This window comes from Empidonax traillii, unplaced genomic scaffold (genome assembly GCF_003031625.1).
Source record: "Empidonax traillii isolate 1590-97213 ecotype Southwest subspecies unplaced genomic scaffold, ASM303162v1 scaffold141:size962631, whole genome shotgun sequence".
NCBI lineage: Eukaryota > Metazoa > Chordata > Aves > Passeriformes > Tyrannidae > Empidonax > Empidonax traillii.
In genome coordinates, this window is record NW_020955334.1 from 501475 (window position 1) to 789832 (window position 288358).

The 288358-nt window shown below is 39.8% G+C and overlaps 2 protein-coding genes and 1 long non-coding RNA gene across 7 annotated transcripts in view; 1 reads left to right on the forward strand and 2 right to left on the reverse strand.

Annotated features, from left to right (window-relative positions):
• Positions 1–72538: 72538 nt before the first annotated feature.
• On the reverse strand, positions 72539–86598 carry LOC114057667. Its single transcript, XR_003571277.1, has 3 exons — positions 86586–86598; positions 80582–80593; positions 72539–72684 (listed from the first exon to the last, which is right to left on the reverse strand). It is a non-coding gene; the product is annotated as an uncharacterized LOC114057667 (long non-coding RNA).
• Positions 86599–89159: 2561 nt separating this feature from the next.
• On the reverse strand, positions 89160–236979 carry ABCC4 (ATP binding cassette subfamily C member 4). 5 transcript variants are annotated; one of them, XM_027884254.1, is made up of 32 exons: positions 236800–236950; positions 223303–223413; positions 221001–221121; positions 220300–220377; positions 220153–220203; positions 215836–215925; positions 214492–214655; positions 210235–210360; positions 207160–207409; positions 205512–205616; positions 201178–201267; positions 200627–200818; positions 199027–199121; positions 198841–198927; positions 187473–187569; positions 186109–186324; positions 184227–184367; positions 182792–182829; positions 182362–182462; positions 179298–179444; positions 151947–152026; positions 133334–133484; positions 132572–132691; positions 128714–128824; positions 127134–127234; positions 125016–125207; positions 120779–120934; positions 116508–116597; positions 115860–116032; positions 109673–109778; positions 95680–95814; positions 89160–90901 (listed from the first exon to the last, which is right to left on the reverse strand). In XM_027884254.1, the coding sequence occupies exons 1-32, from the start codon at positions 236871–236873 to the stop codon at positions 90794–90796; spliced, it is 3897 nt and encodes a 1298-aa protein (XP_027740055.1). In that variant the 5' UTR covers positions 236874–236950; the 3' UTR covers positions 89160–90793. The 5 variants fall into 5 exon arrangements, with proteins under 5 accessions (XP_027740055.1, XP_027740058.1, XP_027740057.1 ...); XM_027884257.1 differs by adding an exon at positions 235572–235701 and having other exon boundaries at positions 220153–220377; positions 236800–236849; XM_027884256.1 differs by lacking the exon at positions 236800–236950 and adding exons at positions 235572–235701; positions 235823–235851 and having other exon boundaries at positions 220153–220377.
• Positions 236980–265908: 28929 nt separating this feature from the next.
• The window catches only part of CLDN10 (claudin 10), a 56391-nt gene continuing 33941 nt past the window's right edge, over positions 265909–288358 (forward strand). Inside the window, exon 1 of the mRNA XM_027884266.1 lies at positions 265909–266183. Within this exon, the coding sequence (XP_027740067.1) occupies positions 265970–266183 (214 nt within the window). The 5' untranslated portion in view covers positions 265909–265969. The remainder of the gene's footprint in view (positions 266184–288358) is intronic.

Sequence of the window (288358 nt, forward strand, 5' to 3'; positions counted from 1 at the left end):
ACTGGAATGAAAAATCATTCACACTGATGTTTTAAGGCATCATGTATATTTTAAAAAATATATGTATTTATATGGCATACATGTATTTTTAAAGAGATTTACAGACGTCATGTAGTTACCTCTCCTGAAGATTAGTACATGATAGCTTTTCTCTTTGGAGAAAGAAATGAGGAAATAGAAACATTTATGAAGGTGTGACTTTCCTTGCTCCCTACCTGTAAATGAAGTCAGCATCTGGCTTGAATAATCTTACATTCTTGTTGTATTTCCAAGACCAGAAAAGAGATGATAAAACAGTTATGTGACTGATATGCATATCTTCTATGCAGCACTGTCTAGTTCCTGGGAGGTAACTGAGCTAAATGTTGGAAAGCCCAGGTTCTATGCCCAGCAAGTCAAGGTGTTGTGCCCAAGTTTGTCTCTCTTGCCTCTTTGCACAGCAGATCTGCTTGGGAAGGGACCTTCTCTTAATACATGCACACTGCTTGGCGTAAACAGTGTAATGAGTTTATGCAGCATCAGTTGCCATTACACTGCACTGTATGCTGTTAATGCACAATGTTAATTCACCCTGCACACTCTGTGTATTCTGCTAAAAGACTAATGTACTATATACTGTGTTGTACACAAGACCTAATTTCTGGTTTTACTTAGATAAATGTCATTTAATAAGATTAGTATCTTGACATGCTCCTCAGGACAGATCTCAGGCATGACATTGCTCAAACGCTTAACCTTCTTCTTCCTAGAACCATAAGAGATTGATTTATTTTGCTTTGTTGCCCAAACATTGTTCCTTAAATCAAACACTATCACCTTCCTTTATCTACATATGCATATCAGCCTTTGCACCTCCTGTAGGTTCCCCTCCTTCTTCAGTCCAAGCCATCTTTGAAATCTTAGGACTGGCTTTAAAAAAAAGCGTCAGCTTCTAATAGGAGCAAATCACTGGTCAACTGACCTTGTCCCCTAGATGGTGCTTCCAAAAGCAAAACAGGTTTATTCCTTAAAATCACTTTTCCTCTCTTGCTGCCAGAAAACTAGCCCCCAGTTAGGGCTCTCGACTGCCCTTCTTTGTAGGACAGCTGCTTAAAGGCTCCTTGAGAACATAAAATAGTCAAAAAAAAGTTACCACACTTTAAAGTGTTTATCTCTATTGGTATAAAACCCATCACTTAATACAGAGGATCTGAACCTCTCCATTAATATACTCTGCGGGTATGAGTGCCCTTAGTCCTGCCACAGCCCCTCTTTCCACTCTACAGCTCCTTCTCACATCAAGGTGCAGCTTTTTGCTATTTAAATAGGTTCCACGAGGAACAAGGTACCTTTCAAGTTTTAAACAGAAAAGCAATCTTCAAAGCAGCCCAGAACCTGCTTCAGGTAGGAATGTGAAGGGATGGAATAAAGAGCGTGGGAGGCATGGTATTATTTTGGAAACAGGGAAATCCCAATTTTATTAACATCTCTGAAGAATCCAAATGTTTCTGCACCTGGGGTTTTCCCAGGTGGGATGGGGAAGTGCATTTTTCCATTTGATAAAAACCTGTATATAGGACCAAACTGAAAAAATCAGGTAGAACAGAATATTTCCAGTCCAGAAACTAACTGCTTATCAAATAGGTATACTTCATTTGGGAAATGTGGGCTTCATCACTGCACAGTTTCAGATCTGCTTTTTCTTTCCTGCAAAAGTATCACACACTTTTCTGTTACGTGACTTGATAACACAAAATATTGTAAAAATAGTTTATCACTCGATACTGACTTACACAGAACCCCGTGTAAGTTCTGGTTTCTGATGAGGGATAAAGTAATACCTACGAGTCTCTGACAGTCGTGCTGGGGAGCTCCAAGTCTGACCTAGGAATTTCCATCCCTCATTGCCCCCTTTTCATATGGGGCAAGTGCACCCACACCACCTGGCACGGGAACTTGCACACAGCCTCAGGTGAGGCTACTGAAGACAGTGGTTCCCCATTTCGCTGCTGCTCCCCAGTGTGCAAAGGGAGCCCAAGCAAAAGTGATTCTCTGCATGAAAAGGAAAATTAGGCCAAATTGCCTGACTTGTTTCATAGCCTGGGATAGGTCCTCCAGGTCCCTCGTGAAGGAGTAGATGAAGTAAAAAATTCAAGGGCAAAGAGTAAGGACTTTCAGGAACAAAGCTTTTTAGTTGTAGGAGACACTTTATCTGTCACCCTTGTATTTACATGCCATGCCTATAGGCCAGGCGCCATACACTCATAGGGCTGAGCAAAAGAAATAAAGAAATAATAGCAAATACATGCATTTCAATTACTAAAATGTTCCCATGCACCAGGCCACAAGCTGAAAAACTCCATCTGTTTATTTAATTGCAGTTTACCAGGATCATGGTAATTAGAGATAAAACAGATCTGTTAGATTATCCAGTTAATTTTACTGCAAGAGCGGTAACTTAATAAAACATATTAACATACTAAATTCATCCTACCCTAGATTGCAGCCAAAATGCTTGAGAGATAAGATACATTAATGCAGTTTGCCTTCATAATAAAATGGTTGATACCTGCTTTATTTTGGCTTGCAGTGCTACTGTGAGTCATGCTAAGAAAAGGGGTTTTTTGTCCTGATTTTACCTGTAATCTGAACTTCACTGCATTGTTCAGAGCACCTCCTGACCATATTGCTCTGGTTGTAATTAACCACAGCACAGGGCTTTGGATTCCTGATGCAAATAATCTCCCGGAAAGTTACTCTGGATCGAATTGATGTTTCCCAGAGCACTTGCAATAGTATTTCATTCTGAGCTACAGGTTGCAGCTGGTCTGCCTCTCACTGTGTGCTGCTAAGTGCTTAGACTGGCACTTTATTATCAGAATAGAACAAATCTAGGCTAATGTGTGTAGTATAAAGAGTCCCAGGGAGCCAGGGCTCCTCATTCTCCAACCATTCTTTCCAGTTTTTCTGCTGTTGCACTCCGGATAATTGCAGTTTAATTGGGTGACATGAAATGAAAACTGTGTCCACATTATCCAGGATTATCTCTTTTTCCTGAAGCCTGCCACCAATTGAAAGGAGCCCATTTATCAGTCCAAAGAGCTGTGCTCAGTTGCTTTTACGAGCTGGGAAGAGTGTGAGAACAGGCTGGAAATGGGAGAAAAGGACTTGACAGCTAAGAAAAATTATTTCAGTTGTTTATCACGAGGAAAGTTTATCTGATTCTTTACAAAATGATATGGAGGCTCAGAGTGTCAAGCCATGAGTAATGAACATTGACCAAGTTTGCTTCCTCAACTTGATGTGCTCAAACACTGCCTCCCTTTTGTGTGGGCACAGATCAACTTTAAAAGCTTCTTTCAGGCAGCATGAATGCACTTCATTTTACCAAAAAGAACTTTGTATTGATAGCTAGGAAAAAGGAAGGTTGTTTAAAAAGGAAGGGTAGACAATCAGGACAAAATGAAGAGCTTTCAGTTTCCATTATGAGCATGTCGCTCTATTCTTCTCAGCTGTTTATACATTCCCAGCACAATAATGCCTCTTTGCAGTAATATGTTTCCCCTTTTACACTATTCATATTGAAAAAAGCCCTCACATCATGACCACAGTAATAAATACTATAGAAATGTGGGTATAATGTCAATTTGCATTCTGTGAGAAGATCAAGGTAAACCTAAAGGCCGAAAGAATATTCCACTAATGCTCATTCATCATTCTACAGTCCAGGTAACAGAAGGACCTTGTCACTACAGCGCACACCCTTTCAATTGCCAGTGCATCTGTGTGAATATTTTAGCCTAATGCACTGATTGTTAAATAGAAAGAGCAGTCTTTGAAATTGTCTACCGCACTCAAATCCCTCGCTGCACAAGGTCTGGGCAGGAGTGGTTTCTATTCAGAAGGGAACAGAAAGCATTAGTTCAGAAAGCACATTATGTATGAAAGCAACTGAAGATATTAGGAGTTATTAAATTAAAGTTTGCAAAGAAAAAAAAGCCGAACTATAAATGACTACTGTAAATATACCGTAACTACCTCATATAGATGAATGAAAACACAGTAGTTGTCCAGGCACTTCTGACTATAAATCCAACAGAGAAAAGGGATTTGAATATGTAAATTCTAATAAATTTCTCTTTTCCATCACTTGTGACTCCTTAAATCATTGGTCTGCTGCATTAATTAACACTTACAACACATCTCTAAGTAGAGGGATTTTCATGAGCACACAAAGAAGCAGAGCATAGCTGGCACTAGACCCCTCTTGCTTGCACACTGGTCTGAGTCCTGCTCTACAGATATCAGGCAGCATTCTCCTTTTGTGAACAGCAGATTATAAAAGTTACTCTCTCCTCTTGGTCTGTGACCGACCACTTTTTCTTTTAAAGATCTGCAGTAATTCTTTGTCACTCAAAACTATATTGTGATTTATCTTCTGCTTCCTGATCTATATATTCATGGGAAACATGGAGGCCAGGGCAATAGTTCCCAAGCTCAGGACTCACAGCAATTTTTTTCTGAGTCACAATGAATTAAAAGGAGACAACCGAAGCCATCAGAAGAAACAAAGGACAATATTGTCATTAGAAGGTCATTCCTTGTGGGCTGGGGGGACTGCTTAAACTCATAACTGCTTTTCCCCCTCATCTTGGCACCTACCAGCGCATGCCTGGCTGTGGAAATGCCGTCCAAAGTGGGGGCCATTAACTTCTAGAGCTGTCAAGTGTGTAGGGAGGCTCAGCTGACTCCCTTTTATGAAGCCTTTGGGGACACAAAGGTAATTGATACACGTAGACATCATCAAGAGGAGATGCAGGAACATAACTGAGGAGCCTATATGCTGCTTTAATACAGATTGTGCATGAAGCCTAAAGACTCCTGTGTGTGATGATGCAGACAGGATGTTTGCATTGCTGAGCTGGGTTTTTGTTAGTATTTTTTTCTGATTAAGGCGTGCAAGCTGTTATAGGATTAGTGATGGGAATTTTAGTTTGTGTTTTGTATATGTTTCACTAAGAGCCAGGCCAGCTCTATGTCATTGAATTTCTCTCATGTATTTTCAGCACGAATAAGTTATGCCAGGAAAATTTTACAGTTATAAAAAGGAGGGTGAGAAAGTCCATATGTGCCCAAATTAAAGATGACCTGCAGCTATTTGTAAGTATACTCTAACCCATTCCCTTATGCTCATTATTCAGTGAGGAAATTCCATTTCATTTGATACACACCATCTTAATGAAAAAAATGTGGTTGGTCCACTCACTCCACTTTTCTTTGACAAGATACCATCTGAGATGAAGGCAAAACACGACTAGTACTATGGAGGACAGGCAGTGATGATAGTTATAACTTGACACCCATTTTAGCTTTGTGAACGGCAGTGTTACAGGCTTTGCTAGCCCAAACTATGTGTTTTAGTCAGAATTTCCTTAAGTTTTTATTTTATTGAGGGCAGTGATTAAAACCTTTCTTGCTTGTTTCTGCATCTTCACAAAATCTAGCTAATCTCCCAAACATATTTCTGTAAAGTCCTTTAGCACCCTAATTTCACTTATGGAGTTTAAAGAATGCAGTATTATTTAACACAGCTCCATCAACAAGAGGGAGTGGTAAGTGGTTTGTTATATTGCTGGTCCATATATTTGTAAACTAAGAAATGTGTGTCTGTTGATATAGAAAAAAAAAAATTCCTTGTTATCATACTTATTCTGGTCTTTAATTTTGAATGACCAGTGTCTGTAAGATGTGTTTTATTATGAAAGGTAGTTGCAGTACCCCCTGTTTTTCTCAGCTATCGATATGTTAAGATGGGCTATCTTTCCCTTTTAGTTCAAGATGTTGCTACTGAGAAAAAGACATGACTTGCCTCTTTGCATAATGGATTTCTAGAAATTTGCTTTGCCTGTTCCTTAAGTCAATGATCTGTTTCTATATAAATACACTCAGGATTTTCATTAGAGTCGTAAGAGTCCTTCACTGAGGAGGTGTGAAATGACAGGACAGCACTTAAGAAAAGAGACGCTATTCTAATTTCTACTTAAATGAAGGAATGCCTGCATTTTTAAACTAATGAATAAACTGAGTCAAGTATGGAGTAAGACCAGAATATTTATCTATAGCATATACAGACATCAGCTTGTAAGGTATCCTGACTTTCACATGGTGTAAAGGAGATGACTCTTGAGTTTCAGAAATATTTGCTGATGATACAGCAGGTGTGACATGTTCCATAATGTATCTCACTTGCCTTCATAATGACCACATAATTGAGGCACATGCAGGAGGAAGACAGTCAAAGTAAAGCAAAAAAAGAGAGCTTATACAGGACCCACATTTGCAAATCCCTCTTTTGCAGGAGAACCCCACGCAAGAAAGACTTGCAGATGATTTATGCTACAGGTTTTCTAGATCTTTAGGTTGGCTACAGATTTGAAACCAACTCTCCCACTAAGAATGTGGAGTAAGCCAAGGTATTTCCAGCAGTGGAATAAAAAAAAAAGGTATCTGTACCACTGTACAGGACTCTGGTAATACCTCATTTTGAATGTACATTTTTATGCATAGCAATCATGAAATTCAATCCCACACAGTCAAAGAATCATTAGTAGAAAAAGTGAGTCTTGTCCTCACATAAGGATCTAGAAAATACTGCCTTCATTGGCTGCTTATAATTAGATGTGATTGATCTCTGTTGTTGATGTTTACCCCTCTGACATATTTACAGAGCAGAGTTGGTTCACCTAAGGAGCGTGTTGGCAAAAGAACAAATAGATATAAATTAACCATGGGTAAACTTTGCCTAGGAAAGGGGGTTCTCTGCTGTCAGAAGGTTTGGATGAATCTTTTATTTGGAAAAGAATGGGCAAAATGCTAACAGCACTTGAGAGGGAGCTCTGTGAGACTATTAAATAGATTGTGTGGCCTGTGTGCTTGTAATAACAGATGACTGAACTGAATGACAGGTCCCTGTCTGTCCTATATTCCTAGTTTTTTGTCATTTTCCTTATTCCTGTTTTCCATTATTTATTTATTTATTGGTTTTTCGTTTTTGTTTTGTTTTGTGTTTTGGTTTTTTTTTCCTTTTTTCACTCTTGCTTTTAAGAAGGTAGGGACTTCAGAGGAGAAACTAAGAAATGCTCATAAATGATATATGGTTTGTCAGAGCCCAGGGAACTGAGCGAGCAGACAGAAGTGTTCTGCAGTAAGCCATGGCACTGCAAATAGATAGACACTGTATTTGATCAGTGGAAGGTACTTCAGGTGCACACTTTTTCTGTCACTTGCAATGGCACAGTGCACGTAAGATATGTCCCTGTCTGGATTCAGTCAGCTGTATTCATCATGGGCAGTGAAGGCTCAAGACAAACACGGCATCACCTGAACCAGTTCACCAGGAGAGATAAAACAATCAAGTTGCCACTTAACATTTGTACTCTAGGCACCTATCAAACGGGAATTTCACTGAAAGCAACGATCCTCTAACAAATAGCCACACAAACTGCAAATACTACAGTATCTCATTTATGTGTACATGCCAGAGTTGTCATACTTGTTTCAAACCGTGAAATTCATAAATCAGGATTTGAAAAGGCATACATTATAGTTGGTTTCAGATAACAATATTATGAGCTAGAGATGAAAGGGAACAGGTTGGCCAAACATCAATCCAATCCCAAACTGGTCTCTGTTTTTCTAAAAAAATAAATTAAAAAATTGAACACATTTATCCTTTTTCATCCAATTTCACATTTTTAAAGAAGATTTGAAGGCAATCATCTTCACAATTCTACATGTAGTAGATAGCCCTGTTCACTCCCTTCATCCTAATTAACTACAACTATCTAAAGTAAAATTCAACTCCAAATCATGGGCATTCAAATGTAAAAGTCTACAGCGCTGATGTTTAATGTAAGTTGAGTGTTTCAGGTCTCAATTGCAGTTAAAGGGGATAATGTCACTGCAGATACATAAATGTTTAGGTCCTTTGAACCTGCACTAGAGTGTCCAAGATATCTTCATGGTGCTGGCAGATATGGTTAGGATTACTGGATATTGGAAGAGGCAGCTGGATGAAGGCTGCTCTGGTTGCCTAATTTTAGGCTGCTGAATCCTACCACTAAGTCAGTACATTCAGTGGTGTCTACAAGATTCCTTGTTGCATGCCAAAGATATCATGCTGAGCAATGCCTTCCACTTCCATGAACTCAGACAACACTAAGAACACAAGGACCTTGTCTCTTTTCAGTCCGTTGCACTTCCCTGCTCCACTGAAACACTATCCTATATTGTGCAGCAGTTCACAGCTAATGTGACCAATCCCTATTTGTAATCTTTTTTTCCTGCTACACCCCTTGCTCCCTTTTTATTGAAAATACCCCTCTTCTGCTTCTTTATGCAGACACAGAGCCATGGAGACTTTCTTAATTTTCCCTCTCTGCCTCCTGCTACACCTGCACTGTCTCCATGTTCAATTGGTTTTCATTTCAATAATGTACTTAAGATTGCTTCCAGTAGCCAAGGTATCTATCCACAGTTTTAAAATCCCTCATAATATTTGCATTATTCTTTGACAGCTACATTACACCTTCCAGTTCTATCTGAGCCCTACTGCTGTTAAAAAAACTCCTTTACTTGGACAGATCATTTCGCGCCTTCCACCAAACCTTTTCCTTTGACCCCAGTTCCTAACAAAACTGAGTGGAAAATTTTCATGTTGACCTTACTGTATCTCAGGCTTTTTTTTTCCCTACATATTCCTTTTCATGTCCTTCATCCCAGCAGTACCAGCCTTGCTAATCCCTTTATTGTTTTCTCCTCCACACATCACTATCTCTTACCAGTTGGTGTTTGTAGTGCCTTTCTACTCCTCTCCTCTGTCAAGTGTGTCCTGAAAATCCATTCTTATGAGACACCCACAAACATTATGTCACGCTGAAAATGTTCACTGTTGTGCCACATCCTGGATGTTGATAGACAAGATGAGCTACTTGCCATGCACAAGACTGGGGTGGCCATTAGGAATGAGAGCTCTGATAGGAAGCAGACTCAATTTGAGAAAGTAAAGCAAAAGCATGGACAACTCTAACAATTTTTGGTGAAACCTGTGGAATGCTCACATTCTGAAATCTACTGTAAGATAGTCTTTTACTGGCACTGGCATCATACAAGCCACTTCAGTTCTCAGGGGTCATCACTTTCTTGGAATGGGTAAGACACTCCATGACTTTTCCACCTTGGAGCCATTTCAGTGTTCTGATGGGGAAAACATATGATGATGGCTATTGAAACCATATTGAGAGCACATTAGAAGCCATTTAAAACTGGACTTGGGATAAAGTCTTTACAGAGTTGCAGTGACAATAGTCTCTGAGGGCAATAGGTTAGAGATCAAAAAACATACATTAATGCTACTGAGAAATTATCTGGTTACATTCATAATAATTATCTGGTTTTAACAGCAGTTTCTTATCCTGTAACCTCATCAGAACAGGGATTGCATTACTCTCTGTAAACTTACTCGGATGAGGCTAAAAATATGCTTTTTTTTTTTTTTTTTAAAGTGTCAGAGTGCAATGATTTATCTTAGCATTTGGAAGCTCAAATAGGCTGGGCAAGTAATAATTTAGCATTGTAGCTACTATGAATGAATCTTCTGCTCCACCTTTTCTCATTTTTATTACCCGTCTTTCACTCTGGGCTTGTCAACCCTGTGTCATCTTGGGAAGTGCCTCCAGATTGCTGACTACCACTCGGGAACATTGGCAAAATGGGTTCTTCCCAGTCTGTGCTTCCCCAGTTACTTGCCATGTGTGCTGGAACAGGACTCTGTCAGCACAGGAGAATTGTTAGATAGTGGAAGCATCCATAAGCCTGCAGTTTGTGTCTGCTTCAGTTACAGGGGCTTTCTAGTACTCCGAAGCGTAACTAATATTGGTTGCTTCTCTTGAGCTTGCAGCATAGGAATCCATGTTACTGTACATGGCTTACTTAAGCCTCCACGTTGCAGTTAGTGCCCATAGACCACCTTGCTGAACAACACATGAATGAAGCCAGCCAGGCAGCGAAATGCCATTCTCCTTTCCAGACTTTGCTTCTGTCTGGAGGATACTGTGCCTCACCTGTCTCCTGCTGGGCACCTGCTGTTGCACTGCTTGGGCAAGGCTCCTCAGGTGGTTGCCAGCCCACACGTTTCAAGGAGAGAAAATTTTTTTTTTTTTTTCTGGGGGGGTGGTTTGATTGGTTGGGTTTGGGTTTTGGGGGTTGGGGTTTGTTTGTTTGTTATTTTTTCTCTGCCTTTTTCTTGGCTGCTTCACAACTGACAGTCCAGTTGTGGAGTTCTGATCAACAGACATACCCAAGTCTTTCCACCCCTCACTTTCCTCCATATGGGAATCTCCATGTTGTATTTTCTACTGCGTTCTTCATCAGAATTCTGCACCAAGGTACCCATTTTGTTTTGCAGGATATTCCAGTCATCCCTGAGTATTAATGATGTTGCCTAATAAGGCCAACAATTAGATTGTGATGGTGCTGAGCTAATGTCATCTCTTCAATAATTTGTTTCCTTCAAGATTAATATTTTATGCATTTTGCATTGCTGGCTGCATGTAACAGTCTGGGTCCACCCTAGGAAGAAGGGAGAAATCCGAGGAAGAAACACATCAGCTTTCTTTGAAGGTCTATCTGCACCCCAGGGCAGGTGTATCCTTTTCCTCTAGGTCCTTGAGTTCACAGAGCTGGAAAGCTCAGTCCTGGATTTAAAGGAAAGCAAAAACAAGCAACTCGCCAGGACCACTGCTGCATTCCCTCTTTTATCATAGGAGGGTAGGAGAGGCTTTAGTGTATAAAACATGATTTATATAGATTAGCAGATGCAGAGGGATAGATTCTCTTGGTTAGCAGTGCATTACAAGGTGGTTTTTCATTCTATCAATACTCCTGTTAGATTTTGCAGTGAGACCTAACCTCTGCAGATCCCTCTGCAATTAAACTATAGCAGAGTGCAACTCCAAATACTTTGTTAGCAATTGAAAACCATCTCTCAAACAGCCCTTGGACTCAACCTGGCTAGAAGTAATGAAGTGGGCTGATACAAAACTGCTCATTTATTTGGGTTGAGCAACACAGAGGGATTGTAGCATCTGAGTTCTCAGCAGCTCTGACATTGCCATCACACTGGACTGAAGTGTTTTAATTTTTGTCATGGGATCAGGTGACTATTCCCCAGCCATGGACATTGTTGGCATAAGTAACCAAAATGTTGATGATGCAGGGGAAGGACAAGTGTTAAAATAGAGCCAATGACCCTCTCAGTCAAATAACACTGACCTTCATGCATGTAAGACACAGCATATACTTCCAATGTAACTGATATTAAATTTAATAATATTTCTAAAACTCTGGCCATCACATCCAAATCTTGGCTTAAAAAAGAATCAAAAATTAAATTGTAATTCTTCTGCTTTCAGATCATGAGAACTGCTCTGCATTTTGTATGTGTCAAAGTGCACAGCACAGTTTGGGAATCAGTCAGGATCATCTCAGGAAAGCACAGTCAGTTTGAAACAGTTTTTGTAGGCGACTCTGCACGGGTGAGCCCATATGGTTTTGTCCTTTCCTGGGCTTCCTAACTATCCACAAGCAGTAGGTACAGACACCAAAATCTAACAGAAGAGGATGTGAAATCCTCTTCTGGTGGAATTTCGCTGCCAGCAGAAGTGCTGTGTGAGGTGTTGGTGTTGTAAGAGCTCTGAGAGCACCAATGGTATGGAGGTCCCCTGGATCACCCACCCACTCACCCATGGGCACCTGAAATCACTGCCAGGGCACAGGAAGAGCAGAACTGCCTCATGAAGCAGAGATGAGGTGGGGGGTGCTGCAGGGACCCCGTATCATGCCAACGGACAGGGGACTGGGGGTCCCATTAGGGACCGTAAAGCATAGTGGTGCTCATGGTAACCTAAGTAATCCAGACTTTTAACTTCTTGAAGTCAGATTTGAATTGATCTGCCAAAACTAGTTTCAAGGTGCCTGATGTGAACAGTTTCATGCAGGACCAATTTTTGAAAGATAGAACACTAGCATATCCCCAGACCAATCCTGTATCTCTTCAGCCTCCAGCCACACCTGAAAACACTTACCTGGACATTTGTCTTCATTTATCAGAAGTATTTCAATACCTCCTCAGTGACAATATGTTACACTGTAAAGAAAACCTCCAAATAGTTTGGGAAAACAGAGGCAATGGAGAGAACCACCGCAGATGTTAACAACAGCTGGTGTAAAAATAACCATCCCGTTAAACATACCACTTGGTATATTCCCCTTGCTTCCTAAAGAAACAACAGATCATTGCCTTATATGAAATCCTTGCAGTGGTTGTTACGCTGTCACTTCCCTTTCCACTCTTGCTGGCTGCTGGAGTGAGTGAGAGGGTAATGGAAGAGGCAGTCCCCTGGGAAAAGTGGTTCCCTCCCCCAGCATAACCTCCAGTGGCTTTCCTGAACCCCCTCAAAAGGGTAAGTACAAGCTTTTCCTCAGCTGTAGAGCACCCTGGGAATTGTTGTTAGCGCTGCAGAGTCTCTTTTGCCAGCCTAAATAAATAAAGACAAAACACAGAAAATTACTGCAAGACTGAGATGTTGGGAGACAGCTGGTATGGCATGGGAAAAACACAACAGGAAGATTTAACATGGCAGTCTAAATTGCTGTGCTACTTAAGCACAAGACCTTCTCCACAATAAATGTACAATTTAAAGAAAACAAGCCTTCCCAAAGCTAACTTACCTTCCCCTTTTCTCACTTAAAAAAATTAACTTGTCAGAATCTTGGACAATTTCTGAGATTTTTTTTTTTTCAGGTCTGTTCTCACTAAAACAGAAGCCCCATTTTCTATGAGTGAAGGCTGCTAGGTCCAAGTTCTTGGACTCTTACCTTCCGTATTCACACAGACATATAAATTCTTATTGACGTCAAACAGCATCCAACATGATCATTTTAGAATCTGGTCCAAAATTACCATCATTATTAACTCAAAATGGCACATCCATTACAGTAAAAAAAAAAAAAAAAAAAAAAAAAAAAAAAAAAAAAAAAAAAAAAAAAAAAAAAAAAAAAAAAAAATTCTTTACTAACTGAAATAAAAGGCAGAGAAAGAATCAAACTAAAGAAACACCAAAACCAAAAAATGTATCTCTTATGCTTAGGAAGTGATTCAACCTGTAAATGGTCTACAGGAGTCTCTTGAAATATATTTTTTTAATCTATTTGAGCAACAAGAACTTGTATGTTACACAGCTCTGCACTGTTGCTACAGTCACTTACACACCAAGTCATCTTCTGCTTCCCCTGATAGTGGACATTGTGCTGCTCTGCATAAGAACCCTGTCACCTCAGCCCTGCTTTCCATATGGCTGAGCTTTTCATTGCCTGCCCATTCAGTAAGACTTAAGGAACTGGGGTGTCACTGGGTCTCTGTTTTTCTCCCTCTAAGAGTGCAAGAGCAACTATTCATTATTTCTTTTTGACATCGCAGAGCCAGGAGGAAAGGAGCTTCGTTTGTGAAACACTAAGCAATGTAATTTCAAGTTGGGACTGCCAAAATTCTTCTCCTCAGCTTTACAATTAGGAGCTATCCTTTTGAACCAAGTGGTTGGCATGGCATCCCCATAGGCCTATACGGCACACTCCCATCCTTGTGCATCTGTGGTACTCTCCAGAGCAAAGTGAATTGCTTCCTTAACATTAAAGGAAAGTTGTATTACAAGTTTTTGTGTTGTGACCAGTTGTTCTTGTGACACTCAGCTCTTTTATTCTGCTGTAGGTGATTCCTGTGATCTTCAGAAAATAAGCTGAAAACAAGCTTCCTTTTGCAGGGTAACAGGCTGATCTGATGCCCTCTCTGATGCCCTTCTTTCCAGCAGGATTCAGATAAATTTGGCTTGGACATTGAGATCCATCAAGACACAATTTTCTGTCTTTCCAATCAGGGAGTAAAATTAAAGGCATATAAATAAACCCATAACTCAGTCCACTGTCTTGCAGATGTTAATCTCCTCAACGCTTGTTGTACAGGAAGCTTAAAAATGCTGAAGTTAAATGGGTATTTTTGGCATGACTTAAGTCTAATCTTTTGGGTGTCATAAAAAACAGCCAGAAGGTATACATGTCAGAGCTGCCCTTCTGAGTTGTGCTGGTACAACTGTGGTGCTGCCTCAGCACAGCCCTTGCACAGGAGCTGAGTGGGAGTGAATTGCTGGCTGTCACCAGGCAAGCATATCTATTCAACAGAAAAAGATTGTATGACGTATTTGGGGATTTCTGGATGGTGCCTCCATGGCCGCACCCAATACGTATTGCAAACCACTTCAGGAATCCCCTTCTGAAGGCTGCTGACCGGGACCAGAGCCATATTCTCCAAGTTCACAGCCCAGGAGGCTATGTGTGGACATGGTGATCTGTGAAACCTTCAGGACTGTGGTCTCTAAAGGGTTAGAAATAAAATGTCTGTAGAAAATCAGCTTTAAAATGTTATACAACAAAACATGTTATTGCTGGTATTTGAGTCAGGCTTGATAATGCATTTCAGGCTAAAATATTTCTTTGATTGTCACAGAAATATACGGAGAGCCAAGTGTTTGCTTTCAGTGTGCAGAATACATTTGGTTGCATTTCATTACCGGAGGCTAACTGTCTGAGAAACAGTTTTCACATCCAGCATTCTTGATGTGGTGGAAAAAAAAAAAAAAAAAGAGGACTACTGAGAACCAAGAAGCCTTATGTTGCTGATTATTTAAGAGTGAAAGGATTAGTGGTGGCAGTGAGCATTTAGGCACTTTTTGAAAGAAATGTAGGTTAGTTCTTAGATTGATGTGAGTGCCCAGCAATCCTGCCCCGTACTGAAGTTAAAGCACCACGTGTGTACTGGCTGTTTATAAATACCTCAAGAGCCATTTTCAGTAAAATATGGAAATTCCTTCATTCTGTAGCTGTTCTCTGTTAGATCATTAAGCATGTCAATACTGGTGAACAATCAAACAGGGAAAAAAATGGTTTAATCTGCTTATGCTGGAGTGCTTATTTATTACAATCATTCATCAAGAAGACCTGGAATAAAAGGAGGTTGATTATATCCATTGGTTAAATACCGTGTGGTACACAAACGTGGCAAACACAAGAAAAAGATGGGCATCCTGCCTGATAAAGAATTACACTGAAAGTGAAAGGCTGACCTACAGTCAGCAAATGTTAATCATTTTTACACCAAAGTGAGTGTAACGTTTCTATAGGGAAATTACTTCAATCTGGTCAGTGCAAGGAGCAGTTTGTATAATCGGATTGCAAATAAGGTTTGATCACATTCCAGCTTAATCTACTCTCTGAGCACCATTTACAGCACTAAATCAAACACTGGGAAGCTGCAGGTGCTGCTTTACAGTCATTACACCCAAGGGGCAGGGACTTGGTAATAAACAGCAAATAAATTGAAGCACTGACTTGCCTGCTACGGGGCATTTCTAATTATCCTCTAGTTTAGCTGGAAATTGTCATGCTCTCATCACAGACTATTTTAACTGCTGCTGAATAAGTGTGACACTTTTAGGCTGAATTAACTGAGAATATGAAGAAATGCCTTCCTTTTTTTTTTTTAATGTTGGATCAGATGTAACTTGCTAAAGTCCAAGGACAACAATCTGTTTTCACATCCCCATGCTGGAAGAAGAAACATAACAACTGGAAGCCTCACATATTTTAATTTTGGGCTGAAGACCTAGCGAAATGAACAGCACTTATCATGATAGCTCACACGTATACCAAATAGGCAGATAAGCAGGGCTGCAGCCTCCTGTGCTGTAGTTGATCCAGGATTGCTAGTGGTGGTGTTTCCCAGAAAAGTTGATCATGAGAGTGTATGGTGATTAACAAACCGGACACTGATGTTGGGGTATATTTAGTAAGTTTAAGGAGGAGGGAGAAATATAAGACCCCTAGCTTCTAAAAAATAAAAAAACCCTTTTTTGGAAATGCACAGGAAATTGGAACGATTAAAAGCCTCAAGTATCTTAGCCATTTGTGATACCTCCAGATCCTCCCACCCGTGCTTCAACCTGGTAACTTGTCAACACAAGTAATATTCAGAGGAATGTTAATATAAAAAGACACCTCTGCTGGGAAGTACAATACTGTAGCAGCAAAGGTATGTAATACACCTTGATGAGAGGTGATGAGGTGATCATTTTCAGTACTTTTTAATAGGATGAGTGATGTGTAGGAAGCTTGACAGCTGCAGTTATGCTCAAACTCAAAACTAAACGGCTTTTCCTTCTGGAAAGAAGCTAGTTGTAGCTAGCTAAGACATATATCTTTCTCTTTTGAAAAGAAAGACGTTGATTGTGTAGATTTCTAAACTGGATTGAAATCCCAATTTATGATCATATTTTTACTGAGATGTGATTCTTTTTCTTAATATACTGTGAAATAAGATTCATAACCTTTATGTAAATTGTTCCCCCTATTATATCTGAAGTACTATTTAGCAGGTAGCAATAATGAATGCAATTGGATCATAGATCTGCAAATATTCTTTTTCTACTTGCTAATGAGCAAGAGACAATAGAATAATCCTTGGGTTTGCATCTTTTAGGACTTCCAACAATTAATAGCTTAAAGGATTTATTACAGGAAAAATGCATTAACTGCCAGTTTTACAGATCTCAGTTTGCCTTCAGAGGGGGACTGTGGAGGAGATAGCACTGCAGAGTGCAGTGTAGCTCCTGTCATCAGAGCTGCAAATAATCTCAGCTCGCCGACCTCAACTTCTGAGGAGCGAATAAGGACTGTGTGATAGTAGTATTTATTTCAGCAGGGAGTAAATGGATCTTTTCTGCTGGATAAACTCAATTGCAGACAGAGCAGAGACTGCCCTAGTGCCCACTGAAATACTGCTGGAGTTTCTAATTCAAACAGAGGAGCGAGGCTGCTCTTCTCCGGAAGTGTCTGCTTTGAGCTATTTTATGGGAAGAATAGAATAGAATTAAGCCCAGAAGATTAGGGGGGGGAAAAAAAGTTAAAGGCCTAGAAAGATTGAGATCTCTGTTGCGTCCAGTGCTTTTCCACCCACCAATTAGGTTTCAAAACATAACGTTATTTGTAGATGTTATCACAGGGGCACAGAGTATTATCTTACCCTTAACACTTGGAGGGTTTCTCCCCCACACAAATAGCTACCCTTATTTCCAGTGGCCACGACTAGGACCACTCAACATTAGCTGGCAACTTTTTTTTCTTATGGAAATGCAATGAATGTTCCTTTGTTACATGTTGATTTGGTATGGTATCTGCATTTAAAGTGCCTCCATGTTGTAGATGAGCTATGCTTTTCACATTATGTTCTTTCTTTTGGTTTTCAGGCAAATTAATTAACATGATACAGAAAAAGGAGAATACAAATGCTGAAGCCCTCACTTTAAGCCCTCATACTCTTTTGTTCTCCATTATTGCACCAAATTATTTAATTGGGTCTCTCTGATTGTGCACAGACACAGAAAAGAACACAGTCTATTGTGAGAAGCCCTACAACCATAATGCAGTATCAAATTCAATTCCCATCAAAAGTGCTTGCTGCTAAAAGCCTGTACTGTGGCTGCAGATTAATGAAGATCTGCATTGAGCAAAGTGGTGGTCGTAGAGACATTATTTTTCTCCAATAGAAGGCCTATTCTTGAAGAACAATAAAAGCATAGAAAAGCGTTAGTCTGCTTATGGATGGAAATAAATCAAAATGAATAAGAGGGTTGATGGAAATAGTCTGAAAGCAGTAGAGTGGAATTCTGAAAATACTGTTTTTGTTTTGTACGGATTTTTTTTTCCCATAGTCTCTCAAAAATGCTGCTTGATGGAGACTCAAAAGCCTTGGAGTGAAGGACAAATTTGAAAAATCAGAAACTAATTGCAGAAAATCAGCATTCCACAAATGTATTTTTTTCTGCAGAGATGTTGCACAGAATTCAGACTCAAAATAAGAAGAAAATGTAAAGAAAAAGGAAAATGAGTCATTAACTAATACAAAAGTTTGATCCAAAGAGTAACCAAGAGCTATTATATAGCATTCAGTCACCTTCAGATGAACTTTTCCTTTCTTTTCCTTCTCCTTGCCATAACTTTGTCCATAGTTTTCCCTTTCTCTTCTTCTTTCAGTGTCAAAATCAACTTTGTGCTTATTTGTGTCATTGATTAGGTCCAAATCCCAAAGCACTTATCAGCAATAAGAACATGGCAATTGGCTGCAGCTGAACAAGCATATGACCATAATACTGAGACATTTCTTTTTATAGCCATGTGTTGCTCCTTCTATTGTTACAGGTGGTACCATCTTGGCATTGCTCAGTGCTGGATGAGTTTGAACACACAGCTGAGTACCAGGGTAAAGCCAACAGGCCCCGCTGCAGTCAGTGACAGTCAGCCATTGCCAGTCTGTGCAGAGAGGAGGGAATCCACCCTCATGTCACCTAAGGTCACCCACCAAATCGAGACAGCCAGGCTAGAATGCTGAACAGGCTGAGTTTCTTTTCTGGAAGTCTCTCCTCCTCCCCTTTGACTGTGTTTAAAAGTTACCACATTTGTATTCCTGAATTGTGTGAACTGTTGGGTGTCTAAAATGAGGCCAGATGAATCTGAAACAGATATATCCATTTTAAATGCTGAATCTCAGTCCTTCCCTGCATTTCAAGCATCTCAGCTGTATATACACTCACAGGTGATGCAGGGACCAAGTGCCCAGTTTACATCAGTGTACTCAGGAAGTTGTTCCACCTCTGCACTGAGGATACACAATTAAAAATAAGTAATCCATAAGTAAGTTCAGGAAAATAGATGCTTCATTATCAGTGTGCTAGGCTACTTTTTACCTGGTCTTTCAGGCTTAACTGTCCCAGACCCGAGACCTGAAGCTCTTTGCTGAGAAGAACGTCCATTCTACAAAGAGTCATTGGTGTGAAAGCCAGAGCAGTAACAAAATTTCTTTCCAAAGTTGGAGCAGCTGATGGATGATTGTGCTTTTCATGATTCAGAGGCCTACAGTGGCTCATTGTATTGAATTATATTGGCCTGCTATTCAACTTATTAATATATACAGGATAAAACAGAACTCATCATAATCAGTGAGTAAGAAGGGATGCAAGTTTTTCTTAATTGTTGTTCAGAAGTATGTCCTGAACACACCTTATAGATTTCTGGTTTCAACATTCATCCAGGATTTACACTGATGCTTGCTATGTGTATATTGACAGTGGAAACAAAGTGGAGGTGCAGCTCTTGGTCTCTTTTACACTGAATTAAGTCTCACAGAACAGCTTCAAATTATACTTTACAATAATTTAACACTAGACTAAGCTCTGTTCTTTCTTATTATTATCTCTCAGTCTGAGATCTAAGTTAACAAGATCTTCCAGAACATCTCCAAGGACCTGTGTTCCTCTGGTGACACATGTAGTGCAACTAAACTTTAAAAAAGTCTCCATTTTTGAAAGGTCTCAGCCTAAGCACCCTATGCCCTATTAAAAAAGCTGCCCCTGCTCATCCAGACTTGGCTGTTCTGACTTCTGGGGCTCTGTGAAGAGGAATCTGGCTTGGAGGCATTGTAGATGTTGAGTGTGTCCAAAGACAGGAATACAGACATGAATGGCAGAAGCTGGGAATGTACCTGGGAAAAGTCTAGATATAGGCAACTGTAGCACTAGCAGAGATTTGTGCAGGATGTGGGCTGTAACAGCTTAAAATGCTACATCTCATTTACATCATCCTGGTTCTGTTTTGTGCACTCTTATGCTCTTTGCACAGATTTAAGAGCTCCTTAATACTTGTGATGAATAAAGAGACCTGAAAACATAAGAGGGCTAACCATCGTATAAACATTTTCTTCACTGAAGAATTTGGTGCCAGTGAGACATAGTGGGTATCCGATGGTTCTGCATGGGCTGGATGAGGCAGCACAGAACTAGAGTTCTGTGAGGCAAACCCTGCTGGTGGGAGGGAGATGTGCTGTGCAGGTAGTGCTGCTCTGGGGCATTCACCAGCGTGTGCCATGTGGACTCAGTAACCCAAATCTGTTGAGGGTTGAGACGATCTCAGGTGCTCAGAGAATGATTTATTACCTCAACACCAGAAGAGGGAATGGTGTTTTCCTGCACCCAAGAGTTCCTTGGAAATTATCTTGAACACCCTGAAATGGGAAAAGAAAGAGAGGAGCCACTCATTGTGTTCCTTTCTAAGGTCACAGGGGTGCAAATTGCAAAATCCTAGCTTTTGGGTTTTTTTAGATTCTCATTTTTCAGATTAGCTTCCCAGCACTGTCAAGTAAAAAACAACTTGAACAGTTGTAGGTCTCAGCCTATGAAACTTGCTGGCTGGTTTTTGTGGTTTTTTTGATTTTACAGATGGTAAAGCACTAGAAAGGAGATTATAACCTGCCACCCAGCCTGTGCCAGCAGAAAGGGGAAGGAGCTGTGGGAGAGGGCTGGGTGATTCAAGGACAGGATTCTATGGCGCTGCCATGGTGTGAGTCCCTCTAGTTACCTCTAGTAATTACCAAGAACCTGCATGTCAGTCTTGTAGGGATGTGAATAGCTACAAGGGCTGACTATCACTCCTCATGGCTGTGCTTTTGTTCACATTAAGTCACATGGTGTTTATAATCCCCACAAGCCATGTCAAAGAAATTAACTACTTTGGACAGCACCATACATGTGGTAACTGATTCTGTGTCTGGCATTTATATACTTCTGCTGAACCCTAACCCAAGACTGGTAAAAGACCAAATGCAAGTTCTTCACTCGGCTTGTTTGATCAGACAAGAAAGCAAACTAAACAAAGTCAGACAATATACCTAGGACAGACATTTGCTAGGAACAGTGGTGTAACACAACACTTATGGATTTATACACCTGCTTTTGTTCTACCAAAATCAAGATATGAGTGAAATTCACCCCTTACTGGGAGACAATCACCAGCCTTTGCTGCAGCCTACCTAATCTCTCCACACCAAGTACTTGAACACTGCCTTTCTGCTCTCAAATTATCTTGCCATGAATTCTTCAGCAGGCCTTCTAAGCTGTGGGATTTGAGGGTTAATGACTAAACTTTCTCATCATGCAATTCCTTACCCAAGCAAAACTTCCCTCAATAAATGCTATGAGCTTCTCCTGCCTGCACTGTCTTTGAAACATCCATCTCTGTTTGGCAACAAAGGCACTTAAGACATAGTGAGCTTTGCACTGTGTTATAACTTTCATATTACCCTTTGCACAGCCATTTTACTTCAGCTGCATGGTGTGTATCATTCATTGCAAGTTTACTTCATTCTCTGAATTCATAGCTGATGCTCTCTGGACCATAAAATTTCAGCTGCAAAACCAGAACATCTCATTATTTCTGAAATATCGAGCTTGTATCTTCTTGATAAATAATTCCTACTAGTATAATGTATCAGACTAAAACATATTTTCTGAGGCCAGTGAGGTTAAAGCGGCAATCTCACCTTTTTTAATTTTTTTGCCCTGAAGACAGTGATTTCCATATATAGAGTGACCCCGGTTTGTGTTGAACATGGGGAATGAGGATGAAGCATGAAACGACACATATTGCTGTCAGAGATTTGAAATGAGGCCTGCTAACCTGTAGGCAGCCTTACAGGACTAATCAGTCCCTCACATTACCAATGTATTCAGATTGCTGCATGCGGCAGCCAGCAATGGCCAGGGAAGTTTTCTTTTTTTATCACTGCCATTGACAAACATTACATTTTAATGCAATTTTCCCCTTCTATCTACTGTCTAAAAAATGAAAAAATACACCAAATCCTTTGACACCATATCTCTGAGACACTGGTCTCATCTGGTTTCCTTGATGCTTGAAGAGTGGGTGCGACTGTGTTGATTTGCTTTTGAATATACATTAGTCAGCAGCAGCTTAAACAGCTGATAACATTTTTTTTAGTCTTCTAGCTGACAACACAAACTCTTTTGAATTCATCTTGTTTCTTAAACTTCGCCTCTGAAGTTTACAGTAGCCTGAGATACCTGAGCTGAGTTTGTTTGGAGACCTTGGAAGATGAAATGGGTGGGAATGAAAGCCAAAGCCTGTCTTCTGCTTGCAAGAGTTTTCTTTTTCTTAATAGTATTCTTAGCATTGGTCAGAGCATTAGCAAAAAAGCATCTTGAATCCATAAACTCCTGACTTTTCCATTTGGAGCACACACCTGGCAAAGATTGTTTTTCCCCTTTTTTAAGATAGAAGTACCAAAGCTGATAAAATGTAATTTTAAGATACTCTTTCAGATCACTGTTGTACTAAGTGCTATTTCCACTACAGGCAATGGTATTTCTTGTGTTCTTGATACATGTGATGACTCTTCATTTCAAGGTTTCATACAGGCAGATAAAAGCAGAAAATTATAGGAAAAAAAAAATCCACTACAAGTCCTAGCAAGTAGTAGCTACCCTGTATGTAAATCCCTTCAAGTGAGGATTACATTACCAGGCTTTTCGTGTGGAAAAAGACATAGTAGGAGGAGCTGGGTCAAGGGCACATGCTATACATCCCTTTAGTGCCAGTCCAAGTAGAAATCCACCTAGAAATGTACTTTATCATATGGCATGCAAATCCCTCTCCTTGGACACTTCTACCCCTTCTTCAGGATTTCTGATGTGCCTGGGATCCTTGAGCACTGCTCACTGATACAGGTTTGGAGCTAATGGCAACCCATTGAGACATGCAGCAAGGAGGAAGAGCAGGCATCAGTGTTGAGACCCAGAACATCACCTGCACGCTTAGCATCTCCAGCATCAGTCGTCCCATCTCCCATTGCATCCTGAGTACATGGGTTTTGCTCCTGCTGAGCCAATAACTCTCCCCACAAAGGAATAAAGAGGTGGTGTTCTCTGCCTCTATGTCTCAGCAGGTTTTCTTGTCATTTTTCCTTGCTTGGGATCCTTTACAGTAGAGAAACAATGGAGCTTGTATTACAGCTTGTTGCCATGTTTGTTTAGAGGATCAGTGTCATAAACAAAATAAAATTCATGCCTTTAGTCTTGAGTATTGATAACATTAAATATTTTCTGGAGGATCTTTTGCATCTCTTATCCTTGGAGGGTGCAGGATGGCTTAGCCCACCCTCTGTCCCCACCCTGGTCTGTGCATTCCTTTCCTCTCCCTTCGTCTTGTACCAATGCTCATGCAAACCTGTAGCAAGCTAGCTTCAGGTATGAAACTAGCCAAAAACTAACTGGGGATTAAAAAAATAACGAATGGAAGCTTAACACTGTTGCAGAACCTGATCCTAAATGCACTGAACAGCTCATGGAGGTAATGAGCATCCCACAAATTCAGACCCAACCTTATCTCATTCTGGAAGGTAGGGAGATGAGAAGGAGATATGCTAGCCTGGACCAGTGATTCCCCAGTTCAGTGAGTCCATAGTGCATCCTTCAGCATTGTGCAAGTGTACTCAAGCCAGCTCCAGGAAGAGCAGCTCTGGAAATTACAATGATATGGTCACATCAGCACATTGCCTCAGCCTGGTGAGCCCTGCTGAGGGGAGATCACATCTGTAACTCTAAGCTGGCCCCAGCTGGCCAGCCAGGGCTCCCTGAAGTGCCCCGTACCTGTCAGTGCTGTGGGGACATGGTGGGTGCGCTGGACACTTTGAACGGCACCGCTCATCCGCATGTGTGCAGCCACGCTGAGCTGTGGACCCACCGGGATTAGCTGCCACCGAGACCCAGTCACCATGTGGATGTTCCACATGCTCACTGCATCAACATGGAGAACAACCCTCCAGCTTGTCATTATGTGCCATTTCTTGGCACTTCATCCTGACTTGGAAGGATTTACCTAGAGGTTCAATTTAGTGCAAAGCTCAAAAGCAGCTCTGGGGAAATGTCTACTCCTCACAAAACAGAAGAGAAAGTTCCCACTGAGGTTTTACACGGGTGTTATTTTCCCTCTTGTGTAATGTATGCAGTTGAACTCGGGGTTTTTTTTCCCCTTGAAATAAAAGAGCTTCAAAGGCAGTTTGAATAAATAAGTAAGTCTGATGAAGTGATAGAATTTTTCTGGAGGAGAGATCATTGGCAAATTCATTTTAGATTTTTTTTTTTTTTTACAAACCATGGCATCTTGTTTTTATAAACATGTTTGAAGTCTTTGAATTTGCCCCTTGGACCCACTTAAATCTAGTTTCTAATCCCTTAGTCTCTGTAATCATATGAAACCTCTATTTTGGTATTATCATTTGAGTCCTAAGTATCTGCCAAATGCATACTATATCATCAAATATTTGTCATACAGTTGTGATTAAGATGTAGAGCCCTCAAAAAAGGTTGATAACAGTTTAAGCAACTTTGGAGTAAATTAAGGGATTTAAAGGATTAGAAATGAGATAACAGATGTTGAATGTGTACAGATTTTTCTGAAAGTTTTGTTAATTTTTAAATACATGCCATGAATAATGAAATACAGAAGGTGTTCCTGCATGTTATATTCACAATTTCCATTCTCCTACATGTAAAAACAATTAAAAATCAGGTATCCCTGTCACAATTCAGCAGGGTATTTTACCCCCAAACTCCATCATTCAAACTCTTGATGAAGGTGACTACTCTTCAGCGAGGCAGAAATGAAACCTGAATGCCCCCAGACGCCACAATCCAGGCTAGCAAGACAAAAACATCCTCCACAGGAGAGGTGTTCATGTTCATCCTCCTTTAAAAAAAGGCTCCAGGCATTGACTCACCCCAACTGTGTTGGCTCTTTGCTGCAGTGAGTGCCACGGAGGCCCTTCCCTGGAGCCAGAGAGGGGGAAAGGAGGAAGGTAGGTAGGGAGAAATGGCCAGGTCTCACTTGGGATGAGACAAGGCCAAGACCTGGACACATTGCTGTACCTGCGGACTGAACAGTTCTTCTGGAGACTGAAGAAGTAATTAAAAACTACATGGAATTTCATTCAGTGTCCTTGGTATGGGCTATTCTTGTCTCAAATTTTGGGAGGAGGGGGGCGTTATCTCAAAAAGAGAGTTCAAGGCTGTGCTCTTGATTTGTCTAAGAGGTCTAAAATTTTAAAAGTTCATACATAAGCTTCTTCCTACAAGTTTCATTTTATCCATATGAAGAAGTGGATTTTCAAACACTGAGAGAGCTTCTCTCAACCATGCAAGTAAGTCAGCTCTTCTAGTTCAGGCACTCAGCAAAGTAAGAGTTATTATATCTTATGACAGCAGACATAATGTGATGGATCCTATTGCAGAAAGACTGGGAGAATAGTTCTTATCCTAACATGCTAAGACTTTATATAGGGAAATAGAAATAACTGTGTGCAAAGGGTTCCAGTTCGCAGCAAATGGTGACTGACCGTGTTTGCACAGACAATAGGATTTTTCATGGGTGACCAGAATGAGGATCTCAGTGGAGCTCCTGTATTGTTAAACATGATCCAAGGTGAGAACTGAGCAGTTTCAAACTTGGAAATAAAGTTCTTTCCTGGCAGCAGATGGAAAAGTGTAAGACCACACACGAAATGGTGTGTTTATATCAGGTGCTGTTTTACAAGATGGGCATTGGAGCAGTAGAAAAGAGCAACAGGTATAAGAGGGGGCCACAGGTACTTCATCAGGAGAGGGAGGTTAAGGAAGCAGACTCTTCATTTATTGTAAAAGAAGAGGCAGAGAAAAAGGAACATGCAATGCCTGAGATGCTGAGGAGTGGTGAAAAGCTGAATGCCAAGGATGTGAGAAGGGAACAAAGAGTTGGAGGAAGAGATGACAAGGTTTCCACAATGTTTCTGCACACTATCTCCCTATAGAGAGTAATTAGTATGAGGAGCACAATAACCCACCTTCATCAGGCAGCCCTGGAAGTGTTTACAACACAAAGGTTTGCTGCATTGGCAGGAGAATCTGCAAAGCCTCTCGGAAACCCCCTTGTTGAAATTCTCCTGCCAAACTGAGGGTGATATGACAGAGATAAAATCAAAAAAGCTAAGACATAAAATGCATTTCTAACAGGAAGGAACATTACAGGCAACCAAAAGAAGTTCTTCAACACAACAGAAATAAAAGAACAAATGAAGTATAACACTCATTAGTAAAAGGTAAAAGAGAGTAAATAAACGATGAGGGAGATCGGACTCAGGTGTCCAAAATCTCATTTCCTATGGCCTTCTCTCCTTCACCTCTCTAAAAAGAAAAAGGTAAATTGTGTCTAGTTGTTTATCAAAATCAATACTTATGAAGAAACAGAAACTCCACCCAGGATAACAAACCCAGTCACATTGCAGAACAATTTTTTGGGTAAATTATTCAAGCTAAAAGGGGCACAGTTCATGCTACAACACAGAAAGAATGATTTGCAGTCGCCCAGAGGCAATACTAAGCTACCAAGAGGACAAACTGGTACCTGCTGTTGCATGTGATGGTGACACTGAGGTAAGATTTTGGACTCCTAGGTCTCTGGAGTGTGATCTCAGCACTGGGCAGGCAGTTAGGTATGGAAGCTCTGAAGTCCTTTATTAGACCTAGATCACTATGTCTATTTTTGCTGCAAAATTTATTTTCTAGGTTTATGGGATAGTCACGGAAACAAGTTACTGAAGAAAGAGAAGGTGTGAACTTAGTGTGGCTGCCCTGAGATAATAACCAGTGCAAGTTATTACCATGGGACAATGTGCAGGAGAGTTTCCTCCTCAATAAGTAAATGAGGGGTATACAGCCAGCTTAGAGAGAGAGAATTTATTGTGGGGAGAGAAGCAATTAAAGCCAGCAGTAATTAGTTCTCATAACCATATCCTGAGTGCTAGGACACATAGAAATATTTCTGAAGGACATGTTTTTCCCATTTATGTTCAACAGGCTGTACTTTAGGACATGGTCTGTCAAAAGAACCACAAGGCTTAATTGGTCTCCCAAGGCCATTTGTCTTCATTCAATGATCATGGTTACAAGTGAGCATTTAACTGGTAACTCATGAATTACTTGACTAAGGGGATCGCAGAAAATGTGTTTCTGGCAGAAGGGAGCAGAAGGTGTGAGAATACAGATGAAATCTTTTGGAGAGCCTTGAGTAAAATACCAGAACCATATTTTAAACATGAAAAAGAGGAAAAATAAGAACTGAGACCAATTACCAAGTCAAGTGACTTGGAAGACCAATAGATTTTGGACTGCATCTTAAGGAAGATGATGTTTACAGCAGGGGGTTGGAGGACATCTATTCTATATGCCTTAGACAACTTTGCCCTATTAAACTAATTTTTAAACAGCCCTTCTAGAGTTTTGGAATTCCCCTCCCCCCCCCCCCGGTTGCTGCAATATTATTTCTGAAAACTAAGTAGAAGTCTCCACTTTTGTTGTGATGATCCTTGACAACCTGCTGACAAAACCAACCAGCAAGAGCTTTTCCCAGCGTCAGATAATGGAGCCATGAAGGTCTTTTGGAGCTTGTCTGTGGGAGCAGGGCTTTTCTTCCTGCATCATTTCTAGTCAGAAGCAGGTGTCTAGTGATTGCAGCATCTTCTACAAGAGGAGGCAAATAGCTCACACAAGGGGCTTGCAAAGCAGAACACTGGATGCTCCCATACAGAATGTCAGGGCTCAGTCAAATTAGGCTGCAGGAGCCTGGGATGAGCTGAGTGCTGAGGTCCCATGGCAGCTGCTGGAGATCTGCTCAGAGGGATTGAGGGAGCTCAGGGAGAGGCAGGTGCCTCTGTCTGGGCAGAGCGGTAGCTCCCCAGGCTCTGCCAGTGTAGGCACCCAGCTCTGGGGCAGACACCCCAGTTTAAACACCTTGCTGGGGAGATAAGTCTCGTTCCTCCAGCTGTGGTGATCTGTACCTTGTCCCAGGTTGTGCTCACGGCCTCTTCCAGCCTCTCTCACAGTGCATATTTCTCCCTTGTCACCCTCCTACTGTCAGTGGGAGCATTTCTCTTGCTTTCAGTGGATGAGGAGACAGGACTTCAAAGAGCAAATCTACCATCAAAGCCCCTACACCGGCTAGTGTGGAACAATTTGGAGGGGTGCCATTTGCTAGAGCAATGCCCCCCAGATGAGCTATGCTCCATGAGCTCTCTACAGCTCCAACCAAATATTGTCATACTTGCCAAATATTATACCCTGCCCTGATTAGATTTGTTGATTGCTGCTCTTTTATTTAGTTTTCCCTTTGTAAAACAGTGATGCCTGTATATTTAGCTGGAGGTGGCAACAACAACCTTTTGCATAATATAGGGAAAAAAACTTCCACCAGCCCTTGGTGATCTGCCTGAGTAGCTTGTTTTATTGGATTTTGTGATATTGAGATGGTTTGGCAACTGTTGGCCTGTCAGATTGCGAGGTCACTCACCAGCCTCCATCAGAGATTTAAAGGCACTGCAAGGAAACTCCTTGTGTCAATTTGACTCAATTTGCAAACTAATGAGTTAAGCCCTCCCAATGTGTTTAGGGTCAGCTCAGATCTATTTGGGAAATGTTTGACTATTAGCGTTTAAAGCTTCAGATGTGCCATTTCCCCCTTCTGCTCCCCAGCCCTCCCCAGGTTGCTCCCTCCTTTAATTTCCCTGCAGGTTTTAGAAAGGATGCATTAAATTAAAATCACTAGCTGTTTTGTGAGCAGTCTTTTGTGACCAGTAATGAATGTAATGAGTGAAAAAGGAGAGGGAAAACAGGATGATTAAATGATGCTGGGCTGTTTTTCACCCAGCAGTTTGCAATGTGACACAAATGGACAATTGGGGCTTTTCTTTTCCCATTAATTTGTATCTGTGTTTGCACTTGTCACATAAAAAACAGACTATTTACTAAAACATGAGGTAGGTAACAGATGCCACCTCCTTTGGAGCTGAACCTGATTGACCTTATGCCTGATAGTACAGTTGTGCAATGTTATTTTGGATTTTCTCAGTGTTGGACACAGCCCCAAGCACTGTGACAGCTAGACGTTACTCTCATGTGCTTTTAGAAGGATTGGTGTCTTGCCTTGTGTGGTTAATTTGTGTTTTATAAAAATACAGCAGTTATTTTGAAACATTTTTCCAATCAGAATTGAGATGTAGCCAGGATTCAGATTTTTTTTCAAACTAAAGGCAGAAATAAGAGCATTCCTTCCTAAGACAAATGTTGGGATTTTGCCATGATAGATATCTATCAAAAGCTTTAGTAACTAATCGTTGTTATGAGCTGGGGTGTGTGCTGTGTGCTGTGTGCTGTGTGCTCTGTGTGTGTGTGTGTGTGTGTGTGTGTGTGTGTGTGTGTGTGTGTGTGTTGATTAAACCAAGCATTTGGATCTGAAATCCTTAGATATTTATGTTCATTAGACTGTTTGGAGACCATCCTGAGACTATCCAAATATACCAGATTCCTTCTAACTGTTTTCTCATTCTTATGAATCCCACAAAACAGCCCACAGCATGGGAAGAGCCCAGATTAAGCACCCTAACCAAAGCGAAGTCCCTACAACTCTACATACACAATTTAAGAGTGTTGGAACTTGGCAGGAAGCACAACAAGGTTTTAGGCAGGAGTGGATCTAGAGTTCTCGGAAAGCACCCTGTGATACAGTCCAGCCCAAGCTCTGGGAAATGAGCATCATAACAGCTAAATGAAATTATATAAAACTGAGTATTGGAGCAAGGACATGCTCAGTCTGATGTTTTGCTAAATGCATGTTTATAATGGGAGCACTTGTCACTCACAGGGACCTAACAGGAAGCTGAATCAAGGTCTGGCTGAAGCAATCTATGGTTAAGGTCAAAATCCATACAGAGCACCTTCGCAATAATTCTCCCAGGGACAGAGAACAGTAGTATTTAATTCAGAATTAGTGGAAATAAGCTGAAGCTGTCCAGAGTGCAGTGGATTTTAAAAATTAACTTGGATCCACAAAGAAATCAGATCTTTTCAACATTATTTTCTCACAGCTGATGCACTGTGTGAAATGATAGGTCCTGTAGCTCTGATAGGGCTCTAAGAAAAAGCATCACTGACAGAGACAAGTGACACATGCAGTCAGCTGCAATACTTTAGCAACAGGCAGCCTTATCCTACTATTAAGTAAACACTTCATCCAATTTCCATTTCAATTTTATCGTTTCTGCCGACACAAGTCATTAAAATGCACAAGCTAGCTTCGCAATTATCCATTCAAATAGCACTCTAAATTGTAAGGGGTATTCTTGCTCTTGAACTTGCAATGCTGCCATCCACACCTCGCTGAAATGCTCCTTGAAAAACACACCGATGAGAAAGTGGCCTTTCCATCCTGATTCGCCTCCGTTTAAAAATGTATTTCTGTTCACAGGAGGAAAATGAACTCTCATGCAAATAAGGCAACAACAGTAAATACTTTTTGTTTTGTTTTTATTTAATGGGAAAACAAACTTTAATTTGAATACTAAACCATCCAGAATATCTAGCTGAAAACATGTTTTTATTATTTACATTCCTAGGTTTGGCTTGTTATGCTTCTGGCATATCTATTCATATCTCTTGCAATATTTTTTCATTTCATATATTAATATTTAATATTCTTTATACATTGTTCAACCTTAATGGTTGTCTAATTTCTGTTTTTCATCCACAGAGAAGCTATTAATTTATGAGCATATAGGGCAGTAAGTAATAATTTGCATGAATGCCTTGAGCAGATATGCTTCCATAGGCCTCCCATAGCATAGACTTTGGAAAGGGTGATACCATCTATTGGCCAAGCTTCAATGAACACTCTTTACAAGAAGAAGAAGAAAAAAAAGTTTTTTAATCCATAAAGAAGTCTACTAAGTGAAAAATCAAGAGAGATGACAGGAACTGGATTGTTCCTACAGTTTGTTTGGCTTTTTTTCCTTTTATTAATGTGTTAAATATATTCCTGTGGTTTAGAAAGCATCACAGAAACTGAAGTTTTCTGTACATCTTTAGGATTTACAATGAACATTTAAAAAGATTCTCAAAGACTGGCTGGCCTGCAGGGACATCCCCACTCCTGGTGTTCCCAGCCACAGTCTGGGATTCTCTTTTCAGAGGGTCAATGATAATTTACACTCTGTGGTAAGACTAACTTCTGAGTTCTTCCACAGACAGATGTCAATGTAAAGCGCTAATAATGTTTACAATGTATTACTGTCCTCAAAAAACACAAATGAAGCAAATAATGGAATTTATTTTGCATTCTGTTGAGTATGGGGTGGAGAAAAACACTGTTGGTTAAACACATGTCTACTGTCTTCACATACAGCTCATTAGAGCATGTGAAGCTGCTTATTCAGAGTAACTTCATGAATACAAAGTATTTCTGATGGAAGACCTTTTTACTGGACAGTAGACTTAAGGGAATTTCAATCTTTTTGCAGGCACATAACATTGACGGTTTCCTATGTGAAAGTGTTGAAACTTCAGCTTCTTATTTAAGCCACCAAGTCCTGATTTCATCTTTTTCAGAGATTTCCTGTGTTAAAATTTGACATTAAAAATTTGAATGGAACATTAGAAAATATATTGAATAAATAGTTGTAATATTTTTTAAAAGTTGTCGATTTTCTTTTTTTTTTTTTTAATTTGGCACAGGTGTAATAAGACCCAATGACCTAATCACGTGCATGGGAGTAACAGAGTCAGAGCCTGTCTTTGGGAGCACTCACTACCCAGCACATGGTCCCAGCTTTCCTACCCAAACAGTGGTCCGTGCCTGAGGTTAAACCTGCAGAGAATAGTCACAGGGTGATAAAGGTACTTTTATGGTGCTATTTACCCGTCCCAGACCATTGTATTAGCACACATTATATACTAGGTGTTCTTTCTTGTCTCCACTTGAGGCAAAAGTGTGAAGAGAACAAGACTCATGCTCGCTTTCATTCTTGCTTTCTCTCTCCAATAAGACAATGTTCATTTACTTCCTTCTGTTAAACTTTCAATCTCGTTTTCCTGGCATTTGTACCTTGAGAAAGTGTAGAAGTCCAGAAGTAAAGATCTGGCTTAGCTGTTTAACCACTTCTGCCTCATCTCTCAACTGGATTGAGAAAGGATTCACTGTTTTCAAAAGTATGGCACTGCTGATTTTGACATTTTGTCTAACTGGACATCCATTATCTAAATGAGACCTAGCTTTGGATTAAAAAAGAAAAAGTAATCCTCCATGTTAAAGATATATTTAATTTTTTTTTTCTTACTGTGTGAATTGTAAAAAAGAAGGAGTCCATGGTAGAAAGTGTGGCTGAAGAAAAAATATCAAATGAAAATTTATCTTCATAGTAATTTTCTACTAAATTTCCATGGTCGAAGAACTAAAACTCCAATATTAAAGTTCTAAATTAAGCTGTGTATATGAGTGTACTAATAGTACTTTGTAGCATGTATAATAATCTGTCACATTGCTTTTCCAACTAATCATTAATGAATTAATGAAAGGGTTTCATTGGCTTTGTACTGTGTAACATAATGAGATATATAGTATTTAAGGCTTTCTATTAATGAAAAATAATTATTATCCTACGACAGTAATTAAGTATAATTTGCACGGAACTAACATTTTCTAATCTGTAAACATTAGCAATGACAACAGTTCCTCACGGAGCTGTTAACTGCTCTGCAACACGTTTTAAAGGAAGACAAATGGGCAAATGTGCTGGCAAAGAGGGATGCTGGTAACAGCACTGATGCAGAACACTTCCAGGCAGATCAGGGGAGGCACATCAGTCCCTGCAGATGCCTATCTACAGCTTTATACTCCGGGTTCTTGGATTTAGGAAAAATGCAAAAAGAGGACCCCAGGACTGATTCGCAAGGTAATAAGCAAAGCTACCTTTTGCACTCACTGCATGGATCCCGGGGACTTGGTGGAACCTTTTCTTTTGCTTTAAAGGGCTGTCTGAGAGCAGGTGCTAGAATGGGATTGATTCACCAGGTTTAATGATGTGCTTGTTAAGCAGTTTCCTTTTGCGTACGTTTTCCCAGCCCTAGGAAACAACAGGGACAACTCTACCTTGTCCCTGTTGCAGGCTGAGGGTATGTCCCATGTCATTTACGGTGGTTTGCTTGAGAAGTAGAAAGTGATTAAACTATATTAAGCTGGTGGTGGTGTTCATGTACTAGTTGACATCAGGTTACAAGGAATTTAAACTACATTTTTGTCTCTGTTTTGACTCATCCAAGAACCACCCTCTCCGTATCGCTACTTTTCAGCACAGGCATGGCAAAGACTATCAGTTTTGCCTCTTGTCCTCTGGACTGAACTCACCTGCAGAGTCACAAATAGCATCCCCAGATGGTGTCTGCAGGGCTCCTCCATGGCCTAGCAGATGGATGGCATAAGCTACTAGCAGCTGGAGGTTTTTTACTCTTTCTGCATGCATGGGTGATAAAGAAGAGCAATCTTACTTCTGCTAGTTACTCTCTGGCTAATATATTAACGGTCTGTTTTGTGGATAGGAAGTCTAGAAACCATAAGCTACACAGTTCTTAAAAATCATAGAGCAGTTTGGGCTGGAAGGGACTTTTAAAGGTCACCTGGTTCAATACTCCTGGAATGAGAAAGGACATCTTCAACCAGATTAGATTACTCAGAGCTCCACCCTACCTGACCTTGAATGTTGCCAGGGATAGTGCATCTACTACCTCTTTGGGCAACCCTTTCCAGTGTTTCACCACCCTTATTGTAAAAATCTTCTTCTTCATATTTAATCTAAATTGACCCTGCTTTAGTTTAAAACCATCACCTCTTGTCCTATCACAACAGACCCAGATAAAAAGTTTATTCCTATCTTTCGTGTAGGCCCCCTTTAGGTACTGGAAGGCTGCTCTAAGGTTTCCCTGGAACCTTCTCTTCTCCAGACTGAACAACCCCATCTCCTTCAGCCTGTTTTCATAGCAGAGGTGGTCCAGCTCTCTGACCATCTTTTGACCTTCCTCTAGTCCCTCTCCAGCAGATCCTTACTTTTCCCATGCTGAGGAATATATCACTTATCCCTTTTTTTGACTTGCCTAAAATTTACAAATGTTACCACAGAAAAACTTGAGGTTATAAATAAAGAATGAAGGAAAATGTGGCAATGAGTAGCAAGAAGATAGAAGGCATCTCTAGAGCTGGGGAACCTACAGGTCGTGTAAGTTGTGTCCTGCTCCAGCTGCACTCCATGCTTGGCAAAATTCTACTGTCTAAGCCTACAGATACCAATAGGTTTTAAACTGCATTACCAGAATTTGTATGTTTGACTTTATGCTATAAGGCTATTTTATTATTTTTCTAGATCTGAGTGCAGTTTTGAAGGCTTTTCTGCTTTATAACCACGGGACGTACTGCAAAGAATATTTGCAAAGGTCAAATTAATAACTGACAGGAAGGCAACTGGAACAGAAGACTGAATAGAATTTGTGAATTTTTTAATCTTGTGATATGTTAATTTTATGTCTTTTATCTATGTGCATTTTATTAACAGACAACACTGTGTTTGCCTTGCCACTTCCCCCGTGAGAAGTGCATAGTGAGGGAAGTCTGTCGGAGGTTTGGAGGCTAATTTAATTTCTTAGCTATAATTCAAGGTGGATTAGAAAATAGCATGTGAATAGATTTTCCCTGAATGTTTAAAGAAAGTTTTGCAGCTTCATAATGAAGATTTGTAATCATGTAATATGGAGAAAGAACAGTAATTAAGAATTTAACTAGGTTTTAGATGGACTTGAACAATACTAGTCTTAAATGATACTGGGGGCTCATGGGGTCAACCTGTCAGAGAAGGGGAAGATCCACTTCAGTCATAGGCCTGCCAAACTGGTGAAGACAACTTTAAACTAAAGTTGCTGGGGGAGGGGAACCTCAATACATTCCACTCTTACCAGTTTGATGCCAGAGCCAGTAGTAGGTGCCCGGAGTCCAGAGAGTGATGGCAGGTCAGCAGGAGAGCAGCTGAAGAGCAGGACAAAGGAATTCCAGCCACTCCAACAGTAGGTCATCTATATCAGGACCCAGCTTAAATGTCTCTGTGCAAATGCACATAACATGGAGAATAAACAAGAGGAGTTAGAGATATGCAGATATATACAGGACTAGGATCTTATTGGCAGGGACATGGTGGGATGGCTCCTATGACTGGAGCATTGGAATAGGTGGATGCAGGCTCTTCAGGAAGGACAGGCAGGGGAGCTGAGGAGGTGGTGTTGCCCTCTATGTCAGTGACCAGCTAGAGTGCACACAGATCTGCCTGGGGATGGGTGAGGAACCAATGGAGAGCTTATGGGTCAGGATTAAATGAAGGACAGAGAGAGGTGACATTATAGTGGGGGGTCTGCTACAGGCTGCCTGATCAGGAAGACTAAATCAATGAGACAAATAGAAGTGGCATCACCTTCACAATCCCTGGTCCTCATGGGGGACTTCAGCTACCCTGACATCTTTTGGAGGGACAAGTCAGCACAGCACAAGCAATCCAGGAAGTTACTGGAATGTATTTATGTTAATTTCTGTCTTCCAGCGACAGGGAAACCAATGAGGAGAGGTACTATGCTAGATCTTATTCTCACTAACAAGGAGGGGCTGGTGGGGAATATGATGGGAAGCCTGGACTGCAGGAACCATAAAATGATCACTGCTTAGGGCAGCAAGGAGGTCACACAGCAAGCTCACTACCCTGGACTTTCAGGAGAGCAGACTTTGTCCTCTTCAAGGTTCTGCATAGAGTATCAGTATTCTCAGGCATGTGGTGTGACTCTTGGGAATGGCCCTGTGCAGAGCCAGGAGTTGGACTCGATGGTCCTTGTGGGTCCCTTCCAAATTGGCGTATTTTGTGATTCTGTGATATTCTGTGATCATGGGATAAAGCCCTGGCAGGAAGAGTGGCCCAAGAAAGATGGTTAATATTCAAGGATCACCTCCTTGAAGTTCAGGAGCATCCTAACAAAGATGAAGTTGGTTAAAAAACATCAGAAGGCCTGCATGGATTAACAAGGAGCTCCTGGACAAACTCAAACACAAAAAAGAAGCCCACAGAGGATGGAAGCAAAGACAAGTAACCTGCGAGGAATAAAGAGAAATTGTCCCAACATAAGGAGGACATAGATCTGTTGGAGTGAGTCCAGAGGAGGGCCATCCAGAGTACTGGATGGGACTTGGATCATCCTGGTCTAGTGGAACGTGTTCCTGCCCATGGCAAGGAAGCTGTACTAGATGACCTTTAAAGGTCCCTTCCAACACCAGCTGTTCTATGGTTCCATAATACGTTCTCTCTTCCTCAGTCTCCTGGGCTTTTTGATGACCCACCTCCCCTTTGCACAGCTTGTCAGTATGATGTTTCCTTAGCTTCATTCCTCACATCCATCAGCCCTCACACAAGCTGCACACACGAAAGGATATCTGCATGCTGTCCTCCACTACCTTCCTACGTTGTGCTGATAATATAGGACCCTTCCAGCACCTTTTGTCATCACTCCTATGCTGCTGTTCCTTCCTCCCTGCTTATCTACCTACTGCCCTCCTTATCAGTCACAAAGTCAATTTGTGTGAATAAACTGATATAGTAAAAGGTTGCTTTCAGTTTTCTGAAACTTTTTTTCATACATTTTAATCAACGTCTACTTTGATTAATCCTCTAAAAAAAATTCTGCTACTCCATATAAGGAAAACTAAACAAAACAGGAAAAAGTAATCTTTAGCAGCTAAACCTTTTCAGTATCTGTATATGTGATTGGTCAGAATAAAGACCTTTTATAAAACCTTCTAAAATTTCAAAACATCGAGAATAAAAATGTGATCCCCCTGAAATGTTCCATATTTCATCCTCTGTCTCCAAATGGTCTTGAACAGAACTCTCCAGAATAAAAAGTAAAATTCTTTTGCAAGTAGATGCAACATATAGCAATCAAAGGCCATTATTCTGTAGTGTCCAAGTGGGGAAGTCAAGATGCAACTAGGGAATATTTGACTGTAGCTTTTATTATACTATAGCTGTGGCCCCTCTTAAACATTCAGTTGTCATGTGATAGACAGGAACTATTCACGTATTATAGACGCTCTTCTTAGAAACTTGGTGTTGTACAAATGTATGGTGAAACACAAATGTGCTGATATGTCTTCTGTAACACAAACGCACATTAATGTTACCTGACACTGTTGTTTTCATTTTCCAGTTTTTACTTGCATTTAAAAGGAGACACTGAAGCAAATAAGGGGAAATTGCCTCTGCATCTTATCCATTACCCAACCTCTGCTTCCTCTTATTCACATCACTATGAACCCAGAGGAACTGTGAGACCAGCAGCAGGGCTGGCACAATTCTGCACAGCTGGAAAGATCAGCACTCTCTGCCCATTCAGAGACACAGTTTGGCTCCCTAAGATGGAGAAGGCAGATGCAGATGGGAACACATACAACTGTAATGATGAGTAGGATCAATGAGAGCATTAATTCCCTCAGCTGTTTAATGCAGTGGTTGTGTTTCTCTAGAGAGCTGAGTTCAAATTCAATTTAGATGACAAGTCAAAATTATGTTGGCCATTTTTTTTTCTCCCAAGGAGATATCTATCTACTTCAGATACCATGACATAATTGGCAATATCTACTCTGGACAAATCAAGTCTGGTATTGATAAGGACTGCTGGGCACTGAACCTTGAACCAGGGCTGCCAGCACCACTCCTTACTCTGACTGTCGTAGCAACTAAACTGTTGCTAATTTCACATGAGCATGAAATGCTTATACAATACCTCAAAATAATTAATTAAAAACAGACATAATGTCTGCTAGAGGAGTTTAAACCTGCATCCTCATCGACAACAGGAATACTTCTGTTGGTTTTAAAAGACCCAATAATTGTTATATTTATGCGGCCCATTTTCAGCTTATTAACTTTTGGGGTCTTCATATTTTTCCTGCTGAAACATGTTGGAGCATGCTCCTGACTTGGTTTACATGTCGTCTGCACTGGGGATTTGAAGACATATTTGAACTTAGACTTGTATATAGTTTGAGTATATGACTTTCCTCTTCATGGGCCCCAGGGAAAAGGAAAGAGGAAAAGTCCAGGTGTATGTGGCTCTTTCTGTGGACAGAACTCTGATAGGATGTACTCTCAGATCCAAACCCAGAAGCACCTCCTGTCTTTGAGGCTGCCTTGCTGTTTCAATTTGGAAATGACCGTGGTACTAACACTCTTAAAAATTTTAACTACGGTATTAAAGACGTTTGTATCATGGACTGTTATCAAGATGATAAACATTTCTTAAACCAAGAAAGCTGTTGAAGTTGAATACTTGTCCTCCTTACGCTCATCCCATATCCCAGCTCCAGTTGTGGCTTTGCTCATCGTTACTGTGCCATCATTTAAATCAACCTCCACATGGACGGAGCTGAGCAGGGAGGGGAGAAAATTTACCTCCTTGAGTTTCACATTTGCAACAGTACCTGTTAAAAAACATGTTTTATTCACTCTTAGCATGTGGTGAGACTTTCAAAGGAGTCTTAGCATATACTGGCAACAAAATCTAGTCTTCAGCATTCAGCTTCCCCTCCAAATGAAGAACTATGTCATCTCTGGGATCAAGAATATTAAAAAATTTGAATTCTTAGCTCTAGCTAAAAAGGACATTTCCCAGTTAGTCTCTGTTTCAATGTACAAGGGTTGTGCTTAGCGATTCAGTAAGACCACCTTGACATTTACACATATGTCACTCACTTCAAAAATGTTTCTAGCCCTCCACCCTCCTCAACCCCCTGGCCCCTGTGAAAAGTAAACTGAGTCTTTTAAGGGCATCTGTCAAATGTCAGGCAAGCATGCATAATCTGCAGTGTGATCCCAGGGTAACTGCTGAATAGTTACTGCTAAACCCTTCTAAAATTAGGGAAAGAGCTAGACCTGTTGAAATGACATACAAAGCAGGAGGAACTTCTAAAACCGATTTGTTGGTACAAATGCAGACACCTTCACCTTGAAGCGCATGAGTCTGATACTAGTGGCAGCAGACTACCTCGGCATGCATTCATGACACTGGTTGTCATAATTAATTTCTTGGCAATTGCTGCTGGGCAAAGAAAGTTACAGAGAATGGAGCTAGCACAAAATTTCTACCACCAGAAGAGGGGAAAAAAATTGTTTAGTGAAGCCTTTGGGAAGACACAAATTAAGCTTGACTTTTTACGTCCTGTAGCTTGTTAACCTTAAACTGTGAAATTCTTGAGAGAATGAGGATCCAGCATGAACAGAACAAATGCAAGTGTTTCCTCTGTATTGAAATGAAGTGATTATGTGTATTGCTGTCACACATAAACAGTAGAGAGGTTGAGAAACTCAGCATTTCCAAGATAATAAAATAAACGGGCAGCAGAAGTTTTCCTTAGCTCATAGTGATTTATAAGGCAAACTAGAAGCCTTCTAATCTATTATTCTTGGTAACAGTTCCCTTCACACCCAAAGATGTTTTTATATATGCAACATATCCAGTGATATCCAGTCAGAAGCTGAATGATTTATCTTGTGGTCTGCAAATTACATTAACAACATAATTAATAACTTAGATATAAAAACTGTGTATGTCAGAGCAGTATGTCATGTAATCAATGGCAACAAATCATTTTCTCTGGTGTTTAATGATTCTTTCAAGAGAGCGAATCCATAAAAACAGAAGAGTCAATCAATGAGGAGGTTGCATACATTGTCTGTCCTATTTGCAGATTTGAAAACTGAAGTTGCTGTTATTGTTTAAATTTTAACTATTGGAAATCAATCTGGGAACATAAACAGAAAGTGAAAAAAAAAAGTATTAATGGCAAAAAAAGGTTGGTATCTGTAAGATCTAGTCAGAATTGCCAAGTTCCCAGGTATTGCTAAATGCTGGTCACATAAAACATTTATGAAACCATTATTGCTTGCACAAAAGCACAAACACGGGCAGTACATTGAAAAATTGTCGTTTGAAAAGAGAGTACTCTTCCTCCAAACTCTAATGTACAACTTGTATGGGTCCTGCAAAATCAATGAGCTTTCCTGACAACCCTAGTTCATTTCCAATGCCCACTCAAAGCATTAGTCAAAGCCCACCTCATTCATTTTCAGGAGCAAAATAAGACAACACGTCTTTGCAGGTCATAGACTCCTTCATTTACTGGCTCTGGGTGAACATTTGTTCAACTTATTTCCATAGAAGGTGATTTGAATACAGGGGGAAAGCTCTTATCTAGCAACGGCTCTGGACTGCCAGGTTTCTCCTTGTTTCTTGGCAATGTGCTTTCCACTTGCACTGACTCATTTCAGGCGAACACACTCATTCAGAAGTCAGGGCTGTAATTCAGGAAATGCTTTCATGTTGTTATGACAGACAGATTTTTGTATTCATTTTTCACTCTAAAATGGAAAGAATGACTGCCTTCTGTGTAGCTTGGAGGCACTCAGAAGCTTTAACAAAAAAAAAAAAGAACAAGAAAAAGAAAGAGAATTAATAAGGACTTCATGCCTTTTCTATGCTGGGAAAAGCAACTTTTAGTCTGAGGACAGGAGAACCTAGGGCTCCAGATCCACAAAAACACTGAATTAAATGTGGGTAGGTTACACCTTTCCAAACTTTAGATACACAACTACAGTGTCCATTTTTGTGCTGACTATTCTACTCTGTACCAGCAGTAGCAAGAAAAAAAGTGCTTGTAGGGTGTACTTCAATGGACAAATGTCAGAGGGCAATACAAGGATGAAGTAAGTAGTCTCTCATTTGACTTGGAAGAGTCACCACTTCAGGCAGAGAAGTCTACCTTCAGGCTGTTCATGGGTGTTCACCACAGCGCCCCTTGTGCGCCAGGAGCTTTACAGTCCTAAATGCCTTTGTGGATCTGGCCCATAATACCTCGCAGAAGTATGATGGTATGATGGACCTCCCTTGTTATGCTGATCAGGAGCACAATCTGCAGTGCTCTCCTATGATGCACAGAGAACAAAGCTCAGCCTCCACCTACTCCCAGCCCCACCCCGTCCCTTGCATCCCTGCTTGCTTCTGGCCATGGACAGTATTATAGCTTGAACAGCTATAGGGTAATAATTACTATTTGTGTGCATTCTTCTCATTGCCATATTTTTTAGATGCTACTCTTGATCTTGTTCAAAGCATGACGCACAGAGGATAACAACTCCCAGGACAAACCAATGGCACTATTTAGCAGTGTAAGCCTCACTTTCCAGTTGCATTTGTATGTATTCATACACTTCCCAAGGCAAAGCTGGAAACCGACTTTAGCTGTGCAGTGACAGGGTTGGACGGAGGGAGGGGAACAATACAGTTTTTGATACCTAGAACAGGGACAATATGGGTAGACAAGAATAACCCATTTGCTCCAAAGGGCACAGACAGCTAAGGATCACTTGCACATTGAGCTTCTAATGATCTGCTTACATCAAAAGCCTTTTCAAGGCACAGCAACATACCTGCCCTGCAAAGGCTCCTGAGCTACAGGATAATGTAATCATCTGTACAATATCCTTTCCCTTTTGTGAGTAGTTTAAGCAAAGAAAAGCAGGTGCCACCTTATTTGCTAAAGTATGCCATGTGTGTTTGCAGAATGACTCTACCTTGGGCATTCCCAGCGCAGCTTCAATTTTTTTTTTTTCAATTTTTGATTTCTGGAGCTGATTTTGTAGTTGTGTGAGAGCTGGGAAGTAACTCTTGAATTGGTTGAATTCATCTTACTCGTTTCACGAGCAGATATTTAGATGAGCTTTGTCTCCCTAAACCTCTTAATATAAAGAGTAAACTAGATTGCCTGTGAGTGTATTGACTGTGTTAAGAATGCTGGATTGTATTGCAAAGGAGTTCAGGCCTGTAATGTTATCACTCAGCAGGAATGGATCCCATCAGAAGGCACATGGCGTGCCATGACGTAGCCAGCCTTAGACCACAAAAGCAGACTTTTCTCTGTGAATTAGACAAACCACACAAAAGGCAACAATAGCTAGCATAAACACTATTTAATACTATTCACAGGCTATTGAAGAGATGGGCGTTGACTAAGAATTGCAGCAAAGCCAGTACATTGTTGTCAGATGAAAGGACGCCTAATGAACAGGAAGCATCATTTGAGCAGGCTGACAGTAACCATATAACTGCAGGATTGTGGGACTGGCATTTACCCCATGGGTCTTTACAGTCAAAAAAATAAAGAGAAATTAAAGCATAAGGAATCCTTTTTTGTAGGCACTTAAAGCCCATAAAGCAACACAAGAAAGTGTACAATTGTCTTTTCATGATTTGTCTGTGCTTCAGCTAATCATAAAAAAGAACTTTTGGGGTGCAGTAACTATAGGTTCTGTGTTGTAAAATAAACCCTTCAAACAATGGAAGATTTGGGTATTTGCAAATTGTCCCAATTGAAATAAGAGCTACATTTTTTTATTTCAGCTATTTCAGGCTAGTTTCTAGCAACTGCTTTAGTAATGTCATGATGATAAATACTTCTGTACTTGCCCCAACAGCCAGGCTAAATCATTGCTTTTGCAGTGGTCCTACTTTATTTGCTAATGTGTAAGAGTAGAAGGAACCTAATTAAAAAGATTCCCTTCTGATACAATTATTCCAACTATGTTCTCTGATCTCTATGATTACACACAGAAAAAAAGCTTCAAATTGTCCCTGCTTTGTGTTTTTAACCTTTTAAATCATACACTTAAAAAGCAAGCAAGATATTAAAACTCTTTCTGTTGAGACTTCAGCTGAGACAGAAGCAACTCTGGCTCTTTCAGAACAAAGGTCCGAGAGTCGAATTTTGTTAGTGAGAGTTTTTCTGAGTAAGACTGAAAATATTTTAGGACTGTCATGTTTCAAACTATTCTTTGGGAGACTGAATCTGAAATAGTGTCCACAGAAAGACCTCCAGGCCACTTAGGCCTGTTATTTGGCAGAAGGCTGTGATGAATAGCATTGTGGTCAGGAAGAAGATATTATGCTCTGAAACTGAAGAACTGGCTCTGTGCTGTTTGCTACTGCCTGGGCAAGGACAGTGGAATTATACATATATATATATATATATATATATATATATATATGTACACCTCTGTATATGTGGACTGGAAGATTAGCTTCTGAACTCTTGGTTTCTCAGCACCCTGCCCCAGAAATAGAACAGCAAGCAGTTAGTTACACACAAAAGGAGCCAGGGAGGATGGGTATAGTTCCCTTTACTTCCTTCAACTCCTAAAAGCCCCAAACCAGCATGTTTGGCACTGACACTTCGAGCAGGAGTAACAAAGAAGTATATCCCATATCATGATTTAACCCCCTTCTCCTCTAACCCCTATCAGCTCATTCAATAGGTGAACTATAATAACTTACAGAAAAGAAAGAGAAAGCAGGTGTCAAGGGAATGAAAACCTAAGATTCTTTCCCACACAAAACAGCTGTGAAAAGGCAATACAGGCTGAACTGTGTTTCAGAGGATTCCAGCTAAATTGCCCCCTTAAGGATTTCATTTTCTTTGCAAAAATTCAACTACTTGAAAATTAGTTCTACATTAAAAATTCTCTGAATGAACAAATGAGGGATCCAGCCAGCTCCTGACTCACTATCAGCCCAATTTACCTCGCCCACGCAAACCTTTTGATATGTTCTGAATTAGAGCATTGGTTATGCAGTTGACTTTACATGCTGTTTATTAGCTGGCAGAAGGAGACCAAAAGAAACACTCGGAGTATAGTACGCTGTGCCATTACACTGTTTTTAAATATCTCCTTTATGTTTGTATAAATATATTTAAACATACATTAAAATAGAGAAGACGGTTTTCACCAATAGAGTTTGAATAACTGCTCCATCTAGTTCTAGAATTACATAAAATACAATTATAAAAATTCATTGAGCTTTTGCTGATGAGTTGGCTAGTTAGTGTTTAAGGGGACACAACTAAGATTTTCTGGGCAGAACAAACAGAGTAGGATCTGCATGAGGGCAATCGAATGAATAGATGATTTCAGCTTTAACCACTGAGTGACTTGGTGTGGTTTATCACACATTTAAGGCTGAAAAAGAAAACAAAAAGAAAGAAGAGAAATAGAAGTTTAATTAAATGCCATAGATGCAGTATAATGCAAATCTCACAAATAGAGCATAATTGGTTTAGCAGAGAGATCCAATGCCATAAATAACCATTCATAATCATATACAATTAACATATCAATAGTTCTTTTTTGGAGTTATAGTCCATAAGCTAAGTTAGTTCTTCACTAGAAAAGTCTGGCAAAACCAAGCTGTTAATTAAACACTTTTCAGAATTCAGTGCCACATTTTGACTCCTCCACAAAAAAGTCTGAACCTATTATAATGTCCTTCATATTCACAAGCAGAAGGATGCATTTTTTTCCCTATTTAATACCACATAAATCTTCAGAGACGAGAAAACCAGCAATCTCAAGCCTTTCCACTACAGCTGGCTGTGCTGTAGTACAGTACCAGGACAAGGCAGTGGAGCAGAGACTGGCTTTTTTCACAGCATTGAATGGGGCTTGTGCCTGATTGAAAAAGACTTCATGATGATATGAAACAGTCCTAAAAGAATGCAGTCCCCGCTGCAGGTTTATGTATTTTAGATTGTAATTATAAGAATAGGTTAAAAATAATCTTTTCCGTGGAATTAATGAATGTCCCCCTTCCATATATATTACAATAATTCAACCCTGATCTCTCACCAAAAGAAAAGACAGTGTTAAAGAATGGCAAAGAGCTTGCCAGCTACCTGCAAAAGTGCTGAGAGCTTTCTGAGCACTCCCAAATTAAAGGGGAATTAGAAAAGCTTTAATTGTCTGTATAAAGGGCTGAAATTTTCACCTCAAAATGGCTTCAAAGAAAGGTGGCTCTCCAAGCAGCTGGAGTCCCTGCTCTGCTTTGAACAGAAGAGGTGCGGACAGGCTTGCTTTCCAACTTCGCACCTTTCCTGGGGTTTACCTTTATTATTAACTTCACAAAACAAAACTCCACAAAACAAACACCGGCCCCTTCTTGACCAACTGCTCCCTGGGTCATTGCGGGCCTGCCTTCATCTCAGCTCCTCTTACTTTCCCTTTCCAAAGGCCTCTCCTAATTGCCCTGTCACGTCCCACATCAGCAGATTTCTGTGTCCGTCTGGAGGCTTCAGCCACTGGAGAAGAAGGTGACTAAATGGTCCAAGTCCCTGCCGTGCTGCTCACTTCCCTCTTGTTCAGACTCCTGTTGTGACAGCATGCAAAGATGCCCGATTTGTTTTTAATTTACTGGTATGCTATGTTTTAATGAGGACTCCACTGAGAGGCCTGAGAGCAGCTCCGTGGCCCTGAATGTGACAATGTTTTATCTTCAAATAGACACATTTTCACCTTCACCTACAAATCAGTCAGGCAAAACCACAAGGAACAACATCCTTATTTATCACCGTTAAAACTATGACTTCTTGAGCTGACACTCATCTCACCATAGGGAATATAAGGATACAAAGACCTACCAAGATCCTCTCTCAAAGAAACCATGTCAAGCTCCAGCATCAGGTATATTTTTAAAAGACAAGATGACTTTTTTCTCACTGGAATGTTGCTATATTATCAGCAAATCAGCTTAAACAAAAGTAATAAGACAGATGGTTTAGGAGTTATAAAACATTTTCTGAGCAAATGTCCCTTCTAGACTCTTTGTTGAAATGAAATGGGACTCCAAGACAATAAAAAAATTGAATAATGAAATGTCACCTTTCACCCGCTCAATTTTAATGCCATACTCGGGTCTGTTGGTTTTCTTACCAACATTTCATTAATAATGTTGTGTGAGGAACAGGGATTTTGATTGATGGGACCAATGTTACACTAAGCTAGTTGATTATTTCATATTGGATGTCATACAAAGATATCTAATGGCACTTAAATCATTAGCTAATGTAAAACAGAGAACATTTAAATCATGAGATAATGGCTACAGATGCTGTTCTAGTGCTTCCTAATCTCTGAATCAGCTAAACTTTCAAAACCAAACTCTAAATCCAGGGTTTCCAAATTCTGTAATAGCAGTCCAAAACTGGCAGGCATGGAAAAAACAACAGCCTGCTAGTCAACACCACGGCCTTATAGCCACTGATCTGTGAGCTTAATCATTTGCTAGGACTTGATGACATTCCTCATTAACTTAATGTGGTTTTTATCTTCAGAAGTAGAATGGTACACGTGGTGGAATTCATTCCACACACCTGTATGCCTGCTCTGCATTGCATGTACTCTGTGTATGAAGGAAGCCTCATGGGTAGACATCAGTGGCACTGAAAACAGCGGGTGCCAACATTAATAACATCTCTACTTCATTTTGAGCACAGGCATAAATCCTCCACCCACTGGACTATGTGGGCACAAGCCTTTCTTCAGGTGAGGACATGAGGAGACATCTGGGGAGTACTATAAGGGAATTTTGGATCCAAAAGGGGAATGAGTGTGCCAAGCACAGATCTACCAGGAAATAAAACATTGCAGGGCATCACTTGAGGGGCTGATGGGAGGCAGTTGTGTCAGTCATGCTCAGTTTGGTCCTCTGGGAAATCTTGCCATTTCTGTTTCCTATTCACACATTTTTATAATGATCACCTGATCAAGGAGATATTTCTCAAAGAGTCCTGATATTCCCTGATGAAGTGAGCTACTCAGGCAATTTAAGGACAGTGTGAAGACCATCATGAGCACCACAAAAAGCTGCAGGTGACTGATATATCAAAGGATGTGTGTGGTAGGATTTGAGAAGAATAGTAATGTTTTTGGAAAAGTGGATGAAAATATGGCTTTGCCCATGGTAGCCCACCTGCCCAGGTTTGCAGAAGACGAGGGAAGGTGAAGGGGGAGGGAAAGGGCAAGAGGAAGGAAAAAGAAAAGAGAAAAGAAAAGAAAAGAAAAGAAAAGAAAAGAAAAGAAAAGAAAAGAAAAGAAAAGAAAAGAAAAGAAAAGAAAAGAAAAGAAAAGAAAAGAAAAGAAAAGAAAAGAAAAGAAAAGAAAAGAAAAGAAAAGAAAAGAAAAGAAAAGAAAAGGAAAAGAAAAGGAAAAGAGAAAGAAAAGAGAAAGAAAAGAGAAGAAGAGGCATACTGAAACAGTGTTTCTCTGCTATGTTTTACAGCTAGCTGCAGCTACTCATGCTCTGATTTTATACTTAGATAAGAGTTTCCCCCACTCCTGGACTGGGGTTACACTCAGAGACCTTATTTCATTGCAGCTGCTATGAGAGCAACACAAGAGAGTCCTGCTTCTGCTGCCCCTAACAAGCAGGGCTATTCAATGGGAGCCCTTCGACATCCTAACCCTCGCTCTGGGATGGGCCATTTTGAGCACTTCTGTTCAGACCTTCCTTTTGTCCTAACTTCCTTTCCTTCTTAGGACTTTTTTTTTTTTACTTTTTTTTTTTTTAAAAAAACTTTTTTTTTTTCTTTTTTCCCCAAAAGACACTGCACAGTCCAGAAATTCTCTGCTCCTTGTGTTGCATGTCTGGAATCCTAACAAGTCAAACCACAGGATTTAAGCCAAAAATGTGAATGGAGACAATTAAATTCTTCAACACTTGCAAAAATTAAGGAGTCATAATTTATACTGACTTTAAAATCCACCCCATCTGTTAGTACATTTCCAACAATGTGATTTGTCACAGTAAAAAGTAATTAAATGAAATGTATAAAAACGAGTCTCATACTGTTTTATGCATAAAATATATTTTATTATAATTAGTCACCTGAACAAAGGATGGTGAAGCAATTATAAATGGCAACACTTTCAGACTTTAAACACACAGCAGATGTAGCGCAGGCAAAATATTTTCTCCATAAAGAATTGATTCACACAGAATATTTAACTGGGAAAACTGAGTTTTATTTAGGTAATCCAATTGTATTCAGCAAACAGAAAGTTTTGCAGAAGGACAGCAGCTATGTACAGTGTTGGGACCTGATTCAGAGTCAATTAAAAAGCTCCTGCTGATTTCAGTGGCTTTCAACCAGCTTCCTCAGAGTGCCACTGTGCTGAAGAGCTCCCTCACTGAGCCAATGGAAGGAATCAATGGTCTTTTACACTAAGAGAAGAATAACCCACCCGGATTAAATTGATCTCACTGGCTCGACTATGTAAAAAGTTCACATTAAAGCTGCCCATTATCATATGAATAATCAAACCTTTCTAATGCTGCTATTGTTTTTGTCATTTCCATGTGATTTTGTTGTGTTGTTTTTGTGGGTTTTTTTTTTTCACTTGACACTTGCAGACACACCTGTAGAATTTTATTTCTGATCTAGAAAACAGAAAGCTCTTTGGTCCACTGTAACATTTTCAGCTATGAGGTGTTATTGTTTGTGTGCACAGACTAAACAAGGAACTGTGAGGAGAAAAAAAGGGAACTTCAAAAATACAGTACTAAACCCAGATGTAATGAAAATATATTGCAGGGGAGGGAGATGGGATTCATGCCATAAGCTGAAACAGCAGTAAAAGCAGAGAAACAAAAAGAACATCCAGAGTGGGAATGATGAGGATTTCTGACCTTACTCAACCAGGAGACTGTCCTTGTCAGTAATTTAGCACTGGAGCCACTGGTAGTTGCTGAACAGCCTCCTCCAAGGGAGCAGATCTCTGCAGCATCATAAAAGAAACAAATGCTCAGACAGAGGCATTTAGGGTCAGAATAGATAATAATGTATGTCCTTCTGATCTTAGAATGCATTTCTAATATGTCTCAGAAACTTAAACCTCCTTCTTCCCTTTCCTGCAACTATATTCTTTTTTTTTTCCTCCTTTTGAGCAATGATGATTTTGTTTATAATGTTGAAAATACAAAATCAAAATAAGTTTTGTTTGAATTCCTGGAGGGAATTTTTTTCCCTATTTATGTCTCTTAAACTAAGAACTTCAGTTATGTAAATCTAAGTTGCCAGCTTTATATTATGCTTGTGCATGCTCTTTGTTTCTTTAATCAACTCTTACTCCTCTCATGTTGGAAAAGGGCAAACTACAAGAAACAAGAATTAAATTTTCCAGAAAGCAGCACACAAACTAGCATTAGAGTTCCTTGCCATCCTTCTTTTCTACATGTTTATGCCCCAAATCTAGCTAACCAATATCGCCTACAGCTAAGTGCACTGTAGCCCAGAACATTGCTGTAATATTGACTCTCAAGCAGAAAAAGAATAAGTGACATTGTTCATAACTCAAACATGACTACCATATTTCACTTCCAACATTTAAAAATAAAAACCAGAACCCCAAAGCCTTCATTATTTAAGTTAAACAATGAAACTGTTACTGTGTCGCTTGAAGCCCTGCTTTGCTCTCAGTGTCTTAGGACAACTTTTTTTTCCCAAAGAGTGATGAAGAATACATTTTATAAGATACAGATATGTGCAAAACAAGGCCTCTTTAGATCAGTTCCAGGATTACAGGTTGCCATGAAATGAAGGGGGAAAGGAGAGTAAGTGTGACACCAGAAAAACATGAGAAAAAACAGTTTCATCTCTCTGTCAAGGTTAGTCATAGGGAGACAGTTTTAAAAGGTTGTCATTTTCTTCCCCTTTCCTGTTACCTGGAAAATGCTCAGAATAAAGAAGAATAAAATCCGAAAATGCCTCAGCCTGTACCAGCAAGCCAGAGCAGTGTTGACAGGATTACAGAAGTTGCCTAATTAGTTCCTTCTTAGCTAATATCCACCCCAAGAACTCCACTTTAACTGGTAAACATTCAGCAGTTCAGGGTGAGAAACTCAGGAGCTAAATGCCAAATCTGAATGCTCTTCTTTCCTACTAGAGGCTTACCCAGCGCTGCTCCCTTGGGCAGCAGGGAGGGGTTTGGGAGAGGGGCAGCTCCCCTCTCACCCCTCTCAGCCACACAATAGCGCCACAGAGGTGGCAGTCCAGGAGCAACACCAATCAGCCCTGCAGCCTCCCCAGGGTGAGCCTCCTCCTCCCACTCTTCCACCAGGGTTTGGAAAACGGAAAGGCATAACTTAACCTTGATTTTTAAATTTCTTTTTCTGTGAGTGAACAGGAATTGCCCATCGGGTGTGTATGTACACCTGCGGTAGGTTTGCTTTCCATACAGCCCCACGAGGAGAGGGGTAAATGTCCCTCCCAGGGGATGCAGCCGATCCACTATTCATGTGAGACCCAAACTAAAACCAGGTGTGATAGTGATCAGCAGTTGGATCTCTTATGTGTTATCTATTTGCACATGATTGGCTCATTCCTTAGCATATGATAGATGACAAAATCCTGGTCCAATCACACATCCAAAGAAACAGAAATTACTATGACTTACATTTTCCCCCTTCTTCTACTAAAAAAATACAGAAAATTTTAATAACCCCACTTTTCTGAAACAGAAATGAACTCAATACCCCTAGAATGTCCAAGTGACTTGATAGCAACCATTGTGCATCTTCATCTCTTCCTTATATGACAATAATAAAAAAAATCTTACAACTCACAAAGCTGCCCCAATTCATTGCTATACTCATTTGCATGTACATTTTATTCCCATTCTTCTACCTTTTATTTGTGTCCTCTAGATGGTTAGCTCCACAGGGAAGGGATTATGTCTTTTCTTTTTTATACAATTCTATGCATAATGCTCCCCTCCTGCTTCCTTTGGACGCCACCATAATATAAATATAAATATTTACTACCACTGCTAGTGCCTGGGAAGAATTGTCCCTTATAGTTGTACAGTCACAGTCAGTAAAATTTTAAAGATCCTGGTCCATCAAATGCATGTGAATTGCTGCTACATATTGATCCAAATGTGAGTGATACCTGTAAGACCTGAAGCCATCTGGGTTAGTTGCTCTAACTCCTCATTTGCTGTGCTCTGTGTATCACTGCTAATGTGCACACACAGTAGGTTACATGCCTCACACCGGGTGAATTATTTTCTTCTACTCAGGACTCACTATTAACAGGGAGAGAAATTATAACTCGTGTCCAGAAAGCCTGCTGCCTGGGCAATCCTCCTCTCTTTTATTTGCAGAGTGGCACACTAAAAGCTGCCAAGACAGACTTTATGCAAAGCCCTTCTGTAATAAAGGTAAGACACAAGAGACTACTTGTAAATGACTGATTTTCTCCTTTCTGCTCAGTTCTCAGCTATATATTATATATTATGGTCTGGTGTTACAGGGAGATTATATACTTGTCACATGGTAAAAGTTTTCATGACTGCTGACTCCACTTTCCACAGTTAAATCTACCGTTTTTCTGACGCACACAGGCACACATGTCCTTTTAAAGTCAAGCTCAAATGAAATACAGTATCAAATGAAAATAATATTGTAGCAGGTGTCTCAGTTCCAGATTGTTTTTGTTAGATTGATAGCAAGCTTTTAATCCAGAAAAAAAAAAAAAAAAGTCTCTCTTGCCAGCAATTCTGTATTATACCAGGTTTAGGTATATACAAGCTTTGGGTAGAACAGATGTATGAACAGTGAGGAAATTTGCTTTCTTCTTTCATCTCTAAAATGGGACCATCTCTGAAGTATAGCTACTCTCCAGTGCTGGAAATTAGGTAGCAATCCTTAGAGACAGACTTTCTTGCCTACCCAAAGACAGGGGCAGATGGGTTGCACTTGGAGTGTCTTGAGATGATGTGGCTGATTTGGTCTCCTCTGGAGACTGCCCTGTAAAGCCCCAGGCTGATGTTATCACACCACTAACCACGAAGTGATGACTGGACATCCTTTTGTCTGTATGCTATCTCAGTGGTTCCCTGACCACATGACCACGTCCCTGTTCCTCAAAACAAACACAAGGTCTGGACCTGCTGCTGAGATTAGGGTCTTAGCTGCAGTGTCATTCTTTGAGTGCCCTCAGAAAGGAGAGATCTTGGAGCAGTACATGGCTTTTGTACAGTGCATAGACCTGACTATGAGGAGAAGCTGTAGAGGCTATGGGCAGCTTTTGCTGGGCAGAAAATATCTGCACCAGCTTTCTCTTTCCTGACCTGTAGAAGGCTGCACATGAGACAATTGCTCTGAAGTTTCTTCTTAGTCAAGGGAGAAAAATGCACACTTTTTAGATAAAGGTTTACTTAGATATGTGTTTTGTGATCAGATAAATCTCTTAAACAGCTCTTGTCTCTCACTGTGTCTTGGTAAATGCCACCTCTAGCTGGCACATACATTTCAGAGTGAAAAGTGACTCTGACCTTATGAACCTGCACTGTTTTTATCATCCACTTCTAAATTAGGAACTATACACCAACCTTGCGAAAGTATGAGTTAATTTACTCAAGCAACACAAGTTTCTTGCTTCTTACCACTTGCCCTGTCCTTCTCCTTAGACTGCCATTGAATCCTGCTATCAGTTCTTGTATTTCCTGTTGCTTCCCAGGCAAGACTTTCTTTCTCCTCTTCACATTTTTCTTGTATTAGTCCATGTAGAGAGTGAATCATACAGTGAAGCTATCTAGATTGCACCTCAGATTTTGAGGCCATCCCAAGCGATATACTTAAATGTATTGTGACCCAAAAACAAGAGAGAAAATACCATTACCAAGCTAGATCTGCCGCTTGAGTCAACAAGTGAAAATTACTGAATTTTAAGTAATGAACCAACCTCTTCTTTCTGCCTGCTAATGAGATGCCCTTGTATTTGATTTCTTGATCCATATCTTTGGTTCAGCACACAGAGCTACAACTTTTGGCTTTTCCTTCTGTTAATGCAGATAATTGGTGCCTGTTCAGAATCACTAAATATCGTTTAACTTTACCACAGGCTGAGATCAGTTGCCTGCATAATTTCTCAAAACTAGTAGGACTTGGCTACATTATTTAATTACCAGCATTTGAGGGGGACCTAAAACCATTTGGAAAATAAAGTCATCTGCTGTTTTGCTGACAGAGGCCATGTCCTCACCAACCTTTGGCTGTATGTTGTGAGGCTCCCAGGGCGGTGGTCATGGACACCCAAATGCAGCGCTGATGGGAGTGTGCCGGGGCTCCTGGCAGGGCTGGGCGCTGTGGGTGGCAAACACGGGCATCACGCCCCGAGCTGGAGCCAGGATGCAGCCAGGGTGGGTACACGCCACGCACAGGCTTTTGGCAGCACTCCCAGGTCCTGTAGTCTAGACACAGCCAGTGGCTTAATTAGTAGCTAAATAAAAGTTAGGCAGAAACTTTAATGTTCCTCGAGTACTTTTGTTGTTTATTGGCAGGCTTTCTGGCCTGTGTAGAGGAGTACCCATGCCACAGCCTGACATGGCTGTCTAGCACAGGTCACAAATAGTTGCTCTGGCAGCACTCACAAGCATCAAGAGATGTACAGGGTCACATTAGATACTTTGGGCTATCTTACCTGGGCTCCATGGCCTCTCCACAGTGGGTTCTGTAGGTCCTGTGTCATACCTCCTTGCCCACATGAATGTCTTTGATGCTTTAAGACATGTAACATCACTCTTTAAGACATGTAACATCACTCTAGACAAACGTTCAAGCACATGAGTGAGTCACTGTGTGACTTTTACCCATCTTCCTGCACATGGGGCCAGTGAAATACAGTTCCTGCTCTTCAAAGTCTCAGTACTTCATGTATGTGCCAGAAGAAGACTGGTACATGCATGAACTTTGGAACAGGATTGAAGTGAGGTACAAATATTTAGCCTTTTATGCTTTGGGTATTACTGAACTGGTACTATGGGACCAACCAGGGGCCTCATCCTTGGGTTAGGATTTGATTATGATGAATACTGTGCAGACTACAGAAACTAGCAATGTCTTTGCTTCAAGGAAAAATCAGAACTTTGAGAAATAAATAGAATCAGTTTTGACTGCTAATCTCGAGATCATTGCATGCAACTCTTAGAGGCACTGCAAAAAGTCCAAGAGTACCTGTGTACAAATTTAGCATGGAAAAGACAAACATTTTGCCCAGTCAAAACCAATGGGGACCTACTCAAAATAAAGATGCAAGATTGGATGACAACAGGTTGTGTAAGCCCTAATCAGTGAAATGAGGAAACTTTTTTTTGTGAGTAAGAAAGAAAGAGTGAGTGAGAGAACAGAAATGCCTGCCAACCTGGCTAGGTGGAATCGGGGCAGAAACGCATTTCTCAAGTTCACAGAAAAGGATTTTGCAGGATCTGCCCTTGCATGGAAAAGCTGTGCCTCCTAGGGCACAACATTTTGATGTCACTGACATCCTTAAAATTCTTAAAACTTTTCTATTCTCAAGGTATTTTATTAATGTCTTCTAAAAATAGAAATATCTACTGTTGTAGCCCTCTGCCACCTTTATCAACACATAGACAGACAGGCAAGGAGAGAGCATGGTGTCAGTCATCCACTCCATGAGCCTCTATCACACAAGCAACTGAATGCATTCCTGTTTGGACTGAAGCAGATTTTAAAAACAAACAAACAATGAACTTCACACACATGAATTTTAATTCAGGGTTGTGGAAACCACCATATGTGGAGGATATTGCTGTCTGCATGAAAAGCAATGGTTCCTCTGCTTTCACCTGTGAAAAATCAGAGTTTTGTCAGAAAAGAGACCAAAAAATAGGTCTATTTTTATAGAAAATACATCAATGAGCTGTACTTCACTCAGAAAAAAAAAAAAAAAAAAAAGAGCAGCCGTTTGCTTTTCATGAATACTGCTCATTCAAAGCCTGTAGTGAAGACTTCCTAGTTTGCCAGACAGTTGGTGGAGTCAGTCATGCCAAACTTGGCACATATTTAAGAGATATACAAACACAATGGATTAGCGGTATTTATATTTCACCCTTCACCTCTCACGGGGGTCACGTTCTCAGAAGAAGGTGACATCATTGTGAAACTTTACCCTGCTTAAGCCCCAAGCAACATGTCTCCTTATTTAAAGATCAGATTATCCCTCCTTCATTGTTTTGCATTTGATTTTGTTTCTTTTCTCCGTTATGGGGAAGGGCAGCTCACTATTTTGAAGAGGTGATGGAGCATGTCAGGATTTAAGGAGTGAAAGAGAAGAGATTGGTTTGGATTTTCTGCCTCTCCTTTGTGTGCTCTGAAGCTCAATATACTTAAAGTGGTGACTGCAGGTACATGGGTAGAAGAAAGCTTTTGTACTCTTATAAACCCCAGCGTTCACTTGGACTATACCTCTATAGTCAGAAGACAGGAAAGAAGTTCAAACACTTTTTTAGCCACTTTCCATTTCAATGGGTGTTTATTAGCAATATCGCTGAGTCTCAGAGATCAGCATTTTAAAGTGCTGATAAGAAGTTTGATGCATGCACAGATAACGCAACGCAAAGAGCAATAACGACTCTCTAGCAAAAAGCTAGAGGACTGTCTTGCTCACGTTTGAGTTTGTAGTTTTCCATAAATGGTAGCTGCGTGGTAATACATGGGAAACAACTGCAACCACATTGCTCCTACCACTGACATCTCTTCTAAATGGTTTCTTACTTCAGTAGCCACAAGCAAACTCCTCAACTTCAGCAGGTTTGTAAACTCCAAGTAACTATGGAAAACACCTATCTTCCTGTCATCTTTATCTAAAGTAGTTCGTGGAATGAGGAGAGCAAATCTGAAACTCACATCATGAGTCAAAGGAGTTTCTCATGACAAGATTTTTTAGCAATTTAAAAAAATATTGCTAATACAAATTCGTTTTATTTTATATTAATGTATGTGACAAACACAGCAGATACAGTAATTTCAGGAGAAAACAGTTTCAAAGAAATATGGTAAAGCAAGTGACTCAGTGAGATATTGGCAATTCTGAGGGGAACTCATGTCATTGACCATATGGAAGTGACAAAGTATCACCTCAATGCAGTGTTCAAAGATTAATATGAGAATAATGTCAACTTGAATGTCTGCTGCAGGCATGGGTTGTAACTATGTGAATATTTTGGATACTATTTTCTTACTAAAGGTGGGTTAATACTGTCATGAATGTTTGATCAGATATTTAACTGGGTTTGCTTCTGCCTCACACCTCTTTTACACTGATTTTCCAAGCACTGGAGTGTATTTCAATTTTACTGACACAAATATTCGCAAAGAAAAAAAAGCTCATTTCAAGGTCATATATTTAAGTAATTTTAAAAGGCATTACAATTTAGCATTCATGACTATTTGTGCTCGAAATACTTGTATAATTACTTCATTTGAGCCAACAGCAAGGTTTGAAATCAGAAAAAAGAAACCAACAGAAACGCAAAGCAACAAAATTAACCAGCGCCCTAAAAAAGCAACTGATTTCCTGGTTCTGTCCCAGTCTCATCCATCCTCTCATTGGGTTAATCACAAATAGGGAATTAAGACTGCAGAAATCTCCACGAGGATTTTGATTCTGGTCTTGCTCCCCCAGAAGCCAGTGATAAAACTTTCACTGATTTCAGTAGTGCTGCATCAGAACCTTCATCCGCGTAAGCATTAAGTGAGGAGGGAGGAAAAGCCCCATGCAAGATACATGGCCAATCACGAGTTGCTTTGCAGAAAAACATTAAGAGGGATTAACAAATACCTGCAGATATCTCTGCTCATGTGCATTGAGCTCCATTCTGCTATGTTATATTTCTTTGTATCGAGCTCCAAATTCTTATAATGTGTAGAAACTAAACTGAAATATTCCAGATCTGCACCTCTGGGCATTTCATAGGGTGTAATTTAGTCCCCAAAAGTGAGACATAGACATGAGTTGAAGTCTTTTTCTGACTTACCTCCCTTTTTTCATTTCCATCTGCAGTCCCTTTTACTTTCCGTTTCTCTGGAGTAGGAAGTAGTTTACCAAACAGTAAAATGCTTCTTCAAGGCAGTAGAGGAAATTTCAAGTAATTAATTTCAGTTTGATATCTTATATGTATTTTATATCTACAAGTATTCCTTTTGTTTGCCATGTTTCAGTTTTTGATAGTGGGGTGCTATGTTTGTGGCAATTTCCACTTTCTATATTAATTCTTGGAGTAGCAGTTGTTTTCATATTTTTGCTCCCTATAAGTAACACAGGGTGTTCTCTGGGCCTTCAGGGATTTGATCTTACAGAGCTTCCAAGATTTGGTTTCTCTAGGTAAAGAAGCTCTTTTGCCTTGTTTCCACCTGAGCATTCAAACTGTGTTCAAAGAGAGGGGAAGGTAAAATTAAGAATGAATCAGCTCATTATGACATCTCTTTGAATTAGTTGTAGGGGGAAGGGCAAAGACAACCCTGTTTGGTGAGGAACACCTGATCAGGAAACAGCTGTACATTAACTCATGCACCATATCCCTGTTCCAGCCTGTAGAAATTACTTTAAAGGGGCAAAGTTTGAGGATGCTTGTGGACCACAGCTTTCATCCACAGAAATCAATCTGGTTTTCATCTAGAGTATATGTGTTTACATCTATACATGCAAAGAAAGAAGAACCTGAATTTTGGGCATTTCTGAACTATCTGCTGTGAGGTCTACCCTCTCTGTCCTCTGTAAAAGCAGAGCTCAAGAAACGTGACCCCCATGAAGATGCAGACACTCATAGAAAGTGAGGGTCTTGTGTCCACAGCTCAGAGCTGTGTTGAGGAGTCCTTAAGCTCTTTTTACTACACCTCATTCCCAGGAGGAGTAAAATCTTGCAGACATTAATGACTGCAACAGTAGCTGTGAGAATCTAGCACTTGTGAAAATAAATCCTTGTCTTCTATGTTGTATTGTAACAAAGATTAAAAAAAAAAGGGCAAACAAACAGACCCAAAAAAAACCAAAACCTAAAAATACCTGAAAATAGCTAAATAACTAATAGCCGGTTTAAAATTGTAACCTCTCATAGGCCAAAATAATCCTTGTTACAAAGGTTTGGGAAGATGTACAAGGAGAGTCTCCCCGTGGCAATGTTAGAAAACTAAGAAGTCCAATTACAAGACTGTAATCAAATGTGGAAACTGTATTCTAGAGAGATGATAATTCTCCAGAGAATTTTATAGCTGTCGCCGACAAATACACTGCCAAGGCCTGACGTACTCCAGTTCAAGTAATCCACCCATCCATCACACAGGCACATACGCACGCACCTAAAGACTTCCTAAATTCTGTTTTCAGGGCCTGATTCCTGAAAATCTGAGGGACACAAACAACCTCCCTACGTGCCAGTAATCCCATTATCAGACAGGATCAGGCCCTCATGCTGAACATACTCTCTCACTGGTTCTTATGAAAACGCAAGTGGATCACCCTGCATTTGGGTTAAACAACAAATACGGGGGAATATTTTGAGGTTTCATACCTCATAGAATTAAGAACTCTTCGAGGTTGTTTGTCAAGAAGAGGTTGCTTCATTATATTTTTCTGCATTCCAGTCGTGTTAGCTATGTTAATGTATTACAGTTTTTAAATCATGTTTTGTCCCCAATTCCTTCTCTGTTTTTTACAAAAACATCTCTATCATTAAATTTGCATTTTAAAAGACTGAGGATGTTATACTTACAATGGGAATTATTTACATTTCAGATTTTCATATATCTGCACCAACTGGCTTTGCTGGATCTCTGGTACAATCACACTTTCCATTATCCGTCTTCTTCTGCTACAAAGATAATTCACTTTACCTCCAAACTTTGCTAGTCAGGCTTTGTATAATAACTCACGTCTTACTATCCCTCACAAGTTTGGCGGCTCGTTAATATAGCACTTACAGAGAGAGTGCACTACATATTGATCTAATTAAACGTTTCTGAATCAGGACAACAATAGTAATGGGATTAATTATTGTAATTTGTGCAGCAGAAGTATATACATAAAGAGGCAATTTCCCCCCCCTCCCCATATAGCCAGCAGAAAATGAATTTCAGACATTAGGACCTGAGAGACCAGAGAGCTACAGCTGCTGAGCTAGTGTCCCTCCCATAGTCCTGGCCAGCAGCTCTGACATCCTTGCACAAAGTAATCACAGATCACAGCATTTAATCACTGAAAACAAGCACTCCAGAGGACAGCAGTGTCAATATCCCACTCTCTCATTATCTGTTTGGATTGCACATCCACACTGTCAGATAAACAGAGTGGAAAATTAAGATTAAAAATATGGTAATTTCATTTCAGGCAGCAGGCACCACTCACTGCCCCTATTATGCTATTGATTACCTCTGAATTCAATTTTTCTTTCAATGCAAACTTTAATCTGTTTGCTACCCAGCAATTCAACTCCCCAAGGGCTATTTGAGAGTAAGTAACCATTTAATCTGATGCTAACTGAAAAATCACCGTCCTTAATGAATTGTGTAAATCATTCAGCTCTAAAGCACCTTTGACTTCTATTTCATTTTTTATTTTCTACTCAATATAGGAAGGGATCGGCGTGTGAATAATTACAAAGTAGCAAGTATTTTTAAATAGAGCAAATATGATAAAAACCCTATTATAGTGGGGCATGTGTAATGAACAGTACTTTTTAATTTCAAAATAGCTATTCATTAAAAAAGAATGGGAGATTAAAAAGAGAGGCTCAAAGCTCAAGGTAAAAGTTGATAGACATTGTAATTACATGGTTAATTTCAAAGATTTATATGCTGTTATGATTTAAAAGGAATTTTTATGACCTGACATTTTCATTTGAGAAGATTTTTTATTTAAAATTAATCTTCTAGCTCCTATTCTTAATTATTTTTTGGCAAGCGATAAATGGGAATACAAAAAATGCCCTATATCAAATTTTCAGCAGAATAAATGCATGTGAATTTGTGAACAGCAATAAAGTGGTCCTACTTACCGTAGTCGAATCACTTTACATTGAAATCCCAGGCTAAAATAAATTCTTTGTATATGGAAATTATTGACACTTTTAGGAAGACTCTTAGGCTGCAGATTCACACCGTGCTTTTTTATTTTCCCAGCTAAGAGATTCAAGACACCTTGGCTGAGTCAAAATTGCCTTTCTGCTTCTCAATGCAGTTTTCGGCACACCTTTCCTCCTTCTCAGCTTTGACGGGTTTTCTTCCCAGCTCCCAACAAAGGGACTGGTAGCCCTGGGAGGGACTTTGCCTCCCAAATTTCCTCCAGCCTTGGCGGCAGTGAGGGAAGTGAGGGGCTGACTCAGGCCAGACACACTCTCAGGTGCTTGTTTACAGCCCGGCTTGCAAAGGAGGCACATCCCAGGAGTCCTGGGCTCGCTGGGCCAGGCAGGATGCACCCCTGGGGACACTGCTCTGCCTGCACACTCAGGGTTGTTTTCCTCCGAGCTGGCATGGAACTGGGTGCTTGGCTATGGCCAGCACTGCCCTAGCAATCTTCCTCTGACACTGGTGACCATGCCATTTGTTCTGACTGTGCGGATCACGCAGGACAGCCTGCTATTAAAGCAGTTTGGGACCCCTCTAGTTTTCCCAGCGCTAAGGAAGTGCACCCCATGCACATGGGTGAGGTCCTGGTCCTCTCTCCATTGGGTTCCACGTGGGATACGGAATGCACGGTGCAGGTGTGGGATGAAAGACATACAATGTAGGATGAGGGATGCAGCATGTGGGATATGGGGTGTGGAGTGCAGGACACGGGATGCAGGATGTTGTCTCCCTCACAGTGCAGCAAGAGGAGCGACAAAGCAGCACACCCCAAAATGTGTCTCCCGCTAACACAGCTTTGTTCACAGCCCCAACAACAAGCCTGAAGGCAACCCTCATTCCCAGTCCTGGTCTTGGTCTTCGCTCTGCAAAATAGATTAGTCAAAAACATGTGGGGACTAGGAGCTTTTTGCATGCCACCCGCCAGAAGGTGCCAGTTGCCCTGCCATCCCTCCACAGACACCCCCAAATCTGCATAGCCCCCCTGCTTTCAGATGGAGCTGCACAGATGCCAAGGGAGCCCTGCCAGGTCGAAAGAATTGGCAGCATTTGTTTTCTTTACAGCAGCAGCAGCATGTTGAGTAAGGGGAAGGACAGGCTCTGCCTCCCCAGTGCTGCACAGAGGGAGCCAGGCACATAGGAAAGTACGCGGCTCCTGTTGCTGTGCTGGTGCAAAATCTCTCAGAAGCCTCTGGCTGCCTCCAGCCCCAAAGAGGGGGTGGTGATGGTGGTGGTACTCAGGGTACCACAGCAGGTTCCCCGTGGCTCCGCCGTGTGCACATGGACCGGCGTGTATCCACATGCCCTCAGCATCCTCCTGCCTGTTTGCACACACTCATCCACAACACATTCAGGGTGATCGGTATGTGATAAATTGCAAAGCTGCACACTAAATTATCTTTTTATGCCTTCCAGTCATAGTCACCTGCATTTTCCATCCCATCTCATACCCTTCTGTTAGCTTTGCTCTCTCTATTCCCAAGCACAAGACAACTAAAAATGGCTCCTTTTTATTTATTTTTCTTTTCTAATTTGACCTGCCAGGTAAAAATTCCCTCCTTTCCCATAAAATCCCTGATTCTGCAGGTGGTTAAAGGTCTACCAGTACTTTACGTCCTTAGCTAGCCCAAGAGACAACCCCTACCACCACCACCACCACCATGTCTCCTGCCACAAGCCAAAATCCAGCTCCTGGCTACAGCAGGCATTAGATTAGGAATCCTATACAGAAAGCTACTGAAACTTCACTGAAATTTGCCCAAGGCTGTTGGACTAAATCCTCGCTTTAGGCCTGCTGACTTCTCTAGGACTGCAATAGCCAAGGCTCAACTCAAGATTTTCTTGGGACCAGCTTGAAGATTTTCTGTGAGGTACATCGAGAGTGGAGAGGTTTCCACAGAGTGAGGGGAGAATTCCTTTCCTGAAGGATGCCTGCTTTTCATCCTGGAAATTCCTGAGCTTTCTTACAACCTAAAATTATGACAGGATGATGTACGGTGAAAAGTTTTAAAGGGGAAAAATGTCCTTATTCATGTGGTTGAGGTGCACTCTCGGTTTTGCTACAGGTTCTCTACAGAGTTGAAGTCAATAAGGCTACTGACATGAAGAAAGTTTTGCCAGTGTTTACACAGCCCCAAGTCATCTGGCTTTAGAGGCAGAAGACTGGAGTGCCAATAACATTATTAAAAACTCTCTGCGATTGTTCCAAAATATTTCTTTAATAAAAGGTAGCATTTACAGAATAGTCCATGTTAGGGCAGAGTATAAAGGTTTTGCTGGCACTTGTTTGGGAAAGGATGCACTAACCCATGTCCTATGACCCAAAGCATCACTGAAAAAAATGAAAGAAAGTATTTCGTGGAAACACAGCAATGCTGGAAACCTGCATGCACTGCAAGTCTGTCTGACAACACAGAGACCTTAAACAGCTTTATTCTCCCATCACAAACATTTTTACAAAATCATAGGCAGACAGCACTTGGGATTTAAGCTGAATCTTGAGCGGTTTTGTATCATGGCTGCCAAGTGTGTCTTTTTGTTTCATTTTTCTAGCAGTGGGACTGATGCCTAGGGTCCCACTAGAGCTGTTATCTGTGTGTCTCAAAAATTCAAATTATTACATTCAGACAGAGAGAGATCATAAATAAGCATTTTGCAGTACGTAAATACTTACATATATAAAATAGAGTTCAGTTCAGAAAAGACAGCACAGAATTCATTCGCATGATGGGGACTCTGCTCCTAAATTACTTCTGAATATGGGACTTGGACTCCTCAGGTTCTAGGCAATTTACATTTTTCTAATTTAATCCCCAAAACCGTAAAATTATCGAAACAATTATCTGACCTGTAGATATTATATAATATACCCACAATAGAGAATTTTAAATATTGGGGGGGTTTCTACAGAAAAATATAAGTATTAAGCATGCATACAGATGATAAATGTACAGATAGTATACCATATGTGTCTGTAAAATTGAGCTGTGCAACATAAACTACAAATACACTGTATGTGTCTATTTTCTGTCATGGGTGTCAGAGTAACTTATGATTGTGCATTAAACATGTACTACATACATTTAACATACTTTGTACACATATCCTGGGTATTTATTCAAAGCTGAAATAACTGGTGTTGAGGGAAAATTGGGTTCTCCTTCCCCCTCACTTCACATTATACAGAAAGGATCCCCATGCAGACAAGGAGGGGGCTGTGAGCAGCTTTCTCCAGCTGAGGAGAGGACCTGATTTTTAGCAGAAGGGAGCATGTTGCTAAATTGTCTCCTCAAGCTAGCACCTATCTTCACTTTTTGTGCCTGTGCACAGCAGAATACAACTCCTCTTCAGAGCGGGGCTTGGCTTATTTGTCACTTGTATTTTGTGCCTTCTCAGGACCCCTTTCCTCACTTCTCCTGCTGCCACACTTCAGAGTCTGAAAAAAAAGCTAAACCCAAAGCTGTAAGATTTGTGGTTTTCAGGTGTATTTTTCCTCATCTGACTTAGCAAAGCTTCTCTAGTCAAGAGGCAACCAAGATCCTCTGAGCAAAGCCCTTTTTAAACAGGGAGCGCTTACCAGCAGCAGCAGTTTGCAGCTTTGCATATGCTTTTTTGGTCTCCAACCCCCTTGCCCTCCAACACATATACAGTCACCTCACTGATCCTACAGACACACTTGCCATAAGAAAACACATAGGGAAGGAGGCTGCCTGACACCTCTCACAAGCTTTGTCCGGACCTGGTCCTGTAATTTTCATGATATCCAGCACCCGTGACTTTCAGCAGCTCGGCTACAAGTGTGGACCCAGCCAGCAGGTTGTGATGGTTTTTTTGTTTCTAACTGGTGCTTTTCTGCTCTGCATGCACAGATGGGATCATTCCAGGGAGCTTAGCGCTGTGGTGCAGTTGGGATGAGCCCTTGCACATTCCGTGTAAGGGCCCACTGTACTGGCACATCTCTGCTGTGGCCAAAGGCCAGTGTCCCCCCGTGGCAGATTAACCCCTTATAGCGACAGAGTGAAAAAGCTACAACTCCTTCCTCAGACTTCTCCGATTCTTATGTATTGCTGGCACTATGTGTAAAGATCATCTGTTAGCCAGAGACCCCTGATGGAAGTTTCTACTATCTGCAATACCTAGGAGCAGATGTAATGAGTCAGAGCAGGCTTACAAAAACCTTCGGCACCTCTGTCTCTTATAGCCTGAAACAGGGCAGATGGAGAGGACAGACAGCACCAGTTTGGGTTTAAGCTCCCACACTGTGACCTCTTAGCCTGGAAGAGGTACCAGGTTACCCTATTCCCACTTGTTTCAACTCAAAACTATCAGCACAGCAGGAAAAATTTGTGTGTGTGCACACAGTTCCCTTTATTTGTCCTATGTGATTTCTCCTCTGGGAACACAAGAGAGTCTGTAATAGATTCTCTTCATTACAGTGGTCAGTACTGATGGTCTGTCACGGGTGGAGAAAAATGCATGCATGCAGAGTAATTTTAAATTAATATCTTTTACCATGTTGGTGCTGAAAACTGCCTCAAAAGCTGTTATGATCCATCATGGCAATGAGCACTTATGGACTTCTAAATCCACAAATTAGATGTTGTGCACAGGAACTAGAGGCAATTATGTTCAGCTCAGTGCATAGATCCTCAGCCACACAAATCCAGTTTCAGTACACACCTCCCAGCATACTAAACCCCAGCATTTACTTGTTTATGTATTTATTTATTTACAGGTGGGGGTGAAGCTATTAAAACTGTACATATAAATAAAATTGATAAAGAGAGAAAGACAAAAAAATTCTTGTGAACTTTGGTCTATAAGGAGGCTAGGCTTCCTCAAGGCTATAGCTTCTGAAATAGCAGAGACCAGAGATGAACATGTACACACTCACACGCACAGAGTCACATACTCAAACTTTGCAATACTAAGAAAACCCAGGACAAAAAGTTCCTGCAATGACAATTGCACAAAAATTCACGTTACAAAATTCCATTTGGTTGGGAACATCACATCTTAAATATCTGCAGTTAGCACATTTTTATGGCTATCCTCACTCTGCAAAATTTATTTAATTGGAAACACCTACAGAGGCAAAAGAATGAAAATGATACCACAGAAGAAAACACCATCAGACCGTATTTTTGCAAGGGTTTATATAGTTAGCTAAACTCCCTGGTCTGCCTCATTGTCTTTCTGTTAGCCAAGCCCCTGCAGCACAGAGGAGAATGTTACCATGAGTACAGAACAGAAACTCTTCTGGACCTAAAAAAATTCATCAGTACCGCTTATTGCTTACAACGTAATTGATAATAATGTAAAGTTTTTCATCTCTGAACATGAGTGTAAAGTGGTAAATGGGGCAAATTTCTTGCATCTCCCCTAGAAAAAAAAGTGACAAGTATGTGTCTCCTACTGTCTTTTTGAAAAGCTTCATTTAATTGTGCAGTGAAGCAGAAGTTGTGAAACTCTCCAAAACTACCTTAAACCCCAAGGAAAGAGGATAGAAACCACTCCTCAATAAACTCCTTCAAATCTTTGAGAAGAGTGTACTTGCTTCATTCCTCTTCCTGAGAGATCTCAGATTTTACTGACAGTTTCTCCAAAAATGGGGAAACATTTGGTCTCAGGAGCATTGTCACTTGTGAGGCAATTGGAGCAGCCTCAGAAGACAAAAAACACAAGACTTTCTGCACACTATTGGGGAACTCCAAAGAAGTCATGGTTAACTTGTTTCAAAACTTAGTTCAGTATAGGAAATAATGTTGAAACTATGACTTAGAAATGGAAGTTGTGCTCAGGGATGATTCTTGACTTCAATAGGGAAAAGAAAGGAGAGAACGAATGCTTGACTGGAAAATTGGGATGCCTGTTTTGCGAGGAAATTAATAATAGGAAACACAGGAGAGGTAGATGAAATGCTACCTAATAGACATTTTCTACTGTTTAAATTAAGGAGCTGCTAAGGAAATATTTCATTACACAATGTGTAATTAACGTGCGGAACCTTAAGCCACAGATACTACTGAGGCTAGAAAAAGAGGATTTAAAATATAGGCTGGTATTTATATGGACGTTGAGAATCATGATACATTAGCTGGAATAAAAACCAGGATATGTTCTAACACAAGGAAGCTAGCTGTACAAGAAAACTACCTAAAAAAAATTAATTCAAATTATGTCCATGTCTTGTGGTTGCAGACTCTGAGGAGGAGCCAGGGCTACTGCCTCAAACAGCACCTCCACAGATGGCTAGGCAGGCTGGTACAGAGACTCTCTACAGGGACAGGGGCTGAGCACACCCACATGGGTTTGTGCCTCTGGACGGCTCACTGGCAGCTACCTGCTCTCCTGTAAGGCATCGACTTTGCTGGAACCTGCCTTCCCACCTCCTCTCTAGGCGCCCAAAAGGCTCCAGATGAGCACTTTTGGCTGAGGGCATCGAAGGGGGCTAAGGGACCACAGGACGCTGCAGAAGAAGGCAGAAGACAAGAAGGTCGTAGCCACACTGTCAGTCACTTACAGCCCACACTATTTTTCTTACTCAGTAATGAGAATTAAGAGGCAAACTTCCCTTAACAATTAACAATGTCATTCTCCACAACGCAATTTCTTGCCTGCTTCTCCGTCATATACAGTGCTGGCCAGGATTTCAGATAGTGGGCAAGACTGCCTGCAGTCACTGTTTCTGGGGGTTTTTTTCACTACAAAAGCATGTGAGAAATGTCACAATTTGATGACATTTCTTGACGCCTTTCCTCCTCCTCTTCTTGTACGTAGTCTATGCTGTCTAGCTGGACTTTGTTTTCCTGAACTACTGCAAGCCTTAAACATGTTTATTGCTATATATGAGCAATAAATAAGCATTAAATGCCATACAAATAACAATAAATATGAAATCTACTAGACCACATTTGTGGATACCTCAGCAAAATGGCTCAGAGGTGGAATGCCTCTGCCATGGCTTGCTCTTGAAATTAAGTGCATGCATGAAAGGCAATGGAATTTATATGGCCAAGAAATGCACTCTGGAGGACTGTCACTGGAAGAGACCTTCAAAAACTGACTAAAACATTAGTTTGGATGATAAGAGTTTATATCAGTATGCACCCTGGTACAAAAATATATTCCCTGCGGACACCTCTGGGAATGCCTAAGCTTTGAACTGAAGTACAGTGGAGAGATTCCTACGTGAGCAGCAAATAAAGTAGCGGCGCAGTTGTGAGTGGCATAGCTGTCAGTGAGGCTCGGCTTAGAGGGGCAGCTGAGTCATTCAAACACAGCATTGTACTGACCTAACTGTGCTGCCCCTGGTTTCAGCCCTGAATCTCCAGCACACCAGCAGCTGCAACAGGTGGCCAGCCAAGTCGAGCCCTGGGACAAGCAGAGGAAAGCCACCACAACTGCAGATCCAACACATAACAAAAGTAGGACTCCAACACCTGACAAAACCCATGACTTGCCCAGTGGCACTGTATATACTACCTTTTGCATTTGCCCACCGCCTCCCTGGTCTTGTGTAATTTGTTGGCTTCTCTTCACAGTAACTTGCCCTGACTGAGAAGGTAGGAAGACACTCCACTCCAAGCTGCACCCAGCACTTTACAGTTAAGGTACTCTCTAGGCAGGAGAAATAACTGACTAGGAATTCCCAGGTCCCTTATGCCTCTGCTGCATTTCCGAACTCAGGTTGATGTGATTGCACAACGCAATGCCAAGATGCCTTGGTAAGATCTTCAGAGAGGGTTTATAACATCAGAGTTAATTGTCCAGGCAGAGCAACATCTCAACACACCTCTTAGCACTCATTCAGTAGTGTCCCTGTGCTGGTTTACATTACAAAATGCCTTTCCCTGACTTCTTGCTCTCAGTTGCTCTCCCAACGCCCCAAAAAGATGCTGGCTAAGAAGTCCAGCACTTGGAGTTGCCTGACCATATAGGAGAGCTGGTACCCGTGCTCCACCTCATTGCTCTGTATTTCTGTGGGCTTGCTTACACAGCTCTCAGTACATCACACAGCTTTCTATGAATTATACCCCCTCCCCCAGCACTGAGACAGGGAATCTGGGGCCTTGGACTACATGGAACAAATGCATGTCTCCAGCCCCAGACCTAACCCTACAGCAAAACTATACACAGGTCACTGTCACAGGTATATTAAAGCCCCCAAAGATGGAGTTGCTGAAGAGTTTTAAATAGCGCTTTGAGACTAATGGATAGCTTCACAGGGTGAAATGTGCCAGCCTGGAGTAGGTCCTCAGCATATAAAGAATCAATGACTGTAAACGAGGAGTTGAAATTGGAAGAGGCAAAGCACAGTGCAGAACTAAAAAGAAATCACTGCACAACTAATGTGATAGGAGAGGAATTGAAATGGAGAAAGGCATCCTATTTCTGTGCCCAAAACAGGTGGAAATGTGAGGAGGAGATTTTCTTTTAAAAAATATTTAAAAGTAGTAAAAGACTTCCCATTTAAAAAATGTTGAGGAAAACCTTTGTACAGCTATGGGGGAAAAGAAAAAGGGGACCTATGATCGTACTGCAAAGGAACTTTACCTCCAAATTCGAAACATGTCACAATGATAAATGGAAAGAAGGTAAACCTCCAAATGCTATGACTACCCTCAGTTCAGTTCTGGACAGATGTTTGATGTATTGTATCTCTCTGTGACAGAGACCTGAGGGTTCAGAGGGGGTTTTTTATTATTATTTAATATTTTAGCAAAACTTGTATAGCTTGTCATGCCAGCAAGGTATTTTTTAATTAAAATGAAATGTATGTATGTGGGGTGAGCCAGAGTTTATGAGGAGCTTCTTCAGGGGGAAAATGAATCAGTCCAAGATTTTCAAGAAGGATTCGAGGCTAAGCTCGAGCTTACTAACTCGGGAGGAATGTAAATTAGAGTGTACTTACCAGGCAGGGAAACCTGGGCTGGGAGTCAGGTTCTCCAGCCAGGGAGGGCATCCGCCCTTGCAGCTCTGCACAGCAGGCAAAGCAGCATTTTCCAGCAACGGGGGCAATAGGAATGGGATTGTGTCTTGACGCAACCCTGTGAAGTGTGTTCTAGGAATACCTTGCTTGAGCAGGGAGGTTGGTCCAGATGACCCCACTGTGGTGCCTGCCAACCTTACCCATTTGGTGATTCTGTTGATTCTGTGTTTCGGTGATTCTGTGGGAGGTGCAGTGAGTTACGTTTAGCACAGTGAAGCCAGAGGCTGGTGGTGGTTGAAAGGCAGCCTCGTGGGTAGCTGGAGGAAGGATCTGGGTAAGAGCCATGAGGTTAGTGGCTGCTAAGCACGTTTACCTGGGAAGGAGAAGGGTCAGGCTACACACCTGGCTGTTGCAGGCTGGAAAAGGGCTGCTCAGCTCCTTTCAGAGGGGTTGTAATGATGGCCAGTGACTGCCAACCCACAAAACTTCAGGCAGGCACTCTTCCTTTTACTCCATCTAAAAGACCATCTTGTGCCCAGATGGAAGCCCTTTTGGAAATCAGTAACAAACTGTCCCCTTGTGAAAATTTTCTGAAGCTGTGAAAAAGCTGCATTTACTAGGTGTCATAAGCTGTATTTTCACGACTTTCCTCTGCATTAGGTAGGCTAAATAATATTTATTACTACATACTTTTATATGTTGTACATTTAGTATTATACTGTACTAAATATCTTTATTTACACTAAATAATAGTAGCTCTTTTCAATGATCACAAACAAGAGCCCTTATTGTCATGAAAATACATCAGAAGGTGTAAGAAGAGCTCCACATTCAGCTTTCCACCATCAACAGTGCTATACTTTATTGGGATCAAAGTGGAAGTGTTCCAATTACCCTAATTCCTTAGTTTGTCAGTGAACTCATCTCTGAGGAGGGATTCTAATCACTGAGAAATCCAGCTGAGAAATGGCATTACATCTGGACATAGGACTAGCATTAGAGACTAAAGAACAAGTGAGATGACCCTTTTTTATAGGCGATTGTGTATAGTTGTGCACCAGGAAAAAAAAAACAAATGTAATTGATGGTAAGAGCAGAAGATGAGAGGCATAAGTTTACTCGTTCTTAAAACGCTTATCGAATGCTATGTCTGTATTTGATTTTCATATCATTCATATTAATTTTTGAACATATAATGCGATCTGTTTTGTCCTATCCTGGTAGATGAATAGCGTTCCTAGTTTTTTTTATTATTTTCTGTGGGTTTTTTATTTTTTCTTCTCCTGTTGATTTCATAATGTGGTATACTTGTAATAAGTACTTGTCCTGTCTGAAATCATTCTTGATAAACAATACATATGAATCATCATTTTTCAACCTTGTTCTGAACCATTTCAAAATTAATAGACTAATTAGTAACCTGGTAAACTATTATCATAACCATTTTTAAAAAACCAACCACTTTGGTGTGGCCAGAAATTGCTATTGAGATAATATCCATGACAGTCTTTTGCAACCCTCTGCCACATCCCAAGACATGAAAGTTTCTCTGCTATGTGCTGAAGCACGCTCTTGTGGTGCGACCCAGAGTGCCAAATATGAAACAGTGACTCACGTTCCTCAGGATTCAGCAATCCTCTCTTTGAATATTTCACATAGCTGCATCCCTAGTCAACCCGCCTAACTTGAGGCGCCTAGCTCTCTCCCCACCAAACGCACCTGGAGTGGAAAAACTCCTTTAAGAGCTATCCCAGTATAGGGATGCACCTGACCCGAACTGGGCCATATATTCAGGTGATGGGCAGAGGCAGGGCAGTGCTCGTCCATCTTTAGTCTAGCTAAATTTCACTGGCTTTTTCTGCCCTTGCAGTGCTTGATATCTTCCTCCTGGTACCATACAGATACCCAGCCCCTGTCCTGGTTTTTCTGATCTGTCTGGAGTTTTAAATCTTCAGCAACACTGGTGTTTGCATTAGTGCAATGCCACAGAAGGATTTTTTAATACTGCCAAAGCAGGATGACAGCCACTGTGTTATGATCCTATATCCAGCTTCATCTTCAGTCTCTCCCCACTACCCAGGGTGTTAACCAGATTATATTTCTATCCATCTTGCGCAAGATGAATATTTCTAAACTGGCTATCCCAGTCTTACAGTCTGCAGCACTTATCTGTGTCCGCAGCATGCATATTTTTATTTAGTCTCCCATCCTTCAGGAATGACTTTTCTTTACCCTTCCTAAAGCAGCAGCCTCTCCAGAGGTGCCCTTCCTTACTACACCTTCTCAAACCCTCATCTTTAAATCTATGTGCAGGCAGATGAGGGGGAGATCCCCTCAGATGGGGACACGCTTCTGCCTGCTTACAACTCTTCCATGCACCTCTTGGTGCTGCAATTATTTTATGCCACACACTTTCTGTTTTAGCATAGGACCGAAACCCTCCCACCAGCCCCATTGCCTTTCCACAGGAACAGCAGCATCAGGGGCATGACAAACCACGAATTCTGCCTCCATCCTGGTCCTCACATGTGTAACTCCAGGAGTGACCCCCTGTCCTGCTCAAGCCATCACAAAAATGGCAGTTTCTGATAATGTCCTTCATGTTGCTATTATGATGCAGGAGAGAAACGAGTTTCACACACCTGTTGCTGAAAGCCCAGCACACCTCAGTGGCATCCCCTGTGCTACGAGAAGTCTTCACACAGAGTTTTATAGTTTTTTACCATTATTTTGCCAGCTGGTTTCTTGGTAGCGAATTGAGCAGGAATTGCATTTTTTCCCCTCAAATATATTTAACCCATCAAGCTACAACTCTTTTTTCTTGTAATTTTCTGTGGGGTTTAAAAAAAAAATTCTCTTTTCTCTACAAAATTTAAAAAAAAAAATCATCCTTTCTCAATATACCAGATAGTTCTTCCCATATAACCTGTCTTACTTTTGGTGTAACCAATTTCTAATATTTATACTGAAAAGTCATGCAGCTAAACCTTCTTCCTTCCTTCCTGCCTGTCTGCCTTCATGCCTGCCTTCCTGCCTTCCTGCTTTCCTTTCTGCCTCCCTCCCTCCCACCTTTGGCTACCCAGACATAAGGCTGTCTTATCATGATTTCTATCTTGAGTACTTCCTTCCATAGTGCTTGAGGAAGAAATCCATTTCCAAGTGAGTTTTTCACAGTATAAGTTTAGCGACATTACCTCCTCTTCTGTTTTTTTCAGAGGCTTATGAAAGACGATGTATCTGTGGAAATGGATTACCAGGTCTATATGGGCATAGTTGCATGTCTGTATGCCTCCATCGGCAGCACCTATGGAATCATAGACAAGCTGGAGTCACTCCTTCACTGAAGTCTCTGATCTCAGCTTCCCCTATCTTGGGAGCAGGCTGGTACAGCATTACCTGGAAATCTTCACATTGGAGTCCATGAGAAAAATCAAAAGAGGAAGAAAGAAAAGTTTATGTGGTGTAAAGCATCCTCCACATTCCCCAGAAAGCATGGGTTGCTCACAGCAGGAGTGCCATAGAGCAGAGGACAGAATCACAGAATCACAGAATATGCTGAGTTGGAAGAGACTCACAAGGATCATCTAGTCAAGTTCTTAGACCTTTACAGGACCATTCTCAAGAGTCACACCATGTGCCTGAGAGTATTATCCAAATGCTTCTTGAACTCTGTCAGGCTTGGCGCTGTGACCACTTCCCTGGGGAGCCAACCACCCTCTTCATGAAGAACCTTTCTCTAATATCCAGCCTAAACCTCCCCTGACACAACTTCAGACCATTCCCTCAGGTCCTGTCACTGGTCACCACAGAGAAGAGATCAGTGCCTGCCCCTCCTCTTCCTCTCAGGAGAAAGCTGCAGACTGCAATGAGGTCTCCCCTCAGTCTCCTCTTCTCCAGGCTGAACAGACTAAGTGACCTCAGCTATTCCTCATTCAGCTTCCCCTCAAGGCCCTTCACCATCTTCATTGCCTTCCTTTGGACATTCTCTAAGAGCTTCATACCTTTCTTATATTGTGGTGCCCAAAACTGTACACCATATTTAAGGTGAGGCCACACCAGTGCACAGCAGAGCAGAACAATCCCCTCTCTTGACTGGTTGAAGATGCTTTGGCTGATGCAACCCAGACATAAAATGCAAATGCAAAAAATGCAAAAGACATTTGCAAACTTCCCCTGTGGACCTGTGGTGGGTCTCTGAAGAGTCTGGAAGGAAGAAAATAGGAAATTTATAATTTTTTTCCGCACTTTTTCTGAATTAAACAGTGGACATTTCCATATAAAGGAATTTACATGTAAGTTTAATTCCTTCTCTTGACAGAATGTAAACCGTGGCCTGGGTAAAGGATTTTTGCATGACGTCTGCTTCTCCTTCTTCCCTTTCTTTTGACAGATAAATATTTCTCTCCCCACAGTCCTGACGTTGAACACCAAGATATATCTGCGTGTGGCCACCAGCATTTGAGTGCTTGCGTTACCATAAGGAGAGATTATGGTGAGCACTAAGGCCTTCTAGTATTGAATAGGGAGAAAATAAAGATGAACAGGATAGCACAATGCATACTTGGTGCAGGCTGGCCAAAAGGAGCTCAGTATCAAGGGCTGTGGAGGTGTTGAGGTGCCACCTGGGCTACCAACTCAATTACTCAGCACAGCTGGAGAGAAAAGGCATGACAGAGAAAATGGTATCAGTGTTTTTGAGTTGTCAAAGGCTATCCGAGGAGAAGGTAAACTCTTTTGGGACCTATTTGAAATTCAGCACATTGTGTACCCATTGTTGACCAGAGGAAATATAAATAGCATTGGTACACTGTGGAACACTTCCAAGCGAGTTTAATTAATGTATAAATACATCTAGGTTACACATGGCATAGCATTTTCCTTTTTTAGACTTTGTAGGTTTAAGTTGTGTTTGCAAATCAGTCTATTTGCACGTCAAAGTGCAATTGTGACACCAATATCACCAGGCCTCATGATCATCACACATATACAGAGGTAAACATGTGTTTTCTCCCCAATTACTGAGACCTTAAGTATTATAGCTCAGCATCTGAGCAGTAGGACATTTGGCATGTTTAACACCAAAGAAACATCCCTCATGGAGTTACAACATTGGTTTCAAAGCTCTTAATTACACCCATCAGGCCCAGGAACAAGGGTTTCATATCTTTCAATCAACTGAAGGAGCCTTCCTGACTGCAGCAGTGTCTTCAAGAAAGATATCTGAACTGAGTGTGGTCTGGATGTGGTCGCTGCGAGAGCAGCACTGTATTATTCATAGGAATATGGCGGGTATGCAAACTCCTATTGAGTTTCCAAATTGCATTCAGCTTTTCCAAGAAGTATTCCTGGCATTCTTTTTATTCAGAGGGGAAAGTTACTCCCATAAAGCAGATCAAAGGGAAAAGGCAGCTTACCACTCATAGAAAAGATCCTTTCCTCCTTTGTGCCCTTTCAGAGTAAGGAAAAGTGACAAACAAGTTCCCTCATTTCCCACGGCAAGGTAGGCAAAGCACAGTGCCTGACAGACACCATATCAAAGGGGCGAGCCATGAGGTTAGGATGATGCACCACTCCATGTCACAAGCACTGCTTAGCCTCCCTTCACTCCAGCAGCACTGGCTCACCAGGTACTATCTTGCAACAGTTTACTTCCATGGTTTTAAATGGGAAGCGCTAAGACGTTCCCTTTCAGGAAGGAGTGAAAGGGCTCAAATTACCTGAACGCACCAAGAAGAAATACAAAAGCATGAATTTAAAAGAGTCTGCGTGGAGTTCTGATTTCTGTCATCAGACAACACCGCTGCTGGCAGTAGAAGGTCAAAGCAGCACCTTTAGGCTCAGGAAATGGAGAAGAAAAGGTGAATCAAAAGAAAGAATATTTAATAACAGAATCAGACAGGGTAATATATTTTCCTCCGCATTTTGTCCCGCAAGCATAGGCAGCCCCAAAGGTGATGGTCATCTCAGCTGTTCCCTGCAGGTTCTCCAGCCAGGACAGATCACCAAGAAACATTGTGAGATGAAGGTGGGAAAAGAGACCCAGATTCATCAGAAAGTCTCTATCGAACTGAGTCTTTATGCCTGATGGTGGGTCAGGTGTGGTGGCCATGGCCAAGCCTGCAGCTTCCCAGGAGAACATGTCACACTGTGAAACCAATCTTTGTAAAGAGTTCCCATATAAACAGCTGCCTCCCCAGTAGGTAGGCACTGGGCACCAGGGAGCTAGAAAGGCAAGGTAAAACATGAATAGAAACATATCCCAGACCATTAAATGTAAGTAGGGTTTTCTTCCGAGTTTTCTCTTCCTCACCCTGCAAAGCAAGAAATTCTGAGAGATCATGGTTGGAGCATAAGAAATAAGGATAAAGGAAAGTGCTTAATTTGTTGGGGGACTTTTTAATTTTTAATTCTGTGCCCCAAAGAAGCCACTGCCTAGGCAGCCAAATCCTATCTGGAATAACTAATAAAGGCAGGAGTTATGGCACAGACCCCCATAGCAGCCCCATCTATCTAAGCTAGTGAAAAAGCAGATGTTTTAGCCTTCTCCGCCCAGGAGGTTGCAATTCCCCTCATGAAGAGCTCTCCAACATTAATTGCAGAGACACAACCTGCCTTTTTATAAGACAAATTAATAATTTTCTTAATCCATCATCAGGATATGGAAGGCTTTGATGCTTTAATTCCTTTCCTGTGACCATGGCAACAACAAAAAGGAAGGGGGTGTTAATTTTCTCATCCATGAGAATTTCAGCAAATAGCATGTTAGCATTCTTTGCCTGTGAGTCTTTGCTGGAGAGGAGTCCAGAGAATTACACAAAAGGCAGGTAACAAAATCAGGTGTTTCAGACATAATGGTATGATGATGGGAGTGAAGCCGGAGCTAGACTTCAGCAACCCCACTCTGGACAGAAAATGCAGAGAGGCCGTAGCACTAAGATTATTCAACCCAGTCCCATCATCCTTCAGGGAGAAAAAACCAGCTCACCACAGTGTTGTGCTGAGGGCATTGAAGCCCACTGATGCTCAGAATGGGAAACCTGTTAAAATAAGTGTGGGTTGACCTACCTTTTCCAAAAAAGAAACAGAATAAGAGGACATGGCTCTTAGTCTGCAGTATAGGTCATTATAGCACTAAAATTGGTTATTGCATAAAAGTGCAGTGTATGCACACATGTCTGTGCATGTATATAAAGATATATGTACATAAACATATATATATATGTGCATGTATGTCTCACATGTCCATACCGCACAGTCTACCATATGTTTGCACATGCACTACTAGCTGTGAAAGAAGTTTCTAGCACTCAGACGGCAAGTCCTTTTTATGTCGTGCATGATTTGCGCATGCACAAGTAAAGACTCTTTCCCCTCCAAAACACTTGGCCTTATCCATACAGCCCCTGAAGAGCAGAGCCCAATCCGTGCCACACACCCTGTGCTGCCTAGGAGGATGTTAGCTCTCATTGACCACAGCTGCGCCGGGGACACGCTCACCAAAACATGTAACTGACCGCAGCACAGAGCTCACACCATCTGACTTACTGGTATAGTCAAAAACCTTCACTTTCTCTCCTAATGAGTGCAATCCCACCCCTTGCACCCACAGCTTCACTTCTGCAAATCCCATCGGAGCAATCCAGGGCACACTCCTGACAGCTGGAGTTCACCCCTGAGGATTGCATACAAAAATGCTCACAGAGCTGATACTAAATGCAGCTCCAATGCTGGATCTTCCGTTGGTTAGGAGAGGCTGGATTCCTAGCATGTGAATCACGCTACATGGTCTGAGGGAGGCTGATTCACCCAAGTTCTACTTTGCTGGAACTAACAGAGCCAAAGCTTTGCCGAGTGAAGGTATCAAGAGTCTAACATGCAGAGTCCTCAAACTGAGCGCACTGTTTGGCTGAGAGGAGTCTGCATTCAGCTACTGTGAGAAGCCCCTGTCTCTTGAGGTCCTGGACTGACATACAGACAGTGGGCTGCCTATTCTGCTTGGAGGTGATGTTTCCCCTGCATTTGCACTCTTCTGTACCTTGAATGTATGGTCTCTGCTTTTTGATACACAGTGCTGGCACACACTGGTCTTTCCAGCCCCTAAGGCACTGAAAGCACAATAAATGCTGAATAACATCTGCTTTCACCAATATTAAATAAAAAAAAAAGTTTTCACTTTATGATTGCTGAGGCAATACAATGTGATTACAGGCAGGCACATTAATATAATGCCAAGCTTCGAATGGGCCAAAAAGTGTCTAAAGAGCACATCTGTATTCACGATTGAGCACACTCTGATCAGCTCTGTGAACTAATCAGGCTTAGCTAGTGACACAAGTTGGGACACTTCCCTTTTCTGGAGAGCAAACCTTCTTTGCTCATTTGTGATTGTCCATGGTGAGACAGCTGGTAAGCACTGTGGAGCTAAATTTTACTAACTTCATGAAGCACCCCACTTGAAATAAGAGTCTGTGCTACCAAAGCAGAAGAGTATCTATCTTTGAAGGGCACTAAGCTTGTTCAGCTGCTCCTCAGGGTTTCCTCACCAGTGGGATGCCTCCCCAAGGATCATGTCCTGTACAACTCTATGGTTTCTCCAGACAACTGCTGTCTGTTGCATTTTTCTGGATCATTAAAACCCACGGCAGCGCTTTGCAGATAGCACTGGGAAATGGCAAACAGTTGCTGCAATGCTGTGTTTCATAAGGAGGGGGAGAAATTTCCACAGAGAATTTTTCACCAGTCCTGAACTAATGTGAGTATTTTACATTCAAAGAATAAGAAAAGTTGATTTAAAAAGTTTTGCAGCTCTCAGGAAATCAGAGATGCAGAGACCTTAAATCATAAAGTTCAGGGGTAGTACTCTCAAATAGCATGCAACCTTAAGATACATGAAAGTGGTTTAGTGATTCTGACATCGTGAGCTGAACTTCCCACAACAGAATTACAATTAAATTTAACTTTCCCTGTGTGCTTAATCTGCATTTCTTGAAGTACATGTGGACCCATTTAATGTCCAGGGAATATTTATTCACTGAAGGTGGCTAGTCACTAACTGATCCCACTTCAGCTTAATACCTTGCCTTTTGCACTACATTCCAACTCCAAAACACAGATGTAAAAGAGTATGCCAGTACCCTTCTACCAGTGCAAATCCCAAATGGAGAAGAATGTGAGCATCTCTCCTGGTTATCACTTAGCTGAGATGCCTATTTCAAAATTCAGGGTGCCTACAGAAGATGGTCAAGCAGACCTTGGACACCCAAAATGCACTGGGAGAGTCAACTGGAGTTAAGCATTATAAATGCCCTCTGAACACCTATAATGCAGAGCGTGGGTCTGTTTAACATTGGTTGTTTACAGTAAGGTCACGGCATTGCCATGTTTTTTTGTGAGCTGCAGAGCATGAGGGTATCTACAGGAGCCAGAGCACTTCTGAGCCGGTGGTAATCTATTTGCTTGGCTGTGTGGGTAAAGCTAATGCACCTTGTAGTTTTGGGAAAATGAATGTTCTCAGGAGGATGGAGAGAGGCACAGATGTATATTTTGTTTACTGTTGGGGATATTAGCTTTAGCACATGCGTGTGTGTGGGCTTAGAGGATTAAGCATGATTGTGCATTGACGGTCAATACTATTTGCATTTTATCATGTGTAAATGATATTAACACAGAAGTTATGATGCAATGTGTAGCAAGTTTCATTATGCCTCATTAAAGCAGCTTTCCCTTGCAAGTGCAAATGTACTGGAAGGCTGACCTAAATGTAGAAGAAGCTGAACGCTGATCCTTATCTTAATGAACAAATACAATTAGCCAAGTGTAAGAGTGTCAGGTATTGAAATGATCCTCTATAATACCTTCTTTCTTTATTTCTCTGCGATGAGCATCTCCTGATGGTATCAGAGCAGCATCTCATCACAACACCTGGCAAAAACTACCTGAGGGTCCGTGAAGCATCATATCTGGGCAGTCAGTCCAGGCCCAGGGTAACCAGTCAGTTCTCCTGCGGTTGGACTTCCTCGAATGTACACTTAGCCTCTCAGGACATCCTGGGGAAGGTTTCTATTTCATGCCTTTCAGCTTCCTTGACTTCTCAAAGAGTGAAGAAAGCCTCAATCTCCTCCACCAGAGCTGGTGTCCCTCACAATGATTGCTCCACTGGCAAATTATGATAATGAAGATGGGAATGAAGGGGTTGCAGGGGATCTTTGTCATCCTTTGGCGAATTCTCTTGACAAATGTGTGGCAAGGACAGTGACATCCTTTCTTCATTTTAATTGCCTTTTGATTTGCAAGTCAAAGACTTTCATCTTGCATGGAGACTCTACTGATGAGCTGGCCTCCTGTCCTCTGGAATTTTCTGCCTAGAAAAGGAGGGGAGAATAATAGATTTCCAGGGTAACCTGTTCCAGTGTTTCACCACCCTCATTGTAAAAGATATCTTCCTTCCATCGAGTCTGAATCCACCCTTTTCCAGTTTAAAGCCATTAGCCCTTGTCCTATCACAACAGACCCTACTAAAATATTTGTCCCCATCTTTCTTAAAACCCTGTTGAAGTATCAAAAGACCACAGAAAAGTTTCCCTGAGGCTTTCTTTTCTCCAGGCAGGATAAAGTCAACTCTCTCAGTCTGTCTTCATAGGTGAGGTGCTCTGTTTTCATCTTTGCAGACTTTCTCTGGACCCACTTCAGGAGGCCCATGTCCTTCTTATGTTGGAGGCCCCAGGGCAGGACACAGTGCTCCAGCTGAGGTCTCACCAGAATGGAGCAGGAGGGGGAAATCACCTTCCTCAACCTGCTGGCCACTCTTCTTTTAATGCAGCCCAGGATACGGTTGGCCTTCAGGGCTATGAGCACACACTACCGGGTCATGTCCAACCTTTTATCCACCAGCACACTCAACTCCTTCTTGGCATGGCTGCTCTCAATCCCTTTATCCCCTAGACTGTATTGACACTGGGGGTTGCCCTGACCCACGTGCAGGACCTTGCACTTGGCCTTGTTGAACCTCATCAGGTTCCCCGGGGCCCACATCTCAAGTTTATCTGGGTCCCTCTGGATGGCATCCCTCCTTCAGGTGTGTCAACTGCACCACACAGCTTGCTGTTGTCTGCAAAGTTGCTCAGGGTGCATTTAATATTACTGTTAAATATCTCATTGATGAAGATATTTAACTGTACCAAATAGTGACCCAAGATGGACCCCTGAGGGACACCACTTGTCACTGACCTTCATCAGGACATTGAGCTATTGACCTGTACCCTCTGAATGCGACTGTATGCTAACCAAGTCCTCATCCACCAAACAGTCCACCCATCAAATCCAATTCAGAGAGAAGGATGTTGTGGGGGACAGTGTCAAAGTCTTTACATCTTTAGAAACGACATCTGTAGCCCTTCTCTTGTCCACTGATGTGATCACTCCATTGTAGAAGGCCACAAGGTTGGTTAGGCAGGACCTGCCCTTGGAGCAAAGCCATGCTGTCTGTCTCGAATCACCTCCCTGTCCTCCATGAGCCTTAGCAAAGGCTCTAGGAGGATCTATTCCATGATCTCCCCAGGCAGAGAGGTGAGGATGACAAGTCAATCCCAGGGTGCTCCTTTCTACACTTTTTAAAAATCATTGCAATATTTCCCTCTTTCCAGTCACTGGGCACCTCACTGGACTGCCATGACTTTTCATATATCATGGAGAGATATAGGGCTATATGGAGAGATATATGGATTTGTATAATTGCACCACTGAGTACAAGTTGTAAGAGCTGATGCCGCTCCGGACTTGACTCCATTGATTAACAGGCACCATGTGCAACACATTTATATTTTGGGACACAGGGACTTCTTCCCTCTCAGTTAGGAAAGGGGATATTTTGCTTCATCAGAGCAATGGAAATTTGAATCTTTGTGCGATTCTGCATCAAAGAGACATCTGGGACTGTCTGGGCTTTTCCAGGCAAAGAGCTGCATCAGAATTGATTGCCCAGACGATTTCAAATGAGTATTCACTGAGTGCAATGATTAAGGCTACTTGTGGACGTTTATTTCTAGTCTAAAGTCTTATAAAGTTTTCAAAGCAACAAAAATTGTCTTACCTGCTTATGCAATTATATAAGCACATCCTGCTTCATCCAGCCTCTATCCTCAGTATTTTTTCAAAGAGGCAAGTAATTTCATCTGGATTTGAAAAGCTGATTTAACTAGAGAATTTAAGGTTAGATTTGGGAGAGGCTTGGGCACTGACATTCCTGACTTTTAAGTGATCTGGCCTCCAGGAGCTCATGAACCACACTGAGACTCCCTGCGTGATTGATGGCGGTAGTTGGGTGCTTCAAGACTTGAACGCAACCGGGCCGGCAGGACACAGGGGGATCTTCTGGAAGAGAGCATGCAGCTGCTTACATTCAAGCAACAGGAAAAGTGGAGGACAAGGGTGTATCTGCAATTCTCTCTTGCACTAAAAGCCCCTTGAGGCTGGAGTGAGGCAATCCTGTCTGCCTGGGATCCATTGTCTGGAATCTTCTCCTGGAGATTGGTACCTACGCCCTTTCTTTCAAAAGACTCCACACAGATCAGTCTTTTAAAAACAAAGCAGGAAGAAGAAAAGGTGGTGATAGCTTTTATTATATAATGCCTTGGTATTCAAAGCATATGCTGAGGAAGTGGGAGGCCCAGGTTCCTCTCCCGCCTCAGCCCGAGGGGCCCAAACCCACATCTCCCACATCCCATGAGAGCGCCCCAACAGCCAGGCTGGAGGCTACCTTGGGCGGAGGAGCCTCCTCCACCCCTGCTTTGAAACTGCCACACTCCAGCCAGGAATGTCAGACTCAGGAGGGTGGAGGGGGGGTGTGGGGGATAGCAAGCAAAAAGCACGTGCCTAATGCCGAAACCTCGCTCTGAGGCCCGTCACCAGGGAGTGGGGAGCCCCAGGCTGCCTCCTCAGTCTCCTGACAGCCCTTATTCCAGGAGATTTACACGCTGACTGTGGGTTTTGGCATCCAAATTCCTCCTGTCTCACTGGAATCGTGACTCCAGGAAAGGCTTTCAGCAAGGTGGCACTGCGATGGGGGGAGGAGAGGGTCTCTCCCCCAGGCATCCTTGCCCCTGAGGGCACTTTCTTGGGAGGCAGCAGACAGGGGGGTCCCCTCCCTCCCTTGCTCTGTGGGTGCTCATACGTGTGCAGTCTTTTGGAGCTGCCATGGCGCTGCATGGGGAGGTTCCAGGTGCAGCTACCAGGGCCCACCAAGCCCCTGAACAAGTAAAATGCTCGTTTACTTCACACCAGGGAGGCTTTGGCAGGCAAGAGGCACTAGACTGCCAGTTCTGGCAGCTCTGGGGACCCCAAGGAGCGTGGCTCAGGATACCTGGGTGAGCTCCAAGGCAAAGAGTCAGGTGTTTCAAGGACTTGCAGGCAATTCCAGGGTTAAGTGGCAGTGTAGTTGAGTTTTCCAGACAAGCTGCTTGAACACATGGATTTCAGCTTGGTTTATACCCTTTGGTTTTGATCTTACCTACAGCAGAGGAGGTTTCTTTTTTTCCAAGCAGGCATGCTGGGTGGCAGACAGGGAATTAATGTCCCATCCCTGATGTTAGTCAATAAATCAGCTCCTCACTAAAATTCGGGATTAAGGGTCGTCCAGAGAAATCAAAGGGGGAAATCAAGCGCTTTCCTCAACTTCAAGGCAATGGATTAGAGAAGAGGGACACACTCATCTCAAATCACTCAGATATGAATTGGTGTTAAAACTCTAGCACGGCTGATACTTCTCCCAGCCTAAGATCAACTTATCCAGTCAAAAAAAAAAAAAAAAAAAAGGAATTATGCAAACAATTTAACAGCAGGGGCTAGTCTTTATTACAGTCCCCTCAGGACGGGCAAATGAAAAGTCCTGAACAGCTACCAACAACAATAGCCAAAGTTACAGTAACAGGGCTGAAATACTTTGTGAGCTTGGCAGCTGTCACGCTCCAAGAAGTCATGAAAAGGCACATAACACTTAGCAATATCTGATAGAAGTTTGCCTCAGTATCAGTTCCTGGGAAAGGTTAAGCTGATAATCGCTTCTTCAGAAAAAGAAAAAAAAAAAAGGCGAAGAAAAAAAAAAGCTGGAAGGAAAAGCAGACTTTCTGGTAAATCTGTGACAACAGCATCAGCAGCTCCAACTGGTTTGTTGCCCATTCCTTTTGGCAGCCCAGTGAAGTCATCTCCCAAAGATCTACACCTCTCTGTTAAGTAATCGTGGCACTCACGTTCATTTGGCTGCAGGAAAGCCGTCCCCATTAGCCAATTAACTAGCCCACTAGGAGGTCCTCCTAAGCACTGTAGCTGTTACACCTTCCTTGCAGAGCACCCATGAGCCTTGCAGCAGGATCCAGCACGTCTTGAAAAGAGCAGAAAACTGCCCTTTTTTTTTTTTTTTTCCTGTGAGACGGAGACCTTTGAGGGAAACCTTGCTATTGCTTCCTTCATGCTCTAGGAAGCTCTCCCTAGGAATTTCTCCTTTTTGGAAGGCTCCTCCTCCAAAATAAGCCAAATTACTCAAACGGGGCAGAGGTGCAATCAGCCAGCACACTCCTAAGGACAACTCCTGTGGGGAACAGGTTTCAGCCTTCCTGGCACAGGATAAACATCTGTTCTTGCTTACCAGCAGCACTTGGCCTTTCACTTTCTGCTTTCAGCAATGTGAACTGGTTCTGCACGGCGTCTGTAGTAAGTTCTTACAAGCACAGAAACACTCAAAGAACCTATGCAGGTAACACCAATGCAGGGAGACTCCTGTCAGCCCTGCTCCATCCCAGCAGACTGCAACTTGCTGCTCTCTACATTCTTTCAGCATGTGAAGAGGCACCTTCCTGTTCTCCCAAGGCTGTGACAGTCTCTGTCGCTGCTAGAAATGGCAGCAGAGACTTTTCCATAAAACTATTTGAAAAATGCAGATTCCTTTCCCTTCTGTGTTGATGTGTATGCATGATGTGACATGCCATTCAAGTAAATCCAGTTTTATTGACAGGAATACTCACAGAAATGAACATATGCATGCACACCCAAAACCAGATGAAAACAAAATTTTAAATTTGCAGGTACGGACATTTATACCAACAGATACAGAGAAAACACTATGTAGTTTCTCTGATCTATTATGAATGTGACTCAAAAATTCAACAAACATTGACTACATACATAAACGTGTGACCTACGCAGAATGCTTAAAAGTAATTGCAAAAGGATTTGTTAAGTAAATCAAAAAAAAAAAAAAAAAAAAAAAAAAAAAAAAAAAAAAAAAAAAAAAAAAAAAGATTGTCAGGAGACGACTTGGATGTGGGAAGAGGCACTTAATTCACTGCATGAATGACTCACAGTGAATTACTAGCATAACTCCACTCAAGGAAATCACTACTCTGCAAAAGTGCATACATGTTAAATCAACCAAAACACAGAGTGGTCCATATTCTTGATACAATGCTGCATTCCTTCTGGTACAGAATGAGGAAAAATCCCCTCAACTGAGCAGGGAGCAGGGAGAAATCCTCTTTTTTGGTATCCTGGCAATGTTTTCAAAAGACAGTTCAACAGCACTCACTTGCCCTATTCATGCTTGGCATTTATGTTAAAAAGAAAATCTGGGCCTCTAATATTCAAGAAGCAGCTCTTGTTGACAATGAAACTTCAACTAATAAATCTGAGGCTGCATTTCCCACCCAACTCAATTTAATGTCATAAGGTAATTACACTCAGGATAAAGTAACTCCTTCCTTCATTTGCTATCTGTGCTTGAACTGTGAGGTACAAAGCCTACTGGAATTAAACAAAGGGAACTATTTTTCACTGTTCCACCTACTTTAATTTCCCATAGCAGGTCTCCAAAACTACAAAAGGGGCAAAAATGTATATATAAAAAAAAAAAGAAAAATGCACCACAGCTCCTTTTAAAGTCTCATGTGCATGACACAACCCACCAGCCATACTTCAAGCATCAAATTCAGCATTATTCTCTAGGAATAGTGAATGCGGAAACTTCAGCTAGTATTCCAGAGCCCTCGTGTTAGGAGCAACTGCAGTAGGATCAGCTGGGCACAGAGAGCATCCCATCCAGAGCAGAGGTCCACATGGTAGTGATGGTGCTCAGGGCAACAGCGTCCTTGGGGAGGTAGGAGAAGCAGGTTTGCTTTGGTGGAGCTGCCCAACACCTAAAGCACTGGCTGCAAACAGCAGACCAGTGCCATGGGAGCTGCAGCCCAGGCCACTCCCACCCCACTGGGGTGAGAGAGCAGGAGCAAATACAAGCACATGGATCCTGCTGCCCAAGGAGACCCCAGCTATGCTGTTGCGAGAGCCCTGGAGCAGAAGACCCAGCTCCTCCTGCTGTTTCTCCCAACAATTCTTGAATAAAATGCATAAATATTCCCTGGAACTGGGACTCAAAATCTGGGATTTTCCTTTGTCCCAGTGCAGACAATCCCCCATGTCATTCACTCATGGCAAATGTTCCCATCAAAAAGATTCTCAATATTATGTTTCAGCAGTACAGTAGATGGAAAGACCCAAGTGGCTCAGGCTAAGGAAAGCCTACAACACCCATCTCCCACTTCTCAAAAGCATGCTCTAAAAACACAGAGTATCCCATGCAGGAGAGAGGAGTTATGGTGCAGCTTTTAACTCAGATGTGTTTGAATAAAATGGGTATGATCCCACTACCCTGCCTTAAGCCCCTCCAGCAACCTAAAAGTAGGATATGCCCTGGCTCCTAAATGGCAGTGGGACTACCTCAAGTTTCTTCTCAAGGTTATTTCAGCATGTGCTGGATCTGTGGCTAAGATCCACTCGGCATTTCGTATCTCAGAACAGGTGAAGCTATTGATTTCAGGCAAATTTGGCAGTTAAGTGGTGCCAAGGTGCAGACAATGGAAACACGATTTCATATATCAGAGTATGGTCCCGATTTTGTGCACATTAATATTGCTCCAAATCCACAAACCAGCTTTGAACATGAAGTTTATGAAATTTATGCTTGTTTTGTGGGCAAATGCCTAAAACACATCTTTTGCTCTGCTTATTATCAGCAGCTCTCTTTCAGGCAAGGAAACAAATCTTCCTCATCCATTTTTAAGAGATTTGCTGTATTACGTTGGAGCACGTGAATTTGGCAAGTGCTTGCTCTGGGAGGATACTGCACATACCACACGTAACTTGTGCTGTGACAACCTAACCCAAATCCACTTAGAGGCAACTAAGACAGCTGCATGGTGGTTGTGAGATAGGCTTCTGGCAGAAATCTGAGAAATTCTCAACACATATTCCATGTTATAAAAGGACAGATAATAACTCCTATTGCACCCAGTCCTAGAACTTGCTGCACAGGAGGATTACTGACAAACACACAACTCATCCATTCCACAACAGAAACGTGCACCAAAACAGCAGACTGAAGGACCTGAGAGAGCTGGTAGACTCAGGGAGAAATTCTGCAGCATTTTCAGAAACAGACAGTTTTTAGAGTGTCTCGATGAACTAAGCAACAAACTCATCAGACAGAAGTACAGGACTGAGAGACGACACCAGATTTTGCAGCTGTGCTGCTAACCCACCTCGCTTCTGTTTTCTTTACCCTTCCACCTTTTGGCTGTCCAGTCCACTGAGCGTGCTTGAGGCAGAGACCATACCCTGTTTGCAGTGTTTCTTCCATCAAAATGTTTGAAAAACTATTTGCAGTACTTTTTAGCAATCGAAGCAGAAAGGTTGATAACGTGATCTGACAGTTTTCAGACTGGAGATGACTGGTAAAACCAAGCTGGATCCATTTTATACCTCCAAGTGGTCGACTTTTAGCTCTCAGGGATAGTGATGCCACTGAGAGGTGTTTGGAGATTTCAGACATGACCTGACTTAGTTCTGCCCAGCATTTCTGCCCTCAAGCACACATTTGCAATGACAACAGAACTCTGCACGCTTCTGAGAAATGCCTTTTATTGTATGACAGCAGTTGTCATGTGAATGTCCACAAAAGAAATCATTCCATAGCGATAACAAAATCAAATTATTACACAAATGCAAGAACTGAACCAAACCAAACCAAACCAAAACCAGAGTTAAAACGAGGAAAATGCAGTGTGCTGTTACACAATGTAAAACATATACAGAAAGCCACACTCTTCTGCTGAAGGGTCAGATGCTCATCACTATCACAGGAAAGATGTCACTTCAACTCTTTCTTCCCCCCTCCAAAAAAAAGAGGCAGACTTTAAAGTGAGATATTTTGAAGATAGTTGCTTTTGTCTTCTGACTCTTCTTGCAACCTCATTTCAAACATTTTGGCAAGAAAAGAACCTGCAACCAGCATTACTGAGGTTGGTCAGAAGGTCCTCCCTCTTCCAAAGGGCAGTATGAATGGTATCACAGAAGGTTATGCCCATCTGGCAAATAGTTCAGTTCACCAAAGAGAATTTTGTCCTTAAAATAAGCAAATAAGCAAAACATGAAATAACCTATCCTGGCTAACTGTGTTAGCTTTGAAAATGCCACCATGTTTTGCTGGCTGCCTGTGGTCCTTTGAGAAGGGTGGAGCCAAGAGATACCAAAACAAAAGCCCAAAAACCAATTCTTGAGATAGAAGTAGAGGCTGTTCCTAGACTTTTACACCAAAGAAACAAAAGTTCTGTAACTGATGATTTTCAGGGTCACTGTATAAAATTATATTTATTAGAAATAAGACTCTGGAATACTGTAAGGCACCTCACGGTGAAAAAATATTTTAAAGGCTTGAATAACTCAGAAGACTGAGTTCTTTTTCCAAGATCCCCAGGAAGAAATGTGACTTACAGTAACCTTCTTTGCTATTTCCAAATAAAGCACAACATTTTTCAAAGTGGAAGTTTAGAACTATTTACATTTTTCTTTATAAGGAAACATAAAACACCTTGCCAGAAAGGTAGTTTATTCATTTAACAGACCAAGACTTTCACTACAGGAAGGCCTTTTTCATCCCTATCTGAGTTTCGCCATTCAGGTACATTGCACCTTTTTACTCAACTGAAATTAAATGGGTTAGTCAATCTCAATCAACATCTGAACAAAATATCTCTTGACAGTTGTACCAACAACAATACCAACAAAAGGATCTAATCAACAATTTCCTGAGTAAAATATTTTGTTACTTTAAACCAGAAAAACGATATCATGCCAGTGACAGACACCAATGACTCACTATCAGTTGTTCTACTCAGCGATTTATGGGTTTTAAGTGTGAGTCTGTAAAAAATTTGTTTTGTCTTATATTGGTATTTGATACCTGCAGCTAGCAGTGCCCTGCCAAAACATGTGAAGAAGCAGAATCAGCGTTTTTAGAGATACCTAACATTTTTGTGCGCATTCAAAAAGCCACAGTATCAAATTAATTCTAGCTTATAGACTGATAGCTAGATCTGTCAGGGTCTCATACCAGTGAGTCTGCAGCAGCCAGCGTTTTGGAGCTTTGCTCTGAAATATAACTTACCATAGATTCATTTCAGAGCTGAAATGAACTAAAACTGTAATTATACCCTTGGTTTACACATGCATATCTCCTTGGTTCTGATAAAAAAATATAAACTCCAAGTACGTATGGCCAGAACGTACTGTTCTCTTATTTAAAAGTCTCTATATTATGCATCACACTTACTCTCTTGTAAGAACTATTTAGAAATAAAAAGAATTCACTTTCGTAAAACACAGTTAGACTCTGAATATATCCACACTGCTCAAAAAAAGAAGATAAACAAATGAGCTCGAGCTCCCAACTCCATGAACCGGCTTACGGGTCAGCTCACCCTTGCTCTGTTTCGCACCACTCCAACCAGGTCTCTCCAAGGCAAAGCTTGAGAAGAGTCTGGACATGGATCCATGGATCCTTGCCAAAAAGGCAATTAGAGACAAGACCATGTGAGGTTGAACTTTCTTCATGCTACACAGTTCCCCAGCACTATCCCGCGTGACTTCACACACTGAGGCACTTTACATCTTCACATGCCTGTGTAACGCAAACACCACTCTACTGAGCTGCAGAATAGTTCTATCTTTATTTCAGACAACTTTAAGGCAAAATCACAACAAAACACAGGAGATGATAACTGTGTGTTAGGATCAAAAGTGGACTGGATGAGCCCAGAGAAGACCAAGGACCAGCAGTACAGAAAAGTGGATGTGGCTGGTGTGTTCTAAGAAGGGTTAGCCATAAGCACTCCTTACATGAGGCCATCTGAGCCATGTGGCTCTGGGGACTGGTAGCTGCCCTTGACTGTCTGACATTTATCACCAGATGTAACACGAGCCTCATGCCGCACATGGCTGTGTGAAGTTCAGTTCCACTGATCTCAGTGGAACTTGTTACAGTGTAAGCTGCTACGCACCACAAAAGAAGTGTTAGGACTTGACAAAAAAAGGCTAGGGACAACAGCATCTCATTTTGTAACTTCCTCCTAACAACATCTAATGATGGGAGAGGATGTTAACAGCAAAATTAGACACCTGATGCTGCAACAGAGGAAGGAGGATTCTGCCTCTCACCATGGGACTGGTTCCTGAGCAGGAAAAAGTCCTCGCAGATGAGCGATTTGCCGAGGCACAGGCTTTGGCCTCAGTTTACTTCTCAGTAAGGAGAGAGTAACTTTGCATTTGATTAAATTATTTTTCTGGTACAACTGCTTGAAATGAGAAACCTTTGTGCTCACCTTACTTTTAGACCGCTGGGCGAACATCGGGTAAATAACAATTGTTTGGCATGACAAAGGTAATAGCAAGCATCTTCAGTATTTTTTAAAAAGCACAATATTTACCATGTCCTGAAGAGATCTGTTGCCTTTTAGTCTCTCCTGTGCCCTTTAAACAGCAAGATGAATAGATGCATTTTCTACTGGACCTCAAAGAGTAGCTCACTAAACTTGAAAAAGTCTGAAGCAGCATAGCACTTGCTTGATTTATATTTCAAACACAGGAATAGTGCCTTTGTGTTAAAGTGCTTTGCTGAATCAGAACATAACTTATGAATATTGAACCCCTCTCTCTCACTGCATTCCTCTCACCATCAGCAACAGCCACTTGAAACTACAGGTTGTACTTCCCTACCTATTCTGGCAGGATGGTAACTTCAAACAGCTTAAGTTCAACAGAACCCCTAATGCAAAACTTTAAACATACTAAGGTTACACATTTTTAACATATATTTAATGAATTTGTTGTGTACCCTGCAGTTACAGCTTTGGCTTGAAGGCACAAATATTAAGGCACAATAAATGCAAATAATGTATACATTTCAATGTGCTGTGTTGAAGATAACTTTGTACTACACGGTATTTAGGTATAATGACATGTCATTCAAATGTTTCCTCAAGTTATTTTAATACCTTTTTTTCTCTGATAACCTGGATAAAAAGAGGAATGTATGTTAAATTATTTAAATATTTCTTCAGTGCAAATGTGGTAGTTTTCTTCTAAAGTACAGAAGATTGAGATTGATTTTTCAGCATTTGGATTTTAGCAAAATAAAACTGATATTTACACTCATCTTGAACAGCATTATTTGAACTATTTATCAAAAAATAAGTATACTTTTTTCTTTCTGCTATCAAAAACAAAAAGTATTTTTGGCTTCTTCAAGTCTTTTTTCTATCAACCTGCATAGCTACTTATAGCAGTTGCTCTGGACAACTAAGTTGCACACTACCGAATCTGCTGTTTAGACACAGTTGTCACGACAAAAGTGACACTGAAAAAATTTTGGTTTTGCTTGTTCTCAAAATATTTTTAAAAGGAAAAAAAAGACACATTCCAATTATTTTAATAAGCTCCAAATATGCACCCTAGACCTGTTAGGTGTCCTGCACCTGTTTAAATAAAAGAGATCTCTACCACGTAACTTTCAAACAAAAACTGAATCTGCCTAATTTCCTTAGCAACACAAACATTATTAGTTGGATAGGAAAACATATTGCACTGAAATTAAAGAAACAGGGACAGTAAAAATTTTCTTCTCAGTATTAAATAGGAAGGATGTCCAGTGCAAAGAATCGCCCCCTCCCTTTCCTCTCCCGCTGACACTTGCAAACATTGCCACTGAGTTTAGATGATCTCAGGGTTACATTCTATGGAAAACAGTTAAGGCTCTTAGGAATCACAGTGCAGTTTCGGTTACGCATAATCCTGAGGAAGGATCCAAGGAGGAGTCTGTGGTGAGCTGACCATTCTGAACAACTTCTGGGTAATTCTTGCTGAAGTATACCTAGAAAAAAATATTAGATTCTGTGAGCAATTATGCCTCAAACACCTTATGGCTTCAAACAAAACTTGTGAAGATAAACAGAGTAGAGATAAATACATATCCTTAAGGAATTCCAAAAGAACTTCAGGTTAGTGGCCTTCAGTAACTGTATGTCACTGAAAAATTAGCAAAATTACTATATGATCTTCCATTATAACAAAACATGAGAAAAATCCCACACAACCTGTAGATCCCCTCAAATTTTGTTAATTCAGATAAATAGATATGTTTTATTGCTTTACATTAAACTGATAAGTAAAAATCATTTTACTAGCTCAAAACATGGAGATAAATTAAAAACAGGATGACAAAGAGGCTGTGAAATCTTGCGACTGCACAAGGGTTTCTCATTTTCACACATAAAATGAGCACAATGGATTTGGATGTTAAAATCAGGTTGTAATCCCTATATTTTACAAACTATGATTGACAACCATTGAAACTTCGAAGTATATGTATGAAATATCCCAGCGTTTAATTTGTGCTGCAGAGCAGTTATAGGGCCTATAGAAATGTGATCTCTGGATAGCGAACCACAATAATGAAAGAAGAAGCAAAAGCTTTAACAATGACTCAACCAAGCAACTTCTCTAAAACGTAAGATGATACCGAATAATAAGACAGTTCTTTGCCAAGCCTTTGAGTTCCTGAATTCTACCAATTTCTAGCTCAACTAGAAGAGATACAGGTTTCCTGATAAATGTATAATCAGAACATAAAGGAAATGAAATGCTGTCAAGTTTCACTGTTCCACAATCATCAGTTTTTAGCAGCTGTATCATATCTCTGTTCCTTGACAGATGCGCATAACAAAATGAAATAATGTCAAGACTTGTGTGCTCTTATCTAAAAATGTGTTTGGGTGAAAAAGGACTTCAAATGTAATTTTTTTTTTCAAAAAAGAATGTGAAAAGTTTTGTTTGAGTCTTTAAAAACAGAAAATACACTATCTTTCTGAAGCTGACACGTGTCATGAGTTAGGTCTCATAGTCAGACTGCTTTGACTACAGCTTATGAAACATTTCTGCAATTTATATTTGAGAGTGTTGTCAACAAAGTTCAGTTTGTTTCATAATAATATCCTTTTCATATACATGAATACAAGTATAAGACACCCAGGATAAAAAAGAAATAGTCATTCTGCAAAATCATTCCTGTAAGTACCGCTGTCATCTTTCGTGCACACATGCTAACACAAGATATACGCATCTTTACAAGTTTCAAAGAATATTAAAGTCTGATTTGAATCCAGGGAAGAACTGGAAGTCCTGTTAAGAGGCATTCCTCAGTAACCTGTCACAATCAGATGCAACAGAGAGAAGTTAATGAGGCTGCTGCCTGCACACACGCTGCAGACTGCAGACAGCAGCCCCAGTTGTATATTCCCATCCCGTTCCTGGTTTAAAACATAAAACTTTGGCATACTTTTAGTGCAGCTTTTGAATGTGATTTTTTTTTTTTTTTTTTTATGGAAAGCTAATAGAAAACCTTGGCACATTACTAGAGGTTTAATGAAATGGCAGCTGCTTTTCAACTGTCTCATTGCAATTCTTCCCCTGAGCCCAATCCCCTCAAGATATTAAATGCCCAAGTCTTTATACAAGTTTCTTCCACTGCCAACAGAGCTGCAACCTTTTTAAAAGTAATCACTGAGGTGAGATAACACCTAGTATTTTAATATTTACACATCTGTCATAGCTTTAAAATAAAATAAAATGACCCTTATTTTTTCCTCAAAGTGCTCAAAACCTGACTGGCAGAAACCCAGCCCTATCCTGATGCCACTAAAGCCTGCAGAAAAGCCTCTTGCGACGCTGCCTAGAGTGGGGAGAACACACCAACTTCTGTTTATCTGAATAATTGAGCACCTTTTTTTTTTTTTCCTCTTTTAACGGTTTGAAGACTGTTTCTCACTTTCCCGTAGGACTTTCTCCTAGTAGCTTCTTGTGAACTGAGCAAAGATAAAAAACATAGTCTCACAGTGTCAAGCACAACTCAACTGCCATCAGGCTTACAGGATAGTTAATATACACTCAGTGGTCTCCAATTTGAGCTGTGGCTGTGTTATTTTCTTTGACATTTGCACAAAAAACAGGGATATTGAGCGACCAAGAGAGATGTACAAATAGTACAGTGATTTTGGATCAATTGGGAAGCCTCAGGCTGCAGCACCAGCTCAATCTTGCAATGCTTAGCCAAGATGCCCATAAGAATTTCTGTTTAAATTATGTTAGTCTTCCAATTTCAGACGTGTAGTCCCTCCTCATTTGCATTTGAAGGATACATGCAGAATCCATACCATTCCAGAAAACGCACTGAAAATCTCACCTTAATGAAAGAAGTTCTTGGTGCAAGTTTGTTTTGCACAGGTCCAAATTGCAATAAATCAAAATAATTGTTGCCAAAGCACAGCCACATTCCAAACCATTTTACTAAGCAATCCGCTGTAACGCCTTTTGAAAAGTATTTATATATGTCATATTACCATTCCTTTTTATGTGCAGCATACCGTTTTCCAAGAACAGAAAAAAAGCTTTACGTAGAAACAGTTCTTAGTAACCACAGCAGGAATGTAGGAGACCAACAGCAACGCATGCAACAGACTTACTAGTCAAAAAAGAAAAGCCATTGGAATCAGCTCTTCTGACTAAGCAATTTCTCTGAAAGTATGCACGAAGCACAAGGGACAGCAAAAAACAAAAAGCCTGAATTATCCAAGTCCTTCAAACAGAAAGAACTGTAACTCTGCTTCTGAGTAGCTGCTGACTGGAGATACAGTCTCTCGATTCCCATATTTTTGGGCCGAGTGCGGATAAGCACCATGCTTTGCATTCTTGGCAGATGCTAAAGCTTGTATCTGCCTTCTAGCCTGGGAGTTAGCAAACTTTTTCATCAAACCACATTTCAGCAGAGACTGGTTCCTGGATCTCTTCCCTTCCTGTACAAAATCACATAACATTGATGTGGTAACTGCAGATGACTGTATGGGCAAGTAACATCAGGCAATTATTTTTATACATTTTGAATTATCTTTGAATGCAATTGTGCAATTGAGGAGGGCTGCAGGGAAGGAAGGAGACAGCATGACACGGCTAAATTTCTGCAGATGACAGCTGGACAGCCTTACCTCTTGCCTTTCCAAGGATCAAGCCTTAGGAAGCTGGCCTTTATTTTACAAACAATGGTCATATGAATTTGAAGCTACCCTTTTAAACATCACTTATATAACCTCCAGATTGTCATACACACGCTACAAAAAACACAGCTAATCCATTCCTTTCTAATAATAAAATATATGAAGCTACACTGCAGCAGTGGAGAGGGACAGCAGGACTCGTAACACAGCTTTGTTCAGGACAAAGCTGTTTCCTCAGTTCTGCAATTTGTGCCACACAAGAATTTATAGTGTACGCTCTTAGCTACAATGCTTCACTTGAAAAACTCTTGAAAAAAAAAATGTTTAGCGTATGAATAGACACAGAAATCTCTTCTATAATCTTCAAAAGGTCCTGTAAAATAGCATCCAGACACGACCATGAAGCCTCCATGACAGCACAATCTTTCATTTTCTACCAACTTGCCGGAAAATAGTCAGGTACCTGCCATTTTATGTGTTGTTACCTGTCTACTGCTGTTTTGTTTCCTCAGGTAACAGTCTGGACTTTGTGATCCCCTAGCTCTGCTCCACACATCCAGTGTCTTGAGGAAAGGAAAGCATAAAACCTAAAGACCTTTGATTCTTGTCTCTAAAAGGCTTTCTTAAGTCACTACATGCTTCATATCAGTGCCTTACTTGAATGCTGAAAGTACAGTTACATGAGCATTAAGCAAGCTGCTGCCAAACTGAGCACTGCCAGTCTCAACTGAAGCAATCCTGAAACTTCATTGGCACCGAATTAAAATCTTGCTCTGGACATCCTGTGTGGTAAATTATCAGGAAAGAAGAAAGCAAGCCAATGCTAGTCAAAGAGCTCTTCAATCACAGGTCATTTCTTTTATTATCTTCTTATCTCTGCTTCAGCTTTCCATCTGAAAAGTGGAGATGATATAGCCTCACCTCAGAGGCATATTATGAAAATTAATCCATTGATGTCTCTTAAACACTTTGATTGCCAGAGGAATGTTCACAATTATATTAATAATTCTGTACTCAGAGCAGGATTTGAATAGTAAGCAGTAAATCAGGCACAGAGCCTTGTAGGGAACAAGGAGGCAACAAAACATTCAACAGCTGTTTGTTAATTGAGCCCTGCTCAGCCTATGTGCAGAACGGAGCAAGGGTACAAGAACGAAGTAAGAGAATACACAACAGTAGAAATGTGATCACACCCCCAGAGACCGTAATAAAATGCACAGGTAATGAAACCAAACTAAAATACAATGGGAACTTAAAAAAATACACAAATAACAGATAAATGCTTGACTCTGCAGCCCTAACATGTTTTTTTACAGGAAGTTGTTTTAGGATCAATGCCCAGCACAGGTATGTCATATATTATTTACACTTACTGTTTTGTGTACATACAAAAGGAGGCAAGAAATCCAGACAATCTTTCAACTTGGGAGTATATAAATAAACTTATAATTTGGAAGTCCATGTACATCCCACTGAAAATTATGGCTTTGCCTTGCAAAATTGACATACTCTTTAGTGGAAGGTTTACTACAACACTGAATATGCTAACTTGAGATAAACAAACTACACAGACAAACTTAATTATCTCTTCTTCTAAAATTACCCGTTTTGCTGTTTCAAACAGAGAAGCCGCTTCAGTCTTGCCCACTTGTTGCACCATTTTATAAAACAAGCTGTCTTGCTCTTGAAGCAAAATGTAAGGTTCACCATATTCTTTCAGTCTTCCTGCATCTAAAACCTGTTAAATCAGCAAAAACCAACGTATTAACATAAGAAAATTAAAAACTAAGTGTTAGAGACTAAAAACCAAATGTAGGCGACTACAAGCAAGGGGGAAATGCATGCAATTTAGTACTAAAATGAATTTTGTACCCTGAAAATGAAGTACGTCCTCTTCAAACTAGTACAGCACTTTCTCAGTTTACAGACCTGTTGTACAGTTTTTAGAGTGCCCTACAGCCATTCCACCTATAGGAATCCAATGTAAAGTTATGCAGAATATGGAAATACAATGTTTGTGCAGCCAACAAAACAGCTTTCAAGATTCATTGTGTAAGAAGGAAACAAAGAGCCCAAAATGGGCTCTGAAGTAAACAGCTGTGGGTAAAAACCACGCAATAACCACCAAGACGGTTAAGGGAGAATAAGTAGGTCTTTTGAATTAGAGGAGGTGAAGATGTAATTAAAGAAAATGAGGGTGTTGTTGAAAAGATAAACAATTTCTTGCATCAGTTTTGCCAACTACGTGTTAGAAAGATACTTAACCCTGAACCTATTCTTTCTACATAAAAAAAGATGTGATGCCACCACAGGCATAGGTACCCATAAAGAGGGGAGGGGAGAAAGAAAAAAACAGAAATTAAAAATTAAAAAGTTAGCAAGCTACAGAAAATATACACAATCAAAAATATCAGAAAAAAAAGACAGGAATAAGCTGATTGAACCTCCAAGAAAATATTCTCACACTAGTGACTCAATTTAAGACTGTACTATAGCAAATATTGTGCTTACATTTTGAAAAGCCTTATGGGGTTAATTCAGGGAACTTTTAGACTAGCATGTATGTTCTGAGATAGGACAGTGATTTAGTTAAGACAGTCATTAAAACAGTCAGAAAAAGACACGCAGGTCACAGGTAGAATTTGTTCTCTACAGCATTAGCAATCACAAATCTGATATAATTCTTAATGCACCATAAGAAAACTAAAGCAGATATGGTTTATATGGATTTCCAAAAGATATCTGGTGTAACTAAATAGCTGTGCTACAAGGGACAAATCTTTTCAAGAACCTAAACAGAAACTGAGATTAGAAATACACAGTACAGTTTTCTTTGTAGAAAGCTGAACAAGTAGGAACCACATGATTCTGGCATATATGGTAGCTATGATTGTGTTAGTCATCAGAAAAGGAGGTATCAGAGAAGTGACAAACCTGCAAATGACACAAAAATGTGCAGGTAAGTCTAGGCCAGAGATTCAGATACACCTAACTAACCTAAAAGAATGAGAAACACAATAGCAGGGAAATGTCAATATTGACAAATGCAATGCACTCAAATACCTAACTGGCTTATGAATTAATGGTATTGACTCAAGAAAGAGATTTGGGTATTAGTCCACAAGTTCAGTACTTTAGGCCATGAGTAGGAGTAATGAAGTTTAAAAAGAAAGAAAAAAAAAAAAAAAAGAAGAGAGAACGAATTTATGTGAGAAAACAAAGTAATTCAGAAAATATTTTTATTCTTATATAAATAAAAAACTGAATACACATGGCATGCTATTGACAAAGATATTGCCACAAAAAAGGACTTCAAGGACTCAAAACTCAAGCCATAATTGTGGTGTACATACTTGTGAGGGGGGGGGAAAAAAAAAAAAAGGACCTCATAATTTCAGGAAAGAAATTAATAAAATGTATTGTGAGGACAACTTCCAAAATAACAAAAATAGTTTGCAAACTTGTGTTTGAAAGAAGAATCTCCAATAAGCTTGGAGGTAAATCCTTTGTCCTGTGAGGAAACTCTCCAACATGCCCTTTGCCTGCGCGGCTCCTTGAAACAAAGCACCCTGATGGCCAAGGGCACAGCAGATCTCCAAGTGGCCTGGACTCTGGTCAGTGACAAAACCCACAGCGAAGGGGCACAGTTTTGTCTGCACCACAGTGAAAATAAGGTGGAGAGATCGCTGCTGACTTGTTTGACACCAGGGACCCAACACCTGGGGAGAGGCACCCACCCCTTCCCTTCCGGTTCACTTAAGTACAGGGCATTTGAATGGAAAATAACTCAGCCAACAACAGCAGCATAATTGCATCTAATTTTATAAATCGTATGCACAGAAACCTACAAGAAGATATTTGCTAATTTCAAAAGCTCGTAACTTAGAGCATCCAGCCTATGATTTTTCTTTGCAAGTGATTTCCAGTACTGTTTGGCATTATAGCTGAAGAAAGTGCTCATGCAAAAATGTTGTAATATTAGTAATATTGCATAGCACAATATATAGTAATTTAATATACAATAGCTGCAGTATTTTACCTGCAAAGGTATAGTTGCACAGATATTTATTTTTCAATGTAATTAGTCCTATCCCATTTAATCTGATATTTAATGATTCATTACAAACATAATTTTAATCACAATCTTTTCTATACCACAGTATGTCACAATTAGGGACAGCTTCCTTAAAAATGCAATAAATTATCCTATACAATTCAACATTTAAATCTATGCCACAGCACAGAACATCTCTGGTGCCTTGTATAGCTTTCAGCATAGCACTGTATTATACAACCACTCCTTAAGAGAGGAAACAAAAAGCACCTTCATTAAATATGTCTCTTACAAAAAAAGGACTGCAACAGAAAAATAGAGGGTTTTAGAAAAATCATATTACTGCAGTATTGGAATTGTAACATTCATTTTGCAAATATCTGAAACAACCACAAACACCATCTTTCACCTCCGGAGAACCTGGGAAAAATGAAAAAGTTATTCTTCCTTGAAAAGTTTTAAACAGCCAAATCCAGAAGATGAATGGATAGAGTGAGCAGTTTCTATCTAGAAAAACCACATTCACATTTTAAACAAATCATTAACCTATTCATAGCCTTTCTTCGGGAATAAAAACAATCTTATGTTATGAAAATAGAACAACTGTAGGAAAACAAGTTGTGCTTTTTAAAAAAATCTGAAATGAAAAATAAAGGAAAATAACGAATGAAACCAAACAGACAATATCACTCCTACAAGTCAGGAATACTCTATAAACCCTGTTCACCAAGAAAAAACACTGTCTACTAACTGCTGTCATCTATGAGACAAAAGAGAAAATTTAAGCTGATTTACTTGGATACGTTTATATATTTATACATTTATTAAAAAGCGCTTAGACAAAGAGATAGGTACTCTTCTTTGAAGAAATATGTGCTGATAAAATTTAAATAAATAAATAGGTACTTTGGCTAAGGCTTTGCATACTCTTACTCACTGACTCCAAGCCAAATTAAAATCATTAGAACTTCAAAAAGCCAGCTAATCATTCAGGAAAGGTGGAATCTGGTGTTTACCAGTCACATATTTTCTGATCAACTTGCAGCGCTTATCACAGCACAATCCAACAGAATCGAACCCAGATGTGTTCCAAGGCAGTTGTACCAGTGGAACTTGATACAGAAAAGCCAGAGAAGCTTGTAGCTGGCGAAATCAGATCAGTAGGGAGATTAGAGAGGACACACACAGGAGCACTTGACTCTGAATCAGGCTGCGATTTCATCACAGACTTTAACGCAGATATTGAGAGGGAGGGATTTTGCACAAATCAGTCAACTTTTCAGCTCCTTGGTTTGACTCTTTATAAAATACACCAAATAAAGACTCATAATCATTCTGTGGGAGCTAACTGCCTCTGAAATGCTTAAGACAGCCCATAGTAAAATAAAAGCAAACAACATAAAGCTACATAAACCCAAAGTGGTCATACATAAAACCAGGGCCAGATTCTCCAGCCTCTTGCACTGGCAGCTTCTTTTAACTTGCCTGCACTGTTCTTGCCTTTGAAGTACCACCTTTACAACTTCAACAGGATTTTCTCTAGTGAAAGAGTAATTCCAAGAGCACAAAATTTACAAAACTGGTTGCTGGCGATCACGCAAAAGAAAGCATACAGGAAAATTTTTATTCAATGGAATTTGCTCACCTCCCTGGGTAAGGTGAAACCACTCTTTACCTATAGCTACCCAAGTTAGCCTTACTCAAGCAGCAATACAGACATCTTAAGTTCAAAGAGGGCTCAAATGATATATTCTTCCTGAGTAAAATCCTTGCATGCCACCTAATTCTACTCCATCTAATGTTTCATTCTTGTTGAATAGGCTGGAGCAGTGACTTTTCATCCCTGTTGTGATCTTTTCAGAAGGGTAAGTAACATGTTGGGTAAAAAACAAAACAGTTTTGAACAGCAATTGTTTGATATTTGAGGCACAGAATAACACAGAAAGAGTGAGATAAAAAATGTCAGGGAAGGACAGACAGACAATAAGTATTTGATCCTGACTGACCTGAAATGGCAAACATGAAAAGATTATTAGCCATTTAAATGTGTTGTTTATGTTAACTCTAGTTCACACAGAAGTAGTATTTGCCTATGCCACAAAAATGTTGCTGAACTAAATTTGGGTAAGATTTGACAACTACATTTTGCCTGAGCTATAACCTAAAAGGGTATTTACCCCCACCTTGCCTAGGCCTCTCCCCAAATCCCCAAACTTTGCAGTATTTCCATTCCATAGCCTCATGGTTTAATGTATTAACCAAGACAAAAAAGCAGGGGAAGGAAGACAAAAAGGAAAACATAAAATGGTGAAAAAGAAACCTGAGATCCATTTCACAAAGAAAAGAGAGAAATGAAGCAATGAACAATGAGGATACTACATCAAGATAGTCCAGTCAAGCAGAGATCGAGGCAGCAGAGCCAGGAGAACACCTTTCTCCCTGATGACTCCTGCAATTAATTTTATTGTTCTGTTGGCACAGGATTTTGGAAAAGCAAGGACTCATTTTGTAAGTGAATTTTAAAATTTTCTTTGTGGATTAATATATGTAAAAGAAGTGCCATTCGCCACAAAAAGAGAAAGAACAAGGGCCTTTAGAAACGCTGTAACAAACACCATGTACTTGCTGCTACCCATAGACACAAAAAAAGAAAGTTCTAAATCCTGCGTTTTCAAACTTTCAGCAACAAAAGCAGACAAACCAAGAGAACAATAGTTATAAAACATTCTGAGAAAAAAAACAGTCCAAGGTTGGAAGTGTTCAGCAACAGAGGAGGGAGGCATGGGAATTTATTTCAATTATTATTGAGGAATGACTAGTATTCTTATTCACGTTCATATTCACCATAAAGCCAGAGGGGAAATGGGACATTTAAGAGTTGATCATAAATGTTTTTATTTCCTATTCAAAAGGAAAATAATTCAAGCAAATTATCTCCTTGGGAATACATCTGATTTAATTTAGACTTGGAGAAGACATCACCAAACAACAAAATTATTATTAAAGTTCAAAACTCTGCTAGGAGTACAACTTTGAACAATGTTTTCCTCAGAGAGCATACATCAAGATGATCTTCAATAAGTCCTGGGAAGAGGGGAATATTCAGGAGATGCTTCTGGTTACATCATATTATAAGAAATATATTTACCCAAGACAATACATAGCTTTGTGGGAAAGAGTCAACAGCCTGTGTTCCAGTTGGCATTAAGTTCAGATGCAAGCATGTTCTGTCTATTCCGTCTCATCATGGTTTGTCAAAACAGACCAGAAGCAAGCACATACTTCTCTGAAGAATCATTTATAAATATCAACTCATCTAAACATATTGCGAACATCGAAGAACAGTGAGAAGGCTGCAGATATAACTAAGAACTATTTAGAGATTGGTTTTTTCTTTTCTTTTTAAAGTGCCCCTCCCCTCTTTTTTTTTTATTGTTGTTGGTGGAGTTTTTTTTGGCTCTCATTTGGGTTTTTAAATTTTTTTAAGTCTTCACTTTTAATCAAAGTAGACCCCAAGCTACTTCAAGGTTACAAATTACTCCATCAGTAACTGAAAACAAATTTTAGTGTCAAATAACCTGCCACTGGCCACTGGGATTTGACATATAGCCCCTACCCACCTTCCCCTGCTTCACAGAAAAGGCAACTTTGGACATTTTGTTCTGTAATCACAACAGTGCATTTCTTTAAACTGAAACTACTCTCGGGCTGTAACTTACGGGAGATTGAGCACTGCCTGGGAAACTGTTGTACATAGGTTTTCTTTAAGTTTCTTGCAGAGACCTAAAAATCCATCTTCTTTTTCTCCAATGGATGGCATACCACTGTAAGCTGCTTGGAACGTTGTGGGGAAAAATATCAATTATGTGTGTAGCAATGAGACTCATTCTACTGCTAATCATTTGATATTAACTCCTTCTGTATCTTGTTGGAGAAAAGCAGCCTGTAAAAACCACACACTGCAAATGACTCCTGTACTGTACAGTTTCCTCACCTCAAAACATCGACACCAGCATAAGTTCAACCCTTGCCTTAGAGGCTATGAAGGGACCTCATGCCAGTGCTTTACCAACAGCTGTACATGTTCTGACAAAACTCTCCCTTGGTCAATCAGTAATGGCTGCTTCCATCACTGTAAAGCCGCATTTCTCAACTGGGACTGAAAAATGGCTCAAATGTGTCCCTGAAGCGATAGAAGATATACTTCAGTTTAAGATATCCTAGTCTTTATTAAGGCTTTTGAGTGCCTTAGAAAGTTAGATAAGCTACACAGATACTATACTTTTCAAGAGGTTAAGGAATATTGTTGCAGATGACTGAGCATGTCTCCTGGTTTTATCAGTTTCTGATGACAATGAACTTGTGGCTCAGCTGCCATGCACACAGTTTCACCTTATCAGAAACTCTGCTCAGAGCATCAGCCACCAGCATGACCTGGACTAATTTGCTCCTAAACAGTAATACAATATTTCTGAGAGAGCAAAAATAATTCTCTAAAGATGTGCTAGTATTTCTACTATAGTCTAGATGCCATACCATTGTCTTTGAAGAAACATCAGCCAACCATCCTGTTCTTATACTGATGGTAACACATTCACACACAAATGCCTGACAGAATAAGAAATCAAGGTTCATCAAACACTGGCTTCACTTCCTGTAGAATTCAAATCCAGCTGAAGTACTCCCTTAGTAATTGGTTGTTTTATTTAGGCAAAAGAAGAATCTTGTTGGGCAGCCCTCTTGAAATGAGAACAGCTTTTAAGAACTCAAAGATGCAAGGCATGGCTTAAAACTCGCAAAGAGAATCAACAATTCTAGTATATTTTCGAGCTCATTGGGATTTTGATTCCTTTTAGAGACAGCTGGGCCAGGTGTGATACTTACTACTGTCATAGACATTTCTCAGCTGACAAGACTTGCTCTGATACACAACCATCACACAGTTCAGTATTTTATGCAAAACATGGCCTATAAATCATTACAATATCTTTTCTTAATGGTAATTGCTCTGAAAGCAATAATTTCACTGTTGATGTTTGTGGAACTGAACTATTAAATTCCAAGAAACAACATGGAAGGATTTGGTTTTCCCTTGTGGTTTGATAAATATCAACCTAGTTTCAAAAGATCTGGGAACAGTGAAAACTGCCTTTGTTCAGAAGCAAAACAAAACTGACCATTTCTGAAAAATCACTTGCTAGACACTCAGCTCTTCCAGAGACTCTGAAAGACTTGATTTAACAAAAGAAAGGAGAAATCTAATGGTTCCCAGGCCCTCTGCTCTCCATGCAGGTCCCCTTCCATGAGTATCCTCCTTCATATTCTTATCTTCACATTTCTTTACTCACTTTGGTCCCACAAGAAAACTGGGATTTTTCTTAGGCTGAATTAAAAAATAGTAAATTTAGTTCCAATATTCCCTAGTCCATATTTTCAAGACAGAGGCTAAGTCAGGAAAGGAGTTTTATTAGTGTTTGTTCCTTTTGAAAAATGACAGGAGGTGCACTAATACGAATGTAGAAATTTTACTGTGAATTACTGGATTCAGACCCACAAGATGCTTCAAGGTTTTTATGAAAAATCAGATGCCTAGTTGCAAAAATTTGGCATTCATTCTAGCTACTATAATGCATTAAGCTCCCTTTATATTCTTTTAACAGAACAGACTTCAACAGCAGAAGTATAATATCCAATAATATTTCACCACACTCCAGATACTGGGCTAATAAAAAGGTCAAAACCCCTTTTGGCTTTGTGCTACAGAACAAAAAATCACAAAAAAAAACATTTTATACCCCTGCAGTTGTCCTGACGTAGAATTTTGTAGGACTGAACAGAAGTTCTAAATGTAGTCCTAATTATTTCTTATTTTCATAAAGTTTCCTGTTCTATTGTCCAAGGCTCGCTCCAAGAATATTTACAGTCTCATCAATCCAACTCTCTTAGACATCTTGAGCACTTGAGGGCCTCTATCTGACAGTGGGTAGCCCTCCACCAATGAAACAGTCCCATATGTACATACATAAATGAGAGAGTCAACACACAGTTTTCACAAAGAACTGTTCTACAACTAGGACTGCATATTTCTGTATCTTGTAACTTATGTACTCTCCTCTAAACTGAATGTCAAGATTTTCTGTAAAACACATTCACTATCCTGCAGTGATATTTAAATAAATGGGAAAAAAAAAAAAAAAGCCAAAGGAAGAGTCAATAGACCATAGCATTCGTGACTTTAACTCAGTATTATTAATTTAAATGTACCACCACTACCTTCCCACATTCTCCACATCTCCATCTGAAGCTGGGCCACTGCAGGGAAAGCTCACATGAAGGTATCAGCAGGACCCATGCATGAAACACAGTGCCTGATTTGAGACCCAGATGTTCCACCGCGGTAAACGCAACATCAGAAAAATGAGAATAACTGAACGAGGGAGGCTTACCATAAAGATGTGGGAAGTTGTTTCCTATTGACCAAAAAACCAACTCAGGTCTGGCTGTGAAGTGCATTGTATTGTTACCCTGAATATTAGTCATTTCAGGATGTAACCACAACAGGTTTTCCCATAAATAAATCAAATCTCTTCCCATGATTCTCTCATCAAAAACTTCCTATTTGAATGACAGTTTTTAATTACTAGATCAGGTTCTGCTTGCATAAAGAGTTTCCATTTCAAAGAAGTATTGCACTGATATGGAAAACTCACTATGGAGAAACATATTTGTCATTGAAAATGCACAAGTTTTGACTACTCTGTGGCTTTCCTCTAGAGATGCCACAGCATAGCACACACAGTAAACAACTGCACCAGGTTCTCAGCAGATGCATATACTTTATTTGCTATTGAACCACTATGTTCCTGGGTGAGGCTCAACTTCTGTATGCCTCTGTTTTCTCCTCTGTAAAAACAGTTTCTAAAAAGTATTTCTCAACCTGGAGAAGGAAGCAGAGAGGAGAGGGAGGAACTGGTGACAGGGATTTTATGAGATCCCGCTGGAATTCTTGGGAGTGGTGCCTCTTGCTGCCCCAGGCTGCAGATGCAATTTACGTAAAATGCCCTTGCCCTCTACAGAGGGTGAGGACAGGACAGGCAAGCAGCTGTTGTGGTGGTGGGAAAGCTACATGGAATGAGGGGCCAATGAAGCAACAAGCCCAAGCTGAGCTTCTGCCAGGATTTGCCATCATGGAAGAGGTAACTGCAGCATTTATCCTATCCTCCCCTTCTGCCAGGGAGCAGAGTGCCTGCCTGTGCCAAAGGTACTGCTAGCACCTGACAGGAGGAGTTACCACCTGGTTTCTCAATGTAATGAAGAAAAAGGAATGAGAAAGTGGCCTATTAGATGCTGGAGCAGCACAGAGGGAAGAAAAAAAAGGAGCTTGAAAACCGCTGGATTATAATTTTATGGTAGTATTATTTGATGGTCTGACTTAACAAGTCTTTCCAACTTTGGTTCCAAAGATTGTATGGATACTTCCCTATCTCACCCAGGTGTTTGAAGTTTAATTAATTAATGTTTATAAAGAGCGTTACAATTTCCAGATGAAAGGTCCTATGCAAGTGCAACGTAGTATTACTCATTGAGGTGATTGGGTTAGAGAGTATCACATTACACAATACAGCTCTTCCCTCAATGATTTTAAGCGTTTGAAGTTCTGATAAAATGTGTTTATCACTAAGACAGATATAATGGAAATACTCTTAAGGCGTGACCTGGATTATGAAAGCTAAGGTATGGTTTTGGGAATGGAACAAACGAGAATTAAAACAACTCCTGAGGCCAGATTTGTCTATAGTTGTATAAAATAGATTCTGTTCTTCCTTTTCTCCCTCTTCCAGTAGGCTTTTCTTCTCTTCTAAAATAGAACCGGTTATTACGGTGGGTGTGAGCAGACATGCAACAGTTCACGTTCAGTTCCTATTTCCATACTCATCCAACTTGACATTTTCTCATGACTTTCACAAAATTATTTTCTGTTCTCAATTTTTTTTTTTTTTAAATTTTAATGTTTGTATTAACCCTAAGGGCACACAGTTTTTTTTTTTTTGGAAAGTTCTACTTTAACCAGCAATTAAAATGAATTAAATCAAAACCTCGTGGACAACACCAGGCTGGAGAATGCAGTCAACACACTCAAGACAGGGTTGACATTCAAAGCTCTTAAGGTCTAGACAGGCGAAAGGAGTAAGTCAGCATGAACTTTGTGACACTCACTAATGACAAATGTAGAGTCCTGAATCTGGAAAGGATCAACTCCTTGCATCAGTACCAGGTGGCGAGTAACTGCCTGGGCATCAGCTGTGCTGAAACGGAGGTGGTGTCCTGGTGTTCAGTAAGCTGAACAGGAGTCAAGCAGTGTGCTGTGGCTATCAACAGGAGTGCAGATCAAGGGAACTGCTTTATTCAGTGCTCATCAGACCAAATCTGCAATATGGTGACCCTCAGTAAAAGAAAGAGGAAGGCAAATTTGAGCAGGTTTGAAATAGGGTTACCAGAGTGTCCAGTGTACTGGAGCACTTGACCTGTGAGGAGAGGCTGATGGAGCAGGGCATGTTCACCCTGGGGAACTGATGTCTTCATGGGATTTAGCAGCAACCTTCCCATTTCTACAAAGCATTTACTCAGAAGACAGAAGCAGGCTCTTTAATGAGTGGGAAAACAAGAAACAATTGCCACAAACAAAGCTTTCACTGGATATAAGGAAAAAATATTTCATGGCAGAGGGGGCAGGTTGCTCAGAGAGACTGTGGAATCTCCATTTTTCAAGGTTTTCAAGACCCAGACGGAAAAAGCCCTGAGCAACCTGATCTGAAATCAGTGCTGACCCTGCTGTGAGCAGGAGGTTTCTTTTCAGTCTGATTCAGTGGGAAGGGAGGGAAGCCCTATGTTATGTATACTTTTCAGGAACGGGCTTGGACTTTTGTGATTGAATTAAGTGTTGAACAAGTCTGCTCAAAATATGTTTCAAAATAACTTTACTCATTATTTGTCAAAAGACAATGGTTGATATTCCGACTGCTAGGTTCTATCTTTGTTCTTTCTCCTCCATTCTCTAAAACTGATCATGATAGCAAACAACAGAGATTTGGGATGGCTTATAAATGAAGGCATTATTATACCTAGAGGTCTCAGTTAAAGGCGAAACAAAACCAGAATTTTTAGTAATACCAGGTAATGGAATAACAATGCAATTTGTTTGTGCATTTCTGACTCTTAAAAAAGAATCCGTATCAAGTCAAATTTGTGAACTACTAAAACACACTGTTGACTAACCAAATTATACAACACACTGAACGCTTTCTTTAGTTGAGTCTTCTCGATTTTTGTGATATTGAAGTAAATGATGAATTTTCCATGAATGCTGTTTTTATTGTTAATAACTCTCATTAACTAATAGCTAATCTTCTAGAGGAATATTCTTTTTCCTGGCATTTTTAACATGTTATTCTTCCAAAATTCTGCTGTATCCCCATTAGAAGTTACATGCTTGAGTAAACCAAGTAATTAAAGTGTAACAAAAGCACACCTGCCATAACTCTGATCTTTCTAAATATGTGATCGTATTTCTGATTTGTTCATAAACAGAATCACTAACTGAGTAAGGATGTCAAGAAAACAGGCTTGTTACTAAGTCACATGTCAGTTTTCCCCTTCTTTCTATCCTATGCTTCTCACCCTCCTCTGTCAAGAAATTACAGAAATCTGTAAGAAGATCAATATGCAGCAAAGTAAAGAGATGAAAAATGTTTACTGTTTGCAGACTCAAAGACATATCTTCTTGCCAATCTGTTTCTTAATACTCTGAAGAGGCCAAAGGCATTAAAAAAGACTATTAGACAAATAGGAAACTAAAAATCTTGATAGTGGCTAAACTGAAACAACATAAGGGTAAGAATAACGTACAGACTCTAAAAATGCAGTAGAGTAGCTATGTAACTGGCAATTATCCTGAGTAGTTTGGAGAAAAGGGCAATTTCTAATCTTTGCTCCAATGATTTTTGGTCAAAAAAATTGTAAATAAAACATCTAGTTTTCATTGCAACTTCATGATAATAAGGGTAAAACTAGGAAAACATCTTTGTGGAAAGAGCATTCTGTGTATAACACGTTAATGGTAACTAATGAACCAAAACCCACAGAAATCTCTTTGGACAGCTAACAAACACATACACCTATTAATTAGGTCACAGTTGTTTCCTCACAAATCTTTTGTTCACGTTAGTTGTAGAAAACACCAACATATCCATTAAACCTGCAGGGAGGCATTCACCAGTGAAGAAAATATTTATTTATTATACGTTAAATGCTTGCAATTATGTGACTCCTTATGGCAGTTCTGCTGGTTTCTCTCTTTGTAAGTAAACTATAATCACTCAGCTCACAATCCATTCTACTCCTCAGAACACCACTCAGCTCAGCAGATGCCATTGTTTCATTTTGTGTACTTCAGACAACCATTGTAACTCTTATCAAAGATTTTAAAATCTTTTGAGTATCCAGGAAAAAACCAAAACAAAACAACAAAAACGACAACAACAACCAACCAACCAAACAACTCCAACATGAAAAGATTTACCATGTTTCACTTTCATAAAAGAAAAGTTGGAGAGGGTATTTTTTTAAGGTTACCACCAGGAGGTGAGAGGTAATTTCTGCCTGAAACCCAGCTAAATCTGAGTTTCACTTACAAACACAGTTTGCCCACTATGTCAGTTATTTCACTAACTGGTTGTGAGGGAAATACTTGCAAAGGGCTCATGTTCTTATTGCAGAAAATGGTAAAACTGCAGGCTGCACATCATTTCAAGGACATAAACCAGCCTGATTTCCTGAGAGTCTAGGGAATACCATTGCCTTCATGAAAATAATCAGCAAGTATTTCCTAATTTCTATGCGTGTGCAACGCACTGTGGGGCAGACAAGATGGCAGATAGAGTATATCACTGCTCTGTTGGAACAAAGATGGCAGAGGCTGCTGAATTGGTAGTGCTTCATCTTTGCTGTTTGAACCTTGCTTTACAAAGCTGGCCATGTTCATTACCTCACCAGTCTAGTTCCACTTCTCCCATCACTACCTTTGCCCCGGGGCAGCTGCTGCCTCCTTACCTCCATGTCTCCTGCCCCAGAACCTCCACCACTTCCTCCTCACATATCCCACAGCAACTATTGTCACTGCCTTCCTCAGCCCACCGAGACTGAATTAATAAACCTGGCCGAATCCAGCTGACTCTGTCCAGAACCTCTTGGGTGTGTCTTCACAGGCTCCTAGTACCGGCAGAGTTTATTTGCTGTGCTGCTGCACCTCACCTGCAATGGGTTCATGCCTTGTGGGTTGGAAAGCCAGAGAAGGTAAGAACTCTTTCAGGTCATTATGTCTAGAGTTTTATGAGTTGCTAACCACAGCAACGAGGTTAACTAGGTTAACTGGGATAAGCCTAAACTATGACTTAAACCCCTACCCACTTCTGGATCAAAATTAAGAAGAAAGAGGCAATAACATTATTCTTCTTCAGGAAAGAAAAATTAAGCACTGTCTTACCATAATCCTATCACTGTCAATAATGGTGTTCAAGCGGTGTGCAATGGTCAGCACTGTGCAGTGAGCAAAGGTTTCACGGATCGTCTTTTGAATGAACTCATCTGTTCTGAAACACAGCAAGAGCAATGCAGACAAAAATGAGATATTTGCATGGATAACTGAATGGCAGACAGGTTTTATGACTTTATCAAACATGACTGTATAGCAGGAAATATGTTTATAAAGTTATTACATTATTATCTTGTTCTATTAGATGACTTGGAGGTTACCGTAAACATACTTCAAAATCTATCGTCTAATACTTGATGAGGAAAGAGTTTCTTCTTGTAAGTAGAGCAATAGGCTTCATTTCAGGAGAACTCTGAATACAGAAAGAGGAAAATTCCATAGATTCAGACAGTCCTAAAGATTTCTAAATGAAAAAATGTAATTGTAATTCTCTTTGGAGCTTTAGTTTGTGCAAGCAGTGAAGAAAAGCTGGTGAAAGTAAATATCCTTCACTGCAAATCAACTGAAGAACAAACACAAGACAGCCTAGAACTAAGGTTCTTGATTTCAAATGCAGAAGGGGATTAATTAAAGGAGAGGGTTGGTAAACTAAACTAGAACTGGAATAGCTCAAGAACTTGAATACAGAAAAAAGAAAACTTGGCATACTCTGTAAATCAAAAGAGTTAATTGGAACATACAACCCAAGAAAAGGGATAAAAGATTTCAAGTTAAGTCTCAAGCCTACTATATGAATTAACCATCTAAGCAAAGGATATCAGAAGGATACATAAGATTCGTAAAGAATACAAACTAAGCTAAAACACAGACACAAGTACAGGGCTGAAGTGATACTTGTCATAAATAAAGCTGACAAAGTGAAAAGGAAATAAAATTATACATAAATACACTTAATACAGTAAGATGTTCTTAAGCTGTACAAATAAGCATTAAGGCAAAAGAACTGGAGCTTATTCAAGTAACTAACTGTACAAGAGAAGCACTGACACCACCTAACAATGTCTACAGTCCTATAGACATGACAATCCTCTCTTTAGTCAGTGAAAGGTGAGAGGCATGGCTGGAAGGTGAGTCAGAGAACCTGAACTAGGCAGTCATCAGGTGATGAATGCCCTCTAGAGGCTCCTGACAGCCCACACTGCATAGGTAGCCTTGGCTCCCAATCTGGGCACAAAGCCAGGCCATGAGAATACTCACATATTGCCCATCAGATTTCAAAAAACCCTCATGAGTACTAAGATGGTACAGAAATCAAAATTCCAACCCAAGATGGAAGGATGGCACAAAGAACTCAAAATATACTGGGGTTAGTTGGACTAAGAAATCTCCAGCCTAGAAGTCAGGCACTTGAAGGCATGGGTCTTATTTCCAGGATTTCTATTAAAACATGAATTTGTTCTTTTACATATGACTGGAGAATAATAAAATGCTGCAGATACAGTTAAAACAGGACAAAGGAGATATATGGATAAACTAGTATACTTAGGCAGAGCTGTTGGCTGCAACCAGTTGCTTGTAAAGCCTTAATTCGTCATGTTGTTAAAAGTAATGGGAAAAAAAATGCATAAAATATTCATGCAGCACGTCTGAGTATTATTTTTTTAAGACAGAAGTAGTGCTCCACACTGAATCTGTCTGCACATAATAAATATTTGGTATCACTTCGTGAATTACACAAAAATAATTGTTTTGATGTCACCATGTCAAGAGGCACTTGCAATAAGAAGTGGGCAGACAACTTTGGAAGAACAGGATGACTGAGAGGACTGAAGTAACCACTAAGTTTCCACAGTAGAAAACAGGAGCTCACAGTCTGAAGGACTAAGTGTAACTTCTGTTACAAACTTAGTTGAAGCAATCAGCATGACAAAGGAATAGACAGATCCTTGCTGACGACAGGATGATTCCTCAGAGAGGAGGAAGATATAAACAGTTTAGTAAGAATTCCCATGCATGCTGACTGCTATCTTCATCTGGGGGACAGAAACATTTTAGTTCTGTCACGAGATTGTTCTGGGCCACAATCTGAGAAGGTTTGGTCCTTCTGCTTCTACTTCCTAAAAGAAGCTAAAAAAAAAAGGTGTGAAGCAGGTGTTCCTCAACAACTTTTGAACCAAGGCCAGTATGCACTCAGGGAAAGAGAGAGGAGGAGAAGTCAGGACAGACCCAGGCTCTTTAGTTCTATGTGTTAACTCCTTAAGAAAAGGAAGTTGTTCATCATGTTCCACATCACAGCAACACCAGTGCTTTTGCCCCAGTGTTAATACATGTATATTTTTTTGCTGTCTTCTCACCAACGGCTCAATAACCTGACTACTCTTACCTTCAAAAGAAGAAAAAAAACCAGGGGCGTACATGAAAACACTCACTATGGAAGAACCTTATATAGACAGCAGGATGTGTTCTCTGCAACAGTTAAAATAGCAAAATAGAAACAAAAGGTTCAAAACTCGCTAGAACTGTGCAAGAGAGGCCTTCTTCTTTCCTTATAGTTGAGCTCAAAGTGAAGTTTCCTGCAAGCCACTACACAGCACAGAGAATCACAGCTTGCTCAGACCTTTGAAAACAACTTTTTAAAGGGTTCAAAATTATTTGTAACTCAGGTTATTCCTACTATTTTCTGAGAATCCCTCAGCCTTGAACATCCCTGTCCTCTGCATTAATTTATTATATCTCCTTGTATTACATGTATTCTTTACAGCACTACCTCTTCCTACATTTACAATAAAAAACCATTTCTCATTCTTAGATATTATCAAACTATTATCTTAGATAGTTCTTGAATATAAGCTTATCACTAATAAGAAACTGCTGGCCATATTGTGGGTGTGACAGATATTCTAAAATGAGACTACAAAGTAATCAGAAACAGACTTAATAGCTCCATCTTCAAACATCACCATATGAAATCTCATGCAGATGAGCCTACTGACTGGCACTTGGCTAGATCCTCTGTAAGGCTCACAGTAGATCTTGGAGCATAGTTTTTGGGACAGCAGGCAGAAGCACCATCAGTAAGCTCCAACAGAATCTCAGCAAGAAGATGGGAAAGGCACAAAAGTCTAAAAAGATCAAAAAATGCCTCTGTATATAGAATTAGGTAGTGGAGACTATATCACATATCAACTAGAGTTAGAAAAGTACCAAAGGAAGAATAATTTCTGTCCCTTCCTCAGGGCATAAATGGACCCTTTGTGGCACCTACCCACACTGAGCAAGTGGTCAGTCAAATGTCAAGTGATTTCATCACCCACCTAAATAGATCAAACCCCATCATCTTCCAGGCACATTAAAAACCAAAGATGCAACCCGAACACCAAAACCAGGGCTGCTGGATGACAAAAGCTCAACCCTAATCTGTTTATATAAAAATGGGAACCACAGTACTCCCTACTGGAAGGAACAGCACCATAAGAAAGTACAAAATGGTGGTACAGCTTCCCACAGGCACTACAGGTTGAGGATTTAACACCAAGTTTCACAGCAACCGAAGATCTGGTGTAAGCTGAATTAGCTGACTGTGTAAAAAGAAAACTATCTAAAGAGCAAGAATAAATATGATCTAAATGAGAAGCAACCAAGCTCCTGAAAGGAACACTGGATAAGTCATTATCTTCTGCCTAATATTCTCCTGTGGATTGTCCTGGAAGCGTATCTCACACTACACAACTCCTGAGTGACTTCAGATAATTTCTCCAAAAGAGGAAGAGTTACAGATAGCAGTCAGATGTAATAAGAGGTTAAACCTTACAAGGTTAAGTTAGCTAATAAACTGAACTATGTGCAATGGCTGTTTTTACCAGACTCAATGAACAACCAATGCAAAAACATGCCAGTGGTCTAGTCCCAAAGTTTTGTCCTCTGTAAGCAGCAAAAATACAAGTTAATGCATAATACTGCAGTCAGTGAGCAGAAAGCTCACTAAGTTGAAAAAAGTATTTTAAAGAAGTCTCAGTTACTGAAGATTTTGTTTTAGTGTATGACCAAAGCAACTACAGAAAGATTTTCAGCATTTTCACTCCAGATTTCATGCAAATTTCCAGAAGAGTTCAACTGTTTTAAAATGACCCTTTTCTTCAGGATGAGAACGGACCAAGAAGACAAAATCAAATTAAATGTCCATCAGTCGTCACATAAAACATTCAAGCAGTCTGATTTAGGGCAACCTTCTTTATGGGAAGCTCCTCCTTCCCCTCACAGAAGTGCTGACACGCCTGCAACATGCAGAGCAGGTGGTAGCCATGAGGAGCAAGGGGTATATATAAGGGTATATATGGGACCAGTAGTAGATGAGAATGGCCTAGCTAAGCTGGAGAAACATGGTGGGGAGTACCCTCAGCCCTGGGGGGGTACAGTGCTCACCTCTCTCTCACTCTGCTGTCCCATCCACTGCCTCACATCACCTTCCTTCTCCTCCCCCCATCCCTAAAACCCTTTATGCTCACACTTGCTTCCAGGTGGAGCTGTAGAAGGGACATGGTGGCAGCAGAGCTGAGGCAAAGAGATCAAGAGCCAGAAAAACAAACAAAAAAAGGAACATAATCTCCAGAGCCGGCAGCAACTCTCCATGGTTTCCTATCTCAGGTGCCTGAAACGATGTCTGCTTGCTGCCAGGCTAGAGACAAGGCTGCCAGATACGGGGGTTGTGCATCAGAAGATGAGGAGGTTTTCCTTACATGCCAAAAATGCCTCCCTTAACTGCTCAGTTAAGCAACCCACATCAGCATTTCCTGATGATCGTCCTATCAGATTGCACAGCTAAAAAATACTTGGCTTTAATTATACCAACACATTAAGGAAAAGGTAATAATGACTGTAATGCAAACTGAATTCAAAGAAGAAGTTCCAAGTTATTATTTGTATTGTTATGCTTAGAGTTGATACAAACAAACATTTACCTTATTTTAATATATATTGCAGCACACATTAATCAAGATCAATTAAATGTATAGTGCAAGTTGAGAACACACATGTGAGATGCCTAAATAGGGAGGATGAGTAAGATGGTATTAAATTTCCTCAACCATGATTAATCAGAGTTAATCTATCAGAGCTCAGCCAAAAATAAACTAATAGTAAAAAAAAGTAAAAAAGAAAAAAACAAGAGAACCTCTGGGAAGGTTTTAGAAATACACTGTCAACTGAACTGCAAAGCTACTCTAGTGGCACCACTTCTCCCCCAAGAAGATGTTATAAAAATGAGTCACGCCCAGATGACATACAAAATCCTTAATGCATCTGTTTGAGGGACTTGCTGTGTTATTGTCCTCTTTGGACTTTGAGTTCTCCCTCAAGCCATAGTTTGTTGGAACTATATATTCAGCTCAGACTAATTGATGCAGTACGTTTGCAGTATTGTTTCCAAAATACTTCCATCAGCGTTTCAAATGTTTCAAAAATTAACAGTGGGGGTACTTAGCTATTGGAACAATTTAACAAGGGTTGTCATTGAATTTTTTTCTATTGAGGTTGGACGTTCTTTTAGAAGTACCCTCTAGTTCAAACAGGAATGAATTCAGGAAAATTCTGCCGGCCTGAGTTATTTAAGACCAAATGATGAATGATAAATGAGTCCCTCCTGTAGATTTAAACATCTCTAAATCTGTTTTGCAGTTCTTTGTTGTGTTTAGGACAGCTTACCTTCTACCCCTGCCCCCATTTTATCTCTAACTTAACACACCAACATCTGAGCCATTGGAAAGGATAGCATCTCATAACCAGGATAGCCATTTTTCACCTTTCTAGTTTTAGGGGATTTGGGGAGTGAGATTAATTAATTATTTTTAATTTATTTACTTCCAACAGACATTTCTTCCAGAAATCAACAGAACTCAACTTGTTTCATGGCTATTCTGATGTTACAGAGATGCATTTCCAAGAACATTCTTGTCTTCTAATCTATGGCTGCAGGACAAATGAACTTTGAATATTAATTTCCTTTTTCTATGGAATGCACTGAAATTAGGGACGTTTTCACCACTTAGTTTATAGCATCTGCTCCATAGCCAAAGCTCAATGTGCCCACTTTGAACAGTCAAATATGATGGTATCCTTAAAAACCTAAGAACAGCAATACAAACTACATGTAATATAAAGCATTTAAGTTCATCTCTACAGTACAGATAAACATATTAGAAGAAAATCCAGCTCATTTTAACATGACAGATTTTGGTTTTACCTTGGGTCCACATTTGCTGTTGCTTCATCGATGATAAGAATACGATTTTTTTTTAGAACTGCTCTGGCAAGACACACCAGCTGTCTCTGACCAACACTAAAATTAGATCCAGATTCTGCCAGCTGCGTCTCCATTTTATTAGGTAGGTCTTCCACAACCTCCTTCAGCTGCACCTGTTGACATGTCAACATACTGTAGGATGAGTAACTCCCTTTTAAATCACCTATTGTGTATCTGATGACACAACAGTAAGTATGCAAGGTTTGCCTTTTATATTCTGACACAAAATGAGTAAGCGCCAAGTTGGATTACACAGTGTGTCAGTTATTAGAATTCTAAAAACATTAAAGCACATTGTTAAGAATCTATTAATGTTCATTAAACTAAGATATGAATCAAAATATAACCAAAGCATCATCCCAAAGGATAATTTTTTTCATAGAAGACTTACATAACAATACACAAGTCTACACACACATGCACAAACACACACAAATGCACATGTAACAGTCTACCTTTTTCCATCAACAGGAATACCCTTATCAAACCCAATGAAAACATCTAAAACCTAACACACATAAGCACTGTAATGTTATTGTTATTTGGATTGTAAATATCAGATGTACAAAAGCAAATTAATTAAGTTACCTCTTCCAAGGCATTCCACAGCTCTTCATCAGTGTATTCATTGAAAGGATCTAGGTTTTTCCTCATAGTTCCAGTGAATAAAACAGGCTCCTAAAACCCAGGAAAATGAGCGTTCCATTATAAATACAGGATTTATAATGCAATGGGTAATTTAATGATAATCAGAGCTAACCTGTATCAACAACAAAACAGAATACACAACAAGCAGCTATCATTTTTGAAATGCAAAAATGTATTTTACAATAGCATGCTTAAGGGGGATATGAGGGGAGGCAAATGCTCAACTACTCCATACGAAGATAATTTACCAAACAGGACAGGTCTGTTTGCAAATGGCTGTACACAGTTATGTCAGTACTTAAATGGGCATTTACATGCCACTGTTCTGATGCCACAAGCTATATATATACTTACATGAAATCGCTGCTATCCTTCTGGTATTGTTAACAAAAACCAATAGCTAGCACTGTCAATGAGCTCACACTCCTAAATTACATTTGGGCAGTTTTGAAAACCTGTTTTTGAAGTACATAAACCAGAGATGAATCAAAGAGCTCACAATGATTTTCTGCTTTTCCTTCTCTATTTGGCTGTGTTTTGGTTTTTTTGTGGGTTTTTTTTGGTTGGTTGATTTTTAATTTGTTTTTTCTGGGGGTGTGTTTCCTTTTTTTTTTTTTTTTTTTTTTTTTTTTTTTTTTTTTTTTTTTTTTTTTTTTTTTTTTTTTTTTTTTTTTTTTTTTTTTTTTTTTTTTTTTTTTTTTTTTTTTTTTTTTTTTTTTTTTTTTTTTTTTTTTTTAATTTATGTCATAAAAGCCATTCCATTTTACCATTAGGGCTATGAGGAACAGCTTTCACCATTTAAAACCTATACCCACTGAATATACCCACTGAAGTTAATCTATACTGCCACAGCATCAAAAACAACTTACTTAGAACTGGAGCACTGCTGGGCAAAGCTCTCACTCAAAATACACCAGGGAGTCAAATCAGTACCTTCTCCCACTCAGGTACCAATGTGGGTTTACCTGTGGTCGAAGCAAGTTTTGTTCTACTTCAGTTCCCAGTCAAATCAATAACACATAGTTAATCAAACTGTCACAAATTAATTTACACTGAAAAACGTAGTGTTTAAGGAGTGGGAAGATGACTTTTGGTTCAGAACTCCTTAAGCAACACATCAGTACTCATTAATTATGAGTTTCCAGACCTGAGTCATGCACTGACACGACTTTAGGGCTAAACTCATCTTAATACCACACATAAAGACAGCAAGTCAAAAACCGTAATACTGCTAATCAAAAATGGAGACCATTCATCATGTTGTCAGCCTTCTTTAAATTGCAGACATTTTAGGCAAAATGTTTTCTTTCTTTTTTTTTTCCCCTCCACTGGGAAATAGTCTAACTTACACTGGATAATTTCAGCTTACTCTGAGATTAACCTGTTGTGACTTACTCCCCATCTAACCCTAGGGATGCCCACTCCAAAGGCCTGCAGCAAATCAGAACAGAATTCAGACCTTAACCCTTTTACTGACTCTTCATTTCTAAATCATTTGATTGCTATAGAAGAATTAACAAAGATAGAAAATGCCACAAGCAATGTAAAAGAATATATACACTTCTTGGTGCAACATGCCAATTATTTGAAAGTATCTGCTCCAATAGCAACATATCCCTAAAAACCTGTTGAATTAACAAAAGGAATTAAAACAAAATATTTCCAGGTTAAAAAAAGTTTTCTTCAAGAACACCTAGAAAATAATTTGCTTAATAGTACATATTTTAATGCACCATTTGGTGTGTTTTGAAGGTATTGTTACATTTATTTTCCTTTTCAATCCATTTTTATAGGCTGGCAAAATAAGAGCTGAATCTATAAAGTGTTCATAACTACTATAAAAGTCCTAACAACAGACATGCACTGCAACAGAAGATAAGGATATTTTTTAATTATCACTTCTGACGCAGATTATTATTTAAAACAGTCTGGTTTATGAGAAGAAAGTAATAAGACAAACCTGTAAATAATTGTTGTAAAAATGCTTGCAGTCAGAGAGGCAGACAACATTTGCATAGAAAAGATTTACAAACACAACCTTTACACAGCTCCATCCAAGCAAGCAATTAGAAGCCTAAGCACATTTTTATTTCTCCAGGTAGGTATTTAAACTTACACACAAGAAAACTTCAGTCTTGCCTCATCACTCTCTAGGAATGGTTCTGTTTAGCATGTTTTATGTTGCAATTCTAATAAGCATCTCTCCCTCTGGTTTCTTAGCTTCCCACATAATTATGAAGATATTTGCAGCAAAACAACTACCTGATGTTACACTGCTATTTTTATTACTGGCACTACTATTAACACAGTACGAGACAATGCCTATCACTCAGTTTACTATAGTAGAAACCTTATTCCAAACTCTTTTCCTCTTCTTACTACCACCACTTCATAGTTTTGCACATTTTCAGTAGAAACAAATCTGCCCTTACGTTGAAAACAAATGACACTTGCTAGCCTTTGGACACTTAAAACCTTTTGGGACTATGATGAAAACCTTATATAAACTTGATAAAAATCACAGAATTCCACTGGATTAAAACAATTTTAAAACTATGCCGATGGACCTGTGTATGAAAAAACCCTCATGTATAATTAAATGCAGTGAACTTTGAGTATCTATATCGCTCAACACGTAGAAACTGTATTTGATCTGCAGTTCTCCTGTCTCAGTACGCTATTTGGTTCAAATTTAGCTGAATTCTTCAAAACATAAAAATCACCCACAATAGCTAAGGGCAGGGCTTTCAAAAAGCTGAAGACCTTAAATGAACTGACGATCATCTGCTTTCAGAAGAAAGGAACACTACACACACACACAAAAAAAGAGAACTAAATCCATGTAAACTACTCTTTACATACAAAAGATGACTAGTTCCACTGTGCAACAAATAAGCCTTCAGCATGCAGAAACAAAAGACGCGCTGCAACATTAGGCAACAATCTAATTGCACCTATTTTTTAATTTATTTAATTTTAAAATAGCATATGTGTTTCTTTTTTCTGACTCCTGTTCTTGGCGGCGAGGGGAAGGAAGGTAATCAAGAGAGGCTTAGAACCACTGTTCATTATAATTTGTATTAGATTCTCAATTTAAAGAAAATAACACACTCTGAATGCCATCCCAAGAACAAGCTAGCACAGCTTCGAACATAAAGTTGTTATAAAGACTCTTAAATACAGCTTCCATAATAAAGCACAAAGATCTGAGAAATAATGCTAAACATGGCAAACAAATTCCTCTGGTTTCCAGCCTACTGTTAAGTCTACCTAATAGAACAAACCAAATGAATTACTTTCCAAAACCATGACTAAACAGTTGCAGCATATGAGTTTTTCCCTCTTCCTCCCTCTCCAGTGGACAGTAGATGATCACAGAAGAGACCAGAGCTCTCATGAAACAGTAAGCTGCACAGACTTTGCCTTTTGATGCTTTAAGGTTATACATAACCCATCTCTGATTCAACGGCTGATTTGGAAGTAAGACTATAAAGAGAAGACCTGTGACCTTCTGGACTTCTTTGAAGATCCTTTCTTCTACACCAGCATGAGAGACGAGGCTATTCCCAACACGTCTTAGTTGGTTTTTACTCCTGTACTGCAGCCTTTCCTGCATTCAGCTTCTAAAGTTCACCAGGTTTTTGTTTATGGGTCATAATGACCCACTCTTTTGTCCGTTCTCCTGGTCTTCTCCTGTCCAACTTTCTCCCAATAACGCAAAAGCTGATAGCTCACTTCTAGGTGGCACATTTGCTCTTTCTAGATCTAGCATCACTCAGTTTGTACAGGGTTGACTACAGAGGTGAAAGTGGTCCTTCAAAATTCCTTACTAAGGAAGCTTCAGGCAACACATCAGGCAGGAATTGTTGTGAAAGGTTCAAGTGACTTCAGAGGACTGCTGAAGACTGGTATATACTTGTCAGATTTCTCTGCCTTTCCCAGACTATACAAGGACAGCATACTGCAAACACACACAGGTATTTCAGATGAACCAACAGGGTACAAAACTAGAAAGAAAATGCTCCAGTCCCCAGAATTGATTCTATTTCTCTTAAAATAATCAAGACCTGACTCAAGTAAGAATAAAGTCTCGCTACAGCTTTTATGTCTAGCGCATACAGGGATGCAGGGGGAACATATCCCAGCAAAGCACTTTAAATACTACGGTATTATACTGAAAATGTTTATGGCAGACCAAGTAATTCTCTTACCTGAGGTATAATTGAAATTTTCTTCCGTAAGTCATGGAGTCCTAGCTCTGATGTCAAGTACTTATCAATCCAAATCTTTCCTTCGGGTTCCGCCAAGCGAAAAAGGGCTGCTATCAGAGAGCTTTTCCCAGCTCCAGTTCTTCCCACTATTCCAACCTACAGAGCAAGCCAAGCCTGTACAATTAAACTGTGAGCTTTTTGGGATAAATTAATATGTCAAGCAACACTTTAACAACATCAGAGGATTTATACTAGAACAAGCACCAAATAAAACTTTTTCATAATTAACATTCTTTCAAGAGGAAAACCCCCTCTCTCCCCTAAATTGGTTTGGATTCAGGTGACACAACAATTTCTTGGATTATATTCAAAGGTGAAAGATTTTCCCTTAATGTGTGGTGTCTTGTTGTGTAAACAAGATAAAGTGGCTCAATGCATAGTAATGTGTTCAAGGCTGCTAATTTTTATACTAAACCCGATTCGCTAGGTGATGTTAGGCAAATCATTTCAGGCATGCATCTACTTCTCAACCCAAAAAAGGACTCCCATAAAGCACTCTGGGAGCAATGTATTCCCAATTTAAATAACTGAGACTGATTTTGGTTAGCACGGTTAAGGTGAAGTGCTTTAAAGCAGCAGGATTATAAACCATATTCATACTTCCTACATCTTCAACAAGTACTGAAACTACAAGGCCATGTGAGCAATCTGAAATTCCTTTCTGAACAAAAGAAATAGTGATTAATAACATCACAGGGATACAGGCTTCTATTTGTTCCCAAAGAAAAATTGGAAGACATATGCGATCTGGAAAAAAAAAAACTTTCAGAAAAAAGGGACAATGCAAAATATGGGATTGATAACTTTAATGACAAGGGGCTAAGACCTGCAAATATTTTTATTTTTTTTTTTAATGTTGTCTTCAGTAAAGGATTCTTAGAAAAAACAATGTACAGTAATCAATTGTATCAGGGAAGATAATGGGTTTAACCCCCTACACAGATCTGATCTGGCAGAATTTATTTCCTGCATTCTGTTCTAATTGCTACATTTCCAGAAAGAAATCAACACGGGAAAGAGTTCAGAGCAAAGCAACTTAATATGTGTTGGAGATACTGATTTGACGAAGAAGGATTTATGATGATTAAACATGTATAATATGGCCTGGCAAAGTGATTGGGGTGCAGAAAGGAGGAATAAATATGAAAACCTTCATGAGTATACGTACAGACACCAGAGGGCAATTACCCACTGCCTGAGACTCAGATGTATGCAGCAATGACTGCTGAAATGAAATTAAGCATAGGAAACTGCATCAAAGAGCAAGGAGAAACTTTTGAACAGACAGAGACACTAACTTCAGACAAAAAAGCAGTGCTCACATTTGATAAAAAATACACAACATACTAAAAAAGTATACTTCTAGGAGCAACTTATGCTGCATAATCTAAAATGCATTTTCTACTTCTATCTTCCGAGTCAATAATTTCAGCCAACTATTCGTTATTGTACTATTGTATATAAACTAATTAACATTTCTACAGTGCTTATTATTAAAGAAACAGACTGATTTAAGCAAATCTGTTACAATAAATGATAAAATGTCTAGTATTCTAAATTATATCAGTGAAACAATAGAAAAATAGTTCTGAACAGATAAACTGCAGCTCAGAAAGAAAATGCTGAATGAAGAACACAGACAATCAGAGTTGTGAAAACAAAAGTTCAATTGTTTCTCTGCAAATGTCAGTGATATAAAGTATTGTATTAAGGATATAAAGAAAAAAAACATAAAAAAATACATTGATACTTAAAATAAAAATGCAGCTGCTCTGCATATTGTCAAAATCCCACTTTCAGTTTGGCATCAAATGAAAGGGCTATGCTCTTCAGCGTTTAGAAGCATCTATTTGTATCTTTGGTCCAACTGACTATAGGCTGCTGAAAATTGAATTTGAACCAGCCCTCAGTATACACTTTTTTTTTTAAACATTTTATTCTTCAGAGCCCCATGTTCACAGCCAGTGCAAACACAGCGACAGGCTGCAAATGGAAGCCCCACCCACTTAGCAGGAATCACATGGCCAGGATCTCGCTGCCTGATATAAGCCATGTGCATGCACAGGAGTACACCTGCTATGCTGGGCTCATCATTACTCAAGTGTCACCCATACTTCAAACTAGAGCGGTAAAAAAAAAAAAAAAAAAGTGAGATTTACAGCATGTCAGCTACTCCAGTGAAACTGCCCATGTCTTTATTATCCCTCAGGCAACCTCCCTTTCGTGCTATGCTGTGAGAGTATTTACGTGAACAGCTGCCATGCTGTAAACTTATACCCTCACCCTCCTAACTGTTTCATGTAGCCCTCAGAATTAGGATCTGTCAGGAAAAAGTACATTTATATTATATCAGCCAATAAGCACCCTTAAACAAAGACAGTGATGTTAAAAACCCAATGTTACACATGCTTATCTTCTCCAGCTGCAGCTATAGTAGCAGAAGAGGTTAATCACTGCCAGCTGATGGCACAGCTCTTTGCACCTCCCTGGTCTGTCTGTCAGACTACACCACATTAGCAAAGATGGTTAAACAGAGAGTCCTTCCTAGCCTGCTTTGACTGTAAGGAAATGCTGAATGCTGAGACAAGCAGATCAAAAGAGACCTTAACACATGAGTGATCTGCTAGCAATCACCTCCTGCTGTACCTTCAGCTTCCCAAGCTGGGCACCGGACTGCCAACAAGAAAAACTACAACAAGCACAGCAGAAGCTAAAATTAATTCATCCTGCCAGTAGCACTGCAGCCACCAGAACTCTCTATAAGCCAGGGGCCTGAATAGGCATAAGAGGTCTCACTGACAGCCACATGGGCAGACCTTCTAACAGATCTGGAAACCCGGTTCTGAAGAAGATGCTTCTCAATAATTAAAACCAATATAAGGACAGATGCTTGGGAGATTTATACAGTGGCAGTCTACTGCAGTATTGTGCAAAACATCAGAGAAAACAACACAAAGTTCTTGGCTATAGTTTCAAGCTGGGCAAATTCACTTCAGGATGACAAAACCACAGCATAACTGCTCAGCAAAAACAAATACCCCCAGTCATCCCTCCTTCTCCTGCCTCCACCAAGGATTGAGTCATACATTGCTAATATCTCTTGCTTCCATTTTTTATTTCATTTCTGTCTCTCACTAAAAAATGTAAAACTTCTCTGCTATTATACTGGAATGACATATAATAGCTAAGGAGACAGCCTACGTGGCTCTTCTCAGACACCATTTTTAACTCACTCCCACGTTATTTCAGGAGATCAACTCCATGTAGCAAAGATGGGTTGAATTTTTGTAACATGCATGTCATCAACGTGTTCACTTGAGGAAAGAAACAGGGTTGGCTGTGAATGGAAATGCATGTTACAAATGAGGCCAGGGAAATGACACTAGAGTTGAACCAGTCTCCTAGGGAAGACATCCTAATCAAAAAGTACACGTGCATTTGAAATGTAGGAAAGCACAAATTAACACTGCAGGGCTCTAATTTAATGTTGTCTGTGGGGGAGACCTTCCCCGCAGCACTCTTTCAACTGGAAGAGCATCAAAATTGGGGAGGAAGAGTCAAATTTGCAGAGGAGGAAGAGTTTTATTTCTATGTTTCTTTTGGCTACCAATCTAATTAATGGCAATAGTTAATTAGATTGATAGCCGAAAGGAACTGAAATAAAATTCCAAATTCTAAAGTTATGCAACTGAGTTGTATTTCTTCTCTCTTCCATTTGGGGCTCAGTGCAAGGGCGGGTACATTCCTTATTTTCAATCTGTTTTGCTCACCTTGTCTGTTTGTTCCAATTATGTTCCCTTTATTAAATCCCAAATTTCCTAATGCAGCTCCATGTGCTTTAGATTTGAACAAACATTTTGGGCTCAGCTGGTATTTTCAATGTCTGTCACTTTCTGAAGAATCCCAGATTTTTAAAGAAAATTATCAGACATTTTTAATCCTTTGTTCTAACATACAGAAATACCATATTCCTGGATTCATTTATGCTACACTTACAAGAAATAAACAGGCTCTAATTTCTGTTATTAAATACGACTAAAACTTATTTTTTAAAAGAACACTTAACTGTTTTCCAAACAGCCGTGTATTTTATAATGTATTTCTCGCACACAGCTTCTTGTCAATTTATCATCTTTGCCTAATTTCTTTGAATATCTAAAGACAGCCATATACATACCTTTTCTCTCGGTTTAATTAAAACAGACAAGTGTCTTAAGACCAAAGGTCCATCTAGACTGTAAGTGAAGTTAACATTTTCAAATGCTATCATTCCTTGGTTAGGCCATTCCGGTGGAGGATGTTTGTTGGTCTCCCACGGAGCTTCTTTTTCAAGATCTGTGTATTCCATTACTCGTTCTACTGATATCATCTACCGGGAGGAAAGAAGATATATACACATGAACTTCATCCCACTGCCTATACTGCAGATATTGCACGCATATAAATGTGTGTGTTTTGAATATGAAGATTCACTGCAAATTATTCCACCGTTTTTCTTTTAATCACAGGTAAGAGTATTTGGTGCCATTCTATGCTCTCTTCATTAAACTGAAAAAGTGTCAAGAATGCATCTCATGTCCTACTACATATCCAAATCTATCACGATACATAAAACCATACATAAGCATCATTTCTAATCAGTGGGATTAATTACAAATCTAAATACCTGAGAGAACTGGCCAAACATTTCCTGAGCTGACAGGCTTGGTGCCATTACCACTTCTCTGGGGAGCCTGTTCCCCTGCCCAACCAGCCTCTAGTTGAAGAACTTTTTTTCTGATATCCAGTCTAAACCTCCCCTGGCACAGCTTCATGCCATTCTCTCAGGCCCTGTCACTGGTCACCAGAGAGATCAGGGCCTGCCCCTCCTCTTTGCCTCATAAAGAAGTTGTAACTGCAATGAGGTCTCCCCCTCAGTCTCCTCTTCTCCTGGCTGAACTGACCAAGTGACCTCAGCTTCCCCTCAAGGCCTTTCATCATCTTTGCAGGTTTCCTTTGGATGCTCTCTAACAGTTTTTTATCTTTCTTATATTGTGGCTCTCAAAACTGCACACAGAACTCAAGGTGAGGGTGCACTAGCACAGAGTAGAGTGGGACAATCACTTCCCTTGACCAGCTCACAACAGAATAGAGGGGAAATGTTGTTGACTTCCTCAAGTGTAGTCACCCTTTAATAACGGGATTTTGGGTGGATGTCCACCTGTCAAAGAAGTTGCTAACTGTAGATCTATAAAATGATCACCATTCCATATCAAAGCCAGCTTAGTGAACAGCAAGCCTTTCTCCTCCAAAGTATTCCTGAATCAGAGCCTCCAAGAGAGCAACTCAGTATATAAGACAGTCCCACCAACACTTCCAAAACTTCCCAACTGGTATGAAAAAATCTGAAAGCTTTCATCCCATTTCTCATCAAAGTCTGTCACTACTAGTTTATTCATGTGTGAAAAATGTGCTGAAGAAGCAATGTGCTAGCCAAAAAAGCCCAACTAAGTTACATTATTATTATTAATTTTATTTGTTATTAAACATGGCTTTGTAACTTCTACAGAAGGACTACACATATTTCCTAGACTATGGACAGCAAATTGTAACTAAAAGTAACCTTCAGTTGTCAATTCAACACAAAAAATCTCAGGTTTATGCTCAGCATGTTCTTTTCAAAGTCTATTTTTCTTATATATTAACTTTAGGAACTAAATAGGCAAACTAGAAAATGCTAGTAAATATTGTAAATTGGGAGAAGGTGTTTTATGTTATATATTTTGGAAAACACACAAACTTCTCAGCTGAATATAAACAAATACTTTCACATATGTGTTAACCTAGAACAAATCAGGAAGATATGAGCCTTTACAACAAAATAACAGGACCATAAAAATGCCATGAGGAATATAAATTTTAAAATGCAATCATAAATAATATTAAATTAAAACTATCAAATATGGAAAAAAATTTAAATCTTCCTTATAGAGAGGAATTAAATTATTGTAATTTTAGCAAGTTGCAATGCAATTGTCTATACTATAACTAGACAGTCTTCTTTCTGCTGTAAAGGGAGATTATAAAGCCTCCCTTATTATGAATGGAGAAGGACAGTCCCTGGACCAAATTCCTCTCAAGAAATATTCAAAATCAGTCAGACAAATTATACCCTAGAATAAGAAATTTTTCTTTATGGATTGTAGAGTAGCGCCTCAATTTCCTGCTAAGTTAAATAAGAAGAATCTCATCCTTAAGCATCATGTCACAAGAATGAAAAGTAACCAGGAGGAGAAAAGGAATAAACAAACGTTACCAGGTTTTCAACTTCAGCACTTTGTCTCACACCCCACTGGAATGTTCCCATGAGGGTGATCGCATAGGATAACGCCAAACCAACCTGGCCCGCATTCAGAGCTGCAGAAGAGAGGAAAAAGAGACTCAAATAGGTACACTGGTAACTACACAAAATCCCAGTTAAGTTCCCTTTCATGGGATTCCTTACATGATGGAAGCATCACAGACAGAATTTTATTTGGTTACATAGTACTTGCTATCAGTACAACAAGCAGCTCCAGGCAGAACAGCTACTTGCTGCATTTCTTCGGTACATTTTGGAAACTGTCTATTTGAGAAGATAATCCCAGTTCTCCTTGGCCTGGCATTTTATCTGAGGTTCAGTCTCAAGACCAGACTTACAGAGCTTGTTAGGGTCATCCCTATCTGGCTAAGCACTAGTTAACTCTTCACTTTTTTCTAAGGGAATTAGATAAGCTCCTAAACCTAAGCAAAAAATTAGCATAAAATGATTTCAAAATTAGTTACGAACATTCACATCAACTTTGTACTCTTGTAAGCGATCAGATAAAAATAACAGGGCAGAATATTTTTTCCTCTTTTTATAAAAGCATTTTCTGTGTTCAGTGGATCTACTCTCACAAAACATATGAATTCTGTCTGCCCTGATATTAAGCATGATTGTCCTCTGACTTTACTTGAACTTTATCCTAACATAGTCCTATTGACTTCAAGAGAGCTACTCCTTATCCAGAGGCAAGGAAAGATTCCAGATCATTGTTTTGACTTGTCTTTTTGCATTCTACTAACATCAAACCTAGCTCAAAATTTGCAGTGTTGTGCAGCACAGAGTTCAAATTTTAAAATACACGTGCATATGCAGAACTTACCCAAAGAAAAAAGAAAAGAAACAAAACCATCAAATTAGCACTAATTTTCATGTCCAAGATAATTGTTTCTTCCTTCATGTTTTAGATTATTATCTCATTCTAGTACATCTAACCCAATTACATCCTGGATGATGCATGCTCTAATGACAGTTCATGAGTGACAGTGAACATAAAATGTATTATTACAAGGCAATTTTCTTTCTGGAACTGGCCTATCCCACTGATCCAAGATAGGAGAAGAGCATCCCTAGGAACTTTAGCTTGCCTTTTGACCTACTGTGCCATGTGTAGAAAGGAAAAAAGTTGTTAAGAGGCAGCTCCGTGGGTGTTTCAGTATGAAAAGCAAAGCCCTGTAGGCCCAAAAAAGATAGACAAAGGTGGGGAAAATGAAAAAGATTTATTTGTGTTTATCGCTCTGAAAGCCAGAATCTCAAAAGTGAAGACTAGATATCTGCAAGTTTGTTTGCACATTTGGGGATGATGATAGATGCATGCCTCAGCCCGGAAGATGTCTGAACTGCCTCCAGTATTTGCAGGAAAGTAGATACAGCCCCAATGCCCTAGACCGAGGAAGAGATCATGATCTAGAAAGAAACATTTAACTTAATTACAGCCTTTAAACAATTAGAAACAGAAATCTGTGAAAAAGAATTAGACATTACTATCCATGGTAATTACTGGGTGAACTTTTTCTAACATCTGTACTTACTCTTAGCAAGAAGCAGGGAACCAAAAGCAACCACTATAACAAAAATGGCACAGATGGCATCCAGACGCACAGCAAACCACCTTGAGGTCGTCAAAAACAGAAACCAGGCCTCTAAAGTGTATTTTACAAAGACATAAGAACAGTGGATTGTTAGAAAACTATGCTGTACAATTTTTACTAAATTTACTAAATTACTAAATTTTACTAAATTAGTTGATTAAAAAAAAAAAAAATGTCATCTTCAAGTGCACGTCTGTATGGACTGATGGTGATCAGGATACTGACCAATTTTCCTGAAATGGTATAACTTTGTTTTCACACCAATATCAACCACAATGGTAACAACAACTAGTATAACATACTGTAATAGGAATAGAAAGAAAAAAACAGTCCAGGTGTCAAGTCATGGTCAAGCATGGTCCATTTATTTTAAAAGGGAACCTTCTTTCTGAACTCTACTGGAATCAGGGGTCTTAGGGTGCAGAAGTACAACTACATTTACTGTAGCTGGACTAGAGTCTATAGGCTTTTAGTGAGAACATATCACAACATAACTGTGAGAGCCAAGTCTTTAGAGGGCAGCTGCAGCTGATTAAGCTCCTGTAAGAGCTACTCAGTACAGCCAGTTTAGCTACAGAGCTATTAAAATGACTATATGCACATATTTACTTTTGGGGAAGCTCACAGGTGGACATCTGCACTGGGCACTCAAATCCAGGTGTTCACAATTTGGTTCTAAATTCCATCCCAGACAGATAATGCTACAGTACAAGATACAGGAGACAGGGGAAAAGACATTGCAATCCAGAAGGCAGAGTGTTTGCATTCAGGGCCAACACCAGAAGTCAAGTAGCCATAACGAAGTATGGCACTATTTATTGCTTAAGCTGCAGTCAGATGAATTGTTCCAGCTGCTATCAAGTCACAGCAGAAAGTTACCATTCCAAACCTTTCTGTACTGCTTGTCATTATTCCATGCTAAAGATCAATTCAGTTTCAACTGTTTCAGTGTTCCTTAGCCTAGTGCTGGGAAAGATTCAAACTAAAAAAATCTCCCTTTTGTAAAATAAAGAGTAGGCAAGTCCAGTTTTTAAGCCTGATCATCTTGGATAGCCAGATTATGGAGTGAGCAAATCAATTCAGCGAACAGAAACCTCCATGTAACTTCTGGAGGGCAGCAGAGGGTAAGAGTGAGGATGACAAGAGGAATCCAGCTATGATACAAAAGTGGTAACTTCTTAGTCCCATCTTCATCAACCCAAACTGCAGTATGGCTGATCACACATTTAGCAGCTGGTTGCATTAAACAAGACGTTTGACGTGGTCATACACCTGGGCACAGAGAATGACACAGGCCGCACCAAGTCACAAACTGAATTCACCACAATTTAGTTACTTCTCTGAAACCCAGAAGCCAAGTGGCCCTGGAAACAATCCACAGCAGCTTCCTGGTGACATTAGAGGTCATTTTTGGCACGACAGTGTAGCTGTAAGACCTTGTAGATTTTTCATCTCCAAGGTTTTACTCCATTGATCCTGTTGTCTGGGAAGGTGCCCTAAACTGCCAGCTTGAAATGGGTCATTTTGCAACCCTACGTAAGTGGGGTCAACGTGCATAAAGGAAGGAATATGACAATGCTGGGGACTAACAGACTCATCATGGTGTAACTTCTGATGACTCATGAGCCTGCTTATAGAGATGGACACTGGCAGGAAGGAAACCTGGGTTTGGTTAAATCTCAGCATGCCCTTTAGATGTTTGTTATCTAAAATTTATTTAATACTGAATTCACAGGCATGCATGAAAGTGGTTCACAGCAAGTGTCCTGTGTCCTAGGCTCAGGCCTGAACAGAGAAGGACACTACTCCAGCCACAAGTGCTAAACAAAAGCCTTGATCGTTGGGAGAGCCTTTTGCAATTCAGCGAAGAACTCGAAACTCTTTAGGAGACTTAAAACCCCAGTACTCCAATTTTATGAGCTAGTATGAAAAGTATCCTCTTACATCAGCTACTGCTTGCTCACATTTAGTATCAAAGAACCATCCAGGGTGTGAAAGCAACTTCAGGGGATCTCCAGTTCATCCTCCTCCTCAAGCACAGTCAGCTCTGAAGCCAGACCACGCTGTTCCATGCTTTATGCAGCTTGAGTCTTGAAAACTGACAAGGATGAAGCCTGCACAACATCTCTGGGCAACCTGTTCCTCTGCCCGACAGTGCTCATGGTGAAAAATTTTCCTTGTGTTCAAATTAAACCTCTCTTATTGCAACTTATACCCATTTGTTGCTCTTACCGCCATGTACCATAGTGAAGAGCCTATCTTTTTGTCAGCGTCCTTGCAGGTGTTGGAAGGCAGTTATTAAATCCTCTGTAAGCTGCCTCTTCGGGGAGTTGAACAAGCCCAGTTTCCTCAGCCTCTCCCTACAGGGAGATCTCTTCCGTTAGTACACTATCCTAGCTGGCACCTCCACTGAGGGCTAACAAGTGCTGAGAGGGATGATTTCCCTCCTTCCCCTGGCTATGCTCCTGTCAATACAGCCCAGATGTCGTTGGCTTTCTTTGCTGCCCAGGCACATTGCTGGCTCATACTCCCTGTGAGGACCACAAACCACACACACACCAAGCAAGCTGGTGTACCCCAAATACTCTGGCGGGAAAGACACCAAGACAAAGTGTGTAGGTATACACAAGGGTGTGATAATGAGCACTGAAGTTTGATCTCTAAAGCAGGTTCCTGATCTGCCCAGGAGTGGTGTTATTGACAGTTTGGACAGGGAGACGCATAAAATTGACTGGAAAGTAGTGTGTTTGTGTTCCTTAGATCTGACCTTAAAATATAAGAAAAATATTTCTTCTAAAGGTCATGGTCCTCTTTGTATAGTGAAGCTTGTATATGCAGTTTATGTCTTTTAATACAAAGCTCAAAAACAACTTTGTTTTCCCTCACTATCAGCTACTGTTACATTGATATGGTCAGATAACTGGTAACTCGAAAGCATTAAGAAATGCAAAATTCAAAGCCAGAAGTGCCTCCCTAGAAGATACACCAGTCACAGGTAACTGGGCTCAACAAGGAGGTCAGTGAGAACAATTCCACAACCTGTGATAAACTACTTTATCACAGAAAAGATCAACTGGTCTTACCTTTGAAGTCTATAATTTACAAAAAAGCCATAGAACATACTTGTACATGTTATGACAGAGGAAATTCACAATCTTACCTACCAAACACAAAATTGCACACTTGTGCTCTGCTGCATCTTGAAAAAACATGGTAATAGAGAATATTTAGTTGACAGAAGGTAAAGAATCACAGTGTAAGCCTGAATTACATTACTTATGCTTGCAGAATACTAATATTTTACACCTTCTGGTCATGTTAATACCATATATTAGATTTAAGCCCTGAAAGCTGCTCAAAGTAAAAAAATGAGATCCATGAAACTCTTCCAAGATGATTTATATTAATAATCTCTGCCCACTCCTAGAACTACTTAATATTAAATGCTTCATAATACAGCTTGTTTCATCCCTCTCCCATTTTTTTAAAGATGGAATCCAGGAAAATGTGAAAAATTATTCTTTACGTATTCTTAGCAGGCATACTTTTGAATGTTTATCTTATACATTGTTAAGACATACGCATGGGTATCTCAAATTACATTACAGCCCAAAGTAAACTCTCTAAATCTAGAGAGATAATAACGTTTTTGTTCTAATAGAGAAATTTTACCCTAAAGAGACAAATGCACAGCTCCTGCTGATTTTAATGCACATTATACACATGTCGCTGAGGGCGTAAGATATTTCCCTCCTACAGTGCAAAGTATTTGATTTTTCGTGTCAATTCATCACAAACCTGAGTGAAGGTCTTGGTGTGCATCAAATAATTTTTGAAATCTTTCCTCTGCTTTCAAAGCCCGAATAGTCCACAGACCCTGGAGGGATGACGACAAGTGGGAGAATACTGGACTTCGAGCTACAAAGGGAAATAAGAGTACATTAACAATGGCTGAAGGACAACATTTAATTCTTTTTGTACCACACTAATCTTTAATCCTACTACTTTATATTTAAGCATACAAGTTACTCTACTGCATCCCTTTAGAATAAATATGCAGTATCTTTAACTAATGTGCTCTTACTCAATTAGAATCAGTCAGACAGCCAGGCAGATTAATTTATACAAAAATGCCTTACATTTTTAACAATAGCTGTCACTGAAGAAACTCCTTAAGCTTTATTAATGACATCAGGCACCCATGTTTGTTACTCATAATGCTTAGTATTTCATATCGTAGTCAAGCTAAAGTCAGGCACAAGAGTCAGATAAGGTCAGAAACACCATTAGTGTGTGCATGCAAGGTCCCAAAGACCAGCAGCTTAGCATGTTCTTAACCAGCTTTATTTACAGATAGGTAAACTGACGTACACAAGGTTTATCATTATGCAAAACAGGAGTTAAGCATGTAATTCACTAGTTGAGAACCAAGGCAATAAGGAAGTTATTTGCATAGCAAAAGAAAAAAAAAAACTTTGATGGACTGTCTATAAAATACTAGCATTTCACATAATAATAAGCAGGGTTCAAACTAACATTAAGTCCCGCCAAACTACATACTTGTGGATTCTAGACGTTTAATATCTCTTGAAGTGTCTAAGAAATATCGTCGAAGAAAAATGAAAAGAATAAATAGTGGAATTAAGGGGATGAGTATCCAAGGAATCACTGCCACAGCCACAGCCACCACACCAAAAATCTGTAGGAGAGTCTGGAGCACAATAGAAACAAAATAAAAAACTCTTTGCCAGAAGAATTTAATTTAGAACAAGTATAAAACTAATTAACACACTATTCAAACACTTAAATATTTAAACATAACTACCAAATTAAAGAGCGGATGCATTGTATAACATATGAGCAACATCTACTTTTAAGCAACTTGGAAAATTTATAGTAATATCTAAATTGACTAACTGTGCAGTTTATGGTTTTCTTCTGTATTATTTTTTAAGAAATGTCTTCACAAAACTGGTTGACTTTACATTACTGTCTTTCTTTGTAAAATATTTTATGACTGCTGTAACAAAGTAATAGATGATTAATGTAACAGACATCTAATCTTAATTGAACCCAAGTTATCTGGTGAATCAAGGATATGTTTTTTTCACTCCTGGTAAAGAGACACTGGTGAAAGACTGACTTTCAACTTCAGCTGAAAGATCTGACAGCTGGAAGAGAGACTTTCAACACAGGCCTGCAATGTTTTCCTAAAAACAACTTAGTCCCATTTAGAAAGAAAACTCAGTATCAGAGCAAGTGAACTGTCTCTTCTCAAAGGATTACACTGGGAAACACTACAAATAAAAATAAAATGTTACACACTGCAAAAAGTGTCATTAAAGGCTAGTTTTACCAGGTGTACTAAAGAGTATGATGTGAATAGCTGGGGTAAACCTGACTTAACTCTTAGAAAACTAGATATAATGTGGAAAGAAGCTTTGTTGCTTATGACAGTGGATCCTGGCCCACTTTTCTGAATTCAATCCTGCATCGTCCAAATCCTACATCAAACTTTCAATTTGAATACACAATCAAAACCATCATCTGCACACAAATTTCTTTCAGAACACCAGCTGTGCATGTATGTACAGCAGGATCCTTGTATACTGTAACTAAGATATGCCCATTTCCTCCTTAAAAAGGGGGCAAAAAACCCATACAAGAATAAACCCACCCAGTACAAAAACAAGACAACTGAAATCCTAGCTCAGGACTGAATTCCTGTATTACTCTCATTAACAAATTCATTAGAAATATTTTCTAAGAAATTTTCCATTTTATGGCCTGTAGAGGAGCCACCTTCTTCGTAATCACATACAATGTAGATGTGGATTCCAGCTGAATTTTGTGGCTGCCTGATTTTCAGATCCCAGAAACACACTGGTGACTGCTGGGTGCTAAAAATGCATGTCTTGCAGCAAAAATGCTTCCATCTTTTTATCTGTGCATTGAGTTGGAAAAGGTAAGCAACACAGAAAAATATCAGCCTAGATCAGATACCAGAGAGCCTCCTGGGTTTTCAATGGGAATGCCTGTGAAACACTGCATTTCCTGCTGCACTTCTGGTAGCCCACACACACATGGTCAAAACCGAGCATAACCTTTACCCCTAAATTTGTTTTTTTTCTCTTCAGGCCTCTCTGACTTTACCCTAATTTCACTTGACCAAACAGCAAACCCACACATCTTATACATTATGACTGCAGGAGTCAGCACAATTTAAGTTCAGCGCTAGACAAGGTCTTAGCTTATGATAGAAGATTTACGAGTATAACAGCCTTGCAATCTCATAGATCCTAAAAGCAGATTTTAGGGTCTCATAACTCTGTTAGGAACATACCTATAGGATAGGAGCTCTGAAGGAAGCTGCGTTACCACTACAGTGCTCATCTGTGGGTTAAGGTGTTGACAGCATTATGTTGTTTGACCTTCTAGATACATACAGTAGATCACAAACATTTAACCTAGATTTCATCAGGAGGAGGTAAGGTGGCAATGAGAGTGCATGGTGTTTCGCCTACATCAATTACGCACATGGCTATGTCAGCACAAAGCAAAACAAAGCACCGTGACTCCTCACCAGCACTGTCATCAGCCCTTCTCTACTTTCCACTTCTCTGGCATTCTGTAAACATATTTCCTTTTTATCGTGGGGTGAGGAGAAAGAAATAAAGATTCCAGACCTCCTACAAATTTGCTCCTGTCTAGAACCCCATTTTCCTCTGTACTGCTCATTATCTCTGCCAAGCCTGTCAACCATCCACATGATGGCTAATTTCTAAAGGTTCCCTTACATCCATCCTTATCAGCAGAGGCCGAAGTCCATTCCTTCCTTCTAACAAACTCACTTCTGAATCTGCTTTATACACCTGCTGCCTTCTCCCTCTCCCTCCATCACTTCCTAGAGAGTCACAAGGAAGCTGTTTCTGAAGTGCATAGTCCCCTCATACCATCAGCCACAAATCTGAAATGAAATGTTGAGGAAAGCTGCTTCAAGGAAAACAATTCTGCGGAAGATACATGCTTCTTAATAAAAAAATTAAAAAGCTAAACTGAAGTTTTAGTGATGATAATCTACAATATGTTGCAAAGTGCCAGTAGGGGTGGGAGTGGGAGCAAAACTATTAAGATCCAGCTCGTGTAAACAAAGCCTCGCTATGGCAAAAATACAGGGAAGGAAAAGAAGGTTAGGATGACTAAAGTAAAAATCTGACACCGCCTTTGGAAGGAATTTTAGATGAGCCTGCACCACCTTATCATTATAAAAATTTATGATAGGGTGGATCAGTCATGCGTGTTGGGTTTTTTTTGAAAACCAAAATTGCATATAAATTAACTCTTAATGAAGTAGTCTGAAAGCCAGACACAACCATTTGTAGACTGTAATCATGTAGTTACTGCATAAGGTAAGGCGAAGGTTCTAGCTCCTGAGTTTCACAAGAGACAACCAACCTCTGCGGCTGGAGACTGCCCCAACTTCTAGTGGATTCACTGCGTGCAAGCTGGAGGACTCAAAATCATCACCAGGCTGACAATAACAATGAGCAGTCCGACATCTCTTCTTCTGGAGACAAGCAGTGAGGTAGGTATTTGGTTTGCACAGCAAGAAATGCTCCGGACTGAGTACCTAGACTTCACCTAGCAGAGTCAGCTTACAATTGAAAATCGCTTCGGAAGGCTAAGCAGGCAAGGTTTTCCTACATTGAAGAAATATGGCCTACAAAACCAGTATTTTTACTGCTAGGGCTTATTTTTTTCTTAATTTTAGCACTGAAAATGTAATGACTGTGCAGAAAATAACAGTGAAATTGAAAAAAAAAGAACAAAAACAAAAACCCAAAAAGCATAAAACAACCAAACTCAAAAACCCAGAGCTGATGAATTATATTTTACAGCTATCTGCACTGTATTTGAAACAAGGACACCTTACACAAAAGACAACAGGTGCACAGGCTACTGAGACTAAAAAGATCTGGATGGTTCCAGGAAAAGATCATGACTTCCACATGGAGAAATATTGTCCAATGTCCACCTTCAAATTTATTTCCATTTCCCTGGGGAAAGATAAATCTCCCACACACAATCTGCACATAGTCTATCCCTAGAATGCAGAATAGCATGTGCTGTTTCTGTTGAGTCATGCTCTTGCAAGAGTCCTAAGAGATTTTCCTCATGCTTTGATCAGTCATTCCATTTACTGTGGCTTATTTTTCCTTTAAAATCTCCTCTTTTACTGGAACAAGCATACCCTCCTACAACCCTCTCAAGAAATTAATGCTCTGATAGGACATTCACTTGTGAAACTCCCTTTATCGTCTGATGACCTACATATTCATAATTCTTATAGGTTCTGAGAGTGATATCCTGGAATTTTTATCTCAAACAGGTCTTGATCTAGGAATAACAGGTATTTCTGTACCACAATCACAGAACAGAAAAGCGTTTAATGCCAGATAAAGAAACCAGAAGAAATAAAAACCACTAAAAATCTGAAAAGAACATGGCCATTACAAGCCAAAAGCCATACATCTATCACAAGCTGTAAGCCTTACCCCTTGTTACAGAAATTATACCATTTACATAAGGTTAGAAATCTTATGACAAATTGTAAGCCATTCAAAGTAATTTAGTAAAGTTGACAAAACAAAAATGCAAAGCAAAATTTAAAGTTCATGATGTCTCATAAAAATGTCTATCTTTCCATCCCAAAGATCACTGCTCTTTGGTATCAGTTATACACTGAGATCAATATTTCATGTTTGGTTTAAGTACTTCTATGAAAAAGGCCCAAACCTCCAGGTAGAACCCCATTTTGAACCCCTCAGATCTGCTGGCACATTGCTACAGTGAGGAATTGGGAGTCCTTTATCTTCTCTTGAAAGTACCTATAAAACACCTCTCTACTTTCTAACAAGCTCGAAAGTGTCAGATCTTTGAGGTCTTCCATTTTCTTCCAAAATATAAAAACAAGGGGTACCATGCAGTTGTGTGTGTGTCGGTCTGACTTTCAAAGCCAAGTCATCCACATGGGTTTGACAGCTATGGTATAGGACCTACTGCCACAGGAGCCACACTATTCTGGACTTGCAGCTGCTGACCTGGTAGGATCTCGAATGAATGAATGGAGCCCAGGGGATGGGATTTGAGACGTGAAAACCTGAGTATGGGAGTCTACATGTGACCTACATAGTGAAACTCCTGTCTTTGCTTACAAGTTTAAAAAGTGATGAATAGAGTAATAAAATGGTTTAGACTGGAAAAGACCCCTTAAAGATCACTGAGTCCAACCATTACCAGAGCACCGCCAAGCCCACCACTAAATCATGTCCTTAAGCACCACATCTGCACATCTTTTACATACCTCCAGGGACGGTGAGTTCATCTAACCTGTACGTGGGTACCTAGTGACCATACGGTTGAATATTTCTCTACAGTCCCCTAATGGCATTTACTAGATGCCTTCTGACTGCAGCAAAGTAAACATCTAAAGCCCATCAAGCAGATATCTAAATTTTGATGACCGATTCTGCAGTCAAATCCCACCCAAGAACTGCAGTGTTCCAGGACCAGTTTTAACAATATTTGAGCAGAAGTCAAATACAGCTACCCAAACCCCATTCCCACCTGCTACTTCATGGACCCCAATAGGCACTCCAAAGGATTATATTAGGCCATGGAACTGCCATAAAGCCATATTAATTTAATAACAGCAATGGCGCATGTCCTGGATGTCAAGTTTGAACCTTCACTGCATTAACTTAGGCCACTCTCAGTCAGGTTATGCTGTCTGAAGTAAATCCAGGTCAAGAAACTACAAAACCCCACTCTGGTCATACTTGCTTGGCATCACCCTTACTCCTCCTCCCTTACCCCTGATTAAAATTCTTTTCTCATTGAGCCTGCTAAATAACTGAATGCACAATCAATCCCTAATCCAGTTCTGACACTTTCTTTATCCTTGAATGCTTTTTCCTTTAACACACTTTTTCAAACCAGACTGTTTGGGCTGACTGTCCTGCAGCCCTGTTAAAAGCACAACTACAGAGACGGCTGGTTACACTGGCACACCAGAGGATGAGCTTCCCTGGGGAGATGACATTGCAATGAGAAGATCAAAGCGATAAACATTTCACTCAGGCCAACTCCACCCAGAGGAGCATACTGAACCACACTGCAGATTTTCTGCAGTTTTTCTCCTTTATTACAAAAAAACAGAGGAAAAATCTTAAGGGAAACCCTTTATCTTTGTACCGTAATCTCAACACATAAACAACTCTACTTCATTTTACTCACTTAAGGCAGCCAAGATGGAGGTGAGTCTTCAAATTACTTTATTAAAAAAAAAAAAAATTACGGGTTTTCTTTTGAAACTAGTTAAAAAATACATATGGCTGTTTATACTATTGTTTGCATCAAACTGTCAGGAACACATTTGTCTTCAGCAAAAGTGCAATGAAGACTTGTGAGAAGAGAAAGTGAGGTACACACAATATTTAAAAGACATCTCAGACAATGTCCTTTTCTGAAGCAACCAGGGACAGCAATCTTTGTCAAGAATGACAGCAATCAATCAGCATTAATTCAGCTTTAGGAAAATGTGTATCCACTTGAAAGTTTGGAATTTAAAGACAAGACAATTAATTCACTGAAAACAGAAAAAAAGGTACAGTTGGAGAAGAAATGAAAATTGTAATTGCAGATAAACTTAGTGAAAGAAAAAAGAACTAAACACTGCCATCTCTAAACCCCTCAAAACCAGCAACCTCTTCTCCCATGAATCCTGTTATTTCCAATTAGTTGACAAGAGGTTACCTAACTAAATCATTACGTCTCTGCAAATGGGCTGAACACATCTGTCAGATGCACCACAGAAATGTATTCAAAATTGCCAGTCACATCCTTAACACTAGCACCTTCCATTTGTTCTCGTCTATGTACGACAGTCTTTCTGGATCACGGTTTTTCGAAGCAAACAAGCATGTACTTAGCTCCTCAGGGCAGATGCTTTCTGTGCCACTAACATGCTCATTCATTTGACTTGGCATGCATTTTGTCATTAAGTGAGAAGCCTTAATATTTGTTTGAGGTCATGGCGAACTGTGTGCAATTGTTCTTTAACAAGTGACCTTATAAGAAAGAGGGTGTTTTCTTTAATACATTGGCAATGACACCATTCTGTTGTAGTTAAACAGCATCCTATCATCAGTAATCTCTTACCCTACAATAAGGGAGAGAAATAGGCTCTCTGGGCACACTGGGCCAAGAGGCTTAACTGTCTGATGCAGAACTTGGTCCCAATAGCAGTTTTCAAAAATCACAGTTCATATGTTGCCTGGGACTTCCAGATACTGATGCTTTAGAAACAAATGCGTAATCAAGCTCTGGACTTGGTGATTCTGACCGGCACTCAAAATACTCATCTTTAAAACTCCATCTTAACATTCCTACAACATAGAGAGGTTATTTTTCTTTAAATAATAAATTATCTTTACCCATGTAAGAAGCTGGTTGCCAGGGGCCTTCAGCCATGGTAATAAGTTACTTCCAGCTAATACAGGTTTTCCATGAAAAAATAAGCTATTAACAGAGCCAAAGCCTCTGCTTGTGCATCTCTACATGCAGCTCCTACATGTACATCCCACTGTACATGGAAACCAATACAGTCAAAATGACAGTGCCAACACCCATTCTTGAAAGTGGTTATGGACAATGTACTTTTCTATTTATAAGCAGTAAAAAGTTGAGTAGGACCTCTGATTTTCTCAAGTGCTCTTTTTTTATAGCACCTTGTGCCCCCTCGGCCCTTCCGCACAGAAATTTTCTTAGTGACTTGGGCAGCAAGGCACAACTTTGCAATGAGGATATAAGTGAGAGGTCCTCTTCCTCAAGTTACAGGGCGTTAGTTATAACTTTACTGTGATCTCCCTGTACAAATAATATAAAGAGTTAATATGTTTTACTGTTTAGCAGTGCCCTTCTCCCGTAAATAGTCCCTGGTTATACTCTTACACTATTGTTTTTCCAAGGGAAAAAACGTACATACACAAAAACTATTCACATGAACTACAGTGGTCTTTGTACCATGACAAATATGTTCCTGTGGAACACCTCAGATGCCAAGCACAGTTTTACATGGTAGCTTGGGGAAACAGCATTATTCAGCGAGTGCAGAACATGCACACACACGTTTTGCTTTCTTGACAGCTCTTGCCAGAACCTGCCTGAAACAATACAGAAAAACGTCTGGCATCACCCAACACTCACAGAGTTACTCCCCAGGTAAAAGAAAGCATCCCTTTTCCATCATATCAATTTAGGGCGGTTGTGACTCCGATATCCACCACCCTGGCCAAGTGCGGTCACTTTGTTGGCTGTTCCACTTGCTTCAAGATTCCCACAGCAATGCATTCTTTTATCTCCTGAATCAGACCTTGCTGTCAAATAACTGCTATTTTTAAAGGAAAATAAAGAATGCCCTGACAATTTTTTCTCCCCTTCTACCTCTTAGAAGTCATTCCCATAATGCTTCCCCTGCTATATAAACCCAAGACAGTCCCACAGGACACAGAGCCTTATGAAATCAAAACATTTGATTCAACAATGGGTATTTTTTTCCTTAGCACTGCTACAAATGGTCTATTTCTTACTTTGTTTTTTGCTCCCATGTAAAACACTTTACCAGCAGAGGCTGATTCACTGATATTTGTCACTGGTCTTATCTCACTTACAACCCTTCTAAAAGCAGATTTTATTTCGGTGATAATTACGGACAACATATACATACAACAATACTAAAAAATCAGCAAATATCTCATTGTATCACCCGCTGTCAGGTTTTCATACTCTCACCAAATGACATCTCCTATTGCCATTGCTGGAGAAAGACCACTGGCCTAGACAGACCACTGCTGTGACCCTGCATGGCATTAATTCATGTTCTTAAGGTCTAGCCCATTACTTTATTTCCTAAAATACTGTCCACTGTTCCTGTGAGGAATCCATCTGAGCCAGTGATGATATCACCTTTTCACCCATGCTGTGCACACTTTTTTGCAATTCTTCTAAACATCCAGCAAAATTTTGCTTACCAGAGATGCTGCTACACCACGTGTCGCTGTTTTGCAAACTCTGTCTTTGAGCTCTACGTACTTTCCTGCCTCAGGTCTCTTTCCCTCATGGCCATAATGCCAAAGTACCCTCCCCAAGAATAACTCATTTGCAACTGCATGACCTTTTCTGCTCAGCCAAGTCTAACTGTTTCACAAGAAGTCAATTCTGGGTCTTTCAACAATTTTAAAAGCTTTGTGCTACATTTGAACTGCGGACTTTCTGTTAAAGAGAGTATCAATTCTTCGCTATCACAGCTCTTCAGCCTTATAGCAAGTACAAGCTTTTAAGCATCTTACTTTTTGTTCCTGCTATCTAAGAATACACTATTCATGTATTTGGTTTCAGGTGGAATGAAGTACTATTCATATTTCTGTAAACACAACAGCAGCCCCTCTGCCCCAGTTAAATGCAAACTACAGCATCAGCTACCCTAAGAAATAAAACTACCTTCTTTCTTTCTGGTCACAGTCTTTCATAGTAGACATGCAAAAAATGCTTTTTAACCTATCCCTGTTTTATTTTTCTTAACCTCCCCAGAGCTTTGCCACCCTGATAGGACTATAAAATACTACTTTCCCACTCAAAATAAACTTTTGGCTCCTAATTTTTCAGTATTACATTATGTCCAGCAATCACTCAGCTCCAGGAAACGTAACAGCTGTCTGATGCTTTCAGACATGCTTTTCATATATTAAGGAATCAGCAAGCAGCCTCTCACCACCACCACCAGGTTTCACCCAGTTCAGCCATTCTCTGCATGTGCAGAACCCAGCTAGCAAAAAGAAACTTCCTTGGCAGAGGGTAAACATTATTTACTATGGTAAGCGTGTGCTCGTTCTTAATTTGTTACAAATATGCAGCAATCAGGAAGACTTTTCAGAAGTTTATTTATCACAGACCATAACAAAGCCACACTTACTAATGGAAATAACTGATACTACGTCTGATACCAAAATCCAGACTTTCTATCAGTGAAAAAAATGAAAAATTATTTTTTTAAGTATTATGTTGTGTTTGACAGAAGGGTGGACAACTGAATTAGGTACCAAAGCCAGCAATTTTAGAAAGGAAGAATCACAACCCATTATTTTAGCATACAAATGACTTTCATAGCAAGAGAGCTGTGCTTATTTAAACATTAGAGTGATTTCAAAACCCATTAAGAAAAACAGAAAGAAAAAGATTTAGGGATGTGACTGTGGAAGAAAATGCAATCACTCATCATCCTATTCTTCTACAGTGCAGGAACAGATATTATTAAGCCCTTGAAAGAGCCTTTCTAAATACACAGATTTTTGTATTCCACGAGTGCAATCCAAATCAATCAGTTTTTAAAAATTATGTATGTCCTGTAACACAGAGGTAACACAAAGAGGCATAAGCTTCCCAAGGACACATGACATTCAGTCACCAGAGCTGAACTCTCGTCTTTTGTTGTATAAAACTGCCCATACAGCAGCCTCTATCTTTCGATGAACAAAATAGTCTGGAACTTTCAAATCAGCTGATGAGTTCACCAAGTAATCACAGCATCAGCTTCAGCAAGAAAAAAGTTCTTGTGTTGTGCAGACGCTCACATAACCCTGGCAGCACATTTCTGTGAAATGCAGTCTTATTTTGCTCAAGATAATTCCCACATTTGTTTGGGCATAAGTATGCATTATTATTTAACACATACATATATGTCACCTATACGGTTCAGTAATTCAAATTACCTCCAAGTTTGTCCTTCCTTTTTGAATCAAAAGTGAAATCTCCAGTCCTTTTGCCGAACAGTGAAATCATAATTTGTTTGTAAGCAGACATTGTCCTATCTATAGTATATCAGTAGTTTAAGGCAATCTAAAAGATTTGTACTTATCGCCATTTGGAACAGGATTGTTACACTCTATGACTGACAGAAGAATGAAAATATTTCTCGTTACTGTGAAGTGTTAGAAATGTTAATGATTTTCAGAAGTCTTAAAACTAATCATCAGTTTGAGCCACAGACGTGATACCTTGCAATAATGCTTAAAAAGTCAGGGAAATACCTATAAAGAGTAAGAACAAAAAAATCCCACTTCAGCACTAAAAACAACAGTAGTATATATAGAAAAATAAACCAAAAGGAGAAAACTGCAGAACATAAGTTCACTTACATCAGAGTATTTCTTTGCCCTCTTTTACAGTAAGAAAAGCAGACAGGAAAATACCTTCCAAAAGATACGAAGAGCCCCAGATGAACGGAATCTCTTTCTAGAACTTTTACCTTAACCAAAAGGGGGGAAATTTCCAAACCATACTGAACAGGGGGCATATCACTGGACTTTCATACAACTATCCCGTTTTCTAGTAGCTGAAAGTGTATTGAAAGTAATAAAGAAAAGATAAAGAAAACAGAGAAGCCGATTTGGAGAAGAGTCAGGAGAACCTGACTGTAATTTTTTAATTACAGGTTCTAGTCCAACATACCAAAATACTGCAAGAACAACTACCACTAAGCCTCAATCTACTCAAAATGTTAGATAAATTAAGAGAAAGACTGCATCTCACAATGCTCATGTGCTCTAGAAAAAGAGAGGACAGAATCCCACTAAGTGAAAACTAGCTTTATTTTTCAGAGCTCTATATTCAAAACACCCATATGCCACATTTAAATGGGAAAATGAAAGGTACAGCCCAGTACAAAAGTATTATCTACATTTACCATATAAATGGAGAAGTGCAAAAACTAAAAGGACAAAAAGGAGTTAAATAAAACAGGAAAAGTGGTAAAGAGGCAAGACGACAAAAAGGCAATAAAATCACATTTTCAGTATTATTTTATCTTCTTTCTTATGTCAAATAAGGGGTTACATATTCAAATTTTATTAACACCAGGTAAATACACCCCCCCAAGTATTAAAACAAGTGCATTATGTTCCTACACAAATTAGTTTTGTTACTGTATTTATCTCAGTTGCCTTGACACTAATGTACAGAGAATGACATGCATACCTGTTCTTCTAAAAATTCTACACACAACTGTAAATAGAAAAAATAAATGGAGCAAGGGAAAGGAGTGGACTGGGTATATATAACCACGATAGTAAGAACAACCCTTTAGCCTTCCCTAGAAAACCGAGCTCCATATATAAACGGGAATTCACTCATCAGAGGTGACTCCAGACTTTAGACATTTTATCCTACACACATATCACCAATCTGAGTAAATATGGAGTCTGTATGATGCAAGACACTCACTCTTACATTCAAAGGAATGTGATGACAGGTACAAAGTAAAGAACAGCAATAGCTTTGGCATAGATCATCTCCCACTGCTGGTCACCATCAACAAGACTAATTGGCTACTGAGATTTAACAATCGAGGCATTCAAGGACAGGGGAATGAAAGGTCAATAAAAAACTGCATTATTTAGACAAGTGTCTGTGCTAAACTCATAGCTCCTGCATGCTGGTCTGGGAGAAACAAATGCAACCCAAGCCTCCTCTTCCTCCACTACCTCCAACCCTTTTTTTTTGTTTGTTTGCTTATTTTTAACAACATGGTGGGGTTTATTCAAAGAAAATAGCAAAACTGAAAGCATATACATATATCCCATGGTCATAGCAAAATTTAGGGGTTTATTGCAATGATCATTTTAACCCTTCCTGAAATTAGAGCTCAAAAGTAACCAATGGAAAAAAATATATTCCTATTATTTTTTAACTTTCTTAAGTTCTAACCTCAAGTTTTTAACTTTAGGTCTTTCATTATGCACTAACCAGATGCACTAGCTAGTACTTGGGAAGGTACAGTTAGAACATCAGTTCAACAGAGGAAAGGTTCTGTAAGGTTTCAGTACTCAAGGGTCAACAGGCAACTCTTGTAGGTTTCTTTAATTTATTTATTTTTCAGTTAAACTTCAGCACAGCAAAATGATTCAGCAGAAGAGAAGCCAGAAGGTGTATCCAAGACACGGGCCTGCTCTGTGTACCAGGCTAAAGAGAATAAGCCGACATTTAAAATAGATCCCATCACTGTTTATTTTCTCACAATGTATTTAGGATCATATTTTAAATACACATGCAAATATGCAGAAAGCACTATTCTTTAACAAATAAAAATATCTCTTCAAACTCACACATGCATATATACAAAACTTGGCTAAACTGGAAAAAACAACACAATAAACCCCTCAGGAATCCCACCTCTCACAGAAACCACAAAATAACAATGTCATTGTTAAAACTAAAAGATCCTGGAATTCCTTCTACACACTTTCCCTGACATCTTCACACAATAAAATGCAGGGGTCAGTGGTACTGAAACAAGGAACGGCAGTTCCACTCTTGTGCACATACGAAAGCAAGTGACCCAAGCTATTATTCCAGTCTGAGGCACTTTTTGTTCCTAATATCCAGATGCAGCAGCTTTTTTTTTCCCCTTTCCTTTCTTTTTTTTTTTTAAAGAAATGACTGTGGACACCTCCTTCACATTTTCCTATTCTTCAGTATTTTCACTTCATAAAGCTGCAGTCAATGTGTTTTGTGTGTAGTGAGAAGGGAATGACACATTCAGTGGTGGTCTCAGCCACAGCCTACATTGGTGGCTCAAGTAGTCTCAGGATTAGGTCTTTGTGTGTGATGAAAGGATATGAAAAGTCAGTTATTTAAACTCAGTCAAGCTGTTGATTTTGGGGAGGAAAAGGTTTTGCAATTCAGTTTTCCTCAATAAATCACTGCCCTTTTTCAAGGGCAGCTGCAGATAGTTCACATGTTCACAGTGTTCTCCAAAAACAAAACAGATCATGATTTTTTTACCCCCTCTCAATCTAACATAGGGCAAGAAATCAAAATGAAGGGGCCATCACATTAATTACTCAAATTCACTAGAAACTAAAGCAGAAAATCAACTCTGTTAACAAGCAATAAGATCACCGAAGAATTAAAAGGGCAAGAAACTACAGAGAAAACCATCTCTTTAAAATTTACCAGAATAATTTACAAAACTAAAAGAAAGTCTGAAATATATTTCACGGTGCTATGTATTCAATCAGTTTATAAATACAATTTCAAGCCATAGTTTATCAGTTTGGGTACCCATCCTGCACCACCTGAGACCACAGTTTAAAGACGTTAAGACTGCGTATCTATTTCAAGTCAATCTAAGATTCAGATACTAACAAAGAAGCTTTGGACGAGCTCTCAAAAATACAGCATCCAAAATACTAGTCACTTAGGAATATCTGAGCTAATGTGAATAAAACACTATTAAATATATTGGAATTTTAACTCCTAATACCCCATCATTAAATTGTTTTATTCTATTCGTTGGCTGACCTTTTCCCCAATTAGTGCACTGTGTTTTATTTGTGCTGCATTGAGCTAAACACTGCTGTGCATTTTAATCATGATATTTTTTGCCCAGGGAAGTTGTGGATGTGCTCCATCCTTGTAAGTAAGGCAAGGCTGGACGAAGCTTTATGGAACCTGGTCTAGTTGAAGGTGACTCTGCCCATGATGGTGGAGTTGGAACTAGGTGGTCCCTTCCAACCCAAACCATTCTATAATTCTAAACTGCAAATCCCACACCTACCAGTGAAGTCCACCTCAACAGAACCTTCTGCTCCCACAGAGTTTAAGGCAGGAGGAGGAACAATAGTTGGTTATAACACTGAGAAAATCAGCAGGTATTTTCAGAGAAGCCTAAGAAAATCAAGCACCAAAATCCCTGTCATCCTAAATAGCACCTGACTTCCTTAAGTCCCCTTTGACTTGATTATAGGATGACCAAGTTTATACCAACTAAAGAAAGCATTTCTGCAATTATTTGCATTTGGTTAGCTCTTTGAGGTTCCTGTCAGGCCTGTCACTGATTCAACTAACAGATAAATAAATAAAGTATATATATCTAAAGGAAGTAGATGTTTAAACCTTCTTTCAAAGTTTTAAAGCACTGTAATGGCCTTTACACAAGTCATCCTTTACCTGAGGAGATTCCACTCAGGTGGAAAACACCTGCCAGAATCTGTAACTTGGGTTAAGATAAAGAAAGCACAATGCAGAACTGAGGCTAAGGAGGCTAACTAACTAAAAACATGCAAGCTCACAAAAAACCCCCACACCATCTTCACCAAACAAGTTCATTCAGCTTTTTTACTATCTCAGTCAACCTACAAACATTAATCACTACTTGATTTTACGAACATATTTAGTGCCATACTTGGTAGAAATGACAAGTGACATCGCGAACACAGCACTGCTTTCTATTTTATTTATTAGGAGAGCAAGTACGGAACCTTATGGTCAGAATCCTTTACAAAAGATAAGGCCCAGGCTTAGACTGCAGACTGTAAAGTTTATTTTCTACTTTAATGAGCTTTGAACTGGTCTGTAAATACAAAATTAAAGATATCTTGATAGTTGAACCTTTGGTTTCTTTTCACATCTACCCACAGAGTTCTGTTCAACAGCCATGTAGTCAAACTTAGCCGTAAATACGTTCTCATATAAGAGACTTATTTTTAATTTATAAACCCTGTGGATACAGCAGAAATTTCCACAAAGAGACAAGTCAATTGCACTAATATGCAATGTCTGACATGCTGTTAAAATTCGTAAGAGGAAAAAAAATTGCTCTCTCCTTCGAGTGAAGACTGCCCCTCCTGCCTCCCGTCTCCGTGCTATATTTTGGTCCACTTCAAACCAAAGAAAGAAAAGATGGCAGGAAACTTTAAACACAGGGAGAGTTGCTGCTTCGGGAGGTATTGCAAAGTAACAGTTCTGTAAAATCTAACCAGATTTTCAAAAGAATACACAAAGTCTATGATGTGCTTTTGTGCTTGCCATGTACCTTTTATTTTGGCTTTAACAAATACATGTACAGTGACTCTCCACATCTTGAAGAAAATTGACTCTTTCCTCTCCTTGACTCATTGGACAATGTAAAAAATTCAAGTCTTTCAGTTCTAGGAATTAATTTTCATCCAGTATAGCTGTCTAGACTAATAACGCTCATTATGGCTGTAGTGCAGTGTATAAATCTTATTAGGCACTCCAAAAAGAATATTATCAATTTTTAGCATTGCTTAAAAATCTGTACTCGGTGCAATTACAAAATTCTTGAAACTAGAAGATTGTATTATTTATTTATTGGTATTTAAATGGGCTTATAACTGTAGTTTTTGGGTGTCCAATCACATTGTGTTTATTTGTGCTGACATTATACACTCAGTTGCCAATACAGTAAAAGGGTGGAATGCTTCACAATGATCCTAGCAATAACTCTGAAAAACGACCACTTCTTCAATGCAAATCCGCTCAAGAAAAGCCTCTACACAAAAAGTAAGATGAACCAGTTACTGCATTGTTTATTAAGTTTCACTTGATTCCTCCTGACAACCATTTAAACAATGAATGTTGGGAAATGTCTCTCAAAGAATCAACAATAATGGCTGGGATCAGAGCTTTTATATTCAGCTAATACTGTTTTTAGAAAGGAGAATATATTTCTTCCTGAAGGGATTATAAGAAGCCTTATAAAAGACACCTGCAAACAAAACAAGTGACAAAAGATCTCTATCATAATTGATAACAGTTATCCTTTGTAAAAATCTGTGCTTCGTCAGGAATAAATACACCTTTGCTATTGAATTTCAAAAGGCATTCAGTAACCAACGAGCCTGCTGGTCAAGAATAGTAAGTTTTAGAAAACCTGCCAAGAAGGAAATGCTTTTTTCTTATGTATAGCAATGCATTATTAATCAACAGCAAGACCCTAAGTTTTCTCTTCTGATGCCAAATAGAATGAGCAAGCTTTAAAACACAGTATCTTCTCAATAGTGTACTGGACTTGTAAAATCTACTTTATGTTTCAGAAAACTTTTCACTTAAAAGCAAACTTCAGAATTTGACAAATAATTCAATAGCTTATTTAAAAGAAACGCATATATTAATCAACATGAAGGAATATGTTTACAAAATGCAGTTTACAGTAGGAGCTTGAAAGAAGAAAACAATCACATCTAGAGAAACAGCCTGCACTCTTTCATTCCAGACCAGTTACGTTCTGGAAAGCACACACTGCCTGAAGTATCTAAACACAGTGGTAAAATAACTAGGTTTTCCAATCTGCTAGTAGGAGATTCAATCCTTTGTACGTGACATGCATACACGTTGGATACTTTTCTGAGCTTTCTTTTGAAGCAAATCAGTTTGTTCTGTCAAAAATAAGACAGTGCAGCTCTCAAAACAGTTTGCTTCAGGGTCTGCTCCCAAAAAGAAGTATGGACAAGATCACACCAATTTTGGTTCCCTCTGCCTTCGCAGACCTCTGTAACATTTTCCCAGGAAACTTTGCATCCTCAGACAACCCTACATGCCTTTAAACCACATGCCAGGGCACGCAAAACACCCACTCAGATTCTTGCTATAAAAACACCATGCAAGTGGTCTTGCAACACAACTCTCACATTATTGTAAGTGCACGGAACTAAGGAAAATGGTTAATCATTTTATCTCCAGATCACAGGACCCACAGGACACTCTGGTCTTGAGTAGAACGTAGTATAAACATACACAGTGCAGTCTGCTGCAAAAGGGATGAACCTACGCACATACAAACCTCTCTAGTACAGTGGGCAAGGACACTATGTAGAAGAGATGGGTGTGACTTTGTGGATGTAAACCCTATTCTAAGTCATGGACTTAAACCCTATCCTAAGAGAAGAGGATAAGGACTGCAGGACAACTTGAGCTTCCAGTCAAAAAGAAAGGCACATATGTACAGTCTCTAGAGAGTTGAAGTCAAGTCAGAGATTCTGCCTAATAAAACAGTTAATGAGACTGAAGAAAATCTGCAATCTGTACAAACAGTAAAAAATTAGTAGTTTCTACAGAAAGATGTTTATACTGCACTTTCAGGAAGAATTTGGCAAGGCCTTAAAAGCCTATGAACTAAAAATCCTAATATTCACTATAAGCAACTCCCTAACTCACAAAAAACCCCAACTGCTTTAATTGATAGGTAAAATACATCATGTTCCCTTCTTCCCCAAAATGACATGTGGTAGTGTAATGCCTTGAAAATTTCAACAACTTTAATAGACTATGAAAAAGACTTTATCTTAAGATGTGTTTTTACTGGAATATTTTTTCCCCCTATTTTCAAGAGGTCAGCAAGAACAACATGATTAAACTGCTCAACCTGAAATGTCTTTGGTTTATTTTTTAAAGAAGTAAAAAAAAAGGTTTAGATCCTGAATAAGCTATCTCGAAGAGATGAAGCAAAGTTAGCAATAGCACCTTAAGAAACATTTCTGACTTGAGAGTATGACAGATGTGATCCACTAAGTGGATCCAGATAACCCACTATGTCTTTTCTTTATCTAGTCTCCACGATTCCGTGTATTCTGCGATACATGTTATTTTCAAACAGTACGATCATTATTTTGCAGATTTATCCTTCTGCAATTTTTTACAAGGAGGATTAATAGCAACTGCAACAGAAACATTACGATTTCATATATAATCCATTATAATTTCATCATCATCAAAATCTCAATGCTTTGTCCATCGTTCTTTTCTGCAGCAACTTATTTAACTTGTTCCTATTAAGGCTATTACAGTCACCCTATTACTACTAATCTTTTCTTTGTAAATAGCCACACCTATTTTAATCCAAAATGGTGTGGTAAGCATTTGATTCTTTGTGGAAGTAGACATGTAATTAGGTTAATCTGTGCTATCTTTTCAAGTGAGCTGATTGTTTCTTTACTATGGACATATTTCTTATAACAGCAATAAGCTTGCCAGAATGCTTGGAGGCAAATCAGGAGCAATTTACCAAGCATGTAGCTACTATGAACTAAAATCTTGACATAATAGCAAGTTGTGTATAGCCACTCCTACCTGCCAGTTATTACTCATGTTAGCTTTTTACTGACATGTTAAATTTCAACCACACCTTTCTTTCACAAACAAGTACTTTCATTCAACTCAGCTACATCTGTGACAAATAGCTGATATTCAGCAAAGCATACAGGAATCTAAATTCAGAATGCAGTGCAGAAGTCTTTGGCATTAGCAACTGAATTACCTGCATGAAGTCCAAAAACGTCAAAGGAAGCAAGTCATCCAGGTGGCCAATATCTTTGGAGAAACGATTTAAGATTCTTCCTACAGAAACAGGGTTGGAGAAGAAAAAAAAAAAAAAAAAGGGGAAAGTAAATATAATTCTTGAAAAGATCGAAATATCTTAAACGTACCATGTTTTACCATTTCAGGAACAGTTAAAAGAAAACAGCAGGAATCTAAAGATAAAAAGACAATTTTTGAAATCACCATGACGGGAATCTCTTAAAACCACTGCAATATATTTTGAAGAAGAATCCCTTTTTACAAATGCCTTTTACCCAAATACAAAACCTTTACTTAAATAGCTAGAAAAAAATTTAAATGGGCTGTGAAGATAAGATGTCACCATGATTTAACAGGTGAAACACACGTGCTTTTTATATGCTCAACATGTGTAGGTAAAGGTTACAGTCCAGACAACAATGCAAGTTTCATCAAGTAACATGTCAGAATCTGTTCCTATCCTTGACTGAAACTCGCTAGTGCATGCATGTCTCAGACAGATCATAGCTGATCTAACTGATCTTTTTCAGCATTTCTTTATCACCCCTCAACTATTATACGTGGATTCCAATTGCAGCTGTTTCTAAAATAAAATTTGAGATAGATTTGCATTCATGTAGCCTAACATTTATACTTATTCAAAAGCTTGACAATAATGATCTTTATTAAAGCTAATAAAACGATTTTTAATCTGCTGTCACTGAAGCATTTATATTTCTCTATACTCCCAAGTTCTACTGGAGTGAAAAAAATCAAGTTCTATCAAGACTTCTTTAATAATTAAAGTCACAATGCTGCCACCTCTAAGTGGATTAGTATCTTTCTCTATTAATCAATATCTCTACTCACCAAGAAAGAAACTAAGGCAAGGATGGGAATCTGGCCTTTTCTAAGGTGTGTAATGCCCATACATGTATTCACATTGCTTTTTTATCTGCATATATCTTGATTCAATTATTACTTCTAACTGGTACAAACACATTCACCACACTGGCAACAAAAGACTTTTTTTTTTCTCCTTTTCAAAGGAGCTCATTAAACTGAAAGCAGTTAAGTTTAAAGTTTCCATGGAGTGCAGGAGAGACATAATTTAGAGATAAGAGATACTGAAGTCAATTCTGTAGCAACCATTGTGCTAGTTTTCTGCCCACAGCTCTCTTGGAATTAGGAATTTTGATGCATAGTATTCATTTCTTTTTTAAGGGAATTTCTGTTCTACACCAAACAATACACAAAAAATCCTCTCCTCAGGTCTGGGACATGACTCCAAAGAGAGATACTGGTGGCAAACGGCTTATTCTGCAGTACTTTACTACTACCAAAGGCAGTTACTTAAAGCAGACAGCAGCAGAATTCATCCTATTTTTAGGCTTTGTATATAGAGAGGTAGGGTATACAGCAGTGCAAGACCCAGAAAAATCTCTCTCATCTCCTTCTACTGGGAATGGCATGTGGGGATGTTTCCTTTCACTTATTTCATATCAGAGTAGATATATCAGAAGGAAGTCCATGGCTATTTCTTTTTTTTTTAGTTTCTTTTTCCCTTGATTCCCCTCCATGGAGACTGGCCATAGAAGACTGATCTAGCACATGCTGCATACATGCTGTAGCTAATACTTCTTAATATCCCTAAATATCACATTCCAGCTTATTTTCAAATGAACCAAGACTTCACTGACAAAAAGAAAGTCATTCAAAGAGGTTAAATGCTTCCTTCTGACAGGGTTTTCCTTAGCGGGCTGTCCAGGAGGGGCAGATAAGGGAAACTAGATGGCATAACAGATTGGGCTCAGGGTATTAGAAATCTATTCACAGCTTTGTCACTTGTTTTCTGAGTGACTTCACTTTATTTTACAGAGCAAGGAGCACAGCAAGGAGAGGTGACAGTGCTAAGCCCCTCCATGAAAAGCTGTGAGTCCCAACAATGACAAGCCATATGCAAGGGCAAAGGATTACTCCCATAGCAAGCAAACCCCACCTTAATTCAGCATGGGAATCACCCTTTGCCTCTTAACCCCAAATAAGTTTTATCTGTAGCATTTTCAGACTTATGTATGAAGTTATTGCGCAAAGGCCATCCCACGTGACACTGCCAGGAGGCAGCAAGGTCACTCAGGCTGGCTACTTTCTGTGGCCATAGCACAGGTCAGGCCAATGTGGCACCTCGAGGAATCAAGCAATGCCTTCACCATCTCCCTCCTCCTACACGTGGAAGAGCGCATCCAAACTTGTCCCTGTAAAAGCACTGTGCTTACTCTCATTTTGCACAATATGGACAAGGCCTTAAGGGCTTGGTGTTGAAAGAGATTGAACTTGTTGGTCATTTCAGTTTCAGCAGTATCTTTGAGTTCAGCCGCCATTTCCCTCCCCTGAGGATTCTGGTGAAGATTCACCTGTTCAGGTTGCTCACAGAGGAATCTGCAGATTTTGAGTATGGGGTTTGGTTCTGGATTTATTCAGCAACTGATAGAACAGAATATAAGAAGACACCTAAACGGATTGTCCACTCCAACTGCCTGACCATTTCAGGGCTGACCAAAAGTGACAGCATGTTACTAAGGGCATTGTCCAAACATTGACAGGCTTGGGGCATCAACCACCCCCCTAGGAAGCCTGTTTCAGGGCTTGACCACTGTCTTGATAAAGAAATGCTTCCTAGGGTCCAGTCTGAACCTCCCCTGGCGCAGCTCTGAACCATTCCCTATTCTGTATACCAGGGAGAAGAGACGAGCAGGAGGCTGCGACAACCTCCAACCACTTCTTGAGAAAGTTTCAGTGTCACAATAGGGAGAGCTCTAGACTGCAAGCATGATACAGATATGTTCTGGTGCTATCTAACCCCAAAAGCTGGCATAGATAAAAATGAGAGCTGCAGAATACTTGCCTTCAGACTGCACACTACGAGTGACTGTGGCAATGTTCTCCACAGCAGTACCTCTTCCGGTGAAGCTGTTCAGAAACGTGGCCATGAAAGAAAACTTAGCCCACCTGAGCGGTCCTTGGTATTCCATGGGTTTACTATCTCTTCCATGTATCCACTAACCACCAACTGCTCCAGTTCCCATTGGTAATCATGCTGCTAATTAACTGCCAAAACTATATTTTTTTGCAATCACCCTATGGAATTGTTAAGTGTAACAATGTTTCTACAGCTTCTGTTTTGGCAGAGCTGTGAGCTGCCACTAGGAAAGTGGAAATTAATCTGATGTTATCAATAAAACATGAAAACATCTTTTAATCTGCCTAATCCTCTTCAAAATGTAAATGCTGTAATTCTGCAAAATGACATTGACTAAAATTTGAGTGAGCAATAGAAATGGTATATGAAAAAGACAAACCTTGAAAACTGTCCACCTGATATAATTAAAGCAATTTAAACAGCAGCAACAATAATCATCTGCTTCCCAAATAAACATTCAAGTGAATCTCTGGTAGCAGAACATAATTTTAAAAAAAATTTTCTACTTACTGAAAAACTAATCTACTTATTGTTTGCACACAGAAATTCTGGAACAAGACACCTGAAGTCATTAAGGCTAGGAAAATACTTTGCTTCTTGCTAACAGGACCACATCTCCCTACTGTGCTGCTGCTTATCCAGTGACCATCAGTGCTCTTCTACAGCTAAAAGCAAGTAACAAAGCCACAAGCCTTAGCGTATTTTTGTCATGGCTGGTTTTCAATTCTATTACCTCGGTGACTGTACAAGAGAAAACAGAAGTCTGGAGATGTATTTCAGATCCTGTTCACATGGCTATAACGGAATTGGCATTTTACTCGGCATGTTGTACACAGAAGGAAGCCACGGTAACTCACTAAAGCAAGCAAGTTCCGTCACCATACAGCAGAGACAGCAATGCACCTCCAAGCAAATGTGCTATGCTTTGGAAATATCCACAAAATGCCCCATAGCCATTATGGCATTGCATCCAGAGCAGTTGTTACATTCATAAGGATGTCTACAAGTACACGAGAGGTCTATTTCACAAGGTATGGAGAAACAACTGTTTCCACTTACTGGAAGCACAGTAAATCAGTGGCTTGCTTATGCATCATTAAGCATGCAAGACAAAACATTCCAGACACAAAAGTCAGGACTCAAAACGCTTACAGTTATGGTTACAGTTTCTACCAGGATTGGCAAACCTAGCTTTTGAGGACGGTTTTTCATACTACAGAAACTGCTGCACATGGTATCCCCAGAAGGGCAAAAGCTGCACAACTTACTTGCCCCTCACCCCAAAAATTATTTTTCTCTCCAAAACTTTAAATACCTCTCTCCTAAACTTACACACTATCAGCATCATCTTCCCACAATACTTCACATTTCCAAAACCTCCAAATTCCTTAAGTAAGCATCTCTGAAATATAGATACATAACAGGAAACAATAATTCTTAGATCTAGTCCAGTATTTCCAATTTGCAAAAATTTTTAAGTCACTTAATACCTACATCCTTCACTTATCCCAGCTTCAAAACCAAAAAGAAAATACCAAATCTATTTCAGGAAACTACTAACAAAAAAAAGCCTTCTGCAAAATCAAGAACTAAGTATGCCAATGTTACAACAGCATCCAAATTGGTGAATAGTATCTATTTTAATCATTCAGACTTCCACCTGGTGTGCAGTGTCAGTAGCAAGCTGAAAAGGGGGACGTGCTCTCTTCAGCAGTCCTATGTTTGTTTTTACATCAAATAACTTAATCAGAACACACACTGTTGTTAGATTTCTTCCGAGGTAATTAAATAACTATTCAATGCCAATTAATCACAGCTAAATAAGGGTCTGTCACCGAAGTGCTATGTACACATTTCAGACTATTTAATGGTCAAATACTTGGCAGTATCAAAGTTAAACAATGATTCATTAAACCTCCTCCCCTACACAATAGTTAGGCTAAACTTGAAGTGAAAGAATCAACCCTCTTTTGTTCTCCATGAAAAAGACATCAAACCTCAGTATGTGATATTCTTCTCTTTCTCACTCTGTAAACTGCTATAATTGCACAAATCGGAATGTGTTCAGGTGCTACATACCCACTTTGCTTCTGCAGGTGCCTACTGATACTTGGGAATAGATGTTCAAACCTATCATCCAAATAATGAAAACACTTGACAGTGTGCCACACCTACTTAAAATGTTTATACATACTTTATCATGAAAGAAATATAATCCAAACTGAATCAACACTAAAGATGTAAACACCAGAAAAGGATTTTTTTTTTTTAAACAAGAAACTAGGATCCTCCACTGGAACAGTCAAATGCCACCCGTATCATTCAACATTGTGCAACCTAAATTCCAAGGACCCTAAGAGCAGCAGTACATTATTTCTAAATGTTTCTGGCATTTCTTGTATACTTTGTTGGCCAGGGCATTCATTGAAATACTTCTGTGTAGCACAATAGAGTAGGCAGACTGACCTTCTATACCTTGAAAAGAGTTTACAAAACCTTTATACCCACTTGCTTCATCACACATTGCAGAAATACTTTGTCGCTACTTCTCTAGTACACTGATTTGCCTCTGCAAAAGAAAAAGGGTTTAAGAGAAGGACCTTCTACAGATAGAAAGATTTTGCCACTTCTGTGTTCATGTGTGGGCACGGGTGCACACTCTTGGATTTCTTTTCCCCTTGGAGATCAGGCTAGTCCTCAACATCGGGAATTTTAATTGCACACTTTTTAGTTCAATATGCAAATGGTATTAATAAATACTGCTTTGCATAGTAACCTAAAGTCCTTCATAGCAATTGGTCTAAATAACAATTTCCACGTACTGCATTTACCGGGGGGGTGAATTCAAAATCTCTTTATCTGCTCTGCAACAGTGAAGTCAGAACACTTCCCCAGTGCCCTGCCTCCCTAAAGAAAAGATAACAAACATTATTATCTCCCTCTCCTCGTTGCAATCTGGCAGAAGCCTGTCTAAAGGCAACCTTTAGTGCTAGGAATGGATTCAAGAAGGTACTCAGTCACGTATGATACCCTGAGATTACCTCCAGTTGCTTAGAGCATCACGCCAAGATCATGGGTTCAATCCCTTCATGAACCCAATGATCCTCATGGGTCCCTTCCAACCTAGAATAATCTGTGATTCTCCATGTAACTAAACAAAAGTAATCTCAACTGGGATTCCACAAATGCTTGAAAGCACTCATGCCACAGAGATGCTTGTCCAGGCTAGGACAGCTTTAACATAGATGAATCCATGTTGGACAGCCCAAAGCGCACACTTCACAGCCACCAACTCTGCTCAGCGAGGAGAAGCCCTTCATGCATCCCACCTTCTGGACACCACGCACAGTGGCACCACCTGAGCAAGGGGGGCAGAGCACTGGTGAGAGGATGGCTGGTCACCACAGCAGGCTGTCATCGCCATGCTTGGACCCTGCAAGACCACGGTGCAGCTTGTCCCAGCTTACCCTGAGGAGAGAAAGCAGGCACTCCACAGGCCGAACTGCAGCTTGCAAAACCAAAATCATTTTAAATGAACGCCTGGTAGTGAAATAATGCTCTCAAGTGTATGTGTGGTAATAAAAGCCTGCTCAAAAGGTAGGAATGAAAGAAATAGCTGCGCAGAACTGGGCACCTTAAATGCCCATCAATTTAACTACATCGCACAGGCTTCCCATACTTTCAGTGGTACAAACTGGCAGCTCCCCACATATCTTGCTGGTAAGCTATGGCATTCAGTGACTGATAAGGCTTTACCCATGCTCAGTTCATACACATACGCTGAAAAAAAGAAAAAAAAAATGTACTGTAACTAGAAGCAGCTTGCTGTTTCCTCAAAGCAATGACAAAGTGGATTGTCCATATCAAATGTTGGCAGCAAGCAGACATTACATCAACCTTGTAAAATACAACTATGAAATCAACAAAATAATTAAAGATGGATTACCAACTTTGAAAGGAATTATAAGTTTGTGAAATATTTCTTCAGAAAGAAATCTGGAAATGCATCTCCTGCATAGTTGTCAATTACTGATCTACTCTGGCTTTTCTTCCACATTTCTACAAAGAAACGTCAAAAGGTCTGTTATCTTTTTTTAATATATGTTTAGCACCACATGTCCACAAAAATTGCCATATACAGCATTGCTGTCTTCCCCACAGGCATCCTATAAATATAAATAAGAAATTCTACCCCATTTTTTTGCTTTAGCAGCCTGAAACTGATAGGAATATTATCACTTTCTTAGACATTTGCAAATAGGCACAGTGGTGCTGGGCCAAAATATGCTGAGATCATAATATCCATTTATCTAGACTGCCAGCATGTTATGAATTCAGGTGGAATGCTTTCTATCCAAATTAATTTACAACTTGAAAAGGACTTTTTACACAAATGCTGTCAAACAAGAAAACGGTTAGGAAACGAGAAGAAAACGTGAACATTGTGTTTCATCTTATTTTTAAGTGTAGGATTTAAAGAAAGGAGGATAACTACGATAAAGATAAGAATGGAAAACAGGCTTCTTCGGAAATGAATTTCTATTTTTACTGCTGATGGAGACATTACATTACCTAGTATGAATATGTTGATCATAACTGTACAGTTGTTTCTTGAACTTTCTAGTCCATACATACAGTATTTTAATGGCCTACTGATTAGAATTACCCTGCTGTGGAAAATTAAAATAAGCCAATGCTCCACACAATTTGACTTATCCCTTTGCTAATTTATGTGGTACAGTTGATTGAGTTTTTTTTCCCTGGATGTGCTCAGAAGAGTACATGTATTAACATCAGAAGTCACCAGCCAAAGTCTCCTCACTTAAGATACAATGCAGAAATGATGCATTAAGTCTCCATTAAAAACAGAAGCACACAAAGGAAAAACCGCTTTAGGGGGACAGGGAGAGTATAAATTTCCTTCTTTCCGAAGTTGCTTTCATGAAAAATCTCAAAATACCTTCTGCATTGTAACTGTCTTTCATACTGTATTTCATTACCAATTAACAAAGTTGGTCACAATTCCAGCTGTAACAGAATTTGCCAAACAGAATTTAACTTTGGTGCTGTTACTACACTTGCTAACAAAATGATCTCTTTTAAGAAAAGCATGTTAGAGCTGAGATATTATATATTCATTGCTGACTTTCAAATTATTGATCCCTGCAATGATAACCTTATCCCAATAATCAATATTCACTGATTTTTCTTTTGTAACTTACTGTGAAAGGAAGTTCCAAAATCATTCAAAAGTACAAACTTCTGGCAATATATGTAAAGGTTTTATCCTATAACCTGAGTAAAAAGCTACATATCTGCTTCATAATATTAAACTTTTTATATATAATCCTGTGATGATGACTGCCTTAAAAAAGTTCTAACAATTCTAGAAGTTAAGCTCTGGATATCCTCTCTGCTCCTTTTAAAACTCATTCTTATTCACTGAAGCTATTTTAAGTCATCCTGAGTTTAAGGCATAAATTTTACATTTAAATATAATGAAACATAAAAACTCAAACAATCTAAACTGAAGCAACCAAATCTAACGTACTGCCAAAATACAGCACGACTTCATTTCTGCTGTATGCTGCAATATAAGCAACATGACATTTTTAAAGGACACAGTCCAACTGAACCCCCACCCCCCCAAAAAAAAATGTATTTCTACAGCGAAAGGGGTAGAGGAAGAGTTACAACTGGCCTCCTTGCCCTTCATGACGGGAAAAAAAAAATTAAAAACCACAACCACTTGCAAGTTCTTATCAACTGACCTTTAAAAAGATGTCAAGTCATATACTACTGACAGAATTTTCTGTTAATTTACACCACGATTTTTTTCTATTCCAGATGTAAGTAAAGTTACATATTGCAGCTTCTCACCACAATACAAAGCATCACTATAACAGGAACCTGAAATGTTACCTAAAAAATGTAGTCCTGTATTAACTTTTTACTAGCAAGACTATGATTTTAGTTCTTCGCTAAAACATTCAGCCACAAATTCAGCCACTTCTGAAAGGGCATTTGTGCAGTCTAGTTTTCCTTTCTGCTACGAATCCAACTGGGGTTGAAAATATGTCTCAAGTGCTGTTTTGCTGGAGGAGGGGCTTACAAGGAATTAAACTGAACACTACAAATCAGGATGAACTAAAATATCTGAAGAGTATTTTTTTACTGGAACTTTTTACATTAGAAGAGAAATACCGCTTTTAGAGCTATTTTCCTATTTGGGGGCTATATAGAACTATACATCAATGCAGGAATTAAAATAAACATTGAAATACATGTCACCTTTCTGGTAAGCTTTTTCCAACAACAAAAAGGAGTCTTCCTTTTCTATTTATACCATCAAGACTTGATTCATAATAGGCTTCAAATACTGCATTTCAGAAAAAACTGAGAGGATCTCACATAGCTCCTGCAAATCTGCTCACATCTGTAATTTTTCTTACCATCTCCTAAAGATAATTCCAATAATTAGAATCTTAATTTGCTTCTTTTCAAAGTTTTTCTCTCCTCCGCTTTTTTAACTGGTGCTGAAGTTAGAAGGGCTCAATCATCACTCCAGTCTAAAATGACAGTGACCAAATAGGACATTACTGAATATAAAACATTTGACTCCTTAAATCTGAGTTGAAACTGCTATCTGGCAATAAGGTTATCATTCCAAAACCAAATTATTATCCCGTATTTTAACAATCATACATATATATACAGATCCTCTTCTGCATACAGAAGAGAATAAGTCTGATGCAGTCCATCCATCTTCTTCCTTTTTTGGAACCATGAAAGGGAATTCTTTAGAGACTGCTGCTGTGAAAGCCAAGCCAAGACTTCTGGCCTCTACCTAGCCCATCCATTCTGAGGATAAAGCCTCTGGACACACCAAACAGTGAAGGCATTTCACATCTTCATCTGACTTTGTAAAGCCTTGTCTTCTGCTTGGCATGTTCATTTGGTTTGATCATTCATTTTTCTGTAGCTTCACTTTCTTTTTCTTTCTCTCCTCTTCTGGAAAATGTGAATTGTTTGAAAAAGAGAGTCTCTCTCTAAACTTCATTCATTATTTACCCACGTAATGATTCCTGAAAAACCTTTTCATTTTTAACTATTGCTACTATAAAAAAGCCACTGCAACATGGGTTTGGCCATTCAAACTTCCCAATGGATGACACTGGATAATTTTCAAAGGATTTTTTACTGTCTCATATGAAATGTCATTACTACAGAACTCAAAAGAAATTCTGATATTGCTATCAGAAAACTAAAACTGTGTCTGTTGTGTAAATAATCAAAGCATTTGCTTGGAAAATTTGCTGTGTGTTAAAGACACAACCCACATCCCCATGAAAATAAAAATTTTGCTTCAATGTAGGACATTTTAAACCACGTGTTAGAGGAAAGTCACACAAAATTTGGAACCATGCAACCAGGTCTGGGCACTTACTTATACGAGAGACAAAGGCTGGGCAGGGATGCAAGGGAATGTGTTATTTTTACCAGTCATGGAGGATGCACTGAAGGTGGGTCGCTCACCTGTCCAGTGAGTGTGTCAACTGCTCTACCACAGGCACTTCTGCTGTAGGCCTCCTTCAGTCCCTGCTCTTGAAGCTGCTCACCCTTTGGATGAATCAGTAAATGCGCATAGCACAGGAAAAAGGCAAATGAGTGTGTGCCTGCAGGTTACAGCAATAGCATGGGAGGGACTACAGTTGGAAGCAAATCCTTCTTTTTGGAGGGGGGGCTAATTTAGGGCACAGAATGGATCCTTTCCAGTGGAGCAAGATGTAGGGTGTAAGGAGGGATGACTTCACCTCCTCTTCTGTTTTGTGATTGGTACAGAAGTCCACTTGCAAATCTTGCCTGAGAAACAATCAAAAACCCTTTGTCTCAGAAAAGCTGAAGGCAACTACATCCCAAGTGTTTTATACTAGCAAGGAGTGTTGTCCAAAAGAATATAGAGATAGTCTGACAATGCATTTCTTTGTGCCATCAGTTTCTGGGGGGGGGGAAATATCACTATAAACCCAAGATATAATTAACAACACTGAAAAAAAAACCCCAACAAATATGACCCCTTCTCTATTTTATAGCCTATTCACTACATTAAAAGAATCCCATTTTAATAATTAAATTATTAAATGCTAAGCATTTTGAAAAGTTATACTGCACTGCTTATGACTCTACTGTACTCCTCTACTGGGCGACTATTAGAAGGTTTCATCTCAGCAACAAATAAAAATATACTAGGAATAAGCAGCTACAAATGAGGAGTAAGTAGCTGCTAACCAGACTAAAACATTAGTAGTGCCTAAATCAAAATCAAAGAACCTTAATGTTCATTTATAAATGTACCTTAAATTCATCCTCTAGATTTTTGACAGCTGAATGCTAGAGGTTAAATAATTTTAAAAACATATACTTACATACCTCACTTAAAATTAAAGAAAAAACTGTGTAATTTTCTAATTTTTTCATGGTTTTTAAATAATAAGAAAGAAATTTAGATTGATAAATAAGTTAACAGCAATATTTTTTCACTTCTCTTTAAACAGAGAAAAAAATTCCCATATCAAGGAGGAAAAAAATTACTTCATTGAACAGTCATTCAAGGAGAAGTGAATACAATTTACAAACGCTTTTGTCTTTGTTAAGTTCAAAGACAGACTTCACTGTGAAGCTCTTATTTACACTATGAACTTCTCAATAAATAAACAGGCTAAAATAGAAGAGTGCCGTTTGCAACCAGGGACTCCCAAGAACGTTGCCATTTGTTATTTGCATGACAGAAACACCCAAAAGAGGATTAATACATACGAAGTGGGAGGCAGAGCCTCACTAGGATGCACACTGGACCATCACGTAGCCCTGCCCTGAAGAGTCTGCAGGGTCAGTTAAGACAAACCAACATAATTGACTATAAAAGGAACTACAAGCAAAGAGAAGATGTAACATTAAGCTGGAACAGAAAGTTGCAGGACAAGATGTGTGCCTTTTTGCCTTTTTTTTTTTTTTTTTTTTTAAAGTACAAAAACACAAAGGGGTCATGGAATTAATGAGTTTCTCCACCCATGTGTTTAACTACTGTCAGTGTATATACTGTGGTTACAATAATACTGATGTATCTTGAGGGATGATTTTAAAATGAAGAAGAGCCAGCTTGTGGATGAACTTTACTGCACAGAAAGCAGGAAGTTACAAAGATGTAAGCATAAAAGATAAGCAAGCAAAATGATGAGGGAGGGATTAAAACACTGCAATGTGCCAGAAGTTCCAGTTACCAGGTGCAGAAATAGTAAAAGCTTTGCATGGGAAGACGGTTAATGCTCAAACCAAGTCACACTTCTCTCTACAGCTCCTGTTAGACCCTCTCACAGTATACCGGGGCCATAAAACCAAGAAAAAGTCTTCTCTCCATCTGGTCCTAGGGAGTAGATGCAAGACAGAACTGTCAGTCAAGAGACTAGCTGGTAGTAACTGTCAAAAAGTTGCTGAACTTGGGATGTTTGGATACTGAGAGAGCTTAGTGTACATACGGACTTAAATTTCTGCCCTACACAGACTGGCTGCTTGCATGTGTCCTCTCCCTCACCCTTAGCTTCATTCACTCCCTGTTTCCTCTTCTCCCTCTTCCTTTAACATTGCTTCCTCCATTCCCCTTCACCATGGAATGGCAAAAGCTCTTGGTGCAAATAAGTACACTTGAAAAAGGGGGGAGAACAACATCCCACGCATAACCAAGGCATGAAGCGCAACACAGCAAGGCACAGGCTAGGAAGTGTGGAAGAGCTGGGGACAAAGAAAGTGAGAATAGAAGGTGAACAGAAGGTGATTGCAACACTTTAAGCAGGAGAGCGTCTCAACTGCTGTTTTGGAAATGCAGCGTGACAAAAAGAGCCAGATAGGGTAACTACAACAAAAACACCAGAGCTGTAAAGGCAACAGAAAGGGTGGTTTACACTGAAAAACATGAGAAATACAGCAAGCGAGCAATCAGGTTCTGAAACAGTTCCCAAAGTAAAACTGTGGAAGCCAAAAAGCCACTGTCGCCTGAAGGAAGATGGCAAAGTGAATCCAGGGCATACTGCATATAATCATAAGTATTGGATACATACAGACTATTCAAAAGGTTTATACTCTGACAGATGAGGAAAGACTTACTACCTCTTTAAAGAGATGCCTTCAGAAAAGTGTTCAGAGGATTTTAGTTACTTCTTGCTTTAAACTGCTCTTACAGGAGCATATTTCACTCTGCTAGCTACAGAACTGCAGGGGCAACAGCCAGGTTGTGCCTCCTCAGTTTTTAGAGTATAACTGATTCGTTTGCTTAATTTCACTCACATGGGGTCTTAAGATTTCACAAACCAATCAAGAATTCAGGTAAAGGAATTATCTGTAAAAGTTTTCTTTCTTCCTTCAAAATAAACATGTCTGTCATTGAGTCCTAGCAGTTCATTTACTTATGCATTCACTTGTTTTCCTAACACTCATTTTCACTACAATTCGGTTTTGTTCGTTTTTTAAACCAGCAGCTTCTCTGTTGAAACTACATCAGATACTTCAGCATGAAAGATGTTCCAGGACTGCAATGAATTGGACACCTGAGCCATGTTAAGACTCTGACAAAAATACCTATCATTCAAGTATCTATATTCAATATATAAACCACTATTAAATCCTCTCAGGGACCTAAAGCACAAGTTGTATTTTGTAATATACAAGTTTTGCAAATAATCACTGATCACAGTCTGACCCCAGACATTTTAGGAAAGGTTGTTTTAAAGCAACTGCTTTACCATTATTCTGGGTGGAAGAAGACACTATCCAAATTTTTCATAAGGCAGGATTAAAATGGAAAAATACACATATAATAATGAAAGCAAGTGACAGAAAAATATCTTGTGCTTTTGCTTCCCTCTTCACAAAACAGCATGAACACAGAACTTGATTCTGCATCAATTTCCAGATAGATCATTAAAACATATGAAACAAAAGTATACCTCCAAGCAAAAAAAAAAAAAAAAAAAAAAAAAAAAAAAAAAAAACACTAGAGGCAAAACTGTGTCAAGAAACCAACCACTATAAATATTATAGAGTATTAATTAGTAACAACTTAGCATTGTAGTTATTTAATTACAATATTTGGAGAACAAATGTTGGCTCTGAGAGTTTTAAAAATGTAGCTTAACTTTAGAATACATATGAAAAGCATCCAATAAACTTTTCATCACAGCTGAATGGTATTTACAATGCCTCAACTTTCTGAATGTCTATGTTGTCCTTCCCTAACTCTGAAGAAGTACTTATATAGCAATTCACATTCCAAATAAGAACATTCAATTCCTAAATGTCTTAGTGGTCAACTCTACAGTGGTCATGCTTTCAAGAAGAGGACATGAAAAAGTCCAAGTGTTTGGATCACAATAAAACATTTTAGGGCCTTCTGCACAATTGAGGTTTTGTTCATTTGTTTCTTTTGATTTTCTGAAGGAAGGTGACTGAAATGCCTCTTGACAACAAGGTTTTGTAACCTTTCATAATCCAGAGTTTTTCTGGAAAACTGTCATATCACAGTTGGTATACAAAATGCTGCTCTTATGAAGCAAAAGTCTCTAATATAGCATATGGTCTATTCTACCTTCCAGAAGATACCTTAATTCAACAGGACACCATGCTCATACCTGCAGATGTCTGTCCACAATGGACCCCTCAGCACAACTGCAACCTAAATTAAGTCAAGACATTACAAATTACCTGAACTAGAAATCCAAATAAATACTGAAAAACAATTTGAGGTATGTTGTAAAACTCTCTCTCAAGTGTTAGAACTTGCATGGGTCATATTCTTTCCTTCTCAGTGCATTCTGACACCCAAAGGACCATTATGTTCAGAAAAAAGATCCTAGAAGAACTGGAAGGTTCTGACATCAGAGAATTTAAACTAGCTGTGAATCCCCTTGAGGAGGTATGACTCATCTTCAAGGTTTAAATTAGATTATCAACCAAGTGAAGCAGCACAGTAAATCTACAATAAAAGATAAATGCCTAGAGGAAAATAATTTTTGCCCCTAGTGGCAGATGCTTGAACTTTAAAGGATCTGAGACTAAGCTCTTTGTCTAAGCCTTCCTGACAGAAAACAACTGAAATAATGTCTTCAGTTGGTCCAACTTTGCTCCATATGCCAGATAGAAACAGTATCTAAACCCTGTAAATGAAAGTATATTGTCACTTCTAAACCAATTGAGGATCAAACAATTTACAGAAACCAAGACTTATTTTGCTGACAATTAAGCTCTACCAGCAAGACTTGAGATTCAATGAAATCTGACAATTGTGAAGAAAAAGGCTTTTGTCTGAGTAAGTCTGAGGCATTTGGGAGAATCAACAGAAAATCAGAAGACCAAATTAGATCGAAGAGTCTTTAAGGATAAAATTCACTAATTAAAATAACTGCCTTCCTTGCTCTGTTTCCTCTCTGAGCTGCTTTGGTATTACAGCAGAAAGGCATACAGGAAGAGGAAAATTTGATCTAAGAAGCAAGTGTTACACCCATCGCACTTCCTCTTACACCAACAGCATACTCTGTCTATCCTGCTGGTCAAGCTCCATTATTAAGAACCACCATCCCCTTAAAAATGAGATGAAAGACAAGTACAAATCCCTGCTTTACATCAAATCTTGAGAGGTGTGAAAGGTCTTTAAAGCCTTTTTCTTCCATGCTGAAAGTCAAATAATTCAAACCCAACCTAACATTTACAATGTGCTGCAAGGCCACTAGCTGGAATTGTATTTTTGCGTCTCCTCCTCACAGAGTCAAAGACTGAATGCATTCCTCTGTTTTTCCAAGACCCGCAGAAACACAGAAACATAGAATGGATTGGGCTGGGAGGACCTTTAAGGCCATCAGGTTCCAACCCCCCTGCTATGGGCAGGGACATCTTCCACTAGACCAGGTTGCTCAGTGCCCAAACCCATCTGGGCTTAAACACTTCCAGGGATGAGGCTTCCATAGCCTCTCTGGGCAACCTGTTCCAGTGCCTCACCACCCTCAAAGCAAAGGGTTTATTTTCCTAATACCTAACCTAAACCTACTGTCTTTCAGTTGTACCAACTTGTTCTTCTTCTGCCCATGTAATTGAAGATTTCTATTCAAAATACCTCCATGACTATTTAAAAATGAATAACAAGCACTCAATAAGCATCTGACCATCTTGCATCTCATGAGAAGTACAAACAACAGAAGCAGAGTAGGAAGGTATTAACACATTAAGCAGTGCTCACAGCACTACACTTTAAGCTGATAACAGATCATTTCACAAACTTGGTATTTTGCATGTCACTAAATGTTCGTGTCTCTATTAATAGTACGTAACAATATTGCTTTAGTGCATGGCTAAGATGGGACAACAAGTAATTAAATCCTATTTTTCCACCAGAATGTTTTTATTTTCAAGCAAACAAACACTTCTGGAAAGCGTCAGATTGGGCATTTCCACTCTCGAACACTCAGCAGGTGCACAAAATCATCTGTATAAGCCCTCATAATCTTTGAGAAACACTTATTTCTGAACAATCACTTCTAGACACTGTCCTTAAGCCTTTGGTAGTAGCTGAGCAACACTGGTTATTAAATTGAGGTGCAGGAGAGTTTATTTTTCCTTATCTGAATTAAAAAAAAAAAGTGTTGGGATTGTTTTTTCCATTTTTTCTCTTGGGGATTCTTGAGGGTTTAAATGTATGCAGTGTTTAGAGAATGGCTTTGAATTCAATATTAAATCGTACTTGTAGCTTAATTATGAAAAAAGATCATTGTCACTACATATTTGGAATATTAAAACTTGTCAGCTTTATAAAATCCTCAAGGCACTTTTTTCTCTCATATTTGGCTTTATTTTGAAAGCAGTCCTTAGATAAGATTTCTTAATATCAGACTAAGTCTAGCATAACTAGTTTTCTGTTGAAAATATTGAAGAAAAAATATTCTCTCTATATTGTTAGTTTAATAGAAAAAAAAAGATGACACTCCTAAAGCTAAAGCCATCTATATTTCACAATTCTGGGGCTTTCAATTTGCAGAGGTTTCTGCAGGTATCTTTTGTCTTAAATGAGCACCAAATAATTTTTTTCCCCCAATGGTAAGGGAACATTAGTGGATTAAAGGTAATTACTACCAACTCTTCCTTAAACCATTTTACCATTTTTCAGTCAGGAAATACCAGAAATATTCTGGAAAGCTAACAGTAATTGTTTACTTTTGGTTGGTCGTTTGGACAGGAGAGGGGAGAATTGTTCTTTTAAGAGGAGACTGGGAATAAAGGGAGAAAGAAACATTAGACTAACCTCCAGCAAAGCATATGGATGTGTGTGTGTGCATATGTACATATATATTTTTTTAATATATATGTGTGTATACATATAAAAATATTAAAAATATGTTTCATTTTCGTTTTCTCTTAAATTTAGTGGTATTTTCAGAATCTTGAAGATTTTAAGATACCCATCCTTAAGCACACACTCAGCTAGGTACTCTGAAGCCCCACACTGTAGTGGGTAAGAAAGACAGATCTTCTCCAGCAAGACTTAGAGGACAAAACTAACATTGCTGTTCTAAATAATGCCCTGGAAGAGCCTACCTCTCTATCACATAACTAGTAAACCTAGTAAACCTTTGTGAATATCATTCTTTGCCTGGCCGTTCCTCATTACACATGCTTGTCAAACTGGAATCCTAAATGTACAGAAAATAATAATGGATTTGAAGAAGTACTGTTATTTCATGCCAGAAAATGGTGTATTTTGCTCACTAAACCCTTAACCTCTATTACTGATAGGATAATCTCACCAGAACAAAGATTCCATTTGTACTTTATACTTAAAAACAAATTAACCAAGTAAGCACCATACAACAAATCTGATCTGAACAGGGACAGGAACCCCAGTACTTCATTTTGCCTTTAGTTTCTCCTTCTGTAAATTAAAAGTATGTTAGGCTATTATCCTATCAGGCAATACACAGATTTACTCATGTTTACAGGTCATACCAAAACCAGAAGGTTCTTCATTAAGTTGCCCAGCATTAAAGATACATTCCCCTATTTCCCTGAGAGGGAACAGAGAGCAAACAGCAGCGATAGACAGCAACAGTACTTCTAAAACTGTTCATTATCCTATGTTATGAGAAGACTGCTGTATATAAAACATTTAACATTCTAAACCAAATCTCTCTAATTGAAGACAGACACCACCTTTTCTCTAAAGATCAGCATGACAGATTCTAAACAAAAAATAAGTTCTCTGGAAGAAGAGATGAATGAGATACCGTGAAGTTTACAGCTTTCATTGTTCTTATTGAAAAGGAGAGAGAGGGGGGAAAAAAAAAACCCTATTGAGCAAATGCCCCTGGCATCTAATCACTTACTGTCTTCTGGGCATGTCCTAGGAAGGATGGGGCAGGAACACTATTCCTGTATGAGAAATTTTTTATGACATCTTAGGAACACATGTAGGATTTCTGCCTAAAATTTAGACTCGAGTGTATTTATTTTGGGTTGTGAACATTCAAACTCATGAACACAAAACTATGCAGAGAAATGAATACACACAGGGACAAAGGAATATGTATTTCCAATGAAGGGAAGCTTACCACAAAGCAGAGGGGTTTTTCTTGCCTACACACGAATTAGCAATATTCTGCATTGCATCATTTGCATATTAAACAGACAATAACTTCATTAAGAAAAAGAGGTTTACCACACACACAGAAATCTCATCACATCTGATAAAAAGCATACTGAGGAAAAGACAAGTTAGGCCATCTATCCTCCACCTATTATACCTTATAACTGCTAGCAAGAACGTCAATGTTCCAAATCTTCATCTTCTCTAATTTCCAAGGTCCCTCAGATTATTCTGCACTCTCTGCCCCGACATTAACTCAGGCTAGTGAAGATCTATGCTTGAAAGAGGGCAGAACATTCACAGAAGACAGCGTAAAGGGAATGGGAAAGATGGAAAAGCAGCATTCCCAGACACAGAAAGCAGAGGATGAATTCAGGTACACAGTAGACGAAAACTGGCAAGGACCACGCCAGTGGACAGAAAAAACATGAACTTATGAGGAGTTTAAACTTCCTCTGAGTTTACAAATGTCATAAATGTTGCACATGATAAATGTAGCACATGATAAAAGCTCAAGTTCAGGAAATATAAGTGACCTCTTATACTCTCTTTTAACTGGTAAATGAGGAAGGATGAGGGGATCCTACAACTAGAAGACAAACAGGTCAGTATCATTTGTTAATCTTCTCTTAACAGTGAAAAGTCCAATACAAAAGCAAAATCACCTCCTGAGCAAAAAAGGCCTTCTACTCTGAACCAAACAGCTGAGAATTAAGACTTTTTGACACATAGCAGACAGACAGCTTGCTTTGCATGCTGGTTCTGTGAATACAGTTTCCTACCCAACATTAGGTGAGTAACAGCTAAAGTAGCCCCAGCTTCTCCAGACTTTTCATAACTCCACACTCCACAGCCTCCTTTTGGGATCGTAACTAACTATTCCACTCAAGATGAAATCAAAAGCTATGGGCAATAAAACATGCAAATAAGAATCACCTAGTCCAAACTTAAATGAACATTAAAACAAACCTCCATTAACCTGCAGTTTCCAGTTTCTAACAACTACCTACACCTCAAGGCTGGTATTGTCACAAGCAATCGTTTTATGTCCATTACATCCTGCCACTCTAATTACAGGACTACTGTCCAGAAACTAATAAAACAAACAAAAAAAATGTTCTTCATATGCTTGATGCTATTTTAAAACACTTTGAAAAGCTGTCGTAAGACTGGTAGGTGTCAACACATACAGCTTGTCATAATGTTGCCTTCTTCAAATACAACACTATCTTCCATAAAATGGCATCAAAAATCAAAACCTGAAGGAGGTCCTGCATATGTATTCACCTGAATACACAACAAAAAGCCTCTGACAAAGTACTAATGATTTTGACAGAGAAAAAAAAATATCTGGGGAAGGCAGGGTGGAAGCAAGCAAGTAATGCTGTATTGTACTCTTGTAAATAACTTAAGTAATGAACTCTATCAAGTTTGTATTTTTTTTAACTGAACAGCACACTGATGTCGAGTTCAATTCAATACCTCTGCTTTCACTGTTATTTCTATTCTTTGGGTTTTATTCTGGATTGCCAAAGCCAGCAGACTCACATACAACATCCATTCTTTTCCACCCTAAAATTTTAATTTTGGATGGAGATGCGCCTTTTGTTCCAAACACTCTACAAGATCACCACAGGCACAAACTAATCTTCACTTGTTGCATAATCTGAAAGATGCTGGCAATCTGAAAAAAAAAAAAAAAAACCACAACCAAACCCCAAGTAATTAATTCACCCAGATGCTGCAGTGCAGATTACCTAGGATCATCTGGGAGAAAGAATTCTGTGCAGTATAAAGCAGAACAGTGCTGATGAAATGGGTTTGCACTGTGATAGTATTTGTTTTATTTTAATTTCCGGCTACTCAGACAAAACAAAACCCACCAAATATCCCACCGAAACAGGCTGGTTTCTCTGCAAACACCACAGTCATCTAATTGTGTCTGTGTGTCCATAAGGGACAGCCATGAAAGGCTACCGTAGCCCAGCAAAAAGCCCAGGAGAGCCAAGACCCTGATGTGCACAGATTTCACCTGGGATGGGGGAGCAACAAGTTCAAGGCCTGTATTATATCAGAGATGGAGAAGATCTGGCCTGCCTTCCCCACGTGCCACATACATGGTCTCACCACCTGGCTATTCATTATCCCTACCAAAATAAATTTTTTTTTAAATGCTTATGCTGTGTTCCAAGGTGGAATGAAAGTGAGTTTTGGTTAAATTTTCCTCGTTTCTCAAAAATGTGCAATTCCCATGCAGAACAGGCATCCATGAAGGGCAAGAAAGGAGATTCTATCCATGGGGCACATTCAATCCCCACTACCAAAAGCAGTCACAGCAGCAACGTGCAATTTTAAAGCAGGTTATAAATAGCAAATAAAAAGTATGTATTTAAAATATTATCAAAACAAAAAAATATTCCATTTTGGATTATCTCTAAAACCTTGTTTGTAGGTGCACCACCTCAACTTAGGCCCTCTTTTCAAGCCCCTTGCAGTTTTCCATCAATACGATAGCAGTCTCTCCCTCTGTTTTCAAGTGCCTCCAGCCAACATTTCCCTCCTCCTTGCCACAATCTGAACAAAACAGTCTGCCATCTATGAAAGACTAAAACAAAATTTCCATTTTGTTTTCCACTACACTTGCAGGAAAGGGATGTCTCTGAACAGCTTCTGTGCAGTCTTCTACAGCCGGTATTTTTAATTAGGCTTCTCCGTCTTGGTCGACATTCCATGTCTCCTCCTTTTTGCTCAGCTGAGGAGGATGAGAGCAGCTCGCTCTGTAGTTGCTTTAGCAAATGAAAACACTAGACTTCACAGTATCTGGGCAGGTCAGCATATGGTCAGAAATGAGTTTCGCAGCAGGCCATTTTCCCCACCAGGGAATCTTAATGTGAAGAAGATAGAAAATCTCTATGCAGGGACATGAAATCTTGTGCCAGAAAAGCAGGAGACTGCACTTGGAAATGGCTGTCAGTATAAGCTTCACATTATTTCCCTATCAAATAACGTCCCATCCCCTCCTACAAACAGCTTTTCCGTAAACCTTTTAATTTTATCTCCCGTATTAAGCCTAAACAGGGTGAGCACTGACTCGGTGAACTGAAAATGTAATGGGCTTGTCTCATCAGTTTACGGCCAAGTTTCATTCAATTATTGTTGCAGAAAAGAATAAGATAGAGTTGAATTATGCTAATAGATAATAAATGTAAACATAACTCCAGAGTACTATTTACTAACTTTAAAGACTACTCCTATAGCAATCAACTTTATAAGGCTCCTGACAGAATCATAATGGTGATAAAACACATGGAAGCATAAAGCTATTTAAACTCTTAACAAAGCCATGATAATACTAACAGTAAATGAGCAACTCCCACAAAATATCATTTAATAATCACACCCTGATAAGATTCAAAGTACATATCACCATTGTTATATGAAAAAAACATTAAAGGGCTTTTTCTTTAACACATGTAGCAACCTAACAGGTTTTAATTACCACACCTACTTCAGTGACGAGCTGTTCCACTCAAACACCCAAACATAATATTTACAACACTGTGTGGTTGTTAAGGATCTTGATGATTGATGGAACCCATTGTGTTGCCATCTTAATAACAACAAATGCAAGTGATTACCAACATAGAAGAGAGAATCTGTGTTTTTATTTTACAACAAAAGGCTGTCCTACAGGGACTTCTTTTCAACATAAACTAACAAACCTGCGCATATGTGAACGTGCTTTAGCGCTTGGCACAGAGAGTAAAAAACAAAGCCTCTGCTGCTTTAAGGACAATGTATTTTTTTGTATTAGCTTAAGAGAACATGAAAGCTGTCACAAGAGCTGGTGTAGTTTTTCACAATCCTGCAGAATTCATCTTGACCACAAGGATATATCTGAAAACTGCATCAGAAAGATAGCACAGATCTTGTTTCCAAAAAAAAAAAAAGAAAGCAATTGAGTCATTGACTCAAATAGGAGTACAATACATTTCCTGGCATTGCTACTGAATATTTATATCAGTGACGAATGAGACTACAAACGAAATATCTTAACATGAAGCTTTGCCTTGTTAACTGCATGATATGCCAAAACACCACCTACTGTAAATCACACGGTTTAAGACCAGTATTTCTTGTTTAAACATGCTACTTGTTCAGCAGAATCACTTGTGTGAACAAGCATACATTAATGTAGGCTAACTAGCGCAGTTTCACTATCCAACTGATAAAGTATAATTTAACAACCTCATTATCAGCATTGTAATTTTCAGACTGCTGAAATATCATATTCGTCGCAAATATTATATGGTTGAAACACTTTAACAACATTGCCCATTTGACACTTCTGTCAGATAAAATGCAGATAGGCACTTGTGCATTGATGAACATGCTTTTAATCCTATAAAGAAACTTTCTCTGTCAAATTATAGACATTTCAACACTTGATTTATGAATACCATAATTAAAATCCTTGTGCCTTAAAGAAAAACAAACTCTTCATTATAACAACAGCTTTCTTTCATGGTTTTATCTTTTTTTATATTTGGAGTTTGCTTTTATGTGCTGCTATTAACTATCCATTCAGTATGTCATTTCTGACAGCCAGAACCAAAAAAGAGCATTTTTCTTTACAACCTGGTCAAACCTCAAAGTTTAGGTAAGCACCCAAAGCGATTAGTGTTTATTTAAAGCTTCCACAAAGGATTTGGAAGGGGGGGGGGGTAGGAGGGGGAAATCTGTTAATTTAACAGGTGGAGGACAACCATCACACAATTCAGTGCTTCTCATTTCTAAGAAGGCCAGAAATGCTGTAAAGTCTGCCAAAATATTTCTTTCTCTTGTCAAAACCAGTAGTTTGGAGTGATACAACTTAAAAAAAAATGCACCTGTATTTTCATATGTATTTGTGTAATGATTCTGGTTCAATTTAAATTTTAGACAGATCTCTGAAAGGGGAAGGAATTTCTATTTTATCTGAACAAATTAATGCATATCATTCATTATTTCTTACAGCATCCTTCAGCAAAACCACAGTAGGTTTCAGCTTCCTAAACTCAATGCAATTCAAAATTATACACAATCTCCACTAAAACTACCATTACTGAAAGTGATGCAGTTACACATTAGCATCCCTTCTCTCATCTCTGTCCCTAAATTCCAGAAAAGAACAATTCATTTACAAGCTAAGCAAGTAACCTTGGAATCAAATCCTGAAGCTTGTCAAGACTAGGATCTCCTAAACTATCAATAAGAAACTAATTTCAAAAGGGGGAAGCCCCAAATCGAGGCATTGCTGCTTAAGTCCTGGCCCCTTTTACCTAGCTTTGTAACATATTTGTTTTGCAATTTTACAAACATCTGGAAAAAGAAACTAAAAGGAATAATGGCTGAAGAAGGTCTCCCCAACGGGCCTCATTCGATTCCACAGGGCTATCTGACTTTTGGCCACTAACTCCAAAAAGTAAAGAAGTTCCTGAACTCAGCATTACATGAAGCTGAAAAGCTTACTGTGTAAAAGATCAGAAGAAAATACTATACTTGCAAATAATAAAGACAACTGAATTGAACTACATTACTATTGCTCAGCGGAGGGGCTGAAAATTCACTCCTCCAATATCATCTCTAAGAATATAACAGATGAATTTTGTTATCCTTCTAACAAGCCGTTGTAATGCTCGACGGGGATAAAACAGATCATGCTGCCCTCTTGTGCTAGACATGCACAGAAATCAACCCCTTTTTTTCTGCAAGTGGCATGTGAAGAGGAATATATAAAGCATTCACTATGAAATAGAAAACGTCCACATCTTCCTACCTTACAGATACTTTGACGTGCATGCCACTCCCTTACTGACATATGGACAGAAGAGCAAACAAGTTGCAAGAGAGCCAGAATCCACACTCAAAAAAAAACTAAAACAAGTTCTGTCAGCAAATGCAAACGAGTCAGATGTGATAATGCCCAAAGTACTAACACTTAAACTACCCATCAAGCTTTTACTACAGTTTTAGTTGCTTTTCACTATAGTTGATGCTGTATAGATATCTGTTGATAAATTTGAATTGCAGTCAGAAATACCTGGTAATTTTTTCTGAATGCTGGATAAGACAATACGCTTTAGTCACTTAGAATTATCATCTTAACAGAGTTAGGGTTAAATGCTTAAGAAAGAAAGAAATTGACAGTCGTTTATTAGCAAGATTCTTCTGATGCAAAGCATGCAGTAATGTTTAACTATTTTTAGACCCATGCCAAATTACAGAAATGTGAAATCTGTGTACACACAAATATTTTGGGGTGGGAAGGGAGAAAGGAGAGGGGTCCTCATATTTCTCTTCTCTCTCTGCCATGTAATCCAGGTTCCAAAAATACACTGAAATTCTTCTATCATCTGCATAACTATTCCCTTCACAACCTTCCCCTCCCTATATACTGCTACTGCAATCTGTAAAGAGAGATCTTGGGCTCATGCCTAAACTGCTTCTGAAAACACGATTTTTTTAGAAATAAATCATCTCATTTATTCACCAAGACTGATTGGATCTACACTGTTGGGAGCTGACAGACATGTCATGATTCACCACATATTTCCATTTCCTAATGTCGACTCCCTGATGCTGCTCATTACTATGTTTCCCCAGTACGAACTACCAAGAGCTTGGGATGTCTATTTATTTAAGTTTCCTTCCTCGACTTTGGAACACACATCACTGTGTGTTCAAAATACTAGCCATGGCATTTTTTAATTGCTGATTGTTTTTTGACAAATAAAACAGCAAAATCACTTCAGCAATTGCTTTTGCTAAGGTCTTTGAGACCTCACACAAATATTAAGAACATGCTGAATGCTTAAATAACAGATTTGACATTGCAATATCAGCGTTGCTAATATGGGATATGATAACTAATAGTTTGGTTTGACTATTACAAACACAAACCTTGAAAAAGGAGCATTTAATAATTTCAATTTCTTTTTAGTATGTCTTTCATAGCCAGGCATATTAAAAAAGATAGGAAAAAAACCACAAAAAAATACATCCTGCCTCAATGCAAAAAATAGCACGTGAAGTTCTAAAAGATAAATACACAGTAAGAAATCCATATAAAGCAGACAATGAAATACAGATGTTACAAATGGGATTTCAGAATTGCTACATGCTGCAGTTCCGAACAAGAGCATTGTCTCACATGTCATCTCTTCCCTTTTATTTTTCCCTTTCTCAAAAGATGTGTACATCAGAACAGCAGTACCTTCGCATGCGACCATGACCAAAAGAAAGATGAAGGGAAAGAAATATACGTATCCTGAGGTTAATCTTTTATTATAACATATCTGCTGATTTATAGAAACACACATCTGTCAGTCACAACAGTGTGTGAATACCAGCAATAGGCAAGTTTTATGAACGTCGGTTTTACAGTGCACTGCTAATTTGAGCTTCGCAGTATGTTATAAAGCGAACTGGTATTACTCTACGTTGTTGCTGATGTTTACTCTGTAGTTCTTACTTTGTTATGACGAGCCAGGTTTATGGGCAATCTTACATGATGATTATTCCCTCAAAAATACAGTTACTGCATATGTGGCACACACATACACGAGTGAGAGAGAAGAGGAAAATCCTTGCCTATCTGACAACAGCCCACATCGGCACTATGATTTCTTCTGATGTACGGGCTCTCGCTAGCTCTCCACTACCTGTCACTTGAGCTTATGGCTTCCCTTCTAATCCTTTGCAGTGGCCTTGAATTTACATTGCCACAGACTCCCAGTGCCAGCAGGCCATGTAACACAGCCTTAAATTTCTGCAGTTGCAGGGTTTTTTTAAAGATTAAACTGTACTTATTTTATTCATCATATCATTGTCATGAACCTTTTCTCAACATGAGTATTTTTTTCCTGAAAATATTAACTAATTTCTCTGAAACAACAAAGACATCCCTATATATCCTTACAATCACTAAACACCTCCTGGAGCTATAAGAACAAGCCAACATCCCTTTTTTTTCCAAGGGAGTGAAGACCATCAGATTTCTGTTTCTCATGTAAGAGAGAAAGCAGTGGCTAGATCAATCAGTACCACTTGCAACTCTCTTCACTCTGCTCCAGCTTTTTTCCCATTTCTTTGGAAGAACATAAGAATCTGGATTACAGTTTTAAATTGCAATCTTTATTTACCCTTTTGTGCATTATGCAAGGACTGTAAGTTAGGCAGTTTCTCAAAATTATGCATTACCACACATGCTTAAAATTATTTTTTAAAAGGACAAATAATTCACAGGGTTAAGCTTTCAAAGAAAAGCCCACGAAAGGTATCCCCAAAAAACACAGGCATACACATTCAATGTATTGAAGATACCCCGTGTAACTGAATCAGAAGAGCAATGAAAATACAAGTCAATGTACACCACCAAAGTTACTGATAATTCATTGTTCTGTAGGCTGCATTTGGAGACAGTAAGGTGAACCATCAATAAGCAATCTGAGTTTTAAATTTAAAAAACTACACTGTAGAGTGTTTAAGTAAAAATTTAAATTTAAAGAGAAGAAAAAGAACCCCATTAATGTGCAAAACCACTATCAAATTGACATTGCCCAGAAATGGTATAGTTACTGTAATCAAGGGGATATATTAAATATTGAGGTATTTTTTACTATTAAACTTACCTATGGGATTTCTGTCAAAAAACAACACAGGAGCTTTCAAAATGGATTGAAACATTTTGTTGTGCAAATTCTGACCAGAATTGACAAGAACTTGAAACACCAGAAGACTTCTGATTATGCCAAATAGTATTGTAGCCACTGTTAAACCTGAAATTAAAAAAACATAAACAGAGCATACATAAAGATATGAATCCTTCAGAAGGAAAAAAAACCCCAAACATAAAACTGAACTAAAACCAAATTCTCTTGTCTTCTGCATATAGCAAGAATGCAAACTTAAGCCTAGGGGGACTCAGACTGAATGCAGAACATAGATATACTTGTCACTAGCTTCAGTTACTATCACAGAATCAGTTTAATCAATTTCTCTTTCTCAGTTTAAAAGAATTGGTATTTTATAGGAATATAGGAAATGTTCGCTAACCCATGAAATAAATCTGAATTAAAACTCTCTGCATAACAGCCTTACTAAGAAATTCATTTCACAGTGCCATGTATAATTGTGGCTTGCAGAGGTCACTGTGAAGATTCAGCATTTGCCAGCAGGTATTAACCAAGTAATATACACATGGCTATTTAGAGACAACCTTGAGTTACTCCCAGTCAGCCAAAACCATTCATGCCATTCTTCCTCTTGTAAACCACACCAATTCATTTAAATTACGTGTATTTCTTTTAACATTTTATAACATGCACTCTATGCCGTGTGAAAAAAGAGCCCTTCCGGGGAACTAGCCTGCAGTCTGTCTCTTTTCCGGGCACAACTCCACTTACAAAACGGTGCTACAGGGCAAAAAATGGAAACAAAGAACGAGATTGCTGCTGCTTTGTTTGCTGTGCATGATCTCCAGTGTGGCTATCCAAATTCCCTGTCAATAAAGGTGAACAGTGAAGGTGTCAACCTTACATCCAGCAGTGCTTCAAGGCTCCAGGTGATCTGCTTCAGAAAATAAGCATAGCTACCACAAGCCCAGATGCTCAAGCCTTGAGGACACCCTGAAGTTAGACCCTATCAACAGAAAACATGTCCTATCCTAAGGGAAGGCTAAAACTGGACACAATTCAAGAACAGTTATAGTAACAGTGGTAAAGAGGGAGGTTTAAATTATGTGATGTGATTAAGTTATTCCATCCCCCTTCCTTCTGTATCCACACAGGGAGCAAGAAAACGTGTCACTATTTCATTTCTCTGCTTGCAGTTTATTGCTTACATTCTGTAAGATGCTGTCTTTAGGAAAAAAGCACATGGCTGTGATGGGAGCTTCTTTGCCTTGTTCCAACTCCCTTGTCCCAGTAGAGGAAGAAGGTACAAGACAACTTTTCCAAAAGTAACTGCATGTACCAAAACAGGAAAGCTGGGTCATGCAAAAAAAGGAGCAGGAAAGGTACATAACAAGAGGCTGTGGCGCAGCCCATTCCTAAGAGCAGTCTGTGGGAGCAACTGGAGGAGAGGGACCACATCCTGGGAACCCTACATTTCCATACAACTTTACTCAGGCTTGGAAGCCACTGAAAGCTGTTGGTATGATCCACACAAACCAAAACACCTTAACAGACCTAACGGCTGGGGAGACATATTTTTGACAAATGAGACTTTTAAGTCCTTCACCAGGTCCATCTTAAGCCAAAGGTTTTTGCTTTCACTATTTATGAGCTTAGAACCTCTGTAGGGGAGAGACGAGGGCCCTCTGAACATTCACTTTATAAAAAAGGTATGGAATTGGTACCTCAGCTCTGGCCAACAGGGTTTCCCATTAATAGAAATTTTACTCTTCCAAATCTTCGTCTTAGAATAAAAACAAGAACTAGGAAAGAACTACGGTAGTGATTTTTTTTTCCCCCACCAAATATTGGGACTCAGAAATAAAAATGTTAAATTATTTTATACTGTTTCAATTTTGTGTAAGTCAGTCAATGCTGTTTGTTCAACTATTGCAAGTATCTCACTAAGTCACCTGAACATTTCAAGATAAAGATACCTTCTGTTGTTTTGCTATCTAGAATAATTTAAGCCTTAAAGGATAAAATTTTCTGTAATGTGGTTTAGACTATATGGTCAGAGAAAGTCACATTTGCTATATTCAATCATACTGTGCAGTCCACAGGAACAGTTCACGAAATAAGACATTACACAGAGTAAAGAAGAGCCAAGTTTATCTGGTCCCTAAACTGCTGCTTCCCAGGCTGAGCGCAGTGTTTTCTGTCAAGCACTTAGATCATGTGGATTCCAGAAAACAAAGCAAACAGAAAGTCTTCCACATATTCTCTCACCCATGAAGCTGTTTCTGAATAAATTCAGTGGATATCCTTCCGGCATTTCACCTGTTTGCTCACACCAATCATTTACAATTCCATCAAGAAATTACCACTCTGTACAAAACCATACATCACTAGGAGTGCTAAATAGCAGAGTCTGAGAGCATGCACATGATTTTTCTGTAGCAATTTTTACTGTATCTCAGAGCAGTATTTCAAGATGTTTGGATGCCTGAATACAATGATCAACACCCTTTTCTGAATATTCAGAAGCATATATGGCTACCTATTGAAATACATTTAAATGGTTTTTTAACAACCTGGTTTGCATACCCACATAGAATGCTTTTTAAAAACTGGTTCTTTTGCTATGGCACTTCAGAAGGAACGTAGCCATGCCAAGTTTTAGAACAGCACAGAATGAAAATCCATTTCTAATGTGTCCTGCCCATCCATATAATGACTGAAGATTTACCTCAATTAATATAGACAATAGCCACAACCTTACAGTGACTGACTTTCTGAATACTCAATTCTTACTTTATAAAATCTAGGCAAAGTAAATTAGAGTCTGAATGCAACCTACTTCTTCTGTCAGATTTTTTGATTTTTAAACTCTATTTATTGCAATTAATTTTATCAGGAAGCAACACTCAGGTTCCTAATCTGTTAAGACATTGCTCAGCTGCTGCTAGAAATCACGTTCCCCCACACTGCCACTGCTTCATACCTCTCAAAACTCTCTATTACAATAAATCAGACAATAAATAGTTCTTAGACACACACACACACATGCATGTGTAAATACCTGCATAAATTCCCAAATAAAAGTTAAGGTCTAGATGTTGAGTCCCATTTGTTCCATTATTTCCATTTGTTGTGAGATTCAACTTTTCTTGACGATTTGCCCTGTGGAAATGCATACAGAAGATAACCATCATCAAGTAAGTATTTTTACTTCTTTCTAGATTCAATTCTGTCAAAATCTTCAAAAAATCTCATGTATCGATGCTGTCATGCATCACAACACGAGTAAATGCAGTGACAGTTTACACTTAGCGTAAGATTCAGTTCCTCCCTCGCCCCAGAAAAAGAAGGCGGCAGAGGAAGATCAAGTGTCATTTGAAGTTTCCTATAACAGGTTCCCTTACCACAAAACCCCATACAACACTGATTTCTATTAAACAAACAGCCCTTGACTGGCAGAAATGACTGGTCAGTTATTATTATCAACTTACCAGTAAGAAAGCCACCAGTCTTGGAGCACATAGGCCACCTTAAGCAAAAGAGACAAACACAAGAATCATCTCACAAAATGGAAAAAAATTAGAAAATTAAATTTCCTTGCTATTCTTTCAAGCTCTCTGGGAAAACATCACATATTCAGGAAAGTATGCCATCCAGTCTTTCAAGACCAGCAGCAATTTGCCAAGCACATTAGAAGGTGCTCTACAAAGAAAGAAGTTACCTTAAATTACCTTACATGATAGCAAACTAAAGGAAAGCAATATACTTTAGCAAACAAAATATAGTAGCTCTTCCTCATGTATGTTAATTGCACATTAAAGAACTCATTTTTTCAGTTCCTAAATTTGCTACTAGAGATATTCCAAAAGGCTTTTTGATTAACAAACTTTCAGATGTCACCAGTCCAGAAATTTGTGTTTACGGGAGATAATGACCAGAAAAAGGGTTGAAGGAGGATGAGAGAGAAGAGGGAGGGAAAAACTCCTACTGTCACCTTCCTTCTCTGATGGGAGGTGACTACGAACTTGTAAAAGGGTTATTTATCTCAACATACACCCCTGTTCATGTGAATTTGAAGTTGTGAATGTTCTATTACAGGGATCCGATCTTGTTTTGCTATCTTTCCAACAGACTCAAATCAAGGACAAGGAAAAATTAAGTAACATGTTAAAATATATATATTTTTTTTTTTACAACCCAGCCAAATAATTTCCGTTAAATGAATATGAGCTTTTCTCAGCAGGAAACAAAGAAAAAGGTAGTAAGGTATCTTCACGCAGCTTCCTCAACTCACCACTTCTTTCAGTAAGTATCAAAATAGTTTTCCTTGTTTAAAAATTCTTTTACATACCTTCTCCAGTCTGCATTACACAAAGTATTTGCTTATCCTCTTCCTCACTTTCCTATTTTGCTAAACAGTGACTCTCCTTCTAGCTCTTCTCATAACCTGCACCTACCAGCAGACAAGCTGTTCTCTGAACACTTCTGTCAGACTCTCTACTCCCATACCCAATAAACCTCTTTACCCTCCTCAAATGGAAACATGATGACTGTTTAAGGTTTGCTGAATGCTACTTTATACACCTTATGATTTTCTTCTCTGTCTCAAAAACTCAGACCAGCTTATAATTTGTGTCATGCTGTCATCAAAATCATTATTTTACTGAAGTACTAAAGCTGTTGAAGTGCAAGACTTCTCAATGTTGTACCAATATTCCACGTTGACACATAAGATTTGACTGAGTACACTACAGAATTATTAAAGAACACAACACTCATAAAGCACTTTAAATGTAACATCACAGTAAAAAGTATACATTACATCAAAAAAAAAAATTAAAGGAAAAAAGGGGGAAGGGAGCAAACCAAAAATACAATATTATTGTATTAAAATATTAATATTATTTGTGGTTCCCAACAACTTACCTGTGCCAGAATATTGAATAGTATGAGTATAAAAATCACAAAGTAGTTTGCTCCTGCGGTGAAATATTTTCTATAAACTTTAAAGCTAATTTTTCCCTCATGGCGACTTTCCTCTGGCACTGCAGCCACTGTATTTTCACCCTGTTAAAAAAAAAACCCACAGAATAAAACACATCAACATTCCAGTTACAGATTCAGACTAAGCCACTTAAAAGTAATGGTTCAGAATTAGCAAACGATTAAACAAGGAGATAAAATGATTATGCACTAAAAACTTTAAAGATTGAACTACAGGTTTGACCAAAAAAGATACTCTCAGTGCAGTAATACTGAAAAACCTATTCTGCAAAGCAACACTGTGAGGATTTTATTTGGCATCGCATCATCAAATATAACAAAGCTTCATATATAGCCAGAAATATGTATTCTGATCACTAAACCAGTTTTCTCTTATATACTACCTTCACTCACAACAGCTCCAGAAACTACGGCCTTTGCCTGGGGAAGATTCTGTTTTCAGAACGCAAGTATGTGCAACTCTTCCTTTCCAGAAAAGTATTTAAAGCAAATACTCTTCTGCAAGTATGTACCAAGATCAATCAACATATGCCAGGGACTTAAAAATTACCCATAAAGTTCTAATCATCTCCTTTTAAGTACCAACAAAGCATCTGTTAGTAGGGAAAATGGCAAATAAGAAATCATACTAGGCAAACAATGGATGGGGAACAACGAGCAGTGGAATCAACAGACCTGACTCAGATGTGAAAAGAGGAATCTCACTTACCTGCCCATATAAGGTGAGAAGCCTATCTTGGGTCTTTTTTTGTATCTCCACCCCCTCCCCCTTCCCACTTTCCTCCAACCACACTCAACAGTTCTAATGCCACTAAAAATTCTGGTACATCTGTGCAAATTTAAGAGAATTTAAGAGTGGAGTTGCCACTGGGACATTAATATAAGTTTAATCCTTTTGAGTATAAAACCATTCGTCAAAAAACCCTGAAAAAGTCTGTAGCTTTTTTTATTGGGTTGTTTTCGTTTTTTTTTTAAATCTCATTGCTTTTCATTATAGGGAAGAAATGTTATATACCTATAGCATAAAGATAACAATCATCACAGATATAGAGGGACTACTTGTTCCATGGATGCAGTGCTAACCCAAGCCTAGCTGGGTTACAGGGATCATGCGCTGTTCCATGTGTATGCAAAGGCACGAGCAGAAGGCCACCTCTGGTACAGAAATTTTAGGGCTGGTTTTGCACTGTGCAGACCCAAGAGATATTAAGTCACCTGGAAATCATATTGGCACCATACAATGCCTTCTGTTTTCACCAGCAAAAGGGCTGGGGAGAGCAAGGCAGTGGTGTACAAGGGTTACCCCCTGAGGGCCAGCTCAAGATCATGTGGGTATGTTTATGCATATGTTAATGCCAGACAGGCAAATGTAGACTTTGCATAAAGCTAAGGCTTCTGCACGCACTTCCCAGAACTCAGGATTTCAAAGAAAGTGTTAATTTCAGTTCACCACTGCACCAACACAGAGAACCTGTGAATACAGTGGGCTAGCCCTTTAAAGCACTGCTGTCAGGCTGAAGGAAGCCCAGTGTGGTGTCTTTGGACACTTAGAGGGAATGCTTCCAGCATCCAGCAGAGCTGATGAACTACACAAACTGACTCTGCTGGGTTTGAACACAACGGCACAGAGTTGTGGGTTGCCAGCCAAGCACAGCTGGGCAGGTCCACTGTGGGCGAGCTCTCACCTGATAATACAATTCAATAATCCCCGATATTCCAATGCTGCAGGGAAAGCCCATACCAAAATTTAAGTTAAAAACCAGTCAGACAAGAATTGAGACACATCTATTCTTTGAGCACTCACAGGTGGTTGTTCCACTGCTCCGTCTTTCTGTGAGTGCACAGACGAATCCTGGGACCAGACAGAGGACTCCGAGAAGGTTCGGTTCCGGGAAGACTTCAGGTTGGGGGTTCCTGGAACTGATGGAGGTTCTATCTCCTCATCTTTTTTCAAAAGGGAAGCAAAGTCGATGCCAGATCTCAGGAACTCTGCATACGTACCTTTCCCCACCATTTTACCCTACAATTAATATAAACTTTGATTATCTTCATTATACACTTCCCGTAAAGGACAATTTTTCCTATCTGTCCTTGCCGTCTCTGGGGTTCTGCAGTTGCTGAGCATACGTCCTACTGCAGTAACTGAGTTGAAACCTCTGTTGGTTTCTCATTTAGAAGCTCTAGGCTCTAACCAGTCCCCTCCTGGCAGCTAAGCTGGCCAAGGAGCGCACAAACAGCATGACAAAATCTCCAGTTACAGCCAGGGGGAGAATCACCTCCTTGGAGAAGCTGTGGGTGACAGCCAAGACATGCAGCTTTAGGTCAGTCTACTGCACTACATACATAACCATCAGTCTTTTTGTATTACTACAGTCTAGGGGTAAAACACCTTCATTTCCTGGTCCTGGTTCATTTCACAGAGTCCTGCAAGGTGCAACAGTGATCATTTCCATACTTTTTACAGCTCTATGACAAACTCATTTCTAAAGAGCTGTTGTAACTTTTAAAGAGACCTGAACAGGAGGAAAAAGATGGTAGTGTCCTTTACTACACCTTTGTAATTCATCGAAAGTAATTTCATGTATTTCACTACCAACCTTTAAAAAGAAAGTGAAAAAAAACCCAAACTGCAGTTCTCCCATTTCCCCTCTACCTCTGAGTATCTGGTACAACAAAGTTTGGAAAGAACCATCACAACGAAGACCTGCTCATTCTAAAAGGCATCTGGGACCATTTCTCAGCCTTAATTTAAAAACTAGTTTGTTGCAAAATTAATGTACTTCTTAATTCACACATAAGTGTAAGAAACAAGAATAAAAGCAAAGCACTAACACAGTCTCAAAATTTCCTCACAGTATATTAAACTTGAAGCAAAGGAAATTTAAAACACTACTTCAAAACAAGACAAAATGTTTGAAGAAATAAAGAGATTTTTAAATCACATCAAAATCAGTACATGAGATTATAGTTATGCATGATAAAATTCCAAAACAGATTTTTCAGGGAAGATATTTCAAGAAAAATCAACTTATTTCATTAATAACTATAAAACTTTAAAAACATATATACTCATTCATAGACAGAAAATATATTCACAAATTAAAAATAAAAATCTGACTAAAAATTCTTACATTAAAAAGTGTAAGTACAGACACTGAAATCACTTACATCTTTTAAAATTAGAATCTGATTTGCAGCACGGAGATATTGCAACTGATGAGTGACCAAAACAGAGATCTTCTGATGTAAGGCCTGACAAATACATCTGCAAAGAGATGTAAAAATTAATTTAAAAAAATAAATATCCTAAAATATTTTTATTATTGCTGGAAAACATCTTCTATTGTATGACAAAGTTTTTAAAATAAGAAGATGGCCATGCACTATTACTGGATTTATAAAAGCTAGACTTCACAAACATGTTTCTTATTTAAGTTTTTAAGTTTTCAAGACAGGGAGAGGAAATTTCATATTTCTGATCTGGAATAACAGACGAGGAAGTAAGATGTTTCATTAAAATTGTCTTAGATGTTCTCATTACCAATGTATATGTCATAACCTGAATTGCAAAGAGGGCATTTAAAAAAAAGCCTAAACTAAAGGCAAGAGAAAGCAGGGCAAGATACCATGGAAAATTATGGACAAATACAGATAATAAAAGTAACTTCTTGAGAGGAGTTTCAGAGCAGCTGTAACACTGAGCCACAAAGAGTTCTGGAGAAGTAAACAGTACTACTGACTTAAGCTACATCCAGGTACGTATTGAGGTAAAGAAGTGAGATTCTTGAACCATCTATGACCCTTTCTCATGGATTCAGAGTTTACCTTCCTATCCACTACCTTACCAACAGTTTGGGATTTGGAGAGAGAGGTGAAGAAGGGACTGGGCACACTAGAACCATCAGCAAGTGTAGGTGAAACCCATGAAGTTTTAGTAGAATACACACCTTGTGTCTTTTCAGTAGAGCCTTGAAAGGACACCAGTTCCACAAAATAAAAACAAAACACAACACAAAACCACAGCAGTAGTTTTATGAACTATACAGAAATGCTTTAAAAGTGGAGAGATCTGTAAGCACAACAGGGAGAGCACAAATACAACTGAGATCCAACACTACCAACACTCATTGCCTTCATCCTTCACAGTAACAAAGTAGGGAGACAAACCCTCTGAGGGGACAGCTCTTTCTCAACTACTCACTGTCTTAAGAAAACAAGGAAAACTGACACTGTCTAGGACTTAAGTGTTCATCGACACATTAGCATCTTTGTCTGTATTATGAATGGCTTCTTTACAGAATCATGGAATGGGTTAGGTTGGAAGGGACCACAGTGGGCCATCTGGTCCAAAATTCCTGCCCAAGCAGGGCGGTCCTAGAACACATGGCACAGGACTGCATTCAGACAGTTCTCGAGTATCTCCACTGAGGGAGACTCCAGTGAGTTGCTGCTCATGCTGTTGAGTGGCACTGGCACCCATGAACTGGACTTCTAGACAAAATCAAGCAGAAAGACACACTCTGGCAGCACCCCTCTTCAGTACTGAGCTGAAGTATGCAGCCTGCAGAACTTTCTGAACCACATGGAGACCTTGGCACCACACATTTTTCTGCACAGGTCCACTTCTCTTGGCTCATTTTTGCTAACATATTAACTCCCATTCGCTAACTTGACACAGGAGTGTGGCACTTAACATAAAAGAAAAGCAAACAAAAGCGTGTGCACACACAAATTCTCTCTCCATCTTCTCCAAAACAAGCCCCAGCCAAAACTACGGCCGTTCAGTAGCAAAAATTCAATGTAGAAATGCAGTAAAGGGAGTAAGGCAGAAAAAGAACGTGACCTTAACAGCAATGATACCACATTCCTTACTGTGTTTCATACATTCAATTAACTCCCCACACAGTTTTTAACATCTATGTTGTCACTCCTACAAAGACTGTAGGAAGCAGACAGTTAATATTATTAATTAGTATAATTACATACAGAAAGTATATCATAGTTTTCCAAATAAACTGGGTAGTAAAATTAACTTAAAGACTCTTCCTAAAAAAGTTATATGCTTGATACGCAGCATTCAAGATGCAACTATAAAACCACAATATTCTTAGATGGCCAAGATAACAATTAATCAAAGCATTTGCAGCAGCATGACTACTTGAGCAGCTGCAATTATTTATACACAAAGTTCTTCATGGGAGCATTACTATCGCATGGTTACTGTCCACCCTCTGAACCGTCACTGAAACAAACCACAAGGTAAAAAGAGCAACAGCTGAAGACATCCAACAAAACATAATGTTCCACAAAACCTACAGAGAGAACTGGACAAACATCAGAGAGACTACAGGAAAGACCTAGCAGGAAAGTTGCCAAAAGAGAATATATCAGGTATTCACTGAGGAGTTATCTATCTTTCCCTTACGTAAGTCCCACAGCCCATATACCACTCCAATCACTGATTTTTCTTTGTGCCAGGTGTATGTCTAACAGCTTACTGGGGCAACCTTACCATTAGAAAATCCAATGGCTCAAAAGCCTGAAATCTTGCTCCTGAGCCACAGCGAGCCCACTGTACTTTACATTTGCACGTGAAGAGGGGTGGGGAAGAAGAGGAAAAAAAGTGGGTTATCACAGCATCGGAGAAAAACCAATCAGAATTGTGAGAGCTGTAAGCACAGCATCCTGGGTGATCTTGATCACAAAAGAGAAGGCAAAAAATAACCTCTGTGGAAATTCGTATTTCCACTGAGATATCAGTTCCCTCTCGCAACAATTCACTGGCATGAGCACAGACATGAAAAACTGCAACAAAGAGTGTATACTAAGATCTATTAAACAACTCACTACGCAGACAGCTCAATAGAAAATTTTGCCAATTAACATACTGTGTCATTGTGAAGCACAGAAGCTGAAAAACTAGTAAAACACTAAGTAAATACTTAACATCTGTTTCAAAACATCTAACCATTTGAGTTCTATGTTCAAAACCGGTTTTTAACTTTTTTTTTTAAATATTCTGTCTCCCATTCAACAACATTCACTCTGCAGCTTAGTGTGAGTATTAACTTTATACAGTGCCTTGGCTACCACAGAAGACTGAAGCCAAAGTTCAACCCTGGGGTTAAAAGAGAGGCTCAGTACCCCTATAACTGCTACCACCTTTTTACTTGCTGTTTAAAACCCTACAAAATTCACCTTTCTTGTACTTCTCTATTACTCTCAAGAGGCATACTCAGTCTGTGAGCACATTTAATGAATAACAACAGGAAAAATTACTGCACAAACTCCAGTCGCCTTTGCCAACTTTATTACACACACAAATGCACACGCACGTGTGCACAATCAGAAAAGATCCAGACAGAGAAGACCCAAAGGCTCTTCAGCCTTTCTTGAGTACAAGAAAAAGGGAGATGAAGGGACTACGACAGTTGCATCCTCTTCCCCAAGGAAGATGCAATTTAAACTTAAAAGTATTCCTGGCAGATGTTAAATGGGTTGCTCTGCATGTTTAAGTTCAACAAAAATTTCAACATCCTTGAAAATGTATTCCAGACGCAAGCTACCTTTGCCATTACACAATTCTACTCAGAAGTCCAAGTTTGCATCCTTTGGTGCCATTTCAATACACTATTTCCTGAAGGTCAGTAGATGAGTTTATAGATTAAGTCTTTCCCCTCCAGAAATGAAAGAAAAGCAAATTTAAAAAAAAAAAAAAAAAAAAAACACCACAAAAAAAAGCCCTCCAAATGCACTTTTTTTTTAAAGTAACACATGGTTTTCTGAGGTTTTTTAATTCTATTCCTCCCTGCTCTGGGAGTTGAATGTTCTTGACCACCTGCACTGATGTGTGAAGCTGGTCTGCATTTTTTGGAAGTGCACAAAAATGAAACTTTATTTCAGCTGAGACCTTACACCTACAAAACCTAACAGGAGGATTACTTTACTTGTACTGCCAGATACACCACTGGTCATAAATCCCAGGGCACAGTTTCCTTAAGGAGAGCATGATGTTGTTGAGTCATACTGGATTTTTGATCTATCACACTCTACACTTGCTTTTCCATAAACCTACTGATCCTTGCTCATTGTGTGCTCATGGACTCAACACTTCACACTTATCCCTTCTGCATGCATGCGTCTGTTAATTCACATCCTGTAACCAAGACTTCCCAAATCCCTCCAGAACTGCCTTTAGCATTGCCCGGTTTTCTACCCCCGAAAATATAGCACAAATTACCTTCATACATCATCAGGAATACCCAGAATCAGGACAGACCTCTCCACAGACTACACTCTTCCAATTCAACAAAAACAAACAAACAACCCAACAAACAATATTTTAAGTTAACAAACCTCAGTAACAGTATACTATCACCCATTTAGAAAAGCCAACTGCACTTTGACAGCAAACTGGTATACAATTAAAAAAAACTAGCTTGAGCTTTGATAATGCAGAGCATGAAGTAGGAGACGCTGAGAAGGAGGCCTACAGCAACACAGTGCTCCTCTGTGCAAAGGCAGTCTTTGCGCTTTCGAATCCTGATTTATTCTCCCTTCGCTATCAGGTTTGCTTTTCTTTGAGACAAGTTGTTCTTTAATCTTTTTTAAGTTTTTATCTCCAAGAACCAGCTTTCTTTCACCTCTGCAAAGTGTCTCTTTAATGATTCTACTTTCTTCCTTACCATTCTGTTACCCACTCCTTTTGGGAAGTTCACATGCCAGTTTAACTTTACTCTAGTAATACTTATATTCATTTCAATGAAAATAACAACTGAAATGAAATTAAAGCACATGCAGAAAGTGCTCACAGGCATAAAGCCTTTGTTATACTCATTTACTTCCTATGTTTGCTTTCCTCTCCCTTCCCTTTCTATTTCAGTGGCTTAGGGAGAACAATCCCCCAGTTGTTTTTGTACATTTCAAAATTTAGAAAAGTAAAAAAAAAAAAGAAATAAATGTGATATGTTTGCCAGAGACAAAAAAATGCACATGCCTACTTCTACTGTGTTGCCTCTATTTCTACTATGCTGCTTCTATTTCTTTGCTTATCTTGATAATCATTTATCTCCATCTCATGACAAGTCTCCACTGAACTAATGCATAACAATAACTGGTCCACAAAATCCATTGCCCTGTTCTGGGCATGAGGTAGCACTGGATGGCTGGAGAAGGTATACAAGCAAACATAGAGTGATGCTTCCTCTGGCACACATTTCCAGCTTACAAAGCATTGGGAATTTTTTGAGCCAGTGATTCTTGTTATTTAAGTAGCTCTTTCTGAACTTTTCCTACCCAAATTTGTATATCTCCCCCCTGAACCCATTTCTGGTTTAGAATTCATAATATTGTTTTGCAACTGCCCCCACAGACCACTAAAGCATCCAACTATACTGGGGTTCTGCAAGTGTTGTGGCTTTGGGTTTTTTTTTCATACTGTGTTATTTAAAAAAAAAAACAACAAACAACCCACACATTCCTGTGATATTATGAACTTAAAATTTTAAAGTTTTTTGAAAACACACAATGTACAGAGATCACACTTACGCTTTTTACTTCCTGGGGAAAAAACAACAACAACAACAAACCAAATTCTTAACCAATATTACCACAACATATTTATATATTTTACCCGTATTCCCTACCATAAACACTACAAAGCTCAAGGAATTTCAGTTGTATCATCTAAACTGAAAGATATAACTAATATATTTGCAAGAGCAACACCTATAATACAAAAATAGGCATTCAAGTTCGCCCACAAATTCTCACTGGGGCTGTAACAACTGCAATGGTATCAGAAACAATAATGAGCATAAACCAGGTGTGAAACACAAAGTTAGATGTCTTAAAGAGATCCTTGGTTTACAGAGATCCCACCTGAAGGGAAGTGGAGTGAAATCCTTGAACTTGGACACCACCTCCCAAGTACCCTTGTTGTCAGTGGACAAAGCACATAATATCTATATGCCCTTAAACACAGCACTGGCAAGTACATGCCAGGGCTATCGTTGCTTGGTTCCCCTGACACACTGATGGTGCCTGTAATCCCTCCACAGAAATGAGACATGCTAGCTTTTATCTGCTAGTTTTACAGGACTGATGAGCTTCACTTGCTTCTAATTAACTACACCAACATAACAGCACCTTTTCCTCCAAGTTCAAATACTACATGAGATTTACAAGCACACCCCACACAAAGAGAGAGAGAGATATGGCACTGGTAGTATTCATGGACTCCTAAGGGTTCCAGAAATGAAATTACTTTAAACAGAGTAAGTAAATACTCAATCTGTATATCTAGTTGAAAAAAAAAAAAAAATCCTTTTACTCATTTTCCCTACTTCATTTTGCTCCTCCCCTCAAGCACTTCTGGGGCTTAGGTAAGAATGTGATGAGTAAGTTAGGATCTCTTAATCCATGCACTTTGCATGATGGAATTTTCTGCTCTCCTTTGCTGTCAGTTCAATTCTTCCTCACCTATTCCTGCAATTATGAAGGATACCTTCGCTACAAAATCATGCCTGCTCCCTTCCCCCTCTCGAAGAGGAACACTCAGTTACCTCAGACAGCAATGGGAGAGACTTTATCTTTCAGGACATCTGGCCAACTCACCAGGTGACTCTCTGCTCAGCCTCCGTATATGGTTATCCCATGCCCCACTACCCAGCTGCATGTCCATTGAGTTCCTACTGAAGGCCACTAGCTGGTTCCAAAGCATTCCATCTGAATAGATGCTTAAGTTCATTACCACGCTGTGATAAATGCAGTCATGTCTTCTGCAGCTTTGATCTAGTTCCAGAGAATCATCGGAACTTTAGATCTAATTTTAAAAGATTCCTGAACTGTCCTGTAACTCCCTCTACTCTCATAAGCACAGAGGAGGAACAGAAAGAAATCAGGCTGATCATCAACTGAGACCGCTCCTGTTACTGGAAAAGATCCAAGGCAAGGAACAACACCTAGAAATGAACACGTCTCAACAGACAATGAAATATAAATCTCACTCTTAAGAACATGGTTTCCATGTTCTGAAGGGACATAATTTAATTTCTATATAAATTATATATATATATAAATTATATTTTATATATATAAAGATTTATATAAATTATTATATAAATCTATAACCACGATCTGAAACCATATAGTCTACAGAAATATGTTTATAAACAGGTAGAATAGAAAATTTCTTGGGATCCAAGTGCAACTGAATGATTTTCTCAGAAATCACAGGCTATTCCAAACTGCATCATACAAGCAAATGTGCTCTTGCATCATAATGGTTGTCCCTCTTTTCAAAACTAGACGTCTCAAAATACTGCATTTCTTAAAAGTTATTAAAAGCTATTTTTATTTAAATATATATATATATATATAAATATAAAGGCATGTTTTCATATATACCTACAAATATGTGAAAAACCATAAAACTATACTGGCACAGCCCTATTGGAAAAAGGCCTACTGTTAACTACCAAAACAACTCAGAGGAAAAAGGCTACAAATAACACAGAAATAGAAATACATGAAAATAGAAAATCTTCAGTTCATACCTTTCTAGTCCCCAAGGAACCTGATCAGGAAAGAGGAATTCATTGAAAAACTGGCTTGATCTGCTCCATCATCCACAGAACAACTTGACTGTACCATGAAGAAATTCATAAGAGCCACAATCCCTTATTAATAATATCGTGGACTGTTTCCCACTGGCAATGTGCTACTTGCATTCTTTCTCATTTGAAAAGTATTTATATATTTTAAACTGTTTACTACAGAAGCCAAACAGGATGGGAAAAAGCAGCAAATATACTAAACCAGCTATCCACAGACCATAGCTCTGGGAACATACCTATCTTTGATGTAAATACAGGCTAGACACTTGCAAAAAAATTAAATATTATTATAAAATTACAAGAGAAAAAACAGAGCGAGTCTACTGAACAATATCCACTTCAGATTCTCATTTAAAAAATCCTGCTTCTTCCATCTTGTCTATTGTTTCAAGCCTCATGGTTTGGACTCCTGGGGGGATAGCCTGCATGAAGTGGTGTCTGAGACATTCCTCAGCACCATGTTCTAAGAAATCATTCTTGCCCAAGTGCTCTGTCTTCTCCACATTTCTAGCACTATTCAGGAAGCATTAAAGAACAAGTTCTGCATTGTTTTTCAAAGCAAGCTACTGAACATAACACTCTCCCCACTACCCCCAGCACCTTTTATAGCTTCCATGAAGGCCTCAGAAGACAACTCCTGTTTGTAAAAAAAACACTCTTTTAAAATCTTGCACAAGGAGGCATTGCTCGGTTTTCCTTCCTACTACTACTCCACCCAGTCCATTTTCTAAAAAATGCTTTCATTCTACTTTTATGTGTTTTGCTCCAACTGATCTACAGTTGAGGAGAATAAAAGAAAGTACAGGAACAACCCCAGCTGGTTCTCTGAGTTTCAAGTTCTCTGAGATAACCTCCGTATTCCTCCTCACCTCCACACATTTATCAGCAAAACACACACTGTGCTCACAGAGCATTGGCTTCTAGCTTCCAGTTTTGCAGTAGGATGTAGTGCTGCCAATGTCACAGCTCACGTAAAATGTAGAGTAAGTTAAGAGGCAGCCTGAACTCCTTTGCAAGGCACCACTGTACTTTTCCCCTGTTATCCTCTTCATGAAAAGACCTTAAGACTTCAGGGAGAGACAGGTTAACAGCTCAGGTGGGTGCACTTTTCAGAACTCAACCACTGATACAGTCAGACGCTGGAGTTGTGGAGAGATCTTGTACAGAAACAGAAAACCAGCAGCTAAAACCTAGAGAGCTTCAATAGGCATTAAAGGAACTGGATAGCGTATGTGAACTACAAAAATAATGAACTCCATCTATCAGTCATGGCAGGTGAAAAATTACATAAAACCTATGCATCATAAATCTCTTACTCCATACTAGCTTATGGAAACAAACATTTGAAAACATCAATAAAATGAAACAAACTGATGATGGGGGTTCAGAGATTAGAAACTGAAAACATCAACAGGATGTACAATTTTCAAATTTAGATACTAATTGCTTCCCCTTATGGGGACAAAGGGACATACACACCCATGCTACTCAATGCAATTTCTATGCCCATTTCTGCAAGATAAGTTTTTATGATTGTCTAGGTGTGGACAGGAGGGAACTACAATAAAACCAAATTAATTCATGTACTTGGAGCACGGAATTCAAAGGATGCAAGTATGATTAAGAAAATGTTCTCATTGAAGGCCTCAACCAAAGCCCAGTGAATTCCATCAACGGAAGGTTTTTCTTCTATTTCTAATAAATTCTAGATTATGCCTTTTAATACAGAGAGTTGCAGGCTATGAAGAAGCAAGGACAAAAAACTGGCTGAGACTAACTGTATTATTCACATACTCACTATGAGCCGTAGATTAGCAAGTTTCAGAGAGATGGAGAGGAGGAAATTCATTGAGAAGGGAACCTGACATTAATGAACACTCTCCTACTTTTGGGGGAATAGAGGAAGGTCCAATATCCCTCTCCTACACGGTAAACTTACGCATTTTCTTTTCCTCTATTTCTGCTTTCTGTAATCTACTCTGCAGACCATGTTCCCTGTTTCACCTATCCAAGAGAAATTTCAACCATTCAGGAGGAACCAAAACAAAAAATCATTTAAGAATCTAATACAGTTCTGTCCTTTGCTTTAGCCACTCAAATTAAGTGCTTATTACTAGCAAGTAAAGTGTAAGAAACTACGAAGTGATTTAAAATCCCACCCCATATGTTGTGGTTTTGCCCACCAGCCCATCCCTGGGGCTGAGGATGGTTTTGTCCAGGTAAATTCCAGACAAAAAGGCCAATCAAAAGTCCAGTGACGCCTTGGCTAATTACATCTTTAAGAAAACGGAAGAGAAGGTTGTTGGCGCAGTTGAAATTAGGGGCAGCAGCCATGTAGGGGAGAGGAGTAGCAGGCCAGAGCAGGGCCGGACTCCCTCCTCCCCCGGCTTGGGCCGGGGTGGGGGGAGCAGGTGTAGCACTGAAGTCCTCCCTTCTCTCTTGTAAGAGAGTGAAGAAAAATAAGTTTAAAAGACGAACTGCTTGGACAGAAACCGCTGTGGAAGAATTCCAGCCGAAAGATAACGGAGCTTCCAAGGTCGAAGCTGGCAGCTGAAGCTGCAGCAAGAAAAGTAAAGTGCGAAAGGGGGGGCTTGTTTCCCTCCCCCCTTTTTCGCTCTCTCTCCTCAGCAGGGAAAAGACTGAAAATAAATCCCTGTCACCTGTAAAAGTTTGCTGGAGTAAGGAGACCCCCCATGTGGCTGATAGAGGAGTCTGTAGATGTACCAAAGAGAACCGAGACTTCATGAGAAGGACTGAAGTGAGGCAGAGTCCTGGTGGAGATTTGTGACCCCAAGGGAAACCTGTGCTGGAGCAGTGACGACTCAGGTGGGATACTGGGATCCGTGTGTGTGTGGATCCATACTGCTGTTGAAGATTTTGTTACCCTGAGAAATCTCGTGCTGGAGCGAGACAGCCCATGTGAGATGTTGGGATCCGTGTGTGTGTGGATCTGTGCTAGACCCATGCCGAGAAGTCTATCAAGGACTGTTCTCCCATGGGGAGGGACCTCCATAGGGAAACAGGGGTGAACTCTTAAGCCATTATCCCCTGTAACCCTGTGGAAGAAGATCCATAGTAAGCAAGTGTCCCCTTGCAAGCCTATGGAAGGAAGACCCTTCGGGACCTGGGTAACCCCCAGCCTTCAGTCTTAGCCCAGGAGGGGAGTAAGCCCAGCCCTGGAAGCCAACACAGAGCGAGAAAGGGAGAGAAAAAGTTCCAGCTGCAACGAGAATACTGCTGCTACTGAAGATCTATTACTAGAGAGAGAGAGCTGAAACTCCGAAAATAGAGAATGAGACTACTTCTTCTCCTTGGACTAGTATAAAAGGGGAAGAAGTATTTCTGTAAATATATAGCACTTCAACTTGAGTAGAAATTGTTGTAGATATAGTTCTTTAGTTTTTAATTTATTAGTAGTTTTTGTTTTACTAGTAATAAATGTTTATACTATCTTCCCCAAATCCTGTCTCTCTTTTGTCTGCAAAAAACCTTTTCTCAACTAGTAGTAATTGGGGGGGGGGGGTGGAAAGCAAATTGACCCAGAGCAAAACCACGACACCCATATCATTCTTCACTCAGTACTAATATTAATAAAACCCATTATTCATAAACCCCAATCATCAAGTATGAAATCTGACATTTTCCTTACGAAAATGGCATATATTCCCTTAAGAATAATTCTAGATATAATATCTACAGAACAGATTTTTAGAGGGCTTTTGAAAATAAAGAACAAACCAAAGACACGTAGTGGGGGAAAATCTTTCAATTACGTAAAAGAGAGGAAAAAGAAATGCAGGAAGTGAATGTATTAAGTTTTGTGAGGAAATCCATCTCCCCAGAAATGCTTTCTCAAGTTTTTCTATAAGTAATTATAATATAACATTCGCATTGTAAATTAAAATAAAGCAGTACCATACTTTTCAAACAAATGTCTTCCAACTTCAGCATCTACTGCACTCAGTGGATCATCCAAAAGATAGATGTCTGCATCTTGATACACAGCTCTAAAATGTATAAAGAAATGTCAGTATCACAGTCTTACATTAGTTTACTTTAGTCACTGATATCTGGCAGTTTTTAGAAACAATAAAAAAACCACTCGCCTGGCCAGGTTTACACGGGCCTTCTGTCCCCCACTCAGAGTAGCTCCACGATCTCCTATTACTGTTAGGTCACCATTTGCTAATAATTCCAAGTCCTGTGAACATGAAATAACAAGATAGCAATTTTTCTTTTCTAAATAATTTTAACTTCAAAGACCAACAAAGCTGCATCAACACAACATTTTCTTATTTTAAAGGTATTAAGATCTCACCTTAAAATACAAGGTTTCATACTAAATGATACATCTGCAGTTACTTTATGACTCTGTACTTTCAGCAAAAGGTAACTAAGAAAGCGGAAAAAATGGATGAGATCCTGAAGTTCACATTTTCTACAGAGGAAAGTGCACTACTATTCTTAGTATTACAAGGAATATTTGGGGATTCAGAAAATCAAACAAAACACTAAAATGTCTAACAGTAAATAATTAATTTTTTAGTAGTAAAAAACGAGCTGTCACAAGAAATAAAAAACTGAACTACTATCAGTAAGTCAGCTTGCCAATGTCCGTAAAACCTGCATTACTTTTATTCTTACTGCAACGCATTCAACAGAAACAACAATATTCACCACAGATTTGGTTAATTTTGGGGTTGCGACTATGAATAAGACAAAAAAATTGTACAATGTTCCATGTCAAAACATTTTATTTCCTATTGAGGAAATGCCGAAGTTTTATATTAAGCTATAACACATATTCTTAAAGTTTATTCAAAGCTTTTGTAAGATAGATAAATTTGCAAGAAAAATATGAAAGCAAATCTAAAGTGTGGATTTTTTTAATGCAGTTTGCTGTCTTTTAAAATCATTAAAACCTTAAGTTTATACAACAGCATATGACTGATCTCAGCAGGAGATATTAAAACTATCTGCCACGCGTAAAAACCTTGCAAAAAATGCTCATTACAGCAACCATCTGCTTTTCACCTGTGTCGCTGTTGACAGGAATATCGTAACATGCTGCATAAAACCTTTTTAGCTGCCAAGCAAAGCATCTGTTTCTTGACAAATCTGGCTTAATCCTCTTCTATATCTCATGTCACAAACTCCTTTGCGCACAGACCTTTCAAAAATATTTTTCATAGAACTACTTGGGTTCAGCAACTTCTCCAATATATAGCCCTAGGGTTCTTCTGATAGCTGTCAGCAACACATAACACAATACACGACATCTACTTTAAAGAAAACCATATAGGATACATACAAAATGGAAGTCACAAAGAGTGCTAGCTTGATCATTTTTTTTTCTGCCTCTTATTGCATTTGCCCACACCCCTACCATAACAGGCGTAAAAAAGGGCTAAAATGCAATTATGAAATTAAATAATAGGGAATAGCTTTTCCAAAAAATGTGTCTGTGCTTCACATAAGCTACACCTCCCCCTAGTGGAAGTTTTAGGAATTACAAGAAGGTGCTTACACAGGGATGGCAAAAATAATTATACATTATTTCTGTTAAGCAACAGGACTTACTTCACATGCTACTACTAATAATCAATTCTATACATTACATATTGCAGCATGTACCACAAGTCTAACAGAACAATATGATAAAAATAGCGAATATGGAAATAAAACACACAAAGAGAAAAGCCTTACCTTTTTAAGAGCACAGACTTTTAAAACTTTTTCGTATTTTTCTTTCTCATATTCCTTATCAAACAGTATATTACTTCTTACTGTGCCAGAAAACACCCAAGGCTGCTGAGAAACATAGGCAATTCTTCCTGTAACATTTATCAAACCTTTGTCTTTAGGCAGCTCACCAAGCACAGCACTTAAGAGAGAAGACTAGAAAACATTGGAAAAAAAATTAAAAAGTTTAGTTGCATTAAAGACATTATTAAAGACATCAGGAGATTGAGCAGCGTTTACTGGCATGATGGCATATTTCACTTTGTCACTCAAACTACTGCTAACAGTAGAAAACCACTAGTAAACCTCTAGATGCAGTGTATGAGCAACATACAAAGTACTGCCTAACTTTAAACACCCTTCCCCGAAGGACATCAGCCTTTCTTGAATACCAGTATCTTGATGTGAAGTGTGTTTTTATACACAGAAAGGAAGTGTACAGTTTTAAGTTTCTAGTTTTCACATTTAAAAGACTCATAAAAGCATTACAGAACGGGGTAAACATTAAGACTTACTTTTCCAGCTCCTACAGGTCCAATCACAGCCAATAATTCCCCTCGTCGGACAGTAAACGAAATTTGCTGAAGTGCTGGTGTTTCTAAACTCTGTGGATTTGAGAAAAAGTCAGGCCTCCTCAGTAAAGAAATTTACACCATCAAAGTAAGTATTTAGAAACAGAAAACTATATACATAAATCACTACAAACTAGCAACTCATATGACCACCATATTTTCAGGCATACAGTTTGCCTCTTCAGTAATTCATTAATTAACACTTTTGAAAGCCCCTCATCCTTCACCACAAACAAGTAACAGAGATGAAACAGCTTTCAAGGAATAAGGAATCCAAAGGCAGCTTCCTCAGAGCCCCAGTATCCTGGCTGCAGCTCAGCAGAAGGCTGGGGCGGCAGCCTCGGGAACAGGAGCTCTTTGCAGGCCACCACACCGGCATTCACGGCCACAGTATGACACACTCAGCAACTCCCAAGTAGGACAAATGGTCGAAAAAGGGAGGGTTGAAGCTCCCTCAGAGCCTCAGGAAAGCCAGATTTGTGTTTCCTCTAGTAAAGGCTCTATCTATCCAAAGTGAAAACAGAAAAATGTCATTTGATTTTACAGAACCTCATCTTGTATACTGTGTATTCTCACAGACTTTTCACGGAAAATGTAATGGGCTATTTGTATGAAAATATCCTACCTTAGGATTGTTTGTTTAATGCTCCTTTTTAGTATGCCTATCCTTTATGTTACACTACTGATAAGAGCTTATTTCCTAACATATTTTGCACCTCTTCCATCAAGGCTGTAAAACCATCTACTTCTGAAAAGAAAGGATGTTCATGTCTTTAATAGCTATGCTAAACTGCAATTTCTAGGGACCTGGTGCAGCTCCCTCTCACTAAAGCTAAACACCCTCGTAACAGAATCTGTCTTTACACACACGTTAGCCTGCACTAAGCATGATCGACACTGAAATGCAAACAATAAAATATATGCATTTAAAAAAACCCAAACAAGTACTTCTATCAATGGATCAAATGAAAACCCTGTCTTAAGCTCCAAAAACAGAAGAGCAAGGTGAAGAATACCTTAAAATCTCCAGCCACCTTTGAAGTTCAAGTGGAAGAAGAGGCCACCACCTAACCCTGCACAAAAGATGCCACAAGACCAAGTACTAGGAGTGCAAAAAGAAGAAGCCTGCAATTTGTTTCAAATTATTTGGGAAAGACAGAAATAAAGTATCCATCCACATCTATGACAGCTGGGAGAACTGGGCTAGCACACATGTGCTCACTCATGCCAGGAGAAATACTCAGCCAGATAGCACCGCACCCAGAGCTCACAATTCCCACCTCACAGAAGCACCACAGGGTTCACATGAAATCGGTGACACTGTGAGAATCTGAACTCATGTGAGTTGTGCAACTCTGCAATACTCCTTTCGTTGCCATTATTAACTTCCACAAGGTGGCATCAACGGGACTTTTTTCCTTTCCTCCACACAACCCCACTCCCCCAATCAGCATTTTACCACGAATTTGATTCCCCAGTCCAGAGTACACAGCCAAGGTGCTCAGCTAGTGCTAAAGTCAGGGGAACTCTACCAACTTATGGAAGTCAAGGATTATTTTTTTTTAAATAGAGAGTTTGTAGGAAATATCTCTTATTAAATGAACATCTATATGGAGAAAGTAAATAAGCTTTCAGACACACAGGCCTCCTTTCAGATCCCTTGAGTTTGTGCTTCTGAAAGCACAAAAGTGTAGAGACTTCCCTCCAACTTCAGATTTTTAAGAAACGTAGCATAAGAGCCTAAAAACATTACAGAAAATTTTAACGAAGTTTTTAAACTATTACCAACATACTGTATATTAAAGCAGTATTGTAAGATATCACAGAGCCTACACGAAAGTAGTAATGCAAGCAAACACACCTAAGGGGAATGGTATTTTTGCAAAATAGCATTCTTTATAATTAAAGACAATTTGTCCTGAATTAATCACACCTATTTCTAGGCACTAAACGGAGGCACTTCAATTAGAGCACAGACTAATATTACAGCTAAGTTCACCTGACAGCTCCTTACCACAAATGCCCCACCTCCCCCGTGCCCTGTCAGCTTGCTGTGTCTTTAACTTTCCTTCTTCTGCCACTTGTTTTTTCCTAACCTTGAAGACAGATTGTTCATGGGACTCAGCTATCAGAAAACAGATCTCATTAAAAGTGATTCATTTTCTATTGCTTTATCCCTCCGACCTGGTTCACCACAAGGTCATACGTAATAACCAGCACAGGGGAGGACAAAAGACCACAAGAATGATCCCTTCAGGGGTTGCAGCTCCTCAGATGAGTTTGGGCAGGCCTTACATGTCCTAAAGCCAAGAGAATGAAATAATTCTGCCCATCTCAGGGATACAGAGATCATATATTGCACAGAAGTACTACACTATTTAGGCTCCTCACATAAGGACTAAAATTATGTGGGATAAATTTGGCCTCTGTTCAAATGCCGAAAATTTAAATCTGAAGTTGCTCAGTTGAGCAGACAAGACTGTTCTGTAAACTCAAGGCACATCCTAGCCTGTGGTACTCAAGGTAACACTTGCCTTAGTACAAAAAGAGTGTGACCAGGAATTAATTGGTTTTGTTTATCTCTTGAGAAATTGTAATACACCATGTTAGGTTGTTTTCCTAAAAGTCTTGCCAATAACCCCTTTTTTACTTCAAGTGATTTTGGATTTGTGGATTGGTTGTTGGTTTGGGGTTTTTTAGTAGCTCTTCTGGCACACAATCTTTAAAAATCTATCTGTACAGTGTTTGCATTTGTTTCTCAAGCGTCTTGAGAAACCTAGTCAGAGCAGCAAGCTAAGCTGGTTACTCGACATAGGATAGCCTATTTCTATTATTCCTCTTACAACTCATCTATATCTGAACTTATCATCTTTTCAGTGAGCAGTTCTATAAAATTATTTTGTATCACTGTAAGAGTATATAAGATAAACTCCCTGAGCAGATCTGAACAGTTCTGAGAGAACTATTTTTCTCCCATGCATACTGCAATTAAATATCATAATGAAAATTACATTAACAGTTTTGTGGATGGCTTGTTGGTTTGGGGCTTTTTTTATATTGAAAGGAAACCAGTAATTCCAGTCATGCTGCCCTGCTTTACGCAATACAAACGACTCATTAAAAAAAAAAAAAAAGGTGTTTTATGGGAACGTTATGCAACCATTTCCTATAAATTGTTAAACAGTGGTTAACAAATTCCCAAAGTCAGTTTGGGAAGAGAACAAGGATTAAGAAATGGATTTAATTTTGCATTAGAATGTATTCACAATCAAGTCTTTCATATCAAGTAATTTTTAAAAATTTTAAAAATTTGGTCAATGTCTCAGAAATATTGATGTAACAGAGAACTGAGAAAGTAAAAAATGGAACTATTTTCTTTTGCAGCTGAGTAGTAGTAGGTAGATTCTTAGATATGTTTTCACATCTGATCATCCTTGGGACACAGCAGAGGTAGGGAATGAGGGTATAAAAAAGGAAATACATGACATGTCTTATTTGCATTACTTTTATATGCAAAACTCATTTTTAGAGCTTCCAGCATTTGTAATGGAGACTGAACCCTCCCATTTGCAAGGATGCTGGCAGGTTGTAATAGCTCCAGCAATTCACAACAAATTGCTGCTTAGCATAGCAATTGCAGTTTTGAAATAGACAACCCCCACCTTTCTCACACAAAAAAAATACATAATAAATTTATCACCTGTGTATCATCTCTTTTTCTAGTAATTTTGGTGGGTTTGGTGCACTTTAAGCAGAGAAAAATTTGTAGCTGAACAGTCTCAACTAAAATACGGAGTAACAAATATATATATAAATATAAATATAAATATATATATATATACATATAAACATATATATATATATATATAAGCATATATATATATATATATATAAACAAGTATACTGTACCTGTTCTAAACTAATGGACTGATAAAGCACTCAGTTCGTAGAAAAAAAACCCACATAAGGCCCACCTTACTTTGCTGCCTGTCCTTGAGTCCAATTTTAGTATCTTGCCAAAATACACTGCTGTTTAATAACAAAAGAGATTTTTACGTAGAAACACACAGTTTTTCACTTAGTATAATACTCAGGAATAGCTACTTTAAAGATTCCCTTGATAGTGTTCTCAGTGCTAATCTACAGAGTTAGCTTAATGTACTGAAAAGACAGTATACAAAGGACAGAATACAAACCACAGACACACTGCACTTTAGATTTCAAACACCTGCAGCACAAATACACTTTACATTTACTAGAAGTAGATTTAGATTTACCTTGTCCCAGTAGCAAGTCAAATCCTGAACGTGAAGAATGATATTCTCATTATCACTATGCAGTTGTGGCTTGAAGTGCGAGACCTCATCAAGCATCAGGAAGTTCTGCAATAAAAGCACAGGATAATTGCCTAATGTGAGACCAAGAATGGGAAAGGAACCCAACCACGTTTTTTGATAGCAGCCTACAGAACATTAATTATGGCACTGGAAAAAACAACCACAAACTGATCAAGAAATTTCATTTCCAAAGCAATGCACGACTGTAACAGTGTACCCCATCTATCTAGCTCTCCCCCTCCAAAATGCTCAGCAATCACCTGCTCAGTAAAGAATTCCAGAAGGAAATGGACTTTAAGAACCTATCTTTGCCTTGAAACACTGACAAGTCTTAAGATTGTTTAACTCCCTCTTTCCAATCAGAAGAGGTGAAATCACCACTGCAATACCTGCTCTGAAAGCAAATACTTATTATTTCACTGGATGAATGAGAAGGACACAGTAAGCAGCTGTCCACAGAGCCTATTAAGTATTCTTCATGTGACAAAAAGAAGACAGAACACTATCTGAACCTCTCCTCCTTTCGAAGTCCTGGGCATTAATAAAAATAATTGCTTATATCTGCATTACTGGTTTATTACACTTTCGCTACTGAAGTTCTACATTATAACCCAATCAGAGAAACCTTTCCTTCGAGTAGGCACTTTGTACCACAGCAACACCTCTAGCACACCATGCCTGATGCTAGATTATAAATATGTCAAACAAATTTAGAAAGGAAAGAGGCAAATTCCAGAGAAAAGTTCCAAGGATAACAGTTACCATAATTTTAAGACAAAACCCAAAAAAATCTAACATGCTCTGAATCACAGAACATAAAGACCTTAAACAGGCACCAGCACACAGTATTTTCAGAAGGTAAGGAAGGTCTTGATCTTAGAAGCCAACACTAGTTAACAAGTACTTAGCTAACAGTTTGCAGGCGTGAGATAGCTGCTGAAGACTTACAGCACTGAGTAACTAAGAGGAGGCAGGAGGAGAACGCCAGGAGCCACGGAAGGGCAGGAGGAGTACTGCTAGGTGTTAAAAGGCACAGAGGTACTGCTCAGACTCCAGCGAGTCTTGTTACAGGGAGCAATGAGAAGTCAAGCATTTGGATGCGGCACTCCTAGGTGTACAACACACTCTTGTTCTGTTAATACTAGATATCAGCATTGCTGATCTTCATCCTTATCGAAGCTGAGACTTCACTCCAGTACTGAAAGCAGTCACAAGACACGAGCTAGGGCTCACACCTGTCCTCCACAGATGACAGGGTAATGCAGTGTACAAGAAAAAGGAATCCTACAGCTCTCCCATCTGCCTGCTTTGTTCTTCAAACCCCCAAATATCTGAGTATCTGTCCACATGTTCCTCTTACTTCAGAAACGTCTACAATACCTCCTTGCCATATACACTCTTCTACATTCTGGCCTGCCCTATAGTGCACGTCATGTTTTGTGCATGCATACGCAGCAACACAGCTTCCAACTCACGTTATCCCATTAAAAATCCCAAACTGCAAAACTAAAATAAGGCTGCATTTGTCAGTGATGTTAAAACAAAGTTAGAGTAAGAGAAGAAATACTCTTCAGGTCAATAACCCTACCTTGATTCGTCGGATGCTAATCACTGCCTCAGATACTCTTTCAACAGCCGCAGGGAAGAACAGAGTTACTGTCAGTCTCACTGCACCATACAGGGACACTGCAACAAACACTCGACTTGCAGAGATAACATTTCCGAGCAGCACATATGCCATGAAAGTCATGAACACTGTTATTTTGCTTGCCACAAAAAAAGAGGCCAAGTTCAGTCCACGAAGGTAGGAGCTTTTCATAACCATGGAGATCTCCTTCCTAAAAATGCAAAATATAAACAATCACATCAATCTCTCTCATCGCTGTTGCCCTCAACGATCGGATGAGGGAAACTACCCCCTCAGGATTTTACTTTCATATCCTTTCTCCTCCTGTTGCACCACCCCAACTCATAAGTAAAGAACTGTGAAGAAACCACATTATATGGTAAATAGCAACCGAAAAAAAGGAACGTAAGAGGCTTAGAAACTTAGTGGGGAAGTTTATTATATTTAATATTTTAATATACAGAAATAGAAAATATAGAAAATATATTTCAGAGAGAGAAAACCGCTGTACTATTTTTTTCTGCTTTAGTCAAACTAGTCTTTTAGCTCAGATTCTAATCTGCTTCAAATATTTCTGGGCTACGTACAATAGCAAAGAGGAAAAAAAAAACCTGTATAAAAGCTAAGCACCCACAAACTTCTTATCCTTCCAATATCAAAATCCAGTAGAGTTTAGTCACAAAACTCATGACAAGACCAACATATACTCTGCAGTTGGAAAAAAAAGGGCAACTTCCAAAAGATCAAGAGTTTTGCCCATAACCCAAGTATCTGTCGTTATTCAGCTGCTGATCCTCAAACTGGATCACAGAATTCAGATTATTTCCTTTCATCTCAGTCTAAATCCTTCCCAGTTTGGACCATGCTCCTGGCTTCTTCTGGTCTAGGAACTCTAGTTCATAAATTAAGAAAATACTGATCTGTGAGGCCAATTGTTCTGCCAGTCATTGCCCAAGCTAAACAGTGACTGAAGCACTGTTCAGACACATAGATCTCCCTCCAGCAACTGAAGAGCTGTTGATGCGTAAGTTCTCAATTTCCACTTCAGTTAAATTGCAGTTTCCATTTCTAATATTTCTAAAAAATCAAGTCCAATTCCCAAGATGTTACTGCACCATCATCCACTACAACATGATGCTATCAGGCTCAACTCCTTATTAAAATAATCATTTTCCTTTATCAAGAGAGCCATGACAACTTGCTCCTTCCTCATATATTCTCTTTTTGTCTGGTTGAAATAATATCAAAGTCCTGAAAGAATTCCTTAATTTCTCTTTCCAAATAATCTGACTATTCTCAGGGAAAATCTTGATCATTTTGATCACCTTCCACTTGGATTGAGATTAGAAACTATAATTGGGATTATACAATTTGAAGGAAATTAAGTGCTCACTTGATGAAGAAAAGGACACAGGATGGGTTACTGAAAGTTAAGCAATTCTCCCACTACAGTCGCCAAATTGGCTGAACTGAGAGACTTTCAAAGAGTTTCAAAGGCTTACTTTTTCATCTTAAGGGTTCACAATCTCTGATCTCCAGAGTACAGAGAAAAAAACATTTGTATGTAAACTATTTGAATTGGGTCTAATTCAATTACTTCTACAACTCTGGATGAAAATCTTTTCCCACCCTTTAATAATCCTTAATAATCCTCTCATTATCTGTGGACAATTGGTAAGTTTTTTGTGCTACTCTCAATAAGTATCAGACAAGTTACAGCCTAATCACAGGCTGCATATAATATATTACACTCTCTTAAGGCACGAAGTTATTATAAAAGGAAATTAGTATGAACAGACATAGGAAAAAAGAGCAAAGGAGGAGTTCAGTTGTCATCCTAGCCACTGTCAAGGGGCACTGTGGAACTACTGAGCAATAAATCACCTGGCTAAATTCAAGACTTTTAACTACAGTTTTTCAAAGCACAGTTAAAGAAAAGAAAGAAGGCTCAAAGATGTGTTCTGCAAAAGCTTGTTTTTCTCCATCATTAAAAAGGAAGCCTCTAATCCTAACGAGGTGTTAAAACTTGGAAACCTGAAATTTAGGGGTGGGAAAACGCCCATTGAGGAAGCTTTCAATAAAGAAATATCCTCTCTGGCTCCCTGCCAGACACCAAACCTTTCCATCAATCATGAACATTCAATCGGCACAGTATCCTATAATCTAACAGGGGAAAAGATTATGTGCATGAAAAGAAATTTCAGGGAGAGATTTCCTGCAAATGGATAGAAAGGAAAAAAAATTCTTTAAAGCAAATGAATTCCAAATAAAACAAATTAAAAAAAAAATCAGATAATCTACAGCAAGTTAACAACCTTCTATTTACATGCTGGAGAAGGACACAACATGAAAATTAAGTTATGAGAAAAATATGGACCCAAACTCCTACAGTTATCCTTTCGCAATGAATGCTCTTACAGTGTTAAGTAAAAAGGCAAATATTGATTAAAAATCAAATTTATTAATATGTTTCAATCTGATGCGAATGGACCTCTGAAATGAAATGTCTTAGGATACCAAACTCAGCTGGCCTTGCCAGTTGAACGCCTACGGAAGTTCTGATCTGCTGCCTTACTTCCCTTCACCTTTCCCAGACAGCTTTCTAGCAGTACTTAAAACACAGAAAAGGAAGCAGAGTAGTACATTAGGATGCTATCATCTGGGACAGAAAGTCAGATTCCATATATTTCTAAAAAAGGAAATGTCTCCTTATAGGTTCCTTGCTATCAGTGAGGATGAAATTGTTGCATTACGACGACTACAGTTTATTAGTTGCTGTTTTTAAACACAACCATAAAATGAAGTATAAAAACCCCAGAATTTATAAATACCAAGGTTTGGAGGGTTTTATTAATTTTTTTATCCCCTTAGAATGTATTTTCATTCCTCCACTCTTGCTATATATATAAAAAAAATAAATCCCAAGACTTTTAAGCAAACTGCATTTTAAAACACAAAATAACACACTTATTCAAATGTAAAAAAAAATGGCAACTGACACTGGTCATATACCAAGCTGTATCTTTCCAGGATTACCTTCTTAAACCACTCACAAGTTCCGCAAATGACTTTTCCCAAGCATACATCTTTATTATCTTCATACCACTTATCACTTCATTCATGGTCCTAATCCTGACATCTGTTAAGGCAGCTGTCTTGCTTCTGGAAACAGCACAAAGGAAAAAATTTCAGATTCCCTAAAGAAGACAATTTATGATCATGCAACATACTCATACACATGAAGTTTTTGCTTTTACACGTAAAGACGTTTCACATAATTGTAACTGCATTAAAGGGTCTTCCTAAAACAGTATCTTAAAGCTAACACACAGACAGACTTGGAATGTTTGTATTCCTGGTATTACCTGTTCTCAGGAAACTGTGAAGTGATTCTATGTTCAGAATTATATGTCAACTTGTGCAAACACATGGTATTCTTTAAACAACATCTTTGTGTACCAAAAAAGCCTCAAATTAAAACATTCACAACTATCAGAACTAAACAAAAATCGGAAAATTATTTTAAAACAGAAGATTTCAAAATGCCAAAACAACCACCCTTCTCACAAGGCTCTTTTGATTTGTTAAAGAAACTGGCCTCATTTGTGTCTTTTTAGCATTAACTCTAGTTGAAACAGAGATTACTTAGTACATGAGCTATAATTTATTAGAGATAATCTAAATATGGTTTTGTTTAACAAATAATTATTATTTAATCATTAATTGTAATAACACTAATGTAAATATATCTATTTGAATCCCACATTATGTTTGCATTGATGAGCAAACTGGAAAATATATATAATTAAATAATAAAGTCACAGTTCTAATTAGGAAAAGAAGTACTGAAAGTTAGAAGCCACGTAATGAATGCATAAATCATGCCAATAGAGCCTATAACAATTCTGAATTCATTCATGTAGACAAACATACTTTGCACATAGTCAGCTATGGTAGACCTTATTTTGATAAAACACACTTTTATGTGCTAAATTACTTATTTTTGCATATACCAATGAAAGTTAAGATTCAAAGAGCATTTAAAAAAAAAAGTCTCTTTAGAAGAGGCAACTGGACTTTGTCAACCTAACCGCCCCCTATAAGATTTCTTAGATAGAAATCTCTGGAAGAAATAGCGAAGAAATAGCCATATTTAAAAAACATAACTAGAAAGAATTTCAAGCACCTACTCGTCATATTAAAAAAATTTCTCAGCACCAGCGTTCCATAAATGTTAGGATGGCTGAAGCAGGGTATTAAAAAATATTTATTCAAGAAAGCTGAGAAAAGGAATGTAGAAACTTAGCTCTAACACTATCAAGGACTCTTATTAACACAGAGGAAGATTACTTAGCCTAAACCATTGAGATGGAACAAGATTATCTTTGCTACTTCATCTTTTGCTCTTTCGAAAATAAACAGCAGAAGAAAAACAATTCCTCAGAGAGCGTAAGAGCTCAGTATTTCTTCCCCATACACACATCACCACTGTAAAAGGCAAAATTTAGCATGTATTGTTCATGTCTCTGCAGCAGCAAACAGAAATTCTCACCTACAGTCTATTGAAAGTCACTTAACTTCCAGGTTTGGTCCCAGACAACAGAAGGTTGAAGATGGTTCAAAATAATAAAGTTAACTGAAGTTTCTTTTTTTAATCAAAAAGGCTATAGTTCTCATAAACCAATTTTTCAGTTTTCCTGCTGAAGTGTTATCATAGTTTAACAATCCCCTTTCAAATTCCTTTAAAATGTTCAAGAGGTTGGGGCAGGGGTGCTATTTTTCTTTTTTTTTTTTAAAGTTACACTCCCCTACACTGCAATAAGCATATTTTGTACATACATACTGGAAGCCACAGGATCAGTGATATTATATAATGGCTTCAAGTACACAGACATCCAGTGCACTGACAGTTAACTTACAGCAGAGGAAGTCACTTCCCCAGTTTTAAAAATATTAAGTTTAGAGTACATGCAGATCAGTCTGACTGCAAAACCCATGCTCACACAGCATGATAAGAGTGCAACAGGAAAGGACCTAAAAATTCTTCAACTGTCTGAGAAGTTCCCTCTATAATACTCATAAGCATTCTACATTAAGCAAGCTGCAAAAATTCCTTTTTGTTTTCATGAGGCGGTTTTAATCATGTCTGACACAACAGTTACATATAGTGTTTCTCTTCATAATTGTAAGGACTTTAAATGAGACTTTTACAGTTGGATGGCTAAGCAGTAAAAGGAATTGAGCACTTGGGAATAAATATATGTAAGTGGTCTTCAGTGCAATGACTGAACTATTTCTCAAATAATGTATTAGGTCATGTATTTTGCAAAACTTCCAATACTTGTGCAAGTAAAAGCAATCCTGCAGATTACAGTGTATACCATTCCACAGGATACTGAGTCCATTTCTGCAAACTCCTCCAGCACTGCAGCCAATGCCTGCATCATGAACTGGTGTGCATATGTGCTTACAAGACTGAGTCATAAGTACAGTGCTGAATAATAGCGCAAATTAGCTGCCACACCGAGCGTGCTTGGATTTTAGCAAAAGCTTTAATCCTTAAATTACTTCTTCATAGGCTGATTTCCTTAAATCCATGCAGATTCCCAGCAACTGCCATGTGAAAACACTCATCATTACACAGAGCTGAAATCTATTCCAGTTTTACCATTAACCCCTTCTGCTCACATCACATTTCTGCTCACAAAGATCTGTGCACATGGAGATCAGCAAAAGTTCTTCTAGTTAACGAATTATTTTCTTTGCACTGCATCCAAACGAGTGGCCATGGGTAAAAAACCCCAAAACAACATTACATTGCCACTGACTAATTTTTAAAATACGTACCTTTAAGAGAGAGATTTTTGTCACCCAGTTGCCTGGCCCTGGACAAGTCCCTTACTCTCTCTGTGCCTCAGTTTCCCATATGTAGATTGGAGATATTAATGCTTACCACCATGGATAAGGAACTAGCTAAGCACTAAGTATTTTAACTACTGACCCAAACCTCAAAACCTGAGAAACCTAAACTAAAAAAACCACCAACAGTGAATTAGCTTGATCCTCATGCATGCATATTGCACATGCAGTGAAAATGTACACCTAAGAATATATGGCAAGTGTTCTACAAACAGGTTTCATCATTTAAAAAAAAACCTAAGAATTTGACAGAGAAAACTGAATGAATCATTATTTGAGAAACAGCATACGAACATTACTTTGGAAATAGCACATGAACTGTCTTCAGAATGACTGAAGACTACCACACTGGTTGCAAATAGATGGAGTTCTATGAGTTGGCTTCATTCTGTAATTCTCAGTTCTCTCTTCATACCCAGCCATGCAATGGCAATGCCATACTCAATAGGTCTGGGAAACTTACCATGAAATACAACTAGAAAACAACAGTAACTCACTAAAATAAGCTTTACTTATCAGAAGAGCTAGAAGGAACCCATTCAGCAAAGATTGCAAATAAAGATGCATAACGCTTGTAAGCATACGTGTACACAGTAAAGGAACGCAAAAATATTTCCATTAAGATGCAAAGGCCATTTATAAACTCATTTTGTAAGTAGAGCATAATTATATAAGAAACAGAAAACTTCTAGGCAAGAATTTGCCTCAACAGGCCCATCTCAGACAAGTCTTTTTTTTTTTTTTTTTTTTTTTTTTTTAAGGACAAAGTCACAGAAAACAAATTTGTCTGATAATGGAAAATTACTGCAAACTCTTCACAGCCTAGAACCTTACAGTCAGAAGCCTAATACTGGCATCAAAACTACCATCACAATTTTTAATTCCTCTCTAAGTTCCTTCTCCATTTTTCTCTCAGCACCTTTGTCATGAAGGAAAGACAGTAAGATCTGAACACAAAACTTTCAGAGCTTTCTGCTGCAACTCTTGTATCACCCCAGTAAGTCAAATGTAGAGCAGGGCTGATAGTATTGCCTCTGCAAGTAAGCACTCCCTAAGCACCGCTGCAGGAAGGAGTTACACAATTCTATGCCAAGACCTAGGGTAAGGTAGCTACAGAAATAGCCCGACTCTTTTAATGTATTGGACATCTAATGAGTAGCAGATATTCTCTGCATGTTTGGCAGACAGACCATAAACAGGAATTCAGACATCTCGTATCAGCAACTATAAAAAAACATTGGCAAAGATAAAAGACAATGCAAAAATCATCACCAGACACAAGCTGATCTCACAGCAGTACTCCACCTCCATCCAGCACGAATATTTTTAAACCTGTAACAGAAAATACCTACAAACCAAGATATGCAGCCTTACCTGAGGGAAGAAAAAAGCCTCCCAATGCAGGTCTGGACAGGAAGAAGAATAATCAGAACTGCCATTCCTGCAAGACATGATGGGCCTATTTCCATCCAGAGAAGTGCTGTTACTGCTACAGCTTGAATTGGTCCAGCCCACAAGAAGTGCAAGAAAATTGTTACCTAGACAAATAGTTAAGAATCACATGTTAGCTTTTGGTCTTAGCTAAGAAATTTAACCCTAGTAACAATGAGGAAGCATTTTTGCATTCAGCGAGAATTCTGCATCAGATTCAGAGACCTAAATGTACATTCAGCTGTACAGAGAGTAAACAAATGCTGATTTTGTTTTACGTTTGTCATTAAAATTTCTCTCAGTTTAGAAAAACAGCAGGATATTTAAGGAGAGAAAAAAAGGCATGTTTTTCTCCCATATTAAAGGAAATTTAAGGATGGCATTCCTACGATGCCATCCAGAAGAGTCTTGAGAGGTGGGCCCATGCAAACCTTGGAATTCAACAAGGAAGCGCAAGGTCCTATATCTGGGCTGGAGTAATCCCAAGCATAAATACAGGCTGGGTGGAAAACGTATTGAAAGCTACCCTGGCGAGAAGGACTTGGGGTGCTGGTGGATGAGAAGTTTAACACAGGCTGGCAGTGTGTGCCTGCAGCCCAGAAAGCCAAGCATGTCCTGGGCTGCATAAGAAGAAGCGCTGCCAGCAGGTCAAGGGAGGTGACTCTCCCTACCTGGAGTACTGCATCCAGCACTGATGGACATGGACCTGCTGAAGCAAGTCCAGAGGAGGGCCACAAAGATAATCAGAGGGTGGGAACACCTCTCCTGTGAACACAGGCTGAGAGAGTTCGGGGTTGTTCAGCCTGGAGAAGAGAAGGCTCTGGGGAGACCTCATATCAGCCTTCCAGTACCTAAAGGGGGCCGACAGGAGAGCTGGAGAGGGACTTTTTAAAAGCACATGTAGTGAGTGATAGGACAAAGGGGAATAGTTTTAACCTCACGGAAAGTAGGTTTAGATTAGAAAGAAGTTCTTCACTGTGGGGATGGTGAGGCACTGGAACAGGTTGCTCAGTGAAGCTGTGGATATCCCAACCCTTGGCAATGTTGAAAGACAAGCTAGATGGGCCTTTGAGCAACCTGTCTAGTGGAAGATGTCCCTGCCCATGGCAGCGAGGCTGGAACTATATGATCTTTAAGGTCTCTTCCAACCCAAAACATTCTACGTGCAAGACACAACTAGAAGAAATGTTCATTAGAAACATTCAAGCATCAGTTGTGAACAAAAATTCCTTAACTCCAACCCCACAATTTCTTCAGCCCACTGAAAAAATCTGTAATACTTCTTACCTGATCAAATTTGTTCACATCATTTGACAGAAGATTTACTATTTGACCAGTAGTAGTTTTTGCCATAGCTACATTACTAAGACGAAGCGCCTAAAAAAGTCAAAACAGTACCAGATTGTTACAGTTTATAGAGCACTGTACACCTATACACCAAAGACTCAATACACAAATACAATACCGGGCCAAAAGCTGAAGGTGCATCTCAGCTTTTGCCTGAAAGTATTGAGGCACAGTAAAAACTTTAGATAACGTGTGCGTTAGGTGACATATTCTGAACAAAGTCCTGAAGAAAAGAGTATTAAAAAAATGACTGTGAGAAGTGCCATAACTACCTTCATTCTGAAGTGATTAAAAATGGGAAAATATCGACATAGCAAGTCATTAAAACTAAGCAAAAGAATGTCTAACTTTCTGTGTGCATTGTTTTCCCCCTCAGTATGAGTTATCTGTACAAAATAGGAACAGAAAACTCCATCTGAAGGTCAAATTAAAATCAGAACACTGTTTGGCCAATTGCAAGAATTCTGTTTTGAACAAGATCTGAGAGAAGGCAAAAAAAACCCAAGTCATTCATTTTACACTATCAGTTCTTGCTAACGCTGCAAACAGTGCTTTCTTTGTAAATCAGATTTAATATCCCCTTACAAATTACTATTTCCCTTGTTAATAACACTTGCAACAACATTTCTGAATTATATAAAATAAGGTTAGCACATGCTATGAAAAGCAACAAGATTAAATATCAAATATTTTTATAAGTTGATAAATAAGCTAATCAGTAGAAAATAGTATGTATTTATAAAATACCCCTCCAAAAAAACAAGTCTGGAAATACAGAGTTTGATATTACTGCAAAGATCCAAACTGAAATTGCTCAAAAATACTGATAACACACCCTGCTTCTTTCTACACCCGCTAGAAGGAAAACATGTTTGTAGCACAAGTTCAAAAAATATACAAAACACACTGCATGTTTTTCTCTACAGGAATAGTTTCCTCCTCAAAAAGACTTTGCATTTTTAGGCAGTGGACATCTACTTCTCCCCCTCCAAACAGTTATTATTAGGATTCCTTTTTGATCAATAATCAAACCTGAAAAGCACTAACTGCTTAAAAAACACTGTTCCAGAATTCTGAAACAGGTGGAAGAACATCAGTCATCAAAGTACTATTCAAAGCATCATTTCAAATGAAGTGCCTTACACTTCTTGCACCTCACTCTTGTGTTAGAATAGTACTGTTAATCAGAGAGAATCTCAATCTAACTTCATTGAAACCAGCAGGCAGAAACTTTTAAAACTCCACTAAGAAATTCCTTTGATATTCCAATAACAAATCTAGGATACTGGGTAGATTAAAGATGATTTAGTTATTTGAGAAAATGATTGCTTCATTCCCCATCTTAAGCCACGTCTCTGATATACCTGAAATTCCCCAGCCACAGCACAGCCATATTTCTATAGTGTTTACTCAACACCACAGATCAAGGTTGATAAACTCTGAGAAAATCTGTTAGATATCCACAGACCATAATAACAGGAGTTCACATGATGCATGTTTGAAGAACTTGCCCACCAGGACGTGTTTACAGCACCTCCTTTACAACTGTATCTGCTGAGGTTCACCTGAGCCATCAGGGAAGACCGCACTGGTGTCTTGCTAGAGGCTCATGGCCTGGGTCTGTGTTGGACCTGCCACCCAAATCACCTCTCTGACTTCTTCCTAGCTGTTTCAGACACAGGCAGCAAAAACAGTTTCAGTATGATTCTTATGAGTCCAGTTCCTTTTGACAAAGACGGTCTCAGGAAGAACCACGCAAGCACCTGAGCCAAAAGGAGGGTGCTCATCTCTGACCCATTTGTCTTCTCAGGGAAGAGACAGCATTCCCACTGTCAGCCACAGTGCAATTTGAGTCTTTCCTTGCCTCCCTTCTTGTTTTTGATTCTTTTTTCTTTTTTTCAAGTGAAATAAGCTTTACATTTTCCTGGCTGAATGAACCTGTCTAGACTGCAAAGTATACAGAAAGAAATGGAACCATCGAACACAAAGCAGCAGTTTTATTTACAAAACCAATTTCTATCAAACAATCCTGTTTTGGTACCTTCCCCTTTCTACTACATCCAAAATACAGCCCTATATGAGCTGAGGAAAATTAACTCTATCCCAGCCAAAGTCAGTACACTGACCTCAAAGAACTTCTGAAAGTTAAGTCTTAAAAAAAAAAACGCAACAAAAACCAGCTTCCCATAAGTCGGCTTTGGTTTCAAAACTTAAGACTGTGAGTCATGGGACAGATTTCATTTTAATTTTTGTTACAAGCTCCCTACGTGCATCACTAATACTGTTTACCAGTCACAAAACATCTTAGGAGTTTGAATACAAGGCTTTTGCAAATTAGATTTTAACTTTCCAGGAAACAAAAAAGGATCTAAAACTTAAGAATTATGAGCATTTGAAATTCTCCACTAAGGATGCTCTCTTATCCAGCCTATTCATTCTTGCAAATCCAAGATATTATTTACTACAGCAATTAACCAACTCTGCAAAAGTGCTGGTAAATTGGCATCCAAGTTATTTCAAAAGCCTGTAGGAGGATAAAGCGAAAGTATTACCTATCTATAAGCTGCAGATAATGAAGACAAATCATTAGAGAGATTTATCAATGTTCTGCTGTGACCTCAGCCTTCACCCTAAGGAGCAAACATTAATGAGATGAGGGGAGACTAATTCTCCATTGAATCCCATCTCTAGAAATAAGGGTGTATATTACAAACATTTCTTTTCCAAGCTTCTAAGCTAGTATCTACACAACAAACAACATCAATATATATATTTTCATGAATTTCAAATTGTTTTGATAACCAGTTTAGTAAATTAATACCTTAGAGAGATGTTTATGTACAAGAAATCAGTGTGCCATGTTAGAGCCAAGTTCCCAGAGGATCACGGTATCAGAAGGGGGAGGAGAATAAATGAGTGCATGAAAAACAAGCACCACTTACAATGCAGACATTTTCTCTCTCCTCACTCTATTGCTTTGCCCAAAAACTTCACACGACCTACACAAATAGTACAAGTGTTTGTCTTAAGTGAGTGGTACCTATGTTTAATGGTTAAAATTAACATGGATTTCTTTACATTCCAAAGAAACTGTATAGTTCTGATCCCTTCAATTAAGCTTTTTGCTGAAGTAAGAACTTGTAGGCCACTATTCTAGCAGCACTATCACTGGAAACATAGGGTATTTTCTCTGTCAGCACTGCCAGCAGAGATTTTTGCTCTCTCATCAAGGAGAGCATTTCATATCGCATATCGGTCAACTCCTTCCTGCAGGTAATACTCATTACTTCTCTTGTTCCACTTTCTCTCTGACAGCAGCCTTGACTCCTGCTGTAGCTGAGAAAAAATATTTCTTGATCAGGACACACAGACAGCAAAGAAACCAATGCTCACTGAACATACATCCCTTCTCAGATTTCACTGGTTTTAATGGAGGTCTGCAGTACTCCCACAGTAAAATCAGTATATTATACTAAAAAATGGCTCTACCCTACCTTTAGGATTCAGCTTGATTCTTAACCATGTCTCCTCTACCTGCTTCTCTCTCTCTTTTCCCCTAAACAGGAGGGTTACTAAAGGTAAAGATGCCGAGCATTCCTGCCAGCCTGGAGGGTGAAGCAGCTGTCCCACAAAACTGCTGCTGCTCCCCAAGCACACCTGATGGATGCCCCAAGGGAGGGGGCAGACTCTGACCTGCAAAGGAGCCAACATACTAATTCTACTGCACTGATGGAATAAAATATAAATAAATCTGGCCATCAACCACAATTGGGGGGGGTGGAAAACTGGACAGTGAAGCAATTCTCAGGCAACTGAGAGTGCTGTAGCAGATGGTGACATCCAAGCATAACTGCCCCCTCGGGATCAAACTGCAAGGATGTGTAACTGCCAGCATTCCCTGGGAGCTCTGCCCCTCTCCTGCTGTATGCTGATGACTCTTAGAGCTCCAGCTCATATCCCTTCCACAAACAATTCTGTCCTCTTCAACAACACCAGCAGGAATAAAAAGGCACCTCCTCCAAGACTTTAGTGCTATTTAATTCACCACCTTCACTAGCAAGACTGAAACTGTCGTTCAGACACCATGGTACCCAAGAGAGTGTAAGGCCCGACAAGTGTAAACGTGCATTACATTTCTACAAATGAGTAACTTCAATGGAATTGCAACCATCAACACAACAAATAACTGCATTTTTTAACTCCCCTGATGAAATAGCTGTCGAATATCAAATTATATGTCTAAACAGGTTTGCTTACCTTCCGATAAATCATATGACACATGGCTACCCTCAGCTTCATGCCAGCCCGCTGTACGTGATAGAAGTACAAGTGGTGCATTATAGCTAGAATAAGTGTGCACACAGACAGAGCAGCTGCGTAGCAATATGCAAAATTCAAAGCTACCTCATCTGAGGAATCATAGGTTTCAAAATAATTAATAATTTTTCCCAAAAAAATTGGTTGAACTATTTTGATGGTTTCCTGAAAGAAAAAGAAGGGGGGAAAAGTATTAATAATTTCATATCACACCACGCTATCCAAGTTTTTGTAAGCAGGCAAATGAGTGCCAAATACTGCCACAAGTCATATCCCTTATTATTTTGTCTTCATTGTGCTCTAAATGTCACGCCAAATTTTATCAATACATAATCCAAAAAGAAATATGTTCCACATTAAAATTTAGCTGCAACCTTAAAGAGACCTATCTCAATTACAAAAAAAACCTTTGATGCTATAAAAATTGCATGACTGTGTATTACACTTCCATTTTTAAAGATGACAGTGTGTCCTTTACAGCCATTTACATAGAGCAAAGAACCCCCTTTTATTGGGCACCTCCCTCAGATACATAAAATACAGTTAAGTCAGTGACTTGCAATGCCTCAAAAATAATGCACTGAAATCAGCTGTTGCATATCCACAATCCTGCAGTTATGACTCAATTTTTCAGTGTCTACAGGGGTACAGTTCTGTTTTACCCCTCTAAGAGATTAAGTACATGAACATTACCAGGTTTTCTGAACAGTACAGCTCCAATCTAGGCCGCCAAGTTTCACATTGCTGTAAGCCATGAAGTATGCTCCGTGGCATTTCACACCACTTACCTCAATCATTGTGAAAGCTCCAAGAACTAAATAGGACTTCCAGTAACAAAGAATAATGGCTTTTGTTAAATGCGGCATTTTTCCCCTCTTCTTTGCTTTTTGCACCTCTTTATCCCAGTACCTGGCAAACAAAGCACAAACATACTGGAGGACAGAAGGGAAATCACAAGGCAATTACCTAGAATAAAATATTTTCTGATTTACAGCCAGATTGCCATGGTCAGCTTTATACAACCAAATAAAAAAAAAAAAAGGAGTTAACAGTCATGTCTTCTCATTCACATAAACGCTTAGTACTTAGTATTATAGGTCTATTTGCTCTTGGTTAATCACAAGCAATTCACCACTGTTAACTATTATCACCTGGAAACATTTGCTGATGAGGAGACCTTTCTTTTTTTCTTCTCTCACTGCAAAAGTCACTCGCCTTACTTAAGAGCCTATTATCATATGATCTTCTGATTATGGATTAAACCAAGGCAGTATAGAGTGCCTTAATCTTCCTATAAGCTCTGCCCTTCTCCAGAAACGTTGTGATGCACAACCCTTTCTCATGTCTGTCCCTTTCTTTCTTCAACCACATGATTCAATGAGGATGAGAAGATACGGAATTTTGTCACCTAACACTCCTCACATCCCTCTGAAGGCAAGGATTACATCAGCAGAGTGGCAAAGACCTCTGAATTACCACATCTGCCCACAACCAGGACACAATCCGCTCACATGAAAATCAAAGACAGTAATAACAAGCATGACATTAACAAGAAAGTATCAGAATTTATGCAGATTTCTTAAAACACACTGCTCTCAGACAGGATGCTCCCCCTTTCTTCCAGAGGCTAAATATATTCTGCCAACCCTCTGACCTTGACAGTTTTGAGGGCTGAAATGAGTCTAAGGCATGAAAGCCAATTATTTTGCAACAAAGCACATAAGTTCAAAGCATACAGATAAGAAAATTTTTTCTATGTTTACCCTCTTTTTTTTTGTTACAAGGATTACAGAGTTATTGTCTAAATGCCTCAGAATCAGAAACAAAACTGTAGATTCTATGGGGTTTATTGGCTCAAATTTATGAATTATATTCTCTGCTTCTTGGCCAAGTACACTAAATAATTAAAGAACACCTTTTTGTTTTTCCTATGTGCCATATTTCCTACCATTTGCTGACTCATGGAAAGTGTGTGCTTTTACTGCAAGAATCATTGGAAAGAGTGCATCTTCCCCTACAGCAAACTCCCTGAAGACACAAACAAGGAATCTGGCAAAGCCCTCCAGCTACAAAGACATTAAAAACAGCAACTCCTACGAGCTTATCATCTACCCTCTTTCTTCAGTTAACTCATCCAGAACAGGACAACATAAGACCCAGTCAAAACCTTTCATTTCTGGATTCTTTCTACTTCTTAAAGAGTCTCTCAGCCCCATGAAACTGTGAGGATCAAAGTCGATTTACTTTCATTTCAGTATAAAGGCAAGAAAAAACAAGGCCACACTTTCCTAATATACAGGCCACCTTTTATTAGCAGACACCTCTTCCTCTAATTATATTTAACTAAACATTATCTGAAGACAAAAACCTTATCTGTTGCATAGTTCAATTTGCATAAACAGCTACCCTTTGAAGATATTTCACTTAAAATAAAACGGCAGAACCTCCTGGGTTTGTAACAACATGAATTAGTACACAGCCCAAGAAAATGTATTTAAAACAAAATAAAGACACTTCCTAGATGCAAGTTTTTCACTGTTCAAGGCATTTTATCCACTTTACAAGTGAGTGGCGTATTGTCAATATATCTATATGCACACATATATAAAGGGTACAAAGTTGTCAATTCAGTTTGCATTCAAACCCAAAAATAACAAAGAAAAAAACAACCTAAAACTCTTTTTACCCACTTTTATACATAGCAATTTAAAAAGTTTCCACAGGTATTTTAGCACAGACAAGAAGACTCACACCAATTTATTAAGAATTACTGCAGTAACAGTTGATGAGAAGTCTTCTTTTCCAATAATTCTGCAAATTATCAAACTGATTATAAACTATACAATGGAAATACTCTAATATACTTCCATTATGTGTAACTTGAAAAAAACTGAAAAGCTTCTATGGTAAACAAGTTCTCTTACTTCTTATTACTCTTAAGTCTTCAGCATTTTTAACCTTGTTAAATTTTACAACAACCTCTTTTAATTTTAGAATAGAAGTAAGACTCTCACCTTCACCAGAAGAAATATAATGGAAGAGAACAACTGTCCTTTCCAACCCAAACTATTCTATGATTTTTCTCCTTACCACTGCAATTCCTCTCCAAGCTTCTTTGAGGAATCTTCTGGCAGCACTTTATACATATCATCTTCTTCAAGCTTCCGTTTATGGCCAGTAATAAATAAAGGATTCAACCACCTAGTTAAATACAAATTATTAATAAACTGATCAGCAGATCAAAAGAATAATTACTTTAAATATTAATTTAATTCATTTATCCCTTTCCCTCCTCCTTCTGAATCACTCAACATCCACACAATTATTTTACTGCACTTTTATTTAAGAATTAAGTCAACCCCTATTTTACAAATGGGAAAGCATTCCCATTTCCTGAAACTGTTTATGCCCCACAGCATCTTACTCCCAGGCATCCAGACAGCCAGCACAACTCTTCCTGGCCTTAAGGCAACTGTTTTCTTACAGTGTTTCTTTATACTCACCCCCCCCCCCCCGGAACTTAATCCAAAGATTAAAATATTGACATAAATAAAATTGTAATACATAATAAAGGACTTTTTTGTCACATTTACTTGAGGAGAAATGTTGTTCAACTGCCATCTTGACAAGTATTAAACGTTAGCAATTTAAAGACAATCACCCAAATGTAAAAATGGGTAAATAATGGATTATTACTAGATCTCAGACATATTTGGAAATATAAACAGAAGCACACTGACACAATGTGCAGATTCAAAAAAGGAAAATACTGTCTAACAGCTCAATTTCCTTAGTGGACAGATTTTTAAAAGGTCTGTATTTTATGAGAGTGCTGTAACGATAAATTATAATAGTGATACTGAAGGTTTGTTGAAAAACACTACGTTGTTAGCTCAAATAATACTGTCAGAGAATAGCAAGATTAGCTTTCATGCATCTAGATTCTTCTTCGAACCTGAAACACAGGCCAAGGAGGTTCAAGCAGTATCAGCTCACAGAGCACAAAGACGCACAGCAAAAAGCACCAAAGTGACCAAGTCGTTCTTGAGATGGAGCAAAATAAAATGACACACATGAAACAGGCATGGCTTAGTGCGAACAGGGGAGTTAGGGAACTTGCAGATTCCCACTTTGTTTGTCCCTCTGCTGAATCCATGGTATTTGGTTTCCAGAAGAAATGTGCATTTTGACTCTCAGGCTTATTTCCTACAAGTACTTTCTCAACTGGTCAACACCATCAAAACCAAGTAGTCAGGGACAGATCTGTTTTGGAAAAAACACTCTTGTACTAAAGGCAAGCTGTTTGTCTGATCTCAATTGCCTGTGAAAGTTCTTAATTGTTGCTTAGTTTCTGATACTTAATTATTCCCCAGCTTCACCAACACAGCTCTTACACAAGCACCTGCTGGACTAAGTGAAGAGTATTATTTTCTGGAAGGCCTACATGTGAGAATTCAAAACTGGGATGGTTTACAACGAGGGCATTTATTTATTCACAACCACAACAGTGGTTATGAACACTTACCAACTAGCTTTGCACTTCTTGCCTAGGCACGTTCCAACTACACTTAGTATACACTGGCTTATAAGCAGTTTGTTGATTAGAGTGGGTGGAGGGCCAGGCTGAACCCTAGAGAGGGGGCTCAGAGAGTTTCTTCAAAGATAGGACTGTTGCAAAAACCTCTTTCCCAGGCTCCATGGCAAAACTCCATGTTATAAACGGGATTAATGATGTTTTTCCTTCGCTGCTTAGCATGTTAGCACAGTGTTTGTGTGACTCATTCAAAAATTAAGTCTCTATCTTCAGAGTAGCACTTTGATGCCTAACAGCCCTTTTTAAACCCTTGGAGTGAATACTGCTTATGTGAGCTGTTAACTCCTCAACGTATGTTAAAAGTACAATTAGGACCTGTCAGACAAGTCTATTGCTTGGGCTGTATGGTCAAATAGCATCAGCACCCAAATCACTGTCACAACTTCCCTATAGCCCTGACTAAAGGTCTCAAAGAAGAACTTCTGCCTAGTTTGACAGAAGCAACCTGCTCCATTGAAACATTTCCTCTTTGGCCTCCATTCTTGCAGCTGACCACAGGTTAAATGCAGAATTGAGGCAAATAACCTCAAGGCCATTCAAATACTTTCTGCCTGCGGGGTGAGAGAGACACTCTGCTCCAGGACAGTATTAGCTGGTGCTGTACTCCATAAACAAGTCACGAGTCTCCTTTCAGAAAGGGGGGGCTAGAGTAAATATTATCTTTCCCAACTACTCTAGCATGAGTATCAGGATGAGACACCCCTTTCAGGAAAACATAGGGATAAATCCTTCTCCCATCTATGGAAATGGTTATGAGGTTCCACTGGCTACTGCTGCCAAGGTGGTGAAAACAAAAATCATTCTGACATTTAACAAGGAACATAAATAGGATATTTATTACAGAATCACAGAATGGTTGGGGTTGCTTAAGAAGGGACATCTGGAGGTCAGCTGATCCAACTCCTGCTGCTCAAGCAGGGCCACCTAGAGCTGGTTATACAGGACAATGTGCAGGAAGTTTTTGAAGATCTACACATGAGGAGACTTCCTAACTTTTCTGGGCAGCCTGTTCCAGTGCTCAATCACCCTCACAGAGAAAAAGTGTTTCCTGATGTTCAGAGAGAATCCCCTGTGTTTCAGTTTGTGCTCCTTGCCTCTTGACCTGTCACAGGGCACTACTGAGAAAACTCTGGCTCTGTCTGCCTTGCACCCTCCCCTCAGGTATTTATATATATTGATGATTTCCCCCTGTTCTTTTCCTCCCCAGGAAGGCTGAACAGCTCCAGCTCTATCAACCCTTTCTCACAGGAGAGATGCTCCAAACCCTTCATCATTCTTGTGACCCTTTGCTGCACTCTTTCCAGTATGTCCATGTCTCTCTTTTACTGGGGACCTCAAAACCAGACTCAGGACTCCAGCTGTGGGCTTATCAGTGCTGAACAGTGCATACTGCTACATGCCAATATTGGCACGTAATGCAATGCAGAGAGGAAAATAAAAGACACTTTAGAAATACGCTTAAACATGCACTTTCAGAAAGCAAAACTATGCTCTTAATGTTGCTACGTAAAACACTGTTGTTCTACACTTTTCAAAACACAATGAAAAACCACAGGCAGGCAAGAGGAAGAACAACAGAACAATGCTTCTGTTGAAGGGAACTGCTCTACCCTGATGGCAGTTTGATTCTGCACTTAGGCCACCAGCAGCATAAAGTGCTGGCCACAGACACAGTGCAGTCCACCTGCAAAGCAACCAGCTGAAGGACGATGGTATCAAGTCTATAGGGTTGTTAAAACCATCTCATTTACTCTATGTCCTTAAACTCTCAAAACAACTTACTGATGATATGCTCACCTCCACTGAGTTCTTATGGTTTGCGGTAAATCCCTTCATGTCCCCTTTTCTCCACACCAATCACTCCACATACTGTGTGACTAAATTTGAAAATGAGGTCGTAGATGAGAGATGACAGTGCAAGGTAAAAACTGCCAAAAAAGCCTCATGGTTTTCAGATTATGAGTTCCAGTGAGACCTAGTGCAACTACAAAACCTTTTACATTTTTCTGCTAATATATTACACTACAACCTCGATGTTACAGTAAGAAAGCAAGGAAAAGCAATCCAGAATACACAGAACACTGTGGTAATTCATTTTGTGGCTCACTTACTATAATGGACAACATGACAAAGACTCAGCACAAGTCCATATTTCTATAGAGTTAGGTAAAAATGCACTAGAAAACCTCAAAAATTTAAAAAATCATCCATTGTTGAGCTTTCTGATTCGTCTCCCCCAAAATACTCATCTTCGAGAGCTACTGCTATGGAGGTTCTTAGGAGTATAAAAACCATTTTAGCAGTATGTTGTGTCACTGTAGAGTATACTTGAAGCTCTTTAGAAGAAAGTTAAAATTTTTTCTTTTCAAATTTCAAATGACACTTAGTCCTTCAACAGCTTTTATCCCATGAATGAGGTCTTCCACAAACTCTCAGCAGGGAGAGGAGTTCGAGCTTTACCGTATTGCTGATGCATCCTGAACTTTAAGCTGGAAGGCCTATTTTCAGACAGAACACTTAGCACATGTTCATACTCAGTCACTGAAGTTTCCACCAGGCTGCCACATGCAGATGATGCCCTGTGGAATCTCCTGCACTTAGAGTAGAACTGAGACCAACCTACTGCACACAGCCTGCTGTTACCCAAGTCACACACTGGTAACCAGCAAACCAACCAAGCCCTTCTCTTGCCTGAAGGCTTAGTTAAATTAGAGAGTGCTCTTAAAAGGACTGTTAGAGGAGGCTGGCAAATAAAGCAATGGCCCTACATAAGGAACATCCCTAAAACCTCAACCTAGCCATAAAGGAAGACTGCTTTTTTAGAGTGGTATGGCTTTTGTCCAAACAGAGATCAGCTAAGACCGACCTCTTCCAGGGGTATAAAAAAAAGCCCACAGAAAAGCAGGATTTATGAAACCAGAAACTGTGCAAACTGCATTATTCTTTCTTTAAAAAGGGTTAAATAATAAACAAAATTAAAGATGACCTACAGAAATTGAGTGAATATACAGTGATGCAAACTGCTCCTCTTTCCCCAAGGATGGACATAAAATAGACTCACTATTGATCTATTTTACCTGAAGAAAGACTTGCACCTCAGTCCCACATTTCTGTATTTCTTTCTGAAGTAGTAGTTCAACTTAAATAAAAATGGGACCCTTAGTCGCTGTCTTCACTTTTCCCACGTAACTTACTGTTTGCTAAGAATTTTGAATATTTGTTTCTTACACATCATCGAATCTTATTACTCTTTCAAAACACAGGGTTCACATGATGCCTTTCAAAGAGCTTAGCCCAATTTTTCCTAGCATGAACTACACATAAAAATGTGAATATCTGTAAGACTCCTGAGTACCTTCTGTTCTGCTGGGAATGTCTCTGTTCTATCAAGGCGATTAGCTGATCAAAGACATCAGCCTGGAAAGATGCCCAGAATTAGTTCCTGTTACTGCCAGAACACTGATGTCACTAGGAATAAAGATTAAAAAAATACATTTAAAAAAATCACTCTGTAACCTGGTGCAAACCAAAGAGGTAGACAACTGCAAAACGGTAACTCACTACTCTGACCCTAAAAAGCTTTTCACCTCTGCAGCAGTATCTTGGGTATTGATAAAAAAAGAAAGTGATTCATTTCTGAAACAGCAAATACACGAAGATCACAGTATAAACATTCACTTCCTGCATTTCCCTACGCCTAGGCCCTGACATTACACACCCTTTCAGATTACAACACAATCAACCAGCTACAATTTAAATTGTTTGCTTGGGAAAGTCCAATTTTTACCATCTGTAATTAGAGCAACTCCACCAAGATTTTGGAAAGCCTCTAAGATATGCAGCTAAGACCATGTTTTCTAACCCTCCTAAGAGAAGTGAGACCTCAAGGGGATGTCTCAAGTCACCCCCTTCTTCACAGAGACAGCATTTAAGAGAAATAGGCCCAGCTATCCAAAAGGTAGGGTCATTAGGCATCAGACTAGTCATGCTATTCTGTTTCATACATGAAATAAAATTTCCTAAACAAGAAAGCTTTTAAATTAGGTTTGCCATTGTCCCAGAATAACTTCCTACCAGCTAAGGGAGAAATACATTACAGATCGGTACGTTAAACTAATAGCAGCGTCCAGCTCAACTGTTTCATTAACCCACGGATGGGACCTGCTGTGCCTCTGGATTTCTATCGTGTGTGGCGTGTAAATGCTCAAAAAAGTACCATTCTCACACTGCAGAGCAGAGTTGCACAGCTTTCCAGAAACTCAAGCAAGTTGTTCATGAACTGAGAAAGTCATCAACTGAAAAACATCAGCCAAGAAGCACCTGCAACTACCTAACAAAGCTGACACAAATAAAATATGTCCTAAGATGAGCAAATGTGTCTCTCAGGCCCTGGGTGCACCCACAAGCCTCGGTTGCCTTGACGAGCCCCACAACAATCATACCAGTCAGGCACTCACAGATTATGGTACCTCATCAGTATTACTGTAGCCCCTGCCCAATTACTGGACAAATCAAAAAAATCAGACTACACAGATTATTTTTCTAATTAGCAAAATCTTTTCTTTTTGTCTTTATTGGTAATTATAGGCAGAAGTTTAATTTCTGGGTAATTTTACAGCACCCAACCAAAGCCACATCCAGTATACTCTCATCAACTGACTCCTTAAGGAGGTGGTTTACGAACTGCATTTTCCCCATTCCTCTTAAGCTTATTTGTGCATTACATTACAAGCATCATATGTTTACACTCAATGTCCAATTATTTTTCAACAGTTGCACAGAAGAGTCTTTGTTTACTCAAATTCTTCCATAACACTAGGATTTCGTCTTCTCGAGCAGCTTGGAAGCACTACTTCAACTACTAAGCTGCAAAGTAACACATATTTCTTTCTCTTTAATCACCTACTTCGGAGATGGGTTTTTTTGGTAAAGTAAAAGGCATTTCCTCACAGGCCCTTTGGATTATAAATCCACTTTGCTTATCCTCCCTGGCTTACCTCAGGTGTCTCCCTGCTTCCTTGTACTGTTCACTACTCACCTTCATGACTTGAAGTACTACACCAGCAGTACAATTCCAACACCACTATATGCTTTTTCTCAGTCCAGAGGATCACTGCTGCGATGTGATGTACAAGAAGAACGACACACACTGACAGTCTCCAGCGTTATTTTGCAAGAATTCATAAATACTCTAGGCAACAGTTTATAGTCATCATGTGGTTTATTTTTTTTTAAACCTCTATTACACATGCTCATCCATTCTTGTCAGTATCTCGCCTTGTCCCACTTCCCCTTATGAAGGCAGGTGTCCACAAGCAATAAAGTAAACTCAGTAAGTTCTGGTATTTCTTCAGATGCTTTTTAACCAGTGTTTTGGTTGCAACTTTCCTCCCCGGCTTACTGCAGCTTAAACAGCAGATTTTCTCACTGCTTACAGATGGAAAAAAATTGGAATACAATGAAACTACTTCAAAGCCATATTAACTCAAAAACACCCTTCAAGCTTTCAGTTTCAATACCAAACTGTATTAACCTTTGATACTCAGCTCCATCTCTCATCTTCCGAGCTGTTGCTTATCCACAGCACAGTGTAAGCAGCTAAGCTGCTGAACACCCACTTTCTGGAGCTGACAGGAACTCATTTGGTATTTGACTGCATTTATTGCAGGCTGTTTTCATGCTGTTCATCTACCCCACATCAGCCAGGTATGAAATTAACTCATTAATCTAACATACTTCCTGATATTCCAGGTGATAAGAAGAAGAAAAAATTCGGCAGGAAAGGAGAGGGGGAAATGTACTGCGATTAACGTTTTCTGCAAGGCCTAGAAGCAGGGAATGGAGGAGTAGCATCACCTGTACTTGACTATCAGTAAAATACTGGTTCCAAATGCAAAGAAAAAGATCCAAATACCAAAGATTTGAAGCAAAGGTCTGAAGATTGTTCCTTATAATAATAAATTTTAATGCAAGATATTTACTGAAGTAGGATCTAATGGAGGCAATTTCTATATTAAGGTGCTTTCTGGAAAGCAATGGAAATAGGAAGAATTAAAATGCCCTGTGAGTTCACATTGATATTACAAGCAGTTGGGTGCCAGGGATACAAAACAAATAAAATAGATGACTGGTCTTTCTAACCTTCTACTCCCAAAATGTAATGGGGTTATCTCCCTCCTTCTCTCTACATAAGGTCTTGTGAATTTTCCAGAAGCAGGGTGGAGAAATTATTTGGGGAAAAAAAGAAAAAAACAACAGCATTACATCCTCCTAATTTTGAAGTTCTGCAGGAATTAGAAGAGGGACATCTTCTCTCACAAATGATAGAGCAGGCTTAACATAAGCATTCCAAAGGCAAACTGTCTTGTGTTTTGCTATACTCAGTTCATCTAATTACGTATCAAAGCACAGATATTTACAGTAGATAGCAAATGCTAACATTCCAAAAGTTTATACACACTTGTCCTAGTGGATATAATCTATCAAGCACTCCTTAACGGCATATCTCAACTTCACTAGCTCATAAACAATGATTTTCAAATAAAATTTTCTTTTGCATAATACAACTTTCTTGAAAATAAACAAATAAAAGTTACAACTGAATGCAGTAGTTCAAGAGACCAAATTATTCAAATTTGACTACAGGACACTAAATATCTGACAAACAAACAAACACAGTATTATGTTTAAAAAAAAGTTGTGTAATCCTCAGTCTTCTTTCTATCAGGAGAAAAAAAGAAGTAAGTGTGATTTCAGTCTTTGAGTACTGAAAATGTGTTTTCTCTTTATCTATACTGAAGACACTTACACATTTATTCTGAGTTTCTTACAGTACTAAATTGGCCTCCACCAGTAAGTCAGTAAATGAACTTAATGTTAGCTACCTCAGAGATCTTTATAAAGATGACATCACCATCACCAATTTCAGGCACTGGCAGTGGCAATTAACTAGATCCCAGGCAAGATCCCAGGCAAGTCGCAAAGCTTGATGCTGCCTGATATTTTCACCTGAAGCAAATGTAAAATCTTCACAGTGAAATCTATCCACTGATATAGTGAAGAACTCAGATCATTTACTGGTGGCACTGCTGGAGTCAGCTGGAATAGCCAAGAAGAATGATCAATTCTTTCCGTAAGTTCTTCAATTCTTTCCGTAAGTTCTTTCAATGAAGTGCAAGAAACACTTTTGAGACAGCCAAGTTAGAGGAATGCAGTACTTAGGCTTACTGAGAAATCCAAAAAAATCAGTCAGTGGCCCTTCCAATTTTAAGTCATGGGAGTAAAAGAGGAAGAAGCTATTTACACTGCTACAAGAGAGGTGAACGACATGACTGCATTTGATCAGACAAGCAGCTACATACCGTGCAGCCTGTGACTGAAAATCTTGGGAATTACATGTCTACGCTTACCCCATTCAATTCACAATTAAAACCAAAGATTCTTGGTTTATTACTCTTCTCCCACTGCACTCGAAGTCAGAGCCATGAAAAAGACTTAGTGGTTTTCTCATTTTTCCCACAAGCACACACTTATTAAGGGAGCCCCTGGTGGTCTAGTGGTTAAGGACGCGGCGCTGTCACCACCGAGGCCCGGGTTCGATTCCTGGTCAGGGCCACTCCCCGGGCAGATGGAGCTCGTTAGCCCTGTAAGGCAATCCATCTACGTCCTGAGGACCTCGCTGCCACCGTCCAAGCTCGCTTGGCCCCGGCAGATGAACTTTAGGATTAAAGGGTGGGCTCAGTTCCGCGCACACTGTGTCTCACCTAAAAAATCCAATGCGCAGGCTGGAAGGTGTAAAAACCTTCCCCGGTTCTTCGTTCGCGAAGACTGGCCTATATATAAGCGAAGAACAATCCTGTCAAACACCAACAAGTAATGATAAATAATCACTGGTTTACTCCTTGGAATCATAACTGTGTGGGTGCCTTGGAGCAAGTTTTCAGTTCATGTTTTAATGCTGTTACTCTAATGGCAATTGCCACATGTCAAGTGATGATGTAAAAAGGCATCCAGCCTGAGGATGCTGAAAGTGTCCAATGCTCCACAGAAGCCAAGAACTTGTCATAGTCATGGTGAGTCTGTGACGGGTAAGTACTATTATTATGAAAAATAAATTTTAAATTTATATGAAATTTAGAAGGACTTTAACTTCTTTTACTTCTCTAAACAAAAGTGTAGGATACCTTTCCAAGGCGTTCCAGCTTGCCCTCCTTCTCATGTTATTAACATTATAAAAGTTACGCAGTGTTTTAAAAATTTAATCATAGCCTCAGTTTCGTAACTTTCCACTAATGTGGATTCGATGATTGAACAACAGAATGCATAAAAATTCAACTGCTGTAGGAAGAGCATCTTTAATAACTCAAGGGAACAAATGCTATAAGTAAATAAAAATACACTTCCTAATTAATGAATATGCAAGCTCAGAGGTGGTTTAATAGAAAAGTGAAATATTCTTACTATGTACAGTTATTAAGCTAATAATCCCCACCATCCACAGTAGAAAAAAAAATGTGAAAAGTGTTATTCTCAACTGCAGAAAGCATGGACTAGAAGGCTTTTTAAACTCTCAACATTTTCTATGATGAGTAACTGTTTAAACATGAAAAACACTGGACTGAATTCTCTCTTCCTTGGACAAACCTAAAAAAGAAAGCAAATCCTCCTACTTGTCCTTCAGAACCCTCATTCTCACCAGCAAGTTGAGCCAGCAACAAAAAAAGAGAACAACCTAAGAACAGAGACAAAGTAAATCAGAAATACACCCAAGCACTCCAAACTTTAAGAGAAATACCAGTCAGAGTTTTAAAAAGTTTGGTGAGCATAGAAACTTGTGACTTAAAGTCAGTGTTACAGTAACACCTGGAACATTCAGAACACCAATTTGGGCTTCGATAACCCTATCTTAATATGGATAATTCAGTGAGGAACATAGAAAATGAGAATATCTTGAAAATGCCCTGATTTCATACTTCTGTCATAGATAGTTTTAATTCTAGTAACATCCAGACTAACATTACACAAGGTAGGTATTATAAAAATAACAGTATTAACACACAATCCAGATGCTCCTCTTTCCCATGAATGTTCTACTGAAGTCTTTAATGTTCATCATGCTCATACTTGCTAAAGTCACAACCATAAACCAAGAAGACAAGCTTTGAACAATGGCAGAAGAATGTGTCTTCAGCCTACACACTCATTATCTGAGTTTTATAATTCAATGAAAACATGACTTCCTTTCTCCTGTGAGTTTGATCCTGTTTGCACCAGGCAATAATTTAAGCTTTTATTCTGTACCACTGGCAACAAATCAGAAATTCCTTAGAATGGCAAAACTGCACTTTGGAGCAAAAGACAAGCAAAATAAAAATACGAAGGACTCCTGCCCTTTTACCTGCAATACCCTATCTTTTAACTCCCTTGACAACCAGCAGCCAGCACCTGGGATTTGGAGAGCAGAGCAGGCACAACTGAGCAACCACACTGTGGCGGCTGCTGCTACTTACAGGACAGCTCTCCTCAAGCACTGTTTTTCCAGTTCTCCAGATGAAAACACCTCAGAACGTCCTGTGTGAAACAGCAGCTGAAATGAAGCAGTACTCACAAAGCTATCACATGGCTACACTCTTTGTAAAAAGGAAGAACAATTCTTAAAGCTACCCTTACAGCTAGCTTTATAGCTAAATGAGAGCGTGTTTTAACACTTCCTTAATTTTATGTAAAACAGCATTAAATTGAAGGAAAGTGACAGCCCCTGCTTACTCAATTTAACCCACTGCAGACATAATTTCAGCTCAAAATTTTCATACTAATGCCCGTTGACTAGTAAATAACTACGATATACTGGTGGTAGTCACAATCACATGCAGCGCAGGTAAGAGACTTTAAAAGGATATTTTCACTGCCGTGAATTATACTGCTATAAAACACGAAAAACAGTAGATTAGGCAACTTCTAAAGCTTTGCATGTCCCACTAAACCCTTTTTCAAAGAACAAACCCTACAGCTGTACATTAGCATATGACTGCAAAGCATGACATCCCAATCAATCCCTGGACTTTTAGCAGGCCCGTCATCCCACAAGCATGGACTTTCACCTACTTTTCCCTTTGCACAATAAGAACCTCCAAACATCTCTATGGCAAAAGCAATCTTTCAGGTGCTGGCCTAAAACTTGGGAAATTTAAGGTACTTCATTATTGCTCTCATATACTTCTCTGCAATACCTGCAGAGCAATGCAAAAGTCCTAAAAAAGAACGACAGGAGCAGTCAGAAAACCAGCTACGAGCACTGCACACTTCCTTTTTCACATCTAGCTGGATTGGTTTTGGCAGAACTACCAGCAACACCACAATATCCCAGCAAGGGAAAGGGAAAAGACGAGCAGCAGCTCTGGAATGCTATATGGTCAACTGAGATTCATCCCATCCTGCCTGAATTTCCCAGCAAAGCTGCGTCCAACATGGGCACCCCTGCTGCCAAAGAAGAAATTAAAAGTCAAAATGCTGAACACAGGGAGCTTTGCACAAGCATACAAGCTGGGATTTGGGGGATTTTACTTACTTATTTTACCTCTTTCATTTTGCGCATGGTATGTCTGAAAATGTATCCTTGACTAAAAAATATGTTCAGTTAATATTTGTCAGAGCTTTCAAAATCCCCCTACCTTCCAAAAGGGACTTCTGCACCTGCTCAGAGCTGCTTATAGGATCAATGAGTTTTTTACTTATCTTTCAGAGGCTTCCAAAGCAAGAGCCTCACCTGCCACGTTGTCTCTTCCTTCCCCCTCCTCCACCATATCACACAAGACAGCATGTGCGCCCTGGTTCAGGCTACAGGAGGTGAAGTAGGATAAGCTCTACCTCTGTAAGTGCCCTCTTCCGAACGGGATCTGGTAAAGCAAAGAAGTCTGATGCTCCCCCATTTCGCTGTGCGCATCTTTTCCTATTCTATTTCAAATCAACTAAATTGTTGAGCTGCAATTCCTCACCACTTTAAGTACAGATATATACCCATGCTGAGGTCCCCACTAATAAGAAAACTAGCATTAACTTCGAACTAGTAGTCGCTTGGTCCCATAAAGTTTGTGGCAACACCGCCACAACCCCAGCCTTCGCTCTGTGACATTTCAGGCCCCTGCAGAGAAAAGGCAGCCGAAGCGTGGGTGGGAGCAGCCGGGCTGCTGCCCAAAGATCCTTTACACCGGGAAGCTCTCACGCAACTCTGTGGCTCAGAAACCACCTAACACACGGAGGGGAAAACCCCTCGCCGCAAGCAAGTCCAGCACGCCTTGCCGGGATGAGCAATCCGTGCCCGCGACCCGTTATGCAAGCGGGGAAGCAGAACAATGGCTGGGAGCAGCCCTGCACCCAGTCCCGGGCCGGGGCACCCGGACCACGAGGCAGAGGAAGCTCCCGTCCTCCCCACATCTCCCGAGGGGAACCACACACGTGCTGGAAGGGGGCGATGGGGCCGCGCTCGGCGCCGCCCGCCCGGCTGAAACGCTGCCCTACCCGAGATGGGCAGGACCCCGCCTGCGGTCTGGGGACGGCGCAGCCAGAGATTATCGCCCGGCTGTCGCGGGTTGCCGGGTTCACCTCAGGAGACCTCGCCCCATCTGCGAGCCCGGGGCTGCCCCAGCCGGCGGGGCTGACCCTGCGGGGGCGGGCGGCAGGTCGCGCCCGAGCAGCGGCCGCTCAGTCACCGCCGGCAGCGCCCGGCGGAGCGCGGGCAGCGCCGGCCGCCGCTTCCCTTCCCCGCTCCCTCCCTCCCGCCGCCGGCGCGCCCGGACTCCCCCGGGAGCCGCGCTCAGGAGCGAGCCGGGCGGCCCTTAGGCAGGGCTTAGCATTCCCGAGCGGCCAGGCCAGGTGAGGCCAGAGGGATTCAGGCCAGAGGGACTCAGCCCCGGCGCGGCGCCTTCCCAGCCGGCGGGCACCACGGCGCCGCACCTCCGGCGCTGCCCTTCCCCCTGCCCTCCGCGGGCGCTCACCAGAAGAACAGCCGGGAGCAGAAGTTGGCATCCTGCAGCGGGTTGGGCTTCTCCTCGCGGGGCACCGCTTCCATGCCGCCCGCCACGCCGCCCCGACCCACCCGGCGTGCGGCGAAGGCGCAGGACCACGAGCGACTTCCCAGCGCGGCAGCCGCCACCGCTTTGCCGCCGGCCGGCGCTGTTTCCGGGAGCGCCGGCACCCCCCGCCTCGGCCCTCCTCCCTCCTGCTCCTCCCGCCGCCGCAGGACGCCTCCTGCCGGCGCGGCTCCCCCGCGGAGGCTGAGGAGGCGCCGGGAGCCGCCCAGGGCGGGACGAGCCTCCGGTCGCGGTACTCGGCTCTGCTCCCGCTGGTTTCGCGCCTGTGCGCGTCCCTTGCTGATGCAGAGCATCTCTTCAGTGCAGGCAGCCCCAGTCGAGGCGCCCACCCGCCTTTATTTGAACAAAAAAACACGTCGCGAGTCAGGGGCGAGTCCAGCTTAACAGGACCAAACACCAGCAGAAACACTTGCTGTCACCGCGTCTTACCAGGTGTTGCAAATTCTTCTATTGAAAAACAAAAAAACAACGTGCAACTCGTCGTTTAACAGTGTTTAGGAGATCTTGGGGGTAGAAAGTAAAGTGGCTAATTAATTCCAGGAGATGGTGCATCACTGAAATCCACAATTCTCAGAAGTTCAGCAATGATCACCGCACTTCACTCATGTCACCTGTGACTTGCCACAGGGACTCTGATCAAAAGGAACAGAAGAAACTGCAAGGGACCTAAGAAAATAGGCATGAGGGACAGGTACCTGAAGTAACCAAAGACCTGCTAATCTCCATGGCAGAACGGTTCCCTGCCATGCCATTATTTCTCTGCAGCCTCAGAAGCACAGGATGGCTGAGGTTGGAAGAGACCTCTGGAGGTCCGCTGGTCCACCTCCCACTGCTCACGTGTCCTGTCCAGACAGCTTTTGAAGATCTCCAAGGATGGAGACTCCACGACTTCTCTGGGCAACCTGTGCCAGTGCTCAATCACCTCTACAATGAAGAAGGGTTTCCTGATACTCAGAGGGAACTTCCTGTTTTTCAGTTTGTGCCCATTGTTTCTGGTCTTGTCACTGGACATCACAGAGCACAGCCTGGCTTTGTCCTCTTTTCATCCACTATACACAATAATGAGATCCCCCGAGCCTTCTCTTCTCCAGGCTGAATAGTTCCAGCTCTATCAGTCTTTCCTCATAGGAAAGATAACTACAGTCCCTTCGTCATGCTTATGGCCTTTTACTGCAGTATTTCCAGTACATCCATTTCTCTCTTGCACTGGGAAGCCCAGAACTCAACACAGGACTCCTCACTTCTGAGTAGAGGAGAAGGATCACCTCCCTTGGCCTGCTGGTAACACTCATTCTCATGCATCCCAGCATATCTTTAGTCTTCTTTGCCACAAGGACACACTGCTGGCTTATGTTCAACTTGGTGTCCACCAGGACCCCCAGGTAGCTGCTTTCCATCTGGATTAACACCAGCCTGTACTGGTACCTGGGGTTGTTCCTCCCCAGGTGCAGGACTTTGTGACTCCCTTTTTTGAACTTCATGAGGTTCTTGTCAGCCCGTTTCTCTAGCCTATTAAGGTCCTTCTGGATGGCACCAGAACTCTCTGGAGTTGTATGAGCCACTGCTTCCAGTTCTGCGTCACCATCCTTGGAGGTGTTTAAGGAAAGTGCCACTGGATGTGGCACTTAGTGCCATGGTCTAGCTAACATGGCAGTGTTAGGTCATAGGTTGGACTTGATGATTTCAGAGGTCTTTTCCAACCTTACTGATTCTGTGATTCCATGACTGTGATCATCAGTAAACTTGCTGAGGGTGCCCTCTGCCTCATTATCCAGATCAGTTATGAAGATGACAGACAGTTTGGGGGCTAATGTTGACACCTGATGTATAGCCCTAGTTACTGATTTCCAATTAGACTTTGAACAACTAATCATACCCCTGATCTCCTAGACTCCTTACCAGGCCAACTGAGCCAGCTGCAAGACAGACCATCCTTATATTCTGTATTCATTTCATGCTCCCAGTAGCAACCAGCCCTACCCTGCTAAAATACATTGCAAGTGAAGCAATTGACAGTGAAACATCTGACTTTCATGGCAGGCATCAGAGTTGACACGTTGTTGAGATAGAGAAGGATTGGGGCTATATATTATTGAGGAAACAGCATCAGTTCATACTTGCAAGTGTTTCATCATAAGCATAAGTTAGACAAATCAAGCTTAATCAAGCTCTCAGTGAACACTGATGGGGCTGGAAGCAGCATGCTCTGCTTGTGCGTAGATGGTGTGCCACAGAATTTTGTGAGCAATAACACCTGTCAACAGCTGCCTGTAGATCCTTTCAGATTAAAACAAGGAAAAAAAAGGTACGGAAATGATGCAGTGGTTTGAAAGGGCAGGCTTTAACAAAGTAGTGCTTATGGATTCCAGAATCTGAATAATTAATTTAAATAATCTCCCAAAACATCTGAGGGAAAGCTCTTCCCATCAGCAAAATCTGACAGGGTTAGATTTCTGTGAAGCAAATTTGTCTAAGCAGGTACTTATAAGAGAATTAAAAGATATGACAGCCCAATGCAAGTCCCAAAATGTTAATTAAGTTTGGGTCAAGCAGTAGGAGAAAGGAAGATGTAAATCTTAAAACTGACTTCACCTTTGTGAAGTAGTTGTGCAGTGAAAGATTATATAAGCATTTCTTAGTTTGGGCAAGGAAGTAGTGGACTAGTCATGAACAAGTAATTTATTTTCAGAGTACAGCTAAAACTATTCAAGAAAAATATTACAATAACTTTTTTCAATGTTATTGTAATGATAGGAAAAGAGAAAAGAGCAAATCTTACGAAGTACATTTTTCCTTTGCCAGCATTATCAGTGATGAATGTTGGCACTACTTAATTTTAAAAGAAATACTAATGTTGACGTCTAAGTCCAAAACAAAAACACTCTACAAAGTTTTGGAGAAGGAAAAACTAAATGGGGAGGGGAAAATAAAACTCCATCAAAAAAAAAGAATATCCTGAAAGCGCAATTAACCTGTAACTCTATATGCCAAGTGTGCAAGAAACAGTTAGGACATGATTCAGTAAAAAAAAAGGTGTGAAGCTATTGGCAGAAGAGTTGCTCAGGAAAGTGTGAAACTGTCCATGGAGAAGAAGGGAAAGAGAAAATAGCACAGTAATGAAATTAATAATCTTTCTATTTTAGGAATCAAGAAAAATAACTGCCAATTTATCCACTCAATATTTTGCTATGGCAAAAGTATATTCACATGGAAAGAGAAAGATACGTGACAAACTAATCATTGTGACTTCATATATCTAAATTATTGTCGTAATATGGATAATGGTCTAGCAAAGCAAACTACTGAAATAAGGTAATTGCCAAATTAAGGCAGTAGCATCTGAATTAAACCTGTTATGCGTATACATTGTTCTAGGGAAAAAAATTCAGATCACAGAGAATGTCAGAATCATGCAAACACATAAGATTCAAAATTTAGTCAGTGCACAAGAAAGACAGTAGTCACTAAATAAGCATCTTTATGATGTGTGGCCTTATGCCTTCTTCGCTCTACTCTCTTCCCATTCTGAATACAGTCAGACTGAAACATATCTTCACATGCATTTTCTATGGCAGTTATCGCTAGAGTATGAAGAGTTTACAAACATCTGCTTTTCTCAAAATCCTTAGAAGATAATTGAGCAGTTTCAGCTGATTTCCAGATGGTGAATAAAAGCATGTGGATCTTAAGGCGAAATATAGGCACTGATCCCGATTATGTAATAGGACCCTGAAGCTTAGTCTTTTGGAGAATGTAGCACTGTAACTACTTTCCTTTTCAGGCCAGCAGCCATTGATTTCAGGTCTGAACAGTCTCTCCATATCATACCTCAGGCCCTTGAGACAGACACCTACAAAATCAAGAAGACACGGATGTATGTGTCTGAAAATTCTTTATAAAAGATTTGCTGAGCACTACATGGTACCTCTGAGGGAGTATTGGGGACAAAATCAAATACAAAGCTGTTTGAAAGACATTGGAGGAATTAGTCTTCCAAAGACAAGCTATGACAGCAGAATGTGAAGGCTTTGCAATTGTACATTGTTTGAGTGTAATGTTTTTGATTGCAACCAGGCAGAAAGGCAGACCATATGCCTGCCTGACAAACCAAACAGACAGTGTTGTATCCCACCACGCTGCTGGCAAGAAAGCAGGCTGCCCCGCTGGCTGAGAGCCCAGCTTGTCACTATCCAGTGGCCTGACTCATCATCTGGCTGACGTATCCACTGGGGAATAGTTTCTCATCCTTCTGCAATACAGAAATATTGACCTGTTCTTGTTCAGCTGCAGAACAGAAATGTCAGTGCTGCAGAACCGATCTGTAATTTTGCTGTTTCAATCTGCTCATCAGTATGTCATGGCAACAGTCTTTCTCAGATACTTTTCCTATTTATCCTTGTTACCCCACTAGCCATCCCTGTGTTCCCTGTATCTTTTTCTATACCCTGTAGTTTCTCATTTATGCTAATTGATGTATATATTCATTCTCCTTAAAGGATGGTGGCGTTTAGGTCCCTAAGTATAGACACCTTCTTACATTTTAAACGTGGTAGGGTGTTCCACGCAGCCACAATTTACCACTCCAGAAAGTTTCAGGTCTTCCTTTAACTGTGCCATACTTGCCTATCCTATGGTGATGTCCCTGATGCCTTAGAGATGACTGCAGTCATCACATTATTTTGGCCAATATGATTCTTTCTAAATAACTTTTATTTTCCATTCACATTTTTTTATCTGTCACACACATATACACACACATACATGCATACACAATATTTTTGCTAACTTTAGTAGTTTAGTTCTTTTGATGTTTGACCTTATTTGCTTCACACAAAAACTGTGCTAAAATCATTTATCCATAGAAAATAGTTTCTATTGATTATCTGCCAAGATAAATTCAAACCAGTTCCTTTATGTTTATAATAGAAAATTATTCATAAGTATTGGATTCATTAGAAAAATACCAGAAAAGGTTGTACTAAAGTTAAAACTGACACACCACCTGTTTAGTTGCCCCTAACAATTTCATCTCTTGTACTTCATGCACAGATCCTTAGAGATTGATATCTCTGTAGGATGATTTAGATGAGCTTGCAGCAGGCCTTCAGCAGCAGCTTCCTGTGCTATTAGTTAAAACACTGACTTGTGGATTTACAATATTGCTGTCTTGAGCTACATAGCCCTCTTCTCCATTCCTAAGCAGCTAGGAGCTCATTTCACTGTTCTACTCTCACCAGCTAATAGACATTGAACTTCTTGCTTCTATTCATTACAGTTTCAAGTCTTCCATTTTTTAAACCACATTTCTTGTATTGATAATACAGTTTCAGAGGAGCAAAGCCTTTTGTTCCATTCTCTATCAACTGGTATGTTGCAATAAATCTTGCACTTTATTTGATTTCTTCCTATTCTGATCTCTTGCTTTTCTGGTTTAATACTATTGCACAGCCCAGGATAATCTCCAAGCAACAGTGAATTATAGTAACAGAAAAATTAAATTGAACTAGTTTCAGGGCAAAGGTGAGTCAGCAAACAGAAAACAAACTACTGCAAGTATTGTGCAGACTGTGACTGATGGCCTAGGGAAATGAAGACTTCCCATCCCTGATGTTTGAAAAACAGATTGGTTCTATGAGGAGCAGGGAGTTGGATTCAGTGATCCTTATGGGTACCTTCCAACTTGAGATATTCTACGATTCATTGATTCTGTAATCTCTGTCATGATGTTTGCTCAACATAGGCAACCTAGTCCAAGGGTAGGAAATGGATTAGCTGACCTCCTGACTTCTGCAATTTCTGTGAATGCCAGTGTCTGTGGACTCATTTGACTAGGCAAGATTGCCAGGGTGTTGCCATGACTTCTAGAAAATAGAGGGGAAAATTCCTTTTTAAAACTTCGTCTCAAAGCCTGGGGGTGACTGGTTTATTTCTGTTTGTGTAGGTCTGATTCCAACGATACTGTGCTCTTGCTGTATGTACGAGGATGTTATGCCTGAGAGTTTTTCCTTGATTTTCTAAAGCAAAATTTAGGACATACAGCACTGAGAAACATAGAATTCAAGTGGTCTTGGTAAAAAGGCTTTGTTTTCAAAAGTTACTATGAAGACATGTAACTAGTTAGTAAAACCTGTGCTTCTTTCAAAGCTTTTATTAATTATTCTTTTGCATTTCCACATCTATTTATGTGAATACAGTTTCCATTGCATGGTCTCTTTCATTTAGTGTTGACCTGAATGGACAAAAGGGAGAGGAGAGAAATCAGAAGTGGATGCATGGAAGCTCTCCCTTACCTAAGGAATAAAGAAGAATGGAAAAGGCAAACAGTGAGCACTCACAGATTTAGAAGCCACAGAGCAAATCAGTCAGCAGGTCCACCATTGTAGCCCAGACATTTTTGGTTATTATTGAAGCCAGTGTGCTTCCTTGCTAAAATCAGGAAAGTAGGTGTTGTACTTTCAAAACTGCCTTTCATTCCAGAAGAATTCCTTTCCCTTTAGTAATAACACAAGTAATCAATAAGCTCCAAAAGAAATGTCGCATAATTCACTTTCTGAAAGAAATATCACCTTCAAGGTCATCTGGATCCTGATTGTATTTCATTTGGGATTGGCAGACTGAAGTTTAATGAAGTTATTTTTGGCAATAGCAAGGGGACAGAAGGCAACACAGACAAATTCATAAGTTAGTCCATAGATCAGTTTTCCTTTTGTAACATAAACCCACAGAAAACCTTACTTAAATTGAGTGGCATAGTGTAGCTTTTGCCCTGCTGAGGGTAACCAACTGTGACGGGATGTTCAACAAAACTAAAATAATTTCTCTAAGACAGTACTTTTGACCTCAAAGTAGAAACTGCAGATGTTGGCAGTAGAGATCTTCAGTCTGTATACTTTTTTCAAATAAGAATGAACATTAAAAATATGATAACTGCTTTTCACCTTTTCTGAAATGCCTTTGCTACCATCAATGGACTAACCAAAAGAGTAATGTCATCCAGCATCCTGGATGAAGATGAAAAAAGGTTAGAATACTGTTAGATTAATAATATTTAAAGATCATAATATCATATGTTTTAATGGGAAATTAAACACACTTACACTGCACACTGCAAATTTGATTTCTAACTTAGCTTTGGAAAACAGAAGGCACAGAAAGGGACTAGGCATTCTAGCAAGATGCTAAGGTCAGGAAAAAAAAATTTAAAAAAATCCATAAATTCAAAAATTTACAATGGTTCTTCATTTTTCTGGTGGCAAAGGAGAGGATAGTTTACTCAGTTTTCAATAATTTCCTGGAAAGCTAGTGACTCACGGAAAGGGGAAAAGGCAATCCTGTTCTAATGGAAATAAGGTAAGGCCAGCAGAGCCATCTTCAAAATATATCACAACTGATCTGGGTATGAGGCACTTACCATCAGGTATGGATAGTCAACTCAGAACACAAACCACATAAAGTGACTGCACACATAGTTACTCTCAGCTGTGGCCAGCACAGTCTGTCAACACTGTTATCACTTGGCCCTCCTTAGCTCTTGGCTGCTTCACCAGGGTCTAGCACATATAGATCTACAGCCCAACTCTTTGGCTGGGTCACTCAGAATTTCCACCTTTTCGTGGGGCACCCACAGTCTGAGAAGAAACAGAAGTTTCTCTGACACTTCTGGGCACGGCTGTCAGCAGACCATGAGTTACCTGCCAACACAGAGCTCCCAAAAGGCAATTTTTTTGTCCACATGTTCTTAGCCTCCTCACACACACGACTGGGCAAGGCTCTTCTTCCTTAATTCTTTCTATTCTTTCTTGGCAGCCTGACACCTGTCTGGGGTATAGCAAGCATGGTTAGACTACGTACCGTCAATATAAGAAGCCTTTCTGAATCACATGCACCTTGTGAGTCACAATTTTATAAAATTTGTAATATAATTATTGTACTGTATTTATGCTAAAATCTGTTTACTTTAAAATGGTAAATTTAAGTCCAATTACTACGAAGTATTTTGTCTGGAAAAAAAGAGGCTCAGAGGTGACCTTGCAGCTCTCTACAAGTACCTGACTGGAGGTTGTAGTTAGGTAGGGGTCGGTCTCTTCTCCCAAGTAAAAATTGATAGGACAAGAGGAAATTACCTCAGGTTGCACCAGGAGAGGTTCATATTGGATATTAGGAAAAAATTAATCACTGACAGAGTTATCAAGCACTGGAACAGGCTGCCCAGGGTAGTGGTTTAGTCACCATCCCCAGAGGTATTTAAAAGACGTATAGTATAGACGTGGCACTTAGGGACATGTTTAGTGGTGGCCTTGGCAGTGTTAGTTCAGTGATCTTAAAGGTCCTTGCCAACCCAAACAATTCTATGCTTTTATGATTCAAATGCTTATAAATATTGACTCACAGGTTCCAAGTATATGTTTTCCTGTATGTAGATTCTTACAACACCTTAATGCTGCATCTGGGTGTCTTCTAGCAACAAGTACCAAGTTTATTCTTGCTCTCAGTCTGTTTTTATTTAGTGCAGCTTCAGGCTGACAGCTGTGTTTAGGTTAGAGAAAAAAGGTTGATGTAATATATATTGCTGTTAGAGCAGAAGGCAGTGAGGTCTTCCTTAGTGTTCCCATACCATGACTATTTGCTTCTCAGCCTCAGACAAACCAAGGTGGAAAATTTTGTCTCCCATACAGGGAAGCTTCTTCCAGAAGGGTGTTCTACTTCCTCTGTTATGGGAAGATGTTTACCTTGGTTGTTTAGGCATTTACTTAGATCTTCAAGAACAAGCAACAGTGCTCTTGGAGGGCAAAAACTGCATTCAACAGTAGTTTGTGGAAGAAAAAGGAGAGAACAAACCACAAACGTGTTTATAGTATTCCATGTTACCTTGGGAATGTGCACTTTATATTCTACACTTCATGATATTTTCTATGGGCTGAAGGCTTCATGTCTAAGTGCAAAGAGTGGATATAGTCCAGAGGGAACAGGCAGGTGTGCAAATGTAAAAAGGAAAAATGTCATGGCTTCAGATGCATAACACCAAAATTAGTCACGGTCTCCTATTCTGTGGGAGATAAGAAAAAGAGCTACTTATGTTTGCATAAATACACAAAAGGTTATCATTGATAAGAAATTCAGGAGTACTCCCATGCCATGACTTGAACTGGCACAATGTAAACTTATACTTTCTGCTCTTACTCTTAAGCTGTGGAGCATTCCTGGGAATCCTGTGGATGCCATGTTTGCATTTGTTACATTTTAATCCTTTTCTTTGTTAGTGTGCACCTCCTTGCCAAACAAATCTTACTTCCATCATCAAATCTTCTGCCTGCATATTCATTCTGATAGCTTTTCAACCTTCATACCCTGTGTCAGAAAGATATAAAAAAGCTGCAGATGTTTTCAAAAGAAGAGTGGTGGTTCCAGGCACAGCACAGGAGGAGAAATAACCATGAAGTTAGAAATGTCAGTGTAAGAACAGCTGTGGCAGTAAGAACTACTAGGTGAACCACAGAGAATAAGAACAGACAAAGGGCTGGAGGCAAGTATTTATCTAAGCCTCAGGGAGAATGTGGATCCAGAGAGAGAAGGAAGGACAATGAGGTAGTAGAAGACTGAGCATAATTAAAAAAAAAAAAAAAAAAAGAGAGAGAGAGGTGAGGTTAATCATGAAGAGGAGACAGGGAAGGAGGATGGTTGTGTCAGGTTCTAAGATGACCAGCAGATGGTGAAGTGTGGAATAGCTGCCTTGTCCAACAAGCCCAGTGTATGCATCAGGTCCCAGCAACAACTGAAATTCAAGACCAAGCTGACAGAGAGGAAACTGCTTTACAAATGCCATCAGTTGTGACCAGGGGCAGGCAGAAATAAGTGGAATAAATTTGTGTGTATATACAGTCATATCTCTGTGCATGAGATGGCTTTAGGATATATCAGAAGTCATAGCTGCAGTTCTGTTTCTGTAAATAAATGCATTTCACACCCTTCCAACTACACTTCACAGCAGCAGACTCATACCATCATCCCTCCTGCCAGAGAAAGTCGGGGCCACCATGTGTGTCCCTTTCTTCTCCAGGTCACCTTCAAAGAGATGACCAGCCATCAGAGAGTTGCGCAAAAGTGCCATCCCTCTCTCTGGAATAACTAAAAGGAAATACAAAAGATTTTCATCTCCTAAGTGCAGGCAGCACCATGATTATCCTTTCCCGACAGGAATCAGTTTTCCACAATCCTGCCATGCTGCTAACAATGTCACCTGTGCTGATGGCTTTTCTCTCTGCCCTTCTCAACAGAGGAAAACAGAGAATAACAAACTTTTGTGAACTCTGTTATTTTCCTACCAGGTAACCTTTACAACACAGAGTTTAAGAGGATTGGATAAATTACTGTCTTCATACTTTAAAGCTGAGCTCCTTTGGAGATTGACTATCCTTTTCATTCTTTAATTGTCCAACACTGACATGGAGCTTCTACTTCAGGAGCAGAATTCCCAAGAGCTACATTATCACAGAAAAAGAATAAGAGTAATCTTGCCAGCTTTTGTTCTACACATTAAACAATGACCCTTTGAATGAGTCATTTAACCTGCCAAATTTTTTAAAGTATTTTCCTTTAGTAATTTTGGAAGAATGATATTTCCTTATAGGAAGGTCATTCTTTGAAGGAAGAAGGCCCACCCAGGGTAAGACAGCCATGACATTAGTAATTTCTGCATTGGAACATTTGTGAGTAGGTGAGCGCTCTCCACTTCCTTCTGCAGAGATTTTATTCAGCAGGAGTGACTCAGTACATCCAGCTGTTTTCTTGGACATGTCTGCACGTAAATTAGAGTGACAGCACCCACACAGGTAAATAGTAAATAGGACTTCTGGAAATCAAAACAAAACAAGCATCCTACTGAACTCCATGTGGGCTCCAAAGCCTCAGGTAAGTCCAAATATGAGATACATCCCCAAGCATCCCTACAGCCTCTCCTTATTCAAAAAGATTTAAACTGCTGGGAGTCCAGAGATATAAAGTGGTAGACCTTGTCCCTTCTGTGTGAAATAGGTGACATTCTATGTGAATTAGGTGATATTTCAGATAATGTGCTTTTCTCTGAAGTTGTGGCAACATGACAAAAGGAACATAGAAATATAGTTCTCATCTTTGCCAGGGCAAAAAATTACACATCGATACAGTGGTGATATAATACAGCCTAATGCCATAAAAGCCAAGCTGATACAAACCTGCATGTTTCTGCTGGTGCTTCCTTACAGTAGCAAGTAGTTTAGAGTTTTACTTCTTGCTGTGAACTATTACAGTCATAAAGTAAAATGCTTAGGCTCAGCTCCCTAACGGGGCATGATGCTAAAAGCATCATTTGAAAAGTATGTTTAGGGTGGGCATACTTTGTAAGAATGACAGCAAGAGATCAATACAGAGGGCAGGAAAGTACATGTTCTTTAGCAGACTGCAGCTTAAAAGACCCCACACCTACATTTCATGTCAGCTGAACAAGAAGAGAAGAAAGCAGAGAGAGACCTATGCTACATTTCTACAGCTGGAGAGGTCTGTAGTAGCAGGGTTTCTAACTCTGCGGCTTGACCAGTGAGCTATCACAGCTCCTAACACTTGTACAGTGAAATTTTTAGCTGCCATGGCAACCATTTTTTTCCGGTTGACTGCACTGAATAAATATTCGATTAAACCCTTTTTATTTATGTCTCTAATATAAAAAGTTTCTTTAGTGAAACTGTTAATTTAAAGGTTTTGCTACCCAATCATGCAGCATCTAGCACAGTTCAGCCCTGGCCTGGATGAATGGTGGCATAATTAAATAATAATAAATGTCAGGACATAGAGAGTCAAAGCACTAAGGGAAGTGGTAAAAAGGGTGCTCTTTTGGCAGTTAAATGGATGAATGAACCTATGTGAATGATACTTTCTAAATTATTATTTGAGGATAATTTCACAGAAGAGGTTAATTTCAGGTTGAAGAGAGCTTTTTATTGAGTCTGTGAATCTGAGCACTTTTTGTTTTTTATCTTAAAAGAAATTTAGACTGAACAAGTGATTTCAAATAGAATAAACAAAACATTTCCTTTAACATGAATATTTTTCTTGGCTTTTGCTATTATTCTCAGTTTGGATTTTGTTGGACATGATTCTGTGAATCTAGAACAAATAGCCTTGACAGAATTACTTTTTTGCCCATGAAAGACTACTGAACATTTTACATCATAAATCAAGAAACGATAATCTGAAAAACCTTCCTTTTTTTTTTCTTTTTTTACTTTTTCTGTTTGCCATTTCTGCATAGCCCCTTTCTTGACTTTCTTTTCTTGCTGGCTTGGCAACAGAGATAGTGCTGGTCTACCTGCCCCCTCTAAAAAATTAAGTTTAGAACTTGTTGGACACAAAATTTTTAATTTAGATTTTATTTGGCTTGAAAAAACCCTCTCACTGCATTTCACTTCTCTGGGCCCACATTTAAATTTATTGTTTCTGGGTCCACATTTAAATTTACCATGAGTTGGCTTTTTATCAACATTCCCTTTCCATGACTACGAGGTATCGGTCTCAGCTACATGTTCATGTGTTCTTCTTAAACTGACTCCAAACCAGTGTTTATAAAATTTATGGTACATGGTGCACATGAGGATTTTGAATTAAGATTAAATGGTGCATTGAATTAAATATTGTTGTCCTGCCCTGCTGGGTCTGTGACACAGTGGTCCTGCCTCTCAGCTCCAGGTGCCACAAGCTCTTGGCAGGTTCACACCTCTTCTCACACAAAATGTTCTGCAAGATGCTGCCCCAAGTAGGACCCCAAGCAAACTAGAGCAAACATGAGGAAACAGAAAGTAAAATGTTGAACAGGATGATGACTTTTCAAACTAAGGATGTTATATTTTTTACTGGGTTAAGGCATGTCTGATTTAAAGGTTTCTATGCTTTTGATCCTATAAAAGAGCATTTTTATCTTCTAGAATCTGTGCATTCATAGGCTGAGGATGCAAGTATCTGAAGACAACTGAAGCACTATGTCATGTAACTCAGCCCTCCTGATGTCATTTATGCATCTTATTTGTTGCTGGGATATGAAGCTTTGATATTTTACAAAGGGTACTCAGAATAGAACTTTTATAATGAATGTGGTAGTGACAAGATTGTTTTCATAGTTCTTAATACATGCTTTTTTTACTCTGCATTCTCAAACTTTTTGATTTTTCTTTCCCTTAAGGGTTTCTCTTTTTAAAATTTGGCATATTAATGGGCTTTTTCCTTTCTTTTGTCTCTTTGAAAGTCAGAGGTCTGCTGTTCATGTTCTTTCACTTAAAAGGCATTATCAATAACATCTGAAATATCACAGGAGGAAACAAAACAAACAAACAAAATCACCAAAACAAAAACACAACAAACCCTAAAATATTTTAATGTGATTTTTTTTTTAATTGCAAAGAAATAAGAAGCAACTTATCCCTGCTATGCCCTTTGTATTACCTCTTCTTATGCAGAACTTTATTACCAACTGCCCAATTTTAATGGGGACCACAGCATTCATGGGGAAATGCTTTAAAAAAACAGTTTCTCCCTAGCTGTGCTATCTTGAACAATAAATACACACTTCACACACAAGTGCTTTAACCATGATGAGCAGCACCAATAACATCATCAACAATGATTTCTAAAAATGCAACACTACTTAGTTAAGCAGTTTTGCCAAGGAGAGCACTGTGTGTGATGGAGAGTTCTCACAGGGATGGGGCCCAAAGGTGGAGCATCATATCTGTACCACACTCCCCTACAAAGAGCCTGTACATCTTTTTGGGTGACATCTCTTTTTGGGCACATCTCTTGGCAAAGCCAAGAGAAGGGAGTACTTCGGGCAGTATGACCATCTGAAACAAGACATGTTTACAACCCAGCAAAAGCTCATTGCTCATATCAAGGATAAATAATTTTCATTCTGCACACAAAGACCATGGGCAAATGTAGAACCTTACAACCAGCACTCAAAGAATGGCAATCCCATGCTCCCTGTGGACTTCCTAAAGCAGTGTAACATGGACTGTAGCTCTCAGACCTCCATACAAAACTCAGAAATTTGGCAATGGGTAATTGGCCTTGACTGCCAGGGGTCTGAAAGGCTCCACAATATCAGATGAAACTTTCCTGGCTATACCTTTCTCAGAAGACTCCTAAATTAAATGTGCATTTTGCCTATAGCTTTTAGCTCCAGCCAACTCAGTCCAGGCAGCTCAGACAGCTAATATGATTAGAACAACATACAACTACCTAATAAGAAAGCCCTAAGGATAAAACAAGTTACCTAGGCTCACTGTAGCCCTTCAAGGCCCGTTCCTGTTTTTCACCCTTGTTGCAGAAGGATCTCACAGTCTGCTGCAAGTGTAGTCCCCTGCCAAAACCAGGCTCTGGTATTCTTCCAGGAGAAACCCATGAAGATTTTTTTCTCAGACATGGCACAGGAGTTTGTTTTCTGTCAGAGATGGTGCTGTTCCACATCTCCAGCTCTGGCAGGCCGTGTGCATTTCTAAATGTCCTGGAAAGTATTTTTCCCTCCTCCAGAGCAAGCAGGCTAGACGGCGGGGGCGGCTGCATCTCTGCAGAGGAGAAGCAGTATGTCCAGCCAACACTGAAAGCCTTGTTTGCTACGGCTATTCTCCTCGGGATGCCTTTGACAGGGCAACACCACTTCTGTACTAGTAAACTAAACACTGCCAAGGCTACAATTTAAGCCCATTTAGGTGACACAGAGTGCACTGAACGATGTTTCTTGTGCGTCCAGTCTAGCCAAGAAACTAGGTAGGAGGAAGACAGATAGCGAGTGGGTCATCTTGTGCCATCTCGTCTCTCTGAAGTGTGTTATCTGGATTTTTTGGAGCAGATGAGTGAAGAGCCATGCTTTGAGGCCTCTGAGATACAGGCTGGTTAGGGGTGGATGGGAAGAGACAGAAAAGACCCATAAAGTATGAGTAACATTTGACTTTTCTTACTCATGTTTCTGTGTAACAGCTTTGGACAATTCTGGTGCCTACTGTGGTACCTATGCTGAGCCACGTGCTACTGGCTGAAGAAATAGGGGAAGAGGGACCATGTCTAGGCAAACACATACCTGGGAATGTAGTTTAGTTGTTGCATTAAAAGGGACATCAGCCTAACAGCATCAGCTAATGCATACCAACTCTCTGGTTGAGCAGCATGAGCTCATTGCTCAGCTCTGCTTCATGAATGCGATAATTTTGTTTTCTATTTTGTCTGCTATTGTTTTTGACATTCATATGTTTATAATAAGCTTGACTCTTCCTTCTGCATTAGTTTGTACAGGACCTTGGCCTTGAATACATTCCCAGAAGTGCTGTAATAGAACAGTGGTCCCTGGATTTGAGACTGGCAGAGATATGTAAATGCCTGGGCTCTACATTATTTAGGTGATGGAATATAAATATCTTCTTTACTAAGTCTGTGGGCAAGTCTGCAAACATGAGCAGTGATGATCAATGATACTTGTACATTAAGGCAAGCCACTTGGTATAACAGCAAAACAATTTCCAAAAAAAATCGATTTGGATTTTAAGATTAGCATCTTAATACTTATCCTTGTGAGTGACTACAGGACACTTTTTGAGATGCAATAAACATCTTAAGTACATTATGTTGCCCTCCACAGGCCCAATCTAGGGCACATTTGTAGCATGCCTGAATTGAATCCATAAGAGATTTTTCAACAAAATCACCATAACAAAGTTTAAAAGAAGAACTGGGCTTTTTAAAGGCATTGTTTTCTTTGCATTTTAACTAGAGAGTGGTACTACTGCCTATCAGTTTAAAGCATTCCATCCTTTTGAAGTTGCATGGAAAACGTGAGATAGAGATTTTAAAGTAGGCATCAACTACTTTTGAGCCCCAAGCCTGAGTTTCCAAATACAGGTCAGGTCAAACATCTGAGAAAATGTGTTGGGTTTGCTCCATCTGAACCCTGAGGTAATCAAAAGATTTAAGACTGTCTCCTGAGGAAGCTAAAAGCTCTGCTGTCATTCAAACTATTCAAGAAAAAAAGGGGACTGGTAGGCCTGCTGTTCCCTTTTTGCTGCAAAGAATGGGACTTCTGTTACTTTGAAACATTTGGAAATTAGATTAAAAGATTTTGCAGATGATCATCAGTCATTAGAGATGCAGGAATTTTTAATTTGTAAAACTGGCCTAGTGACAACGACTCCCTCAAGACCTTGGTAAAAAGAAGCGGTACCAGCATCATGGTCACAGTGCAGGCACCTTTTGGAAGCTGGAGGATACAGAGGCAGTGAAGCATCGCCATAAGAGAAAGAGCCCAAATCTGCATCCAGAAAGTGAAACCTGCACAGATTGTTTCTCCACGGTATAGCAGGAGGTATTGATTTCCTCACTCATGTAAAAATTATAGGGATGTTGTGTCATTTTTGCTTTAGCATCACCGTGAAGAATCTCAGGAAGTTTTGCATGCTGCAGAAGGAGTGTCCCATAAAGTGCTGATACCAATAAAGAGGGGAGAAGAAACCAGACAGAAGCTTTTCTGCTTTACTGATTTTGAGGGATAAAGATAATACAAGCATAGACTCTTTATATCAACCTGTATTTAGATGGTTCCTTACACCAAAATTATTTCAGCTTTTTATCCTGTTAACACTGGATAATATAAAATATACAAGAACTGAAAGGCAAGTCACTTTATGATGTTAAGTGTATCCCTATCCAACTAAGTCTTTTACTTACTAGGCCCCAGGGTCAGGTCTGATGTCTTTTTTCAAGTTATAAATTTTGCATTAGCAGCTGTGTGGCAGAGGCTGAAGTGTTTTTTCATCCCACTTGCTCCACAATCCACTGGTCACATAGTCTGCAGGATTTACCTAGGTAAACTGGAGGTCTGGATTTACACAGGTCAAGGAATGGGTCTTCCAATTCTTTGCCAACTGCTTTAGTTAATATATTATTCTTCAGAACTGATTGTTTCCTTTTTCTGTACATTCCTCTTTACTAAGGAAGCCATGAGCTTCCCAGTAGTAAGGAAGCCATGTATCCCAATATAGGGTGTATGTAGTAAGCACAGGACTGATCCAGGCCTCACTGGGGCACTTCCTGTAGCTATTAATAGAGTGCTTAAATCCAGGACATAGACAGCATTTTAGACCACCCTTTGGTACTCTCTGTTAAGTCTCACAGATGCCTTAACTCTACAGCCTTCTGGTACTACAAATCCCAATCATAATGCTTACATCTCCTCAGTCAATGCATAACAAACAACTGCAAGGGCACTCCTGACTGAGTGATGACTATCGCACAACCCACATCCGTTATTGGATCCAACCCTTCATTTTGGGTTCATACCAGCATAGCATTTATATGTACCTCCTTTCCATACAAGTTCCACATTCCACATTTGCTTTCTTTGTCCTCTCTGACTTTGTACATCTCAAGACCTTTTGTTGTTTACTTTGAAGTTCACTGTGAGTTTTGAGTCGTTTTGATTTTTGGCATTCCTAATGTTGTCTCACTGCATTCTGAATGACAGAGGAGTAGTACATTTCCAATATATATCTGGAAAGTTTGTGAGCGAAAGGAGGAGTAAAGCAGCTCAGATAGCTAACATTTTGTGATTACAGTCATCTATGTCTGTCAAAGTTTTACATTACAGAATGGACATATAGTAAAGGACTGGTCAAGAAACAGGAAGAGCTGGCACAACAGGATCAACAAAGAACAGACAGAGAGCAAAAGAAGCTAATCAAGTACAGAGAGAAACCACAAAGGAATTTGTTGCCAAAGCATTATGTCCTCTTTGGATTCTGTCACAGTGATTCCAAATTATCAATGTTATTTGTGTTATTTATCTTTCAAATACAATTGCCAAGGTTTGTGTTCCTCTGCAAAATTGAGTTAGGTGGGTTTTACCAGCATAAGAATGTCCAAGCAGGACATCTTTTAAGGCACTTGGGCCTAGATGATTTCTTGTCTAGCCACATTTTCCTTCCTTATTTTTTTCAATCTTATCACATTACTGATATGTTAATCACATTAATGATATGTCTATCAACTAGTGATATGAACTGCCTTAATAATTTCTTTTTTTAGAGCAGCATATATACCCTCAAATTAGTATTTCACTTTTAGTTTCTGTTTCATTGCTTGTATGTGAAGTCACACCCATATCTTAATCAGAGGAAAGTACTCAATGGCAAAGATGCAAATTGCATTGGAACATTTGGAATATGTGTGTAACATGATAGAGATTTTGGTATTACATCATTCAGAGAGCTGTAAAATATCTGCTGCAGAAGGTGTTTCCCATCAGCCCCTTCCAAATCTCTGAGAACCATTCACTTTTTGAAATTTTGCCAATTTCAAAAAAGCAAACGATAGCTTAGAATTTTGGCAGGGTCAAGGAGATACAGAACTTTCAGAAAGATTGTAGTTGCCAGCCCAAATGAAAAATGTATTTTTTGTTCTGTGCTCCCTAAAGTCATGTCAACAGTCTTATTTTGCCTTACAGCTCTACACAGTCTTTTTCAGATACTCTTTTAAAGAGTCCTTCCTGAAAAGTGAAAAGGCTTCCAGATTAAATTATCACTTGGCTGTGAATAAAGAACTCAATATTAAACAAAGGCAAGAAGACAATTTATGCATGCAGGATGAAAGATGGTTGAGACAAGGAGGTGATGTTGACTCAGACAATATGAATGTTTTCAAAGCTCTTCCCCATGACACTGCTCCATCAGATTCTAAACTGTAGCACCAATCAGCTCAGTCACCCAGGGTGAGGATCCAGGAACAATAAATGCAGGCAATAGGCTTTTGGAACGTAACAGAGAAGTTGTTATTTCTTCTATGTGTTAAGCATGAGCTTCAGCCCTAGACATTGTCCCACTGAGCACATCCATATTCAGGAATGGATCAATGCTACTCATAACTGATTGCAGAGCCATCCCTTTCCCTATCCTCCTCTCTCCTTCCCTCCCTTCCTTTCCTTTTCCCTTCCCTCTGCTCTGTTTCTTGATCTACCATCAGCTTATGTTTCAGGAGGAAGGAACTGGGAAGAGGGAGAGGAACAGGAGAATTCCCTCAGCCCAGGGCCAAGGACCAAACGGGAGAAGGAACAGCTCTCACATTCACTCTGCTCCTGGACCCCTGAGAAACCAACTTCACACAGGAGTACAAAGTGTTCGTTCCTACCAAAATTCAGCCTCTGAATGCCAAAAGTATCGGTTCACATCTACTCCAGCAAAATCTTCCCAGTGATATTTTTCCCCTTTCCTATCCCCATCCTGCCCTTCCCAAGCTAAATGAAATAATAACAATAAATTACAAACATTAGCACAGTGTGTAATCACATATAAAGACTTTCACCCCGCTAATGAAATTCCTTTAGTCATGAACCTGCAGACCCCACACTGCTATAAGAAAAGACGAAGTTTTTCCTCAGACATTACTGCTTTCAAAATGAAATTGCAGGAGTGATTGCCTTAAGCCTTGTCCTCAAGTATTCCAGAGTTTGGCTTTTTAGTCTGAGAACTTCTCAGGCAAATATGCAAGCGTTGCTGGGACACAATTAAGTACAGATAGAGAGGCATAAAAACCACTGTTTACAAGAATGCACTTATTTTGCTTTGTTTGCCCAAGTAGATAGCACCACAAAAACTGAAGTGGGTCAGTCATGTATTTTCCATCATAAGCTCTAACACCATAATAATGGTTTGCCTTCCAGGCACCATGCAACACATTTGGCTACATATGTGGAATTAAGCAGACCACAGAATGGAAAGGTTCAGTGAATCTAAAATGGTACCTCTAATGTTCAGTAAATCTAAAATGGTACCTCTGGCATGATTCCATGTTATAAAATCTTTAGGAGGAATTTGTTTTAATGCTGAAATGTCACTGAATTACTTGTTTTCCAGCTAAACTGATTTTAATCTGCCAAAACAGTTGTTCATGTGCAAGAGCTACTTGTCTAAGGTGACTTCACTTTTTAATTTCCAAAGACTATTACTTTTATCAAGACTTTTTTATTATTTTTAAATATTTTATTACTATTTTTTATTCAGGACGGTAAATGAGCAAGCCTTTCTTTGACACAGGTGGCATCAATTGTTATTTTCTTTTTACAAAGTAATCTGTAAAATAGCATATGGAGATTACTCAGTTCCCAGTTCTGGAAAATAATGCTTTTAGAAAGTGCTCAAAAGTTGTAACTGAATATGATTTTCCAATGCAGTACTGTGGAAAATAAAGTTAATCAGATTATTATGGATAAAATAAATAGGATTGGCACCAAAATAGGCAATACCAGACTATAACTCTCCTTTTTAGTGCCCATAACTTGACAAGAATGTTGAAACATGCAGAAAAAAAGGCCCCAGAAAACATCTGAAAATTCAAGAAAATACTTAGAAGATATTTAGAATATTTTAGACCAAGAGACTGAACAAGAGATTAATTTAGAACAAGAGACTGAAAGAGATGAATGTGTTTAGATTATGAAAACCATAATTTTGGGTCAGTTGTACACTGACTCCATGTGGTGGTTTTAATCTAGGCCTTCCCTGGTTACCAGTTTGTAACCAAGGAAGGGGCAGCGTTCCCAGTATTCCATATGATTTTTATGTAAATCGTGGTATAAGTAAGAAGGGAGGAGAAGCCTTCGCTCTCTCTTCTCTTCCACCAAAGTTTGGGAACAGTGGGTCCCTGTGTTGGTCTTGCTTATCTAAGGCTGAGGCCTGCAGCATCCACTAACCTGCTACGTGAAAGCTTGGAGAGTGCTGGCAGTGTCTGCCAAGCCTGCTTTCTAAGGGACGTGGTGAGATTTGTTTTACTAGTTATTTTACTAGTTCTCAGGTTTGATTGCGCATATCTATTCGGTGTCTCTTTTTGTTTCCTTTTGTCCCATTTTTCCCCTTTCCCTATCCCTTCGGGGGGTATTTGGATTCCCGTTTGCTGTGTACATAGCATCTTAACTGTAATATACATAAAATATATTTTTTATATAACTAGCTTGGTTTTCAGGTTCTTCAATTTGCATAGTTTTTTTCCTTTGCCCTGGGGGAAGTAGAAAGGGGAGAAGAGAGGGGCTGCTACTGGGGGGTTGGGCATTTGGCGGGGAGCCAAGTCCAAACCATCACACTCCAGTATAACATTGTTTCATAGAATACCCCAGGCTGGAAGGAACCCGGGAAGATCATCTCATCCAACCTGGTCCATATTAAATAACTGTTTAATAAAACAAAAGAAGAGACACTGAATGATGAAGACACGTTGAAGATATTGAGCAAACTGCCCTTGTAGCAAACTGCTCAGTAACTCATTCCTGTCTACATCTTCACCCGTTGAATCAGAAGAGAATGCCTTCTGCAACGATAGACTTTAGTCAGACTGAAGTTCAGCCTCACTGAAAAGGGGATAATGTTGAAATCTAATCCATGTTGTGATATACGGAAAGATGGAAATGTTTCAAGGGTTCCTTCTTTCCTTAAGGTGCTGCAATATCAAGACCTAGTAATCCATATGAGAGGCAGATAGTAAGTGATGAACAAGATGCAGTGTTATAATTCCCCTCCTCTTCAGTGCTTGCCCTCCTATGAAGAGAGAGGTGAGAAGGGCTTAGATCCTACTGAACAGCTGCCTGGCAATTCTCAAGCTGCACTCTTCTGCTAGTTTTTACAAGACAGATGAAGCTGGGCTCAGCCTGTGAAAGAGCTGTGATGATGCTTTACCAGCTTCTGATAATTTTGGAAGACATTAATGTGGTTAGTAGTTCTCAGGTGTGTGAGTCATGGCTGATGGACTGCCTGGCTGTGTTTTTAATTAGCAGAAATGGTGGATTTCAGGAAAGGGCTGTAGCTGCTGGGCCTAAGTGCAGTTGGGTGGTAAGCTAGGAACACACTAGCAAAGAACTGTGCCACACCTTTAGCTCTTCACATAGGCTTTCCACTTGGTCCATTTGAAGGTGTGATCTATGTAGTCACCTCACTGCTCCTGGCAAGCATCCTGGTGTTGGCTTAGTTGTCTAAAGCATTCAGAAAGGTTATTGGGGCATTACTGGCTCTCTCCAGTTTTACAGACCTGGGCTCTCTTTCAGTTTTGCATGACAGTGAGTTGACACACTGATAACTGCCCTCAATCACACCTTGGTCTAATCAACTGGCATCTGAAAACTGAACACTTTGATAAGTTTCCCTTTGAAAGGAAGGGCAGAGACCAGACAGACCTGAAAGCTAATCCATCTGTGTTGTATGAAACACTAAGTTTGGGCTTTCTGGCAAGATAAGCAGAACTGCTAAGACTCAAAAAGGAAAAGTGGAATATAGAGTACTTTACTGCTCTAGAGGAAATTATCTGAGGCAAACACAGTTAGAGCAAGAATGGAGCACCCTACGCTGCTCCCAGAAGCAATACAAAGAATTTTCAGAAAGAAGCTATCCAAATCCTTGGTTAAAGTGATGATGAGGTGTGTCTGGCATGCCATGGATTTGGGATGTCAGTGGTGACAAGCAGATGTGTTAAATGACTGTACTGAAGATGATTTCTCTGTAACATAAAAATGTGAACTTTACCAAATTCTGCTTTCAGGATCATATGAACGGGTCACAGGAATTGAGGCCTGGATGTATAGGCATAGTTCTGTGTTTTGTGCATCAGATTTAGGGGACATCACCTAGCCTTTGTGGGTAGATCGACTTGTACTAAAGGGCTCGTGTGAGGAGGAGAAGTTGTCACTGCTCAAAGGAACTTTTATATCATATTCAGTATCTCAGTTGTTTTAGGCAGAAGGAGTACATACCTGTGCTTATAAGCAGATGCATTTTTACTGTCTTTATGGAAAGAATGATCAGCAGCATAGCAAAAGTCATGAGAGCTGCACACTGGCAGATGCCAAACAGATGTAGTAATTAAGTGGAGGGGTCTCTTCCCTACCACGCCAGAATGAGAAGTGGGCTGGGTGAAGGCATCGTCATGAAAGAGATGGGGAAGTGAATCAGTGCAGGAGAGAAGCAACACTTTTTCCTTCTTGCCTAAATCCCATGTGAAGTGATAGCATCCTAGATGGCAGGCTAGTAGAGGCCAAGAGGGATGTGTCTGCCACAGTCCTTAAAGGAGGTTGTAGTCAGGTGGGAGGCGTCCTCTTCTCCCAGCCAAGAGGACTTAGCCTCAAACTGCATCAAGGGAGGTCCAGGTTGGACATCAGAAAGAATTTCTTCACTGAAAGGGTGGTCAGGCATTGGAGCAGGCTGCGCCAAGGAAGCAGAGGAGTCCATCCCTGGTGGTGTTCAAGGAATGACCAGATGCGACACTTAGTGCCATGGTTGACAAATGGGGTCATCAGTCAAAGGTTGGACGCCATGATCTTGGAAGTCTTTTCCAACCTTACTGATTCTCCGATTATATGATGCCATTATTGAGGGGTTCATGACCAGGGCTCACCCCATCCCATGGGATGTGCTTGAAGCCAAAACTTTGGGGCTGGATCCTTAAAAAAGCCACAGGCAGCCCAACCGGCACCTGGCTGTGGTGCCTGCTGATACTGACCCAGACCTGCACCCAGCTTAAAAGCAGATCCTACAGAGCACAGAGGTCCTTGCCATGGCACCATCCTGACTGGGAGTCTCTTCCCAGATCTCTAACAGGAAGGGGCCATGCTCAGCTGCACCATTTGTAAGAGAGCCCTGAATCCCAGCAGCCAAACCTCTGGGAAAGGTGGATGTGGATGCACTCAGGACAATTACACAGATTTTCTTCAGGTCGAGTTCACTTGGATGGCAGAATAATGCTTTTTATCAGCATTGTGATGTATTTCTTCCGTGTTTACCTGTAGCATTTACATCTCAGTATTTCTGTTGCTTCCCTCTTTCCCAGCCTTCTTGCTTCTTAATCTGTGTTGCAATCTTTTCACTTTGCCTGTCACATCTTTCAAAGCATTAAACTGTTTTAAAACAGTTATTAAACAGCACTCTGGTACTTGTTCACGTCTAACAATACAGCTTTAGTAATGCTATCAGTATACTGCAGCATAGGCTAATTCTAATGGTGGCTGAGTATGATGGATATGTTCTATAAAACACATGATCTCTTCATTGAGCCCATCACTTCATCTGTATCTGTCCACAAATTCTCAGCAAAGCACAATGACCTTGAATTTCACTCTCTCTTTCAGCACTGATCAAACATATGATTTGTCCTTCCATTTCAACTTCACTGCATTTTTGTGGTTTGCATTTCACATTTTTATGTAGATGAAGCCATTTTTGCTTTTTCCCCTTACTGCAAGTCTAGGTCGAGTATGCCAACAATAACAATACCCTTGGAGACAGCAAATGTCTTTAATCCAAATAAGTTTGCTAGTGCCTAATGGGAACAGTGTCACATAAGCAGCATAATGCTATATCATCCTAAAGTAGCATTTTCAAATCCATATCTTATCTTTAATTGTCCAGTTAAGGAACATGATGAAAATAACGAAGTTAATCTGGTCTATTTTAGTTCTCACACCAAACACTGATTTGAATCAGATGTTTACAATCCTATCCATTCTTAGGCAAATATTCAAGAAGTGCTCATGTAAATAATGTACAAGTGAGCAGTTTGCCCTTTAAACAACTGACATAAAATTCTTTAAAATATAATAAAGCATAGTTCATATATACAGAGATATTGAATACAGGTGTATCTATCAGTATATAGTCAAGTATTTTCTTAAACACACATATACCTAACCTGTAGAAAGTGAGTGTAAATCCTGAACTGGGTTAACATCTATATCCATATATTACCAAAGCAGTTCTCCTAGTGATGAGTATATGAAGTTTCTCTTTCTCTTCTACAGCAATATCAGAGAATCAGATAATACTTTGAGTTTGAAGGGTCCTTTTAAAGGTTATCTATTCCAACCCCCTTGCAATGAGCTGGGACATATTCAACTAGAGCAGGTTGCTCAGAGCCCCATTCAACTTGACCTTAAACAGTTACAGGGATGGGAATATAAAAACTGTACTATTAATATACGATGATATTATAGTGTCTAATACTAATATAATTGTATTATTGTATTGTGACTGCAGTGCTCAATATAAAGCAATAAATTTGGAATGAGCATGACTGATGTTTCCTTCTCTCTTCATATCACCCAGCACTTCATGACTAACAAGGTGAACAGCAAACGTCTAAAACCTCAACTGCTTTATACCACTATAATCTGATGTCCTTTTGCTATAGCAAACTGTGAAATTGTCTTTTCCCTCAACTTTACCAATTCCAGTGATTTCATTGCTCCTTGAAATTCCTCTCTAGGTGGTGCTTCAGCCTACGCACTCAGTTTTTCGGTTGCGTGCATCTGGCAGAGACAGCAACACTTGGCACTCATCTGGAATGCACCTTTCCTTCTTTCACCACCGTGTCAGACTTTACTGCCAGTTCTCAGTAACTCTTTTTGTGTTTGTGTAATTCGACCGTCATATGCCATACAGCATAGCCCTTGCTTGTCTGACTTGAGCAGTGATGCCTCCAGGCATTTGATTTCTTCACCACTTTACACAATGTTTTTACTTCTTTGACTTCTCCAGAAGTTTTGAGTTACTTACTCTGTCTCTGTAATTTCTTATTGCTTGTCCAACTTCTCCATTTTTGTTTAGGCCTTCCATAATTTTCTGGCAGTGCTCAGAATCAAGCTGTATGGTCCACTCCCTCTGCAGAGGGATTTCTTTGCCATCACTAGTTATCTCACATTTTGCTTCCTCCATGCTCCCTTAGGTACCTCCTTTGCAGAGCTCTCCTTTCTCTTAGGCAGATAATATCAGGACTGATTTGCACTTAGTTCTTTTTTTTTTTTTTTTTTTTTAAATTTTACCCTAAATTTCCCCTAAAGTAATTCAGTTTAGCTGAGTGTGTTTGTCTTCATGAGGGAAACATATTATCCACAGTCAGATATGTATCAGCCTTGGGAACTCATTCAGCTTGTAGGTTACAAGAACAACATAGGCTGAAGTAGAATTCACAAACTGAAAACTACAGCTTACCTGTGTAAACATTCTTGTCCTGCTGCAAAGGTGTCAACTGGCATTGGACCGATTTAAAAAAAAAGAATATTAGTAGTAAAAGAAATATTACATGTTACTGACACAGCATTCAATTAAACATAGAGAGCAATATATCGCATGATCAACTAGTCAATTTGTAGCATTTGGGGAAAATGGTTCAACAAAGGCCTGTAGGAAAATGTTTTCCCTTTTCCAGCCATGTATTTAAACAGTCCTTAAACTCCTGGCTGTTTTCCAGCTTTTGTCTGCTCAGTAACAGAGAAGAAAAGTTTTGAAATAATGGAAAATGCCTTTAACAGATTAACTTTAAACTTTGCCTTGAACTTCTTAAATAACTGATTAACTTACTTCCTGACAGTTTATAGAAGAAATGAGGGTTGTAAACAGGACTGCTTACTTCTTTCTTATCGCTTAAGTATCTGTTTAATTTATTCATCACTCACACACTAACTGCCTGGAAACAACACAGGGTGAAGTGCTTTTGACCATGAATTCCACAGAGTCATGCACTAGAAAAGAATCAGGATAAAGGCCAAGAAACCACTAAGTCCTACTTAAATTATGGAAGTGTAGTCTGTGGTTCAAGTGGTACCCACAGGCACTTTCCAGTAAAGTAAGTGGCTTTCAGTGTCCCACCAGCATGACATTCAAGACTGAGTGTGTACTGGATGGGACCTTGGTAGATGATCATCTAAGAATGAGAAGGCAAAGTGACTTAGGAATTTGTATTGCAGTTTATCTAGAAACAGAAATGTGAAAACCCTTCCTAGCATGATATTGGTTTAAAAGAGCAAGGTCTTACTGAGGAGGCATCTCTGTCTTAGGCCAAGGTCACTAAGGAGCAGACAAACAGGCCAATCCTGCTAGCCTGGGTAGCTCCTCACAGGCTATGTTGATAAAGCACACTGCTGTGTATAGCAAAAAAGAATAGTAGGGAGGGATGGAATAATGCTGGCTGGCATCCAATCATCCTTATTTTCCAGTCCAAAGAGCAGTTTTAGGGGGATTGTTTGTGGTTTGGTTTGGTTTTGATGGGATTGTTTGGGTTTGGTTTTGGTTTTTATATCAGTGAGAACACTAGGGGAAAGTCCAGAACAAGGCCTGAATTTAGTATCATATGTAAAACATGTCGTTGAGCTACTCTGAGCACTAAGCCAACATCATTGTCACTGAGCTGGTTCAAAAAAGTAAAAATGTACCTAATGACATGTCTTCTCAGTCTTTCTGTGATCTAACACAGTTTTTGACAAACAAACAAAAAAATCCACCCAAACCCCACACCATTTTGTATGGCAGATGTAGAACAAAAAATAATCTTAGCACTCAGAAATCTGCTTCAAAGCAGGACCCATTTCTGTATTCTCCTCTATACGCTTTCCAGTTTCATGAAAAGATGTATGAAAAATTACATGAAGTTTGACCCTTAGCATAGGAAAAATATGTGACAGGATTATTTGAAAGCAATGCAGAATTGCTTCCTGCCTATGTATTATCATTCTTAACATTAAAACAACCTGCTATATTATAATGTTGCTCTGTTAGCAAAACCACTTTTCACATCTTTCAAGCTGACTGTGTTAATAAAAATTTTTCTGCACACTCTAGATGTGTGGGATGTGAACATACTAATTACTCTGAAAAGAAATTCCTTCCTGCAGTGTAATTCTTTGCTCTGTACAGTCATCCTTTTGGGTCCTTCTCAGTGCTGAGCCAAAGGCTGGTTAAAGTAGAAGTATCAAGTGGTGGTTCAACAGGATAGTCTCAGTGAAATTCCTCTTGCTGTTTATGTGGAATGTCAATGATGTTTTAGCATCCTTGATTAACCCTTCCTTGAGCTGTGAAACGTCTACAGAAAAAACTCCAATGCCAAAGTTCAGTGTGGCATTTATCACAGCTGCAACAGGGACAATCAGCAGTAGAAGAACCCAAAGGTAAAAAAAAATAGACCAGTCTTACTGTCAAAAGTGATGGGGTACACCCAAAATTCAGGGTGATCTCATGTCACCAAATGACATACAGTAGCACCAAAGGGAAAAGATGTGTTCTTCTTCAGAGAGAAGGACAAAAGGACCAGAGAATGAGGAGAACTTTAAGTACAGCTGGAAGCTGTCATGTTAAAAGAGTGAAGGCCACACGTTGCAAAACTGTATGTAGGTCCCACACCTACTGGAAGTAGAACAGCTGTTTCACTGTGGTTGTGTCAGTGCCTACTATTTCAAACATTACATTTTTTTAAATCAGTTACTTTCCTTGAGGATTCTTCATGGCATGAGGTTGCAGGAGTTCAGTCAGTGGTAGGACAGATGTTTCTGCGCTATGTACTTCATGCAGAGCATAAGAAGCAGTAAATTTTCTACACTGACCAAAGAAAAAGTCTCAGTGGGGGCTACATAAGGTTCATTCTGCTGACTGCTGCAACTGCATCAGCACTCAGGGACCATTGCTCTTTCTGTTGTCGCTCTAGATTTGCTATTCTACAAATACACACGCAGACAGTACCTCCAACAGGCTACTGTTTTAGAGCTGCTTGCATGGTGGCTAGTTATGCCTGAATTAATTTCACAGCCTTTCAATGAGTTATTTTTCAAGTGTTGTGTGATCCTTCTAAAATGTTATGGTAATCCGTTAAATAGCGCTGTACAGTTTGGACTCTGAACCTATTTTGCTTGTTGCAGTGGTTGTAAGTTTCCAATTAACTAAAAATTAAGCATTAACTGGAATACCTTAATTGAAAAAAAAATATGAAAACAACTAATTTTCACAATTAGAAATTAGTAAGTAAGTACTAGTAATTAGCTCCGATAAAGTTGTACCATGACTCTCTTTCTAAACATTTGTAACGCCTAGGGCCTTTCTTAAATCACTCAAGCATGACAATTTCTTTCAGCCACATTAACTTTCTGTAGCAAGTGGTACTGAACTTGTTCAAGTATAATTTGCTTATGTTATGCCTTTTTGCTTACTCACATGACTACAGTACTTTTCTCCCCACACAGTGGCATTACTAAGTCCCTGAGTTACAGAGAAACATGCTAGGAATACAGATTATAGCTTTCATATTTTGTTTCTGTGGCCTGGGAGCTGCTATTGCTGCTACTGCATCAAATGAGTGGAAAGTCACTAGTCGAGCATCATCTGTTATCACTGCAACCTGGGTCTTCCAGGGTCTTTGGATGAACTGTGCCGGCAATGCATTGGGTGCTTTTCACTGCAGACCTCACCTTACTATCTTCAAAGTAGAAGGTAAGCAAGCGTAATTTAACTGGAACATGTGGAAAGCCATGTGTCTTGCAAGATGTGAGCCTGAGGAGAAAAAGATTATTTTGGCTTGTGCAAGAGATTGTGTTTAAAGCATTGTGATGAATATAAGTAAAGGATCTTGTAGGCAGAAAACCAGAAACAACTATGTAGGAATTATATGTATTCCAAGAAAGACAGCAAGCTCTACTCTGTGGTTGGCAATACGCGATAAGTATACTGGACATAGTTTCAGGAATACATTATCAGTATCAAACTGCTGTTAGCAGAGAAATGGACTAAAGTGTCTTACAGCTCTAATTTCCATGCAAAAATAAGCATCCTGCTTGCTGGATGTCATGAGGGGGAAAGATAGCAAGGTTTGGGACAGATATCGATATACTTTTTAGTATCTGAATAAATTAGATAGCAAATAACTGCACCCATGAATACTATGCAAATATTCATATGCTGGGAATTAAGTGTGCATGTGTATACTTGCTGTATCACAGGCTAGTAATTTAAAGACAGAAGGTGTGCTGTTTCAGAATGTCCATTTTAATAGAAAGTGTTGGATTTGTAAGCCATCTATTAGAGTGTAAAAACAAATGGAGACTTCTTGCCTTATGTCAGAAACAGCTTCTCTCAGAGACAGGGACAAAGTAAAAGTGTACTATGCAATGTGTTTTGTGTTTTCTCTAGGTGTAAAGCAGTAAATTGAGAGTTTTGTTTTCTATTTGCTCTTAAATCTTAAGACAGTGGGCAACACGTTTTCAGTGAAACTGTGTAAGCGCTCATGAGGGCATGGGCAGAGGGACTCCTCTTTCCTGGATGTGGGCAGCACACGAGCAAGATGGAGTCAGACTAGAGTAGGGAAAAATGCATTAAGACACTGGTATTTTAGGGAGCCAGAAAAGAAATCCAGCCTAGACAGAAACAGTCTTCCAAAGCTTTTGTGAGACCAGAAACAAGCATAATTCTAAGATATTAACAGCCAGTGTCTGATCGAGATATGAAATGTACTGTTGCATGGTTGTTACCATATTACAAAGATACGGTCATAGATTTGCATACATATGGAAACGTAGAAACTTGGGGATGTTACAGATCCTTAGTTTTTTTTGCCTCTCATGCCCCTGACACATCAGGCTACATGTTGGAACATACAGATCTACTCTTACGCTTACAGATGATTTTGAGATAAAACTCGGCCTCATTTTTGTACACGTTTTATGACACCCTGCTTCAAACCATCACAATTCACACAAGGGATGTGAATGAATAAGAAGAATTTTACTTCTTTTAAAGGATGCTGTTTATGAAAAATTACTTGAAAGGCATAGAAACTCACACATACTTCTTAAAAGTGAATATTGTATTCTTGCAAATAACTATTTATTAATTATTTCTTCCAAGATTTAAAGAAAAAAAGAACAGCTCTTCTTCTCAGGCATTCTTTAAAGCAATGTAAAGTAACTAGAAATTACCATTATTGCTATTATTAGTAGTACAAAAGCTACTTCCAGAATAATCAGCTGTAATCTATTTCCCACTTTGTACTGTTGCTATTATTTTGATCACTTTTTGATTGAAACTTGAATAAACAAAATATGCATGTTATGTGTGCATCCTTTAGATATACACTTAAGCATCTGAGTAAGATTTTGCTTATTTGTTGTTGAGAGTAAAACAGACAAGAAATTCACAATAAATTAAAGTAGCATACTCTTGTTAAAGTAAGAGAGTAACAAGCTGCTGTAATGACATTTAGAAAGTCTAATTTTAACTTGCCAGTGGAGGCACCAGCAAAGGGTAATGTTACATGTAGCATAAACACTACTGGGAAAGAGTGAGGTATTTAGTTTGGAAAACCTGCTAAACATAAACTCCTGATAATCCAAGGAAAACAAGAGTTCCACAGTGAGAGAGCTTTGCACTCTCACTCTGTCCTACACTGTAAAGCAATAAAATGCTCAGATTAAAGAAGTAATGAACTCTCATCTCTGTCCTCAGAGCTTCAATGTACCATCATAATTGACATACTGACACCGGGAAGGGCTGGCAGTATAACTTTTTCTTCTGCACGTTCATCTTTTTATGGAATCTATTTGCCTTTTTTCCTATAGCCAAAGATAACTTACACAAGCTCCTCATTCCATTCCTGTCTATCTTCAGCTTACCCTACAGAAAGTATTAGCAGTAACAGTAACATTAGTATTATATTATGATATATATGTTATATTATGGTATATCCTAAGTCACTTTTTCTCCAAAGCAGATTCATTCGCTCATTAAAGGTTTGATTGCAATTTTGTGAGGATTTTGCAGGAGAGGTTTCTGCATAAGCTCTATGAAGTTTTAATTTTTTTTTTCTTGTTTTTCACATCAAGCAAACAAACAGACTCCAGAGGTCTTTCTTTGAGCAGGATTAGACATAGGCAGTATGTAGGTCATAGTCAGTATGTAGGTATTTACCAGAACTGACTTTCTGCTAAAAGACTAGTTGTGCTGATAGGAGCACAGCCAAGACAATAAGAGCTCAGCTTCTGCAACCCAGCTCACATACATGTCTCGAGGGGTTCATGTTTCTGGAAGTCTGTGTTAGCACGGCCACACTGTGAACAGTGTCCAAAGCCATCTGGGCTGTAGCCAAATGTACATGCACATTGACACGGTACAGCCACAGTGTGCTCTGCTGCAGTGACTGAAACATTCCGATGAAAGATCCTGGAGGGAGATCCTGAATAGTAACAGCGTTGTAGTTACAGTCATTTAAAGTACCATTTGTGGGAAGAAGCAATATCTTTTATTAAATCAACTGCTTTGGGAGAAGTATGTAACAACATCATTCATCAGATCTGACACAAATGCAATAAGCTGCAAGCTAAATATTATCTGGGAACACTGTCTCTTCAGTTAAGTTGGTTATGATTATCAGTGCATCAGGTACACTCATGGAAATTATATGATCAAAACCAAGGGACCATTACTCACAGGCATAAACTCACACAGTCAATAAATATCAGAAATTAAAACTAACAGTGAGACAATATGGTTTAACAAAACCAGTAACCTTTGATTCACTGCTCAGTCCTCACCAGTAAGAGAGTTCCACAAAGACCCTTCAGGGAGTGAGCTGGGAACTAAAGCTCTGGATTTGTAGATACTGAATTTTTATCCCAGTTTCCACCTACCCTGCCTCCTGCTGATGCCTCAGTGCTCCACAGGCAGTAGTTAACCTCTCTTCTCATTCCTCTCAATGTGTACAATCCTGAATTCTTACAATCACAGAATTAACCAGATTTGACAAGAACTATCTTTTAGCTGTCTAGCACTGCTTAGACACTTTAGTTATTTTGATTTTGGTGATGTTACAGAGAGCTGTTTCATTCACATAAAACACAGAATTGTAACTAGCAAACTGAGTTGTGTCCACATCCCTTTTCCTAGGACACTTCCTTAGTCTGTCAGGGCAGCTACTAGGCTTCTTCAAACAATTAGTTTGGCATTGCATATGCTTTGCCTGGGGCACTGTTTCATGACTTCTCTGCGCATTCTGGTTTTCCGTGCCATGAGTTCAGGGAGGTGTACCAGAAAGCAGAAGAAATGTGCTTCCTCGAACCTTTGCTTTTTTAAGTCTCAGATCTTCTGCTGACATCTTGTCAGTACCTCTTTTGATGGAGCCTTGAGGGTCAAGTAGTGCTACTCTGATGGTAGCCAACATGGAAAGGGCAATGCCCAGGTGTTCTGGGTCACATCGGCAAGCAGATTCAGAGCCTTTTCATGATGCTGATGCTGCAATGAACCTATACAGTGGAAGGAAGGTGAAACAAGACAACTGCTATCGCAACACCTGTTCCTGGAACAGCCTTTGAGCTCAAGCATCGTTTGAGTTCATCAGGGTGGGGAGAGCAATTCTAGTCGTGCTTTCAGAGAACTCAACTTATAGCATGAAACGACTGACATGGGAGTGTCCCTTACTAGACAGAAACTTACAGCCAGGGAAAACACACTATAGGTTTTATTGCTATCAGTCGATGAGACAGACAGATATATGCACGGCAGCCAAGCTCAGGCTTCTCCTGAGCCAAAGGGGTGAGCACTTAGTGCTAGATCCCCCAGCAGCCAACACCACGGCTTGATACACACCCTAAGTCAGGATGCAGGGAGTCAGGCTGCGTGAGGGTTGGGGACACACGTTGTTCTGCTGCTGGTCCTCGTTGCTTGACAGAATCCCATGCCTTGGCCGCGCCTCGCCCGTTGCCCCCTGCCTGCTCCCTGCCCGCCCGCTGCCCTGCTCCCGGCTCCCTGCCCTTCGCCGGCGCGCTCCTCTCTCCATGGTGCTGCATCAGCGGCCCCGGGGAAGCGCCGGCCGTGCCCAGGGGTGGTGCCGCCCCTCCCGGCTGGGGGACAAGCAGCTCCCGTCCCCTTGTCCCTGGAAAGGCAGCGTGCCCCGGTCCCGGCGTCCCGCGGGTGAGAAGCCACAGGAGAGGAGCAGAGCCAAGGCAAAGTAGGAGCTGTGTGCGCTTTTGGGAGGTCGCAAGGGGAGAGGGCCGGGCCGCCAGAAAGGACTGAGTGGCTGCGGCTGTCATCAGAGAGGGAGAAATCCACCGGGGAGGCCTTCTTCTGGCTGATGGCCAGCCCCATAGGACTCTGCCGAGGGATGCTCCAGTTAGTCACAGGGACAGAGTCGTGGAGTCTCGTAGTTTAACCCCAGCTGGTAACCACACAGCTGCTCTCTTGCTCCCAACCCCCTTCGGTGGGATAGCAAGGAGAATCAGGAAAAGATAAAACCCACAGGCCGAGATAAGAACAATGTAATAATTTAAACAAAATAAAATGTAATAATAAGAATAACAGTAACAACAATGATAATAGGAAGAGTGAGAGGAATAAAACCCAAGCAAAACAAGTGACGCACAGTGCAATGGCTCACCACTCACTGACCAATGCCCAGCTAATCTCTGAGCAGCAATCAGTCCCTTTCAGCCAGCACCCTCCAGTTTATGTATTGAACATAAAGTTCTGTGGTATAGAATATCCCTTTGGCTATTTTGGATCAGCCATGCTTCCTCCTAGCTTCTTGTGCACCTTCCCATTGCAGAGCATGGGAAACTGAAAAGTCTTTGAGTTATGACAAGCACTGCTTAGTCACAACTAAAACATCAGTGTGTTATCAACATAATTCTCATACTGAATCCAAACCACAGTCCTGTAGCAGCTACTAGGAAGAAAATTAACTATCCCAGCCAAAACTAGGACATGGGGATCCAAAATTAAGGTTAGAGGATAATCGTGTCAAAGAACTTCCGTGAAGCAAGCAAATCCTTCTAGGAAAAGTGCTAACTGAACGAAGGTATGATTTGTGTCCATTAGGCTGAGCCATCCCTCCAGGAAGTACCTTCCAATGAGTACAGCATCCATTTGGCTACTTAGAAACCCAAAGTCAACACAGTATTGGCAACAGGAATTCAATACACTAGAATCAATAGCTTATATTTGGGAAAAATAACAATGAAACACACAGAGAATTCCTCTTAGATTTTTTTTTTTTAATGGCTTAATTCCAACATATTTTCCATTTCTCAGCAAGCAGAAGGGTCACCTTTTGCACTGATTGAAATGCTGATTTCAAAGCATAGGGTCTTTTGCATATGCATAGAAATAGGATGTCAAATCTTGGTAATGAAGGTTTCTTCACTCTCTTGGTTTGCCTCTCCATTGTAGCGAGGTTCTTTTCAAGCCCATGGCCCTTGTTCTGACATCAAATGACTGAGTCTGCACTCTGCTCAAACAAGATAGCCTGATACATGCTTGGTTCCTAGAGGATGTTGGTAATGCACTAGAGGTCATGAAAAGTCATGAGTATATAGAGCAAATGTTTTTGAACTCTGTTATGTTATATATCATTGCCCACTCTCTTCTCGCTCTCACCCCCCAGAAAATGAAGAAATAAAGTAAATCAAACAGTAGTAGTTAGTAAGAGAAATAATGTCTTATTATTAGACTAGTTTCAAGTAAGAAAAAGAATTGATTCATAAGCAGCAGAGCCATTCACAGAGGAAGAGAGACATGTTTGATTTAGCAACCCTGGCAGAACAGATATGAACTGAAGGAGAGGGCTAATTCCCATGTATCCAAGAGATTTTTCTCCCAGGGAGCTCCAGCAGCAGCTTTGCAGTAGATACAAGGCAAAATCCAGGGCTCCCATGCGTTGGTCAGTTCCAGAGGAAGCATCCAGAGCCCTGGAACCCCCCAAGAGGCAGGACAACTCTTGGACCTCAGCATTGACATATAGGTTCAAGATTTTGAAGTGGTTCTCAAGGATTCTTGCTGCCAAATTTTGTTTTCTCTTTGAACTCTTTGATTCCAAGATTTTAATCTACATGCTCTGAAAATCCATGAGTCTAAACCACAATGAATCACTATTTATTCCTGTTTACTATGAAGACTGTCTGGCTCTGGCCACTTACTTGAATCAGAATAGTCCAGAGCTGTGGGCAGACTGGAAAGAGATGTGCCTGCTGGGGAATCTGCAGCCAGGAAGATACACAAAGGGAGTCCAAGAACTGCAGGAGCAGACTGCACGGGGCCAGATGGAAAATGCTGAGGGTGGAGGCTTTCACAGACCACTGCCAGTTCTGGAGAAACTGATGGCAAAGGACAAACTCTAGTCGTGCTTTAAAATCTTCAGGTTTACAGGAAAACACAAGATTTTATGGGCCAGTTCTCCTTCTTAGCACATTCATACCTGGCAGTTTGACAGCATCTCTGCAATCCTCTTTTTGTGCTATGAGCCTTCTCTCTTCTCACCGCACAAGGACAGAGGTTAATTACAGTGCTGAGATCTTTTTCACTTTTGTCCAGACTTGGACAAGAGTAATGTGGCTTGTGGTTCCCTTCAGTCATCTTTACAAACTTTCTCCACTCAGAGTTGCCTTCATTTGAAGAAAATCTCTGAGGAAACCTGAAAGGTGGAAAGTGCTGCTATTTGCTTGTGTGGTTACCATGCAGCTGGTGCAAGGACAGGAATGCAAAGCTTGTTATTGGGGCATGAATAACAAAGCTCTTTCATCTTCTAATACTCACGCCAGGATAGATTGTTATCTCTGCTTTGCTTTTAGCTTTCTTTGATTACTACTACATAGCAGCAGAGAGTGTACTGCAAAATGAATAGGACTCAGCAGTAACTGGTATGCAGCCAATGTCTTAAAATACCTCTGTTCAAACAGGTTTTGTACCCTGGTCTGCTTTGTGAGCACTGAGGTGGGTGCAGGGAGCTTTCCTCTGGCACACCTTGAGGAGCTGACAGCCAACCTACCTCTTCCAATATTTTTAGCAGTCATGCTACAACCAGACTTTCATTCAGAGATACAATCCATTTCATTTGCACAAGTCCCTGCAGAAGGAGGGGAAAGGAGACCTGGCACAACCCCCTGTGATAGGTGGATGGGTAAGAGAAGGCGACGGAAGTACTGAATTTGTAAATTATTAAAGCTGATGATTTTGAAATGCGTACTGATGAGATTTAAGTTTTTAAATCTTTAGTTTTCCATCATGGAGTGATGCAAGGGGGAGGAGAGAGGCTGAGCAGCAAATACCTTGGGAGTGAGTACAGGGGAATGTAGAGAAAAAATATAGGTACATAAAAATCTCTCCTGTGGATACCACATGGAGTTGGCTAGGCAAGTATGAGTCACATGCCCATTGGTAGAGAAAACAAATCACTACACAGTCAACAGGGATATTAAATTCCTCAATGCATGTGTGTTATTCTATCTCTCAAAATACTTACACATAGTTTTGCAATGTAAAGCAAGATGCCAGATCAGCGCAGCCATTTTATTAAAGCTATGCCCATGGGATTCCTCTCCATATCCCACAAGTCCTAAAGTATCTGGTTATCCTTACGAGCCTTCTCTGGAGTAGGTGCCATGGGACTCTTCAGTGTTTTAGAGACTGGTCAATGTATTCTCTTTGGTGTTTCACTGACTCAAATTAAATAAAATGCCTGGAGCAGAGGTGTTACCAGGGCTGCCTCGTGACTTCAAATCCTGATTTTTTTCAGAGTTATTATTATTTGACTCAGTCCTGGTGCCAGTACTGTGAGGGACCTCTGGCTTTGCCCAGCTGATACCTGCAATCCACTCAGTCTTCTCTCTACAGATGACATTGAAGCCTGACTCTCCTGTATGGCTTTCCTCTTCAGGGATTCATTTCCTAAAACAGGAGAGAGCACATCACCTCAGGTGGCTGTGCCTTAAGCACTTTTCCGTTGCTGAATTGAAAACATTTATGTTTTCAATTAGGTGAAGCACATACTGAAATTCAGGTACATGCGGAGTCCCCTAAGAACATGTCATTCATCTGCCCCCTTAAATACCTTGTGCTGGTCACCCAGACACGTGCCATTTGCACTTCTCAAAAAGGACTTGAAACAGTTAAAAAAACAGAGGCACTGAAGACTTCTAAAGACCATGCCCAACAGTCTACTGATAGCTATACTTAATAGCTATGTCTCTTTTTTACTATTAACTTTTCTAAAAAAAAAATGTGTGTTAGTCTGGAGGTAATTAACCAAGCTTTAGTAAAATACCTCCTGAGGATTAATCTGCTTAAAGATAGAATTTTTAACTCCACATCTGAGCTAAGATTTATGTTGTACTTTTGGACAGTTTTCCATAAATCAAGACTTCTGCGTGGTAGGTTTTAAAACTGTACACCATCAACTGAATATGTCATTAATCTTATTTTACTTCTAGTCCCCCAAAAGTAATTACACAGACTCTGATATATTTGAAAGAATACAATTGCATAACCTGACAGTCAAAATGAGAAGCAAAACTGTGTACTTGAAGATTCTCATGAATTTGCTTTCATAATAATACATACTGATTTTCTACCGGGTCCACTCCACCAATTTTTAAAGTTGCTGTTATTTTTGTATCCAGCTAAGATGTGAGGCTACTCTTCTGCAGATACCAGTCAGACATAAGGATGTGCCTAGGGCTTATATTCAGGGCAGTGCACACTGATTCATATTTCCAAAGGAAACAAGAGCTCAGAAGTTCTAAATTTCCTCTGCAGATGGAAATCCGCCAAAACCTTCTGTTATTTGGAGACTGCCTTTTCCTTCTTCACAAATGAATTTCTAAACAATAACACAGAATGTCACATAAAAGCCTTTCTATTGATATTTCATCCTGTAAGCCACAAAAGCAGAAACCAAACCCTAACCAGTAAGAAACAGTGAAAGTGACTCACTAACCATATCTCAGCACGGTGTTTATTGGGCGAGCAGGAGAACAGGACTCTCTGCAGGTATAAACAGCTTCTCCACTGCAAGTTTACCACATGCCCAAGCTGCTGCCCCAGGCTGGCATCCCATCCCAGCAAACATCAATCACATCACATATTGGGTGCTGAGTCAGCCACCTTTTGTTAATAACAGAAGTAGTTATCTCACAGATTGGGGAAAGAGGTACTTTAGGTAACTATCATTAATGGCATCTGGCCTTTCCATAGCATATCTTTGATGGAAATGTTCCACCGTACAAAACAGATGATATAATTATATTCACGCAAAACTCATGCAATAGACAATTTTACTTTACACCACCTTTCAACATCTTCATGCCACATGTAGTTTTGCTTTACTCAGTGGCTATTACAAAACATCCAATATCATGTTTACTTAATATTGTCCCTAGAAACTCAGTTCTTCACAGAAATTCTGCATTTTCAAGTGTCAGTGACTCTTGTACCTCAAAGGTCAGGCTTCCTTTGAGCAGATCCATTTGCCTGGCTTGGTGAGGGGCTGGCACCCATCAGGGATTTTGACCTTCATGAGTGCACCCTGTTCATATTGAAGCTCCCTGCAAAGTGACCTTTCAGTGCAGAAGCCAAAGCTTCCTCAACTTCCCTGATGAGCTTTGTATCATCTTGCTAGGCTGCAAACTCTCCACACTGCATGTACCCAGGGGTTGGATTTGTTTTCCTTCCCGCCAGGGTTTTGTGTCAATTCCTGCTAAAGTCAGAAATACTCCCTGCCATTCCACACAGTTGGTGGCAGCCAGGGCCTCTTGGCCCACAGTCCCAGAAGCTGAGAAGCACCACAGGCTGGCACTGCTCACTGAGCTAGGAAAGTCACTGCCTGCAGCACTGTGAACATGGCAAGGTGATCCTACACATCCCCTGCCAACCCCACGGCCTTCATCTTTTTTTGCTTTTCTCCATCAGCCCTTTTCTGCCAAGGGCATCTGCAGCTGAGACCACCACAGGGTTTTGTTTTTCTGGTTTGTGTTTCTGGCTGACCCTGGAGTCTGACAGCACAGCTGCAGAGGGACCGTGATGTTACTGCTGCCTCTGTGTAGGTGTTTGAGATGGGTGCATCCTTCCAGGAGGCACAGGGAGTTGAGCTGAGCAAGAAGGTGGGATAATCAAAAGCAAAGAAATAATCTACAGCTGGAAATGTGTGTCCCTGGGGGAACAGGTGGAGATGGTGAGGTTCAGTGCAGGGTTACAGCAGGAAATACAGAGGTTGTGCTTCTTCAGCAAGAACAAAAAGCTTGTGCTTCTTCAGCTCTGTGTGTCTTGGCCATTTTCCGACCTGTGGTCCAGGGCTCACTCTCAGAGGATCCCTGTTGGGTCTCCATGGCTAAGACATCCTGTACTGCCATAGCCATACTTTGTCCTGGGCTTCACTGGGGCTGCAGACACCCCCATCCCACGGCTCAGATAATTTCCTTCTGAGCAGTAAAGCTCCCCTGCCCTGGATGATGGTGATGGTCCCTCTCAGGGGGCTGTGTTTGGCGGACTAGGTAGAGAAGCAGGAGGACAGATGGGCAGCTGAAGCCAGCATCCCTCCCAACAGGCAGCAGTTGCTGTCTGTGGGCAAACTCCTGCCCAGACACGTGTCTTAGGAGAGCAGTGAGGGGGAGGATGGCTGCACGGGGTGGTGAGTTCTTCCCCTCTCTTCCCTCAGCATGCATGGAACAGAATACTCTGTGTGTTAACAGGAACAAGCATAAGCATTTCCAGCCAAGGTACTTAACACAAGTCTTTTTGCCAAGTGGCTTCACTACCTTCTTTGGTTAAGGTTAAGAGAAATGTTGTTGCTCAAAGGAGAAAACAAGTGGAGGTGTTTTCCCCCCTCACCCTTCCTGTCTGCAAATCCAGGCATCTCTCTGGTCTGCAGTTCCTTATAAACAAATGAAGGAGCTTTTGTGGAGCCTGTTGATAAGAGGTACTCCACACCACCCCACATCCCACCGATTCTTCTTATTATTTTTATGCATGCAGTAATATGCAAATGTTTAAGTGCTTCCTAAGGTCACTCACTAGTTGTGCTTCGGGGTGGTGATTCCTCTGGTTACTGCAGAGACCTAAGGGTAAGCCCAGGGCAGAGTAGGACATGACAGGTTGTCAGGGCCAGCTGATAAGATTTTCACTTGATCAGCAAGATCTATGTGTGCGAGATTCAGATATAACCCAGTGAAAGGAGAGTCAGGGAGATAGGAATTATTTTCTCCTGCACTCCTCTTTTCTGGGAACAGTTTGCAAGGAGATAAAACAGAGAGGAAAGTGAGTCTGGTGTACAATAGATGGGTCAAGGGGCAGAAAGAGAGCTGAAAAAATACAGGAGGCTGCAGCTGTTCAAAATACATCAGATCATTAGGAGGGCAGAAAATGAGCTTGAGAGGTGTAAGACTCTGCCTTGACCTGATGGTGACAATTTGGCCACACTTTCTGTACAAGGGGGACCAGACCTGAGTTCTCCTCAATCTCAGAAAAGGCTAACAGCTCAACTGGGAGAAATTAGATAACTTCCAAAAACTTCTAGCATTTTAATCAAAAGAAGGAGTGGGAACTCTTATCTAAGGACTCTGAGTGCTTTCAACAACCTATTCTTTACAATTTTACCACCTTGGATAATCTCAAATAAAAATCTCTCTCTAGCAACAGAGCTTCATGTTGTGCCTGCTTGCTCACACAGCCTCAGTGTGAGCAGATACTTATAGTTCTTAATACTGAAGGGAAAGCACTGCTGAACAAGGGACAGGAACTAGGAAGCAAAGAAATGTATTTCAGATAGGCAAGGCTCTTGAGCAGCTCTTTAAAAGAAGAAGGAATTATGAGGAAAAGTCTGTTCCCAAAGAAGACTTACTTCTCTTATGCATGAGTCATAATAAGTGATTTTTGGAGCCAGAGATTTTTTCACTGGCATTGCTCACTTTTCTCAGTAAGTAAAAGAAATAACATTACTTCAGGGTCTGAAGTTCACTGGGTTACATCTGCTTTCACTCAATTCTACCAAAAGCAATCTTTTCTAAATGGATTTGTTTCTTTTTATTTTCCTTTTCTCTCAGTATCTTTGCAGCCTTACTGTCTCCTTCACGCCCCTAGCAGAGACAGGATCATAAATTAGGTCAGTGCTATGTCTGACCTGGTAGTTGCTCTGGTAATGTTAAGTTTTTATAAGTTATCCTCTCCTTTGCTTCAAAATATCTACCTTCTCCTTCCTGAATAACTTACTGGAAACTCAACAGAAAAAAAAAATTTCCTTAAGCTTCTGGTCAGCTATGGGGGCTGTGTCGATTCACCAGCAGGGATCAATCCAATATCCACGATCCTCTCAGTTGGAATTAGACAGTGCATGACTTATAGGTTGTGACAAACAGTCATGACATGACTATGTTGCAGAATAAAAAACAAACAAACAAACAAACACCAATAAACAACATGTTTGTAAAAAATCGTTTGTCTGTAAGATGTGAGGCAGCTTCTGCTTGGCCCAAGCAAAACCTCTGCTGCAGTAGTGTGTCCATTTCGGGTACTGCACTTGAAGCAAGACGCAGAACACTTGGAAAGAGCACACATGTAAAAGCAACTAAAATCCCTCAAATTTATGAAACATGACCTATGAGGAAAGACTGGAAGAGTTAAGATTGTTTAGTCTGAAGAAGAGCAGACTAACTGCAGGTACAAAAATAGCCTTCAAGTACGTAATAAGTGGCTGCAAACAGGAAGAGCATGATCAGCTCCCTATGTCTATGGGTAATACCACAGGAAACGGTGAGCGTGGAGGACCACAAAGACTATAAGCAGTGTTAGCATTCTACCCTAAAAGTAACTGGCCTTTTTTGTCTGTTTATGGGCAGCTTACCTCTAACCCTTAGCTTACTTTTGTTACTCTGCGGTTGTTTTACTCTGTGGTTACCTGAATCAGCTCAGCCTCATGCCCCGTGGTCAGTTCTAGCTGCCAGAAGTGAAATGTGCCCTCTGGTGTCCTCACCTCTTCTCTCTCCAGAACCTCCCCTTGCAGCCCGTTTAGGTGGAAAGCCATAATTCAGAAAATATAATTTATGAAGTATGTAGCCTTTGGTCTACAAAGATCTTTTAGTGGACTTTTGGTCTGAAAAGCTCAGTTAGTATTAAATCTCCTTATGCTTTTTAATACATATTTCCTACTTCTTGTCTGAATGTGGAGTGGGCATTTTGCTCTGTGATTGCTGAGCGCTGAGCTCTGTGCAACACATCTGATGCCCAGGATTTGGCCTAGATATTGCTGAGACATCTCTACAGCCCTAAGCAAAGGCAGCATACTCACATTCATCCTTTTTCACTTCTCTGTGCTATTTTTACAGTGAAACAATATTCTCCTATCATATCTGAATCAGCCCAAAACGGAAGGGATTAGGGAGTGGGTGGGGGGCAGACAATATAGGCAAAAATCCTTGAAGTATTCAATCTTTCTTCTATCACATATAAACATTTTGGATGGTCCTGTAGTTCTCCTTTCTTCTTGCCCAAGAAATGCTGTTCTGCCTCATCAGATACCTGAAGATGGATATAGATGAGATGCTAAAATTGCTTCAGTGGATCTTAAGCAGAGGTTTAGGATTTATCCCAATCCACTTTGGACACCAATGGTATAAAATGCTGTGTGTAAGCAAATCACCCTGCAATCACCTTATAGTCAATAGGAACAGGGAATCCTGTCCCCTCCTAGAACAGGTTCCATCTTATCCCTGGGAAATCCCTGGTCAGAGGAGCAGTCTAGGCGTGCCAATTGACAGTAAAGCAGATGGATAATTAGTGAAGGTATGGACATACTGGGCAGGATTCAACTGAATCCTACTCTGATTCAGCAGATACCTGCAGGTGGATCCTACCCTACCTCAGATCAGTTGGATGTAATTTATATCTAGAACTTTCAATCCAAACAAGAGTTCGTGCTTTTTGCACATGAAAAGCAATTTCTTGCTTTCCTTCTACAACTAATTTTCTTGTATTTCACACCTCTCCTCTCTCCCATTCTGTGTCCAAAGGGACAACATTTTCACCAAAAGCTATTGCAGGGGACAAAACACTGCAAGCCTCTAAAATGTCACTTCAGATCGAGGAGCTCCTCTCCATCCCACATCATTCAGTCTTCACTGATTAGACCTTTATCGGACCAGGACTCCCACTGTCCCCGATGTGCAAAGCCTCATCCCAATCTCTTTCCACACAGCCTAGGTGCCCCAATGAAATCCATGTTCTTCTTTAGCCATAGAGTGGTGATGGGCATGAAAACAAGTCTCTGATAGGCAATGGCTGAGAGCTGGGATCTCACGCAACGGGTAATACCAACTATTTCAAACCCAGCCTGCTATGTATTCCTTTGATCAAGCTCTTACATTAAACAGACTCTGTGTGCACACGTGTCCACACAAAGTCAAGCTGCTCCTCATTTTCCTTGTGAAAGATGCTTCATTTCTTGAAAGACACTCCACGAATCCCAGACTGGTGGATAGTTACAGTGGGCAAAAAGGCTAATCAAGGGGAAGGGCTGTTTAAGCTCAGTTGTTCAAGGCTTTGTCATTACCAGGCAGCTTTTAGGAATCAATGGACATTTTCATGAAGTGTTTAGTAGTTAGAGTTCACTGAGACTATACAAACCCTTTCCAAAGGAGCCCTTTGTTGAGATGTTGGCAATATATCTCTGTCTGGAGTCAAATAAATTAGTCATCAGATAAATCAGTCATGCCAGCTATGAGAGTGATACCAAAATAAACACAATCTTTTAGTCAAATCCATGAAACAAAAGGAACAGCAAATCTTATTTAAAATTCCCCCATGTAATTGATGCATAATTAAACTTCTAAACATGAATGCAAGTATGCTGATCCAGAGTATGTGACTATGAAGATTGTATCTTTGAAAGTAAACGGGGATCTCCGGATGCAATTAAAAGTAATTTCTGAGTTGCTGTTTCCAAGTTCCTACTGGCAAAATCCAAGAATTTCAAAGCCTGAGTAATTCCTAAATTACTGCAGTTTTGATGCCAGGGAAACTCCACAGATTTTGGTGGAGTTACATCAGATTCAGACTGCATCAGGCCAACAGAACTTACTCCTTTTAAAAATGGATTGTTAAATATTTTGAAAAGAAGATGTCAGAAAAAAGTTTATAGAAATCACATTCTACAGCTAAAACAACCAAATTTGGTGGGATGTGTAACGTCTGGGAACATCAGTTGGGATAAGGCAACATGAGTGCCTTATCCCAAATGTGTTGCCCCAAGTAATCTTAGGGCAATTTAGACCTTACTAGGTCTAAAATACACAATCAGTTTGAACTCTTTTAAATTTTTCTTGTCCTAAAATACAGACAAAATAATAACAGTGATATCCTTACCATTAGTCTAGTTATCCTTATGTTTAGCTCATATATTAATCATTATTGTCATATAAAATATTTTTTAAGACCTACTTCTTTTACCAGTGTCCTTACACCACTCCTTGGCATGCCTGGTGATCTGGCAAAGGACCTGAGTTCTGGAAGGGAAGAAGCAGGGCATGTGAAAAACAAGCAGTGCAACCAGGCAACAGCTTGTAGGAAGGAAGAAGCACTGCTTTTAATTGGATTGAGGAAGTTAAAAGTGTTGTGAGGAAGCTTTTCTTATCTAGTCAGTGTTTGTTTCCTAACAGCTGCTATCTCAGCCCAAAATATTACACTTTGGGTGCCTAGTCTTAGATAAGTAAGCAGATTAACTGGCCTTGGGCAGTTCTCACGGGCTTTGGTTGCCTGAGCATCTAAAATCAAGCCTGGAAGGGCTCAGGGGCAGTAGATACACTTAGTTTTGCAGCTTTGACATGAGTCTCCCACTGTCCTTCCATCCCATGCTTCCCTGAGCCAGTGCTGGCGCTTGCCTCCTCCACAGCTGTGGCTACCTCTGATTCCAATCCTGCACAAGCAAAGTGCAGCTATGATCATGTCCTTCAGGAAGGAGACCTGCAAAGAAGGGGATGGCTAGAGTAGGCATGACTCCTACCCAAATACTGAAGCAATTAATCCATTTCAGCTGAGGTTGAGGATGAGATTCCTAATAGAAGCAGTACAGAGAAGTCTCTCAGAGGTGGGATTTCCACTCCTTTCCATTAGTCAGCACTTGTTTCCATGAGATACCACTTGCAAAAGCTAAAAACACTCTTCACTCGCCAAATCCCTCAGTAGAACATATCCTAAAATTAACAGCCTTTGTCACATTTATTCACTGATGTTGTATCCAACAAGCATAAATGAGAAAGGACAGGCCATCATTCCAATGCAAAGTCACTGAATTCCACTGAAAAGAAACCAGGAAAACAAGCTTCAGAGGTATAGTCTTTGGTGGAATATCCTCAAAGCAGAGAAATTTCATATTTCTTCATGGAAATGTAGGAACCTTGTTGAGATTTGTCAGTGTGGTCATTAGCAGTTCTAAAGTCTGACTTACTTCTCTTTTATTTGTATACTATTGAATTCTATATCTGTGTGCTAATTCCAGCAACAATGTTGTGTTCTTTCTCTTGAAGGATAAAATTGCATTTGCATTGGAAAGTCTGTGCCACTTTCATTAGCAACATAAACCACATAAATTTTAGAACTAACAAGGACTAGAAGGAAGATATAGCTCCATAGGGTGCTTAGGACATTTGTGAATCTGATTCTGCTTCTTGAGATATTTTCACTGCTTTACTGGTGCTCAGATATATTCATGTATTTGGGAGAATACATCTTTCTCATGCAGTGCTCCACAAAGGAACCAAACACAGGCATTGTGCTCTGTTTGCACTTACCAGGAACCAGTGAAACCTGAACTAAAGCTTATTACCTATTATTGGCTTCTAGGAGTACGTTTTGTAATTGGCACTGTGCAAACACAAAACACAAAGCCCCTGTGTCCCAGAGTATTTATAATCTAGGGAGCAAACTTCAAAGGAAGTGGGTAGGTTTATGCCATAAAGGAGGAGGAAGAAGGAGGTGGAAGAAGATCAAGTGTTTTTGATCAGGCTGCTTCACAAAAGGCAAAAGAAAAAAATCTTTTGGATTGATGGGGTTTGTCGCGTCTTTGAAAGGCTTTTCCTCCAAGGCACTGGGAACTACTCACAGATTCAGAGAATAGGCCAAGTTGGAAGGGACCCACAAGGATCATCGAGTCCAACTCCTGATCCTGCACACGATGATCCCCAAGAGTCATACCATGTGCCTGAGAGTATTGTCCAAATGCTGCTTGAACTCTGTCAGGCTTGGTGCTGTGACCAGTTCCCTGGGGAACCTGTTCCAGTGCCCAACCACCCTGTGGGTAAAGAACTTTTTTCTAATCTCCAACCTAAACCTCCCCTGACACAGTTTCAGGCCATTCCCTCAGGTCCTGTCACTGATCACCTCAGAGAAGAGATCAGTGCCTGCCCTCCTCCCCTCACAAGGAAGTTGTAACTGCAGTGAGGTCTCCCCTCAGTCTCCTCCAGGCTGAACAGACCAAATGACCTGAGCCACTCCTCACCCAGCTTCCCCTCAAGGCCTTTCACCATCTTCATTGCCCTCCTTTGGACACTCTCTAACAGCTTAATGGCTGTTTTTTGGGCATTGCAGTGCCCAAAACTGTACACGATATTCAAGGTGAGGCTGCACCAGTGCAGAGCAGAACAGGACAATCCCCTCCCTTGACTGGCTGGCGATGCTTTGCCTGATGCCCCTAAGACATGGTTGGCCCTCCTGGCTGCCAGGGCACTGCTGACTCAGATTCAACTTGCCATTGACCATGATGCGCAGATCCCTTTCCGAGGCACTGTTTTCCAGCATCTCATTCCCCACTGTACATACATCAAGGGTTGCCCCATCCCACGTGCAGAATCTGTCACTTTCCCTTGTTGAAGTTCATATCGTTGGTGATTGCCCAGTCCTCTAATTTGTCAAGGTCTCTCTGCAGGGCCTCCCTGTCTTCTAGGGAGTCAATAGCTCCTCCCAGTTTTGTGCCATCTGCAAACTTGCACAGTATCTCTTCCACCAGTCACTGCTGTGTTTATTGGCTTGGAATAATTTCTGTTAAAATCGAGATGGTACAGTGCTCTGACTCTTCTCTTGAAATGTTTTATAGCTTATAGTTCTTTGGCATCTTGAAGAAAAAGATGAAACTATCCAGTCAGACTGCACCCAGGAATGAGACAGGAGCCAGAACCCTTTGTTGCAGCCTGACCACAGGACAGGAAACCACATTCGCAATGGCAGCAACTGTGGGATCAATAGACCCACCCGCTCTCCACTGCCTGCAGGACTTGTGGATGTATTGTAGTGAGTCCAGAGGAGGGCCACTAAGTTGATCAGAGGGCTGGAGCACCTCTCCGAAGAAGACAGGCTGAGAGAGTTGTGGTTGTTCAGCCTGGGGAAGAAAAGGCTCCAGGGGACCTTACAGCAGCCTTCCATTACCTAAAGGGGGCCAATGGGAAAGCTGGAGATGGACTTTTTACAAGGGCATGCAGGGATAGGACAAAGGGCAATGACTTCAAGCTGAAATGCTGATGTGATCCTCTGGGATAAACATCTCTAGAAATTTGATTTGGGGATCCACAAATTACTGTCCTCACAGAAAAACAAATCTTTCTCACCTACAGACAAAAAGGAGAGGGAAGTGTCACTTTACCCAGGCACAGGTGTTTCTTCTTTCTCCTGTTCCTCTCTCCGTTTATGCTGGCATAATCAACTGGACTTGGAAAGAGAAGAGGTTTTATAGTGGATAATCCTTTTTGTCCTTGAAATGCCTGAGAATGTGAACCTTGTTGTTTATCTGTGGGGGTTTTTTTCTATGGATTTAATTCCTATTTCTAGACATTCAAAAGTTCGTGGGTAAAATCCTAACATTGTTTTGTTAGGATGTTCAGTCCAATTATGACTAATTCAAGTAAGAGTATACAAACCCGGTAAGGTTTCCACAACATGTAAAATATTATCAAATGTTCTTTACATGTTTCATTTGAAATTCTCTCTTGCATAACCGTTGGATGTTAACGTATGTGATTGAACTTTAAACTTACACCCAGCACTTGTTAATCTGCTTATAGCTTCCTGCAGCAATATCAGTGAAAAGGTATACACAAAACCTGATGTAATTAACCTGGGGCTTATGTAAGTCTGGGAGCTGCATCTCCTGCCATAAGCCTGGGAACTCTAGAAGAGCCTTAGCTGGGAGCACCATGACCCATGTCATCTGAGGCAGCCTCTGCTCTCAGAGAAGGCAGACAGGGACTGCCAAGGAGCTAAGTGCAAGCCTAAAAATAATCTTACAAATAATGGGATGGAATTCGGAATACTTTAGTTTACGTGCACATGGTTTCAATAGCTCATGCTGTAGTTCTGCCAGAAGTAAGACGGTTCTGATTGTGGGGTTTTTCTAAAGTTTGGCCCCGTTTGACCTTTTATATGCTTCTGCCATTTAAAAATCCTCCACGTGCCTGGGGAGGCTCCATCTGTGGCAAGAAAGAACAGGGCAGACTGGTGATCAGGATTGCTCAGGGCACACTCCAGAGCAGGTATGTCCTGGGGAGAGACAGCTGGTGGGGCCCAAACTGAGCCATAAAGTTTTACAACTGGCAACCAAGGTCCAGTGCCGGAGCTCGTTGCTTGGACCTTCTTTATAGAGAAGCATGCAGGTACTGAAAATTGCATGAACTTCTTTAGGGCTGCTTCAAACTCGTTATCTCATTCCAGGCTATATATAGCACATCTGCCTTCTCCTCATAAAATGACAGCTCTAGTCTGCCAGAAGGGCAGCACACAGGCAAGCTGCCTTGGCAGGTTGCCCTCTGTGTAATTCCTGCCCCATCAACATGCCCTAAGACATAAAGAGCAGGTAGCAAGGGCAGAGAACTTTTCTGCCACTTCTGGTATTTAAAGGTCTTTAAAATAATTTTCTGCCTTTAAAACACTTTTTAGTGTAAAAAGAATGCTTCAAGCAGGTAGAATTACAAGGTCACGCATATCACAGGTCTTCAAATGTGTAGTATTTAAAAAGTATCCTTTAAGATTTTGGCTCTATGTCTGTATGTAAGTATTTTTCAGACAACATTTTTGCCTGATCCCTCACAAGAGGGCAGACAGAAGCCAGGAAACTTCGGGTCACATATTTACTTCAAATCATACCTTATAATGTCAGATAGGAAGGTTCCTCTTTCCAAACGTGATGAGCACCACTTGCATAATGCCCTGGATGCTCCCGTTGTTCTTTATCATCCCTCTTTATCATACTTTTAAGGAAGCTTGTGAAGGCTAATGAGATACTCCCCAGATAACAAAGCAGCAAGGTCTCCTGACATGACCAGATTAGGATCATACCTGGTGTCCTTCATTCCATGATAGCTTTCAGACTGCAGTAATGTGAGGGGTGTTCAAATCTCACCCACTACTACACAGGGACACAGAGAATAAGCCAAGTGTCTCAGCTTTGGGTTTTGTTTAATAACATCTGGCAGCGGGTTCTTGCAAAAAGCTTGCCTCTTGATCTCTCCATGGATTCTTTGTATCTGCTTCCCTCTAAAGGCCATTCTGTGAATTATTGTATTATCCTGAATGTCAATCAAGTCTTAACATGAAATCAATTCTCGGATGTATTCCTTATCTGGAGAGACGTTTGAGCTCTGTGAAGGAGAGGAATAAATACCTTAAGGGTTGCTTCTTCTTGTAAGACCGATTAAAAGAAATAATGCTTAAATGAATGCAGAGATTTATATCAGCAAGCAGAGGTTTTCATGATAAAATTAATCTAAAACTGAGTTTCAAGCATACATGCTTTCGTAGTACCTTATTGCACAGAAAAGTGAATCACAAAGGCTAACGGGTTTGTCCCAGGCAGAAATTGGGATCTGGCGGTCCTTGCTCTCAACCAAATGCTCAGAGGAGTAAGTGATTCTCTGCAGACACGCTGAGGCACTCAACCTCTCAGGCACAGCTGCAGTATTGCTGCAGTTTTGTGTGATCTCAGGTAAGGAACTTTCTGGTGTAGCAGAGCTTGGGAAGACTGTGTCTTATCTCAAAGGGTGGGTTGCCCCTTCAGCTGAGAGGCTCAGATAAAAAAAAGGAGGCATTTAAAGTATACCTGTTTGTTATTTGGGCAAACCGTGAGAAATAGGATAATCTCTAAGTATACTTGTAACCTGAGTAATAATGATTGTCGACCAGCATTTATGCACAGCTTTGGCACTGCATAGGCATCTCTAGAGGGGAGGGGATCAAACTTTAGGTAAATGGAGTACATCTCTCCAGTCCTCTCTGCAGAGGGAGCACAGGAAGCTATACTCCTGAATTAAACTGGAAGAATGAGGCCCTGAAAGGAAGGTTCATCTAACTTAGGGAGAAGGGAACAACTGAAGTGTTTAAACATAGGCCATCCTAAAAGTCCTTAAAATATCTGAAACTTCACACCGTACTGGAAAATATGACAAAGAAGACACAGGTCACTTACTGTGATTTACATTTAAATCTCCTGAAAGACTGAAATTTAATAATACACAAAGACTTGGAAGGTCAAGTAGATTCATTCAACAATTCCAGATAATACAAGTCGAGTTTACAACATACCATCAAGGGGATAAAACAAATATACAGGGGGAAATGAGCAGGTGCAACAAATCAATACCATATCACTTCATTTTTCTATAATGGCAGGGGAAAAGTGGCAGAACATCTCCCACATACACAGGTCTCTCACCTACAAGAGTGAAGGTATGCCTCCTGCTCAGGAAGAAAAGCACTACTTACTGTCACTGTAGATGAAACTTGCCTTAGAAGCGTGGATGAGGGACAGCTTTATGGGACCTTGTAAGAGGGAGGCAGATGGCCACTTTATCCTGTTACCAGCATGTTTGTTCCTGTGTTCCTCT

Excerpts from the sequence above, each read along its gene's own strand:
- ABCC4 (XM_027884253.1), bottom strand. The coding sequence starts at position 236,873 with ATGGAAGCGGTGCCCCGCGAGGAGAAGCCCAACCCGCTGCAGGATGCC. Across the intron at positions 201,268-205,511 it reads TGACTTGCTACTGGGACAAG|AGTTTAGAAACACCAGCACT; the intron begins GTAAATCTAAAT and ends TCAAATCCACAG. Across the intron at positions 132,692-133,333 it reads TAAACGTCTAGAATCCACAA|CTCGAAGTCCAGTATTCTCC; the intron begins GTATGTAGTTTG and ends TTCCCTTTGTAG.